Genomic DNA, 288,358 nt, shown 5'->3' with positions numbered 1-288,358 from the left:
TTACATAAGTGCATATCCACGAGTCATGTTCAGTATCGTTAGGATTGTTTTTCTGTGATTTTTATCTAATTATATTAATGTTGATTTTTATCTCTACACCTATGTTAGTTGTCCCTGATGAATAGCCATTTTATTCTTAATAATAAAAACCTGAATTTTATCCCAATGTGTTGATATATGTTACCTAGCTACCTGTGTCCAAGAGTGTGGGTTTTATGATAAATAACATTTTTATGCATGTTTCTAAGGGTCAGTGTACAAGAACGTAACAGTACCATTGACATATATATATATATATATATATATATATATATATATATATTTTTTTTGAAAAATAGTGACAGCCAGTGTATATCGTCCCGACAACACACACACAACAAAAGGGTCTATTTATAAATCAACGAGTACTATTAATGGTACCGGCGCCAGCAGTAAGCATACACCAACAAGTTTAGCAGCAGTACAGCATAATTGGATCATTTTTTATTTTAATAATAAAAGAATAAATACTTGAAATTATACTAGTAATCAGATTTTCAAAATGCAAGAATAATTAACCTTTATTTCCCGAAATTGTTGTTGTAATAAGCAATGAAAACCACATTAACTTTTCACTTCACTTTATGAACTGTCGACGAAACAGTTCACGTGTAGATGACTTGTAATTAATTTTAAAAACTGGCGTTTAGCTATAAAGTTTAAATATAATTATGAACAAGTTTTCATATAAATAAACTGTAATCAAATATCTAACATAACCTATTATAACTGCACTCGCCGATAGATGCTACTTTTTTTTAATAATAAAAGAATAAATACTTGTAAATATACTAGTAATCAGATTTTTAAAATGCAAGAAAAAATTACCTTTATTTCCCGAAATTGTTGTTGTAATAAGCAATCAAAACCACAGATTAAAATTCATCGAGAATATTTTACTTTTTTATGTTTTCCAGTGCTCAAAATGATATACAATTGTGTTCCCGGGCACGAAATTTTAATTATAGTTCATTAATAACAACGCCCATCGCGATAAACAAAGGAAAATATATTTTAACTAGTGCCTGATTCCCGCGGCAGCTGCTAGAGAGCACGATTCGTTCGGTTCGCGTCCGTCACCGTAGATAGCAGCACCGTAGGGGAATAATATTATTTCGTTTTTATAATTCGTTTTTATAACAAATACGCATCCCAAATACACCAAACTTATTTATAATGTGTTAAAATATTTTTTAAAACATTGTGCAAAAGATCCCGGGTGTAATTTGAATTATTATGTGTAACTGTAAAACACCATTGTTCGTTAAAAACGTATTTGAAAATTCATCATTACTTTTAAATAACCGTACCGATTGTACTGAAAAGCGGTGGACGATCGTTAAATTATATAATATTAATAATTCAAATGACGAAAGCATGATTGAAAAGTCAAATCGATTGTTGTTCCAATCGAGTGGAAGAGAGATACGGCGCATGCGTACAATGAGCGTAACGGGACACATCCGCAGTGGGACAATGTACGTTACGGGACACTTTTTCATCGATTTATTAGACGTTGTCACGTCAAAAAAAGTGTTTTCTCAAACGTTCTTAGCTCAGAATTTACGGATTTATTTTTGTATTAACGAAGTGGCGTATTGAAAAAAAATACACACGTGTAAACTTCTGCACATGTGCTACCAAGATAATAAATTCATCATTGTAAAAAAAATTTTTTTTCCAAAGTATAATATTTTGCACTTTTTTTTTTTTTTTTTTTGCAAATGAAACTGAAGTTATGATTTTCAACAATCGTACTTTTGCGGTTATCCGCCACAGTTGGCAGCACCGTGATTGTTGCACATTTCCGTTTCGTGCGACTTCCCGTTCCATTCTCTAAAACAAGTCCTCCCAAATGCCGATTACCGAGGGTTAATTAGGATGTTTACAAAAATTATTTTGTTTTAAGATATGTTTATTTACAAAATTGCGTCATACTTCGAAGTGTTACATGCACCTGTGAAATTTTTCTGAGTGCATTTTTTTTTACTTACGCTGTTTACACTGTTAAAAATTTCAATCTTATATTTATGAATAACACTGTTTTATGAATTATCCAGGGATCTTTTTAAACACACGGGTACTGAGTTAATTCACTTTGAACACGAATCCACGAAAATTACCTTGGTATACCAGAAGAAGAAAAAATTCAAAATCTAATTAAGACTCGTGCAAAAACCATTCTTACTTCAAGTACGCGTGTCTTTACCCAAAAACCGGAACTCGGAAGTCGAAAAATGGCGTAGTTGTTACCAAGATCCGGTTACCTGAAACTACCAAGAACTCTTCCATTTGTTTTAAGTGGATTCTTGCGTTTAGAATGGCGTAAAATCACTGCAGTTTCTAAGAGTGTGTTTACTGCCGGTAGAGTATTACTTTGTCCAAGTTAAGTCGGCTTACGAGAGTACAGTATTCTAGACTAAAGGTGTGTAACTTGGAGTCGGTCCAGAGCCAAGGTAAGGCAGCAAGGACGTTAGGGGTGACAAATGTCTCCGCCCACCCTCGCGGCAACCTACGCTTTTCTATTTTTCTTCCCAACGGGGGAGGGAGGGTAAGTTTGTGCTCAGTGCAGCGGTGACCTTGGGGAAAAAAAAGGGGAGGGGAGGTTGTGCCTACTTGGGCCAACTGACAGCCTTAAAAAAAGTTTATTTTGACTATTAAGATCCACACAGATAAAACATTTTCTTTACTTTTACAAAAAGATTCCTTTAAAAACCAGTCGCCAAAAAATAATAGTTTTTAATAGGTACTACAATTAGATGTCATAACTTTGTACAGCACATGGCCATGTTTATTTTTTGATTTATGAAATACGTTTTTTTTCTCTCGAGATATTACTGAGTATTTCTTACGAAAATTGGCGTGTAATATTATATTTCAATTGATATTTTATTCAAGCATAACTTTTTCAAACCACGGAAAAGTTATTAAAATATTCAATAATTTGACTTTATTTTGTTTTAACATGCTTAATAATTTGCGCAGTTAATACTGGACAGCTATTAAGGAACGGTTTACAAATAACTTTAACTATTGGAGGTACTGGGACAACACATAGCGTAAATGCCCGGATTCATGTACAAATTGACAAATAGGAGTATTTTTTAATGAAAATTTCTGTTCCATTTACAAAATATTACAGTGTACCGTATTAAGCTTAAGTTATAATTAATAAAAATTTATTATTTTATTGGAAAATGGAAAAAAAAAAAATGTTTCTTCTGATAACAAATAAAAAGCAGAGCAAATAATTACTTGCTAGAATTTTCGAAAATGTTTATTTTATTCAGAATCTCACCTGATTATGTAATTTAACTGTTTAAACATATTTAATTTCTGTAATTAATAGTTTAATTTTGCGAGAAAGTTTACAATTACAATCGTGTATCGAACACGAGCCCGTAGATTATCAGTCAATGCATGTTACCACTACACCACGCCTCTGACATAAAAACGTTAGAAATAATATCATTTAACTAGTGTCTTAATAAGATGAAAACTTCCACTTACAAATGCGTCGACGTTACACGTTATTGGCTAATTCTTGTAATGGGGAAAATTTTGATTCAACATAAAAAGTTGGACATGCGCCATGGACGGTTTACGCTGGTTATGACAGAGAAAGCATCAGGAATGTAAAACAAAAGATTAATAGCGTAAACACGCACCAGTGCAGAAATTATAAAACTACGTAAGCAGTAGCAGCATAGTCATTTAAACTATTACATCATAAAATGAAGTTGATTTTACGGGTTTTTTTTACCCCCTGAAGACAGATTATCAATTGAACTTACGATGATTGAAAATATGATTTCAAAAAAATATATATATATACCAAGAAACATTCTGAAACAATGTTTCAAGACGAAAATGTGTCACTGTACAGGGTCCAAAAAAAACGCACGGAAAACAAGCCAGTAGCAAGCACGTGTCTTCGCCGGAGAGATCCACCGAAACTCGTTCTGTCACTAGACCCCCCCCCCCCCCTCCCCCAACCCGGCTCAATCAGCTGACTGGTCGCTTACATAACTTGACTCGTTGCTTCTGGAATTTTCCAAGGCCGCTGATTAAACTCACAGTTTGTTATAAACTGTAAACGGCATAGGAATTGGGTACATATTCTTCAGTTAAAAAAAAAAAAAAAACTTTGAAAAAGTAATCTTAAATTGGGAAACAGAGACTTTTTGGCTACAACTTTCATTCAGGTTCGATATTTCAAACGAGAATGTGTTACGTACAAGTATAAATATGTGTGGATATTATAGACATTCTTAGCGGGTCACTGTTGTTTATTTTAGTCAATTACAGTTGTAAACATCCTTCAAAAAAACTTAAATATTTAAATGATGGAAAATAAATTGAATTGTCAGTCACTATTAGCTTATAGTGATGTGTTGCGTCATATGTTGTCATCCATTTTCTTTGACAAATTTTTAAAGCAAATTTTCAACTTATTTTTCTGATTTTTTCTTCTTATTTCTTCCAGATTTATTTCACACATGGTGTGCAGAGCTTCAGGAAAAACAACGCGATTTGATAATTACTCAATATATCCGAGTGAGGTCTATTTACGAAAAGCATTTAAGAATTCGCTGAGGACAGAAAAGTACTTTTGATTTCGGATGAAGTTTTTAAACTGTATTTTTAGAAGAGTGAAAATGTCTAAAACGCGTGTTTTCAGAGTAATTTTTAGACGAAAAAAAAGTACAGATTCTTTAAAGCACTTAAGGGACTTGCATTACACATTTATCTTCATTTTTCCGCAATATAATGTTACAGTCACAGCTCAAATTTCACAGTTGTTCTGTGACGACGAGAAGACTGCGCGCCAGCTCAGAGGAGACACCGCGCTAGAAGCACCAGCGAGCGTCGCGCTTATCATCCCGCCTCACTGACACAGATACACCCCTGACGAGGCGGGCCCCTTTAAGTTTGCTCAGAGAGCACGAGAAACATACCTCCCAAATTTCAAGTTAAGAGGCCGTGTCAGTAAATTTTTATTTCCAATATTCTGGTCTAGAAGTTCTCTCTTTTAACAGTGAGATTTAGTGGCTTATTCAACCGAAGTAACTGTAACCGCAGCGCGTGATAAAGCTACTATACCGCCAGATTACTCGACGAAAAATGTATCTGGTTCCTCGACAATCTGAGAGGATGACAATCTGACCGGCGGCTCACTAGGAAATTGCGGATGCGGGGATTCAGAGTCAAGAAACCTCACATTTACAACTGTAGTATGAGTCGTATCTAAAAATTTTAATACTTTAAATGTATCGGAATACAATTAATCTTCAAACATGTGGTAATTATTCTTTATCTGGATGTAATATTCCGTGAAAAATAATGGTAGTTGACATTAAAAAGTATACGAAATTCATAGTGTAACGTTTTAAAAGGATAATAACATAAATTCTTATGCTTAGATATTGCATATGCATTACACACAATCTAAATACAATCTCACTTAAGTCAGACTACCTAATTTTTTTACAATGCACCATCATACAGTTTAACAGAGGTAGGAGAACCTCTTATCGATGTTGTTTCAAAGAATCTAAATTTACAAATATTACTATTTATCTTATTATGATATGTATCTTTATGAATAAGAATTTACAAAAAAAAAATGAATTGATTACATTACACTTTAACATTACAAAAGACTAAAACACTAACAAAACTTAGTTTTATATATTGCTGTAGCATATTAGAAGACGAAATAACTCACTAGACTAACATTAAGAGGGCTGTATCACAAATTTACTTTACAGAGGAGAAAATATCTTTTAAAGATATTTCATTACCTCATTGATTACATAATACTGCCGTTGATGTGATCGTAGATATAAAGTATTGAAAAATTAGATTTCATTATGTTTATGTAAATATTTAGAAAACGTTATTGCTTATAGATGCTCATTATTTAAATAATAAAGAATCTTTTACTTTTATGTACTGGACAAACAAAATACTTATAAGTTAATAAGCTTAGTTGAATAACATCTTCAATTTGTATTGAATTCAATGTACAAATTGAAAATCATGTACAATGAATGCAACTGATTGAATTCAATAAATATTTGATCTTGTGAAACGGCCATAATGGTGATGTAGATAATTATAGATACTCACATGCATTTTGAGAGTCCTTATAAAGCCTATTACAATTCTATAAGTATACATTAAAATGATTTTAAAATAGACATGTGTAATATAATTAAAACTTGTTTAAATAAGATCATAACAAAAAAAAAATGAAAATCCTTCAACAGTAAGTTATGTTTTATAAGATTTTAACAAAACACACATACCATAAGAGAATATTAATCATGCCACATAATTCAACACAAAATATTCATTCCAATAGGCGCTACGTAAAAATAACTTCTATTTTTATGCTGATAACTTTGCATTGTTTTATATATATCATTATTTCTAACTTTTAATATTCTCCACACATTAACTGAAATTAAGTATTTTCAGAGCCTTAGCAAATGTTGGTCTGTACCACATACAGTTCGTACGATATCTCTACGTGAAACACATACAGTTCATTATTTGTAATTTTAATTATATTTCCATGAACATAATGAAATTAGTATAGGGCCTAGGTTGTTCACTGTTGAGTACTTCTGAAGTATTTTCATTGTGAGTTAACATACATACCAAATGCCATTCTTCCAGTAAAGTTACAAAGAAGACAACAAGATAATATATGTATAATATATATAATATGTATAATATATATAATATGTATGTAGTACCATATTTTAAACCCCTATTAAATGAATAATAACTCAATCTCTTTTCTGGACTATTAAGTAATAGTTTTTGATTACTGTTATTTGTAACTTAAATAAAATGACAACTAACAAATTAGTAAAATATATAATTACGTGCGATATAGTGACAGTTTTACTTGGACGGCAAACGAATATAATAAAATGTCTATGACAATGTTAACTTTACTCATTATTATGGAAAGAAACAAAATGGGCAGATAAGCATATTCTACGCTGACATTTAAAAATGCTCAATTCAAAATGAACATTTCTTCCCGATGACAAACAAAAAAGTTGTATGGTCGCGAATAATACATTCGTATGGCGTCACATCAGCGGAATATTCCCTTGGCATAAATGTGTGAAGTCTGTGACACAAAAACAAATGAACGAACAGCTTTTTTTTTATCGGATGTGCAATCGGAGACCCTTGGGGTGGTTGAAGAGTGTCAGGTCGGTCGCCAGACCAGATAGTGAAAGCTCAGGGGCTTAGGATAGAAAAGGCCTATCTCCAAATTATTAAGTATAAATGTTGTCATGAAATAGTTAAAGACTTGATTACAACCAGGTTTTTAAACCCATCATGATCATGAAGACACTGATCGGAAGGTAATGTACAATACATTTCAATGGCCTTTTCAGTTTTTGCTAAATAATTATAAATATAAGCAAAATTCCACTGTATCTGGACAAATCAAAATATTGATTATATTTTTTTCATCACAGAAATAATATATGATATGATAACTAAATTTGAAAAAAGCGGTTATGTTAAATGTATTGTATACTTTCAGTAGGCAAAATTTCTGGCCCCTACCTCTTATAGACTTTGAGAAAAACTGCCTTTTAAAATAACATTGATATAGATAGGAGCGCAAATTTGTGACACGGCCTCTTAATATATTTTACACTTCCAGAGAACCGGTGACGAGTAAGTGAGTGGTCTTTTGCTTATATGTACAAAACGACGGAATGTGACAGGAAACCTGTTGATTTTAAGGGTAATGTTATATCCTACATTTTCCAACAACGTAGATTCCTCATCACAACTGGTCAAAAATGCCTTTCCAGATCTGTCATGAAAAACAAGCTATGAAGAAAGCAGCTGTATTAACATGAAAATGACCACGTTTTACAGAAAGTTTCCGAGTGTGTACTGCAGCACTTACTCAGTCGTCACATATGCGAACACGATATATGTCCTACCTAAGGAACAGTTAAATTTTAGTATCACCCATGCCACAGTAAAACAGATAGTTCGCCTTGCTGAGGAAATAACAAGCGCGTTCATTGTTCGGGATTATGCAGTGGCTACATTTTTCAATGTAGTAAAAGCCTTTGGTAGAGTTTTCCATGCAGGCCTAATACATCAACTCTACCGAACAGACTTCCCTGACTGTTATATAAACCTGATTGCCTCATATTCAGCTGACAGAACATTAAGAGGCTCTGAATCCGACCTCAAACCGATAAATTCGTGGGTGCCATAAGACAGTACACTCGGCCCTGTACTTTTTAGTATGTATACCAGCGACACGCCTAAACCGGCGCACCGCAGTGCGAAACTAGGCTGCCATGCAGACGGTACAGTCGTGTTTGGTAGGTCACGAAACATACAACTAGCCACCAACCGACTGCAAACATCACTAACTGAAGTGCAAGCAGTGGTGCGCGCTACCTGGCGAGCAAAAATTAAACACGACCACATCAGAGACCGTTGGTGTTTATACTCGCGGAAAAAACACCTCCCGCCAGCATGCCGGGCTCAGGCCGCAATTAACTATATTAAACGAACACATTGCCCCGTAAAGACGTCACAGAACACCTCGGCGCTTTGAACATACGTGAAACTACTGTGGCGTGCACACAGACTCTATATGCATGGCAGAGTGTGTGGCGCTCTACCCGGTGATAGAGCAGATGCGACGGCGGTGCAGTTCAAAACGGACTGCTGCTCTACAAAGCCCTCCAGTAATTACGAAGCCGACCAGTAAATTAATTACGCTGCCCCTGCAGTCAAAACACGACCTTATTAAAACTGCAGCGAATTCAAAATGGATGTAATTAGAATCGCTACAGACGCCCCCAGATATATGTCCAGCAGAGGCACTGCATTCAACAGTATTTCTCCCAACCACAACGTCGAGCAGAAGTTACAGTTTTTGACGTAACAACGTCTAATAAATCGATTAACACCGGCTGCACGCACGAAAAAGTGTCCCACTACGGATGTCCCACTACGTATGTGACGTGTTTGCTCAATGTACGCATGCGTGGCATCTCTCTTCATGCTCATTGTACGCATGCGCGGCATCTCTCTTCCACTCGATTGGAACAACCATCGATTTGACTTTTCAATCATATTTTCGTCGTTTGAATTATTAATATTATGTAATTTAACGATCGTCCACCGATTTTCAGCACAATTGGTACGGTTATTTAAAAGTAATGTTGAATATTCAAATACGTTTTGAACCAACAATGGAGTTTTACAGTTACACATAATAATTCAAATTACACCCGGGATCTTTTGCACAATGTTTTAAAAAATATTGTAACACATTATAAATAAGTTTGGTGTATTTGGGATGCGTATTTGTTATCAAATCGTGTTATAAAAACGAAATAATATTATTCCCCTACCCTGAAAAAAAGTTTATATATATATATACCATTTGAAACTACTTATTTCCATGTATGGCCTCGTGGTCTTGCGGTCTGCGTCGCAAACTTTCAAGTCTAAGGATGTCGGTTCATATTCTGGCAGGTGTAAAAATTTTTTTTGTACTTCTAAAAATAAATACGGCGCACGCAACATTTCAATAGTAATAAATATATTTGAATTAATGAATGAATGCAACTAAAAGTAAATTTATTAATTAAATTGTACATTTCATTTCACTCCTTTGTATCCATACAAAATAGTGATAATTCAATAAAAATGATTCAAATTAAAAAAAAAAATCTTCCTCAAAGAATATAATATTTTTAATGCCTAAATGGTTTGGTTGCAATAACCTATTACGGCTCAGTCTCAGGCCGAATATGATATTTCCTTTTCTTCTGGATCAATCATTTCATCAATGTTTTGTTATGACGTCACGTTAAACTATCGTTCGTAAACCGACTTTACAGACAACCAATTTTTTATTTTTTGCGAACTAACTTTGCCCAAGATATTTTTTTTTTCTCGAAAAATCAATATATTTGATAATATGTTACGCAAACTGTACAGGAAATCAGAACACGAAAACCAAAATAAACACCTGAGATGAAACACCTGGATGGTTTGGAAATGCGTAGTTAGAGAAGAACAGAGAAACAAAAGAGATGTCCTGCGAAGAATTACCTGATAAGAAAATAAACGTACTAGTTACTGTGCAATGGAAATTCAGCTGAAAAGGAAGTGTTAAGAGAAGTGAAGCATTGGAGGTTATTTTATATTCATGGAATGGATATACTCCAACACACCGCAGTCCACGTTAAAGAGTAACGCACACGTACAAAAGTAGCCCAACGTTTCATGTATTACCGCGGATGGGAACCCATAAAATAAATATATTTTTCCCCTACACATAGCACATGGGTGTATTATTTCTGTACGATCTACGCACAAGGAAATGGCCTGATTCCGCTGACGTAATTTCGATATCGTTTCGGCCTTGCCTCCGTTTTGCGTCACTCATGACGCGCTCTTTAGAAAATTTTCCAAACAGGCAAGGAAGAATTTTTTTTTTCTTTTAACTAAGTTTTGTGGCAGAGGAGATGTGCTAAGCCACGCGATGTTTGTGTGCGGTCTCCCATGACTATGCTCGTCCTATGACGAGACCCGCTCTAAGGGACCCTGTACTAACCCGTGTGAGACGCTATTATTAGAGACCGTAATCGTAATGCCTGGATGTGGCAAGTAGTTTTCTCATGACGAAACCGTTACATCATTTTTTTTTTTTAATTTCCGCTTGGCACGAAAACACACAATTCGGAGCTGTTTTATTTATTTATTTATTTATTTATTTATTTACATTCTTTATATCCCACATGAGCATAGGCACCCGGATATATAACAAGTTAAGTTAATAAGTTACATTTTTTTATAATATATTATATAGGTTATTTTATTTTAACACAATAAAATAAGCCTGACATTAAATACACAAAATAAACACAAATCACAGATTGATTCAACAATTAATTTTTTGCAGATTAACACACATAATTTACTGGAAATTAATGAATATAAGTTTTCAAAAATTAAACTTAACTAATAAAATTATAATTATGTTATAAGTTTTTAAGTTTATGCTTTACAAGTGTTAAAGGCTAGCTTTTAAAACATATAATTCATGTAATTATTCAGTGGTATAAAATCTTTAAGGATTACCTAGAAAAATGTCATATTTGTCGTACACATCGCTTTAAGGTTTTAGGGTAAACTATCGTAACAGCTTGCTACCTGAAAACTGGACGTCTCTCTGCAATAACTTTGTATTTGTTCGAACGTTTATGTCATTTATTGTTCAGATGCTATGAGTGTGAAATCAATATTCTTTATCAAAATTATGTGAATTGTTTGAAAACAAAGTTGATTTTTGCATACACCCTTCATGCAAACACCTGCCTATATCACTTGCTGAACAATGTCTGCAATAACCCCAAGATAGGTCCATGGTCACATGCAGAACAAATTAAAAAGTTACGTAAGAATGTTTGGAGTCCCCATTTGGAGAATGTGTGAGACAGAGAAAGACTACAAACATGTCATGTTTGCGTGCGTTCGTGACAGTCCATGAAAAGAAAGAAAAAAAACTACTGAATGGCTATAGAACGGTTCCAACCGGACCTGCCATAACCTACTGTCACCTTCAAGTGTTCATTTGTTATGCCCACTTACCTGTTCCTGCTACCTGTTCTGTGACGCACGAGAAAGACAGGTTTTATCGAAGGTCATCAATCAAGAGCTCAACAGCGCTTTAAAAAGTAACTGCTTCATGAACATTAAGGACGATCATAATTGAAGTTTAAATATAGTGTAATTTATTGATAATTAGAATGTAAATGTGTTTTTTTCATCTTTTAAAACTATAATGATACGGAAAAATTATCGTAGAAAAATGACTGGTTGACATAACGAAATAGTTCCAACGAAACTAAGACAGCCATTTCAAACAAATTATCTTGTTTGAACTTAGAAAGCGGATGAGCGAAGCAAAATCAGTCAAGCCAGTTCGGAACGTGCTATAAATACCTAGGGAACGGAAAAATTCGCGGGTTCAATGACCGCTAGGATGAACTCCACAGCTCTATGTATACTCGGGAAAATGTCACCCACTCATTGGCTGCTGTCGTGTGAGACGTCCCAACATAGTAGCCTGTGATTCGTTACAGATTTGGTTACGTGTTTCTTATTGGCCCAGAGTCCTGAAGATGAGTTGTGAGCCAATGGCAGAAGCAGCATTGGTGTATAATTATTTCAATTTTATGATTTCGCGAATTGAATCCACTATTTTTTCGGGTCTCTCGCTATATAATATCGTACATCTCCTCACTCTATGTCTTTCTATACAGAGGCTCTTCAGTTTGATTGGCCAGTCGGCATCACCTTCCTAAGGTTCACCAATAGCCGTGAGCGCAGGTCGATTCGTGGCGGCCGCCTTCGTGTTCACGCACGTCTCGCTTAGAAGAAGAAAGAAGAGAAAGTCACCTCTTTTGTGGATGCCAGAAGTATTTACAAGTAGGAAGCTGTGCGATGGTTCGGTTCGTTGTCTTATTTGCAGTTTCAGGCAGTGAGTACAAGAACTTCATTAGAATTCATCCGAAAGAATTCGAGTTTTTTTTTCCTGCGATCAATCGGGCCGAAAAACGAAGAAGAATTGACACGCCACCCGTCCAAACCGGTTCTTTCGTTGAGCCGCGACTTCCTTTGATGTGACGGCGAAAGACCGACAAATGACCGATGGACAGAGACCTGCAAAATTCGCGGATTGATTCGGTGATAGGCTAGAATTCAAACACATATACCTCTTAGATTATTTTGCTATTGGCTTACTGTTCATCTGGACGAATCTCAACCAGTTATAAACCCTCAACCAAAGAAAGATCGAATCACAGACAAACCAGCTGAGACGACTTACAAGTCGGCAGCCAATGAACATGCGTTATTTGCCCGAGTTTACAGTGGTATCCTGAAGGCCATCGAAACCGCGAATTTTGCAGGTCTCTACCGATGGATGGACCCCCTTGCGTGTCATGGTGTGAAGTTTCGACATGCAACGAGTCCCGTTCACACGTTCACATTTTGGTTACGCAACGGGGCTACGTCACGGTCATTTGCAACATTTGGATGCCCACCTTTACAAACTGAACGACAATTACATGAAGGAAGCTCAACTAATCATGCAGACGACGCTAAAAATTTTTTTTAACTCTTCAGCTAGTCTCGAAATCCTTTCGCGAAAAATACTACTTAATGATAAACATGTTTCGGAAGGTCGCGCTCCGTCGGGACCAGCGAGGAGGTGAGAGCAGCTGGCCTCGACGGGTGATTTACTGCGCCAATGAGGAAAGAGAATACGTCTGCCGTGGCGCGTGCGGTCTCGGAGCGCAGAGGTCACGTTACAGCGACACGAGCCACTAACGGATCCAGCTATCGATTAGTGGGGGAGGAGGGATGGCGGGGGTTTGTCGGAGGGAGGGATGGCGATCTTTTTGGCGGGCGGGGGGGAGGGAGAGGGATGGTTGCACGGTCTACCCAGACGCTACTCTATGGTTACATAGTCTACCCAGTCGCAACTCTATGGCTGGACGTTCTATCCAGCCGCCACTCTATGGTTGCACCATCTACCCAGTCGCCACTCTCTGGCTGCACGGTATACCCAGTCGCCACTCTATGGCTGCACGTTCTACCCAGACGCTACTCTATGGTTGCACCGTCTACCCAGTCCCAACTCTATGGTTGCACGTTCTACCCAGTCCCAACTCTATGGTTACATGGTCTACCCAGTCGCCACTCTATTGCTGCACTTTCTACCCAGTCACCACTCTATGGTTGCACGGTCTATCCAGTCGCCACTATATGGCTGCACGTTCTACCCAGTCACCACTCTATGGTTGCACGGTCTACCCAGTCGCCACTCTATGGCTGCACCGTCTACCCAGTCCCAACTCTATAGTTACATAGTCTCCCCAGCTGTCACTATGGCTGCACCGTCTACCCAGACGCCACTCTCTGGCTGCACGGTCTACCCAGTCGCAACTCCATGGTTGCACGGTCTACCCAGTCCCAACTCTATGGTTGCACCGTCTACCCAGTCGCCACTCTATGGCTGTACCATCTACCCACACGCCACTCTATGGTTGCACCGTCTACCCAGTCCCAACTCTATGGTTGCACCGTCTACCCAGTCGCCACTCTATGGCTGTACCATCTACCCACACGCCACTCTATGGTTGCACCGTCTACCCAGTCCCAACTCTATGGCTGCACCGCGGCGCCGGTGTCGGCACGACACTTGTGCCTGAGGTCATGACCTCTCGCTCGGCGTCTGGTGTTGCGTGGCCGGCCTGGCGGTCTCCCCCTGTGTGTTTTTTTTCATCCTGATGTCTAAGGAGGGGACTTAAAAGGGGGAAGGAGGTGGGGAGAGCGAGCTATCTGGCAATGTGGCCAACCTTACCACAGACCTCTGTAATTTATGACACGACGGGAACGGTTCGAGTCGGGGGTTATTGGCTCGTCTTAGCAATAGCGCTCTCTGCCCTTCCGCTGCCGCGGGTGTTGCTGGAGCGAGGGAATATCTGCCGCAGCGCATTTCTGTTTGAAGAGAAACTTCTTTGCCGAGGGGGGCTACAATTTCCTAGTGTTACGAAAATTCCGATCGCACGAGGGGAATAGTTAGGAATGTGGTGGGGGAACCGGAAGAGGAAGAGAGTGCGTCAGCGGCGACGCCACTCCAACGCATGCTCTAGCTGTCGAATGGGAAGACGACAAGGGAGGGAGGGATATGTACATGTATTATCATGCTCTATGCTAGTTGTAACTGCCGGAAGGGGAGAGGTAGAAATGACGCAGCAGCGATGCTACGGAATTCTCGTAACGTTGCTTGTGTTTGTCTACCCCTCAGTTTTCATAAGAGTTAACGATTGACTCTACCACAATTATTTTATTTAAAGTAACTGCAATTTATTTATTCGTGGGGAAAATAGTTATTGATTTGTGCAATTAACTTTATAAGTATCATTAATTTTTATGAGAATAGTGTGAGAATAAATAATACTAATAATTTATCTCTATCTATACTTAATAATAGCATATTTTTCTGCACCATCCAACTCTTGTCATCGGGACCATTTTTTCCCCTTTATAGTAGTAGTAACCTCGCTTTGATGCGTGTATGACCCGGTCCAGGGTTTACTCTGTGTCTACGTATGCAGGTAGGGCAACCAAAGGGTGTCAACAACGACCTCAATCGCTGCCATGCCTATATAAAAACTCCAGTAGGCACATATGCACGTGACCTTTCCCTAATGGTTTAAATCCCAGCATAATAGGGTGTATATGTTACTAGCCTAGGTCCTGTACTAACCAGTAACCTTCCTGCACACATTCAGGTTAACTCAGACTAGGGAGAAAAAAAAATTATTTGATGAAGGTTTAAAATGTGTTGAAACAAAAAAATTGTGTAGCCCTGTTTTTATCTTTTCCCCCCTTTAACAACGAACTTACTTATAACTCCTTTTACGACTCACGAGCAGATGCATTGCGCGTTATCTTTCCCCCAGTTGCGACACACTCGAGCCACAATGGCTCCGAGAAGTTGCCATTGTCGGCGGCGCGTGCCGGCGGGTGCGCATGGCTTATCTCGGGGCGTGATGTTTCCTGTTGTTCGACCTCCAGGCTCGTGTGAGGAGCGGGCGGGACTAAAGGGCCTCTGAGCCCGGCTCTGCGGGGCCCTCGGGGGCCCTCGGGGGCCCTCGGGGGACTCGCCGCCCCTTCCACGCCCGGCGGGGGCAGATTCCGCGGGGCGCATAACGGCAGAATCCCCCCTGGCCTCCTCGGAACAGGAGGAAAAGTAACATAATGGTAAACTACCTTGATGGCAGAATTCCCCCCCCCCCCCCTGGTCACCTCGAAATATGGGGAAAAGTACCATAATGGAAAACTATTATAATGACAGAATTCCCCCTTGACTCTTCGAAACAGGGGGGAAAGTACCACAGTGGTAAACTACCTTGATGGCAGAATTTCCCCCCCCCCCCTGGTCTCCTCGAAATATGGGGAAAAGTACTACAGTGGAAAACTATCTTAATGACAGAATTCCCTGGCCTCCTCGGAACAAAGGGAAAAGTACCATAATGGGAAACTACCATATTGACAAAATTCCCCCTGGACTCTTCGAAACAGGTGGAAAAGTACCACAATGGTAAACTACCTTAATTGCAGAATTCCCCCCCCCCCTGGTCTCCTCGAAATAATGGGGAAAAGTATCATAATGGAAAACTACCATAATGACAGAATTCCCTGGCCTCCTCGAAACAAAGGGAAAAGTACCGGAATGTAAAACTTCCATATTAGAAAAATTCCCCCTGGACTCTTCGAAACAGGGGGAAAAGTACCACAATGGTAAACTACCTAAATGGCAGAATTCCCCCCCCCCCCCCCCGGTCTCCTCGAAATAATGGGGAAAAGTATCATAATGGAAAACTACCATAATGACCGAATTCCCTGGCCTCCTCGGAACAAAGGGAAAAGTACCATAATGGTAAACTACCTTAATTACAGAATCCCCCCCCTGGCCTCCTCGAAATATGGGGAAAAGTACCATAATGGAAAACTACCTTCATAACTGACTTCCCTGGCTGTCTTCGAACAGAATGAAAAGTACCATAATGGAAAAGTACCATAAGTTAAAAAGAACTAGGGGGAATCCTGCCATATTTCTGATACACTCCATGAAATAGGTACAACAACATCGCTCTCAGAGCAGTGTATAGAATACGTCGGTAGGTAGCGCTGACGAGTCGTGGCAATTTATTTGGTTAACTTAAAAGACCACAGATAGCACTTCTGACGGGGACTTTCTGTAGTTCCAGTCATATATTAACTCAACAGATATCATAAAAGAAGAAACACATGTTTCCGGAAATTTTGTCATAGGGAGTAGCGCTGTGTTCTTATAACCAAGATATGTAAAAAAAAAATACTATGGTGATTTCCCCTGGCACTTTTAAGTTATGGTAGTTTTCCATTACGGTACTTTTCCCTCTGTTCCGAGACAGCCAGGGAAGTCAGTCATTAAGGTAGTTTTCCATTATGGTACTTTTCCCTCTGTTCTGAGACAGCCAGAAAGTCAGTCATTAAGGTAGTTTACCATTATAGTACTTAACCCGCCTCTGATACCGCGGGGCTTTGACGTCAGATGTTGGGTCGACTCCAATGCGTTACTAGTTGAGATGTGATTATTTCCCGCTTCATTTCATTCCAGGACAGACTCAAGCCACTATTATTATTAAACTATAACAGAAATGTATCTGTTTGTTTGTTCGAGCTTCACGATAAAAACTACTGGACCAATTTTGATAAAATATTTTTGTATTTAAAAAGCTTATGATTATTCTTTAAAACTGGTAATTTTTTTATACATATATGTTTCGCTACGATGACTGGAGCCGGAGATATTACATACAATAAAAACACATTTTTTACAACCAAGTGCAACTTGTATCGCGTGAGCTCAGTTTTGAGTTACCCTTGCACTATATTCAGCGAGTGCGTTCTGGCTGTAGCACAGGTACTCCGGCTATTGCCTATCTAATCATAACCGAAACCTTTTTAGATTGCTCGTTGGGGGGATTACGAAGAAAAATATTTTTCGGGTTACACGTTATTGGATAACCACTTCTTATTGTTTATAACCGGCTCTAGGGTTTCGAGGACGTTTCGAGAGCGCTGTAGTCCGATCATCAACGTGAAGCAGACACTATTAAGTAGTACATCTACCAAATGTATCCGCGAAATAATCATGGCTCTGATTTATTTGGCCTTAAATACTCGCTCTGACTTTGTTGGTCTTGAATTAATTGGCTTATTTTTTGTCCAAATGATTTTACGTGGAATGACAGGTACTCGAACATCGAGAAATTACTAGAGAAGGGCCAATCAAATCTTCAAATCTTAAAATACCATAATTCCAGGAAAAAAAATTTTTTTTTTCAGTATTCGAAAGAAGCTACGTACATTCGAAAAAGGGGGGGGGGGGGGGGGGGGGATATTTGAGCAGGGTACCGTTTGCTACCTTGCTGGGATTCGATTTGGACACGTTCTGGAAAGCCAGCTGCTCAACTAAATATTAAATCACCCCCCCCCCCCCCTTACCCACTCTAAACCAAGGAGGGCTGGACAACGCACGAGTTTAACGTAAAAATAAAATTAATTTCCCTTTGAAATTAAATTAAATTTAACTCAGGACGTTTGTGGTTACCGAGGCTTCGCAGTGAATTTTTCAAAGTAAATTCTTTCACAATCCCCTATCGAAACTTACTATTTATATAGGCACAGAAACAGGAGGTTAGGGGGCGCATTCAGCGGCCTGGGACTCCTAGCGGGCCCCTGGGTCCGCTACTGGCGATGGTAATATCCCTGTTGGTCAGTCGGCAATGGCTGCTTGGGGTCGCCTCATTATTAGGGACCGGAAAAATTCGCGGGTTCAATGACCGCTAGGATGAACTCCACAGCTCTATGTACACTCGGGAAAATGTCACCCACTCATTGGCTGCTGTCGTGTGAGACGTCCCAACGTAGTAGCCTGTGATTCGTAGAGACCTGCAAAATTCGCGGATTCATTGACCTCTAGGATAGACTCCACAGTCCTTTAAATACTCGCGGAAATGACACCTGTTCATTGGCTACTGACGCTTGAGACGTCTCAACTAGGCAGTCCGTAATTCGGCACTTTCTTGTTTTAGTGTTTCCCATTGGCTCATAGTTCCCCGGATAAAATGTGGGCCAATCGCAGAAGCGGTACGAAGGTATAGTTGTTATGATGCTAGCCTATCGCGAAATGAATCCGCGAATTTTGCATGTCTCTAGTGATTCGTTACAGATTTGGTTACGTGTTTCTTATTGGCCCAGAGTCCTGAAGATGAGTTGTGAGCCAATGGCAGAAGCGGCATTGGTGTATAACTATTTCAGTTTTAGAATATCGCGAATTGAATCCGCGATTATTTTCGGGTCTCCACAGTCATTGAGCGACTGATCTGAGCTGGAACACGGCACGCGAGTTGAGTCACGGTCGTGTTCCGACAAGGCGGTACTCGCTCGCTACCTCCCCTGCCACGTCTCGGAATACCGGCCCTAGCAATCAGAATGCGAGATTCCCAGATTCGTAACGGTCCGACCCGTCGCCGGGAAGTTCCGTGACTTCCAACGACGCGTCGGAGGAGTCAGCGCGCTTCCCTGGCGAGCTGCCCCATTTCACCGCCGTCATCGGAGACCCCCGCACGACGGCAGCGCGGGGGACTAGCTGTGTTCTCCGCGCGACAACGGAACAAGTACCGCGCTCGGTGGTTACCAACAAACATGCGGTGTGAGCTTTCTTCCACGGTGTGAATCAGTCACGTCAGAGGCAAGCAGCCACTGAGCGCTGAATAAACTATTTTGTCAGTCAAATGTGAACATTTTGTTTCACTGATAAATTAACATTTTTTGACGTGAAAACGTCTAATAAATCATCTTTGAAAGATTTGTGCAATGGGAGTGATGACTTGATGGCGTACGTCCAAAAGCCTACATCAAGTCTAATAAATCGATGAACGCCGGCTGCACGCACGAAAAAGTGCCCCGTTACGCACATTGTCCCGTTACGCTCATTGTACGCTTGCGCCGCATCTATCTCTCTTCCACTCGATTGGCCTATGAATCTACTATTATATTAAATAGGTTAAGGCGGGGTTTTCAAAAGTAGCTTTTAAATTTAGTACTTTAACTAAACTATCATTTCATCAATGTTTTGTTATGACGTCACGTTAAATATCGTCCGTAAACCGACTTTACAGACAATCGATTTTTTTTTTAATTTCAGGCCTTTTAACCATCGATAATTTGTCTGATGATTATTTAATCTAAAGATGTAGTAAAATACATTTTTATTGCCATAGCGAACGTAAAGCCACACTGAAGTAATGGATCTTAAACTCAAATATTGTTTGGCTCCTTAACAGTCCCAGCTGTGATAAGAATAAAATCGTGCAACTAATATTTTACATTATTGTTAATTACGTCGCTAACCTCTTATTCGTTTCGCATCACCAACGGATGCACACGTGGTGTATAACGTATCTCTGGTGCGATAAATGTGTGTCAAAAGGTCACGCGGTACATACCGTCGGAACGTCAACCAATGGTCGGGGTTCAACGAGTAACGTTGTGTTCGTAATCATGCGAATGCTTTTTTTTTTTTTTATTTCCCCGCGGTGATCTCCACGACCTCCGGTGTTTACTGCGTCTTGCGTCTTGCGTCTTGCGTCTTGCGTCGCAACACGCGTGTTCGTACAGCCAGCGGGCTGAGGTTTCGGCCCGCGCCTCCTGCGAGCTTCGACGACGTGGCGGGTGTCTTCTGAGCCGTCACAGCCGCGCGGGGTCGTTACCACAACGCCGAATACCATAACGCCGAATGCCAAATTGACCGCAACGCCAACAGCTAAAGAACTGCTGTGTACTACAACGCCGAAATACAGTAACGACGAAAAATGTTGCTGCGGAAGGGAGGGGGGGGGGGGGGGGGGCCACAGGAGCAAAATGGAAAACAACTGAATGAATTTGTGCGTGTTTGTTAAATGTATCTTAACGCCGAAATACCACAACCTAACCTAACCTAGGCTAACCTAACCTAGCCTAATCTAACCTAACCTTTGTGGCAGTCCTGCAATGACATTTTTCGGCGTTAATGTATTTCGGCGTTGTGGTAATTCTTCGTTGTGGTACACAGCAGTTTTCTAGCTGTCGGCGTTGTGGTCAATTTGGTGTTCGGCGTTATGGTTTTCGGCATTATTGTACGTTCGGCGTTGTGGTATTTCGGCGTTGTGGTAAACAGCAGTTTTCTAGCTGTCGGCGTTGCGGTCAATTTGGCATTCGGCGTTATGGTTTTCGGCGTTATTGTACGTTCGGCGTTGTGGTGCGTCCCCAGCCGCGCGCACCTCCTAGGAGCGGGTCGCCAGGTGTCGACGGAAGCTGAAGACACTGCCCAGAGAAATGCCCGGGTGTTGGTCCACGAAGTGGCAGGGCTACGTAAATTAATTCCTCCAAATGTTCCAGAAAAAAAAATTAGGCACTTCTAAATCTACCTGCGCCTGTAGGCTGCGTGCTGAAAATAAGATTTTTTTTTTAAGGTGCTTGGCTTCTTGGTTGTAAGCCGTGTCCTTGGCGAATAATTCACCGACGTTTCGGTCGTCAACCCAGAAGCCAAGCCACTTCATACAATGGCCGTTGAAAGCCTCCGAACATTATTAAGATTTTATTTTGTTTGGATTTTTTTTTTTTTTTTTTGCAATTTAATTGAACCCATCCGTATTAAAAATTTTCCTGGAAGTGGTGACATGAGAATTAACGAATTAAGAATTTTCTTATAATAAAAAATAATTAAAATACCACAATAATATTATCGTACATGTCTGTAATTCGTGCTCTCAATCGCACTTCAAAGGGAATAACATAATAGCTTTTCAATCATGTGACTAAGATGTTATTTTTAAAATTAGTTAACTTGTTTTGCTTCGCGCAGGCATATTTACATACAACATTTTTGTGCAACTCACAATTAACCTTCCCACTTTTCCTCATTGTTCCAAGGTTGCTTGTTGGATCCAGTTCTCACCGGTTGGATTCCCACTTGAGAAATGTTTTCCTGCCGAAGTAAAGTCAGTCTTACAGGAGCTACGTTTCTTTGACGGCTGAGAATGATTCATTAAATCCTTATGGAAGCGACCTTGCGGATTTTTTTCCAGAGACGTGGGAGTTTTTTTTAACATAATACTGTTAGCATATTTTACAGCTTTAACTAACGATGCGTTTCGCTTCACCGTGTTAGGGAGTTTGTTATTTTATCATGACTTCCAAAAGAGCGTTAAACGTATGTATTCAACGCTTACCATCTTTTTTTTTTTTTGCGCAGGTTAAGGTTAACAATTCCAATTGCAATCACTATAACGTTGTACATATTTTTGCATGCATATTGAATAAAAAAATCAAATAAATAAAAAGAGAAAATGCATGTTTACCACGTTTAACATTAAAAATTGCAAAGAATAATAATGAACCCTAGAATGGAAAAATATACCTAGTTATCTAGCGTGACTGTACTTTTTAGGTAGTTGTCAGATTGTGCCAGAGGTTTCTAGAAGTTTGTGGAACGTTCAAGAAGAAATATGGTACTTGGAAATCTACCTGCGCCTGCAGGTTGTGTCGAAAGGTATTTCTACTGTGCGACTTCACGAACCGGAGTGGTGTTTGGGGGGGGGGGGGGGGGGGGGGGGGGGGCAAGCGTCCCTGGTTGTCAATATCCAGAGAGAAAGACCCCAGGATGGTAGACTCTGGCCAACTCTTCATGCTAATAAAATAATTGTTACGTTGTTTCCTTCGTATGCTGGAAATAACGTTAGCGTAATTACGCCCACGCCGTTGTCTTGGCCAACTCCTCACTATTTTCTGTGTGTTTAAACCACTGTCTCATCTGCTGGAGCTGTCTTGATTGTTTTCTTTAGAATCACCTGGGGCTATAGTAAGAGACCCGAAAAAATCGTGGATTCAATTCGCGATATCCTAAAATTGAAATAGTTATACATAGAGACCGGAAAAATTCGCGGATTCATTTCGTGATAGGCTGAAATTCAAACATGTGTACAATTCTGCTGTTTCTGCCATTGGCTCGCGGTTTAACCGGAGCTCTCTGGGTCAATGAGAGACTATCGACCAAAGAAGCGCCGAATCACAAGCTACCCAGTGGAGACGCCTCACAATTTAGTAACCAATGAACACGCGTGTTTACTTGAGAAGTGCAGAGGATAATGGAGGCTATCCTAGAGGTAATTGAACCCGCGAATTTTTCCGGTCCCTAGTTATACACAAATGCTGTTTCTGCCGTTGGCTCACAACTCATCTTCAGGACTCTGGGCCAATAAGAAACACGTAACCAAATCTGTAACGAATCACAGGCTACTACGTTTGGGACGTCTCACACGACAGCAGCCAATGAGTGGGGTGACATTTTCCCGAGTATACATAGAGCTGTGGAGTTCATCCTAGCGGTCATTGAACCCGCGAATTTTTCCGGTCCCTAGCTAAAGGTAGAGGTAGACGGCAGTATCCGAGGAACGGGACGGACGATGTGGCAACATCGCGACGTGGCAACCACGCGCAGTGCACTCTCACTTCCGCGCGCGCGCGCCGCCTCGGAAATGGCAAGGACGGAATTAAGCCCGCGCCACGCGTCCCCTCCCCCCCCCTCCTCCACGTGACGCGCCCGTCATCTCTGCGACGTCACGTGACCGCTGCTATTTCCGTCGCCAATTCTGCGCAGCAACTCTGACATTCCGTCTCTGCTCTCTCTCTCTCTCGCACTCCTCGCAGCAGTGACGGCGACGGAACACGCATTCGTACGACGTCTGCGACGAACTCTTAAACTGTTTTAGACGTGCAACATGCCAGCTCTCGGTAGAGACCGGAAAAATTCGCGGATTCATTTCGCGGTAGGCTAGACTCCAAACTCGTACACCTTTATGCTGAGTCAGTGATTGGACCACCGTTTATCTGAAGGACTCTATAAGCCAATGAAAAACCTTCAACAAAAGAAGTATCAAATCACAAGCATCCCAAGTAACGCGTGTCACGAGTCAGTATCCAATGAGCAGGTGCAATTTATCCCAGTACATAGAGGATAGCGGAGTCTATCCTAGAGGTCATTGAAACCGCAATTTTTTTCTAGCTCTAGCTCTCGGTATACGGCATTTTTGTTGGAAGTATTTTTGCGAATGGAACGGAAGTCTCATGTAACGGAAATATGTAACCACGGTGTTGCTATCTTTGGTGAATGGCGCGAACCATAATGCCAAAGGGAAACTATTATTATCTGTTTGATGTATATTTACAAGATGGGCAGTATTTTATTAAAAATTTCTTGTCAATAATCAGTTCCAAAGCCTAGGTTTAGTTTTTTTTTTTTCTCAAGTCTTTTTCGCTTTCATCGGAGCCGTTTCGTTATATACTTAGTTTAAAATTTCACTTCGCAAATCGAAATGATTCAATACAGTCGACGGAGCTGCTCCAGCAATGAATTCTAGCGGCGGATGCAGTAACTACGTGTGATTCGCGTCCAGAAATTTAATTGAAAATACGATTTTGCACGTATTTATCACGCTCGGCATTATTTTAAATAATTCCACGTTGAATTTCGAGGCCGAGTTTCTTATTGCGAGTGTATTTTCATCGAGAACACACGTATTTTATCGTTACCGAATTTAGATGTTACACATCTCTAGCGAGTACTGAAAGACTATCTTACTTTTTTTTTAAAGAGGTACCTATAGAAACCTAAAGACGCCATCTTGGTTTCTTCACTTTTAAGTAGTTGCAACTTTTTATCGTTTAATTATTCAAATTTGTCTTAGTTAAACCATAGTTTATATCATTGGACTGCCTGAAGTTAGTGACTGGCTCCTAAGAATAGTTCTCCCTTTAAAGTCACTGGAGTTTAGGAAAGCGTGAATATTAGAGAATGATTTACGAACTTCAAGATTATGTAATAATACTTGCACGAAAAAATACTATTTACATCAAGTAAAATTGAGGGGGGGTCCCCGATAAACATATTTCCCATGGAGCCTTAGTTTCTCTTCACGAATCTTTGACGGTTCTATCTACATGCATGTTCTATGATGTTCACGGTGACACCAGGCAGTTTGCTTTGTAAACAGATGACTGCCGGGAGCAAGTTATCCCCTCGTTGGCCATTATCATAGAGCAGTTCTCAGAACTGGCATCTCACTGGCGCCTCGCCTGCACGTCGGCTATCTCGCTGATATCACCCCGCAGAGTGTTTCCAGCTATCGAGCACTTGGCCGCATGACTAAACATTTCCGCTCGCCAGTCTTGTGGTCCGACTGGGACCGCGCGTCGTGGTAGTGGCTTGTGGCCGCTAGTTCAGATGAACTGCCGGTCACGGATGTTGCTCGCGAATGTACGGCAGGTCCACGAAAATAATCATGTCCTAGGGGGACGCACCACAACGCCGAAATACCACAACGCCAAAATGCCAAACTGACCACAACGCCGACAGCTAGAAAACTGCTGTACACCACAACGCCGAATTATCACAACGCCGAAATACACTAACGCCGAAAAATGTCATTGCAGGACTGCCACAAAAGTTAGGCTAGGTTAGGTTAGGTTTGATTGTGGTATTTCGGCGTTAAGGTACATTTAAGAAATACACACAATTTCATTCAGTTGTTATTTCGGCGTTGTGGTACACAGCAGTTTTCTAGCTGTCAGCGTTGTGGTCAATTTTGACATTCGGCGTTATGGTATTTCGGTGTTGTGGTAACGACCCATGTCCTAGTTATAAACTTTAACTGGATCAACTGCAAGCGTTGAATTTTTTTTTGGTTCGAGGTCACAATTAAAGAGCAACTCAAAACAGTTTTAGATAAGCGCATGCGCGTAGTACTGCTTTGTTGTTTTCTCGCTTGCAGCGCCACCTGCGCAAAATGGCGACTCCCGAGCGTAAAGCGTTTCGTGTTCCGCAATTTCAGTTCAACGTGCGTTTCGTTTAAAGTTTAATTATGATACCCCCCACCCAAACCCCCCCCCCCCCTTCCCACCACACGTGTCAAAATCATCCGCCGATGGCACAGGCAATTCGAGACGACCGTATGTGTCTGTAAAGGAAAAAGCACGGGACGAGTATGCGTGTCTGCACAGGGTTGTACATACGTCAGAGCATCCTACCTGCGTAGCCCTGAGAAACCTGTTCGGAAAGCGAGTCTTGAACTTCAGTTGCCAAAGACGACCGCGTGAAAGGTTTTAAGAACACGTTTTACAGGTGCGTCAATACCGGTTACAGTTGCTACATGCTTTAAAGCCAGATGATGATGATGATGCTAACCGGTTACAATTGTTGTTTGCTTTAAAGCTAGATGATGATGATGATGATGATGATGATGATAACCGGTTACAGTTGCTACATGCTTTAAAGCCAGATGATGATGATAATGATGATGATAACCGGTTACAGTTGCTACATGATTTAAAGCCAGATGATGATGATGATGCTAACCGGTTACAATTGTTGTTTGCTTTAAAGCTAGATGATGATGATGATGATGATGATGATGATAACCGGTTACAGTTGCTACATGCTTTAAAGCCAGATGATGATGATGATAATGATGATGATAACCGGTTACAGTTGCTACATGATTTAAAGCCAGATGATGATGATGATGATGATGCTAACCGGTTGCAGTTGCTGCATGCTTTAAAGCCAGATGATGATGATATTGATAATGATGGGTCTTCGTGGAAGGTGAAAGGACTACGCAACTACCTTTAATCACGAATCGAGGAGGGAAAACATCGCTAACGTGAAATTCGCCCCACCCGGTCCTTGTATCGACCCGTGACCTTTGACCCGGGGCCGGGTCATCAGTCCTGTGAGGTGCGGTCTCTTCAGGACCCCGGATGCCCGCGCGAGAGGTCAGACTGCTGTGGCGCCCGTTCAGGTTATGTAGCCTTCCTTGAGCCTGGGTGTCGCGGCCAGGTGAGATAACTCTTCGATAACGTTAGGTGGTTTCTCCATATCTATCCCCTTCGACGGATTTGTCCACACGCTTTTATTTTACCGCCGTTTCCAGCGAAATCTTTACTACCGGGAAACCCCTCCCGCCAATAACCACGCCCAGCGCCACTGGAAAGACAGGTCACAGATCAGGCACTTCCAGGTATCTCAAGGCCTTTTTTTTTCCTAATAGCGTTGAGGTCTCTGGCCAGTAGCTCGCCATTTGGCTAGCCATGACTCCCTTCTAAGCACCCATGAGTTTTTTGAAACTATAGGTATGTACTTCTTTAGGCGCGTTATGACAAAATTTTGAGAGTGAACTTTCACGATGCGCGGACCATACAGCGAAATTCTTACATGATGAGAAAAAGGCTGCATACATAAAAAGGCTACATAAAAATAAACATTATATGTGCTTTAAAATTATATACTTTAGTGGTGATATTGAATACTGGTCCGTATCATTAAAAACATTTGTTTATTGTGAATATTGGTGATATAAATTATGTTTATAAACTTTTAAAGTGTATTTTAAGTGTAATATATATAAGTGAGGTTTTGTTACTGTATACATAGTTTATTTGCATTATAAATTAGTAAATATTTAAAGTAAATTAGAATCAAAATTCACCTATTTATTGATTTTCATTATTAATTAAATTTATCTCCATTATTTTACTAAATTCGATAATTTCATACCTACATGTGTATATATTAATATTGAATACTGAGTATTTTTTTTTTAAATTTGAATAAATTAATACTTTACCAACCGTAGTTACAAATTCTTGGGAGTCCTTTTATTGTTTTATTTCTATTAATTATTTGAATGCAAAATTAAAGTTATATTTTTTATTACACCAAGTAAGTATAACTTCTAACAAGCGTACAGAAGTACACGCATACGTTTTTTTTCATGTCAGACACCTTCACAGAAACCCATCTTGGCAGGAGTCAATAGAACATTTATTTAACAGTTCATATCTGTTAAATTTTATGCCGCTGTATTGCTGGCGATCGGCCACAGCTCCACAGCTCCACAGCTCTATGTATACTCGGGAAAATGTCACCCACTCATTGGCTGCTGTCGTGTGAGACGTCCCAACGTAGTAGCCTGTGATTCGTTACAGATTTGGTTACGTGTTTCTTATTGGCCCATAGTCCTGAAGATGAGTTGTGAGCCAATGGCAGAAGCAGCATTGGTGTACAACTATTTCAATTTTAGGATATCGCGAATTGAATCCGCGATTTTTTCAGGTCTCTACTTATAGTTGTCCCATGCACGCCGTAAAGACTGCGCACTAGTTCGGAGCCTTGAGCCTGTGTCACACGATGGAAGGTTACTTACAGGCTTCGCTGGAAGCTTGCAGCATAACTGCTAGCCGGGCCTCCATGACATCAGGCATGTATACAGTGGCGTAGCGTGCCATCTCGGCGCCTGGGGCGGGAGACCCATTTTGCCGCCCCCATTCTATAGGTGCTTAATTAAAATTAAATTTCACATGCAATGAGATACCTTTTATTGAAGTTAAAATAGGATGAGCGGTTTTACAAGCGGATTCTACGGGCCTTATGAGCAGCGAAGTCAGAAATAACTTTGTCAAAATCAATATTAGCAGCCAATTCTTGTTCAATCGACAATATAGCCAAGTTTGATAGTCTAACGGAGCTCATAGAAGACCTGAGGTAATTTTTTATTAGCTTCAACTTCGAAAAACTTCTCTCACAACTTGCAACACTAATCGCCAAAGTCAAATATATACGAATCAAGATGACTATATTTGGAACCGAAATTCCGAGATTCAGTTTTTGAATGAACTGGAGGAGCTCCAGTGGTCCTTTACCACTTATATCTTCCTCTGATTCAGAACAGGCAACAACAACAAACTGCTGAAGACGCTTCCGCTTCATCTGAAACTCGTCCTTGTCGATGTCTTCTAATACATGGGAAAGATCACACTTGAACTTGCTGTCCAAAAGTTTCGCTGGCTGACTTGTCCGATATTTCTTGAATTTGCTGGAATCGAGTCGTCATTTCTTGAATGATCTTGTCGAATGATGCGATAATCTCTCGACGGATTTCCTGTTCGTGAGACAAAGCTGCATCTTCAGAAGATTCATCGCCATGCATGCGTTTTTTCCTGCGAATTCTTCTCGTTTTGAGTTCGATTCCGAGTTTTTCGCAGAGAGTCTTAGCAAAGTCAATTGCTTCTTGCACGAAACGGTCTCTACTTTCCACTAAGAGGGTTTTCAAAGCGTAGAGTTTCTGAGCACACTTATCCACACTTAGTCCTCGTTGCTGCAGGTAAATCTGTGCGTCATCTACTTCAGGTAGCACTGCAGCCCAAAAGCCAAGAAAAGTTAGGAAGTTAAATTACTGCATCGCTGTCAGGAGAAGAATGGCTCCCGATCTTGTTTCGGAAGTTTGAGATGAATCTGTTAATTGTTCCAGTACCTCAAGAACTACCTCAAACTTATTTTTAAGCATCTTGACAGCTACATGTCTAGCGCTCCAGCGCGTTTCAGTGACTCGTTTTACTGCTTGACCTGTGACGGCAACCAAAGCGTTCCATCGAACAGTTGATGCGGAAAAGAAGGCAAACAGCTTCTCCAGAGGTCCAAAAAACGTCACGGAATCCACTGATTCAGAAGCAGCGTGTACCCCAGCCAATTTTAGTGAGTGGTTTGTGCATGCAACGAATATAGCTTTCGGATTCAGTGCTTTAATCCGTGCTTGAACTCCATTGTGGATCCCTGAAATTGTGCCAGCATTGTCATAAGCCTGTCCTCTCAGATTCTGTATGTCCAGTCCGTCTGATGTTATCTTCGCGATTATATCGTTGCTGAGATCTTCTGCATTTTTTCCTTTTGGTTCGAAGAAGTCAATGAAAGATTCTACCACGGCGACTTTTTCTCCTTCGATATGTATGTATCGCAGAACTTGGCTCATTTGGTCATTGTGGGAGATGTCTGGTGTACTGTCGAAGATTACGTAATAATATTTAGCTTCTTGAATACGACGGATGATGGTGGATCGAACTTGCTGTCCCAGTAAGTTTATAAATTCATTCTGGGTTTCTGGAGATAGATACGAAACTGAGACTCTTGCTCCCAGCTTTATCTTTGTCAGGTGTTCCATTAGAAGAGGGTCGTATTTAGCTAGGAGGTGCACTAACTCCAGAAAGTTCCCGCGATTGCCACTATCATCTCCTCGAATGTCTTCTCGATGTCCTCTGAAGGCCAGATTCTGTTTGGCTAAGAACTGGATAATATTTAGCAACCTGTACAGTACATCCCTCCACTTCTTCTCCTCACTTTCGAAAACTTCTTGTTGTTTCTGATCGATGGTTGCTTTACAGTTCAGGTGAACTTCCAACTCCTTCCATTTCAAGAAGCTCTGTTCATGGCCCAGGCTATTTTCATGGTCTCCTATTCTTGGATTTAGCTTCCACCATTTGTTGAATCCTTCTTCAGATGCGAAGTTAGAGCCGGAATTGCCAAACAGCTTGCAAGAAAAACAATACAAGGATTGCTTCAAAGGCGAGTACACCATCCATGTTCAGAGAACCTTTTCACCGTTAGATAATGGTTTGTAGAACCACTCTTTGGTTAGCGAACAACATCGGCAAATTTGGAATCGATGTGCTGTACTGAGTCAGATCCGCGACGTACTAGAAGCGTTCTTACTTCGTCGGTCATAGAAGAAGGCCAGCAGGTTGCTGGATTCACATCTTTGATTTCGGCAGGAGCAGAAGGCACGATTTCAATTATGTCTTCTTTGGCAACATTCACTTTTTCTGCAGGCTTATGACTAGATGCTTGAGGTACTTTTTATGAGTCGACTTGGTCTTGACCCTGCTCTGTGGTGGGACCAGAACTACTTCCAACTGCGACGGCAGGTACGTCTTCTTCTTGTACCTGTAAAATAAGTTATGTATTCCCATGAATATTGGCCGGAGGACACGTTCGAATTTCAAATAAGTATTTTATCTATCACAAAACAAAAGTGGTTTTGGTGACGGCGCGGTTGGCCGGGCTTATAGGAAAATTTACAAACAAAATTGATTTTGTATGGCAGCAACCTTTTTTAGAGTTTCCCGGTAAAAACTGACTGAGTAAGCCATGTTATAGATGTTATTAAAATATAAAATGACGAGAAATTTGAGAAAAATCGTTGGTGCCATTTTTGAGCTAAATGAAAAATTATGTTTTCTTTGTATGACAGGTACCATAAATAATCAAGTTATCCAAAAACAAAAAATATATATATATATTCCTAGACTACTACTAGATTTATAAAACATCTCCTATTGAAGTTTTAAATTCAAGTAGCAGGACAAAATTCAGTCGTAAACTTAAAAAGATGTACCTTAACTCAATGTAATTTATGTTAATATACTCCATACTTTTTAAACAATAATCAATGTTCAAACAGCTATTAGAGCAATTTTAAGTGAATAAGATTTAATGAACGAGTGTGACTCCGTACTCGCAGACAAACCTAGGTGAATAGGTTTTGCGAGACTAATGTAAGAAATTTTTGTAACTTTTGTAAACAATAAATAAATAATAATAATAAATAACTGGGGTAATTCTAGGCCATGCATGATTCTAGATGGAGGAATCATATACCTACTTACACTGGAATCACTTCCGCTGCTGCAGGATGCCACCGAAGACGTTAACGTGGCTTTCGAACCAGAACTGGAACTAAAATATTTCAGTAATGCACCTTGAGACTTCTTCGCATCTGCTTCTTTCTTAGCCTTTTTTTTTTTTTTTTTTTTTTTTTTTTTTGCGGAATTCCGCACCGCTTTCTTTGACTCTTTTCATTTTCAAAAACTAGTTCAAAGATTGGCTAAAGTTCTAAATGTTTAGTTTTAGAAGATTCAACAGTATTTAAAAGATCGAAACACAATCAAAATGACTTTCGTTCCGTATCCGAAACCCTCGCGAAACAAACATACGAGTAAAGCGTGATTGCGTAACGGTACTTCACGATGCACTAAAACAAAGATCAGTACTGTAGCATGTGTGCTACAGCTGCTACCTTTGATAATGTTTATGTTGGCAGAAATGGTTAACGTATTTTATTAATCTTTCGGATGCCCTGGTAATACGAGAAATTTTGGATTTAAGTTTGTTATATGTTGTTTTAAAAAAGAAATTTGTAATTCTTGTTTAGTCTTATTATTTTAAAGTTTAAGATTTTAAGTTATTAAATTGGTCTGGAAAGTTCGAGGACACTACCGAATATGTTGGTAATCGCTGCGCTAGACGGCGCGCGAGCAGAACAGCTGATTGTGTGACGTCAGGTGAGACGGGCGAGCGGAGTCGCCTGGTAGGCCCAGGCGGGCGCGCACGTGAAGTGAAACGCGGGTTGGCCATGGTGATGGTTCCACATCGAAGTAACTGTATACGTGTGTTCCTTTTTGAATATGAACGGGGTTCATTTATATAATTTAGAACGCTTTGGTACGATGAACGCGAGTGGTTGGTGAGGCGTGTGTGAATATCGCGAGGATTTTCCAAGGATGAATTATGTGCGCCGAAATAAACTCCAAGACGGTATGGCGAAGAATTCGTCATATCCGTACAATTACCTGCAGCTACGGTAACGTATAATGGCAAGGGTTTGCCATTAAAAACACTCGTGAGCAAACGAGTGTATTTGGTGACCAGACATCACGACGTCAAAAAGCAAGTAAGTGCCAGCCATGCCACTGCCCCGTTGACCCCTTTGACCCCTGGTGCGAAACTATAATTTGTCGATTTTTGGGATTTAAATTAACGGACTAATAAAACTGAAATTGGGATTTTACGTTCAGCGTGTTTCACCCAATCCCTGCCAGACCTAGAAGAAAAAAGGCGTCGACCGTTAGAAAATGACTTAACTGAGAAGGGCTTGTAAACCCATAATTTGTAATTTGCTAAATTTTTGGTATATTTATTTGCATGTTAAGGTGTGTCAATTTTTTGCTAGATTTCGCTTATTTTAATTGGTATTTACAGCGGTGATACGCCCGGTGCGTATCTATATTTGTATTTGTATTTGTATTAATATGTTCTTATATATTTTTAATGCCTTTTTATTATTATATAGCTATTTTTTATAAGTAGTAATAGGGTATGTATTTTATGATGGATGCGCCGATTTGTGATGAAACGATTTTATTATATATATATATATATATATATATATATATATATATTAAATGTTGTCATATAAATTTTGCGTCTTTTTAACTTGCTGCCTCCTCTCACTGTTCGCAACCTTATTAGTATTTTTTAAGCGTGCTATTAGTTTGGGTTTTAATATTTTTTTGGGTTTACCTGCGCTCGCGGTACGGGGCAATATAGGAGTTTTACTGTGTCCCGGTTTGCGGAAGTTGTTGGTTTGCCCTGGGTTAAGGTCAAACTTTACAGTACAATGCGTAGTACTAAATTCAATGAGTGCGAAAGAGAGGCATCGACACGGGCCGACGCGTGAAACAAAATATTTTGTATGAGTAATGAACATAATAAGGAGTGCGGCTCAACTCGGCTCGCGCGCGCCGGGCGGCGCGGCGTGATGCGATGTTGCCGTTCGTATGTAAACAAACAAACGTTATAAAGAGCTCTGTCAGTGATTTCGCAGTTTTTCTTTTAAATAAATATTAAAAAATAGTTGGTGCGCAAAATTTTAGATAAAAATGGAACATTATAGTGTGTGTGACACATGTAATGAATGAATCATAGATCAGATCACAACCCGCTTCACCGGCGACCCGCCCCCGCGGGCTGCCGCCCGGGGCGGGCCGCCCCCTCCGCCCCACCCGCGCTACGCCACTGCATGTATATGCTATGGAAGAAACTATCACACATAGAATTGTGACTGGGGTAGGCCTAGCTTGGACGAATGGTATTTGTTATGATAATTAATTAATTTTTGTATTGTATAAACATGCATTTTTCTCATAATTGTCACATAATGCTGCTGCAACTGCTTCAACAGACATGTTCACCACGTTTCCAAATCAGTAACCAAGAAAACTTCAAATCCATCCAAAATAATTTTACCCTTTTTAACACTATTGGATAAAATTTCCACCTTCCACGGAAACTTTCCACGGAAATTCGAACACGACCGATTACAAAAACTTGGATGAAAACGGCCAGCGCTCTGCTAATTCTCCCACAGAACCATCCATGCGTGCTGCCATGGAAGACTTACCGGGGAAACTTCCCATCGTGTGATAGGGGCTTTAGAGAAGATACCGCCAGGCAGCGTCGCCACACCGACACAAACACACCCCTGACGGGGCGAGGACCTTGTACATGTTGCAACGCGCGACTGCGACCCCAGCACGTGACCTCCCGACTAGAAAGTCAGCGCTCGATGGATCCTGTCTCCAAAGCGAGCTCGCTGAAGTGGACAGAAGAGCTTCAAAGAGACGCCTTGTCCGCGGCCGAACCTACCTCAACACCTCAAGATACCTCAACGTGCTTGTACGTGCTTGTACGTGCTTGTGTGCCTCGAGCAACCAGCTGAAGAAGTGCAAGCATTTCAACACAGAACTATCCAAGTCCACACGTCTTGCTTCGTGTGACCTCGGCTCTCCCGAGTCAGTCTTCAAGGACATCATTATCCCCTGGCCTCCGAATGAGCGTTTCGGATTACTGCAAGGGGTAGGTATTTTTCGCGAGAAAAAAAAATCTGAACGCCTATTAGACTGCAACAAGGTTTACCCGCACCAGCGGTTTCTTCCTTGTGATTGGCGGCCGTCGGCGAGAGAAGTCGTTGCCTTTATTTGACCGAGCCACTCAGGACGCGTTTGCTTCCCCGCTGAGTTACTGTGGCTAGTGTTGTAACAGTACACATGTGCCTGAAAGAAACTCAGCCAATAACGAAACACAGATGATGCTACAGTGTTGTAACTTTCAAGGTAATCTCGGAATCTATTCGCGAAATATGCATGCCCCTAATCATTGCTAGAGACCGGAAAAAATTCGCGGATTCATTCGGCGATGAGCTAGAATTCAAATTACTGTTCATCTGGACGAATCTCAACCAATTAAAAACCCTTAACCAAAGAAGGATCGAATCACAGACGAACCAGCTGAGACGACTTACAAGTCAGCAGCCAATGAACTTGCGTTATTAGTAGAGACCCGTAAAAATCGCGGATTCAATTCGCGATATCCTGAAACTGAAATAGTTATACACCAATGCTGCTTCTGCCATTGGCTCACAACTCATCTTCAGGACTCTGGGCCAATAAGAAACACGTAACCAAATCTGTAACGAATCACAGGCTAAACGTTGGGACGTCTCACACGACAGCAGCCAATGAGTGGGTGACATTTTCCCGAGTATACATAGAGCTGTGGAGTTCATCCTAGCGGCCATTGAACCCGCGAATTTTTCCGGTCCCTAGTTATTAGCCCAAGTGTACAGGGGAATGTGCAGTCTATCCTGAAGGCCATCGAAACCGCGAAATTTTCCGGTCCCTAATCATTGCACATAACGCAAAAAGAATCTGAGCATTTTTCCTGTCTGTGACTATAAAGCGTTGCGTGGGATTCGCAATGGTGTTAGTGCGGACCTGACAGGCCTCCCCCTCGCCCCGCTGAAACACTGTTCGTCGGGCGCGACGCCGCCGACAGTGACTGATGAGGTCCCCAGAGGCCGCGCCCTGACCTTCCGCAACACGGGGCTGTGATTGGCCGTCGACATACCCGCGCGCCAAACTCGTCGGCGATCGCGATTGTTGTTTGTGAAGAAGGTGGCGGAGTGACGCAGCACTTTCGCTCTCACCCGGATCCTCTCTCTCTCTCTCTCTCTCTCTCTCTCTCTCTCTCTCGGTTCCTCTCCCCCTTCCACAACCCCTGTTCAATAGGTAGAGACCGGAAAAATTCGCAGATTCATTTCGCGATATGCTAAAATGCAAATAATTATACTTTTATGCAACTTCTGCTATTGGTTCACTGTTAATATGGAGGACTGTGGACCAATTATAGACCCTCAGTCAAAGCAATATCGATTCATGAGTCCCCCAATTGAGACGCCTCACTAGTCAGTAGCCAATGAACAGGTGAAGTTTGCCCGAGTATGCACATGATCGTGGAGTCTAGCCTGGAGGTCATTGAATCCGTGAATTTTTCCAGTCCCTATCAATAGGAGCAGGCATTTTTCGCGAATAAATCAGAACGCCTGTTAAGACTGCAACGAGGTACACCCGCACCAGCTGTTTCCTCATTGTGATTGGCGGCCGTCGGCGAGAGATGTTGCCTCATTTGGCCGAGCCGCTCAGGACGCGTTTGGTTCCGCACTGAACAGCTGTGATTGGTGGTTTAGCAATCGGCATGCACATAAAAGAAACCCACCCAATCATGACTAGAGACCCGAAAAAATCGCGGATTCAATTCGCGATATCCTAAAATTGAAATAGTTATACACCAATGCTGCTTCTGCCATTGGCTCACAACTCATCTTCAGGACTCTGGGCCAATAAGAAACACGTAACCAAATCTGTAACGAATCACAGGCTACTATGTTGGGACGTCTCACACGACAGCAGCCAATGAGTGGGTGACATTTTCCCGAGTATATATAGAGCTGTGGAGTTCATCCTAGCGGTCATTGAACCCGCTAATTTTTCCGGTCCCTAATCATGACTAGAGACCTGAAAAATTAGCGGGTTCATTTCGTGTTATACTAAAATTCAATAATTATACTTTAGTGCTGCTTCTGTCATTGGTTCACTGTTAATCTGGAGGACTGAGGGCCAATTAGAGACCCTCACTCATAGAAGTGTCGAATCACAGGCCACCCAGTCGAGACGACTCACAAGTCAACAGCCAATAAACAGTTGGCATTTGCCCGAGTGAGTTAAATATATTGGAGTATATACTGGAGGTCATTGAACCCACGAATTTTTCCGGTCTCTAATCATGACACACAAACATTGTTTAAACTTTCTGCTAGACGCGGAATTTTTTCGCGAGACATGCATGTCCCTATCTTTCAATTAATCTCACCCCCTTATGTTGACGCTAGCACGAGTATACATTTTTTTTTCGCGAAAAAAAAAATAATAACATCAGCCTGCTTTAGCGACTGTTCCCTTGTGATTGGCGGTAGTCTGCGAGAGAAGCCAGTTCCCTGTTCGGCCGGGTCATTCAGGACGCGTTTGGATTGGTGTGCCGTCAGCAGACATGCACCTGAAATAAACCCAGTCAACCACGGAACACAGACAATGTTACAAAGTTTTAACACACATTTGGTCTAGAAATAGTTTAGCAAAACAAAAAATACTTGGGCCTAGTTACATAACGCCGTGCGATTTGGTCCTTTGGGGCTTTATAAAAGATCTTGTCTACGTTCCGACGCTACCTAATGATTCGCCAGAGTTGAGACACAGAATTGAAGATGTTATTTGCTTCCATTACTCCGGACTTGTTAACCAACGTGTGGGAAGAATTGGACTTTAGGTTGTATCTGTGCCATGTTAACTACAGGTGCACATATTGAATATTTGTAAAAAAAAAAAAAAAAATGTTAGTTTATCTTTATTTTGATGAATGGTTTGTTGTAAATATTCTAAATTAAACCGTTATGATGTACTATTCGAACTGGGATTTTCTTTTATGGACACTCTACAAAATATTACCTTACGTGGAGCATAGGTATTCCAGGAAATTAAATTAAGTTATTGAAGTTCAAATGCTGAAAATTTCTGTAGGTAGATAACTGTTAACAAACGAAAATGTAGGCTAGTGCTGAGGGGTAAGACGGTTTTTAGAGAAAATACGTTATGGTTAGAGACCGGAAAAATTCGCGGATTCATTTCTTGTTATGCTAGAATTCAAACGCATTTACTTTCATATTGCTTCTGTGATTGGCTCACAGTTTATCTAAAGGAATCTGAGCAAAACGAAAAACCTTCAACCACAGAAGTATCGAACCGCAAGCATCCCAGTTGACAGGTTTCACAAGTCAGTAGCCAATGAGCAGGTGGCATTTGCCCGGGCATGTACGGGATTATGGAGTCTATCCTAGAGGTCACTGAAACCGCGAATTTTTCCAGTCCCTAGTTATGGTTACGCATTTATCAATACATTCGGGGTTCTTTGAAGTATTACAAGCTATTTCTTGGCAAATTGTATCTAAAGGAAACTTTTGTATACGTAAAGATAGGGACCGGAAGAATTCGCGGATTAAATGACCTATAGGATAGCCTCCATTATCCTCTGCATTTCTCAAGTAAACACGCGTGTTCATTGGTTACTAAATTGTGAAGCGTCTCCACTGGGTAGCTTGTGATTCGACGCTTCTTTGGTCGATAGTCTCTCATTGGCCCAGAGCCAATAGCAGGAACCAGCAGAATTGTACACATGTTTAAATTTCAGCCTTTCACGAAATGAATCCGCGAATTTTTCCGGTCTCTACGGAAAAGAAAATTGTTTTTCTGTGTGTGCGTAGGACTTTTAATTCCAACCTGGCGCCAGAGGAGGCGGCACAGCTGTTTACCACTCGGGTTCGTCGCCACACATGTGGTCCGCCGACAGACAGACGCCTGTGTCTTCTTCGTTTGACGTGGGCGGCAGGTGTCCCACGTCGGGATATGGATAAGGTAGGTAGGTAGGAGGGGGTAAGGTTACACTATTGTTCTTCACGACGTCAACAGCCCGCCGTTGACGTCATCGCCAGCGCTCCACGGAGATGGACGTCCCCTGGGAAGGGAGGCCGTTCGCTTGACAGCTTGGCCGCTGGACTTCGGGAGCATTTTCGATGGCCAAGAGTGATGGGGGGGGGGGGGGGGAATGCGTTCGTAAGGATAGAGTAATTAATAGAGACCTGTAAAATTCGCGGATTCATTTCGCGATAGGATAGAGTCCAAATACTTTTGACATTATTTTGCTTCAGTGATTGGGCCACAGTTTATCTGAAGGACTCTTCTGGGCCAATGAAAAATCTTTAACAGAAGAATTAGCGAATCACGATCATTCCAGTCGACAGGTGTAACGAGTCGGTAACCAATCAGCAGATGTAATTTGCACGAGTGCATAGAGGATCATGGAGTCTATCCTTTAGGGATTTGAAATCGCGAATTTTATAGGTCTCTAGAATTAATTTTATACAGTTTTATTTGCTACTTATGTTTACATTACCAATTAAATCACCTCACTTGGTGTCTGTTCGCAAGTCTCTAAGTATCTGTCCAGTCCTCAGTTCACACTCCTCACTGGAGCTAGGCTCGACAGTCGCGCCTGTCCACACACACACACAGTCTCGCTCCACCCGTCGCTCGTAGAACTCACACTCCACTCAACTCGCCCGTTGGAACTCCCGCGGAGGCCCGGCGTCGCCGCTTTTATACCCGTCGGCCGTCTTTCCGGAACCGACTGGAGTGGATGGGGCGTGTCGTGTCATCCCGGGCCGGACCCGACGCTCGAAGTGTCCAGAACAGCGGTGCTTATCCACGCCACTCCGCGCAGCAGGCCTCGGTGAACCCGCGGGATTCCCAGACCGCTGACGGATAGATACCTGAGTTTTTATTTTTAGTATGCCACTCATAAATCGATACCTGAGTTTTTATTTTTAGTATGCCACTCATAAATCGATATAAATAAGGTTTTCACAATAATATGAAAAACTCAGGTTAATATGGTTATGAGAAACCCTAATTTAATGGGCGATATATTGAAAATAGAGTCTGAAGACGAATGCTACGTAAGAACTGATTATCCAAAACTGTATATACGATTATGGTTTTGGGAAACCCTAATTTTTTATTGATTTAAAGGGTGATAAACTGAAAATGAGTTTGAATACGAATGTTGATCCAAAACAGTACATACGACATGATTACAAGTTTGCAGTACATACTACTAATTACAAAATAATTGTCTTGAAATTCATAAAAACCACTAACTTGTTTAGTAAAATAATTTTTATAATCAGTTAAATATGGTTAAATAATGAATTTTTAAAATCATGTAAAAAAAACACCAAACAAATGTAAATAAATTATTTAGGATAGTACCTCCGTAAGTGTTCGCAAACACTTTGTTCTAAGGAGAGAACTGTAGCGACAAATAAGCTTCTCATTGCAAGTTCATTGCAACCCAGCACAGAAAGGTCGTCTGGTTTTTGGTCTCAAAATAAATTAGTGAAATGCTTACCTTAGTTGAAGTTTTTGAAAACGTTAAAAAAAAAAAAAAAAAACTTTTTTCTTTAATCCGTACAACCTTGTCCACAAGATGTTTCTCTTTTCGTGAAGAAACAGTAACGGGAAATTCTAAAGAAACTGTGATTGATGATTGGAAAGCACTGGAAAAAAAAAACAATGTTTTCCAGACGTTACACGCCTTAGCTTTATGATCGGCGGTGTGCACTGCAAGACGTGAAGTTTTTGGGCTGTCGACGGCCCAGTAGCTCGACGAGTCCTGATGCACCGACCTGTAACTCGCTCTCTCCGCCTCGCTGCTTGATGAACAGCGACTCGGCAGGCAGAAGGCAACAGGGCACCACGCCGACCACTGGAACATTGACAGCCATGTTCAAACAAACAGCGGGTGGTGAAAGGTGTTCTAAGGTCCCAGTTGGCCGCCGCCGCACTCTTATTCCACGCACTTCATAAATTCGTTCTCATCTACTGCGACGCACACCCTGAGTTCAACGAATGTTCATGTTGCCTCAACCACGTTGCGTCACGGCTATCGCCAACTGCAAATATTTGTAAGTCTTGGAGGCAACGTCTTTCCTGCTTCTTGTCGCAAGTCACGAAGCAAAGTTCGTCACTCACTGTTCTCGTCTGCTCCAGACCGAGCCAAATTCCATTTCATTTGGCGCCGAAAAATACTCTAAAATATTTTTCTCAGTCCCAATACCGTTGTGTATCTACAGCGTTATTGTGTCTACTGGTACTCAGGGGGCTTACCAGTAATAAAAGTCCTCGCGTGGGCTCTAATGGCGACGACAGCTGGTGAGCTCTCTACGGTTCAGACATGCAGAGTGACGTCTTCTTCGTCGACCACGGCGCTGTTGTTGTGTCTTGTCGGAGTCTCGATGTGGTCTCACACAAAGACGATTTTTTTCCTAACCTAACTAAATGCTAAGTGTATTTGGGAGGGTTCCGGGTTAGGGAGGGAGACTAAGTGCGTCTCAGGCCGAAGCCCATACGCTCTAATCATGCAGGGTGTTAGCCATGCACGAGAGGTAGCATGCATCATGTGCTAGGAGGGGATTGGCCAGCCATGGCAGCGATTTTCGGCATGACTAACTCCCGTCACTGACTATCCTAGACTTAAACAAGATAAGTTGGGCCCGGGTATAACCTGCACAGACACAGGGAAAACCCTAAGCAATGTTCACTCGGGGTACAAATTAGCATGTATTAACATCAAGTAGGTTGGTTACGGGAAACAGAAGGATGTTTCTTGAAGAAGAGTTGGGCAGAGTAGAAAAGAGTCTACCATGAGGGGGGGGGGGGGGTTGAGGGTTTGGGCATTGCTGTCCGCCACACACAGGCTCGCTGAATGGGGGTATTTATACTCAAAATCCAACCATCCATAAGTTGGGACTGGAAAAATTCACGGTTTCAGTGACCTCTAGGATAGACTCCATAATCCCGTACATGCCCGGGCAAATGCCACTTATCATTGGCTACTGACTTGTGAAACCTATCAACTGGGAGGCTTGCGGTTCGATACTTCTGTGGTTGAAGGTTTTTCGTTGGCTCAGATTCCTTCAGATAAACTGTGAGCCAATCACAGAAGCAATATGAAAGTAAATGCGATTGAATTCTAGCATAACAAGAAATGAATCTGCGAATTTTTCCTGGTCTCTATTCATAAGCTGTTGGAACTGTCTAGTTGGTTCCAGAGAGGAAGGGCTCGCTCGACCTTATTTCCTGTTCACAGCGCGGGAATCCGGAGACACCCGAACCTCTCCGAGCGGCTCCGATGTCTTGACTAAGTGCGCCAAACACCTGGCGCGCGCGTCGTTTGTACGACGGTGGACGTTTCCATCGTTTCTGGATCTCCATGTGCCTTTACGGAAGTTAAAGTAACAACATCTTAGCTCTCGGGATACGGCATTACGTAGGAGTAATTTTGTGAATGGAACGGAAGTCGCACGGGTCGGAAATGTGTATTAATCACGAAGCTGCCATCTGTGGCGGATGGCGCTATCCAAAGTTCACAAAGCCAAATGTAAACTCTGTAGTATTACCAGTTTAAAGAATTTTATTAACATGGTTGGTATTTTAATACGTTTCCTTGTCAAAAATCGGGTTCAAACCCGGGGTGTTTTATTTTTTTTTTTCAAATGTTTTCTCTTTTATCGGAGACAATTCATTACATAGTTTAAAATTTCGTTCTGCGAATGGAATGATTCGATAGCGGACGTAGCTGATCCGGCAGCGAATGAATTATAATGGCGGCTGCGTGTGATTCGCGTTCAGAAATGTTTTTGAAAACACAATTTACATACGTCTATCACGTTCGGCATTATTTAAAATATTTATAAGTTTAATTTCGTGTCCGAGTTTCGTTTTCAACGTGAGAACACATGAATTTGCTCGTTACCGAGTTTCATGTTACACGTCTCTGCTGGCGAGTACTGAATAGACTCGCTCACAATTTTTGACGTGACAACGTCTAATAAATCGATGAACGCCGGCTGCACGCACGAAAAAGTGTCCCGTTACACATATTGTTCCGTTACGATGTGTCCCGTTACGCTCATTGTTACGTTACGCTGTGTCCCGTTACGCTCATTGTTCCGTCACGTTGTGTTCCGTTACGCTGTCGGCGAGTGCAGTAATAATAGGTTATGTTACAATTGACTAAAACATTATGGTGATTAATATAATTTATGATAGATATTTGATTACAGTTTATTTATATGAAAACTTGTTCATCATTATATTTAAACTTTATAGCTAAACGCCAGTTTTTAAAATTAATTACAAGTCATCTACACGTGAACTGTTTCGTCGACTGTTTATAAAGTGAAGTGAAACGTTAATGTGGTTTTCATTGCTTGTTATTACAACAACATTTTCGGCAATAAAGATTAATTATTCTTGCATTTTAAAAATCTGATTACTAGTATAATTTCAAGTATTTATTCTTTTATTATTAAAATAAAAATGATTAAATTTTATTTATAAAGGTATGCAATCATTTCATCAATGTTTTGTTATGACGTTGTCACGTTAAACTATCGTCCGTAAACCGACTTTACAGACAACCAATTTTTTTTTATGTCTATCCACCAATGACGTTAGTGTTTTCGGGGAAAGCATTGCGTGTAACTTAAAGCAAACTACGACTAAACGGCAGGCTTGTTGTTGGCCGATGACGAAGCGGAAAGCGCCCGGAGATGTCTGCTGGAAGACGCACGAAGCCGCTGTTTGTCGAAGCTGGGCGAGAGCGCCAGAGGCCGGCCTCGTGATTGGTTGGTTGTTTGTGAGGGGGAGGGGGTGGTCTCTCCGACGGGGCCTGACCTCTGACCCGCGCCGTCAGCGAGGCGACACTCGCCGAACACACGTGACGGACTCTTCGGAGACATCGCCGTGGATCCTCGGAGACCGTGCATCTTCGTAAGGGTCATCCTGCCCTTGGTGCCGGGCTAGAAATGATCCTTAGGGGCATGCATATTTCGCGAAAAGATTCCGAGACCAATTGAAAGTTAAAACACTGTAGCATCATCTGTGTTTCGTGATTGAGTGAGATTTTTCTGATTTATGTTCTATAGATTTATAACCAATCTCAGTACTTCAGTGCGGAAGAAAACGCGTCCTGAGTGTTCGATCAAATATGGCAACGACTTCTCTCGCAGACGGCCGCCAATCACATGTAAGAAACCGCTGTTGTGGGTACACCTGTTTGCAGTCTATTGAGCGTACAGATTTTTTCGCGAAAATTGCTTGCCCCTAATGATCCTTAATGGTCCGAAAAAAATTTTGTTGACGTGATAACCTCTTATAATTCGATGAACGCCGTCTGCACGCACGAAAAAGCATGACTCATTGTCACGTTCCGCCTGAGCTGAGCGTGCAAGGATCCGGCCAATCACCGTGCGAGAAAATCTTCTATAATATCAAACAGGTTAAGGCGGGCTTTTTAACTAATTGTTCGTGATTATATTTAAACAAATTATTTAAATTAATTTTCCAAAAAACTGTAAATAATATTTGAAAATTAAAATGCATGCAAATTATCATCAATTTTTTCTTATGACGTTAACACGTAAAATTATCGTCCGTAAACCGACTTTACAGACAACCCCCCACACCTTTTTTTAAAATTAAAACTTGAATATTTATAGGATGTATGTAATACAACATAAAAATGTAATTTTATTTTCTGTATTCGTCAAATAATTTTTCAACGTTGTAATTTAACAATATAACACTATTAAAACATATTATTTTTATATTTTGTGTTTCTATTGAACCTTGAATATTATTGCTATAAATGCACTACGTTTAATAAAACGAAGACATAAACACTGGTAGCTTAAAAATTTTACATATCATCTACACGGATGAAAAATAATAATGCCTGATTTAAGGGTTGTTCTCTGTGGGTTTGTGTTTACTTTTTTTTATTTCTTAATTTGCTTTCTTAGATTTTTTTCCCCATGACAAACAGTACAAAAAAAACTGAGATGGCGTATGTCCAAGAAATTGTATTAAATCATGTTATTGTCGAATATAACGGGGTCGAATATTTGAGACAGTGTGACAACCTCGTTCATCCACTTCAGAAGGGATGGAGGGAAGAATGTGTCAACCCCTCCTCATTAGTTATTCTCTAGACACTCCTTTACGCAGAACCCGACCTCGACAACTCTCTACTGTGTAGACATTCTGCGTGACGTCTTCTTCGTCGACCACGGCGCTGTTGTTGTGTCTTGTCGGAGTCTCGCTGTGGTCTCACACACAGGCGATTTTTTTTCTTTTTTCCCCCTAACCTAACTAAATACTAAGTGTATTTGGGTGGGGTCAGGGTTAGGGAGGGAGACTAAGTGCGTCTCAGGCCGAAGCCCATACGCTCTGATCATGCAGGGTGTTAAGGCCGGTCCACACGCAACGTTTTCAGCAACGATTTACTTGCGCAGGTCACATCGTTGTAGACAAGATGTAGCGTGCAGACAGGAAAACTGCGCAGTTTTGTGAACTGCGCGGAGACGGAACACGGAGAAGGAAAACTGTGGCCAAGAGCATTTATGTCCGCGCAGTTTAGTCGACCTGCACAGACTTGTCGTAGTGTGTGGACACTTCCTCCGTCTTCTCCGTACACGGGGCTCAGTTTTCCCTCGGTATTTGTGCAGGAACAATGTAATCTGTTCAACGATGATCGATTTGCGACAGTGTTCACGTGAATTTCTAACAGAGTTCATTGGTCTGTACAAGTCCTTTCCATGTTTGTGGCGGGTCAAATCAAAAGAATATAGCGATAGGGACAAAAAATGTCAAGAGTATGAAGCACTTGCGCAAAAATACAAAGAGGTTGACATCGCGGCTAACAGAGATAAAATCACAAAAAAAAAAAAAAAAAAAAAAAAAACATTAATTCTTTGAGGTCGGTATACCGGAAAAGAATTGGCCAAAGTAAGGAATTCTCGCAACTGATAGGATAAAACGTGGCTGCAAACTGTGTTGTGTGGACACGGCTAAACTGTAACCTTTTGTTTGCACAGTTTTGCCTGCGCAGTCAAAACTGTGTACAAAACGTTGCGTGTGGACCGGCCTTTAGTTAGAGACCGGAAAAATTCGCGGGTTCAATGACCTTCAGAATAGACTCCAATATCCTCTACACACTCGGGCAAATGCCAACTGTTCATTGGCTGCTGACTTGTGAGTCGTTTCGACTGGGTGGCCTGTGATTCGACACTTCTATGAGTGAGGGTCTCTAATTGGTAGGGACCGGAATAATTCGCGGATTCAATGACCTCTAGGATAGCCTCCATTATCCTCTGCATTTCTCAAGTAAACACGCGTGTTCATTGGGTTACTAAGTTGTGAGTCGTATACACTGGGTAGCTTGTGATTCGACGCTTCTTTGGTCGATAGTCTCTAATTGGCCCAGAGAGCTCAAGTTAAACCGCGAGCCAATAGCAGAACCAGCAAAATTATACAAATATTTGAATTTTAGCATAACACGAAATGAATCCGCGAATTTTTCAGGTCTCTACCTTTAGCCACGCAGGAGAGGTCGCAACTGCGCAGTTGTGCCGTCACGTCTGCGGTCTGCTCGACCGAGCGCCATCCACGTCGCAGTGACGCGCGGCCGAGTCTGCGTGCGCGCGGAGTGACAGCGACAGCCGGGTGACACGCCGCCGAACAAACAACTGACGGCCAGACGCTGAGATGGCCAGGCGCCACGTGTTTCCGTATTGATAGAGACCCGAAAAAATCGCGGATTCAATTCGCGATATCCTAAAATTGAAATAGTTATACACCAATGCTGCTTCTGCCATTGGCTCACAACTCATCTTCAGGACTCTGGGCCAGTAAGAAACACGTAACCAAATCTGTAACGAATCACAGGCTAGTACGTTGGGACGTCTCACACGACAGCAGCCAATGAGTGGGTGACATTTTCCCGAGTATACATAGAGCTGTGGAGTTCATCCTAGCGGTCATTGAACCCGCGAATTTTTCCGGTCCGTACTATTGACCTGTCTGGTCAATGACTACCGCAATAGCTGCGTGAAACAGATTGTATGTCACTGTTGTAAAATTGATAAACTCACTGCAAGCATAATGTTACCACTTATGTGGGGGAGAACTGTGTTCGTGAAAGATGGACCAATTAAGATTTATTACAGTTATTATTAATTACTAATAAATATTTGTACTTAAAAATGCCCGATTACAAATCACTGGCACTTAAAAATGTATTTTCGCAAGTCACCCAATGTCTTTCAAGTTCCGCAGTTCGCACTCCTCACTGGAGCTGGGCTCGACAGTGGTTCGCCCCTTACCTCGCGCCTGTCCACACACACAGTCTCGCGCCACTCAGTCGCACTCTCGCGGTCCCGTCGCTCCGCGTCGCACCACTCTCGAGGGGGTCTCTCACCCTCTTCGCCGATGTCGCACTTCCCTTCACTCACGGAACTCCCGCGGAGGCCGGCGTCGCTGCTTATATGCTTGTGGCGCCCTTCTCGAACCGACAAGAGCGGCCGTGGCGAGTCACGTCATCCCGGGCCAACCCGACGCCCGAAAAGGCCATAGAGGCGGTGTTTATTCGTGCCACTCCGCGCGGCGGCCTCGGGAAAACCGCAGCATTCACAGGCCACTTAAGGAATAATTGACAATGGTTTGAGGCAGGGCGGTGCGAGAGGATGGAAAAATGTGGGGGGGGGGGGGAAGAGAGATAGTGAGGACCCTTGTAATCATTTCCAGGCACGCGTGGCATGCCTTGTGCGTGACGTCATTGGACGTGCGTGGCCGCCAGCCAGCTCCGAACCTGGCGCGCGTCGCGGTCCTGTCTGCGTTCGTAACAATATGGATTTGTCATGCCAGAGTAGACATATCAAAGTAGGTATGCAACATATTGTCGAAACTCGCACAAAGCAATGGGTGATAGCTTGAGAATTTTCTGTTCTATAGCACAAAACTATTATTTTTTAAACACTTTTTTCGTGTTTCATTCCGCTAATGTAACGATTGCATGTGAACGTAGTAAAAAAAAAAAATGTTTAACAGACTTAGAGGACTGCTTGAAATTCGTATTGACTAAGCAGGTCCGTAATCATTGTTTTTACCGTGAATCAATATGGACGTTCGTGCAATATACTGAAATGGGGGGGGGGGGGGGGGGGAGAGAGGATATTTGGTGTTTAAATGTGGTAGCAATGTTATTCTTTTTAAATCTGAAATAAAAGGAAATGCATATATGAAGCTAAAATAAGCCTTCTGTGGTTCTTAAATAGTTTGATATAACTTCCAGTGAACGGGAGTTAAGAAGTGTGGGCCCGCTGTTGAACACCAGACAAGATGTTGGACCTTGTTATAGTGTTCCTGTCCGTATCGGTGCTTTGATTGGCCGGCAGCCGAACCTCGTGTCCAATCAGCATCTGACCCCAGCCTTCAGGCGACAAGTGGGGGACACGCCTTGCGGGGCGGCGTTCATTTGTTTCCGGAGTTTGCGTGGACTGATAGATAGGGACTGGAAAAATTCGCGGTTTCAATGACCACTAGGATAGACTCCACGATTCTATATGTACTCGGGCAATTGGCTACTGACTCGGGACACTTGTTTACTGCGATTCTTCTGATTCGATACTTCTTTTGTTGAGTGTTTGTCATTGGCTCAGAGTCCTTCAGGTAAATTGCGGTCCAATCACTGACGCATTTGGATTCCAGCCTGTCTCGAAAGGAATCCGCGAATTTGTCCGGTCTCTACTGATAGAGGAACCTGGAAAATTCGCGCGTGGAAGTAAGAAGTTAGGGAGAATGTATAGGTGTGTGTGTGTGTGTGTGTGCAATCTTTGCCGTGTTAATAACTGGAGTTGTTAACGAAGTTCTACGCTATCTCCTTGCTGATGTGCTGCTAACATTTTTGTTTAACGATACTCTCTTCACGACGGCATTTGTTTACGATACTTCCCAGCGAATTCCTTTTCAAGGTACTGAACAAACTTCTTATCACTAGCCATTGTGCAGCTAAGGTTTGGTTCGTTAACCAAGTGATTGCCTGAGTGACTCACTCAACTTTAGAATATATCCCCACTCCACGGACTATACCGCCGTGAATTCGCGTAAATTCTTTTACAATACGCTGTACTGAAAATTTGCGCACTTTTAAATACATCTTATTTTTTTAAGTGGATCACGGTTGATTAAGAATTCCTACGATGGACTAGATATCATTAACGAATGCTAAACACAACATTAACAAATCGCGTGCAATCAGGACGTAGGGTAAAATGTGACAACAGCTAACAAACAAACTACCTTCGACTTGGTTACTAAAGGGATCGAAGTTTCTAGAACGACCCCAGAATAATAATGTTGATTTTGCAGGGCTCTACGAGAGACTGTTAAAATTTTCTCCTTAAAATTAGGCAGATTATCCTGGGGTATTCGTAATTGTACGGGAGTCTTCGTTAAATTGTGGGTGCTATGTTTACTCACTATGAACATGAATCCACGAGAATGTTCTTGGTATAACAGCAAAACATTCAAAACCTTGTTGAGACTCCTACATAAACATTGTTACCCCATAAACAGAACTCGGAAGTCAAAATAAGGCGAAGTTTTGACATGACAACGTCTAATAAATCGATGAACGCCGGCTGCACGCACGAAAAAGTGTCCCGTTACGCTGTGTCCCGTTACGCTAATTGTACGCTTGCGCCACATCTATCTCTCTTCCACTCGACTGTTTATAAAGTAAAGTGAAAAGTTAATGTGGTTTTCATTGCTTATTACAACAGCAATTTCGGCAATAAAGGATAATTATTCTTGCATTTTAAAAATCTGATTACTAGTATAATTTCAAGTATTTATTATTTTATTATTAGGTAAAATAAAAATGATTCAATTTTATTCATAAAGTATGCAATCATTTCATCAATGTTTTGTTATGAAGTTGTCACGTTAAACTATTGTCCGCAAACCGACTTTACAGACAACCAATTTTTTTACGAAGATCCATTTATCTGAAATTCATTTATTTCAAGTTAATTTTCTTAGTAGAAAGTCCATAAATCTACTCTGAAGTCTAAGAGTGTATAAGTCTTTGTACGGAGAGTAGGCAGGTCCTGATTCCAGACAAAAGGATGAACCGAGTTCCCACTCAGCAGACTCATCCCTGATAGGCCACAGCCGGCCCACAGCTCGTCTGAGAATGGCCGTGTGTGGCCTTCAGTTGCGATTCGCCGTTGAAGATGGCTGCAACACGGAAAGCTGAAACGTCGAGCACGGACGTGGTCTCAACCCAAAAGCCAAGCAGTCGTTTCTGCACAAACAGATGCAGAAATCAAATTTAAAAAAAATAAATTACATCAATCTCTGGCTAAATAATTTAACCGATGAAGAGATTTATGAAATATTTAAGTAATACGGTAGTAATTCATGTATTCTACTTGTCTATAAATATTAGTTTTTGGATTTTTTTTAATTGTACTTTTTTTTCTGAAACAATGTTATGCTTTATCTTGTACATAATTTAATCCCTCTTGTATTAACTTCAATCTTTTTAAAAAAAATTTATAAGATTTCTTAATTTATTTTTATTTATTTGTCAATTGTTGCAATTTAAAAAAAATGTTTACATTATTCAAAATACAGCACGTAGACTAAATTCACTCACACAAAACAATCTTACTTTTGTGAGAGCTAAATTGTGATCGTTGAGTGAAAACAAAGAGTAAAAAAAATTAATAATGTTAGGGACTGGAAAAATTCGGGGTTTCAGTGACCTCTAGTGTAGAATCCATAATCGCGTACATGCCCGGGCAAATGCCACCTCCTCATTGGCTACCGACTTGTGAGACCTGTCAACTGGGATGCTTGCGGTTCGATACTTCTGTGGTTGAAGGTTTTTCGTTTGGCTCAGATTCCTTCAGATAAACTGTGAGCCAATCACAGAAACGATATGAAAGTAAATGCGTTTGAATTCTAGCATAACAAGAAATGAATCCGCGAATTTATCCGGTCTCTAATTAACGGTAGGTGCCCCGGAATCGCAGTAGTGGGAACAGTTTCGGGGTCAGAGGTCAGGGGTTCCGCGCGAGGCGACCTTCTAGCGACGCACGGTGGAAGATCCCAGGTGCGGTGTGTATGCCCTAGGCGTCGCGTGGGACGGAGGCCGTGCGCGCCGGTCGATGGATCGAATATCGACGTGTCGCGGCGGCAACTGGGTCGAGACGTCGCCGCCGAACTTCATTCCGCGGACGAGCGAGTCCGGAAAATGTCGAAAGGTCAATCGATTCCGCAGCCCGACGCGCGCGCGTCCTGGCGGTGAGCTGCGAAAACACAGACTGTGCGTGGGAGTGACAATTGTTGACATGTGGGAATGCGTGAATGTGCATCGATGTGTACGAATTACAATTGGAAAAAAAAAGTATTTGTATTATTAGAAATGGTTATGTCTTGATTAGTTTTTAATAAATGTTTTGTTACAAAAAATTTTTTTAATACCATAAAAATTAGGTTAATTTTATAAAACCCTTTTTGACGTGACAGCGTCTAATAAATCGATGAACGTCGACTGCACGCACGAAAAAGTGTCCCGTTACGCACATTGTTCCGTTACGATGTGTCCCGTTACGCTGATTGTACGCTTGCGCCGCATCTATCTCTCTTCCACTCGATTGGCATATGCGTCCGAGGAGAAGAAAGACAGCGGCAGCACACAACTTACATCTACACGTGAACTATTTCGTCGACTGTTTATAAAGTGAAGTGAAAAGTTAATGTGGTTTTCATTGCTTATCACAACAACAATTTCGGTAATCAAGGTTCATTATTATTCTTGCATTTTAAAAATCCAATTACTAGTATAATTTCAAGTATTTATTCTTTTATTATTAAAATAAAAATGATTCAATTTTATTCATAAAAGTATGCAATCATTTCATCAATGTTTTGTTATGACGTTGTCACGTTAAACTATCGTCCGTAAACCGACTTTACAAACAACCATTTTTTTTCTTTCATATTTAATATGTTATACGTTAAATCATATTTATCTTATGTACTAGTTTTTTTATTACTTCAGCTGTGATTTGTTCATTTAATTTGTATTTTATTGTAGTTATAATTTCTTCTTTTGCTATAGTTTTTAATTAAGTTTATCTTACATGTACCTCATTTTTGTGTGCCTAAACTTCAGAACGTAAAATATGTTCATTAATGATCTCCTGCAGAATAAAATGAAAGAACAAAAAAAACTCTCCAAAGGAAGTAAATTACACTTATAAAGTATATTTCACAAGTATATAAGTCCTTTTTTTACATTTCAAATCACAGTTTTCACATACCAAAAAAATTTTCCGCTTATAAACCAAGCCTCTTTAAGTCCATACGTATTTTTTTACATTTTCAGTCACACTATTTAAATAAAAATGCATGCTACTTATAAAGTTAATTGCACAGTTCAATAACTCTTTTCCACACGAATAAATAAATCGTAGATACTTTAAATTAAATAAAAGGAATATAATAGCGTCTATCGTTAGCTGTGATGAAAACTGAGGAGTAGACAAACACAACAGCGTTACGAGAATTCCGTAGCATCGCTGCTGCGTCATTTCTACCTCTCCCCTGCCGTCTCCCCTTTCGGCCGTTACAACTAGCATACAGCTTGCTAGCTACGTACCTATCCCCTCCCTTGCTGCCTTCCCATTGGACCGCTAGCGCATGCGTTGGAGTGGCGTCGCCGCTGACGCACTCTCCTCCTCTACCGGTTCCCCCACCACGTACATAACTATTCCCCTCGTGCGATCGGGATTATCGTAACGTTCGAAAATTGTAGCTCCCTCAGTAAAGAAGTTTCACTTCAAAAAAAATACCTTGGCAATCTACACTAAAAAAAAAACACACAAAAAATAATTTCGTACTTCAGAAAACACTGTTGGATTAGATACACCAAACATTTAAATGTTACAATTCATACGTATTGTATCTCGGCCCTTCATCTCGCAGACAGCGCCTGTAGAGTTGCTCCTCCTGCGAGGATAAGCCGGCAGTCTTGTGTGTCCGCGGGGTAGATAGGTCAAATGGTTCCGTCTCTCACTCGCACTCTCTAGTCATGACGGAGAGGCCCGAGAATAGCCGAAGACCCTTCGTTTGTGTTTAGTTCACACGTATGCGCTCGCCCGCACACTAGCCCCACTTTTACAATTACGCTTTACTACTTTCTCTCCAATATTTCTCGCTCATGTTTACAAATACGAAGATGGACCTGGGAACCTTTACTATGTATTTTTTTATTCTCCACAACTTTTGTTTGAAACCTTTTTTCGCTTAAACGCCTACATTCTGAGAAAAACTGAGTCAAACTAATTTTTAACCATTTTGCTCCAAAAACTTCACGTCTGATTTCCAAAAAAAAAAAAAAAAAAAAAAAAAAATTAACACAATTCGATTCAGCGTCCTCGAATTACCCTCATATCAAGTTTTCAGGTCTGCTGGTAAAAAGTGCTTACTTTGCCTCTTATTGACTGGCCTATGCTATAGGTCGTGACTCGCCCGACCTCGCCCGACCAGCCAGCCTGCGCACGTGATCTCGCGTGGGTGGTGGTGGTGGGGGGTGACTGAGATCTCCCCGCTACCCGTGTCTTCCTATTTAGCAGTCATTAGACTAGACATTCCCAGTCCCTCGCGCGGACTTCGGACGTCTGGCGCGCAGCTCCACGCGTCTGTGGCTCGGGCTTTCGAAACCTCTTGCTCGGTTTCCATTTGTATCTCTTATCACCCTTCGCGCCTTCCACAACACGAGTCCACTCGGCTCCCGCCCATCAGCCGATCACGTGAGACTTGCGAATAACCGTCGTGGCTATTATTGATAGGGACTGGAAAAATTCGCGGTTTCAGTGACCTCTAGGATAGACTCCATAATCCCGTGCATGCCCGGGCAAATGCCACCTGCTCATTGGTTACTGACTTGTGAAACCTGTCAACTGGGAGGCTTGCGGTTCGATACTTATGTGGTTGAAAGTTTTTCGTTGGCTCAGATTCCTTCAGATAAACTGTGAGCCAATCACAGAAGCAATATGAAAGTAAATACGTTTAAATTCTAGCATAACAAGAAATGAAACCGCGAATTTTTCCTGTCTCTACCAATAAGTAGAGACCGTAAAAATTCGCGGATTCATTTCGCGATATGCTGAAATGCAAATAATTGTACCTTTATGCAACTTCTGCTATTGGTTCACTGTTAACCTGGAGGACTGTGGGCCAATTATAGACCCTCAGTCAAGGCAGTATCGAATCACGAGTCTCCCAATTGAGACACCTCACAAGTCAGCAGCCAATGAACAGGTGACGTTTGCCCGAGTATGCACAGGATCGTGGAGTCTATCCTGGAGGTCACTGAACGCGGAATTTTTCAGGTCCCTACCAATAAGCAGGAAACTTTAAACATACATTTTTATTTTTCGTAAAAAAAATAGTTTTTTCGTATACTTTTATCTTAGTGACCGGCTTCTTAATTTTCAAAAGGTCGTTGGGGAGGGGGTGAGAGCTTACAACTATACAGATATGATAGTTAAAAATCAAACACAATATATATTCCTATACACAATATATTCACCAACAAGATACCAAAAAAAATATATTATTCTTTCTCTCTACCGCCTTCTCCGTAGTACTTCGTGAAATTACCCTTCGTAAACACAGATACGCCAACACATCAATTACGTGTTCCTACATGACAGCGTTTGTTTTCTGAGGTATAAAAGTTTGTGACAGATAGCCGGAAAACAAAAAAATTCGAGGACCTCAGAGACCCTGGTGCACCCTATGGCCTCCACATTCGATTACGGGCCCTGGACCCAGGATCGGAAACGCCCCTCCCCCCCCTCCACAAAATTTACAATCAATTGCTTCATTATAACTGCATGGTTATTTATTACCTACACTCTTTTTAGAATGTTATTTAACCGTAAAATACAGGGTGTAATTACGGTTACTATTTTATAAGTCCAAATTAAGCATTATTTATAAAATCATGTTACTTTAAAATAACCACAGCGAGTGTGTATGTTTATTTTACACCCTGAGATAAAGATGAACGGGGCTGAGCCCTGGGCCCAGGGATGCACCCAGCCCCACCCTTGTGGGGCACATGGTGCATCCTGTATTGTGGTCCGGGCAGCCTTCTTTTCACAGACGAGAGAGCCAAAACACGAAGTTCCCTGAAGTTCATGTCTTTTTCCCTATCTTTAATGTAGCTATCCTAACCAAATAAACCGTCCACAATGTTTTAAAGTATTTATAATGTAGTTAACCTAACCTAATTGACCATTAGTAGGGACACCTGTATTTCGCGAATTCATTTCATGTCAAGGTATTTCACAAAACACTGTAGCTTTTTCTAAGAGTCATGGCAAATTGTGAGGGTGCAGCAGTACGGTGACCACATTCTCATTGGCCCCGTCAAGAGCGGGACGACACCTCTCACCGACCTCAGCCAATAACCACAGGAGAAAAGCTACAGTATTTTGTGAAATACCTTGACACGAAATGTATTCGCGAAATACAGGTTTCCCTAACCATTAGTATCCTTTTATCAACACCGCCATATTTATTTACAATGAACAAAAAAAAAACCGAAGATGCGCGATCGGGCGTTTGGCTCTCTCGTCTGTGAAAAGAAGGCTGCCCATTGTGGTCCTGTCGCTGAAGTATAATTTCCGATAATAGTAAACACGTGAATAAAGTTTGAGTTGAGCACGGACAGCGCCGTCAGGGTACGTTCTTCCAGTTCGTTGCGATTGCAGTCGTAAGCTGATATGCTCGACCAGCATGCTCGGCGCATGGCCGCTACCGCACACTACACGAGCATGCTCGTATCTGTCTCCATAAAGACAGTCGGTGTTGTACTTGCACAACGGCTGCAAGCAGCACTGCACTGTTTGGACGGATTATTTTGTTCGGATGCTTTAATTTTTTTCGCAGTTCACGACGAAAGCTTGCACGTAAATTGTCAATTTTTTTTTGTCGGCGTCTGGAAACATTTTTCTGTTTTTTTTTTCTTCCTTCACTAACTGTTCGTGGCACTCTCGTTTGATATGCCTATTGACATATTCGTTACTCCCTATATCTAGAGTCCCGAAAATTTCGCGGATTCCTCTGGCCTCAGGATAGAATTCAAAGTTATAGGTGTGCTCGACCCATGTTTACTTTCCCATTGGTTGATTTCTTAGCGAGAACATTTTTATCCTTGTTATTTGGTACTACCTGATTCGCTTACTTCTCTCCTAGCTGGGCATCATTGGCTCACGGTCGTAGAGGGGCGTGTCCAGATAACTGCGATCCAATCATGAACACAGTGCGTGAGTGTGAAGGTTTGCATTCTAGCTTGTGACTAAATGAATGCGCGAAAATTCCGTTGTTCTACCTATATCCCTCGTGCTATATAAATTTATGAACTCGTCCCAAAAAAAAAACTTTATTGCAATTAGAAGACATGACAGTGCGACAACAGACAGCGTAATCAAATCACTGTGGGCTCGGGGCGAGCATGTTGGGACCTGCCACTCACTGGCGGATATGCTCGGTCCAGGGCTCGGCTCGGAGGGAACTGCCATCCGACGGCGAGCCGAGCATGCTAGACCAGCCCACACACCGAGCCAAGTCGGCGAGCATGACCGCTAGTGTGCGGGGCGCTCATGCGGCTTGCGTTCTCCGCCAGCTGCACGCCCACGTCTCGCAGACGTCGCTCCGGAAGGTCACTCGCAGGCCGTTACGTCAAGCTCCGTTACGTAAGGTCGAGAGCACTCCGTCCTGACGGTCGCGACAGCTGCCGCGGACAGGCCGTCACGTCACGTGGCTGATGCGTTGGTAGCACTGCGCGTAGAGAGCAGCATTTGTTTACCCTGGTTTTACTTTACAGCTTCCCACTAGATAGAGAACAATTTAAACGTATTAATGGCATTTCGATAGATTTCTTGAATATTTAACTAAGAGTTATAAATAGGGTTTGGAAAAATTCGCGGGTTCAATGACCTCCAGGACGGACTCCACTATCATCTGCACATCTGGGCAGACGTCGCTTGTTCATTGGCTGCTGACTTGCGAGGCGTCTCAACCGGGTAACTCGTGATTCGACACTTCTTTGATTGATGGTTTCTAACTGGTCCAGAGTTCTCAGGATTAAAATTAAACCAGTAGCAGAAACAGCAAGAAGGTACCTATACATATTTGAATTTTAGCTTATCACGAAATGAATCCGCGAATTTTTCCTGTCTCTAGTTATAAATATAGGCCTATATGTACTAAAACAATTTATTGTTTTTGTCTAAATACGTATATGATTTGTATTTACATTTTCAAAGAAACTTAACGGAAAATAAATACAACAAAGTTGTGCTCAAGACTAAATTACCAAAAAATAAATTTAAAAAATAAAAACGTTCCTTCGGAAATTAATATTTTCGTGTGATATTCAAGTTTGTATAGGTCTTGCTGCTCGTTGGTAAATATTGTTCATGACGTCAGATGCAGCTGGTGCTGACTGACCTGTCTGACGTCAGAAGTTCAAGTTCGCCAGCTCCGGTCAGACTGCGACTGTACCACAGGTCACGCGAGCCAATCAAATGCCAAACTCGCGTCTGCACCAGAATTTTTTGAAAATATAATAATTGAATTCACAAAAATATTCGTTACAAAAAGAACAAAATGTTCAATGATTTTTTTTTTTTAAGTTTTACAAATGAAACTATTTTGCACCCGACATTCAGATTAATTAGTTTATTCACTTTTATAACCTCTTTATTCGCCCGTTGGTTCTTCGCCACTTTAAAGAATCGTTTGTGACGGAAACGGTTCAAATTTCCTTCTTTTTTTTTTCTCGCTAGGCACGATTTTAATTGGTCGATCGCATCCGACACCCGAGATATTTTAGAACCCGTCCTATATGCAGAATATTCGACGGAAACTCAAGTCATGCAACTTGTGGAACAAAAACATGGCTGCGCTGGTGACTTCATAAGCCTCCAGTTTTGCCTCACACAACACATCGGAGAAGGTGTTCGGAAGCGGAAAATTCACGGCGTGACACGGCCTCGTAAGAAACTGACCGATTTGAGACAATTAAAAAAAAGTATAAAATAAAGCACTGACTGGACGCAGCCTAGCGCAGAACTTACCACTGAATTTCGCAAACTGAAAATAATACACAGCTGTGACCATTACCAGATTTGAAAAGAGTGACAATAAATAAAAAATAATAATTTATAGTTGAAGACATTCTTTCGAAATAAATCAAATTAAGACAAGAACAATTATTTTAAGGGCTAGCTCTGAAATTTTAACACTATACCTCCTTTGCTTTCGTTATTCTGCGAAACACATTTTCGACAGAAACTCGCTAAATGTAATATAGTGAATATAAAAGGTCGGGTAAGTCTTCGTAATCAGAATACTTGCACGACTTTTTTCGCCCATTATAACACACAAAGTGAATGTCTGTTGAAATTTTTGTGAGAGATCAACAAATGCAAGGAAAGTATAGAGTTAAAAAAAATTAAAAAAAACTAATGAAAAAAAATTATGGAGGAAAAAGGACATGTCTTGTGAGACCGAGACTTGAAAAAGTGTAATTCATAGAGACTAGAAAAATTCGCGGTTTCAATGACCGCTAGGATCGACTCCACGATCCTCTATGCACTAGGACAAATTGCACCTGCTCATTGGATAATGACTCGTGACACGCGTTACCTGGGATGCTTGTGATTTGATTCTTCTTTTGTTGAAGGTTTTTCATTGGCTTAGAGACATTTCACTGACTCAGAATGAAGGTGAACGAGCTTGGAGTCTAGCCTACCGCGAAATGAATCCGCGATATTATCCGGTCTCTAGTAATTCACTATAAAACCATCGAAAGCCCCTATTGAATCAGTAAGCTTTAGTCACTCGTGGGCGGTTTTATAAAAATCCAGTCAAATTTCCCTGATTCGAAATAATTCTGTTTCGAGCGTCGTCCAGAGTTTTGGACAGCCTGCGACGTAAACACCTGCATTTGCCCGTCAGGACTTATCGCCGCTCCTTTGTTCGGTCCCGGACGCGGCCTATTTCTAGCGCAACTCGTCGCTTTCAGCTTCGCGAGCGAACACCAGGCCTGAAGGACGCAGATAACAGAGAGTCGTCGTCCGAAAGACAAAAAGATTTTTTTTTTTTTCATCTTTAAGTCGGTGTGTTGTTTTCACCCGAGCCAAGGTCAAGGTGAAGAGAGAGGGTGCAGCCCCCCTTAACCCCTTAGCGTCCATCACAAGAAAAACAAATATTCCAGGTAATTGAACTCATATAAATATAGAGACCGGAAAAATTCGCGGATTCATTTCGTGATAGGCTGAAATTCAAACATGTGTATAATTCTGCTGGTTCTGCTATTGGCTCGCAGTTTAACTGGAGCTCTCTGGGCCAATGAGAGACTATCGACCAAAGAAGCGTCGAATCAGAAGCTACCCAGTGGAGACGACTCGCAATTTAGTAACCAATGAACCCGCGTGCTTACTTGAGAAGTTTTGAGGATAATGGAGGCTATCCTAGAGGTCATTGAATCCGCGAATTTTTCCGGTCCCTACATATAAATATCTCCACCCCCAAAAAAAACGTGTTTTTTGTACTCGCCATTAACGTGCAAATATCTCTTTTGCAAAAGTGACTATTTAGGGTTAATGTTGCTACACGTGGGTCCGCCATCTTTGTCCCACATTTCCGATCACAGTCTTCCGTTTCATATTCGCCAAATTACTCCCACCAAATACCGTATACCAAGAGTTAAGATGTTACACGTAAAAAATAAAAAACAAATTCTTGTCTGCGTCGTGTCTGCCTGTGCCGAAAGTAATGACGGTCCAAACCTCGTGGTTAGAGATCCGGATATTTCCCGACTATTGAAAGTCCGAGTACTTGTAGGTTTTTGAGACGTCTTCAGTTTGGTCTCAATTGTTTCTTGCACCCTAACACAGTCCAGGGCAATCACTAGGGCCATGTATTTTTACGCGAAAAAAAAAAATGAGTGGTCATTAGACTGCAGTGGGATATGCCCGCGCTAGCTATTGTTTCCTTGTAATTGGCGGCCGTCCGCAAGAGAAGCCATTTGACCGGGCCATTAATGACGATCACGAAATTTAACGTAAAATTCGTTAAAAATACTGTCAAGCGTGATAAATATACGCAAATTGTGTTTGAAACTACATTTCCGGACGCGAATCACACGTAGTTTCCGCACCCGCCGCTAGAATTCGCTGCCGGATCAGCTACTTCGACCATCGAATCATTCCATTTTCAGAGCGAAAATTTAAACTGTATAATGAAACGGCTTCGATAAAAGCGGAAAAAAAAGAAGACTTTAACAAATACTAAACCCCGGCCTTTAAAATTTTATTAAAATACTGCCCATCTTCTTAAATATTTCATTAAACACTTAATACTTTAAAGTTTTTCTCTTTGCATTTATGAACTTCGGTTCCCGCCATCCGACACAGATGGCAGCACCGTAGCGTTCACGAAAATACTCCCAGCAATTGCCGTTTACCGAGAGCAAAGATGTTATACATTTAAAAAAAAAAATTGTTTCGGTGTCCAAATATATATATATATATATATATATATATATATATATATATATATATATATAAACTTATCTAAACCGTTATATTTGAAAATGGAAAGTCAATAATAGACACAGAAATAGATTTCCCTCTACGTCGACCCATGCTCTATGGCGCCGGGATAATCGACCGGTCGCAGCCGCGCGGGAGAGGGAAAGGTTTTCGCGTGCTGTTGGCAGCGCCGCGGTGAAGGGGGGAGGGGGGGGGTGGTGGAAGAACAGGCCGCGTCCTTGCCAGCGTTCGAGGAACTCCGAGCGACCGCGCGGCCTTCACCTTAACACTGCGGCACGCAACAATGGCGGAGCGCCGCGCCGTCACGCATATAGCTTCCCTGACACCAGGACTAACTCACCGCGAACAAAACACACGACGTCACTCATTGTGAGTGGAACAGAAATATTCATATAAAAATACTCCTGTTTGTAAATATATGCACTTTTGCACGAAAACAACTAACTATATCACTGAAAAAATGTGTTCGCAGTAATAGCTACAGGCTTTGGATTCTTACGCGGCATTTATGCTTTGTGTTGTCCCAGTTCCTACAATTAGTTAAAAGTTATTTGTAAACCGTTCCCTGAATAACTTTCCATTATCAACTGCGCAAATTAATAAGCATAATAAAACAAATTATGCTTGAATAAAAAGTCAGTTAAAATGTAAAATTATGCGTAAATTTTAGTAGAAATATTTATCGGCGTATTCTAATATGGCGAAGTTAAAGCGTACCACCTTATCAACCACTAAACCACATACATTTTGTAAAATTAAATGTAATGTTATAACAAAACAAACTTACATAACTAAGCTAACCTAAATAAAAGACAATAAACAAGAACATGATAAACAACTTACAGTATTCATTGCAAACTAAATAAACAAACTAATAACTAGCAAGTAATGAAACATGTTTCACGCCTAAACTACATTAATTATCTTCGAAAAACGTATTTCACATATGCGAAAAATTACAATAGCCATGTGTTGAACAAAGTTACAATATCTTTCTTGTAGTATTTATTGTAGTATTGGTGTGCCGTCAGCAGACATGCACCTGTAATAAACCCAGCCAACCACGAAACACAGCCGATACTGCAGTGTTTTAACACACAGCTGGTCTGGGAATCTTTTCGCGACAATACACGATGGTCCTGCTAATGGTCTGAAGTCAGGGAATCCACATTTTGGAAAGTCAGAGAAGTTTGAAATTAGTCAGGGAAAGTCAGGGAATTTAGTTGTAATCCTGGGGAAAATCACATAAATTTCCTAGTGATACTAATTCGAGGGGAAAATGCCATGCTGCAGTGTACCGCCACCCAGAATATGGAAAAAAAAATTTCAGATAGTGTTTTAGTTCATTGTCATACACACTATAAAATGGCTTATGCAATGTTCTAACTATGTCAGCTATGGGGATGGTGGAGGCTATATTTTCTGTATCTGTTTCAGAGAAATGCAATATATATATATATATATATATATATATATATATATATATATATATATATATATATATATTAATTATTTATAAAAAAAACAGTCAGGGAAATGAAATTTTAAAATGTTTTAAAGTTTTAAAATTCTAATTTGAAATTTTAGTCAGGGACATTTTATTACAGATTTGTTTGTACACCTTCAAAGTGCTTCGCAAGCCTAAAGTAGGTATGCCTTTAAATTGGAGCCGAACAACTGGTTTATTACCAACAATAGACAAAGTACTTAGGATTAAACACAAAGCGTATGGATAATTTTTAATTGGACCAATTCGTACAACCGCTGCAAAAGTCTCACTGTCGTAAAATATATCTTTTTTTGCGACAAAAACCACATACCAGCGATTAGGAATTCAAAACTGTATACAACTTGATCATTTCGTATTAGGTCTGTAATATAAACTGACCGTGAAATTATTGAAACCATTAAATAACAATTATTATATAGCTGATGTAACCATTTATTAACTATCAGCTACAATTATATTACGATTTAAATTTCAATTATGAGGGGAAAAACGCAAAAAAAAAATCACAGAAAAAAAAAGATTAGTAAACCATCCAATTTTCGCACCTAGAGCGTCAAACTTTCAGAATAGTTCTAGGTTTTCAAAAAAAAATAACATACTATTCCCCTGCTTGCCGAGTTTCAGTGACGTCACGAAAGCAGTCGTTGCGTGACGGGGGATGCACCCTCCCTGCTTTCCTCTCTTCCCCCCCCCCCCCCCTCAACCAGTGATGTGTCGCTGCGTGCCGAGGTGTTTGAAGAAGCAGCGATTTACTGCTCCCGGTAATTAACAATGCCGCGACTTTATGGTCGGATCACTCCGGCGACACAGGCAAATGACCTTGAGCCACCATTGACGTCACGGCTTTTATGCCCGTTCCAGGTGTGTGTTGTCACATTTATGGTACGTTGTCTTCTTTAATCTGAACATTTTAATCAGCTTTAAAAATAAAAAATAAAAATCCCCGCGCCGTAAATACGCGCTAACTTCCACACGTCATGCTATTTTATTATTATTATTATTATTATTATAATTATATTTAAGTGCTATTTCTGGAATTTTCAACGCGATACCTTCCTTGCATTTGGTCTTCTGTCACTGCTGTTCACAACATATATTTATCAAGTGTAATATCATGCGTGTAAAACGTCGCGTGAGCGTTAGTATTATTATTATCACTTGTGCAATTCTTACGTCCGTTACATCACACCTGTTGGATTCCCGTTGGAAATTTTAGTCACAGAAGAACGAGTTAAAATGTCATAAATAGCCCTTAAATAACAGTATTGACGAGAAAATAAAAAAATAATAAAATTAATCAACCTCGGAATTCAACAACCGCCAAATCTTCCAATTTTGTGTCTCAACCCTGGCAAATAATTAGTAGTAGCGGAACGTAGACACGAAATTTTATAAAGTCCCAAAGGAAACGAAACAATCGCATAGGGTTATGTCAAGTGAACGTGGAGGCCAGCGAAAAAGAGCTCTGCCGTATCTGATACCTATACCATCGGTGGATGTTTTTGCCACATGGAGGATCGCAACTAAACTTTGAACGAAACGCACGTTGAACTGAAATTACAGATTCAGGCTTGGTCAATTGCAGAACACAAAACGCTTTGCGCTCAGGAGTCGCCATTTTGCGTATGTGGCGCTGCAAGCGAGATAACAACAAAGCAGTACTCGTGCATGCGCTTATCTAAAGCTGTTTGAGTTACTCTTTGTGACATTGAAACCAAACGAGATTTCATTTCATTCAATTTTTCCATCACTAGGGGCATGCACATTTCACGTGAAGATTCCGAGATCAGCTGAAAGTCAAAACAATGTAGCATTTTTTGTGTGTCATGATTGGGTGGGTTTCTTTCAGGTGCATGTCGATTGCTAAACCACCAATCACAGCTGTTCAGTGCCGGAAGCAAACGCGTCCTGAGTGGCTCGGCCAAATGAGGCAACGACTTCTCTCGCAGACGGCCGCCAATCACAAGGAAGAAGCCGTTGGTGCGGGTATACCTTGTTGCAGTCTAACTGGCGTTCTGATTTATTCGCGAAAAAGCCTGCCTCTATCCATCACTAATAATAATTTTTAAGATTTTCTTTCAAACTGTACACACACAAAAAAAAACGAACAAAGACTACACTTTGTTCATGATTATGTTATGTTAAACAAAACAAGCCCATATGCATGTAGTTCTAAACTGGCCGTTAACGTAAATAATGATTTTTGTTAATTTTATAAGGAAACACAGATGTCACATTAACTCGAACAGGGTGTAACTAACGTTGCATGTTATTAATCGCGCCCATTTCATGTTCGAACAAGTCCGTAATTCAAATCGGCTCTGTCCAAGGCCCCCCCTCCCCTTCATCTACAAATTTAGTTCGCCCACTTAGTTCCTTGAAAGACCGCCAGAGATCGGTCGAACGAAACCACCCTATAATCACCTGGGTTGTTGGTTCGTAGAAGGATATATACATCTGTACAAGTCGCATTGTCCTCTTCTTCGTATTGATTCCTGTAAGTACACTCTCGTGTCTAATCTCCCGAAAGACTGCGAACTATCCTAATGGCAGGATTAAAAATAATCACATTAAGCTTGCGAAGAACGCTGGTTAGTAATCAATCACGGATCTTCATAAATTAATAGGGATTGGAAAAATTCGCGGTTTCAGTGACCTCTAGGATAGACTCCATAATCCCGTACATTCCCGGGCAAATGCCACCTGCTCATTGGCTACTGACTTGTGAAACCTGTCAACTGGGAGGCTTGCGGTTCGATACTTCTGTGGTTGAAGGTTTTTCGTTGGCTCAGATTCCTTCATATAAACTATGGGCCAATCACAGAAGCAACATGAAAGTAAATGGGTTTGGATTCTAGCATAACAATAAATGAATCCGCGAATTTTTCCGGTCTCTATAAATTGAATTATCGTTATCTTCGTAAATTTACGGGTAAAACGTTCATTCACTTTGATAATGAACATACAAGAATAATTTTGATACATAAGTAAATGTTTTAAAAACTGGTTTAGACTCCAAGAAAAACAGACTTATTTATTCCAAGTGTTCCTCAGTGTCGGTTACATTTCACAATGCACAACTGTATATATTTTTATTTCATCACTGTCTATTTGAACAAATATTCCATCGTCATACACGCACTCAAACAGGATTGCAAATCGAGTTTCAATAGACGATAATGGTAGTGTTTCCAGACTGACGACTTTCAAACTTTTACCATTATAAAAAAATAGAAAATAATTCCAAACATGTTTTTCTAATCATTTTTTTGACTCAGCGCAATCAGTTTCGTCAATAGAAAAAAAAGTCGGAACTTTTACAACCGCTAAAGCAATTTTTTTTTTTACATTCAAAGACAATATGATACTAATATGAACAAATATTGTTAATATTATGCATTTTGATCAACAAAATTTTTTTTTATCTTCATACGAACATAACCTTTTACTCATTTTTATATACACATACAAACTATGTTTGAATGGAAACAATGCCATTCGAATTATCGAGCAAAGGTGGCTCGCCTTTTACGTTTTCGATGACGACACAACACCCCAATATTATTTTAACAACTTTGTCGAAAGTAGCTCTCTGATAAAAAAAATGTTTTTACTGTGTCTTGCTTGTAGCAGACAGCGCAGAAAAAAAAATGGCTTTGTAAACATTTAATCCGTGATAAACGAATAATAAAGGCGGATATATGCTATTTGGTATCTGTGTAACACGAACTTTTTAAAGAGATGTGTTTTGTCGCCTATCTTCTGAGACGTGACATACAGTTTAAACCGTTTGTCGTCGAGTGGCAGAAAACGAGCCTGAAAAAGGAGAAAGGGGGGGGGGGGGGGGGGGGGGGAGGAAGCCGGGATCGTTCAGCGAGGTTGCGCCTACAACTCACATAGTTTCGGTTCCCTGCAATAATTTCCGAAGATTTCCGAAGTTTTGCGTTTTGGTATTAACGCCACTTCAGCCGCTAAATCAGAAGTTTCCAATGAAAACAAGCATGTTGTGACTGACCTAACCTAACCTAACCCTTCGATTTTTTTAAATTTCAATTTTTGAGAGAAATCCGAAGTTGCACGAACGTGGTAGGGAACCGAAACTACGTGAGTTGTAGGCTACCGTTCAGCGAGACTGCCAGTCTGTCCGACCGAGGCGGGCTGGTCCATAGAGTAAGTAAAGGGAGAGGCGCCACTCCCATAGTAATGATCGTTCACTTAAATTTGTAAACAAAACCCTTGCGATCATACCATTTCTTTGCAACTTGACAACGAAAAAATTACAGCCAAATATAACCTGAGGAAGATTTAATTTAATAGGACTCAGTATTTTTCTCAAAACAGTACGCATGAAGTCAGGTCAGCACTTAGGTTTATAAAACATACCTTGTAGGTTCTGCAGGTAAATCTGTAGAACGACAGGCCAACGTGCTCTAATTTTCGTTTTCGGCAATATGCCACGCAGCATCTAGTTTTAAGTGACATTTTAAAAATACACGCTTTTACTTTCAAATCCCATTATTACCACGAGACAATACAAAGATGGCCGCATGATAGCTCGAAGCTCGACCACAGAACAGAGAATCAAACCCAACAAAATTATAAAAATGGCATCACAAGAAACTATTTATAATTAGAAAAGAAGTAATTTCTAGTACTGTAACAGCAACTTAGATTAACACAAAATTAATAACAACTGGACATGTAATAAACTAAAGAGATCAAAACTTGTAATCCATTTTTCCCGATGTTGGTGAAACATGGTATGATTAGAGACCTGAAAAATTCGCGGGTTCATTTCGTGTTATGCTAAAATTCAAATAATTATACCTTAGTGCTGCTTCTGCCATTGGTTCACTGTTAATCTGGAGGACTGAGGGCCAATTAGAGACCCTCACTCGTAGAAGTGTCGAATCACAGGCCACCCAGTCGAGACGACTCACAAGTCAGCAGCCAATGAACAGTTGGCATTTGCCCGAGTGTGTAGAGGATGTTGGAGTCAATCCTGGAGGTCATTGAACCCGCGGATTTTTCCGGTCTCTAGGTATGATCCAATTTTTAAGGATTCAGTTCGTCCTATGTACTGTCGCCCCCGTGGGCTGGTCCCTGATTGGCTCGGCAGGAGCAAGCCACCGCCGAGTGACCTTGTAGCCCGCACGCAGTTTCGTAACCGCCCTCATGTTCTTGGCCTCTGTTCAAACCGCGCGCCTTTCTTTCCCCCTTGCGGCTGTTTCCGGCTCTGCCCTTCCGCCTGTGGCCACTGTCCTCAATTATCTTGTTTCCAGCATTCCGTGTTTTCACACGTGATTTTAAATAAATTCATTATACACCCGCGTTTAATCCTTTTTAAAAAAGGGGGGGGGGGGGGGTTGTTTGTAAAGTCGGTTTGCGGACGATAATTTTACGTGATAGCGTCATAAGAAAACATTGATGAAGAATTGCATAGTTTTTTAATTTTCAAATATTATTTACTTTTTTGCAAATTTAATTTAAATAATTTGTTTAAAATATAATCACGAACAATTAGTCATAGAAATAAATTTAAATCAAATCAATGTCAATACATTGTTAATTTGAAATGACGGATTTGGACAAATAAATCAAATTTTTTAAATTGCTGCTTTTAAAAAGCCCGCCTTTACCTGTTTGATATTATAGAAGATTTTCTCGCACGGTGGTTGGCCTGTTCTTGCACGTTCGGCTCAGACGGAACGTGACAATGAGTCATGCTTTCTCGTGCGTGCAGCCGGCGTTCATCGAATTGTAAGACGTTATCACGTCAAAAAAACTTTTCTACCATACATTACCTTTTTTAATTTTTTTTACTAACTTAAAGGCAAATATTTACGTCAGTCTTCATATCTCCATCAGCGCTCAAATCTCATGGTTGTCCTGTGCACGACGAGAAGACTGCTTCGCTTAGAGGCGATACCGCACCAGAAGCACCAGAGAACGTTGCACTTATCATCATCCCCCTTCACCAACAGAAATGCATTCCTGTCTAAACGGGCTCCTTTAAACATAGATCTGGCGTTATTATTACGTTTATCACCACTGTTTCACTGTTACAATTGCCTCCACAGTGAGGGGCATTTTAATTTCTCCCCCCCCCCCCCCCCAACCACGCAAAAATATTAAAAAAACAGGTTCCAAGCCATGGTTGCTTGTGATTTGATATTTATTCTATTAGTGGTTTTTTACCGGCCAAAAGTCCTCCGGGTGAATTGTTAGCTAACAGCAGAAGCAGCATAAGGGTACAGACATTTTACCCATCGTGAAATGAATCTGCGAATTATTTTTGTATAACTATCAAATAATCTTTTCGTGGCGATATGTGCATCTTTGAGTCGGACACACTTACGCTTATGTTTTATTTATTTGGAGTAGTAAATTTCCAATCTCCCAAAATTACTTCTCGCAGTAAAAATCCTCATAATCTTCTTTAAAGTTATAATTTTACAGTATCAGGTTAAGCATAAAACATTAAACAATCTGGGAATTTATCAGTAATAATAACTATTTTTTTAGATAAACATATTGCGTCTTATTAAGTTTTTTTAGTTGTTTCTTCAAGACCATTTATTAATGAATTGTAATAAGAATTTTAAAGTAGTGTTACTTGAGAGATGAAGAAATAGAAAAGCTTTTGAGAGAAAGTGATAAAAAAAGGCTCACCAGAGAAAAAAATTGTTCGAAACCTTACGTCTGTACATATGAAGTGATATGCAGTATGTCAATTATACACAAGATCATTAAATAGAATAAGATATCAATCGATGGGAACACTATAAAAAAATTAAAAAAAACAAACAGAAACTTTGATGTTTCCAACATCCCAGATTGAAGTAAAATAGTTTAATAATTGCCTATTATGTTTCGTTGACTTGATCGACAACTTCGATATTGAAACCTAACGATAACCAATCAATATACGTAGTGTGTGTGTCGGTATCAGGCGTGGAATTTTCACGTGCGATGGTGGTTATTAGGAATTCATTACCAGTTAAACCCGGATTTTACTGGCCAATATCCCAACTTCACTAAATTACTGTACTATCAGGAAGTCTGGTGATTATTCCCTGTGCCGCAGGCTATTGGTAGATGAGAGCTCATAATAGCAAAATCAGTTTACTGACCAAATAAATACCACTTTATTTTTATCTTACCATCGTTAGCTACCTGTTACCAACCGACATCAAAAGATCTCCTAATCTTAAAATTTTTTTGTGATACCCTTAATTCTTCACGTACATACCAAAGACTCGATTTTTTTGTTATGTTATATGTTTTTTTACAGTGGCAATATTTGTGGCTATAAGAATAGTTCATAGTAGTAGGGAATTGTATGTTCAACAACAGGCGCTAGAGCGTTTAGCCGGTCGCCATTTTGGATGCCTTTGACTTTGACCCTCCGCAGCCAACACATTCGAGCACTCCATTCCTGAACGTTGAGCTTTCCGTTTCGACGGTCATTACCAAATGGGTCCACTTCCTGACAGCCATTTTGGATTTTAAATTCCTCCTGCTCTCTCATTCTAATTATGCTACAGTCATATAGGGGTGAGTAAGAGAGTTATGTCATGTGGACATTTAAATGAATCGTGGTGGGGAGGGTAATGGTAAGGACATCTACTACTGGTCGCCATTTTGAAATTTCCTCCTGCTCCCTCATTCCACCTACGTCATAGGCATATATGGTGGTGGCATGTGGGGTGTCAGAAGATTCATAAAGTGTTCCTGAACGTCTCTCGATGACAACATGTCCCACCCAAGTATTGAAGGGAGACGGGAAACAACACAATTTGACGAATGACCGGCCATTTCTTCGTTTGAGAACCTTCTCCGCCAAATACGTGTTAGGATACATCGTAGAGCGGATCTCCTTGGTACAGAAGCCCCTTAGAATGGGTGTGTGGTCCATATCTTCGACGTAGTAGGCCCTAGGCTCCGATTCAAGAAAATGAGTCACGCGGAAAAGTTCGGGACTACAATTTCCAATGAATCCCCTCTCATAGAAACTTTTCTGTTTGGAGATAGGGCACAATGTCACCAACAATGGATTTTTCGCTTCCGTGGATCTTTCTTCTTCGTTTTGGAAGTTACGGTGGGAATCAGTTGAGGGTCAGGGGAGGGCCAAATGTAATTTTCCAATACAGTTTTAGTACATTCACAACTGAAATATTTAGTACAGTTTATTTGTGGTTTAAAAACGTCCTTTTATCTATAGCACTGCAGTAAAATAATACTTGAGTAATTATTGTAAACTATGATAAGGAATTTGGAGAAATTCTGAAAATTATTCGGGTATCAAAGATTGTGTTTGTGGGGGGGGGGGGGGCTATATCCACCAATGGAGTGAGGGTTTGTATTCTTCCTCGCGTTAGGGAGGTTAGATGCCACACATCACTGGCGAGTAGAACTGAAAGACTCGCTCAAATTGTATTTGTTTTTTGACTAGTATGAATTTAATATGTAAGTTTATGGCTAGAGACCCGAAAAAATCGTGGATTCAATTCGCGATATCCTAAAATTGAAATAGTTATACACTAATGCTTAGAGACCGGAAAAATTCGTGATTTCAATGACCTGTGGGATATACTGCATAATCCTTTATGCACGCGGGAAAATTACATTTGCTCATTGGCTACTGACTCGTGACACCTGTTAACTGGGACGCTAGTGATTCAATACTTTTTGTTTTAAAGGTTTTTCATTGGCCGAGTATCATTCAGATAAACTGTGGCCCAATCACTGATGCAGCAAAAGGGCAAACGTTTTTGGATTCTAGACTATCACGAAATGAATCCGCGAATTTTTCCGGTCTCTACCAATGCTGCTTCTGCCATTAGCTCACAACTCATCTTCAGGACTCTGGGCCAATAAGAAACACGTGACCAAATCTGTAACGAATCACAGGCTACTACGTTGAGACGTCTCACACGACAGCAGCCAATGAGTGGGTGACATTTTCCCGAGTATACATAGAGCTGTGGAGTTCATCCTAGCGGTCATTGAACCCGCGAATTTTTCCGGTCCTTATTTATGGCAAAAGCAAACTAAACTAGCGATTTCAACGCCGCAGTTTAAGTAAGGGTTGGCAGGTAGTGTTTATTGTTTTTATTGTGAGGGTTCGCCTCGAGGTAGACATGCAATGGAAAAATAAAGGTGGAATGAGTATGTGAATTATGGGGTTAGTTTTTTTTTGGTCCAACTTCAAGGCTGAGAAGAATAAATCGTGAAAGAAAGCACTTACGAATGCCAAGCCTGTTTGCCACAAGCTCGGGAAAAATTTTTTAACAACTTAATGAGGTATTTCCGATAATTTCCAAACAGGTATTTCCTTGACGTTGCAAAAAAAACTAGACATACTCGTCGTTCAATGCAGTACCTATTACATGCATGCCCTGACGCCGTCAGACGTAGCTTCGAGCGAAAAAATAATAATATCTAATAAAAACAATTCGCGACGATTACCTGTGTTCGCTCGGAGTTAATATTTCATTTAACTGACATTTTATTACTTAATACTCAGTTCATTACTGGCACATCGATTTTTTTAATGCATATATATATTTTTTTAGAGGAACTAGGACATACATGCATTAAAAAAACATATGCTACTTTTAAAAATTATAATTGTTCCAAAAATTCCCTTTCTCAGAAATTGAGTCAAATATTCCATAACCTAACTCGATAATATGATATATACCTTTATAAAATTTGAAATTAATGTTTGTAATAGGCCTACCCCAAGCTTGCTATCCTGCTATGATGATGAATATGCGAATCATAAATATTAAATTTAGAAAAATAAAAATATTTAGGTTTACAGATTTTTAACTGTGGAAATCTTATTATTAGTATTATTGTTATTATTATTATCATCGTCTTTATTGGTGGCGAGATTAAGGAGTTACGCTTTTTCTTACACTTAACCACATTTTCTGCTGTTACATCAATAAAAAATAAGCGTAACATAAAGTTAATAGATGCTAAATCAGGTAATAAGATAGAGAGAATAATCAAATGTTTAAAGATATGAGGTAACCTTTACGAAATGTAACCAAAAATAATAATTTACAGGTAACTAAAAATTAAACATAATCATACACTTAAAAAAATTCCACGTTGCCAAAACAAGATAACAGGTAGTTTTACGTTCAAACCAGTCACACAAATTCAAGCAGTAGGCTAGCTGCAAAGTGATCATGATAAGTAGGTATTCCAAACACGTTTTTGTTGTTTTTTTTTTAGTCCACGTTTGAAATTAACTAGGTATTTCGGTCACCTTGTTTTCGATCTTTGTTCGAGAGTCTGTGCCACTAAGCACCAGAACATAAACATAAAGGAACACTGTGCAGGCGTGTGGAAGTCGGACATACAGGAAGAGCGCGGTTATTTGGGACTCGGAACTACTTAAGGCCATATTTCACAGATTTTTTTATTTTTCTATGCAAAATAATTGTGCATGGATACTTTAAAACTGTAGTCATTTTTTGTTTAAGAATCATAATTTTCAATATATTTCACTTCTAAGTTGATAATTTAGGGTTTTTGTGTACCGATTTTTTAAATTAACTATCCATTTTTTCCCTACTAAATTGTATTTTATGTGATCCGTACCATCTGCACAACAAAATAACATATTATGAAAGCGATAAAGCAAGTTGCCGAATGTGTGTTGTAGTCTTAAGTGATGCTTGAATAAGCGCAAATTTTTTTGGTAAAAATCACCATTTATCTCTGGACAGAAAAATTTTCAGATTGTGTTAATCGATAGTTTGAAACTTAATCTGTGAAATAAAATCTGTTTCGAATTTCTTAGTAATTTGTAGCTCCCAAAAAAAACATCCAGTTGTGCAACACAACTTTTTGCGAGCGGCTACACACAGCGTGAACATGTTTCGTTCGTGGCCATTTCTCATTCAACCGAAACAGGTTGGCAAATTAGTTCAGAACGACATCTCTTCTACATAAGCCCCTGATTGGCTGTTGGGTGTTGACAGCATGAACAGTCCTCTGCGAAAAATGCAAGATGATGGATTGTCCCTGATGGCACAAGTTCGTGTAATATTTTTTTACCGACTGCAATAAAAATATCAACAGGTAAATATTCTATTGTTTTTAAAATTGATGCAGACGATAATTCTCTGGCAGATGTACACCCGCTCAAAATGAATTGGATCCACAACACGTTCGTTCGATGACAGTTGACAAAAGGTTTTGGAGTTGAACACACTTAATAACAAACCAACGACCACGTATCTGAAAGACAGGAAACTCAACGTTGTTTTGCTGTACCCCGCATGCAAATCACCGACTACACTGCCTTAAATGAATAATCTACAAATGAAGTAACATGATCGAAAGTGCGTGGCGATAAAATGTATTGAAGAAAATCGATTGTATAAATTTTTTTCTTAAGCTTGAACGGAGTCACTACATAACTATCAGTCTCGCATAGTTGAGTTTTGATGATGATGATAATAATAATAATAATATTAATAAACTCCTCAAGAATAGTTTATGGCCAGGATGCTCGATACAAATTCAGAACGCTAAAAGGTTTTTTTTTCCATTTCAAAAAGGTTCTTTTTTTTACATTATGGACTATATAATACCTGCTAAGTTAATTTTCTTCCGATATTATAGAAATTATCAGGAGATAACTCATTACCATAGAAAACCATCTTAAAATATTAATATTAAATAATAATTTATGTGTTTTACTATTTATTATTAAATTTAAACTTTTAAATTCCGTCAAAAACATTTCAATTTGTAATTAAAAAAAAAGAATTATCGCTCTCTGTGAATTTACACAAGAACTAGCAAGAGTATAGTAGCGCTATCTATCATGTCGATTTGAAGCAATACCCTGCTGATACCAACTGCCGCGAGACCGGCGTCTGTGAACGTGTGTTCGCCCGTGTGGTAGCTCGGCTCGCCGCGTGACTGCGCTCTCGTCGACGCACGGGCGAGTCACGTTCCCCGGCCGCGTGACGCGCGACTCACGCGCGTGACGAGTGCGGCCTGATTGGACCGCGCGCCACCTGCCGCCGGCCGCCTCCCGAGTGCGACAGGGAGCCGGGGTGGGTAGTCCTAGCCAGTGGCGTAGCCAGGATTTGTGTATGGGGGGTGTTAAGAAGCATGCCCCCCCCCCCCCGTATTAAAGCGGGGGGTCCGGGGGTCCTCCCCCGGAAAAATTTGGATTTTAAGGTGTAAAATTGTACTATTTTAGCAGTTTTCGGTTCTTAAATTTAAAAATTGTAATGGTAAAAATTTTATTAATTTTAATATGAAATTTGTTGAGTGATGAATAGGAAATTAATTAAATATTTGGTGCTAAGGGGGGGGGGGGGGGGTTTCAACCCCTAAAACCCCCCACTGGCTACGCCCCTGGTCCTAGCCTCTGGTCATTGCTAGAGACCGGAAAAATTCGCGTGTTCAATGACCGCTAGTATGAACCCCACAGCTCTATGTACACTCGGGAAAATGTCACCCACTCATTGGCTGCTGTCGTGTGAGACGTCCCAACGTAGCCTGTGATTTGTTACAGATTTGGTCACGTGTTTCTTATTGGCCCGGAGTCCTGAAGATGAGTTGTGAGCCAATTGGCAGAAGCAGCATTGGTGTATAACTATTTCAATTTTAGGATATCGCGAATTGAATCCGCGATTTTTTCGGGTCTCTAGTCATAGCCAGTGGCATTGCAGGTAAACCTAAAAAGTAGAGACCGGAAAAATTCGCGGATTCATTTCACGATATGCTATAATCCAAACAACTGTACCTCTATATTGCTTCTCTGATTGGCTCACAGTTTATCTGAAGGACTTTGAGCCAATGAAAAACCTTCAACCAAAAAAGTATCGAATCGCAAGCGTCTCAGTTGACAGGTCTCACAAGTCAGTAGCCAATGAGCAGGTGGCGTTTTCCTGAGTGTGTAGGGGATTGTGGAGTCTATCCTAGAGGTCATCCAAAGCGCGAATTTTTCTAGTCTCTACTAAAAAGTTTCAGTTCTGCAATAAATTAAATTCTCCTTATTTGTACAACCCAAAAATGTTAAAAATGTAACATTTAGCAGTTAATTATGCAAAACGTATGCTCTGTATATATTTTTCATTTCGTGAAATTTAAACAATTGAAAAAGTCTACAAGTTTATTTGTAATTTCTGTAAATATAAAATCTTAACCTGAAATGGGAGGCACCCCCTTAAGGGCTCCGCCTACCCGGGCACACACACGGTGCGCAGAGCTTCAGGAAAAACAACGCGATTTCAAAACTACTCGAGATATCCGAGTGGGGCCTGCTTACGAAAAGAATTAAAAGAGTTAGCTGAGTGTCGAAAAGAACTTTTGATTTTGGATTCAGATTTAAACTGTATTTTTAGAAGAGTTAAAATGGCTAAAAGGCTGAATATAATTAGAGACAAGGTAAATTCCTGGGATTCTTTTTGGTCCCACAGTAGACTGCAGTTATGAGGTCTCGCAGTAGGGAAATAGCCAATGGAATAAGCAAATGTGTTTGTACTGGCACCCTTCACGGGCACGATGGAAATGAATGAGAAGTAGACGTTTGCGGGGTGGGGGGGGGGGGGGGGGGGGGCTAATCGAGAAGCATCGCTGCTGGGGGAGGGAGAGCGCGCAATATCCGGAGGGCTTCTGCCCCTTAATTGCGTGCGTCAGCCTTACTGCGGGGGTAGCTTGCGCCCGTAGCGTCTGCGACATGGGCTGGGGGTAGTTCACGCACTTGAGGGTTGTTTCCAGACTCGCAGCGAGCCAAAGGTTGTGACGCGAATTCTTGCAATTTTCACTTAGGGGTGCGGTATACGTTTGTTACGTTATTCCTTTTCCGTAGTAGATCTGAGCAAAAAAAAACCTTTATTGTAACTAAATTACGTTTTACTTTACTAAAGGAAATATAACAGATTGTTTTCTGCTAAGAAGCACTTTTTTTTCCTTAATTCACTGCACTAAATGACAACTATTAGGCCAAACGATTGCGACATTTTTTAAATTACAAAAAAAAAAGGGTTTTGAGGAATTTCAACACAAAAATAAAATTTTCCCTTCCTCATAATTTTCTTGACAAGCACTGATTTGTTTTGTAATTGCTTTTTTGATAATTAATTAACCAATAACAACCATCATAAATCTTAACAGTGAATGCAACGCCTTTACTTTATTGAAAAATAGTTAACACTGAAGAAAAAAAACTGTTTTTGTGCCTACTAAAATATATATTGTCAACCACAAGGAAAAAATCCCTGGTTCGGGTATACCTTGTTGCAGTCTAATAGGCGTTCAGATTTATTCGCGAAAAATGCCTGACCCTACTTATATGTAGGGACCGGAAAAATTCGCGTATTCAATGAACTCTAGGATAGCCTCCATTATCCTCTGCACTTCTCAAGTAAACACGCGTGTTCATTGGTTACTAAATTGTGAGTCGTCTCCACTGGGTAGCTTGTGATTCGACGCTTCTTTGGTCGATTGTCTCTCATTGGCCCAGAGAGCTCCGGTTAAACCGCGAGCCAATAGCAGAACCAGCAGAATTATACACATGTTTGAATTTCAGCCTGTCACGAGATGAATCCGCGAATTTTTCCGGTGTCTACTTATATGTCACATTCCCCAAGTAACAAACATCTAATACATCGCTATGTGTCTGATATATATATATTTTTTCCCCTTCAGAGGTTAACTTCAACCTGGTTCAATATCAGCGCGACCGTGCTGTATTTTAGCACCCTCATTTCGAAATGTTGTCTTCGACCTTGAGATGCGCTGTGGTTGTCTACTGAAACGAACCTGTGCTTTGTATTCGCGCGCGGTGCAATTCTTCTCCGCGGTTGATTTACGAGCGCCCCGACGCCTGCCTGCGACTGGCTCGACCTTGGAAGTGCAGTTCGCGAGACGGATTGCCGTCTCTTCGTCTCGCAGTGTAAAGCTTGTGCTTGTCTCCTGTCACGTGCCTCCGGTGAGAGAACAAGCAGGTTCTTCCTGCAAGCAGCTGCTTGCACCGTCGTGCAAGTGTTTGTGCCCACGTGCGCTACGAACTGAAGCACCGCTTCCTACAAATCGTCCATCATTAGTAGGGACTGGAAAAATTCGCGGTTTCAGTGACCTTTAGGATAGACTCCATAATCCCGTACATGCCCGGGCAAATGCCACCTGCTCATTGGCTACTGACTTGTGAAACCTGTCAACTGGGATGCTTGCGGTTCGATAGTTATGTGGTTGAAGGTTTTTCGTTGTCTCAGATTCCTTCAGATAAACTGTGAACCAATCACAGAAGCAATATGAAAGTAAATGCGTTTGAATTCTAGCATAACATGAAATGAATCCGCGAATTTTTCCTGTCTCTAATCATTAGAGACCGGAAAAAATCGCGGATTCATTTCTTGATAGGCTGAAATTCAAACATGTGTATAATTCTGCAGGTTCTGCTATTGGCTCGCGGTTTAACTGGAGCTCTCTGGGCCAATGAGAGACTATCGACCAAAGAAGCGTCGAATGAAAAGCTACCCAGTGGAGACGACTTCACAATTTAGTACCCATTGAACACGCGTGTTTACTTGAGATGTGCAGAGGAAAAATGGATGCTATCCTAGAGGTCATTGAATCCGCGATTTTTTCCGGTCCCTATCCAACATGATAAAACAAAAAAAATTAGATGCATCACGAGGTTCCTCATCGACAGAGAAGAAAATGTCTGTGTGTCTGTGTTTCATTCGTTAAAAGAGCGACATGAATTAAAATTCTAGAAAACAAAAATCGTGAACATGAAATGAATTACCTATTTTGAACTTCGTACTTTTCTATAGTAATTATGTATCACAATTTCTCAGTTTCGGAAAATTATTTTATAAACTTTGAATAATATTGGTTGGCATAAACTAGTGTAAATGCACGTTTTATTTAAATGTCGTTTATTAGATTTATGTAATTTTTGTCAGCTAGCAAAATAACGACAAAGAACCTTCCCCCCCCCCCCTGACCGGTGAAGAGAAGTCATCGTATTGTTAATGGTTATGTTATGCGTATAAAATACAGTGAAGTCCGTACCGCTAGCTGAGAAATAATATAGGCCCCTTTATCCTTGAAATATCTTGTAGAACAGACACTGTGGCATGTTACTGGCTGCATATGGGATAGAGCTGTAGATTCATTATCACAATAGTGGTAAAAAATTTGTTTTTTAATGGACAAAAAGAACACCCCTGCAGTAGATATAACTCTGGTCTCCCGGCTGACCGCTATACTATCGAGGAAGATGCTAGGTAGTTATTTAAATTTTGTAATTTACTATAAAAACATAAGCTTCTATAAATAAGAAACTTGTTTATTGTTTCCCTCCCACCCCCCTTCTCCTTTTTGAAAGCTCAAAAATTTTCGCCTTTGAGAAACGTGTACCTACAAAATGTTTCCTCGGTCCTACAATAAAAAAAAAAAGTTTAATTGAAGCGATATCGGATTGGCTCTAAGGCCACAGGGATGCATGAAAGTACTTGAGTGAAATGTCCTTCCCGAAAAGCTGCAGGAGTTATTCTGTAAATAAAAACTTTGGAAACATTCTGAAGGCAAACTAAAATGGCTGACATCTTTCAGAATGCACTTTTCAAATATCCTTTTCATAGCTGAGAACTTGGTGCGATTTTGCCAGCCAAGTACTAGACATCATTTTTCTTCCCGCCTCATGCCACGAACACGACAAGTAACAGTGTCCGGCTTCATGACCGAGAGTGATTTTCTCAGCGTCCTCCCAGGGCAGCCCTCTTCCCAGAGCTCGGCTTAGGTTTTAGCAGCTCCAGACAGACGGATGTATTCGGAAACAGGACACGGCTGCGGGAACACGAGTGTCCTCGCCGGTTCAAGAGGCGCTAAACGTGGAAGGTCCTCTCGCGCGTCATTCATTCAACGCCTCGAGGGGTGACTAACGGCGGTACGTGCACACACAACCCTCCCCCCTCCCCCACTCCTCCTTGTCTGCTGGGCACGATGCCAGGCCTGGAACAGCCGCCAGGTGGCAGTCTGGTCGCCCGGTTAGCGGACCCTCTCATGCCAAGCCGACACGGGAGACCTAAGTTGCACATAAAGTATGGTTACTGCCCGAACACGCCCGAATAGTTCACCTTCGGCCAACTTCGGGATTTGTTTTATTTTTGCGCAGGAAAAATGAATTCAAATATTAAGAGTGGTCGGTTAGGTTAGCTACATTAAAACACTCGCGCGAGATTTCTTTGCCTCAGTTGTAAAAGGGCATTTTTCTCGACAGCCTCGGGCACTTGGTCGGTTTTGCGGCCGCTCAGTGACGTGTGACGTGCTCGCATGAGCTCCATTCCCTACTCTCTCTCTTTCTCACTCCTCTCACTCCGAAGGGGCGACTGAAATGCTGCCCCTTGGATGGGCAGCCCTTTAGGATTTTTTTGACAGTGGTTAGTTTATAAAGTGACCTAACCTAACCTAACCTAACCTAACCTAAACTAACCATTGTCAGAAAAATCCTGAAGGGCTGCCCTTCCAAGGGGCAACAATTCAGCTCCCCCACTCCGAAGCGTAGTCCGTCCGTATCGTACTTCTCGGTGATCTCCGTTCAGCGCTCGCAGCACAATCGTGCAACGGTAAATGTGATCGAACCACGATCGAACCGGTTTCTGACCGTAAATCACGCTCCAACTCTAATGGTGAAAGTGGCCATTAAGCCATGCAACGCTCAGAGGCAATAATAATCAAGTTTGCATGCAAAGTATCAGAAAATTCCCTTCATGGAACAAATACTGTAAACGACTCCATCAATCAAGAGTCACTTAACGAGTTCCGGAGTTGACATTATAGGAATAGCAATCTGGCGCCGCGACAGCGTCAAGTCGGCGACATCGAAAATATTTCGTGGAAAAAGTTGGTAACCAAAAGAAACCAGTTCAAGTATTTTACTGTTAACAATTTAAACATATTTGCACTTGAAAATACTTTTTTTATGTCTGAACCTTCCATAAAAAATTACATGCTTTGCATTTCCTGACTTTTTCTTTACACAGGAACAGTTTCTGTTCACCCTGGTTATTGCAAAAGCACCATATATCAGAGACATATTAACTTACCAAATTTTTCTACTAACCACCCAATTAATATACTGTACACTACCCAATTTCTTTAATGGTTATCTCAAATTGTACTGTAACATTTAAGGTAGCCAACTACTGAACGTTCCGTATACAAGATTTTAAAAAAAGGATGTACTGGAAATTTTAGTAATGTTAAAATGAATTTAAAAAATCTTCCTACTTATTACCGTGCATAAAACTTTTTCATTTCAATTTATATTCTGTAAAATTACACACTAACTCAGTTTGAGTCATAAGAATACTTTTAAATGCAGCCGAATTCAAACCCTATAACCACGAGAGTTGTTATATATCCATGAACGTTTGCACTTTTTTTAAGTGTCAGATACGTAAGGGATTAAGCTGTCGTCCCACAAAAAAAATATTACATAAAATAAAATAACGTACTTTTTTGTCCAAAAACTATGCCAGCCAAACATTTACCACTATTTTTCTGAAAGTCCGCTGACAAACTAGCAACGTCGATAAATTTGCCTGTTGTTCTTTGGATGGATTATAATGCTGCATAAAGCTACATACTATTGTGACGGACGTGTACGTAAAATCCCTTGAAACTCTTCTTATGATTGAGGAGTATGTGTTTGAGGGGTCCATCTATAGTCAGGGGCGAGGCGCGATAAGAGCGATGCTCGCTGGTGCTTCTAGTGCGTTATCGCCTCTAAGCGCAAGGCTGTGGACTGGTCTGCTCGTTGAACGGTAGCCATCACAATATCCGACGGAGAAGTGAAGATAAAAGACGTGATTCAAGTCCCTAGAGTGCTTTGAAGAATCTGTCCCGAGTGTTTCAAGCACTATTTTACCCGTTTTTATACACTTCTAAAAAAAAAAAATGCCGTTTAAAAACGAAATACGGAAACATAACTACTCAGGTTCCGTCAGCGATTTCTCAAATGCTTTTCGTGAACAGACCTGACTCGGATGTCTCGAGACGTGTTGAAATCTCGTGGTTCTTCCTGAAGCCCGGCGCACAGAATGTGTGTTTAGGTAGAGAATGGAAAAATTCGCGGTTTCAATGACCTCTAGGATAGACTCCACGATCCTCTATGTACTGGGATAAATTGCAACTGCTCATTGGATACTGACTCGTGACACGCGTTACTTGGGATGCTTGTCATTTGATACTTCTTTTGTTGAAGGTTTTTCATTGGCCTAGAGTCCTTCAGATAAACGGTGGTCCAATCACTGACTCAGCATAAAGGTGTACGAGTTTGGAGTCTAGCCTACCGCGAAATGAATCCGCGAATTTTTCCGGTCTCTAGTTCTAGGTAAGGAAAGGGCCTTTAGCTGCGAGTAGGTACCTAGAAGGCGTTCATAAGGAAAATAATATCATCAGCCGAAATAAACGAGGACAAAGTTGGTGGAAAGGAAGAGGAGCCTAACAAGTAGGTCAGAGCGATAAAGTCGGCCAGGAGAGTCTGTGCCGGCCAAGTATAGACGCGACGTGGCGCAAAGCGCACTCACTGCTTGATAAGCCGTCAAGTACACTCGCGCGATGGTGCACATGTTCGATATCAGCAGGTACTCGTGCCGCGATGTGCAGCAAGAGGCTGCTGCATCCATACGATTAAAAACATTTATTTATTGTGAATGATAAGAGTTAGCAATTACTACATTTTTATTTCATAAATTAATACATCATGATTTCATAAATAATCAAAATAAGTAAATTAGAATAAACATTCGGCTTATTTGTTTATTTTGATTATAAATTAAAATATATTTAGATTATTTTACTAAATAAAATAATAAATTTTAAACGCGTGTCTATGTTAATCTTAAATACTGAGATTTATTTTTAAATTTTTTTTAATAATTGAATTCATACTTTATCAAATGTATTTATGTATGCCTAACAACATTCTAAGATCACAGGCGTATTACATTTAAAATTACCCTAGGTTCGGATTTATTTTTAGTATCATTACATGAATATTTTGTGAACAGTCCAGGCACCATAAGTAGCTTGTAGTACAAGCCTAAACGATCTCACTAGCTCAATCGGAAATATTTATATTTATATTTAAACATGCAAATGCACTTCATTATTTTTTCCACGTAATATATATATATTTTTTCAAAATTTATAACAATATATTTCTTATTGAAATAAACGTTTTATGTTTTTTTTATTTTTTTTACGATGTTACACATCTCACAATCATGGGGAAAAAAATTGATACAGAAACTAACAAAATCGTTAAATGTTTACAAAATACTGGATAATTTAAAAAAAAATTATATATAAAAGCATTGTAAATTTAAAAAAAAGTGTCTTGAAAACCTAATGTCGTATATCAATGACATTCGGATATATATATATTCACACACACACATGTATGTTCACAAGATATTCATGATATGATACCTAACAAAAACCGAAGACAATGGTAATTTTATGTGAAATAAGCCTGTGGTCTTAAACTTTTGTCAGGCACTGTACGTTCAGATGACACCCCATCCTGTCATTGTGTTCACACTCGGTCTTCCTTTGTGTCGCGAAACCACTGCACCAACAGTGCAGACGTCCGAGGATAGATAATAGCAATCTTTCCTGACGTTATGACGTTACATTTCGGTTGCGTTTCAAAGCTGAGTAGTGTGTAACTATGCAGTATAGAAATCTACATGAAAAATAACTCTAATAGAAAGTTTGTTTTTAAAAAATTAAAATAAACATTATTAAATTTAACTGTACATTTTCTTTGTACAGCAGGTGCAATACAATAGGCTACCTTACATGTCACAGTACATTTTGAGATGATTATTAAATATATATTTCGTTGTACATAGCATGAAAATCGAGTCTTTATTTTAAAAAAAAAAAATTGGCAAGTCATTTTCTGGTAGCTGGGTTTTTTTTCAAGAACCAGGGATAATGTTGTGGCCACATGACTGTTTTTGAAGTAAAAAAATTGGTTGTCTGTAAAGTCGGTTTACGGACGATAGTTTAACGTGACAACTTCATAACAAAACATTAATGAAATGATTGGATACTTTCATGAATAAAATTCAATCATTTTTATTGAATTATCACTATTTTGTACGGATACAAAGAAGGAGTGAAATGAAATCTACAATTTAATTGATAAATTTACTTTTATTTGCACTCATTAATTCAAATATGTTTATTACTTTAACGAACAGATTATTTTAACTATAACTTTTATAGGTACATGTTTGCTATTTAACTTCTTCCCATCTGTGTTATTCTGTTAAGGATAGGACGATGATGGGAAAAGTAGGAAACGAATGGGGAGTGTTTCAAGTTTAATGTGCCTCGAAAAAAGTCAAATCGATGGTTGTTCCAATCGAGTGGAAGAGAGATAGATGCGGCGCAAGCGTAAAATGAGCGTAACGGGACAATGTGCGTAACGGGACACTTTTTCGCGCGTGCACTATTTCGATTTATTAGACGTTGTCACGTCAAAAATTCTTTATAGTTAGTTGGTGGGGTAAACGATGAGAAAAAAGGGGGGGGGGCGGAGGAGAACAACGAATAAGGTAGAGTGTGAAATGAATGTAAATACTCTATGCAGGTTTTCTCGTCGCCGTGTTTGATCACAGCTCACAGTGAACAATCACTGTGCACCTACTGTCTCCCTCGGCGTGGCTGCGGTGGGTGTCTGTGGGCGGCCTCGCCGCGGAGCTGTGTGTTGAAGGCCGCGGCAGACCTCAGGCGCGGGGCCCAGCTTGCTTCCTGGTGCGCGGCCTTCCAGGTGGATCCCCGCGTACGTAGGTTTTCCTCTTCCCAGAAGCGTCTGCGCGCGCGAGTTGAAGAGATTCTTCCCCACCCCTCCCCACGCGGCGATATAGAACCGGCCGGGACGCGGCACCACACCGAAAACCACTAGACCGAAAGGCACTAGACCGAAAGGCACTAGACCGAAAGGCATTTGACCGAAAAACACTAGACGGAAAGGCAATACACCGAAAGGCACTAGACCGAAAGGCACTAGACCGAAAGTCATTTGACCGAAAAACACTAGACGGAAAGGCACTGGACCGAAATTTTTAAAACAAAACTTATCTCGCTGGGAATATGTCTTAATACAGGCAACAGGAATTAGACCGAACGGCACTAGTCCGAAAGATACCAGACCGAAAATTTTAAAAATTTATCTCGCTGGGAATACGTCGTAACTCTGGAAACAGGCATTTGACCTGAAAGACACCGGACCAAAAGTCGTTTGACCGAAATTTCGGTCAAATGACTTTCGGTCTAGTGACTGCTACTCGAACCGTCATTGTCCTTCCTCCTGCCATGATCCCATCACTAGTGGCCGGCAAGATTCACTTGGCGCAGCGAGCTGCGGGCACGCTTGGCCGTAGTAAGCTACCGTCATGCTCGAACCAGGTAGATTAGCGGACCTATGCTGTTTGTCATTTCACCGAGAGATTTAGATTGATTTGTACTAGAGATGTTTGGCCGCGATCCCGCGTGGCATGAGTGAACGAACGCAAGTTTTTTGAACCCGCCTCATGGACAGTTGCACAATCCTGCGCTTAGATCCGCGATCCATTGATCTTAGCCCAATAATGATCTAAGGATCATTCCTATGAACGTCGCGCCAACACAGTATGTGCTAAATGTTTTATGCAGTACACTATTAGAATGCAAATATTATTGAAGGAGTATATCTCTGGTTGAAAAATGAAGAAAAGTTTTGATCTTTGAAAATTTTAAAAATTAACGAAATAACCAATATAAAATATAACATAATATGTGTAAAAACGGAATTATGTAGTACGAGTTGCTTTAAAAGAGAATACATATAAAGGTAAGTTTGTTTCAAGAGAATATTATAAAGTACGAGTACTCGTCCTTACGTTAAACTTTAAAAAAAATTATAATCATCCAAGAAGGCTCATGAAGATATGTTCTTGACTATTTGCTATTTTATTAAGACCATTTATAAATAAGTATCAAAAAACTACTGGCACCAGCAACTTTATGACACAAAAAGCTCTAGTAGTGGTTGTTAGTCAGCAGTAACGCAACTGTTAGACAGTGCAACACTATTCAACACGGAATACGCAAGCACTCTGGAGCGAAACAGTCCTGTTGGTTACGAACTCTGGCCAGCAACATGGGCGTTCAGCGGACAACTTGCCCGGTGGTAGACTTAACCAGTGTATTGTGGACCCTATCATTTAGCGTTATATTTAACCACGAGCTGCCGTCCAAAACAACTGTGCGTGTCGTGCCTTCCTTGTGCCGTGGGCAACCACTAATTTGGCGCCGCCCACCAGATCCGAGCCAATGGCCAACCTTTTAACTCCCGAGTGAGTGTGCTATTTCCGTGCGGCTCAAGATGGCGCCCAGAAACACAAGCAGCAGCAGTGTCTCGAAGGTAGTTAAGAACGTAGGCACTAGGCTGACAGTTGCGTTATGTCTCACCGGACTGTGGGAATACAGAAGACTAACCTCTCGTGCAGTATCGCATGACACGACTTGGTCAAATTCAGTCGCGCAAATCAGCGGTGGCTAACTACATCTGGCACGCCCAACGAATCTTTCAACATAGAAATATTATCACGCATACTATCGTGTATAATATATATATTTTTTGCATATATGTAGAATTCAGCTGTCAACATGCAATGTTTAGAAGTGAAATAATTATCTTTAGGTGTGTGTGTCAAAACAATTAAAAAAAAAAATTTAGTTACCACTTATTGTATTTATTAATCACTGTGAAGAACACGAAAACATTAAAAAAATATCGCTGAAACAATTCATATGCACTGGCATATTAATTTATTTGGTGAGTAAGTATGTCACTACTATTAACATTTATATTTATATTATTATATATTACTTAAAATTTATTTTATATTAATATATAACTAATAAAAACAACATATTTAATATAAATATTATATTTATTAAATATTTTATAGTAAAATACGCCTCGGATATGTTTCGAAAGTGATATCTGACCCTCACAATGAGTGAGGTTGATCATCCTGGCGCGAATATTCCCTGTGGTGTGATTCCTGTGTGAGTAATTTGTGCGTATGAGAGTGAGAAAGTGTATGTTCATACACAAGGGTTCCACCAATATCCTGTAAAAATTTCGTTACACAATGCTAAAAATTCACTATCATCATTTTTTTTCCCCATAACGCGCCTAAAGAAGGATACTCATATCATTCACTCGTTTACTGTAAGGAGAATAATTTAAATGTTGCCTGAAACCATTGGCAAATTATGTGTTTGAATTGGGTAAAGCAATGTAGAGTATTAAAAGCGCAACGCACAGCCTATATCTGTACCTTATTATCAAAGTGTGCTCTGAATTTAAGACTTCAAAATATTTTCTCTAAATAACTTGGGTGTTATATTTTTGTATTATCTGCATGTGTTTACATGAAGAATGCTGCAGAGTGTCGCAGTGATTGCCTGAGGTAGCTCGGCCACTACCCTGAAGGGCTGGTTTTGTCCGGCGCCAGGCGGGCGGCTGTGGGTCGCCGTCCCGTGACGAGCTAACAATGTGTCCGCCTGCCGCCTGCCAGCTCCCGGCGCGCCTATTCTCGGCACCAGCACTCGGCCTGGTCGCCGCGCGCTCTTGTTCCCTTGTGCCTTTCTTACCTCGTGCCCTTGTTACCTCGCGCCCTTGTTACCTCGTGCCCTTGTTACATCGTGCCCTTGTTACATCGTGCCCTTGTTACATCGTGCCCTTGTTACATCGTGCCCTTGTTACATCGTGCCCTTGTTACCTCGCGCCCTTGTTACCTCGTGCCCTTGTTACATCGTGCCCTTGTTACATCGTGCCCTTGTTACCTCGTGCCCTTGTTACATCGTGCCCTTGTTACCTCGTGCCCTTGTTACATCGTGCCCTTGTTACATCGTGCCCTTGTTACATCGTGCCCTTGTTACCTCGCGCCCTTGTTACCTCGTGCCCTTGTTACATCGTGCCCTTGTTACATCGTGCCCTTGTTACATCGTGCCCTTGTTACATCGTGCCCTTGTTACATCGTGCCCTTGTTACCTCGTGCCCTTGTTACATCGTGCCCTTGTTACATCGTGCCCTTGTTACCTCGTGCCCTTGTTACATCGTGCCCTTGTTACATCGTGCCCTTGTTACATCGTGCCCTTGTTACATCGTGCCCTTGTTACCTCGCGCCCTTGTTACCTCGTGCCCTTGTTACATCGTGCCCTTGTTACATCGTGCCCTTGTTACCTCGTGCCCTTGTTACATCGTGCCCTTGTTACATCGTGCCCTTGTTACATCGTGCCCTTGTTACCTCGCGCCCTTGTTACCTCGTGCCCTTGTTACATCGTGCCCTTGTTACATCGTGCCCTTGTTACATCGTGCCCTTGTTACATCGTGCCCTTGTTACATCGTGCCCTTGTTACCTCGTGCCCTTGTTACATCGTGCCCTTGTTACCTCGCGCCCTTGTTACCTCGCGCCCTTGTTACCTCGTGCCCTTGTTACATCGTGCCCTTGTTACATCGTGCCCTTGTTACCTCGTGCCCTTGTTACATCGTGCCCTTGTTACATCGTGCCCTTGTTACATCGTGCCCTTGTTACCTCGCGCCCTTGTTACCTCGTGCCCTTGTTACATCGTGCCCTTGTTACATCGTGCCCTTGTTACCTCGTGCCCTTGTTACCTCGTGCCCTTGTTACATCGTGCCCTTGTTACATCGTGCCCTTGTTACATCGTGCCCTTGTTACATCGTGCCCTTGTTACATCGTTTCCTTGTTACATCGTGCCCTTGTTACATCGTGCCCTTGTTACATCGTGCCCTTGTTACATCGTGCCCTTGTTACCTCGCGCCCTTGTTACCTCGTGCCCTTGTTACATCGTGCCCTTGTTACATCGTGCCCTTGTTACATCGTGCCCTTGTTACCTTGCGCCCTTGTTACCTCGTGCCCTTGTTACCTCGTGCCCTTGTTACCTTGCGCCCTTGTTACATCGTGCCCTTGTTACATCGTGCCCTTGTTACATCGCGCCCTTGTTACATCGCGCCCTATCAGCCTTGTGCCCATGTGCCCTTGTTTCCTTATGCCCTTGTGGACTTGTAACCTTGTTACCTTACGTCCTTGTTCCCTTGTCAACTTGTGCCCGTTGTTCCCTCGTGCCTTGTTTCCTTGTACCCTTATGGCCTTGTGCCCATGTGCCCTTGTTTGCTTTTGCCCTTGCGGCCTTGCAGTCTTGTGCCCTAGTGCCCTTGTTCCCTCGTGTCCTAGGCCCTCAACGCGGCTCAACAAGTGTTCACTTTAAAAAATATGTTCTTGCTCTAGACGAAACCGGTTTTTAAGTGTTAGGAGTTAGGATAATACACCAAGAATACTCTTCTGGATTCATGTTTAATGTAAGTGGACACAGTGTCCGTGACTCTACGAAGATAAATTAACGAAGATTCCTGTATTGCTTTTAACCAGCATTCTTCGTAGATTAAAGGTTAAAATTTTTTTTTTTAACAGTGTAGCCATCCTGTATGGCCCAGCCAAATGACGGCGATGGCTTCTCTTGTCAGACGGCCGCCAATTGCAAGGACACAATTGCTAGCGCGGGCATGCCTCACTGCAGTTCTAATGAGTAGGGGGCATGGAAATTTCGGGAAATTATTCTGAAACTTGCTGAGAGTTAAAACAATGTAGCATCGTTAGTGGGTCATGATTGGATGGGTTTCTTTCAGGTACATGTCGATTGTTAAACCACCAATCACAGCCATTCGGTGCGAAAGCGAACGCGTCCCTGAGTGGCTCGGCCAAACGAGGCAACGACTTCTCTCGCCGACGGCCGCCAATCACAAGGAAGAAACTGTTGGTGCGGGTATACCTTGTTGAAGTCTAACTGGTGTTCTGATTTATTCGCGAAAAATGCCTGCCCCTACTAATGAGTAGATACCTGCAAAATTCGCGGTTTCGATGGCCTTCGGGATAGACTGCACACACCCCTGTACACTCGGGCAAATAACGCAAGTTCATTGGCTGCCGACTTTTAAGTCGTCTCAGCTGGTTTGTCTATGATTCGATCCTTCTTTAGTTGAGGGTTTATAACTGGTTGAGATTCGTCCAGATGAACAGTAAGCCAATAGCAAAATTATCTAAGAGGTATGTGTGTTTGAATTCTAGCCTATCGCCGAATGAATCCGCGAATTTTGCAGGTCTCTACTAATGAGTAGGGGCATGCAGATTTCGCGAAAATATTTAGAGACTCGATGAAAGTTAAAACACTGTAGCACCGTCTGTGTTTCGTGATTGGGTGAGTTTCTCCCAGGTACATATCGATTGTAACAACACCAATCACATTGATTCAGTGCGGAAGTAAACGCGTCCTGAGTGGCTCGGTCAAACAAGGAAACGACTTCTCTCACAGGCGGCCGCCAATCACAAGGAAGAAACCACAGGTGCGGTTATACCTTGTTGCAGTCTAATAAGTGTTGAGATCTTTTCGCGAAAAGTACCTGCCCCTACTAATGAGCGATCAGAAGTTTTCGCGGAAAACACGCGTCCCTACGGATCATAAAGTCCGCTCCGCGAGCCGTTGAACCCGCGGGATGGACGAAGGAGACGTCGTGTTCCCGCGGGGCTGGAGGGAGACTCCAGACGGCGAGGAATGCGGCGGAATGCCGGCGCACACCCGCGCCGCGACGCCAGGGGAAAGCTGCGCTCTAAAGCTGTCGATCGGCGCCATCTAGAGCAGAACGAGCTCCCAGAGCAGGCGGAGTGGGGGAGTAAGATGGAATGCATCCAAAACATTCCCCTGCTGGAAGGGGGTTTTGTTTGAGTTTTGAAAAGCGATGTGTTTTTTTTTGTCCCCTCCATCTCTTGTTGTCAGGACACCAGGCGGTGACACGCGGCGGCTATGTTTAGCGTCGGAACACCCTCCCCACTACCTTCCCCCGCATCCACCTACAAAACACACACGTGCTGCAACCGCCCACGGAAATACTGTCTGTCGCTAATGGCAGCGAGGTGAAGAGCGACAGCAGCGTTTTGCTGGTGGTGGTCCTGCAGCCATAGGACCAACCGCCACTGCTCCGGTAGTGACACCACGACCGCCACTGCGACATTCGTGGCAGCCTCAGGCGCATTCCCCTTTTTGATCTTAGCTCTCGGTGTAGGCATTTGGTGGTAGTCATTTCGTGAATGCGGAAGTCGCACGGAACGGAAATGTGTAACCACGGCGCTGCCATCTGTGGTGGATGGCCCGAACCAGAGTTCATAAAGCCGAAGCGGAACTTTTTGTATTAACTGTTTAGTGAATCCTTGTCGAAAATTAGGTCCAAAGCCGCAGGTAATTTTTTTTTTCAAGTCTTTTTCGCTTTTATCGAAGCCGTTCCATTTTAATACTGTGGAAATTTGTCTGCCAATCGAATTATTCGATAGTCGACGTAGCTGCTCAGGTAGCGAATTCCAGCGGATGCGGAAACTACGTGTGATTCGCGTGGATGTAGTTAAAAACACAATTTGCGTGTGCTTATCACGCTCGGCAATATTTTAAAGAAGTCCACGTTAAATTTCGAGTCCGAGTTTCGTATAATGCGTGTAGGTGCAACATGAGAACACATGAATTTGTTTGTTGCCGAGGTTAGATGTTACACATCTCTGGTTTTCTTCTGCTAGATACTAACACTGGATGCAATTTTGATTCATGTGGATAACTAAGGAAAATAGTACTTTCTGAACTGGCCCTCTTTTAACGTGCCACTAAAAAAAAAATCCCTTTATGAACCGGAAAAAAAATAGAGTTTATCAGTGACCCTATGATTTCAAACAATAGCTTATAACAACTCTACGTCTCTGTTTTGTTAACTCGATCATCGATACTTCCGGTTCCACCTGAACGACTCCACAATCAAGAGCATTTATAGTGCTTTCCAGATAATGTGAACTTTTTGTAATTAACTTCTGGTAGTCAGTCATACTGCGCAATAATAAACTTTAAAAAAAATCTTCCTTGCACCTGTTCCAACTGACAACATTATAGGGAAATCCAAAGGTGGTCAGATTACCTGGAATGAACTGTAGTTATGGAGGTGCCAAATTCCGCCAAGACCACTTGGACAGAGACTTTACCAGACTTAGTCATCCAATGAATAATTAATTATTTCCTTATCTGTAAAACAAAAAGAGGTGTTTACTTACAATCAGAAATACGCAAAGTCCGGGTGTACTGTCGTAAGCCCGTCACTAGAGACCAGAAAAAATTCGCGGATTAATTTCGCGCTAGGCTAACATCCAAACAAGTATCCCTTCGTACCGCTTCTGCGATTGGCCCACAATTTATCTGGGGAACAGTGAGTTAATGGGGAAACCCTGAACCAAGAAATTGCCGAATTACGGACGTTCTAGTTGTGATGTCTCACAGGTGTCATTTTTCGGAGTATTTAAATGACTGTGGATTCCATCCTAGCGGTCAAACAACCCACTAATTTTTCCGGTCAGTACTGAAGGACTCGAATAACAATGAAATTTTTAATTTAATTTTTATGGCAGATCAATCAATGGACAATAATCTGGTTTAGTGAACCATGAATTTTCATTCACTTTTCTAATTCTCATAAATTATGAGTCTCTCTGAAGGCTGGGAAAGAACCATGACACACAAACGACGCCCAAATGCGAAAGGTTATCAGCACGAGCCAGGTAGGGAAATAAAACATAATTAAGGTGGGCTATTGTGGCACGTTGTCACGCTGTTCGTAAGAAATATACTTCTTGACACATAACAACAGATTAGGCGCGATACTAAGGCCTTGTACGAGTTCGTCACAAGCGTATACTTGAACGCACCTGTCCGAGAAATTGGCATCACAAGGTCTCTCCGAAATATGCAGATATGCGAGTAAACATTTTTTTATTATTGCTCATATACTTTCATACAAAGAAAGATCACAATTTAAAAAAAGAGCTTTTGTGTGTTATATTTTAATAAATATTTTATTAATTAAAATGGTATTAAAATAATTTCTACTTTTTATTTTACCAGGATTAACGTATGTAACAACAAAATTTATATTTTCACCTGTTTACAACAATAATTAAACAAATACATGCACATTTAACCATATTAACATAATAAGCAAAGGTATAAACTTAAATTAGATCCACAAATTGAAGTGTTTGTGTGAAATATATTATGTTCATCTTAAAACCTTTGCTGGAATAAAAAAAAATTAATGTTAACAGCCTGTTTAGCTGGCTAATATAATTTATAGAGGCCAAATACTTTATCCGTCCGAATTACTCTTGTGGGCCACGAAGGGCTAGTGAAGTATGCGAGGTCGTAAGTTCTTAGACGTGTACTTGAGTTCGGACACGGAGTGTACTTGGAGGACGTTGAGTCAAGGAGTACATAAAAAGTCATCATTGAGGTACTGAACCCGAAGAACTCAGTGACAAGGACTCCAGGACACCATTTTTAAATTTCTAGGCACAGTACCTAAAACACTTTGCCTGACAACATTCGTCGTGTGAAATACGGTACCGTACGTCCCAGCATTCAAGAACGATGAAGCTATATAATTTAGTCTATCAACGAATTTTTCATCAACTCATTAATACTGTTATTGATGAGTTTTTTTATTGGTAGTTTTATGTCAAGCAGAAATATGGAAGGCCAAACTAGGACGTGTTTATGGCACAAGATAATAACGTACATTTGTGCTTTCTTTTTTAGAGACCACTTACCGTTCTTGTTACCAAGAGTGAATTTACTGTACAAGTGACTGTGTTTTAACATAAGCTACGTTTGGAAGATAAATCTTGAAACTATTACCACAGACATTCCCGCGGACAACTTTCAGTACAAATGTTTCTAGTTATTGAGGTTGAGGCCACTTCAATTTGAATTACGGACACCTTTTCATCTTATGGTACCAATTTACATCGTGTTCACAAATGATTAGCACCTTTTTTTTTCTTTCACCTCTTTTCATTTAGGTCAATATTGCGTGTTAACCTTGGTTTAAATTGAGACATATAGGTATGTCAGTTTTTCCTGGCAGATTGCCTGCTCTATACCATGCTGTAGTTATTCTAGTCTGTTGGAGGTATGGTCATTATCACGTCTAGAAGAAAATTATTTCTCTTACAATCATAGTTGAGAGTGTAAGACAATTCTCACTTCCCACAGCACACTTGGGGTCGGGTCTTAAAAACAACCAACTAGTAACACATTACTAGAACACACATGAGAGAATTATCCCTTTTACAAATTATATGATTCTTACTTGTGATAGTTCTAGGTTATGTTTTCTAAGTTGTGACAGTTCTAAGTTATAATTTTATAAATTAAGACTATTATAAGCTACGATTTTCTAAGTTATCATGGTTTTTTTGGTTTCTAAGATATGATCACTTATAACATTAATTCTAAGTTACTATTTTTTTTAACCAGGATTAGCATATGTAACAACAAAATGTATATTGTAACCGGTTTACAACAATAATCCAACAAATACATGCTCATTTAACCATCGTAACTTACTAAGCAAAGGTAGAAACTTAATTATGTACACAAATTGAAGTGTTTGTATGAAACATATTATTTGCAGCTTAAAACATTTTTTGCTGGAATTAAAAGAAACCAGATGGAAAAGTTTTTGCTCCTTATTTTTGATGAATTACCAATAACGCTGATACAACTGACTTTTATTTATAAACAGAAGCCTAAACACCAATTATTTCAAAAATGACAAACTTCCATACAAACTTTCATCCTCTAACCCCCTTAGGAGACGAATTGTCAAAACATCCTTTTTTAGTGCTCACCTACGTTACATATTTAAAGAACTCGTATGCAAAATGCCATGTTTCTAGACCCACCGGTGCGTTGTCAGTCAGTCAGCCAGTGTTAGAGTTTTATCAAGTAGACTAGCTAATGCCCGACTGGCGTTGCTATCCCCCTTTCAATTATTTTGTAATTTGTGTAGGTACAACAATCTATCACTCTTTATCTCTCTCTATATGTCCCTTCATAAATCTCACTATCTTTCTCCATACATAAAATACCTATTTATACCTCTCTATTTCTCTCTATATCTCTATCTCTATCTATATAAACTTTTATTCATATCTCTCCTCTCTATATATGTATCTGTATATCTTCCTCTCTCCATTTCTTTAGGCCTCTGACTATGTCTATATCTTCCTATCTATGTATTTTTTGTACGAAACAGAAGATTAACTCATAATCCTTATATATATATATATATATATATATATATATATATAGGCTACATTTATTCCTAGCTGTATTTTTATCTACCTTTTTACCGGTCACAGGTGTGATACAGGTGTATAAAACCAAGCGCGTATCCGAATGCAACGTTGTTGTAAAAATTGCAAAGCACTCGGTGGAGAGTTTTCGGAGATGAGATGTTGAGTGCACGAACACGGGTCGTTACCACAACGCCGAAATACCACAACGCCGAACGTACAATAACGAAGAATACCATAACGCCGAATGCCAAATTGACCGCAACGCCGACAGCTAGAAAACTGCTGTGTACTACAACGCCGAAATACAGTAACGCCAAAAAATGTTGCTGCTTGGTGAGGGGGGGGGGGGGGAAGGGGGGCACAAGAGCAAAATGAAAAACAACTGAATGAATTTGTGTGCTAACCTTACCTAACCTAACCTTTGTGGCAGTCCTGCAACGACATTTTTCGCCGTTAATGTATTTCGGCGTTGTGGTACACATCAGTTTTCTAGCTGTCGGCGTTGCGGTCAATTTGGCATTCGGCGTTATGGTTTTCGGCGTTGTGGTATTTCGGCGTTGTGGTGCGTCCCCCACGAACACTTGCATCAGCAGCAAGTAGACGTCTCTTGACGGGGCGCCCCCCTCCCCTCACGGCGGCCCGGGCAGTCGGCTCAGGTCTTCCAGGAGGCCGTGCTGCCCGGCCGTCCGGGTGGGGGAAGCCTTCTTCTCACAGACGAGAGAGCCAAAACCTGAAGTTCCCCGAAGTACGTGCTTTTTTTCCTGTATCTTTAATGTAGCTATCCTAACCAAATCAACCGTCCACAATGTTTTAAAGTATTTATAATGTAGCTAACCTAACCTAATCGACCATTAGTATCATTTTATCAACACCGCCATATTTATTTACAATGAACAAAAAATAAAAAAAAATCCGAAGATGCACGATCGGGCGTTTGGCTCTCTCGTCTGTGAAAAGAAGGCTTCCCTCCGGACGACCTGCACGAGCCGCGACACTCGCCTCCTCGTCGGCTCCACTTGCGACTGACCTCCTTGGAGTCCCTGCTGTGCCGCGGTGATGGCAGGATCAACTGACGGACCTAACCAAGATACCCTTTTGCAGTTTTTTCAAATGTTTTATTTTTATTTTTTAATGGTTTCAGTCCCACACGTTTCTTCTTCTAAAAAAAAAAAAAGAGTTCCAAGAAGTGCCTTCACACCCTTGTGGCATCGCGCCATTGCACCCTAGTCTCCTTCTGTCCTTATAACCTTGTGCCCTGCACATTAATTCACTTGTTCCCTTGTTACAGTGTATACTTCTGTCAAAGTGTTCTTGTTCATTTGTGTTTTTTTTTTGTATTTATACTTTTGTGCCTTTGCACCATTCCACATTCGTGCCCTTGCTTCTAAAGTGTCCTTGTTCCCATGTGCCCTGTGTCCTGCACATTTGTTCCCTTGTGCTCTTGTTTCCTTGAGTCCTTGTGTCCAAGTGTCCTTATTCCTTGGTGGCCTGCGCATTTGTTCTTTTGAGCCCTCGCGTCTATGCACCCTTGTGTTCTTGAGTGCTTTTGGCCTGTGTCCTTGTGCCCTTGTTCCCTTGTGCCCTGTGAACAGTAGGCCTGTCGCAATCAGGCCGGTGTGGGTGGACGCAGCGTTGTCCCAACGCTGTGGGCTATACTTGTCCGGCGCCAGCCGCATTCCCCTCTCTCCCACCCGGCTATTCTAGAAGAGACTCGCTTCTTTGAAACTCCTTTTGGCACCTCGGACAGTATCATTCTGAGGTTTTGCAACGGAACATGTTTTATCTTGTTTTGTTTGTCGCTGCTGTTGGCTCGCGGGCAAGTGGAGGTGGCGCCGGCGGTCGAATTACAGTTCACAGCTGTGCGAGCCACGCCCGAACAGTTCCGAGGTTCCCCGAAGTTTGTCTTATACACTACAATTCAAGGATTTCTTTATTTAGTTATTTATTTATTTATTTATCGTCTTTATTGGTGGCGAAATGGTACGCTTTTTCTTACACTTAACCACTTTTCTGCAATTACATCAAATAGTGGAATATTAAAAATTAAGCATGATATAAACAGATGTTGACTAAATATTAAGAGAACAAATTTAAATTTTAACTTAATTTTCAAATATTAACTATTACAAAAGATTCAACCATAACTAATTTAAAGTAATTAAAAATTAAGCATAGACATACATAAAAAGGAAAGTAATTAAACATACAGCAAATAGTATCAAAACCGGGGGAAAAAAAAGGTGCTACTACATTAAAACCTGTCACTCGCACATTCACACACAGATTCAAGCAGTAGGTAGCGGCGAAAAGGTCATGGTAAGCAGTTGTTACAAATATGTTTTTTCAGCCTGTACTTAAAGGAAGCCAGTTTTTATTTATTTTTGCCTGTGAGTTTTAAATTCATAATGCACACTTCATTACGAAGGGCACAAAACGTTATTAAAGAAGATAATTTATCGCGGGGGAAAATTTGACTGTTTATGTTTATGCCTTACTGGCAACTGCGCTGCCAAACAAACTTGCACAACTCTTGAATTCACGTATGAGAACACAGCTGTTGCATAAATTTGTCACGCTATCAAAACAGTTATTTTTCGACGAAAATAGCACGAATGAATATCTTGACCCAAAAAAAATATTTTTCCCCCGATAAATCATTATCTCAAGTTATTAACAATACCGAAGGGTTAAAGGGGAAATAAACAATGGTACGTAGCAACTATTTCGATCACAGTTTTATTGGAATTGGCGCGGTTAGCACTTCAGGCCCGCATGTTGCTGATAGGTGTTGCGAAATTACTAGAGACCCGAAAAAATCGCGATATCCTAAAATTGAAATAGTTATACACCAATGCTGCTTCTGCCATTGGCTCACAACTCATCTTCAGGACTCTGGGCCAATAAGAAACACGTAACCAAATCTGTAACGAATCACAGGCTACTACGTACGTTGGGACGTCTCACACGACAGCAGACAATGAGTGGGTGACATTTTCCCCGAGTAATATACATAGAGCTGTGGAGTTCGTCCTAGCGGTCATTGAACCCGCGAATTTTTCCGGTCCCTAGAAATCGCTGTTCGTCCCCTCTCGCTGCTGTTCGTCCAGAAGTGTCCGTGCGAGCTGCGCTCAGAGACGCCCTCCGCCGCCCGGCGGCGACCCCTCGTTGACCCCGCGCCCCGCCCCAAGGTCGAGTTGCGCCGCCCCCTCCCCCGCCCCGCTAGCACCGCTCTCCGCGGCGCCGATCACGCGACCGCGCGTGGTCCCCGTCTGCGCATGCGCGCCGTCCGATCTCTGCAACGGGGGGAGGGGGTTGTGTCCAGTGGGCTATTACGTATTTAGTATTTAGTCTAGATATTTCGCCTAATTCTATTGGCACGGTTGAAGTAATTTGTTAACTCGATAATACAATCAGTAAAAAATTAAATAACAATACATAAATTATCGCAATGGTTAGCAGGCACTAGACAGAATGTCATCTGCCTGCAATTTCGGAAGAAGAAGAAAAAAAAAAAGACTTTCGGTCTAATGCCTTTCGGTCAACTGCCTGTTCCCAGAGTCAAGACATATTTCTAGCGAACTAAATTTTCTAATTTGCCTTTAGATATAGTGCCTTTTGGTTTAGTGTCATTTTGGATAGTGCCTTTCGGTTTAGTCTCTTTCGGTATAGGGCCTGTCGGTCATCTGCCTGTTTACAAAGTTGAGGCATATACCCAGCGAGATAAATTAAGTTTTCGGTCTAGTGCCTTTAGGTCTAGTTAGTTGGGGCCTACTGCCGCGTTCCAATCTCAACAACATAGCTTGGAGAGAGGCCGTCAACCCCCCCTTCTCCTTATAAACAATGGGTACGACACTGGATGCAGGGTGTCTTATCGCTGCAGGAAACATTCGGGGAGATCTTCGGTCAATATTTCTGTAACAGTACGCAAACAGTGAGACCGCCGCGGAAGTCAACAACGACCAGCTGCTCTGTACCAGTGAGAGTACCACGAGGCCTGCGTTCCCTTTTCTCCTGCCAGCAGCGAGGCATTATGCTGCTGAGGCCCTGCTGAGGCACGATGCTGCTGAGGCCCTGCTGAGGCACGATGCTGCTGAGGCCCTGCTGAGGCACGATGCTGCTGAGGCCCTGCTGAGGCATTATGCTGTTGAGGTCCTGCTAAGGCATTATGTTGCTGAGGCCCTGCTGATGCATGATGCTGCTGAGGCATTATGCTGCTGAGGCCCTGCTGAGGCATTATGCTGCTGAGGCCCTGCTGAGGCATTATGCTGCTGAGGCATTATGCTGCTGAGGCATTATGCTGCTGAGGCCCTGCTGAGGCATTATGCTGCCGAGGCCCTGCTGAGGTTTTATGCTGTTCAGGTCCTGCTGAGACATTATGCTGCTGAGGTCCTGCTGCGGCATGGTGGTCTTGGTATCCGTTTTTCAACGAACAAAAAAAGTCGAAGCTGAAATTTCGCGAGAGTACTGAGCAATTAATTTCCGTGTTTTCGAAGAAATAAAATTTTTAGTTTTTAATGAATTACACCCGTAAAGTAAAGAGTTTCCCGAATGGTTAATCCAAAACTGTATATGGCATGATTAAATGCTTTCAGTTCATATTGGAATTGAAAAAGAAACTTTAATGGTCGTAAACACCATTCAAAATGTTTTTCAAAAATATGTTAAACCATTTATAAACTATTGAAACATACAAATCAATAAAATCAAAGAGAAAAACAAGAAACATAATTGAAGAAACTACCCCTCCCCATTACTTAATGTACAACTTTTTAAAATACGAAATTTAAAAAAAAAAAAAATCTTAATTTGCTAACGTTAACCGTCGCCGTGTCTGATACGAGTATTGCGTAACTTGTAAGGTTTCAAATGACTTCTCTTAGCCGCAGACTCTAAATCTTCGTCCTACCATCAGCGCGTGAACTCAAAAAATGTCGAAACACAAACCCGGGGATTTTTTCCTTCTTCGACGACGGCCCTGATTGATGTGGAGTACCTACTATATAGCCTCAAGGTCGACGACACACGCAGAAATATTCGTGTACAGTTTCATGGACTTCGTATCGCCCGAGCAGTAGGCAAGACACTGTGCCATCGTGAACTTTGCATGTCCTGGCCGATGACTATAGCGTGTCTCGTCCTTAGTTTGAAGTGTGCATGTCAGCGGCTCTACTCTCTCTTTCCAATGCATCATTTCTGCCATTAGCGCTGTGCTCTAGTGCCAGGTCATGGAGCACTAAAAGTGTTAGACACAATAAAATTAAAAAGAAAATCTGTCATAAGGACTGCCGACAGAAGTGAAAACATTTTCGCAATTTTTACGAAAATTAATTATCACGCAAAAAATTTGTTCTATCGCGTTAGTAAAATAACTCCTAAATTACTATTAAATACGCATTTCATAGTAATTGTAGGTATTAAAAAACTAAATAATGATGTTCTTAATTTTTAGGTTATATTGCTACAAAGACTCAGTTTTCTTCGTTATTCAAACTATATATCTAAATGAGAATATTAATATATTTTATACTCACTTTTTACTGCACAGTAATCGAATAGGCCTACTTAAGATTTAAAAGCGTAATTAGTCATACTAATAGGGACAGATATAGTGTTATCGTTAACACGTCACGTGACCATGTCGATGACGACTTACATGAATTTGATCCCTATCCAAACCTTCCCATAGAAGTTTTCACTTCAAAATTTGGAATGAAGATTGTAGAAAAAAATTTCATGTTGCATTACATCAAATGCATCATCTGAAAATATTCTATTTTTACTTCTAAGGAGACGTAACTGGAAGACCCCATCTTGGTTTCAAACTTTTTATAAACAATATATGCATAGCATTCAAGATTTTTTAGAAAAAATTAGCTTTTGTTTGAGCATATCACGTAATATAATGGATTACCTTGTTAGTATTGATGACCGATTTTAAAAAATATATTCTCCTGCAGAAAAAAAAACTGGTGTTTAGATGAGAACTATTTTTATTTTATTCTACGGCGCTGTTGGGATGCGTGTGTTACGGGTCAACTTCAAGTCGGTTTTCATTACCACGCGGTCTAATAATACGAGCATTAAAAAAATGTATGCATGATGATGGAGATAGTCTGTCACAGAAAATACTGTCGTTGCATTTTAACATAATATTTACATTAAAAATAAGGGTCGATTTTTTGGGAGTAGAGTTAGTGAATACAAAAAAAAATTTAAAGGTCAATTTAAAAAAATCTTCTCGACTGTTGTTGGTTGGCTTTTAATGTGTTTTTTTTTTTTTTCGTTATTAACGACCCCCGCTTTTGAGGTTACTAAGATATTTTGTTTAAATTCAAGAGGTTTCAAGCACAATGACAAATTAAGTCATGACTGATTTTTTTTATGCACGTTTGCTCAGTCCTCAGCCAATGTCTAGTCTTGGTAAATATTTTGCAATACATCCACGTTATTTATATTTTAAAAAAATAAAATTTTCTCGCAATACTTAAAAAAAACAAATTCTACTTGTGTTTTGGAAGATGTCGAAGATAAAGATTCAGAAGTTATTCAGTGCAAAACAACAAAAACAAGGAGGCATAAGGCCACTGCCCGATCTGACCTCGTGACAAAAACAAGCTGTCAGTTAAGCAACATGTTGCTTCAGCGATCAGCTGACATTTCGCGAGAAATCTTCGGAGCAAGCGAGAAAGATAATTCTTTTATTTCATGTGATTCATTCATCTCGTTAACTGCAAAGCAATGAAGCTGCAGATAATGAGGCTGTCGAGATTAAGGACTTAGGTACATACTTTCCTCTTGCTTTCCTTTAGCATTCGTTTATCGTTTATGTGCTCGTATGTTAAGCATGTTCTACTGTTCCATATAAAGTGACAACAATTGTGTTAATTTTTTCCAATTCTTTGAAGATTATTGTAGAGTGTGACGAGTGTTTCAAATGAGTAATATATATATATATATATGTGTATATATATATAATTCTTTATGGTAACGTTAAAATTTATTGTTACATCTATGCTAAATATTTTTTGAACTACGAAAGTGGTGCATGATTTTCAATTATGTGAGAAAAACACTCACAAATAAAACCATAAAACATTGGGCCTTTGTTTTCTAAACAAAAGCATATCAAATGGATACAATCACAGCACTAATTTTTGTTCAGTTTATAGAAAACTTTAAGTAAGTTTCATACAAGCCTTCGCCCTGCCGAAGTATTAAATTGACGATTCGTGCACAAATCTCCTTGAACTTGAATCCTACAGTGCATGTCAATCATTGAAAAAAATTTAAAACTTTATTCGATAATTTAATATGTTGGATAGTAATTGGGGGGTTTATACAAACTCCATCCTTCTTACAGTTAAAGAATCAAAATTTATTCCTTATTTTCCCAGTGTTAATCATTATTTATTTGGTATTTTATTCAAACACTTTTGAGATCAAGAGCAATGTAAGTTATAATTTTCTGAAAAGTTTATTATGTTTCTATAAACAAAAATGATTCTGTTATTGCACTGAAATAATAGAAATGCTTGTTACATTAAAACATCAACTACAAACCAAAATCCTTTTTTTCCTAGTTCAGAAGAGTTATGATGTTATCATGCATCGTACATTATTGAAAAAAGTTTTTTTAAATAACTGTAGTAGTTCTAGAATTGTTGGGTAAGTACATTGCAGACAGATAGATTGTTCGTATTCATGGTTTATATTGTTTTTGGAATTTAAAAATCACAGAGTGACACTGTGAACTTCGGAACCAATATGGCTGCCATGACATCATGAAAAATGGCCGACAACAGCATGCGACCAATACATGCCTTGGAGATGACCTCGGAATGCAATAAAATCCAAATAAGACACCACCATAAACTCCCCCCCCCCCCAAGTAACTTGATAGGTCTTGACATAATTCTTGATGATTCAAGATGGCCATCAATGTCTTTATAATTGCCCTCTCCAAGATTCCTCAAGATGCAAGAAATCTGTAGACGAAGTCGTCTCAAGAATTCAAATGGCGGCAATATCTTAATCTTGAGACATAATTATTCTGTTCCAGAATCCGCACGTTCCCCCTACTAGAGACTTGACTCCGAATTTTAAGAAATAATTAGTACCTCTGTTTTGGTTTATAACATATTCGGATGTAATGAAATGGTCGTGAACCATCCAAACAAACAAAATCTTGGCACAGCTTCCTGCAAGGTAATTTTCTGGCACGCATGTTGGTCACAGCCTGAAGTGCCTGCCACTCGAGGTGCGCGCAGTCTGTGTGTTGGCAACACTGGCTGTCTCCGCTGGCGTGTCGCCGGAAGTGACTGGCCGGGCCTGGAATGCACTCCCCCCCTCAACGTGCTGCCATTGGCCCGGGCAGCACTTCCCGTCCCGCCTCGCGGGCCCGCCGAACGTCGATCCGCGATGCACTTTTGTTTTTGACGTGACAACGTCTAATAAATGGATGAACGCCGGCTGCACGCAAGAAAAAGTGTCCCGTTGCGCTCATTGTTCCGTTACTCTGTGTCCCGTTACGCTCATTGTACGCTTGCGCCGCACCGACAGAAGTGAAAACTTAAAACTTTGTATATAAATGTGTAATATGAAATAATTTCTACGTCAAATGTACGTAAGAAAATTAATCTGATTACTAGTATAATTTCAAGTATTTATTCTTTTATTATTAAAATAAAAATGATTCAAATTTATTCATAAAAGTATGCAATCATTTCATCAATGTTTTGTTATGACTTCACGTTAAACTATCGTCCGTATACCGACTTTACAGACAACCATTTTTTTTTTTTTTTTAAATTGTGAGTGAGTCTTTCAGTAGCCGCCAGAGAGGTGTAACGTCTAACCTCGGTAACGAGCGAATAAATGTGGTCTCATGTTGCAAATACTCTTATTATACAAAACTCGGGACACGTCGTTCAACGTAGATTTTTTTTTTTTTAAATAATGCCAAGCGTGATAAATACACGAAAATTGTGTTTTCAACTACATTTCATGACGCGGTTCACACGAAGTTCCCGCACCTTCCGCTAGAATTCGCTGTCGGAGCAGCTACGTTGACTACTCGATATGCAGAACGAAAAAGACTTGAAAAAAAAATTCTAAACCTCTGCTTTGGACCTTTTTTTCGACAAAATATATTAAACAGTTTATACTATAAAGTTACCCCTTTGGCTTTGCGATCTTGTTATTCGACACGGATGGCAGCACCGTGGTTACACTTTCCGTTCCATTCACGATATTACTCAAATCAAGTGCTGTAAACCGAGAGCTAATGTGTTACACATCAAAAGAAAACTGTACAGTTTACACAGTAAATCTCATGGGCGCGTTACCGCCATGCGCGTTTGAAGTGGAATTTCACAGGCTGGTTGTAGTTCCACGTCAGCTCACTAACGGCGCAGACAAAGCGCAAGTAGCTTATTAACTAAAATATGAAACACAAATTAGCGATTCGAGGGAGGATTAGATTATGTGTGAATTATGTATTTCAAATCTATATAAGTCTGAAAATACAGTTTCTAGTATATAGTGTTAAGCTACTTCCTGAGATATTCCTGAAAGCACTCATGGGTAGAGACTGGAAAAATTCGCGATTTGGATGACCTCTAGGATAGACTCCATAATCACCTACACACTCGGGCAAATGCCACCTGCTCATTGGCTACTGACTCGTGATACCTGTCAACTGGGACGCTTGCGATTCGATGCTTTTTTTGTTGAAGGTTTTTCATTGGCTCAAAGTCGTCCAGATAAACTGTGAACCAATCAGAGAAGCAATATAAAGGTACTGTTGTTTTGATTCTATCATATCGTGAAATGAATCCGCGAATTTTTCCGGTCTCTACTCATGGGTAGGGACAGGAAAAATTCGCGGGTTCAATGACCGCTAGGATTAACTCCACAGCTCTATGTATACTCGGGAAAATGTCACCCACTCATTGGCTGCTGTCGTGTGAGACGTCCCAACGTAGTAGCCTGTGATTCGTTACAGATTTGGTTACGTGTTTCTTATTGGCCCAGAGTCCTGAAGATGAGTGGTGAGCCAATGGCAGAAGCAGCATTGGTGTATAACTATTTCAATTTTAGGATATCGCGAATTGAATCCGCGATTTTTTCGGGTTTCTACTCATGGGACTCGCAGAACACCTTTATCTTCATATATACGCCATGAAATGTTAATGGTAACGACACAAATGTCGTGTCCTAGGCACGCCAGTCCACAGCCTTGCGCTTAGAGGCGATACTGCGCTTACAGGCACTCACAATCCCGCCTCACTTAACACAGCCGTGACATTGTCGTCCGGATGCGCCTGTCCAAAGTTGCAGCGTGCAAGGCGCCGGGAAGCGCACTTGGAACGGATTGGCTGCTGCAGTGCATGTCATCCTGCGGAGGGGCCCGCTGGCTTTCGCAACGAGCTGAAACCGTTGCAGCCGCGGCGCATGCGCGGAATAAGCGGCGCCACTTTCTACAGCGACCGCGGCTTTCCCAGACTTGCACCACGACGCCCCGCCCCGAAACCTCAGTCTTACCGCCGCAAAGCCAAGAGTTCCTCTTGTTTCTTCCTCCTTGCCTTTCATGCAGTACGTCCACGAAAGAACATCCAAGCTATAACTTTGAATAGTATCAACCGTAACCAGTGGCGGATCCAGAGGTTCGCCTCGGAGGGGGCACTCTAGGATTTCAGAATAGCCAGAGAAAAAAAATGTCTTAAAATTACTAAATTTGTATTTAATCTACTCACGCTACACATAACATCCAACCACCAGATTTTATGATTCTAAAAAGATTCATTAATTATATTAAAATATTTTATTGGTTTCAGAAAAAATCATTTTTGTCGGCAATATTAATGTAGCAGACAACTGGTTTTTCGGGGGGAGGGGGGGTCACTTGCCCCTGGAGGGCCCCCCCCCCCCTTGGATCCGCCACTGACCGTAAGCGTTCTAGAGTTCTGGTTCAAGTTCACAATTAAAGAGTAACTCAAACAGTTTTAAATAAGCGCATGCGCTAGTACTACTTTTTTTTTTCTCGCTTGCGGCGCCACCTACTCAAAATAGCGACTCCTGAGCGTAATTTCCCCTATTAATTTGGTAGGAGTTATTTCATGAATGGAACGGAAGTCGCGTGGAACGGAAAATTAGTAGCCACGGTGCTGCCGTCCGTGATGGATGACGTGAACCGAAGTTCACAAAGCCAAAGGGAAACTTTATATTATTAACGGTTTAATGAATTTTTACTAGATGGGCAGTATTTTTAATAAGATTACGTGTTGAAAATCAAGTGCAAAGCTGTGGTTTGGTTTTCTTTTTTTTCAATTCTTTTTTTTTTTCGTTTTTAACGGAGCATATTCATTTTATAGTTTAAAATTTCGATCAAGTTGAATGATTCGATGTACTACGTAGCTGCTCCGGCAGCGAATTATAGCATTCACAGCAACAACTTTCGCGGTGGTTAGAGCGTTGTTAATTAAGCATAATCCAGATGCTTAGTGTTCGATCTGGAGAAAAAAAAATGTTCTCTGTTATCTGCAATAAACCAGGCGTGTACCAGCCTTGGAAAGTACGTTAGACAAACGGCGTACGTAAGGGGGAGGGGATGTACCCATTGCCCCAAGATTCTAAAAAAAAAATCCATAAAAATCCTTTATTCCCTCCAACAAAAAGAATGGGTTTGAAAGAAAACAGCTGGCAAAGTGGTTACATTCCCATCCCCCTTTCCACAATCACAAATGAAATTCTGCATAAGCTCTTGCTTCAGATCGTAAGGGGAGGATATGGTGGGATTTACCCCCTCTCCCACGAAATCCTAAGAAATCCTTTAAAAAAAAAATTCTATCATTCCCACCAACACAAGGAAAAAATTTTAACGTAAACATCGGGCAAAGACCACCGATGTGAAATGGAGCGTACGTTCGTGGGTGTTTTTCACTTCTTTTTTTTGTAATAAAACTAACACCCAGCATGGCTCACCAGTCTCAAGGCCTTGCGAAATCACGATGAAGTTTTTTTTGACGAAGTTTATCTACAACAATGCGCAAGACCATGTTTTATATGTAAACACCTATAATGAGCTGTTTAATATTTAATTTGCTCGGCGATGGACAAATGATATTGAAAGTACGTTAAATTATCCTCCTGACGACATTATATAAATATTCATCTGTTTGTTGAACTTTTCCAGCCACGAGAACCACATCACTGAACCGTATTTCAAAAGCACAATGAAAACGCTTGTGAAATTATTATGATAACAAAACCACTCTCAGCAGATGTTGGATGTTGACCATGAGCGGCAGTGTTGGCAGCGTGGAAAATGCTGTGTCTGTGATAATGTGTACGCCGTTGATTAACTTGGCTAACATCTCCGGGATATCTCTCGGGTTCACTGGCCAAGCGGGTCCGTGTTCCGTTACCCCACTCGTGCGCACAGTTCGCTCAGGGGAAGTTCCGTAACCTCATCAGGGACACCAGCGCCGCGCGTAGCTCACACGTAATTACAATCGTGACATAACTGACGTAGGAATGAAGCGACGGTTGCGATGCGACAGCAAAATGTCGCATTATGCTGGAATCGAATAGCGCGACGGAAGAAATGCCAATATTTCTAACCAATCGCGTTCGTTACATCTATAGCGTCAACGCGATAAATTATTAGCGGATGCGACAGAATTCCCAATTAGAAATATTTTCTAATTAGATCGCTGCCTTGGGCACGAATTTTGTGAGAATTTTGTTTTTGAAAGATGGTTAAACTGGTGCACTGGTAATACTGTTGTTGTTATTATATGTTTCAGGTTTTGTTTTTTGTTTTTTCTGAAAAATATCGGAATTTGTTTTTACACACAGGTTTTTCTTTTCTTTTTTCTCTAATCATAATCACGAATTCGATTCTTAAAAGAGTACCTGGGACTCGATTCTAGATCTCAAGAGTCAGGAATAAAATCATATATGAGCATAAATTCAGAAATGAAGATTTAAATAAATTTTCAATCAATAAAATATTTTTAAAATACAAATATATATTTACACATTTAGTTAAAAAAAAACTATTTCATTTTGTGTCAAAACTGTTTCCTCAAGTGTTGAAAACCATAGCATTGTAGCTGCTGAAAACTAAAGACAATTCTTTGACATCTATAGGGGTAAATACTGTCCCTGTGTACTACACTTGCGCTAGAGTTTACATTTATGAATTTCCCTTCACCAAATTTTTTTTCTCACGAATATCACATATTTATAATACTAAATAATCCATGTAAGCTACTGGAGGATTTGAGGATCAAATTTCCTCATCCAAGGTACATAGCTTCCATTTCGTTCCTCACTATCCACTGATACACGCATCAGTGCCTTCGTACAGGTAACGGAACGCGACTTGTAAGCGTAGGCAGCACGAAACGTATTTCTCCCCTCGGAAATGTTCGTGGACATTCGGCAGTCATCGCGTGTTGCGAGGGCGACGTTTATTTACACTGGTCTCGCGTGGCCTAGAAGCGCCACCCATTAGCCACGTCAGTCATCAGCGTGAAAACTTTGTTGATAAACAAGGTGTTCGCGCTTTTAGATACCGCTCGCGACCTGGTGCAACTATCACTACAGCTGACAGAAGCCTGCTGCACGCGATGACTTCCTTCTCCCTGCCGCTCGCCGTAAAGCAAAGTAAAACTCGATTACCTAGGGCACATTATACAAGGGAAAAAGTTTGTTGGTAGGAGGAGAAATTCGTGCCAGAATGATATTCAAGATGGTAGAACTGTACGTCAGAAGACACTTTCCATGCTGCAACATTACGTCCAGAGCTGGCTATGTAGACCGCTAACCTCGATTTTGGGGAAGAGGCTTAAGAAGAAAAAGCCACGAGATAAAATAAATATTTAATTAACTTTAAGCCGAAGCAACATGTGATATGCTATTAGCTATTAAGCACACTCGATCATGATGTAATTATCTCTGTTTTATTTTATTCTTTATATATATTTATATGTATAAAGAATAAAATAAAACAGAGATACGCCACACAATATTTGTCAATCCCACTGTTCTGACAGGTAACTTTATCAACGATTTTAGTTTGACAGCTAAATATTTTTTTCCATCATTACTGAGAAAAAATTACTAATAAATGGTTGGCTAGGCTAGGGTTTTTTGAAACAAAGTAGGCCTACTCAATTGTAGTTGATGGAATAGTAAGTGTGTGAATGAGAGCTGGGTGTCTCTGTGGTGGGACGGACAGGTAGTCCTGGTGAGTAAGGACAGTTGCACACTAGACGTCAGTTGCCCATGGCCGCCACCAGGGTGGGGCTGGGTGGACCCCTGGGTCCAGCCCTGTTTATTTTCATCTCAGTGTGTGAAATAAATATACATACTCGCTGTGGTTATTTTAAAGTAAAATAATTTTATAAACAAAGCTTAGTTTGGACTTATAAAACAGTAACCATAATTATACCCTGACTAAAGGAGTGCCTGGGGCCAAGCATAACATATGTGTAGAGGGTTTGGGTTTGAAGTCTGTAGATTAAGGGAGAGTGTTGGATTGGTAGCTATGCAATCAACAGACTTGTGTTTGTAGTGTGTTTATTATGTTGTTCTATGGGATTGTTTTGTTTTTTTGCTTTTTGCCTCTAATAACTTCCGGATTTTAGTGTAGAAGTATGGCCGAACAGTGTATGTATAGTGTCTTGTAATGTGAACGACAATAAAATCGTTCAGCATCCGTAATTTACAACAATAAAATTCTAAAAAAAGTGTAGGTAAGAAATAACCATGCAATTATAACGTAGCACGTGACTGTGAAATTGGTGGAAGGGGGGGGGGGGGGGGGTCGTCTCCGATCCTTTGTCCAGGGCCCGTAATCGAATGTGGGGGCCCGTGCAGTTGGCAGCGAGGAATCGAACGTGCACGCGCCCTTTTAATTGAACGAAACGAACATCGCGGAGTCGTTAATTGCGCGAAGCGTGTTAGTTCTCGTTCGTGGGCGCGCGCGAACGGCAGAAGGCCAGACGGACTGCGACAAATTCTTCGCGCTAACGTCTGCCATCCTCTCCGGAATGATAATGGCGTTAACGAGACGCCTTAGACGGCCGTGTGTGGGGTTGTGGTTCACACATTCTTTCGCGGTGGGGAAATATGTTTTCAAGACGGAATTTCCACGAACTGTTTGAAAGCGCATGCCATGAATGATGTACCTACCTACGCCACTTAGCATACCGGAGTGGTAAGTGTACGTCGATCCAGAATCAACAAACGTTTAACCACACAAGAGTTTTGATCGGTAAATGCACTGTTGGCGCAGGAAGATGGCTGAATGTTTAGTAAGTAACAGTCACTTAGGGTGGTTAACGTGCATTTCGAAACTGGGTGGCGCTGCGTAGCGGTCGTTTTCCCAACTACTCGCATCCCCCCCCCCCCCCGCTCCCTCACCAAAGGACACGAAGTGCGCTAGTTATCACTCCAAGTATGTGTGATGAAGATATTACGCGCGGTTTCCTAACGATTAAAAAAATATTATCGTTAGTGAATCTTGTATGCAAGATTATGTGGTGTATAGCGCCAGTTCAGAGCCTTGCGCTTAGAGGCGACGTCACGCTAGAAGCAACAGCGAGCGTCGAACTTATCATCTTATCTTCCCGCCTCACTCAGGCCGAAGCCTAGACGCCTTATCAAGCGAGCTTTCAACCACGCCTGTTGCGACATGTGCCCAAAATGTTCGCTCTATAACTGAATTGAGGATCTTATAGAAAACTGAGATCACAAGAATGCGACAGTTTATCACTTTTGATCAACTGTTAAAAAGTCTAGGGCAGAACACTGGAAGCTATCACCATTTTCTATGGGAAAATAAATACGCCAAACTTGGTTTTAACAGCATTTTGGACCATAGAAATGTTTTTTTACCGTTTAAAATTGAAAAGTATAACACATCATTATGTAATGGAATGTCTAAATTTTATACTAACCTGTTGCTACTGTCCTCTGTGAAACTATTGACGATAGGTTTAGAATTCATTTTTGAAAAACACTTCAGAACTGTAATAATACTGTCCGTAAACACTGTAATTTACAGTCTCAGTAGCTAACCTATCCTAATCGACCGCAAAATGTAATGCCACACCGGTATATACGATGAGATAGAACGGGGGAAAAAAGCGAGCATGAACTTGGGGGAACTTCGGGCGTGGCTCTCTCGTCTGTGAAATGAAGGCTTCCCCCGGGTAGGCGGGGCCGGTCCCTGGCGGCGAAACACTGCAACCACCTCCTCGAGTGGCGCGACCCAGGAAGCGTAGCAGTTGACTACCGTTAAGGGTTAATGCGCCGTAACTGGAGCTGGGAGTATCTACCCTGTCCCCGTTCCTTCTACGTCTACATCTCCGGCGATACTTTCCGCTCCTCCGGGGTCGTGAAACTCCCCCTGCGCACAATCCCGATGGCGCGGGCCGTCAAGTCGGTCGTCAAATGGGACACTCTCGCCGGATTGAAACTGATAACGAACATATATTTCTTTTATGAAGCTTGGCCTTCTTTTTTTGACGTGATAACGTCTTACAAATCGATGAACGCCGGCTGCACGCACGAAAAATGGTCACGTTGCGCCCGAGCCGAGCGTGCAAGAACCGGCCAACCGCACCGTACGAGAATATCTTCTATAATATCAAACAGGTTAAGGCGGGATTTTTAACTAATTGTTCGTGATTATATTTAAAAAAAAATTCCAAAAACTCTAAATAATATTTGAAAATTAATAAGTATGCAGTTTTTCACCAATGTTTTCGTATGACGTTATCGCGTAAAATTATCGTCCGTAAACCGACTTTACAGACAACTCCCTTTTTTTTTCTTCCACCGGCCTTCTCGTTTCGCACTCCACCTGCTTGGCCACCTAGCCTCGCCTTCAAAGACAAGCCAGACAGTGTTCTGTCTACTTACCACGTGATTGTGTTGCCGAGTTTCATTTGCGAGACAACCTGTACCTTGCCCAGCCGAGAGAAAACTTTCAATGCTTGCTGGAGGTTACGTGTAAGAGATAACTGGATTAGTCACAACCCGATGGACTAACATCGTGCAAGATCATCACAACAAAAAACGTAGCTGCACCAGTAGCGAATTCTAGCGGCGGGTGCGGAAACTACGGGTGATTCGCGTCCATAAATATAGTTGAAAACACAGTTTGCGTATATATTTATCACGCTTGGAATTATTTTAAAGAATTCTACGTTAAATTTCGTGTCAGAGTTTTGTATAATAAGAGTATTTGCAACATGAGATCACATGAATTTGTTTGTAACCGAGGTTACATGTTACACGTCACTGGCGAGTACTAGAAAACTGCTGTGTTTGTTTCGTCTTTTCGTTTGGTCGTGTTTTTGTCTCGTTTTGACTGTTGTGCTGAATTTTTGGGTTCAATATTTTTTGTGCTGTCATCATTTGTGGGGGTTTTTTCGTTTCTCTTTTTGTTTTTTGTTTTTTTTTTGGAAAACTATTGTGTTTGTTTCGTCTTTTCGTTTTGCTGTGTTTTTTGTCTCTTTTTTCAACTGTCGTGTTGAATTTTTTTGGGTTCGGAATTTTTGTGCTGTCATCATTTGTGGTTTTTTTTTTTTCGTTCTGTTAGTCCATTTTTCTTTGTTTTTTCCTTGTTTGTTGACCACATTCCTGTTGTGGAATATTGTGTGGCGTTAAATCCTGACAACAGCAATTTTTGCTTAATTTGTTTTTTTTTGTCATTTGTGTTTTTTTTGTAGTTTTCTTCTGCAGACATACATGTGCTAAGCAATGGCGTATGTCCAAAAGCCTACATCAAGTCACCAAAAGACCCGCTCACAATTTTTTTTTAATACTAATGAAGAAGCGGTAGTTGCATCACTGACATTCGCAACACAGTTAAGGTCATCACTTTTTCTTCTTCTTCTGAGCTGCATAAATTGTACTGCCATGGCGGATTGTCAGATGGTTTCCTGGCTGTTGCGAACGCTGACATTTCAGCGTCGTAACCTTAGCTCAATTTTAAAGCCTTTAAAATTGATCCTTCAGAAGCCAGTAACGCAAGACCTAAACAATAAATTGCACTCCACTACGGTGTAATAAAATTAATCCTTCAGAAGCCAGTAATTTAATACCTAAACAATAAATCACACTCCACTACGGTGCAAAAGTGCACTTACATGAAGAAACGGTCGTACAATCCCATGTATGGGAAAGTGAATTATCGCACTGAACTCCAGGCGTCACGGCGAAATGAAACCAAAGGTTGCGGTGAAATAAAGCTGGAGTGACAAGGTCAAACGTGATAGCTAGCTATAACAGTCTCGTTGACCTTAAGTTGTACTCGCTCCACCGGATACACCTGTGAATGTACACACTAGAAGACAGTCGAAGGAGCTTTCATCAATCATTTCATTACACTCGAATTCAGCTGAAAATGAACAGACTATCCATTGTCTTAAATAAATTTATTACTTAAAAACGAATCATAGCAACTTGGCTCGCACCTTAATCTACACAGAAAAAAAATTTTCTGTACGTTTACAAAATATTCCTTTGTAAACCAGTTGCCAAGATATAGTTTGTAATACTATACAAGAAAGATATTGTAAATTTGTACAACACATGGCCATGGTTATTTTTGCATAATATATGAAATACGTTTTCCGAGAAAATACCAAGTTGGTGCATAATTTTATATTTTATTTGACATTTTATTTAACAAACATGTTCTTAACCATGGAAAAGATAATCGAATTTTGCTTTATTTTGTTTAACCGCATTATATATTCAAGCATAACCTTTTTCAAACCACGGAAAAGATATTAAAATATTCAATAATTTGACATTATTTTGTTTTAACATGCTTAATAATTTGCGCAGTTAATACTGGACAGCTATTAAGGAACAGTTTACAAATAATTTTAACTATTGGAGGTACTGGAACAACACACAGCATAAATGCCCGGAAAAGAATCCGAACCCAGTATTACTGCAAACACTATTTTGTACAGATATAGTTGTTTTTATGTAAATGTACAAATTGAGAAATATCTGAAAGTTATCATGAATATTTATTTTCCATTTACAAAGAGTAAAAAATAAAAGTTGAGATTTTAACAAAAAAAGTATTTTTTTTTGTTCTGTGGTGCGGAATGTTTTTTTTTAGAAATTTCCAGAGAAATGAGAATGACGAGGACCAAATATCGAGGCCATTTGCGCTAATCAGTGTTTACTGAGCTCTCGACACAGTGTCTGATAGCAGACGTCAATAACTAGCAAGTTCCGGACGAGAGGATCTGCGCTCGTTGGAAAGACACGTGGAACAACCTTTATTTCGACCGTGTTCCGTTACACACAAAGTTTCAAGTTTCGTGCGCACAATGCGGTAAGAAAGTTGTTCTGTTTTGCTTCATAATTTCGTGTTTTTGCTCAAGATTTTGAATAAATCCGTGATATAAAATTGATCAGCTGTTTGCAAAGTGTTGCATAAATGTAATAACTATTTATTTTAATGGTTTCAAAATTTAAGGGCCACTTTATATTTGAACGCTAGTACAAACTGAGAGCTTGTGATCTTGTGTTATATGTACAGTTGAGAATCAACCGGTTGTACGCAACTTCTGTCGCAAGACGATTTTAAGGATATCATTATATCCTAGAAAGTGTAGTTTTTCAGGGTTTTGGGAAAATGTTTTTAGTATTGATTTATTAATGGTGTACGTAAAATAAATAGTCTAACGATAAATGCTACATACGAAGAGTTAACTCCAAGCTTTTACACGTACGATGATATGCTCTCAATTCGTGCTAGAATTTGAGTAAAAATTAGCCTTAAAATAATTAAATAAACACGAATTGGACTAATAAAACAAAACAAAATTATTAAATATTTTTTTTTAAAAACATAAGCAAATTTCAAAATAATCAAATACAATTCAGAAACTACAGTCTTAATCAGGCGGCATTACTTCCAGCTGCACAACTCTTGGAGAGTATCAGGATATATGTTTTTAAAACTTTCTTGTGGCACATGTCATCTAGGACGTTAGCAGATTGGTATTGGTTTGCGAACCAATTTTTATCAAACAAAAATTTAAGGGGAAGAAAACATAGGGACTGAAAGCCGCCCATTTTCGTGTGTTGTCCACACACAATACTTGTTTAGTTCCATCGTTGGCTCCGTTTGTCCGCCGTCAGCTGATTCAGTCTTGTTTTCTGTGAATTTTTTATCTTCGTATTTTTATTTTATTTATTTTTTGATTTTCCGTGACAAACTGTGCAAAACTGAAATGGCGTACGTCCGAAAGAACTGAATTAAATCGGAATTCCCCCCATGCATGAATCATTTTAAAGAACGGAACAGTCGCTAACCTTGTTCCAGTCTAATGACTAGGGACTGGAAAAATTCGCGGTAAGACTAGGATAGACTCCATAATTCCGTACATGCCCGGGCAAATGCCACCTGCTCATTGGCTACTGACTTGTGAAACCTGTCAACTGGGATGCTTGCGGTTCGATACTTCTGTGGTTGAAGGTTTTTCGTTGGCTCAGATTCCTTCAGATAAACTGTGAGCCAATCACAGAAGCGATATGAAAGTAAATGCGTTTGAATTCTAGGATAACAAGTAAATGAATCCGCGAATTTTTCCTGTCTCTACTAATGACTGAACAGTAGAGACCGGAAAAATTCGCGAATTCATTTCGCGATAGGCTAAAATACTAATAGTTATACCTCAGTGCTGCCTCTGCTATTAGCTCACAACTCACCTGGATGACTCTGAGCCAATGAGAAACACTCAACTAAAGCTGTATCGAATAATGGGCTGCTACGTTGGGACGTTTCACAACACAGCAGCAAATGAGTGGGTGACATTAGACCGTGTGTACGTAGAACTATGGAGTTTATCCTACAGGTCATTGAACCCGCGAATTTTTCCGGTCCCTACCGATCAGAATTCCTCGAGAAAAAATACGTGTCCCTATTTGTAAAACCCGGCCTGACTCCTGCAGCTGTGGACGCTACTGCCACAGTGCTGGAGAGATGGGATGATGGATAAGGCGGCGGTGGTAGAAGAGGGGGTTGGGGTGAGGGTGGAGGGGGAAGGACGTGTCTCTCGGCGGTGCAGCTGTGCAGTAATGGCTGCCGTCCGCCCGTCGCGCGACGTGACATGTCGGCACGGGAGAATGCCACCAGTCACGGTCTGCGAAGCTCTCGTCTCAAGTAAAGCTCGGTGCACAGTTTGACCGCCAATGTTTTCGGTACCTACCGATAGAGACCCGGAAAAATTCGCGGATTCATTTATTTTATATGCTAGAATATCTATGATATCTTGAGTAGATTACAAATAACGTTGTTTCTATTTCCGAAGCTCTACACAGAATGTGAAATAAAAAAATTCTAGTTAGATAAATATCTTGTTAGTTTTTCTAGCTTAAAATCATAATAACTATCGTGGTACGTTAAAAAAAATATAAAAGAAAAATTATCTGCAATTTACAATTATTATATTTTATGTGAACAATAAACATTAATTAATTTAATTCACTCCCCTTATTTATGAAATTTGTGTCGACAGCACATGAGTCTCGAGCGACTGTGATTACTCGATGCGGTAACGGAACAGCTGTCGCACTCGTGCACGACGCACTAGTGCTGAGTCGCGCGCTGAAGGAGCTGCCTTCCCAGGGGGAACCCTGGAGTAGCCACTCGTTGGGCTTGGCGCTCGGCCACGGGTCCAGGAGAAGGGGGGGGGGGGTAAAGGAGCTGCCTTCCCAGGGGGAACCCCGGAGTAGCCTCGCTCTGGGCTTGGCGCTTGGTCACGTGTCCAGGGGAGGGGGGGTAAAGGAGCTGCCTTCCCAGGGGGAACCCCGGAGTAGCCTCGCTCTGGGATTGGCGCTCGGTCACGGATCCAGGGGAGGGGGGGGGGGGGGTAAAGAAGCTGCCTTCCCAGAGGGAACCCCGGAGTAGCCACGCTCTGGGCTTGGCGCTCGGCCACGGGTCCAGGGGAGGGGGGGTAAAGGAGCTGCCTTCCCAGGGGGAACCCCGGAGTAGCCTCGCTCTGGGATTGGCGCTCGGTCACGGGTCCAGGGGAGGGGGGGTAAAGAAGCTGCCTTCCCAGGGGGAACCCCGGAGTAGCCTCGCTCTGGGCTTGGCGCTCGGCCACGGGTCCAGGGGCGAGAGGCATTAAAGGGGCTGCCTTCCCAGGGGGAACCCCGGAGTAGCCTCGCTCTGGGCTTGGCGCTCGGTCACGGGTCCAGGAGAAGGGGGGGGGGGTAAAGGAGCTGCCTTCCCAGGGGGAACCCCGGAGTAGCCTCGCTCTGGGATTGGCGCTCGGTCACGGGTCCAGGGGAGGGGGGGTAAAGAAGCTGCCTTCCCAGGGGGAACCCCGGAGTAGCCTCGCTCTGGGCTTGGCGCTCGGCCACGGGTCCAGGGGCGAGAGGCATTAAAGGGGCTGCCTTCCCAGGGGGAACCCCGGAGTAGCCTCGCTCTGGGCTTGGCGCTCGGCCACGGGTCCAGGAGAAGGGGGGGGGGGGGTAAAGGAGCTGCCTTCCCAGGGGGAACCCCGGATTAGCCTCGCTCTGGGCTTGGCGCTCGGCCACGGGTCCAGGGGAGGGGGGGTAAAGGAGCTGCCTTCCCAGGGGGAACCCCGGAGTAGCCTCGCTCTGGGATTGGCGCTCGGTCACGGATCCAGGGGAGGGGGGGGGGGGTAAAGAAGCTGCCTTCCCAGGGGGAACCCCGGAGTAGCCTCGCTCTGGGCTGGCGCTCGGCCACGGGTCCAGGGGAGGGGGGGTAAAGGAGCTGCCTTCCCAGGGGGAACCCCGGAGTAGCCTCGCTCTGGGATTGGCGCTCGGTCACGGGTCCAGGGGAGGGGGGGTAAAGAAGCTGCCTTCCCAGGGGGAACCCCGGAGTAGCCTCGCTCTGGGATTGGCGCTCGGTCACGGGTCCAGGGGAGGGGGGTAAAGAAGCTGCCTTCCCAGGGGGAACCCCGGAGTAGCCTCGCTCTGGGCTGGCGCTCGGCCACGGGTCCAGGGGAGGGGGGGTAAAGGAGCTGCCTTCCCAGGGGGAACCCCGGAGTAGCCTCGCTCTGGGATTGGCGCTCGGCCACGGATCCAGGGGAGGGGGGGGGTAAAGAAGCTGCCTTCCCAGGGGGAACCCCGGAGTAGCCTCGCTCTGGGCTGGCGCTCGGCCACGGGTCCAGGGGAGGGGGGGTAAAGGAGCTGCCTTCCCAGGGGGAACCCCGGAGTAGCCACGCTCTGGGCTTGGCGCTCGGCCACGGGTCCAGGGGAGGGGGGGTAAAGGAGCTGCCTTCCCAGGGGGAACCCCGGAGTAGCCTCGCTCTGGGCTGGCGCTCGGCCACGGGTCCAGGGGAGGGGGGGTAAAGGAGCTGCCTTCCCAGGGGGAACCCCGGAGTAGCCTCGCTCTGGGATTGGCGCTCGGCCACGGATCCAGGGGAGGGGGGGGGGTAAAGAAGCTGCCTTCCCAGGGGGAACCCCGGAGTAGCCTCGCTCTGGGCTGGCGCTCGGCCACGGGTCCAGGGGAGGGGGGGTAAAGGAGCTGCCTTCCCAGGGGGAACCCCGGAGTAGCCACGCTCTGGGCTTGGCGCTCGGCCACGGGTCCAGGGGAGGGGGGGTAAAGGAGCTGCCTTCCCAGGGGGAACCCCGGAGTAGCCTCGCTCTGGGCTAGCGCTCGGCCACGGGTCCAGGGGAGGGGGGGTAAAGGAGCTGCCTTCCCAGGGGGAACCCCGGAGTAGCCTCGCTCTGGGATTGGCGCTCGGCCACGGATCCAGGGGAGGGGGGGGGGTAAAGAAGCTGCCTTCCCAGGGGGAACCCCGGAGTAGCCTCGCTCTGGGCTGGCGCTCGGCCACGGGTCCAGGGGAGGGGGGGTAAAGGAGCTGCCTTCCCAGGGGGAACCCCGGAGTAGCCACGCTCTGGGCTTGGCGCTCGGCCACGGGTCCAGGGGAGGGGGGGTAAAGGAGCTGCCTTCCCAGGGGGAACCCCGGAGTAGCCACGCTCTGGGCTGGCGCTCGGCCACGGGTCCAGGGGAGGGGGGGTAAAGGAGCTGCCTTCCCAGGGGGAACCCCGGAGTAGCCTCGCTCTGGGTGGCGCTCGGTCACGGGTCCAGGGGAGGGGGGGTAAAGGAGCTGCCTTCCCAGGGGGAACCCCGGAGTAGCCTCGCTCTGGGCTGGCGCTCGGCCACGGGTCCAGGGGAGGGGGGGTAAAGGAGCTGCCTTCCCAGGGGGAACCCCGGAGTAGCCTCGCTCTGGGATTGGCGCTCGGCCACGGATCCAGGGGAGGGGGGGGGTAAAGAAGCTGCCTTCCCAGGGGGAACCCCGGAGTAGCCTCGCTCTGGGCTGGCGCTCGGCCACGGGTCCAGGGGAGGGGGGGTAAAGGAGCTGCCTTCCCAGGGGGAACCCCGGAGTAGCCTCGCTCTGGGCTGGCGCTCGGCCACGGGTCCAGGGGAGGGGGGGTAAAGGAGCTGCCTTCCCAGGGGGAACCCCGGAGTAGCCTCGCTCTGGGATTGGCGCTCGGCCACGGATCCAGGGGAGGGGGGGGGTAAAGAAGCTGCCTTCCCAGGGGGAACCCCGGAGTAGCCTCGCTCTGGGCTGGCGCTCGGCCACGGGTCCAGGGGAGGGGGGGTAAAGGAGCTGCCTTCCCAGGGGGAACCCCGGAGTAGCCACGCTCTGGGCTTGGCGCTCGGCCACGGGTCCAGGGGAGGGGGGGTAAAGGAGCTGCCTTCCCAGGGGGAACCCCGGAGTAGCCACGCTCTGGGCTGGCGCTCGGCCACGGGTCCAGGGGAGGGGGGGTAAAGGAGCTGCCTTCCCAGGGGGAACCCCGGAGTAGCCTCGCTCTGGGATTGGCGCTCGGTCACGGGTCCAGGGGAGGGGGGTAAAGAAGCTGCCTTCCCAGGGGGAACCCCGGAGTAGCCTCGCTCTGGGATTGGCGCTCGGTCACGGGTCCAGGGGTGGGGGGTAAAGAAGCTGCCTTCCCAGGGGGAACCCCGGAGTAGCCTCGCTCTGGGATTGGCGCTCGGTCACGGGTCCAGGGGAGGGGGGTAAAGAAGCTGCCTTCCCAGGGGGAACCCCGGAGTAGCCTCGCTCTGGGCTGGCGCTCGGCCACGGGTCCAGGGGAGGGGGGGTAAAGGAGCTGCCTTCCCAGGGGGAACCCCGGAGTAGCCTCGCTCTGGGATTGGCGCTCGGTCACGTGTCCAGGGGAGGGGGGGTAAAGGAGCTGCCTTCCCAGGGGGAACCCCGGAGTAGCCTCGCTCTGGGATTGGCGCTCGGTCACGGGTCCAGGGGAGGGGGGGTAAAGAAGCTGCCTTCCCAGGGGGAACCCCGGAGTAGCCTCGCTCTGGGCTTGGCGCTCGGCCACGGGTCCAGGGGCGAGAGGCATTAAAGGGGCTGCCTTCCCAGGGGGAACCCCGGAGTAGCCATCCTGGGCTTGGCGCTCTGCCACGGGTCCAGGGGGGTGGGAAGCGGTAAAGGAGCTGCCTTCCCAGGGGGAACCCGGGAGTAGCCACCCTGGGCTGGGCGCTCTGCCACGGGTCCAGGGGGGTGGGAAGCGGTAAAGGAGCTGCCTTCCAAGGGGGAACCTTGGAGTAGCCACCCTGGGCTGGGCGCTCTGCCACGGGTCCAGGGGGGTGGGAAGCGGTAAAGGAGCTGCCTTCCCAGGGGGAACCCCGGAGTTGCCTCGCTCTGGGATTGGTGCTCGGTCACAGGTCCAGGGGAGGGGGGGGGGGGGTAAAGGAGCTGCCTTCCCAGGGGGAACCCTGGAGTAGCCTCGTTCTGGGATTGGTGCTCGGTCACGGGTCCAGGGGAGGGGGGGGGGTAAAGGAGCTGCCTTCCCAGGGGAACCCCGGAGTAGCCTCGCTCTGGGCTTGGCGCTCGGCCTCGGGTCCAGGGGGGTGGGAAGCGGTAAAGGAGCTGCCTTCCCAGGGGGAACCCGGGAGTAGCCTCGCCCTGGGCTTGGCGCTCTGCCACGGGGCCAGAGAGACAAGGGCTCCGGCCCTGTCGGGGGGCGTGGCGCGTGGTAAACAGTCCGCGGCCTCCTGCCTGTGCCTTTTTCCTGTTCCTGGTTCCCCAGACACGCCCTGACCGGGTCAAGCCACAGTCGCCCCCTCCCACCCAGCCGTCTGCTTCCTGGGTGAGCGCGGCCGAGCGTGGTTGCATACACCGCAGTCTGTCATTCCTGTCACTGGAACATAATCATTCATGTCAACTCGCAGATGTTTGTAACTATATACCTGTGTGTATGCACCTATGCACACGTAACACGCAGATGTTTACGAATCTGTGTGCGCGGGGGGTGTGTGTGTGAGGCGGGATGATGAGTGCGACGCTCGCTGGTGCTTCTAGCGCGGTATCGCCTCTAAGCGCAGTCTTCTCGTCGTGCACTGGGACAACCATTCAGATGTAAGCGGTGACCGTGACATTATACGGCGGGGAAATGAAGGTGAAGGTGTGATGCAAGTCCCACGAGTGATTACAATAATCTGTACCGGGTGCATTTTGGAAACACGATTTTATTTTTTTAATACGGTGAAACATGAGCACGTGTAGGTGCGACTCGCACCTGTGTTTTCGTACCATGTGCGTCTCTGCCTGAGGACGGGAGCAGATAGCAGTTTCCGAAACGTCGTTTGTTTCTGTTTTGGAAAACTATTGTGTTTGTTTCGTCTTTTGTTTTGTCATGTTTTTGTCTCGTTTCAACTGTTGTGCTGAATTTTTTTGGGCTCAATATTTTTGTGCTGTCATCATTTGTGGGGTTTTTTTTTTTTCGTTCTCTTATGATTTGGAAAACTATTGTGTTTGTTTTGTCTTTTCGTTTTGTCGTGTTTTGTCTCGTTTCAACTATTGTGCTGAATTTTTTTTGGGTTCAATATTTTTGTGCTGTCATCATTTGTGGGGTTTTATTTTTCGTTCTCTTCTGTTTTGGAAAACTATTGTGTTTGTTTTGTCTTTTCGTTTTTTCGTGTTTTTGTCTCGTTTCAACTGTTGTGCTGAATTTTTTTGGGTTCAATATTTTTGTGCTGTCATCATTTGTGGTGTTTTTTCATTCTCTTAGTCCATTTTCTTTGTTTTCCTTTGTTTGTTGACCATATTCCTGTTATGGTATATTATGTGGTGTTTATATCCTGTTGACAAGAGCAATTTTTTGCTTTATTTGTGTTTTTTGTCTTTTGGGTATTTTTTAGTTTTCTTCTACAGACATACATGTGCTTAGCAATGGCGTATGTCCAAAAACTTATATCAAGTCAAATAGTTTCTAGTTCAAATTCTAGTTTTCAACGTGTTTTATAGTTAGTAGCAATATAGTTGTTGCACTGACATTAAATAACTGACGAATGATAGTTTTTGTATTTACGAATTTCCTTCTGAGTGTTAGGGAAGCTACTGAAATATCACTGTGGATATGCGTATACACAGAGATGTACAAGAAGTGTGTGTGTTCAAGAGAAATATATTTGCGCACAGGTCGGTCATGTGATGATAGGAGTTCGGGAGTGTGTCTGTAAAAAAAACCTGAGAAACTACAGCATTCCGAGAAATTCCATATGATGCCAGCGTAAACAAGTAGCTCAAAGATTTCCCTGAGCTCACGGCCATTATAAATAGCGCAACTGTAAAAAAGTTATTTGCAATTTTATGCGAGGAATTTGTTAGTCGTAACTGCCCCAGTTATATGTTTGTGTCCTACTTATGCCACTGATTCATTTCATATGCCTTTATTTTTTTGTCCTACTAACCTCTCTTTTTCTCTCCGTCGAGGGAAGTTCAAGTGCGGTTTGACTTCACAAGCCAGTCAGTCTTCAGGTGGACGAATCACGCGAGATTAAACTGAGTTCCAGGCCCCTTCGCTGCCAAGAAAGAGCACAATTCATGCCTCATCACTAGGGACCGGGAAAATTCGCGGATTCATTTCGTGATAGGCTGAAATTCAAACATGTGTATAATTCTGCTGGTTCTGCTATTGGATCGCGGTTTAACTGCAGCTCTCTGGGCCAATGAGAGACTATCGACCAAAGAAGCGTCGAATCACAAGCTACCCAGTGGAGACGCCTCACAATTTAGTAACCAATGAACACGCGTGTTTACTTGAGAAGTGCAGAGGATAATGGAGGCTATCCTAGAGGTCATTGAATCCGCGAATTTTTCCGGTCCCTACTCATCACACGTCGTTTTATTTTTCTTCGAGCAACTTAGCAAGAGCAAACCTCAGCATGTTAATTTTGCACTGTGCTGGCCACCCATTGAAATAAAAAAAAAATAGGTAATTGGTTGTTTTTGTTCGTAACATTTGTTTCATTCACTGACATGGGTGAGATAAATTCTAATTCAATAATCTTTGTATGTGTGCGGTGTGTAAGAAACGAGTGACTGGGGAAGCAACTTTTTTTTAAAGTGCAATTGATTAATTGGCATTTTTAGATTATTTGCTAGTAATGTAAATAGTGACAATAAATAAAACTGTGTGTGTAGTAAAATCTATTAATTGGACTATCCTTTACGAACCCAGTAAATCGTAACAATATATATTAATATATGCACACCCGCACGAAACCTCACATATGTCATTACTAGAGACCTGCAAAATTCGCGGATTCAGTGACCTCCAGGATAAACACTACTACACTCTACACACTCGGGCAAATGCCATTTGTTCATTGGCTGCTGACTTGTGAGTAGTCTCGACCGAGTGTCTGTGTTTCGACACTTCTTTGAGAGAGGGTCTCTAATTGGCCCTCATTACTCCAGTTTAACAGTGAACCAATTGCAGAAGCAGCGCTAAGGTATAATTATTTGAATTGTAGCATAACACGAAATGAATCCGCGAATTTTGCAGGTTTCTAGTCATTACCATGGACCAAGTCATTAATCACTGCTTAACATTCATAACTTGTAGGCAATACAACATCTAAAGGGAGTACAGTTTTAGTAAATTATGTATAAAATTAATACAAGGCATTTTAAACAATACCAATTACCGAGACAGTAATCAAACAAATCTCGTATCCTAAAATAATAAAATTCTTCAAAAATATATATTTACGAACTTTGAACGGCTGTTTGCAATACAAGGTAAATAAATTTTAATTGAAACATTAGGTCAGTTGTACGCTTTCGTTCTAAGTATACAAGTAAACTATATGAAGTAGACAGCTTATGCCACGGCATTTGGAGGAAATTTTATAATGAGCATGATACTTATTTTAAACTCATGGTTTGATAACACCCTTTGAGCCTAAGTGATTTCAACAAGAGAAAGTACAGTCGGTGGGCATTCAGTAAATGGGAGACGCGTGACTGGTGAATCAGTAGAACACGTAATTAAATCACTAAAGCCACAGAATATTTCACGCTTTTGGCCAGTCTAAACATTTATCAACACTCTTAGCAACAAAAAAATTTATCGTATACGAAATGTTTACATTTCGACAACTTTAATAGCGTGCATGAATTTTGATGCAGATTAATAACTATAACCGGCAAATCATCAAAGTCAAGGTCACTTACAGTAGATATGCTTATCGCGACTTTTTTCCACTGTCATTTTAGATAATTTATTTTATTATCTGTGCCAGAAGAAGAGGCACCTGAACTTTCATTTTATAGTGCAGTTCATACGAAAACATGAGAAAATATCACTGGAGTTATCAGTGTTTCTGAAGTGTTTATACGCATTTTATGAAATATATTAGTTTTTACTTGCAACTTTTTTTTACGTTTTATACCATATATAATATTCATAACAAACATATGCAAACAAAATAAACTTGAGCGTCAGAAATATTTAATTTTGTTCAAGCGAAGAAAAATATTTGACTCTGTCTGTGCTTTAAACCTAACATACTTTCTCGTCGCCGCGCCGACTTTGTGATTATTCATTATTTTAATAAATATTAAGTGTTTTAACCAGCATACGTCGTATTTATTTATTTTTCTTTATTTTTATTGGTGAGAATGATACTTTGTTTTTGTGTGGAAAAAAAAAGGGGGGGGGGGTTGATATTTCCCCTGGTGATGGTTTACGACTAGTGTGTCTTCTGAGTTGACGTAGCCATAACCAGCGTTCTTTGCAAATGGAAGGTGACAATTTTTAACAGTTTTTTTTTTCTTTCAAATTCTTTCCTTTTATTGGTGAGTAGCTAAAAGAAAAAGGAGGGGGGTGGGATGGTACTACTCCTGGTGATGGTTCACTAGTGTGTGTTCTGAACTGCGGTAGTTTCCTTGAGTAACGGAACGCGAGACAGGCCAGCTGGTCTGGCCCCCCCCCTGAGGGTCAACATCCCGCCCCTGGCCTCCTGTCACGGCCGCGTCACGTGACACCCGCTTAGCGCAGGTGCGCCAACTTGATTAGCGGCCTCCCCCACTCTTCCGTCTACCACGCGGCCACGCGCCTTGACCGAGACTTCCCGCGCGTGACTGGTGACACTAACTCTTCCGCGCGTACCAACATCAGCCCAAACAATTCCCTATACATAGAGACCCGAAAAAATCGCGGATTCAATTCGCGATATACTAAAATTGAAATAGTTATACACCAATGCTGCTTCTGCCATTGGCTCGCAACTCATCTTCAGGACTCTGGGCCAATAAGAAACACGTAACCAAATCTGTAACGAATCACGGGCTACTACGTTGGGACGTCTCACACGATAGCAGCCAATGAGTGGGTGACATTTTCCCGAGTACACATAGAGCTGTGGAGTTCATCCTAGCGGTCATTGAACCCGCGAATTTTTCCGGTCCCTAACCATACCTAATGGTCGGCTCAATGGGGTGGTTCTACTAAACAGTGAATGAGTAGAGGCAGGCATTTTTCGCGAATAGATCTGAACACTTATTAGACTGCAACCAGGTATATCCACACCAGCGGTTTCGTCCTTGTGATTGGCGGCCGTCTGCGAGAGAAGTCGTTGCCTTATTTGACCGAGCCATTCAAGACGCGTTAATTCCACACTGAATCACTGTGATTGGTGTTGTTACAATCGTTATTCACCTGGGAGAAACTCGCCCAATCATGAAACACAGACGATGTTATAGTGTTTTAACTTTCATCTAGTCTCGAAAATTTTTCACGAAATTTGCATGCTCCTATGAATGAGCAACCATCGGAAATTAACCCTTTCAGTCTATCCGTCCACTGAAGTGGACAATGTATACATCAATGAAACATGAAGTTAAACCATGAATGTGTGGGGTAAGGTGTACCTACATTCTAGAAGACGTCATTCTTTGTTGCTAATGTGTAAAATTTATTTACACATAAATTAATTATAATAAATAATTATACATTAATTTTGTAATTATAGGGTAGGATTATTACAACACACAAAAACAAATTAGAAAAGTTACAATCAAAAAATTAAAATTAGGAATTGGCAAAGTGTGACTGAAAGGGTTAAAACCGAACATTTCCCCGCATAGTCGTTCACAAAGACCCTTCCGATCGAATGGAGCGAGGTCAACTGTTAACATTTTGTTTTCTTTTTTTTTAATCGGTGCTTTAAGGCCGCTTGTGACGTGGCCGAGATGCGGGCCCCGAGCGCATGCGCGGTGCAGTTCGGCCTGGTTCTCCACGCAATCTGCACGTGACATCGCCCTTAGCCTACTTAGCGACATTAAACCCCCCTGCAGCGCTCGGCCTGTTGCGAAAACACAGGCGTCGCTAGGTCACGCCCACCGCATTCCGATTTTTTTTTTCCTAACCTAACTAACACTAAGTGTATTTTGGAGGGGTCCGGGTTAGGGAGGGACCTAGGTGCGTCTCAGGCCGAAGCCTATACGCCTAGTCATGCTGGGATTAGCCATGCAGGGAGAGGGTCGCATGCATCATGTGCTAGGAGGGGATTGGCCAGCCATGGCAGCGATTGGCGCCATGACTAACTCCCCTCACCCTTAAATCTAGACTGTAACTAGAGATAGGTTGGGCCCAGGTAAAACCTGCATAGACACACGGAAAACCCTGGGCACATTCATGCGGGATGCAAATTGGCATGCATTACGTGTAGGAATTTACAGGAGACAGAGGATGGTCTGAATGAAGTGTTGGACAGAGTAGAAAAGAGTCTACCATGCGGGGGTTGGGCACTTGGACTCGTGGTCCGCTTTACTAATTGTCCAGTACTGGATTTAGTGACCAGGGACGCCCCTGGTGGTGAGTGGTTTTTCCTGCGCAATAATAAAACAAATCCCGAAGTTGGCCGAAGGTAATATTCGGGCGTGTTCGGGCAGGGACAGAACTTGATGTACATCTTAGGCTTCTCGTGTGCGTGTGTGTGTCCTTTCTAAATGTTCCCCCACTCGTACAAGTCACAATTGTGTGCAGTAACAATTTTTGAAGTTATGCTTCTGAAGGCGCGTTATGAATTAAATTGACGAGAGAGAATTTCCACGATGCGCTCGCTCCATGCATAGAAATTTTCACTGGATGAAAAAAAAAAAACGCAAATACAAATTACGTATGTGCTTTTAAATTTTATATTTTAATGATTGATATTGAATACTGGTAAATATCATTAAAATATTTTATTTATTGTAAATATGAGTAATATAATTTATTGTTTACATATTTAATTATACATATTACAATATTACTTAAAAATATTAAATTAGAATAAAAATACAGCATATTTTACGATTTTCATAATTTATTAAAATTTATATCTTTTTCACTAGATATAATAATTGTTTATATTAATATTGAATCCTAAATATTTATTTGATTGAATTTAAATTTTATCAACCGTGTTTATAATATCACTCCTGTCCTTTTATTTTATTTATATTGCTTATTTTCATGCCAAATTAAAGTATTTTTTTTATTACGCAAGCAAGTAAAACTTCTAATGCGCGTACATAAGTACATGTGCCCATTTTTTCTATAGTTTGATACTAAAAATTCGCATTCACAAGGACATAAATCACATATTAATAGATTTACAAATCCCGTGAAATAGTGTCTGTTGTAAGTACCTGTGATTGCCAACTGTTGCAGTCAATTGATTAAATTAATACAATACTAATCGCCAATGACTTTGCAATGGAAGCTATTTCTGGAGGCCAGCCCTATTCTTCAGGCATTCCGCATCGTTAGATAAACGCTTATAAACGAAACCAGATTGTGAAAATCAAGCGATAGAAGCACTGACGAACACAGAAGGAATCCAATGAGAACAGTTGCGACGTTTCGGGAACTGACATCTGTTCCCGTCATCAGGAACAAACAGACTGATGTTGGACACCGGATTGTTCCCTTGCGATTGGCGGCCGTCTGCAAGAGATGCCGTTGCCCTGTTCGGCCGGGCCAATCAGGAAGCGTTTGCCACCCGCACTGGACGACACAGCTGGTCTGGAAATCTTTCCGCGAAAAATTACATGTCCACGCAAGGAGCAAAACTAACGCAAGAAAATCACAGTCTTTTTTAAGGCACACAAGTCTAAAGACATCACCAACCTAATGACCTTAAACTGTGGGCTTCTTACGATTCATGCAAATGAAATTGCTAATTATTAGATTTTTTAAAAAAAGTTATTCTACTCACTGTGTGAAAATTTAACAAGTGTAATATATTTACAACAATTGGGCTTCCATGCACATAACGTCTGCGTCTTTAAAAGTTTTCCAAGACGCTAGAAAGTTGGAAGATGAATAATACTTGCGTGGCATTGTCGCAACTTTCGTAGTTTATAAACCGAAACCTAATCTAAAATGTAATTGCTTAACGTTTTGCGTACTTGGACGTACGCCATTTCTGGTTTCACTGTCTGACATAAGAAATCTCAATAACAGACCAAAAAAAAAAAAAAGCAAATATGTAAACATAAAAAACAAGTTAAAATTTCGAAACATCGGCTGACTTTGGCTTTATTTTGGCATGTTGGCATATTCATCATTGTTTACTTGTTTGTTATTGAGGCTTCTTATGACATACTTTGTGAACATCAATGGAATATCTCAAAAACATTTTAAATCAGTTTGTTACATAGTCATTAAATTGTCAAATACAAAATTCTAGGTCAATCGGTCAGTGAAGGGGGAATAGCTGGCTCGTTGGTGATACAGAATTTACCAAAGATACAAACATTTCAAACATACCTCATCCATTGATTGTTATTGAAGTTTATTGAAAATTTATTCTACTTAATGCCAACACTTTTGAATTCTTGCAATGAGTTTTCTTTCGACCTTTCTGGTTTTCATTACATGTGGTCAGTTGTAAAACTAATAAGTAATAGAGGGTTTATTTAAGTTGAATTTTTTATATTTGTTAGCTAGAATGACCGATAGAAGACAATTTCAGTGTGTTCACATTAGCTGGAATAATCTGTAGGTTACTTTAATAGAGGATTATTAACATTTTTGATTACATAATCTTTGGCAATCGATCTGGCAAGATATATCGTGAAGGGTACTTCAACAATGCGTATTGCCATAGCGAAAATGAGGTACTATCAAAGAAGATAAACGCCTGGGAAGGTGAAAGCAAAGAGGTTTAAAAATAAATTAATTAAAAGCACGGCGGTGATAACTTAAGCCTGAGCTACACCTATCAGCACATTATCTTACAATTGCGTGGAATATTGTTCTTATTGTAGACTTTAAACAAACTTTGTTTTTATAGGTTTGCTTGGTAAAGTCAACGCTACCTGTCATTTATCTTAGTCATGAGTGTAACTTTATTTATTTTATGTGTTTCCAAACTATCTAAAATTCAGGATTTTCACCCAAATAAAGAATTCTAAATGTCACTCAGAGGAATTACAATTGTGTCATGAAGTATCCAGGAGTACTTAATGATTCATACGGCTAAAAGTTTCGAACCTGTTAATTAATTAAATTATGCTAGCTGATTTTGTAATCGGAAGTTCTCCTTTAGGGAAGAAAAGAGTAAAATAGAACGTATTATTTGGTTTGTCCACCACTTCAGAAGACAATTTTTTTCTGAGATTTGTTAAAAAAAATTAACATCAATTTTTAAAAGTAGGAACCACACGACCCTGGTGGATAGTATTGTTTTCTTGTTCTAAAAAGTTACTATATAAATAAATATATATAAAAATATCTATATAAACTTTGTTTTTTAGTTTCTAGAATTTGAAATGCAGCGTATAAATTAGTTGACTGCCACTTTCCCTTTAGGATCTGTCTCACACATAATGTTGATTTTTTTTTTCTCGTCAATACTTTTACTTAAGGGATGTTTCTAAAAGGTTCAACTCGATATGTCCCTTGAATTTGTTGTTCTGGCACAAATATTTTCCACAAATACTCAGTTAAAAGTCATGGGTGTAAAAAGGATTTTATCAAATAATGATAATTACGACTACTTGAGAGATTTTTTATAACCATGATATATCACTAAGTGAATATCTGTTGGAAGTATTCGTGGCAAAACAACAGTCGCAAGGAAAATGTCAAGTTTAATATTTTATAAATAGCCTTTAAGTAAAAGAAATGGCGCGGAAAAAAAGAAGAAAAAATCAACATGGCAAGTCTTAAAGGGTTCAGATGCCCTGAAAATTGGCTTCAGTGATATAGATTGCATTGAAAAAATATATATACTGTGAATAATTGCAGCCGATTAATGCGTCACTTTCTTGCAGTGGCCACTTTTGTCACTCAGCGGTATTAAAATATTTCAACTTGCAACATGCGGAAGTAGCATAGGGCTGACTCAAATTGGGGCAGCTTCCTGATATGTGTGTTTCGTAGGAATATTTTCAATCTTGTATTTTCCACGCGTTGTTTCATCATAGGGCGGAGGTTGCAACAGCCACAATTTACTGTCAAAGACTTCGTAAACAGTTTTTTTTTATCATTTCAAGTTCCATAATTCACTCTTAAACTGATTACGTACCAAGCAAGCCGAAGTGTCTGATGTAATGTTGACCACTGATTTTACAAGTTGATGCTGTCGGAACTATCAATGTTGTTTTGAACTGTAACCTATTTTTTAGTAGTAGATAAATGCGCATAGTTTCACAACACGGAAAATTCTCAGTTAAATAAAGTTTTTTGCTATACTCCGTATTTTACGCACACCAAATCTTATTACTAGAGGCAGGCATTTTTCGCGAATAGATCTGAACACTTATTAGACTGCAACCAGGTATACCCACACCAACGGTTTCTTCCTTGTGATAGGCAGCCGTCTGCGAGAGAAGTCGTTGCCTTATTTGACCAAGGCATTCAAGACGCGTTAATTCCACACTGAATCACTGTGATTGGTGTTGTTACAATCGATATGTACCTGGGAGAAACTCACCCAATCACGAAACACAGACGATGTTATAGTGTTTTAACTTTCATCTAGTCTCGAAATCTTTTCGCGAAATTTGCATGCCCCTACTTTTATATATATATATATACACACACACACACACACACACATATATATATATATATGTGTGTGTGTGTGTGTGTGTGTGTGTGCTTGTTGCGTAAAAGGGGTTAAGTCCAAAATCATAGTATTGAGAAAATCGCGATTGAAAATTATCAGGTTTCTTGAAGTCAGTTTTTTAAGCTTTATTAACTGTTTTAGAACTTTGGAAACTCATTAATTGTTTTAAAATAATGTCTCTAATCTCCCTTATCAATTTTAAAAGTAAATAATTCAATATCACTACGTATTTTAACCATTTGTGACTTCACCCTTTACGCAACAAGCACAGATATTTGCTAATGTTTATATTTATGTTCTACACAAAATGTATTTCTTTAAGGGTGCTTACAGGGTTCACAGAACATAAAAAATGCTATAACATAATAACTTCATTTATGGTTGTTCTGTAATGTGTCAAAATTTACATATTTACACATTAACATTTACACAATCACATTGAAGTACGTGATACATTGAAGTACGTGATAAAGACTTAAAATAGACGTGGATAATAATGAAAGCATACAGTTCATAAAATCCTAAGCTAAAGTAATTTTTCCAGTCTGTCATCGACAAATACATAATATGGTAATTGTATTGGAGTTATTTGAAATGGGAGATCAAATTTTCACTTTTTTTTTTTTTTTACATAGATCCCTGCTTGTTGGAATGCATATACCTTTCGGTATCATTTAATTTAAATTTTGTTTTAACTATCATATTTTACATCTCACGGAATAAGAATATTCTTTGTTAAAGTTTGACTTCCTTTCGTGTTTTAGTTCGCAACTTTCGTCTAGAAAATTTTTACTTGTTACAGATAATTGAACGACATATTTTAGAACTACAGGAAGCATGAAATCATGAATAAATGTGCTTTATGGATTTTGAAAGGAAATATTTTCATCTGATATTATTTTTTTGGTATAAATTACTGTCTTCAATACAACATTTTCAATCACACAACTTTAGAAGTAAGTGAACAGGAATTCATCACGCATATGCAATCGTTTTATAAGGAATTTTTTAAAAACAAAATCTTGTATTTTTTTACGTAGTCTTTACAAATCAACTCTCAGTGTTTTTTACGAGTTGCTTATACACAACACACTCACAACACAAACGCAGCAACGCATAGTAAATTACGGAAGGGGAAGTCGAGGGAAAACTTGATAACACGTCTCATGCTGTTTCTAACAAGATACCATCTGTTTAGTTCTCTTGCACTTCCATCATGAAAGATACGGCATGCGCTCGCAGATTGCAGACGACTCCTCTGGAGAATTATTGCTGCTAAAGAACTTAAACTAAAATTGCTTCAAGATCAACGGCGACTTTTGAAAGCCCCCCGCCTGTAACATAAGAAACTGATTACCAGGCACCGTTAATTTTTTTTTTCTTAGCGGCGATTACAAGTATAAAACAGTATGTCCACAAAACGATGTCCCAGTTATAAATTTTTAATAGTATTAACTGTACGATTTTAGAGTTTCGGTTCAAGGACACAATAAAGAGTAACTCAAACAGTTTTAGATAAGCGAATGCGCGAGTAGTCTACTGCTTTTTTTTTTTTTTTTCACAAGCGGCGGCATCTATGTTGAAAGAATGGCTCTTTCTTCAATTTGTAGAGGGTGAACATGAAAACTTTATTTGGTAACATGATGGAGCCCCTCCCCATTGGAATCTCTTTGTAGGAGAGTGGCTGAATGTCGAAGTTGCTGACCGTTGGATAGGTCGTAATGGTCGAGACGACAGAGATCTTTTCCGTTGGCCTCCGCGGTCGCACCTGACATTAAGGCCACGCGATTTTTTTTTTCCTTTGTGGCTTCATAAAAGACAATGTCTACGTTCCGCCGCTGCCTGATGATTTTCCAGAGTTGAGACACAGAATAGAAGAGGCTATTATTGCTTCCATTACTCCGGGCTTGTCAACCGAAGTGTGGGAAGAATTGGAATTTTGGTTGGATGTGTGCCGTATAACTAGGGACCGGAAAAATTTGCGGATTCAATGACCTATAGGATAGCCTCCATTATCCTCGGCACTTCTCAAGTAAACACGCGTGTTCATTGGTTACTAAATTGTGAGTCGTCTCCACTGGGTAGCTTGTGATTCGACGCTTCTTTGGTCGATAGTCTCTCATTGGCCCAGAGAGCTCCAGTTAAACCGCGATCCAATAGCAGAACCAGCAGAATTGTACACAAATTTGAATTTCAGCCTGTCGCGAAATGAATCCGCGAATGTTTCCGGTCTCTACGTATAACTAAAGGTGCACATATTGAACATTTGTAACAACAACTACGTTAGTTTACCTTCAATGTTATGTATGATGTGTTGTAAATAGCCTAAATGAAACTTTTATGGACACCTGTATAGTGCAATGCTTAAAAATATAATTAAGTTAAACTGAGCACTATAGAACACTCACCAACGTGAAGCAGATGTGTATGTGCTTCATATCTACTTTGCAAACCAACGAATCCTCGCAATGATATGGACTCTAGCAGTTAGTGATTCAGACATTCAAATGGAAAAAAATCTGTAGCTGATTTTGCAGTAACCCCGCACGAAGAATACTGAAGTCTAGCTAATCAGAACACTTGTGAGTTCTTGCCTAGTGATTTATTTCTGTCAAGAAAGCGTTAACTGTGAAACGAGTTCTTATTAGTTGTAGTTTGTAACCGATGTAAAACGGATTTTGTTTAATATTGGTTTCAGTTTTTTTGACATGAATTACTGATATAAGACGATAAAAAAATGTTCAGGTAAGTTGAGATGTGCAATACCTATTTTATTTAAGCCTAGCCTAGTGCAGGGTAGAATTTAAGACGAAATTATATGTTCTTAAGTGTTCAACAGCTACGCCTGTGTTTAGCGAGGCAACGTAGTTTTTGTTAGCATTACCTTGGACAACACTTACACGCACAGACGAACCCAACTATGCTGTAGGTACATAGTTTTATTTTTTTCCCATGAAACAATGTGAACGCAATATGGCATCGAGAGTTTCTTTTCCTCTTGCAATTGACAGCTGTCTGAAAGAGAAGCGTTGATTGGCAGCACCATTAATAGAAACCCGAAATTTCGCGGATTCATTTGATGCTAAATAAATAACAATTCTGTTTTCCCAAACCACTAAACGTTTATATGGTTTTGGGAAAACCTAAGTGTTAATGATTTAATTAATGATATACTGAAAAAAAATTCTATCAAGTAATTTTTTTTATAAATTTTAAAACTTTTACCGATTTTTTTGGGATAATAATAACGGATTTTCAAGATGGCTGCAAAAAACAAAATGGCGGAAACTGTGTTTTAAAAAAAACTTTATTGTCATCAGAACTGAACAAGTATGTAAAATTTCAACGCTCTAGTTCAATCGAAAGTAGTTTGAATTAAACAGACAGACAAACATGTGGAGTTAAAATGAAAGCTTGCAATAAATGAGTTTTAAAACGGAACGGTTTAATCCAAAAACTGCTTGCCACGTGATTTAATGCTTTTCGGTGCACGCCAGGACTGAGGTAAAAAAAAATATTTGGCTTCAGTTTCGCGAAAACGATTGAATGCGGTTATACTTATTGTAAATGCGAACACGCGAGTGAAATAACTTAGGACACTACTACCCTCCAGTTGCTTCGTGTTTCGGTAACGTGACCATCACTGAGAGAAATGATTGTTTGCCTCAACAAAATATGTTGGTATATGGCGAAATAAATATTAATTTGTTAATTCAAACGAATGTTTTGTAGTAGGAAATATTCTGTTTGACCCGACAATTTTTTTTTTAACTCAACTGTATATTTGGTTAGGTGTAAACAAATCATTTTTTGTTACTTTCCAAGTTTGGTTAGGCTAACAAAATATTTTGTTACGGCAAGTAAATGTTTGTTTCGCCATGTGTAAACGAATACATTTTGTTTGATTCAAACAAACCTTTTTCTCTGTGCAGACATGAGTAGAGACCTGAAAAAATCGCGGGTTGCATTTCGTGTTATGCTAAAAATTCAAATAACTACACCTTAGCGCTGCTTCTGCCATTGGTTCACTGTTAATCTGGAGGACTGAGGGCCAATTAGAGACCCTCACTCATAGAAGTGTCGAATCACAGCCACCCAGTCGAGACGACTCACAAGTCAGCAGCCAATGAACAGTTGGCACTTGCCAGAGTGTGTAGAGGTAATTGGGGTCTATCCTGGAGGTCGTTGAACCCGAGAATTTTCCCGGTCTCTAGACGTGAGGTCGGAGGGATCGACCGTGGTTGACGGAGAGTGCGACGTCACGCGGCCGCCAGCAGGGGCAGCAGCAGCTGCAGCTGCAGCAGCAGGAAGAGTGTCGGCAGCACAGCCGCGCAGCAGTTGCAGCCGTCCGTGTCGCAGGCGGAGCAGTGGACGAGTCTCAGGTCCTCGTGGTCTGAGGGCGGGCCGTCGCAGGCCGCAGTCTCGTTGGCGGCCCAGTCGCACAGCCGCGTCACCCGCACGACCCCGTCCTCTGCGACACCAGGACAAACCTCTCTGTCCACCCGCCGGACACGCCCAACTACCGAGGTAGCTCGGCTACCGGGTAAGGACACGGCTATACGACCTTAGAAGCCAAGCTACTTCAGACAATGGCCGCGAAAGCCCGCGCGCTCACGTCTACAATAGTTTGGCGTTGATAATGTTCGCAGGCTTCCACGGCCATTGTCTGAAGTAGGTTGGCTTCTGGGTTGTAGCCGTGTGCTTGGCGGATAAATTCACCGATGTTTCCGGTCGACATTGCAGTCGCCATCATCAGGGAGCAGTTACCTACTGACTGACAGCTCCCTGATGATGGCGACTGCAATGTCGACCGAAACATCGGTGAATTTATCCGCCAAGCACACGGCTACAACCCAGAAGCCAAGCTACTTTATTGTGGATGTGGTCACGAAGATATTTTCTTCTTCACAACAGCAAAACTAGTATTTTTTATAACTATGAAGTTATTTTACACTGACAAGGTGCTAAATATTTCCAAACGGCAATAATACATCAGCTAAAGCTTGATTATAAGTCTACTGGAAAATAAATATCTGAAAGAAAAACCCGCAGAATATCGGGCCAAAGTTACCTAAACCAAACCATGTCAAGGGTACGATCAAAGAATTAAATGTTGTCCAGTTTACAGAAAACTACTTGTAAGCTTCGTGCTCGAACTACCTCGACTTTGTCATCTATGGAACATTCTGAACCTGACCCACTGACCTGCTTGACGTTCTTGCAGAATGGAGTTGGTGGTACAAACTAATCTGTATGACCATCTTGCAAAAGGAGCGGAAGATACTCACTATTTACCTGACCTTTCAGAAGGAACTGATGGTACTCACTGATCTGCTAGACATTCTAACAGAATTTTCTGGTAGTACCCACTGATCTGCCATGCCATCTTGCAGTAGGAGCGGGTGGATACTCACTGAACTGATAGATTTTCTTGCAGTAGGAGCTGGTGGTACGCACCGATATTTTATACCTTCTTCAGAAAGAAGTTGGTGGTACTCACTGATCTAATATACCATCTTTCAGTAGGAGCGGGATGATACTCACTGATCTGTTAGATCTTCTTGCAGCAGGAGCGGGTGGATACTCACTGATCTGTTAGATCTTCTTGCAGTAGGAGCGGGTGGATACTCACTGATCTGCTTGACCTTCTTGCAGCAGGAGCTGGTGGTACTCACAGACCTCGCAGCAGGAGCTGGTGGTACTCACAGACCTCGCAGCAGGAGCTGGAGGTACTCACAGACCTCGCAGAAGGAGCTGGTGGTACTCACAGACCTTGCAGCAGGAGCTGGTGGTACTCACAGACCTCGCAGCAGAAAAGGGCGGATACTCACTGATCTGCTTGACCTTCTTGCAGAAGGAGCGGCCCGTGGCTCCGGGGGGCCGCACCTTGGCGCTGTCGCAGTCGTCCAGGTGCTCCGGTCCTCGGAGGCTGAAGGGGTCGCCGCATCTGGGCGACACGCTGCCCGCCTTGTAGCACGAGTAGCACTTGAGCGCGGAGCCTGCAACCACCGAGACGCCGTCCCTCGTCACTAGGGACACGGTATCGATACTTTACTCTCGTGGGCACTACCGTGCTCATGGAAGTATCGATACATCAAGGTATCCATACTTTACTATAGAATTTTCAAAAAATTCATTAAAACAAGCATTAAAATAACCATAATATAAATTTTATTTCAATTATCTTCAAATCTAATCTTCATCTTTCCACTCTTCGTCTGTACAGTCACCCAAAAACAATAATTCATCCAGTCATTTGGGTGATAGCATGTTTCGTTTCTTTGAAAATGTACTGCCTGCCTCCGAAAATAAACTTTCGGAGGGGATTTATTTCGCTAGAACTGCCACTTTCCATTGCTCCAGAGTATAGATGGATAGTAGTGACACTGCTGATGTCAAATTAAGTTCATTTCAACTTTTTCATCAGCAGACAAAGTAGACTGTAAAGAGGAACGTGCTCTTACCTTTGTCTTTCTGCGGTATGTGCTAAGTAAGGTATTGGGATGACCCTAGAATTGTGTCATCGGAAGTATCACTATCTGACGGTAAAATGGAAGTAATTTGCTTTTGAGGCCTTCCGAGGCTCTTTGCACCATGGAACCCCCTCGTAGGGTAGGGGTCAATTGCCCCTGACATTTTAGGACTTTGAAAATTGATTTTATGGTGAACCAAATATGTATATATGTATATAAACACAAACACATAATATAAACGTTGTGAAGCTCTCCCATGTAGAATACACCATGTTCCCATTCGCTGCACAGATGACTAGGGACTGAAAAGATTCGCGGATACAAGCATCTCTATAGGATGGACACCACAATCCTTTATGTACTGGGGCAAATGCCGTCTGATCATTGGCTACTTACTCGCGAGACATATGTACTGGAAAGCTTGTTTTTTTTTTCTCGTAACCTTCAGGTAACTGTTATAGCACGAAGGTGAACGAATTTGGATTCTGGCCCCCATACGCGAGATTAATCTGCGAATTCTTCATGTGAAAGTGCACTGTCTTTGCCGCACACAGCCGTAGCCCATCTATGAGTCGTGATGTCACAAGATGTCAGTTTATTCCTACCCGCTAACATGAAAGGTAAGCTTCTTCATGTCCTTAAATGTTTGTGTAGAATCTTAAATTAACGTCTCGTGACCATATACGGTCTCAGTCTCTACTGATGAGTAGGGACCGGAAAAATTCGCGGATTCAATGACCTTTAGGATAGCCTCCATTATCCCCTGCACTTCTCAAGCAAACACGCGCGTTCATTGGTTACTAAATTGCGAGTCGTCTCCACTGGGTAGCTTGTGATTCGACGCTTCTTTGGTCGATGGTCTCTCATCGGCCCAGACAGCTCCGGTTAAACCGCGAGCCAATAGCAAACCAGCAGAATTGTACACATGTTTGAATTTCAGCCTATCACGATCTCTACTGATGGGTAGGGCCATGAAAATTTCGCGAAAAGATCCCGAGAGTAGCTGGAAGTTAAAACACTGTAGCATCGTCTGTGTTTCGTGATTGGGTGAGTTACTTTGAGGTGTATGTCGATTGTTACAACAGATTATCTTGTAGCTTTATAGAAAATAATCATATTATAGATTATGTATGTTTACTTAAAGACTACTCTGGATATAATCCTTTTTATAAGGTTTGCAAGAGTAGTTTATTTATATTTATTGCACACATGATTATATTTTTAACACACATATATATATATATTATATAATATAATACAGTTTATATTATATAATAATTCATATCCTTTTAGCTTGCTTATACAGGTTTCCAGGGCGTTATTCTGTCATAATTCTTATTCTTATTTTCAAAGAGAGATCTGGTGTATATTTTTAATTCTCTTATTCTTAATTAATTCTTTTCAGTTCATTTATCTAATTTGATATAATATTCCGGCTGTTCGATTACACTATACACAAGAAGAACAGCCAAAGAAACTTGTGTAGGAGATTCAAAGAGTTATTTTATTTTTCTGTAGTAAGTTATTCCGTATCGGAAAGCAGATCTTCCATCAGAGATTGTTCGTGCATCCAACTATCGAAACGCTCCAGTCTCTTGGATACTTCAAAGGTGTAATTTCTCCATATGTCATAAGTCTTCTTATCTCTCACAATTTGATTAATATCCTTAATATCAACATCCTCCATAGCCATCTTCCTTGTGTACTTGTTTCGTATGTCTTCTATTTTAACGCAATCATTTAGAACATGCTCTACTGTGTCTTCTTCCATGCACACAGGGCACATAGGGCTTTCCACTAAGTTAAAAGAGTTTAATTTGTGTTTAAAATTCCCGTGACCTGTTAGGAATTGTGAAGTGTAGTGGTCAGTACTTATCCATGAAAATTTCATCCGTTCTTCTATTGAAGGGAATATATTGTGTGTATGCCTTCCCTTGTCAGAGTTTCGCCACCTTTCTTGCCAGATTTCAATATTTTCTATGTGAATTCTGCGATATTTTGAAGCAGTGTATTCCTTGTTCATCTTTAATATCACAACTTTTGCTCTTTCTTGTATTAGTAGGTCTATAGGTAAGGCTCCAGCGATAACCTGCAGTGCTTCTAAAGACGTAGTTCTGTAGCTTTTTGTTACAGCAATTAGAGCTGTTCGTTGGGATGAGTTTAACCTTCTTCTTACATGTGAATTGCGTAGTAGTTCATACCAGACTGAGCAAGCATAGGTAAGTATGCCCAAGTATACTCCATTGTACAGTGTTGTCATAGTATTAGTGCTCAATCCTACATTTGTAGGTTTATGACTCCTTATTTTTTGCATTAACAGTAGGGCCTTTTGTGATGCTTCTTGTATGTGTTCTTGGTATCCTGTTCCCGTTGTGATTTGTACCCCTAGATACTTAACTTTTTGTTTTATCTTCACTATTCGTTCTTGAAATCTTATTAAAGGTGGTCTGTCTTTATGTAATTTTCCCTTTAGTAATACGCCTTCAGTTTTTTCAGATGATATAAGAAGTCGGACACTGCTTGCCCAGGTGTTGATAGAGCGTAGAATAATTTCTGCTGTCTGCTCTAATTCGTAGCGTGAAGTAGCGGGTATAATGAGCAAGCCATCATCTGCATAGCCATATATAATGTTATTTACTGGTAACTCAATTTTCAGAAGCTCATCAAATATTATATTCCATAGTAGCGGACCAAGGACTGAACCCTGAGGACAGCCCATGGAGAGCTTCTTTTCCACAACTATGTGGCCCAATCGACATTCACACTTTCTATCTTGCAGAAAGCCCCTTATGGCGGCATACAGGTTCTTAGGTGTGTTAAGATTCTTTAAGCGCCATAATACTTGAGGCCACCAAGCGTGGTCGAATGCTCCTGCTATATCTATCGTCACTCCAAGCACATATTTTTCTTGTAGGTTTTTAATATATTGATTTACATCGTATAGCGCTTTTTCTGTACTATACCCTCTTCTGAAGCCATACTGCTGTTTATCTATTCCCTGTATTACTTCCAAATAAGCTGTTAGTCTTGCATTAATGAGCCGCTCATAAATTTTTCCCATGTTAGGCAGCATAGTTAAAGGCCGGTATGACTTAGTTAATTTCGGGTCCTTAGCATTTCCCTTGTATATGATTTTGAGAACTCCTTCCTTCCATATTTTTGGAAATGTTCCTGAAGATAAGCATAAATTATACAGATGTAACAGTACTTCCTTGATTCGAGGGTAAGCTCGCCAAATTAACTCAGTTGTTATATTATCTTTACCTGGTGCTTTTCGTGGTTTTAACTCTTTAATGATCTTGTCAAGCTCTTGGATGGTGAAAGAAACTGTGTCTTCTGTATCAGGCAGTTCTTTCATCGCTTCTCTCTTCATCTTTTGAATATTCGTATCTTCATCTGGGTTGTCATTAGGTAGTAAATCATGTAGAATAGTTTCCAAATTTTCTGTAATGTCAGTAATTTGTCTATTTGCCATCATCATCCCAGGGATTTCAAAAGAACTTCGTACTTTGCCAGCCATCACCTTGTACACATATCCCCAAGGGTCCATATTCCCCTTGTTAAGGACAAGTTTTTCCCAGTATACCTTCTTCTTTAATAAAATATCTTTCTTATATTTCTTTCTCCTTATTCTGTACTGTTGTAAAATTAAAAGTTTATAAAATCCATTTGCCGCTCTCTTCATGATTCTTCTTAGTCTTTCCAGATCTCTTCTAGTTTCTTCTAATTCAACATTACAACAACCAATCACACTAATTCAGTGTGGAAGCAAACTCGTCCTTAGTGGCTCGTGCAAACAAGGCAACGACTTCTCTCGCAGACGGCCGCCAATCATCGCTGGTGTGGGTATACCTTGTTGCAGTCTAGTAGGCGTTCAGATTTTTTCGCGAAAATTTCCTGCCCCTACTGATGAGTGATGACTCGTGACCTTCTGGACTACCAATGCCGCGGTTGTTGTTGGAATGTTCTCGTCGGGCCTGCAGTTGCAAGGTGACCTTGGAAGACCCCCTCCTCCCCCCGATAACCGAGTCTTTAATTCGTAAATCAATTGACTGAATCGACCCCGTGACCTCTGCTGAACCTCGGGGCGGTCTGCCGCCTCCCCGGTGCTCCGGGATCACAACAGAGTGACGAGCACGGCGGAACTCGCCACGGATGTGCGACCCCTGACCTCGGCGACGAGGCAGATCCCTGCGCTCCCGCGTCGCGAATACACTTATACGTGGGGGCGGGCATTTTTTCGCGAAAAGATCTGAACACTTGTTCGACTGCAACAAGTTGTACCCGCGCCTGGGGGTTTCTTCCTTGTGGTTGGCGTCCGTCTGCCGAGAGAAGTCGTTGCCTTGTTTGACTAGAGCCACTCAGGACGCGTTTACTTCCGCACTGAATCACTGTGATTGGTGTTGTTACCAGGGGCGTAGCCAGGGGGGGGGGGGGTTTAGGGGTTTAGGGGTTCAAACCCCCCCCCCCCCCCCTTAGCCCCAAATCTTTAATTAATTTGTTATTCATCACTCAAACAAATTTCATATTAAAATTTTTACCATTACAATATTTAAATTTAAGTACCGAAAACTGTTAAAATAGCACTATTTTACACCTTAAAATCCAAATTTTCCCGGGGGAGGACCCCCGGACCCACAGCTTTAATACGGGGGGGGGGGGGGGGGCATGCTTCTTAACACCCCCGCCCCCATACACAAATCCTGGCTACGCCACTGGTTGTTACAATCGAGTTGTACCTCGGAGAAACTCACCCAATCACGAAACATAGACTGTGCTACAGTGTTTTAACTTTTAGCTGGTCTCAAAATCTTTTCGCGAAATCTGCATGGTCCTACTTATACAACACGAAACTCGGACACGAAATTAAACGCAGAAATTTTTTGAAAGTTATAAATATACGCAAATAATGTTTTCAACTACTTTTTCTGGACGCGAATCCATCGTAGTTTCCGGAAGCGCCGCTATAATAGACTATTGGATAATCAGATTTGTAGAGAGAAAGGTATGTATATAATGAAACGGCTCCGATAAATACGGAAAAAACTTGGAAAAAAATACTGAACCCTCAGCTTTGGACTTGATTTTTGACAAGCAGTTCGATTGAAATACTTGCCTATCTGGTTAAAAATTCACTAAACAGCCAATACTGCAAAGTTTCTCTATGTGTGTTTGTGAACTTTGTGAACGCATCATGCGTCACAGATGGCAGCACCGTGGTTGTTACACATTTCCGTCCCGTTCGACTTCCGCTCCATTCACGAAATTACTCCTGCCGAATGCCTTACATCAAGAGGACACACAGTTCTTTCAATAGTTCATAGCACTTTTTTATTAATTTTATTTATAACAAATCACTTTCTAATAAAGCAGTTTACTGTAATTATTGCCTAATATATAGGGCCTAATGCTTATTTATAATAAAAACCAATCTTCTTTACCGTTGTATATATATATATATAAACAACTGTTAATATATATATAGGAGCAGTTTCATTACTTATATGAAAATTGCGTTCTGCAAATGGAATGATTTGATAGTCGACGCAGCTGCGAATTCTAAAGGCGGGTGAGGAAACAACGTGTAATTCGCGCACAGAAATTTAGTTGAAAACACAATTTGCATATATTTTAAAGATTTCTGCATTGAATTTTTGTGTCCGAGCATCGTATTATAAGTATGTATATTTACAACATTAGAAAAAACATGGATTTGCTTGTTAATAAGTTTAGATCTACTGAATACTCACGTACCTTACCAAACCAGAAGTGAACATGTAATGAAAAACCAAACTCGTGGAATAACATCATGTCAGTGTTAAGAAGACTGCAAGTATCCGCTCTACCACTCTGGTTCTGGGGTAGAGCGCCTGCCTTGTGACTTGTAGGACCCGGGTTCGCGCCCCGGCTCCTCCAAGGCGGATTGCACAGAGAGAATGGCGGCATTTTCTCTGGTAGGAATACAATCCCTTGTAACAAGTCAGGCTACCAAAGAAACGGTGGGTGGAACAGAAAAAAACCTTCCAGGTGGCTTCCAAATGGGGAGCCCGTTTCTTTTCCTGGGCTCCCCATGCGGCGGCCATTCCGGGGGTTTCTCCGGGGGAACGGAGTTTTGAAAAAATATTTTTTGTAGCGTTTTAGTTAATAGTAACCGTAGAATTATAATTCCAACATGTAATAATTAAAGCTCAATCAAACAATAAAATTTTTTTACATATTTAAAAACACCCGTTTATATTTGCCTGTATCAGTCTGTGAGTGGGTCACAGTTGGAGATGTATATATTATTATAATCGGAAGTTTAACAGGTTGAATTTTAATGCGCATATGATTATGTTGTACTCACGTGTCGACCACATACCAAGCGTATTGGTAGGCTAATTATGTAAAACTTAAGTAACCTGGATATTTTTAGTCACGAAAAGAAATAACAGCAACTTCAAAATTACGTTGTGTTTGAACATAGTTGATAACATAGAATTCTTAATAACGTGTCAATTGGCTCGAAACCCACAATCGGAAAATTTTAACACTAAATGTATGAAAATTATATATATAGATACTATTATTACATAGCTCGGCACATTAATTTTGTTAATTTACACAAGGTCAACTTATAATAAATACATATTAAGGTCACAAACTTATAAAGTATCTGTATACAAATCCACAGTTTTATGTTAAAAATTTTGCACGCTTGACCTACAAAACCACCCCCATCCACCTTTCCAACCCCCCCCCCCCCCCCCTAATTAAAGCTGAATATTTGTACTTACGTGCAAAATTATTTAACTAAGTAAAATAATCGGGACAATTTTTTTAATTAGTAATGAAAGTCAATCCGTATGCTGGATGTTTATTTTAATTTATTATTTTTTGTAATAAAAAATGATAAACAAATTTTAAAAAAAATATGATGAAATATTTTTAAAAACTGGTCACTTCACGTGTCATATGACTGGTGTTCGTAAAAGCTCGTCAAGACGACGGATGAGTTGGGAAGTGGGCGCCGCGGACAGGCTGTGAGACACAAGACACTGCATGCGTCCTGCAGCGAGGCTTGTAACTGGGGCACGACTCGGCGTGACGCGATGAGACGTAATTACAGCAGGGCCACGTGACCTGCACGTCGGGAGGCGTCTACTGCGCGCCGCCACTTGGGCACTGCCCGCCCACGGCGCCGGCTTCCCGCGAGCTCTTCTACCGCGAGTACCTACTCTGAGGAGTGTCCTTCACTGTCTGCACTTGTACACCAAACAGTGGGCAAGATTTCAAAAAAAAACTCTTCTCCTGTTAATAATGTGTCGCAGGCTTTCACGGCCGTTGTCTGAAGTAGCTTGGCTTCTGGGTTGTAGCTGCCACGTCCTTGGCGAATAATTCAACCGACGTTTCGGTCAACATTGCAGTCGCCGTCATCAGGGAGAAGTTACCTAGTAGTTCAGTGGGTAACTGCTACCTGATGATGGCGACTGCAATGTAGACCGAAACGTCAGTGAATTATTCGCCAAGGACGCGGAAACAATCCATAAGCCAAGCTACCTCTTCTTCTGTTATTAAATATGGACTTTGGCTATGTTTTATTTAAAAAAAATAATAATAAGTGGTTTCCGTAACCTGTAGAGATATTTAGAAAATATTTATCACTATAATCTTTTTTGTTTACTCATTGTAATATTTTGTTTGAAATTTTAAAGCCAATGTCAGATTTAATTTTTTTTTTTGCGCTACTGATCTGTGTTACTTTACTCTATTTTTCCTATAGCCCATATAAGTAGCTAAAATTTGGGGGCTTCGAGCACTGGTGCCGGTGCGTGGATTGGATTGTGACGTCACGACGGCCATCTTGGATGACCTTAACCTTGGCCTTTGACATATTTGAATTTGCCATAATGAATTCCTACATCTTGACATTGAGCACCGCACTCACGATCGTTGCAGTTAATGTTGCTTTATAACCTTCCACCATTTTATTGTGACTCACGGCCGGAGAAAAAAAATGATCAAATTTACTACTCTCCTTGGCTTAAGCTGATTAAACCGTGTTACAGCCCTTCGGGCACTGGAGATCTCATGCCATATTGGACGTCCACAGTAGCGGATCCAGAGGGGGGGGGGGGGGGGGCTAAGGGGCTCAAGCCCCCTCCAAAACCATCTGGGTCCACTATTGTTTTAGTGTTTGCCTTGATAAAGCCTAGCCTCAGCTGGGTCAAGCCCCTCCCAAACCAAAATTCTAGATCCGCCACTGGACGTCCAGTACCACTCTCTAGCCAGCTTATGACGGCTTATATCATGCAAGACCTTTCAGACTTTAATGCAACAAACAGACATGAAAAGCCAGAGCTTTCCGTGGAAATGCAAGACATGACCTTGTTTCACTAATGAATTCCCAATGAGAAAAAATATCGTAAGCCACTGTTATTCTTATATTATTCAAAATCAACTCAGCCAAAGTATAAAAAAAAAGAAACCATTCTGTCTCTTGTCCACAACTGACGATCGGCGATAAATCAAGAGTTCTGATTGGCCGAAGCTCAGGATCTTTCCGCTGCGCTGCTTTCAAGCTGGCATTATCCCATTTTTTCTTCCCCGTTAGTCATCGTTGTTTCGCCGAACATCTTCGATCCACCTTGCAAGGTCTTCCGGGAGAGGCCATCGTCATTGCCTGTGAATTCGACCTTTTACCGTGTTCTGTTCGACAGTAACATTGCTGTATCTGTTCAATCCACCTAGCAAGTTGTCCTTATGGATTCTTGAACTGTATTAAGCCTGTTACCGGTTCTAGTAATACATAGTGTGTGTGTGTGTTTGTGAATACTGCTGCTGCAAATTATGTGAAACTTTGGGACACCAAGATATCACAAAACCCCAGTGAACTATGCGGAATGTAAATATTTCCGAAGAAATTAAAAGTTTTAGCCTTCCGTTATTATTTTTGTTCTTGATTAAGTTCCTTCCGCGTAATTCTCGTGCTATCTGATGTTTTAAGTTTGAATGTGTTCGTCTGTGCTGCCATGGTTGTGTTGTCCATAATGCCTGTTTACGTTCATCGTCGGGTTTATCTGTTCGTCATCAGCTTATATTTATTTCTTAATTTACATTTATGAATTTTCACACGGCGTACGTCCGAGGAATTGCGTTTGATCGTCAAGTATCTGAACCTTGCGCAGTTGTCGCGGAGTCAGTTTGATCGATTCAAGATCCCGGCGAGACGCCGGGCGTTCCCAGAATGCATCGCGAGCGCCGCTGGTACGTCGCGCGCAGCCTCGGAGGAACATCTGCAAGTGTTCCGGCGTCTCGGCGGTAAACAACCCGCCACACACCTCCACGACACTCGCCTGTCGCGTTCGACTCGGTCGCCCACTTGTCGTTCGTTTCATGGACAACTCCTGCAAGGGAAGCCTTCTTTTCACAGACGAGAGAGCCAAACGCCCGATCGCGCATCTTCGGTTGTTTTTTTTTTGTTCATTGTAAAAGGTTAGGTTAGCTACATTATAAATACTTTAAAACATTGTGGACGGTTGACTTAATTAGGATAGCTACATTAAAGATACTGTGAAATCGTGTAAACGGTTTCCTAGCCCCTGGATAGCTACATATTAAAAAGTTATTTGCTAAGCAACCATAAAATGATTTTACAGTAATTTTTAATGTAGCTATACTTACCTAATATAACCAACCATCCACAATGTTTTAAAGTATTTATAATGTAGCTAACCTATCCTAATCGACCGCAAAATTTAATGCCACACCGATATATACAATGAGATAGAACTGAAAAAAAAAGCGAGCATGAACTTGGGGGAACTTCGGGTGTGGATCTCTCGTCTGTGAAATGAAGGCTTCCCCTCCTGCAAAGTCATAGAACAATTATCACACAGATCTTCCGAATCTTTGCTTACAAAAAATTGAAGTTTTCCTAATAACTTGAAAACAAAACAAAAAATCAAAATAAATATGTCATTCTTTGGCTGAATAATTTAACTGAAGAGATTTCTTTAATATTTACGTAAGGTGTTATAAACTGTTTTAAATTTTGTACTTGTTCGTTTTTTCAAATATATATATATATATATATAGAGGCCTATATAAAAAATAATATTTGAAAAAACGAACAAGTACAAAATTTAAAACAGTTTATAACACCTTACGTAAATATTATATATATATATATATCTTTTATCTTGTATTTAAATTAATTGCTCTTTTTAACTTTATAAAACTAATGTAAGATTTCCTGTAATTTATATTTTTATTTGGTAATTGTTACAATTTTTAAAATTAGTCAAAATACCGCACGTAGATCAAAGTGAATAGATGCACTCACACAGAAGCTCGCTTTTGAGGGTGCTAAATTTTTCTGTTTAATTTAGTGGATTGTATGCAAAGTATAAAAAAGAGAAAATAAATATATTATATTATTATTATCTTTATAACGCTCTCGCATTTTAGCTTTCATTACAAATGTTGTCCTCAGATATTAAGGAACGCAAGAGTCCCTAGTTATGGTCACTTACTTGATTTACTACATCTTGGAAAATAACCTTTGACCTTTGGTAAAGTAAGTTATACTTTTAGGTTTCATAACTAAGCAATGGTTTATTGTTGACCAAGGCTGGTCAGTACAACCAATATCATGCAATACCTTTCAGACTTTAATGCAACAAACACACATGAAAAGCCAGAGCTTTCCGTGGAAAAGAGAGACATGACCTTGTTTCACTAATGAATTCCCTGAAAAAAAATTTCGTAAGCAACTGTTATTCTTATATTATTCAACACCATCTCAGCCAACGCATAAAAAAAAACAAAGAAGACTTCTGTATCTTGTCCACAACTGGCGATCGGCGATAAATCAAGAGTTCTGATTGGCCGAAGCTCATAGTCCTCTACAACAGTCCAAACCTGTGGGCGCTCCATGTCCTTATCCTAATGTGAAGGACATCACATTGTCGCATGAAACAATTGCTCAGTCTACAATTGTGCTGTCCGAATCTCCTGAATTCTAAAGTAGACAATAGAGCGCAGTAAAAGATTTTCGATTGTTTTTTGTTTTTTTTTGTTTTCATGGATACTACCAAAGGACACAGATTGGGACAAAAAGTTCAAGTTGACAAATGTATTCGGGCCATCGCCCACACCCACGCATGACGTCAGAGGGTCACGTGGACCAATCAGCAACCAGTGTCCGCCGGACACAGTTGTAGGACATTGCGATTGTGGACGGGCCTCCACAGAAACATCAAAAGTGATCTCCAAGCCACGGAAGTCAGGTTACGTCGTCAAACGATCGATGATGGCAACTTACTTAGGCCCAAAGTTACTAAAAAAATGGAGGTCGCTTATGGATTTTACTTGCGGGTGCCAGCTGAAAGTGTCTATAATTTTTTCTCACATATCTGTGAAACGTGATTTGCACTTGGTTCGAGCAAATTGACGATCTACCGTCTAATATCGGCTCGTTCCCACCAGACCTCATCGAAGATGGCGACCGCAACGAAATGTGCAACGGTGGTGACATAAATCAAGACGGCGGAATTCGTGCAGCTGATGCGCAACACTGGCCGGAAGCAGAGAGCACAAAGCACGGAAGATGAAGAGTGTCGACTCGACGCTATAACTAATGCTCTTCTTTGGGAATTCGGGAACTGCGCGGGGTTTTAGAGACAACCTAACAACCTGAAAGGCTTTCGTTTTTAAAAGCAAAAAGTTGGCAAGTATGATTGTTTTGTGGCCGTTCCTTGCTGGGAATATAGATTATTTATTTTCCAATACAGAACAACCAAAAAACCGATGTTAAAATAACTTATCTCTTGTGTCGAACATTAAATACCGCTTAGGCGAAAATTATGAGTGATTCTGTTGTTTATATTGCAAAATAAAAACACACACACGAGCACAAGCAAAGCAAAACACTTTTGCAGACATGCCTCCGTTAGTACGCCAATCCAAAAACAATGAACTAAGAATGATGTGTTTACTTGATGTTACTATGTTGGCATTTCCGAACCGTACGCCATTCCCAAAAGCACTGAACTAAGAACGACGTGTGAGCCGCAGAGGTCGGAGGAGGTAACGGGACACTCACCAGAGCGCGCCACCAGCAGCACCGCTACCGCCCCCGCCAGCAAGGACGCGGAGGCCGCCATCTTGGCAGGAGAGGCGCCTGGCAGATCCACCGGCTCGCACCGCCGCCGCGCGACTAGGCCCAATTGTCCGGCAGGGCGCTCCCCTCCCGCCTTGCAGTGTGTGCTCCGCCCTCTGTTATGTGCGGCTATTACAGGGCGGGCGAGAGTTGGGGCGGGCGGGAGGCTGTGACGAGCTGCCCTCACACTTGACTCCGGCAATCAGCCCCGTCGGCCGGCGCACTGGCTCACCCGCGAGCACTCCGCGTCTCCGCCCGTGGAGAGACGTCCACCGAGACACCCCCGTGAGCGTGCAGTACCTTCTCTATATCCGTCGCGGTAACGACATGAGGGATACAAGCGACAAAGATCCTGGCGAGGAACCACACTTTGCTGCTACCAACACAGAACGGAGATTCGTCTGTAGGAACTACACTTTGCTGCTACCAACACAGAACGGAGATTTGTCTGTAGGAACTACACTTTGCTGCTACCAACACAGAACGGAGATTCGTCTGTAGGAACTACTCTTTGCCGTTACCAACACAAAACGGAGATTCGTCTGTAGGAACTACACTTTGCTGCTACCAACACAGAACGGAGATTCGTCTGTAGGAACTACACACTGCTGCTACCAACACAGAACGGAGATTCGTCTGTAGGAACTACACTTTGCTGCTACCAACACAACGGAGATTCGTCTGTAGGAACTACTCTTTGCCGTTACCAACACAAAACGGAGATTCATCTGTAGGAACTACACTTTGCTGCTACCAACACAGAACGAAGATTCGTCTGTAGGAACTACTCCTGTAGGAACTACACTTTGCTGCTACCAACACAGAACGGAGATTCGTCTGTAGGAACTACACACTGCTGCTACCAACACAGAACGGAGATTCGTCTGTAGGAACTACACTTTGCTGCTACCAACACAGAACGGAGATTCGTCTGTAGGAACTACTCTTTGCCGTTACCAACACAAAACGGAGATTCGTCTGTAGGAACTACACTTTGCTGCTACCAACACAGAACGAAGATTCGTCTGTAGGAACTACACTTTGCTGCTACTAGATTCGTCTGTAGTTCTTATCTACAACGCCTTTTGAAAACGGCCAAAATTGCCAACTTAAACAGTTTTGTCAGTTGTTGTCCAGGTTCCCTCTTCGACACACAGCGCGAACGAGCCAACAGCGTCACGTCGGAAACAATGATTTGAAACAAATACATAGCTTCATACTGTGTCACCTTCTTGCCCGATGGTTTATGTATAGTTTTTGCATGCAAACAAGGTGCTCCGAACCGGGTCACGCCTGTACTTCTCGCAAGTGAAAAATGTGGTGGACGTTGCCACTAACACTTAAATTCTTTAAACGCTTCAACAGAAATGTTAATAAGTGCAAGCGTAATCTTCCGAGTCCTGGATGACTGAGCCAGAAAGGTGGATGGCTGGTACCAGAATAACTCCATCTGGCTTACCTAAACTGTTCACTGCTGAAGATTATGCAGTTTTTTTTTTCTGAGCGGTTCCCTTTTTCGCAGTCCGTGGCCAACAATCCTTTACAGGCCTCGATCGCCGAAAACATCCGTAAAGTTGCCAGGAATAAACTTTTTTTTTTAAATTCCCCTTCCCTCTTGGAACCCCACTTGCTCTAATTGTACCCAACACGGGGCCAGAGATTCACGTATAGGAGCCATTAAAATCAAATGCAGAAGTTAAGGTTACATCTCTGACTGGGTTTAAAGTCAAGCGTTAGTGATATTTAAATTTAAAAAAGCCGACCACAAAGTTAAAGTAAATAAATTATTTTTTAACAAAAAAAATAAAGCACGCGCTATTCCGTCTAGTAAGCTTCGGAATCTTAACATTCCCCAGGATATTTCTCGAAGAAAAACACCGTCATGATAGAGACACGATAAGATAAAGACACGATACAACCAAAGATAACAAAAGTTCACACGAGAACAAAACATCTCAAGTTATCTGTGATGATCGGGGAATACCACCAGCACGTACAGAGTGGTCAGTAATTCACTCCTAGCTCTAGTGCGTTAAGTGGCTTTCACACTCGGCCACTTAGCAGCGCTGCTTGTGGCGAGGGAAAGCCCACAATTCACAAATTTTTCCTTACCAAAAAACATAGGTGCGTCATAGGCCGAATCCTGTATGCCTGGTCATGCTGGTATTAGCCGTGCGGGAAAAGTTCGCATGCATAGTGTGGTTTGTTCGGGGAACCATGATTAACTCGCCTATCCTAAAACTAGATTAAAACTATGCCGAGTTGTGCCCAGGTAAAAACCTGCACAGACGCAGGGAAAGGGAACAAACACCCTGGACACAGACATGCCGGATGAGTAGGAGTGTACAGGATACTGAGGATTGTATGGATTGATCTCCGATCAGTCCCGAACATATCCGAAGCTTCCCGCTCGCTCGTGCAATTTCACGGCCGTAAGTTCAGATAAATAAAAAAAGAGACCATTTTGCAAGAATTAATACTAATGTTCGCAGGCTTCCACATCCATTGTCTGAAGTAGCTTGGCTTCTGGGTTGTAGCCGCGTCCTAGGCGAATAATTCACCGACGTTTCGGTCGACATTGCAATCGTCATCATCAGGGAGCAGTTACCTAACGTCGGTGAATAAATTATTCGCCAAGGACACGGCTACAACCCAGAAGCCAAAACTACTTCAGACAATGGCCGTGAAAGCCTGCGAACATTATTACCTCACAGTTGGTTGATTTGCACGTTGGGTCAACACAAGGGCGGATCTAGAATGTGGCTCAGGGAGTGGGCCAAGTATTTTTTTCTAATAAATTTTCAGTTTATTTAGAATTTAAATACCGAACAGTAAGTTTAGTACGGTCTTTATTAGCTTGCTGCTCTATTTAACAGTCGGTTGGAAGCTGAATAAATAATCTTGTAGTTTTTATTCAGTCGCGTGCATTTTATTTCTGGTTCAAAAAAGTCCTGTTATAAATAGCACTACAGTAAAATAATACTTTAGTAATTTTGGAAAACTATGATTAGGAAAATCAGAAATTATTCTGTGTTCAGGGGGGTGGGGGGGGGGGATGCCAATATACCCACCCACCCCCCTTCTGGAGCGTTAGTCGAAGCACTGAGTGCACTCATTTGTGTTCGTTGCTTTGCGACTGCGATCGTCGAGTGGTGAAGTCCGCGCGGAGTTGGAGTCTGCACGTGTCGTGAGGCGAGGAGGAAAAGTGGAGTGCGACGCGCGGGAGCACCATGGATAAGGGGGAAGGGGGAGGAGGGAAAGTCGGCAGCGGGGATTCCCTGCCGTAACTGAGCGCGGCTCGGCCTTTCAGCGTTCAGCTCCGCCCGATGGCCGGGAGTCTATCTTCCTGCTGACAGAGCCAGGAAACCATCAGGTGAACTCGCTCTATTACAGCGGAAAGTCTTTAAGCGCTCCGCCCACCGGGGCACACACACCTGTGCGCAGAGCTTCAGGAAAAACACACGCGATTTAAAAACTACTACAAGATATCCGAGTGGGGCCTGTTTACGAAAAGTTCGCTGAGGGCCGAAAAATACTTTTGATGTCGGGTTAAGTTTTTATAACTATATTTTTAGAAGAATTAAAATGGCTAAAACGCATGTTTTCAGAGTAATTTTTAGGCGTAAAACAACCGGCACAGATTCTTGAAAGCACTTAAGGCACTTAAAATTACCCGTTTTTCTTCAATTCTCGGCAATATAATGTTACGGTCACCACTCAAATTTCACATTATATTATAGAAGATTTTCTCGCACGGTGGTTGGCCGGTTCTTGCACGCTCGGCTCAGGCGGAACGTGACAATTTTTTCGTGCGTGCAGCCGGCGTTCATCGATTTATAAGACGTTGTCACGTCAAAAAAAATTTTTTTATCTCGTTAATCATGATGGATGGCCTCTTGTCACAGGCGTCTAGACGCCCCGGCCAGATGTCGGGTTATCTCGCTCCGGGTCCAGGATCCGTGAGACTTTCCCATGATTTACAGCCGCGCTGACACGCCGCTGCGGCAAGCCTCGGCATTCCGGGGCTCAACCTGTCGCACCCACGTGGTCGTCACGTGACATTAGCGGGAGTCCGCGCCGGGTCGTTACCACAACGCCGAAATACCACAACGCCGAACGTACAATAACGTCGAATGCCAAATTGACCGCAACGCCGACAGCTAGAAAACTGCTGTGTACCACAACGCCGAATTACCACAACGCCGAAATACCATAACGCCGAAATGCCAAATTGACTACAACGCTGACAGCTAGAAAACTGCTATGTACCACAACGCCGAATTACCACAACGCCGAAATACACTAACGCCGAAAAATGTCATTGCAGGACTGCCACTAAGGTTAGGTTACTAGGTTAGGTTAGACTAGGTTAGGTTAGACTAGGTTAGGTTAGGCTAGGTTAAGTTAGGTTAGGTTATATTACGCTAGGTTAGGTTAGGTTTGATTGTGGTATTTCGGCGTTAAGGTACATTTAAGAAACACACACAAATTCATTCAGTTGTTATTTGGGCGTTGTGGTACACAGCAGTTTTCTAGCTGTCGGCGTTGTGGTCAATTTGGCATTCGGCGTTATGGTATTTCGGCGTTGTGGTAACGACAGGGCCGGCGCGGCCATACAGGCGAACTAGGCGACCGCCCAGGGCGCCAAGTAGCTGGGGGCGACACATAACAGCTGATATAATATGTTTAGCGATTATTGAAACTAGATGTAAATGGATTTTTGTAACAGTTTGGAGTGTTTATATTAATATAAGTAATTATTTCAAGTACACGGTGACCTTTTTATGATTTGTAATAAGTAAAAAGTAAAAAAAAAAGACACAACCCTGCTTACATTTGATTGTTGACAAAATCTTAGGCTTACGTGATGTATTTTGAGGCAAGGAAATTTTTTTTGGGGTGTTTTGCCGGGGGGGTGGGTGGGTAGGGCATTAAGGTTTTTCGCCTAGGGCGCCAATTTACCTTGCACCGGCCCTGGGTAACGACCCGGCGGAGGTGAACGGCCCACAGACCTACAACAGGGGGGCGAGCGAAGTAAACACTTCCGCGAAAACACACCGAGTACCGTCGACCTATTTCACCTGGGTCGCTGAAACAAATAGATTGGCGCCCGGCCAAGATGCGAGCGCGCCCTTGGAGTGTGATGTGCTTTACGTAACACCGGGTGGTCGTTGACCGTGTTGTTCGGAGCATGTGTGATCACCGTAGAGACCTGTAAAATTCGCGGATTCATTTCGCGATAGGATAGAGTCCAAATACTTTTGACATTATTTTGCTTCAGTGATTGGGCCACAGTTTATCTGAAGGACTCTGGGCCAATGAAAAATCTTTAACAGAAGAATTAGCGAATCACGATCATTCCAGTCAACAGGTGTTACGAGTCGGTAACCAATCAGCAGTTGTAATTTGCACGAGTGCATAGAGGATCATGGAGTCTATCCTTTAGGGATTTGAAATCGCGAATTTTACAGGTCTCTAGCTGATCAGGAGGTCGTGCCGCAAGTATGAGTAGCGTTCAAAGCAAACAAACCTATCGTGAAAAAGTTTTTCTCTCCAAATTTGCTACAAAATGTGTTTGTTTATTGTATATAAACACTGTAATGACTATGGTGGTGGAATAAGTTCTTTGTCATAGATCCTAATTCCATTAAAATCCGTTAATTTAAAAACCCTAATATCAGACAAACATGATAAAAAAAAAGTATTTTTCTTTTTTCAATGTTACAGTAACGATAACAAAATACGCAAGTACGATTTCCAGAGCTTTGTTTCCTTTAATTTTATTGTTTTCTAGTGATTAAAAATAGTGTTTTTCCTATTATGTATTTTCTTCATAATAATCAGCGTGGCATGTCTGTACGATTACGAGCCATAAAAAAAAAGCACAACTCAGCCAGTCTGTCTTGACAAATGATACTTCTTGTCTCAATGTATAAAAATTGCATTACTACACATGACCCAGTAGTTTATCTTCTCTCACGACTGTATGCTGTGCAGCAATGGCCGATTTTACTCTTTTGGGATGCCAGATATCATTTTTGAAACCGATCAGGTGGACGAACCAATACAAACCTTTTTTTTTTTTACAAAAAACATACAATATGTGACTGTGATAAAGTAATAAACAACACATTTTTAAAAATAATATTTATAAAAATAAAAACCTTTAAAATAAATAAAAAATAACTACGAAACAATATAAAATTATATAAATAATATTTTTTAGTACTTCTGTGAGTTCTAGCCACGTCGAAGAGGAAGATTTCATCGGCCTTGCAGTCGCCATCTTCAGGGTAACAGTTACCTACAGGGGTACAGTAGGAAACTGCTACCCTGAAGATGGTGACTGCAAGGTCGACCGAAACGTCGGTGAAATCTTCGCTTTCGACGCGACGAGAACGCAAAAGCCAAGCAACTACAGACAATGGCTTCGTTAGCTGGCGATCCTTATTACTTCTGTGAGAATACTATGGCTTCTGAACACTGTCTTCTGGCAAGTTATTGTTAAGTCTGTCTCACGCTTCTATTCCACTACAGAGTACATGACGGACACTGTTGCCATATCGATACTATTTTCTATACCATCGTTATTTATAATTAGTTTTAATATTTTTGTTTATTTTGACCATTTTTTCTTATTAGGAGACCATAAACTAGTGTCTAGTTGTAGTCATTCTTAAAGAAAAAATTATTCAATGCTAAACACTAATTGTTATTTTACAGGAGAAACGATTTATAGCAGTCGGTCAATATAATAAATAAAAAAGGCATTACTTTAAATTATGTGATATGATCAAATGAACATTTGTTTAAAAAATTAAATATATAATTTTTTTACAAAAAACAGTTATGTATATATTTACCCCCCCCCCCCCCCCCACATTCATTTTTTTTTCCTGCTTGCGCAATTGCGAAGTCGGTGTCTTTCTCATTATGACTTCAACTTTAACGTGGTGACATGTATTGCAGTATTGCACACATTCACTCTCTGTTACAGACTAAGTCAAGGTCAAAATTGATACGAACCTAAATATGTTTTCGCTCTATTTCACGAGGTAGGTTTGAAGAGTGTTCTGCGAACAATTAAAACAGATAGAGCGATTGTGAACTGTGAACCAGGTCATCCGCCGAATGAAACAGAAGTGGACAATAACTTGCAAACACAGATGAAAATATTGGAGGAACACGTATGGATTTTTTTTTTTAATGAAAAGAATATTATTAAATTAACAGCGTCACCGGTATAATATGTGTGTCATCGGGAAAGAAAAAAGAATGTAACAAAGGCGAGTGTATCGCGAACTAATATACATTGAAATGGTGGCTCAGCGTCAGAATACCCACAGAAGAAGAAACACGTGAGCGGTAACAAGCAAATCCATGTGTTCTCATGATGCAAATACACTTATGATACAGAACTCAGACACTAAATGTATCGTAGAATTCTTAAAAAAATAATGCCGAACGTATAAATATATACGCAAATTGTGTTTCCAACTACATTTCTTGACGCGAATCACACGTAGTTCCTGTACTCGCCGCTAGAATTCGTTGCCGGTGCATCTACGTCGACTCTTGAATCATTTGACTAGCAGACTGAAATTTTAAACAATATAATGAAACGGCTCCGGTAAAAGAGAAAAAAGACTTGAAAAAATTACCAAACCCCGGCACCATACCTGAATTTCAACAAGGAATTTTACTAAAATACTGCCCATCTTGTTAAAATTCATTAAACCGTTAACACTATAAAGTTTTTTATTTGTATTTATGAACTTCAGTTCGCACCATCCGCTATAGATGGCAGCATCGAGGTTACACATTTCCGTTCCATGCGACTTCCGTAGCATCAACGAAATTGCTACTGCCAAAAGCAACATCCGCCACGTTTCCCACATCCGAAAACAAAATCGGAGCGCTGTGTTTTTTTAGTGACGAGATAGCGGTGGATTAGTCATCGTAAAAACAGCCCGATGCCGCGCTAATTTACAAAACCTCTAAAGTATCATCTTGGTTGAATCGAAACGCTGGAGAATCACATTCCTGGAACGATTTTTTTATTCCCTAGTACTCTGCGCTTTGCATCGAGAAAAAAAAAGAACAAGTTCCACATTCTTCGCATATCTGAGGGACCTTCCGAATGCCAGTAAAAAAAAAAAAAAAAAAAAAAACAAGCTTGTCTTCGCACTTCGTCGCATTCTTGCAAAGCTAAACTCCCCGCCCGCCTCCCCCCTTGCCAAGCCACAGACACTTTGACGACAATGAGGCAGCCGTTGCCGTGAGACAGTGGGTTTTCTCAGGGTGCTTCAGGGCATTTCATACAGTAAATTAATAACAAAATCTCCTCTCCCCCCTTTTTTTTATCGCTCTTCCAAACTATAGGCACGTGCACACGTCCGAGACCTCGGAAATAAATTTAAATATGCTACTTAGCAGCCACACTATCCTTTATTACAAAACCATCAACACTTGGCTTTGATAAATTCAACTGTCTCGTTGGTTATTTTATATTACCAACGAACCAAACATCCTTCCTTAGGTCCTTTCATTGACATGCCTTTTTTTTTTTTGACCCTAATCAACTTTGAGCTACGTTTTTACTGACGCCCACGGATTAGGAAAATTATGCCTGGATGAAACAACAATTGAAATATAAAATTTTTTACTCAGTATTATCTAGAAAAAAAAACGTATTTCATATAGGCAAAAATAACCACAGCCGTGTGATGTACAATATCTTGTAGTTTTACGAACTATTTCTTGGCAACTATTTTGTAATAGTACAGAATTATTATTATTATTATTATTGTTTTTACTACAGGAACAACGTACCTATACAGGTTGAAGGGTACTAAACTTGGGATTCTACCAATGAGATTTAATTTCATAGCCACGAAAAATTAAACTAGTTGAAAAAAAAAACGAAAACAAAAGTGAAAAATTTAAACTTTGTATTTAAATGTGTAACATGACATCATTTCTACGTCAAATGTACGTAAGAAAATGTTTTTGGTATTATATCACTAGCATGTCGGTGACGCGAAATTACAAGATTTTACCCATACAAAAAAGAGTCCAACACGCACATGATGCAGTCGGGCATATACAATATTTTAATGTAAATATGCGTACACATGTACAAAGGCCGCTGCGCGTCGCCAGTCTGGCGCAACACGTCACTAGCATGTCGGTGACGTGAACCCATAAGTTGTGCCCCTACCAAAAATCGCTCAACGAGGCTAAATAAGTTTTCACTTCAAAAAATTCCAGGCACGAAAAAAAATTGGTTGTCTGTAAAGTCGGTTTACGGACGATAGTTTAACGTGACAAAGTCATAACAAAACATTGATGAAATGATTGCATACTTTTATGAATAAAATTGAATAATTTTTATTGAATTATCACTATTTTGTATGGATACAAAGAACGAGTGAAATGAAATCTACAATTTAATTGATAAATTTACTTTTATTTGCACTCATTAATTCAAATATGTTTATTATTTTAACGAACAGATTATTTTAACTATAACTTTTATACATGTTTGCCATTTAACTTCTTCCAATCTGTGTTATTCTGTTAAGGATAGGACGATGATAGGACAAGTAGGAAACGAATGGGAGTGTTTCAAGTTTAACGTGCCTCGAAAAAGTCACATCGATGGTTGTTCCAATCGAGTGGAAAAGAGATAGATGCGGCGCAAGCGTACAATGAGCGTAACGGGACACTGAGTAACGGGACAATGTGCGTTACGGGACACTTTTTCTGTGCGTGCAGCCGGCGTTCATCGAATTATTAGACGTTGTCACGTCAAAAAAATACCCAGTAAAGGCGAGGCCTCACTGAAGGGCTACACTTGCAGCGGCGGTGCAGAGCAACACGGGCGCTGCGCCTCTGTACGCCGCGGTGTTCTGTGTCCGCGCGCCGCCGGGACGGGCGACTGACGCAGGCGAGCCGCCGCTATCGGGGGCGGCGTCTGGCGGGGGCGGCGCGCTCCTGGCACCGCGACCTGGGCGTAGCCCCGTCCCCTCCCCTCCCGAAGATACCCATTGAGGGCGTGTGTCCCATTACTAGGGGACCGGAAAAATTCGCGTGTTCAATGACTGCCAGGATGAACTCCACAGCTATATGCTTACTCGGGAAAATGTCACCCACTCATTGGCTGCTGTCGTGTGAGACGTCCCAACGTAGTAGCCCGTGATTCGTTACAGATTTGGTTGCGTGTTTCTTATTGGCCTTGAGTCCTGAAGATGAGTTGTGAGCCAATGGCAGAAGCAGCAATGGTGTGTAACTATTTCAATTTTAGGATATCGCGAATTGAATCCGCGATTTTGTCGGGTCTCTACCCATTACAGGTCGTGAAACGTCTTTGGCCGCGAGGAGAGTACAATTTACAAGGAAGTGAATGTCCACATATTTTTTTGACGTGATAACGTCTTATAAATCGATGAACGCCGGCTGCACGCACGAAAAATTGTTCACGTTCCGCCTGAGCCGAGCGTGCAAGAACCGGCCAACCTTCGTGCGAGAAAATCTTCTATAATATCAAACAGGTTAAGGCGAGCTTTTTAACTAATTGGTATGATTATATTTAAACAAATTATTTAAATTAAATTTGCGAAAACTGTAAATAATATTCGAAAATTTAAAAAAAAAATGCAATTTTTCATCGATGTTTTCTTATGACGTTATCACGTAAAATTATTGTCCGTAAACCGACTTTACAGACAAACCCTCCCCCCCCCCCTTATTTTTTAAATACAAACGAACTATTTATAGGAATGCTAGGTGGTTTTCTTTCCCTTAAGATTTTAGTTTGTGATGAGGACTTCGCTTATCTTTAACGTTGATTTTTGTTTTTATTACGTTTTATTACATTTACTAAAAAGGCTTATAATGTTATATAACACACTAATAAACTAACAAAAAATATGAATAACCTATTAAAAAGTTATTAAAAGTTATCACAGTAATTATATGGAGAAAAATTAATAAATCATTTTTGCTTTAAAGTACATTTTGTGTAGTGTGATATTCATTTATATATATATATATATATATATATATATATATAAAAGATTTCGGTGACGGGATTCGAACTCAATCAAAAAATTTATCAATTCGCAACCAAAAAAAATAATAATAAAAAAATTTAAAACAACAACACAAGTATATGCCCAAATTATTGTTGTAATTAGTACATTAATGGCGAAATTGTAACGTATTATTAAAAATGCGATTACTACTTACTATGAATTTTGTAAGTTTACAATTTATATTCGAGAATAGTTATGCTACTGAAAATTTTAATTTGCCACACCAATACGATTGCTGTATCCCCCTATGTTTACGAATTGGGATATGTGTGTGTATGTGTAATTATGAATATATGTGTGTGTGTGTATATATAAATATATATAATGGAGGCTATCCTAGAGGTCATTGAATCCGCGAATTTTTTCGGTCCCTAGTAATAACTAGCCAATGACCTCCTCGATCCCTCAAAAAAAAAATTGTCTCGGTCCTAAACACCTCATACATTTTTTTTGGTGTAATTTCAGCCTCTCGGAAAAAAGTGTACAGGTTGAACCGTGTGGTGTGTAAATATAAAACAATGGCCCGGAACGGGACTGATGCCCCTGCCGCTGTCCCGCGACAGCTGCGCGCCACGCGGCAGGCGCTGGAAGCTCCCGGAGCAGCCAGCCGCAGCACTGGAACCCTGTAAACACGTGGTCGCAGCCAGGAACCACTGCTGGGGGATGGCGTGATTCACATCGGGCAACATCGTCTGCTTGTTAGGCCTCGGCGCGCTCTTTGTTGACGTCGCGTCGGCAGAAGAAGCCCGTTCCGCTCTCGGGCGAGAACGCAGTTTCCGCATCGTGATAGCATCGTGCTTCGTCTGAAAATAACTACGTCGTTAAAAAAAAATACACATATATATGGACGGTCTCCGGGTAAAAGTAACAAGTCAAGAATTCACTTTTTGCAGGAGAAACAAAAAACTCTTAGATAAAAATTGAATTTGAATTCTTAAATTTTTCTTGCCTTATTCTTTTATTTATCAACATAGTTGCCAATGATTGAAATGCATTACATATTCTAAGTATACTTAAGAGTTGAAATGCTGGAATAAACTAAAAATCACTAAAATGTGACGTCACCTTTTACCTGGAGACCGTCCATTATGTTCTCTAGTAGTGAGTCTTGTGTCCAAGGTTACGTGTTTCATTGTCAGATTGGCGTTAAGCAACGTTGCTCGCGTAACAATGGCAAAAAAAAAAATACAACGACGCGACTAACGCCATCGATATTCCGCACGTATGTATAAAGGCCTCACACAAATAAAAATTGTATTATGTTTTATTTTTAAATATTTTGTTTTAGTGATTGATATTGAATACTGGTCCATATCATTGAAACCATTTATTTATTGTGAATAATAGTGATAGGAATTGTGTTTGTAAAATGTTTCAAGTGTATTTTTACAGACCGTTTTCATGGGAATGTTTGTGAGGTTATGTACCCTCATGTATTATTTACTTGCTTTATAAATTATTACATTATGCTGTAATAAATAATTTAAGTTATTAAATTAGGCTAAACATTTTCACATTTATTGAATTTCATCATTAATTAAAATTTTATCTAGATTATTTTACTAAATTAAATTAATAATCAAAATTTATTCACGTGTTTATATTATTATTGAGTAGCTACTGAGTATTTACACTACAGTTCCTTTTATTATTTTATTTCTGTTAATTATTGGCGTTCAAAATAAAGCGGGTTATTTATCACGCTCAGTAGGCATAACTTCTAACGTGCGTGCATGGACAGGTACGTGTAACTTTTGAGAAGCCTAAGATGTCCATCAAGTTCTGTCCCTGCCCGAACACGCCCGAATATTCACCTTCGGAATATCTCCGGATTTGTTTTATTTTTGCGCAGGAAAAATGAATTCAAATATTAAAAGTGGTCGGTTAGGTTAGCTACATAAATACACTTTAAAACACTATGGACGGTTAGTTAGGTTAGTATAGCTACATTAAAATAAACAGAGAAAAATAAATATATATAAATAAACCCGAGGTTGGCCGAAGGTGAATTGTTCGGTTGTAATCGGGAATGGCAGAACTTTATGTGCATCTTAGGATTCCCCTCGTTCAGCAGAACGTAGTGAAAGAGACGTAGAACCGGGGGAAGAGCTCGGAACGCGCCGACAGCGCTGCGTAGCGGCGCGGCGCGGAAGCTCTGGAGCGTGCCGAGCGCACCGAACGGGCTGTCTAAACGCCCGCCGCCATGGCCCTCCACATTCGATTTCGGGCGACGTTAAGGGGTTGGCAGTGTTATGAAGCCAGGGAGTGTAAATGGGCTTGAACTAAGAGGAAGAGACGATAGTTAAAAGTTGCCACCAGGCAAACGCAACTAGGTGGCAGGTCATCCAGAACCACCATGTTCCTCCTACTAATGTAAAAACTTTTGACAAGCCGTTAATTGTTGTGGATTTGAAATAAATAAATATATATATTAACTAAATTAACTAATTACTATCAATTAAAAACGAAGAAATGTATTCATATCATGAAATTTAATAAGTATAAATAAATGTATTTAAATAAAACTGAATTGAGAAAAAATACATAGTTTTACAGACTATATAAATATTTATTTAGAGCAAAGTTCAAAACCTCGCAGTAATAAAAAATAATTCACCACTGATAATATAATAATTCAAAACTGAGAATAGGAGTTTTGTAAATCCCTGAATAATTTATTTTTTAAACAACGTAATTGAATTTGGAAGCCTTGTTGGACTACGAAAGTATATTTAGTTTCTGCTCGCTAAACATCGAACAAGTAACTTAGATGCGTCTTTCCAAAAACCTTGAGAATTGAATCTTCTGATTTTGATGTAACAAGAAGAAAGAGTCAGAGCATTTTTTTTTTTTTGACGAGCAATAATTGACGCCTGGATCACGCCCCCACGGCTCACGCTAACCATTGTTCACTAGGAGTACAGAGGCAGCGCGCCATCAGATTAACAGTCCTGTAATGTCACTCGACTGACGTGATAAGATAACACGCAGTCGAGGTACGAATGTCGACTCTTTTTTTAAAAGGTTCTCGCCTCTACGATCTCGTAACGCTCACGTGTGCCTGCCTCGTGGTGACGGGAGCGTGTTTCACGTGCGAGATAACGCCGCGCAGGAGGAGAAATACCTGGCAATCGGGTCGTTACCACAACGCCGAAATACCATAACGCCGAATGTCAAAATTGACCAAAACGCCGACAGCTAGAAAACTGCTGTGTACCACAACGCCGAAATAACAACGGAATGAATTTGTGTGTGCTTCTTAAATGTACCTAACGCCGAAATACCACAAACAAACCTAACCTTACCTAGAGTTAAATGGACCTGCGAATATTTTTAGTCCCTACTGGTGAAAATGTGCAAGTTACCGATGAATATTTAAAAAAAAAAAATAAATAAATAAATAAAGGTTGAGTCAGACACTTGTTAGTAAATTATGACATCCACAAAATACAGCCGAGCTTTTGGAGTTCGCCGTCTATAGTGTGTCTCATCCTTTGGCTTGCAGTGTGCATTTTACTGGGTATTAATCTTTCATTCCAATGCACGATATGTGCTATTAAATCTGGCCTTGTTTCGTTTTGCTTTGTTGCCGGATATGCCCATATGGCTAGAGACCTGAAAAATTCACGGGTTCATTTTGTGTTATGCTAAAACTCAAATAATTATACCTTAGTGCTGCTTCTGCCATTGGTTCACTGTTAATCTGGAGGACTGAGGGCCAATTAGAGACCCTCACTCATAGAAGTGTCGAATCACAGGCCACCCAGTCGAGACGACTCACAAGTCAGCAGCCAATGAACAGTTGGCATTTGCCCAAGTGTGTAGAGGATATTGAAGTCTATCCTGGAGGTTATTGAACCCGCGAATTTTTCCTGTCTCTACATATGGCGTAAACGTTTTAGACAACGTTATAATGAAATGGCTTTTTATTTATATGTAGGTGCTTAAAAATTTTTATTTTGTGAAGCAAATTTTGGAATGAAAATGTTGTAAATACAATTTTTTTTCAACAATTTTTGTATTAAGTATTTTATACAATTAAATATTCAAATTATTGGCTCTGATGGACCATTGGACATAATTTATTAAAAGCATTGGTGTATTATTAAAGTGACCGACATCTGCAAATACTTTCTCCTGTGAAATAATAATTGGTGTCAAGTATTGATAGTTTATTCTTTAAGAACTGTAATAACACTGTCAAAAGACACCAGTTTTTGGTTTCAGAAGAATCAATTAAAAGTAAAATTATCGATGGTATAAAAAAATAAGAAGTTTGATCAACTATTTCAATATGGTACAATAATGAGAAACTGGTAAGAAATAACGCGAGACAAGTGATGTCTGCGAACCTGGCGGCGTGGAATGTACCTACGTTCTTGTTCAAAGTGTGTTTGAAGTGCGACTTTTTTTCTTTTTTCCTAACCTAAATTAAAACTAAGTGTGTTGGGGAGGGTTCCGGGTTAGGGAGGGAGACTAAGTGCGTCTCAGGCCGAAGCCCATACGCATGCAGGGTGTTAGCCATGCGGGAGGGGTAGCATGCATCATGTGCTAGGAGGGGGATTGGCCAGCCATGGCAGCTATTGGGCAGTCATGACTAACTCCCCTCACTGACTATACTGGACTAAAACTAGATAAGTTGAGCCCAGGTAAAACCTGCATGGACACAGGGAAAACCCTGGGCTCTGACATGCGGGATGCAAAAATTTCATGCATTATTATCAAGCAGGAGGCTTACGGGAAAACAGAAGGATGGATCTGGAAGAAGAGTTGGACAGAGAAGAAAAGAGTCTGCCATGCGGGGGGTGTTGGGGGCTTGGACATTGCTATCCGCATTGGTTTGGGTGGCACTGGTTGTTTAGGGGGCGTTTCCCGCCGGGCTGCCAGCCAGCCCTTTGAAGTGCGTGAGTCAAGTTATAGTGGTGGCATCTAGCGGCGCGGGGTGTAAAAAACAGCTATGAAGCGATGCAGCGAATTCTCGCGCTTTGCCGATGCTAACTGGCCAGAGTTTCCCGCATTGTCTCATCACGGTATTTGGTTTGATGTTGACAACCCGAGCAATCTGGGAGCGGGTCGTTACCACAACGCCGAACGTACTATAACGACGAATACCATAACGCCGAATGCCAAATTGACCGCAACGCCGACAGCTAGAAAACTGCTGTGTACCACAACGCCGAAATACAGTAACGCCGAAAAATGTTGCTGCGGTGAGGGGGGGGGGGGGGGGGGGCACAGGAGCAAAATGAAAAACAACTGAATGAATTTGTGTGCTAACCTTACCTAACCTAACCTTTGTGGCAATCCTGCAATGACATTTTTCGGCGTTAATGCATTTCGGCGTTGTGGTACACAGCAGTTTTCTAGCTGTCGGCGTTGTAGTCAATTTGGCATTCGGCGTTATGGTTTTCGGCGTTATTGTACGTTCGGCGTTGTGGTATTTCGGCGTTGTGGTGCGTCCCCTCTGGGAGCCACACTTTGCTGTGCACTGCAATCCAAGCATGAGCCAGGCTGTAGACAAGAGGGTTATATCACCTCGGCGAGAGACGTCGTGTGTTGAAAGAGCCTTGCGGGGGATTGGGGCAGAAGGGGGGGGGGGAAGGAGTCGTTCGGCACGACGCAGTGATTTGCGACTGCAGCGCGTGTCAGGCGCGAACATAACCTCAGACTGCAGTTGCAGCGCCACCCGTGGTGCAACCCGCCGTCGCCTTGCGCCACCGCGGCTTGGTCGTGTCGAGAGGCTGTCTCGTCGTGGACTGGAGGAACTCCCCCCGGTCGAATGGAGAAGTTCGACATTTTGACAAAAAAAAAATTGGTTGTCTGTAAAGTCGGTTTACGGACGATAGTTTAACGTGACGTCAAAACAAAACATTGATGAAATGATTGCATTGTTTTATGAATAAAATTGAATCATTTTTATTGAATTATCACTATTTTGTATGGATACAAAAAAGGAGTGAAATGAAATGTACAATTTAATTGATAAATTTACTTTTATTTGCACTCATTAATTCAAATATGTTTATTACTTTAACGAACAGATTATTTTAACTATAACTTTTATACATGTTTGCCATTTAACTTCTTCCAATCTGTGTTATTCTGTTAAGATAGGACGATGATAGGAAAAGTAGGAAACGAATGGGAGTGTTTAAAGTTTAATGTGCCTCGAAAAAGTCAAATCGATGGTTGTTCCAATCGAGTGGAAGAGAGATAGATGCGGCGCAAGCGTACAATGAGCGTAACGGGACACTTTTTCGTGCGTGCAGCCGCCGTTCATCGATTTGTTAGACGTTGTCACGTCAAAAATAAATGGAAAATTGGCTCTGATGAGCCGCAGCTAGGGACTGGAAACATCAGCGGGTTCGACGACCTCCATGACGGACCCCTAGATCCTCTGAACGCCTGGGCAAACGTCACCCGTGACTCGTGATTCGATACTTCTTTGATTGATGGTTTCTAATCGGTAGAGACCGGAAAAATTCGCGAATTCAACTCGCGATAGGCTAAAATACAAATCGTTATACCTCAGTGTTGCCTCTGCCATGGGCGTAGATCCCGGGGGGGCCAGGGGGCCCGGGCCCCCCCTGGAATTAATGGGCCCCTCCTTGGGGGGGCCCACTTCGTGATTTTAAAGTTAATGGTGTACACAACATATATATATTATTTATATATATTATATATATTATATATATATATTATTTATATATATTATATATTATATATATATATTTATATATATTCATATATATTATTATTTACAACGACGACAGACACTTTGACATGCTTTACATTCCTACCTTCGAGTTCCGTAGTTATTTTCCCCTACCCCTTCTGCGAAAGCCATGGTATGGAGTTTTCCAGTGAGAACTTTTAAACCCTTAATTCCCAGAAACCGTTCATTCCAAAGGACGAAGCTAGGGTAGGGTTCCCTTAGCTTTTCCTCCCCATTGTTACCCACACTACCCTGTCCTCTGAAACGACAGTATTATAGGTTTCAGGTAGTCTGTTTTTAAAGTGGTTTTGCTCTTGTGTGCCCCAGTCTTCTGCTTTCTTGGCAAACATCAACATGGATAAGTTCGTGACGCGGAAGAAACGGAAAACATAATCTGATTCTCACCTGGTAAGCTTGATTGTTTTATAAGTAGTGACTATTATTTAGGTAATATATTTTATTTAAGTGATTATGTAACGTTATTTTTTCCAGTAAATAAACAACTTAATACTTTAAGAGTAATTATAAAAGAATTTAGTTTATTTACGAACTGAAACTTATATACCATTTTCTGGAATTTTTTTAGCTCATCTCCATTCTGTAAGGCTAGCTGCTCTGTACGTTACATGTGAATATACATGGAATAATTTTTTTCCTCGTCAATATGGAATTTAAAATCACTCCCCTTTTATTATCAAACGATAATTTTCACAATTCATGGCCGATAATCACTTTATAACATTTGTTATTTGATAACTGCAACACTGCACGAGTAAACAGAAGTAAGAGTGAGAAAGAAGTATTTAAACGTTACACATCCGTATTTAAGTTAATAAGGAAGCAAACGCGTCTCTTTAATAACTAATCAAGCGGCATATTTTAACTAAATAATTCACTGCCAAAATACTGATTATACTAAATATAAGCCGAGAAATGTATGTGGTTCAATTAGCTGTAGGATAAATTTTATAGTTCTATCTCCGAGATTTTTCATTTGTGTCATTAAGTTTTTTTTTTTCTTTTTTACCTGGTTGATGCCTTTACTAAATGAAATAGTCCTTAAAGGTTTTAATATGATTCGATCGTTCATTTGATGTTGATCCGTTTATTAGCTTTGGCGCTTTGGGTTTTTAGGGCGCATCAAAAACTGTGAACAAAGAATTTCACGAACAGCATTTGAATCGCAGTAATTATGTGATGTGGCATAAAAAAAACCCGATAAAGTGCGAGTCGAACTCGCGCACGAAGGGTTCCTTACCATCATCTATAAAAACGGCAAAAAAAAAAAAAAATCATGTCTGTTGTATGGGAGCCCCCCTTAAATATTTGTTTTATTTTAATTTAATCATTTATTTTTAAATTGAAATTAGAATAAACACTTTTGGAAAATGGTAATGTATGGGTGGGGTGTTATCTATTTGCATTATATTCACGTATATTATTTTTATAGATTTTTTTAATGGATATTTTATGTATTTAGGTTAGCAAATTATTCAAACATGTTTGAGAGATCACTTATTATAGTCATTAATTAATAATTACTAAAACATATGTTGCTCTGCTTTATTGTTAATATCACTTACGTAAAAATAAAGTGTATAACATACGAGCTTAATATCCAGAGAAGACTTGTTTCGGTTGAACTCTAGATCAAAATTCTTAAATTAAATTCACGGGCCCCCCCTGGAAATCCTACAGATTTGCGCCCATGGCCTCTGCTATTGGCTCACAACCCACCTGGATGACTCTGGGCCAATGAGAAACACCCGACCAAAGATTTATCGAATCACAGGCTACTACGTTGGGACGTCTCAAAACACAGCAGCCAATGAGTGGGTGACATTTGACCGAGTGTACGTAGAACTGTGGAGTTCATCCTGGAGGTCATTGAACCCGCGAATTTTTCCGGTCCCTACTAATTGGCCCAGAGTTCGCCGGATTAAAAGTGACCATTAGCAGAAAGCCGGAAAAAAAAGTATATAATTATTTGAATTTTATTTTATCACGAAATGAATTTGCGGATTTTTCTGGTCTCTAACCATAGCACATAATTAGACTTGATTTATTTATTTATTTATTTTTGCTATTGGTTCACTGTTAATCTGCACTCTTGGCCGATTGAAAACCCTCAACCAAAGAAGTATCGAATCACCAAGTTAACCAGTTGTTACGCCTCACAAGTCAGCAGCCAATGAACAGGCGACGTTTTCCCGAGTTTGCAGAAGATCGTGGAATCTATCTAAGTTGTCATTGAACCCGATAATGTTACCAGTCCTTATACATAATTAATTAAATACAATGGTATTAAAGTGAACGACAAATGCAAATAGGTTCTCCTGTGGAAAAAAATGCTTTTTTAAAACTAATTTCTGAAGTCTTGAAATGACATCATTAGGGCATGTAATTTTCTGCGAAAAGATCTGAACGCTCATTAGACTGCAATAAGGTATGTCCATGCCAGCTGTTACTTCCTTGTAACTGTGTGTAGAATTTTTCATGGTAAAATCAACAGCGAAAACATTAGTTTTAGCCTTTACTGTCTGAAAAATGCACGTTTCGTGGAATGAAACGTGTATAGACAAGCTAATTCGTAATGAATACAGACCTGAATAATTCGCGGATTAATTTTCGTAATAAGCTAGAATTCAAATACTATTTTTTTTCGTTTTTGCTGCATCAGTGATTAGCCACATTTTATCCGAAGGACTCTGGGCCAATGGAAAACCTTCTACTAAAGAAGTATCGAATAACGAGGATTTGCAGGTAACAAGTGTCACGAGTCAGTAGCCAATGAGCAGACGTGATTTGCCCGAGTGCGCAGAGGATCCTGTGGGTCATTGAAATCGCTACTAATTATCGTTAGGGACTGGAAAAATTCGCATGTTCAATGACCTCTAGGATGAACTCCACAGCTCTATGTACACTCGGGAAACTGTCACCCACTCATTGGCTGCTGTCGTGTGAGACGTCCCAACGTAGTAGCCTGCGATTCGTTACAGATTTGGTTACGTGTTTCTTATTGGCCCAGAGTCCTGAAGATGAGTTGTGAGCCAATGGCAGAAGCAGCATTGGTGTATATAACTATTTCAATTTTAGGATATCGCGAATTGAATCCGCGAATTTTTTCCGGTCTCTACTAATTGTCGTGAAGTGTGGAGACCACACACAGGCGCTGAGCGAGACACGGCGTGGTCGTGCGCAGTGACCCAGTTCCTCCGAGGGCGCAGGTCTGCTGACGTCACGGCCCGCGGGCGACCTCCGGACCACTTCCATCATTGATTATCTCCGGGGGGGGGGGGGGGGTGTCCTTTTGTTCTCTCAGTGTCCCGAGATCTATAATTGGCAAGTTAAACCTATGGTAGGCATGATAAACCTAAAATTGGCAAGTTAAACCTTCAACAGCCAAGTTAAACCTATAATAGCCAAGTTAAACCTATAATAGCCAAGTTAAACCTATAATAGCCAAGTTAAACCTACAATAGCCAAGTTAAACCTACAATAGCCTATTAAACTTATAATTGGCAAGTTAAAACTTAAATAGCCAAGTTAAACCTATAATAGGCATGATAAACCTCAAATAGCCAAGTAAAACCTATAACAGCCATGTCAAATCTATAATAGCCACGTTAAACCTATAATAGGCAAGTTAAACATACAATAGCCACGTTAAGCCTAATTGGCAAGTTAAACCTATAATAGACAAGTTAAACGAATAATAGGAAAGTTAAACCTATAATAGATACGTTAAACCTGAAATAGCTAAGTTAAACCTATAATAGGCAAGTTAAACCTATAATAGCCAAGTTAAACCTATAAAAGGCAAGTTAAACCTAAAACCTATTTAAAGCAGGACGTCACTTTCACAGCCACTCCTGGTATGATTAAGGATGGTGGATTGCTGTCACGGAAACATCTAGTCTTCAGTACGCCTTGTTTACGTACGCCAACATTAATAAGATTGCTGGCTCTTTACGGTGAAGGAAGCTTGCATGGCTTTTGAATGGGCCAATGGTAGTGCTGCTGTGGTATTAAATAACGTATGTGATTCGTCGGAAAATAACTACGTCCCGTCAAAATTGTTTCTTCCGACCAAAAAAACACAAACGCAGAAGTTATAAAGGTTTTTTAGTAGGTATGAGCTATGAGCAAATCAAATCCTCAAATCCCATCAAATCCATAGTATTCGAAGGATTAGATATTCGAGAAAAAAGATTCGCGGAAAAATAGTACAGGAAATAACCTCTTTCTTGCTTCATAACCATCCAGTTACCATTTTCCAAGATATTGAATTTTTAGCATGAGTTATATAAATAAAATTAGGTACGATATGTGTTGATTCTAAAAACTTAGTTTGTTAAACAAATTAAATAAATGGTAGAATGTTTCAGCACCATGGTTAATATTTTTCATTTATTGATCTCTCTGGGATTCGAATTCGAGATTCGGATACGAGAAAGTTGGGATTTTACCTATCTTTAGTTTTTAGACTATGTGTTTTTACCCAAAACATTTCTTCCTGATGTATCATTATCACTCGGTATGATGATAGTTAGGGACTGGGAAAATGTGAAAGTTCAATAAACTTCAGGATGAACTCCACAGTATTCTATGTATGTAGATACTGGGGTAAATAAATGTTCCTTGCTCAATGAATTCTTACTTGTGTGGGATCTTCACTGGATTGCCCGAGTTTCCGTAGTTCATTTTGTTGACGGTTGATAATTGGGCGATGCTCCTCTAAATAATCTTCAAGCCGACCGCAGAAGTAGGCCAAGGGTAAAGTTGTTCCAATTTTAGCCTATATCGCGAAACGGAACCACGAGTTTTTTTTTTCTGTCTCTAATGACTTTGTCTTGACCTACCACACACCCGTCATGGAAATTTTATAATCTCTTGGGCTTTTTATGCCAGTTTTGACCCGCCTCACACATTTCAGAGGTTTCCCTTCTGCGTGGTCGAAGCTGCGTTGTGACACCAGGGCACACGTCACAACCGCATTGTCATGCATCTGGGGTGGCATTAATTCATTCCGGTGTGGCGTAGACGGTACGCCCTTTTTTTTGAAGTGAAACTTCTAATGGGATTTCCAACAAGGTTGCGTTAAACGCTACTATGGAGGGGGTATGAAAGCACTGTTGCGTTAAACGTTCAACGCTCCTGGGGAGGGGGAATAGAAAGAGACAGAGCGAGAGTGAATGCGTGGCACTCGAACGCATGCGCGAGCGTTAGCAACGAGTAGCGTCCAATATTCCGACGCAAGAGGGAGAGAGAAAGAAAGATACACAAAGGTAGAAAGTAGGAGAGAGAAAGAGAGTGAGTCGGTAGATCCCAAGCACATGCGCGTGGTATTCTTGCTATGCATTGTAAGCAATGTTAATGAAGTTTGTCTTAAAGAAACAATGTGATTTCACTAAAAATCAATTTCTAACCCTTCCTATTTTCATTTCCACATTACGAAGTTTCACTTCTTCCGCGCGGAGGAACTCCACGCACTATTTTTTTTTTTTTTAGGAGAATCACCTGCTGTCAATACAGCAGCTTGGCCGACTTCACCTTCTGTGGCTCTCGACTGAACGTAAGAGTGAACATTCTTTCTTTGTTGGTCGAATATGTAACGATCCTTCATCCAAGTAAAGCTCCTCAATTATACGAGCTCTTGAGTCAGCGATCAGCTTGAATCCGTACGCAACCCCCCCAAATTTACTCTCGACTTCGAATGCGAGTAAAATAAGAAATAAGGCCTCTTGCCAAGTGCGTGGTGCGGTTCTCAAAAGACGTACACATACAGGATGCCTCCCGAAGCCGGTGTACGCCTTAGATGTTGAAGCTGAGAAACTGGTTTATCGCAAAAATAATGAAGATTGTTTAATACTGAACATGAAGCGCCTGGATGAAGTTTAACCAAAGTACTACACCCAGGGAGTACACACACCGTATGTATATTTTTTTAACGGAACAGAATTATTCATGTTAAATTACGGATAGTTGTAATTTTGTACACTTAGATGAAAACAAGTTTAGCACTACAAAATAGTATTCGCAGGAATACTAGTTTCGAATTATTCTTACCCGGGTATTTATGCTTTGTGTTGTCTCACTACCCCCGATAGTTACAAGTCACTTATAAATAGTCACTGAAAAAATTCGTGGTTTCAGTGACCTCTAGGATAGACTCCATAATCCCGTACATGCCCGGGCAAATGTCACCTGCTCATTGGCTACTGACTTGTGAAACCTGTCAACTGGGAGGCTTGCGGTTCGATACTTCTGTGGTTGAAGGTTTTTCGTTGGCTCAGATTCCTTCAGATAAACTGTGAGCCAACCACAGAAGCAATATGAAAGTAAATGCGTTTGAATTCTAGCATAAAAAGAAATGAATCCGCGAATTTTTCCTGTCTATACTTATAAATAGAGACCGGAAAAATTCGCTGATTCATTTCGTGATAGGCTGAAATTCAAACATGTGTATAATTCTGCTGGTTCTGCCATTGGCTCGCGGTTTAACTGGAGCTCTCTGGGCCTATGAGAGACTATCTACCAAAGAAGCGTCGAATCACAAGCTACCCAGTGGAGACGACTCACAATTTAGTAACCAATGAACACGCATATTTATTTGAGAAGTGCAGAGGATAATGGAGGCTATCCTAGAGGTAATAGAATTAGCGATTTTTTCCGGTCCCTATTTATAACCCGTTCCCTGAACAGTTTTCCAGAATTAACTGCGTATATTAATAAACACAATAAAACAAAATAAAGTCCGATTATTGAATATTCTATTATCATTTTCCATATTATGTATACAAAAATAATCATAGCCATGTGTTGTACAAAGTTACAATTTTTTTTGTAGTAATACAAATTATTTCTTGGCATCTGGTTTCCAAACGAATCTTTTGAAAAAGTACCAAAAACATTTTTCTTAGCAGAGGAGAACATTGCCGCCTGGGGGGGGGGGGGGGATATATCCCCTTTTCCGAATTCCTAAAACGTGTATCATTCCACCATTAGACTGACACTAAAAGAATCCGCGTCTCTGATCATTTTTCTGCGAAAAATAAATCTGATGGGCCATCAATGACCTCTATAGGATAGCCTCCATTATCCGCTGCACTTCTCAAGTAAACACGCGTGTTCATTGGTTACTAAATTGTGAGTCGTTTCCACTGGGTAGCTTGTGATTCGACGCTTCTTTGGTCGATAGTCTCTCATTGGCCCAGAGAGCTCCAGTTAAACCGCGAGCCAATAGCAGAACCAGCAGAATTGTACACGTTTGAATTTCAGCCTATCACGAAATGAATCCGCGAATTTTTCCGGTATCTACTCATTAGACTGCAATAAGGTTTGCCCACGCTAACGATTGATCTCTTGTAATCGGCGGCCGTCTGCAAAGATGCGTCATTCATTGCCCTGTTTGGCCTGGTCATTCAGGACGCATTTGCTTCTACACTGGATGGCTGTGATTGGTGCGCCGACAGTAGGCACGTGCCTGAAATAAACCCAGCAAACCGGGGGAAAACATACCTACAATGAAATGTTTTGAACACACATCTGATCTGGAAATATTTTCGCAAAAAAAAAAAATACATGGCTGTATTTACAAGTGATTATTGATGTTTCAATGACAGTCCTGTGCATACTTGTGGAAATATTCCCTGCTCATTGGCTGCTGACTTGTGAGTTGTCTCAACTGGGTAACTTGTGATTCGGCACCTCTTTGAATGAGAGTCTCTAATTGGCCCAGAGGCCTCTCCAGTAGCAGAAGCAGCACAATTATTTGGATTTCAGTTAATCACGAGTTTTTCCCCCCTGTCTCCATAGATTAACCCGCAGTTGGGACTGTAAAAATTCGCGGTTTCAGTGACCTCTAGGATAGACTCCATAATCCCGTACATGCCCGGACAAATGCCACCTGCTCATTGGCTACTGACTTGTGAGACCTGTCAACTGGGATGCTTGCGATTCGATACTTCTATGGTTGAAGGTTTTTTCGTTTGGCTCAGATTCCTTCAGATAAACTGTGAACCAATCACAGAAGCAATATGAAAGTAAATGCGTTTGAATTCTAGCATGACGAGAAATGACTCCGCGAATTTTTCCGGTCTCTATTTATAAGACGTTATCACGTCAAAAAAAAAATCCATGGCTGTATTTACGTGTGATTAATGATGTTTCAATGACAGTCCTGTGCATACTTGTGGAAATATTCCCTGCTCATTGGCTGCTGACTTGTGAGTTGTCTCAACTGGGTAACACCTTTGATTCGGTACCTCTTTGAATGAGGGTCTCTAATTGACCCAGAGGCCTCTCCAGTAGCAGAAGCAGCACAAAGGTAAAATTTATTTGTATTTAAGCTAATCACGAGTTTTTTTCTTCCCCTTCTCCATAGATTAACCCGCAGCTATGTTTTTTGTCGGTGGAATTCGCGCTCACGCTGTATGTCTGCGCGGGTGATGCCCCGGGGGAGAAAAGCTCGCGAGAAGAGCGTATTTCCTGAGAACTATAATATTTCCTCCTCCCTCCCTTCTTCGCCGCTCGCTCGGTCGAGTGGTGCGCAGCGCCGCGTGTCTTTCCGGGAAGTGGAGGGCGTGGGACGTCCAGACGTATCCCTCCGCCGCGGTCACGGCGACGAAAATAGCCCCGTGCCCCCCCCCCCCCCCCCCCCCATACCACGCCCTGGTTTCCCGAACTGCGAAGCGTGGTTCACGGCCACTGCCGCCATCTGGCGCCGTCGGAACAACGAGAAACTCGCCAAAAAAACCCAACCGGAGATAAAATAATAACAGCGAGGGACAATATCTAGAGACCGGAAAAAAAAAATTCGCGGATTCATTTCGTGATAGGCTGAAATTCAAACATGTGTACAGATAATTCTGCTGGCTCTGCTATTGGCTCGCGGTTTAACTGGAGCTATCTGGGCCGATGAGAGACCATCGACCAAAGAAGCGTCGAATCACAAGCTAGCTACCCAGTGGAGACGACTCACAATTTAGTAACCAATGAACACACGCGTGTTTACTTGAGAAGTGCAGAGGATAATGGAGGCTATCCTAGAGGTAATTGAATCCGCGGATTTTTTCCGGTCCCTAACAATATCACAATGCGAATTGCGACCGAACCAAAATAATAACGCCGAATACAATACACCAGATAACACCGATAATTATTCAAGTTCATACACCACAAAGCCCCGAAATGCAATTATAAATAATGAAACCTATCAGCATTTTCAATCAGAACTTAACTCTGATGACAAATAGGTACCTAATCTTTTAAATACCTATTAAATATAATGAAAGTGTTTTAATTTAAAATGACGTTCATACGACAGTTTAGTAAAAAACAGATTAGTAAAAATTTACTTTTTTTTAATATTGCAACTGTTCTTAGTTACTCATTTTTACATTAAGACCTCAGAAAATTTTCCTAACACAGATATACCTAACAGATTTATTTTATTTGTTCCGAAAATTTTGAAGTGCATCTCGTATCAGTCAAAATGACAATATTTCGAAGCAATTAGTATAGTGGCACATTTAACTATCATAATTTTAATAAACAGATTTGATAACATCGAAATCTTCTGTTTTAAAAACGAAATTGGCTTGAAAATATAACCATACAATCTTGTCTCTAATAATAGTATATTGCCGGATATTCTGAGCACTTAAAATCACTGGAAGACCCAGCTTTTTGAGTTTCAGGAAGGGTGGATGATCGAAGTGTTTTGAGGTGGCATGTTATAAATACCTCCCAGTTTGACGGCGAGTCTGAAATTTTGTTTTTCAAATTACAACTCCTTCTAAGAATATTTTAACGCATTTTTGACGTCACAAAAATGAATTTAAATAAACAAGTATCACCAAAAAATGTAAAAAAAAAAAAAAAAAAAGCTCTTGTAACTCAGTATACATAGAAGCGAAACTTCTTTGGCAATTCAAACCTCGACTTGTAAGTATATCGTAAGTGGTAGAAAAGCAGAGAGAGAGAGAGAGAGAGAGAGAGAGAGAGAGAGAGAGAGAGAGAGAGAGAGAGAGAGAGAGTGAGTGAGAAAAGACTATTTTCTTAATAAATACTACTCACTGTTGGAATGCTCAAAACAAAGAAAAAATGTGCCATTTGGAACAAGCCTAATGTCTGAACGAAATATGAAATTCATAACAGGTAGCGCTATCTATGCGGGAAGTGCAGGGACTGTCTCATCAGCGCTCTCTACGCTGCTGGTTGAACAAGTATGAATGCGAGCGCGCTGGTAGCAAACATAAAATTCAAGGCATTCACAACTGACGGTATAGGATACCTATATCTATTTTCTGAAACAAGCGCGTGTGCATATTCTTTGTCTTGTTTCGTTCATCTATCTCTCTCGGTTCTCTTTTTGGGCGGGAGACAAACCTTAGCACAAAGAGGAGAACGAAAATGAGCCCAGTAACATATATAGCATAGTTCTCTTTTTATAGCTGTTTTGCCAAGTACCTTTTCGCATCAGAAACGTTTCACAACAATGTTTTACGAAAACTTTGCATCAAAATTCGGCCTTGAAATAATTTTACTCTCATCGCACTCGAAGAAGTTTCACTTCAAAAATTTATCAAAAATAAAAATTGAACCGACCTCAAAGGTGTGAGGTGGACTTGGAATAATTTTTTTTTGTTATCACTCTGTCTTTTTTTTTTTTTTTTTTTTTTTTAGTTTCCAAAGGACCTTTAGTAAAAGTACAGATAATTTTTTTTTTTTTCGGTGTGACACAAACGGGAAGCCTTTTCACAGACGAGAGAGCCAAAACCCGAAGTTCCCCGAAGTTCATGCTTTTTTCCGTGTCTTTTATGTAGCTATCCTAACCAAATCAACCGTCCACAGTGTTTTAAAGTATTTATAATGTAGCTAACCTAACCTAATTGACCATTAGTATCCTTTTATCAACACCACCATATTTATTTACAACGAACAAAAAAAACGAAGATGCACGATCGGACGTTTGGCTCTCTCGTCTGTGAAAAGAAGGCTTCCCGTGTGACAAACACGCCTGTTACTGAACACGTGACCCGGCTCGTGAAGGAAGTTTCTGCTCGACCGCGCCGCGCGAGGGTCGATCACTTATCGACCCGGCGGTAACGAGTCGCGATTGCGATAAGCGCGCCCGATAAGTGCCGCGATAATGAATCATGGCGCCGCGTCTCAGCCGCGCCGCGCTCCCAGCCGGCTGCAGCGTTGCCAACTCGCACACTTTATCCCCTCCCCCAACCACCTCCTTCAACAAGTCGAGCACAGATGCTGATGGGGCGACTGAAATGCTGCCCCTTGGAAGGGCAACCCTTCAGGATTTTTCTGGCAATGGTTTGTTTGTACAGCGACTGGAAGGGCAGCCCATCCAATTTCTGAAAACATGTTTCTTTAAGTGTTTAAATAATCTTGAAAACTTGCCCCTTGGAAGGGCAGCCCATCAGGATTTTTCTGACAGTAGTGTTTTTGAAAGGTTGTCTGAATTGTTGCCCCTTGGATGGGCAGCCCTTCAGGATTTTTCTGATAGTGGTTAGTTTGTAAAGTGACCTAACATAACCTAACCTAACCTAAACTAAACGAACCACTGTCTAGGGCGGATACAGGAATTTGAGGGGAGGGGTATTTTGAAAAAAAAAAAAAAAATTGAACATGAGTCTTTGAAAAACCCACAGTTGTAGCCTTAGGTGACGTCGCTGAGATTTTGCAAATATATATTTTTTTATATAACTTCGGTGGAGGGACATATAGCCCCACTGGGTATAGAAAAGGTCGGGGACCAACAGATTTCCTAATCGAAGGTCGCACGCGCATGCATACTGAGCAGTGTTTCAGCCATGTCATTGACACTGTTCCCATATCGCGCAAGTCCTGACACCGGAAATCACCTCCAGTGCGTTGAGCCGGCGTGGGAGGACTCGACAACAATCACTCCCACCAACACACACGTCACTGGCGGCGAGTGCTCCCGTAGCAACGCGCGGACTTGTGCGTCACTACTGTACCGACATTGTCCGGGTTCAATCGAGGACGTGTTTTTTTTACCTCAAAAATATTGTATACGTTAGTATAGTATCAAATACTGTAGTAGGTTAATGTAGGGAAGTGGTCGAAAATCCGCGAGACAAAGTGAGAGAAGCCTAAGATGTACATCAAGTTATGTCCCTGCCCGAACACGCCCGAATATTCACCTTTGGCCAACCTCGGGATTTGTTTTATTTTTGCCCAGGAAAAATGAATTCAAATATTAAAAGTGGTCGGTTAGGTTAGCTACATTAAAACACTTTAAAACACCATGGACGGTTAGTTAGGTTAGTATAGCTACATTAAAATAAACAGAGAAATATAAATATATATAAATAAACCCGAGGTTGGCCGAAGGTGAGTATTCGGGCGTGTTCGGGCAGGGACAGAGCTTGATGTACATCTTAGGCTTCCCACAAAGTGATGCTCAGCGATCCTGGTGGCGGGAGAAGTAACCAGCGTAAAAAACAATGTTGTTAGTACGAGAGTTTCGAGTTTTTATCTCACTTTGATTGCAGCCATTGAGTCGGCAGTGCAGAAGAACCCCGCGAAGCCGAACTGAAACATGTTCCGAAAAAGAAAAAGAAAAAACCCACGGGAGGGATGCGAAAGCAATAAGGCGAGGTAAAGGAGGTGTTTATGCATGAGCGATAGTCGAAATGACGGGGTTGACAGAATCAGAGTGGTTTACACACAGGTGCCTCGCCGAAGTCGGAGATCAAGCTCGTAACGCTCGCTACTAGGGCGCAACAAAATAATTATTACATGTTTCCATTCAGATAATAGTTTTTACCTTCCACAGGATGAAGTGAAAGTCGTGTTATGGACAGCGGTAAATGGTTTCCTTGTCTGTTTTTCGTCTCGGCTGTAAGTATTTTTCCGAATTCGACCTTACTGCTATCTATGCTGTTTTGGACGTTAAAACGTTGTCGAAGCACTAAAGCTGGTCATTTACGTGTAGGAGACGCGATAACACGGCATGTGGTACGTGTTATTGTTATGCATAGAGCGGGCCAAACATCTTCCGAGCTGGGCTCGGAACGGACTGCGAATTCGTAGGCACGGAACAATGTACTGCCAACTGGCGGTACAGCCTGGTTACACATACTTCGTTCTGAAAAAACATCCATCGACGTAATGACACTGCTGTATGTATGCCAATAGCCTACGATGTACATTCTGTATTGCACAGACCCGAATACTCACGTTGGCAAGCCTTCTTACAACAGCCAAATGCCCGATCGTGCATCTTCGGGGGGGGGGGGGGGGGGGGAGGGGGGAATTTGTTCATTGTAAATGAATAAATATACAATTCATGATAACTAATGGTCAATTAGGTTAGGTTAGCTACATCATAAATACTTAAAAACATTGTGGACGGTTGATTTGGTTAGGATAGCTACATTAAAGATACTGTGAAATCATGTAAACAAAAAAGCTAGCATGAACTTCGGGGAACTTCGGGTTTGGCTCTCTCGTCTGTGAAAAGAAGGCTTGCCAACGTGAGTATTCGGGTCTGTGCAATACAGAAAGTACATCGTAGGCTTCCCGTATGTATGCATCACACTTAATAAACACTTAATAATGTAAAGCACTCGAAGAAAAAATGTCGCGCCCAAGGAGATTTTCCAACCTCCTTGGGCGTGCCGCACTGAGTAGTATTCCCCTTCCCCTACTTCCCCTCCAGGCCCGCTTACCCCTCACGATCCTCACACCTTCACTGTCAACTCAAAAGACTTTCGGCCTCACACGTATCTGGTCTGGAAAAAAAGGTAGGCCACCAACAACATAGTGCTCAGCTTAGCGAACCTAGTCAGAGGTGTAGCCTAGTTGTGTTGGTGAGGCGGGATGATAAGTGCGACGCTCGCTGGGGATTCTAGCACGGTATCGCCTCTAAGCGCAAGACAGCTATGAGATTTGGGTTGTAACCATAACATAAATAAAGATAAATTTGTAATACAAGGCCCTTGAGTGTTTTCAAGAATATTCACTTGGTGTTACATGCGGACAAATTAATCAGATTTTTTTTACTTTTCTAAAAACGAAATCCGGAACCTGAACTACATACCTGCCGTCAGCGTATTCTTAAATGATTTTCGTGAACCGGCACATAACGGATGTCTTGAGTAGTTTTCAAATCGCGTGGTTTTTGCTGAAGCTATGCACACCGTATGTGCACCCGGGTTGTTGGTATTCTTGGGAAGCCTTCATTTCACAGACGAGAGAGCCACACCCGAAGTTCCCCGAAGGTTGCTTAGCAAATAACTTTTTAATATATAGGTAGCTATCCAGGGATAGGAAACCGTTTACATGATTTCACAGTATCTTTGATGTAGCTATCCTAACCAAATCAACTGTCCACAATGTTTTAAAGTATTTAAAATGTAGCTAACCTAACCGAATTGACCATTAGTTATCATGAGTTGTCCGAAATAAATAAACCCCGAAGATGCACGATCGGGCGTTTGGCTCTCTCGTCTGTGAAAAGAAGGCTTCCCGGTATTCTTGCAGTGGGTTTTCTCGATGCTCGTGATCGATATCGCATCACACTCATGAGACGAGGGTCGCGGGTTCGATCCGAACACCCGACATTACTAAATTCATGAGCTCCGAGTCGCTAACGAAGCGAGTTATCTTAGAAGTTACGCCACCTGAATGAAGCCTCTGTGAATAAAACACATGGCGCAAAACAACACTTTTACCTTTATTCCCGTGATTGACGTAGCCTAGTGGTAATTTACTTTCTTGGCTCTACCGGCAAATGTCAAGGCCATGAGAGAAATTCGTTATGTGACGTCTCAGGGACGCACTCGTAACACGATAACGTTTCGTAACTTGCAGAATGTCACCTGCGTGTTATGAGTGGTTCCATATGCATGAACTATGAATTTACTTACAATAATAATTATTGGTTGACATTTTTAATATAAGCCAAAGGCATAACGAACTATTAAAAGAGCAGGCCACTACATAGTTGAATATCAAGCGTTTATAGGCCTAATGCATCATGGATAAGTTATCGTTTGTGGATATATTATAATGAATTTCTGATGTTGAGAAATCTTTGGCTTTCCAAAATTTATTTAAATGTGAAACGTGGATTAAGTATGTACATATATATCTTGTGTTACTCAAGTACAGAAAAAGCCACATTGTAAAATACAGTGGGAGCTTTGCTGTCAGTGTCACTCTTATAGGTGCGAATTAAACGTAGAAACAAGCATTTGAATCAAGTGTATATTATTTAATTCCGATGTTGAAGACACAAAATAAAATATTTTCTGAGTCCATCACAAATATCTACAACGGCCTTTATTTGTTTTTTTTTTTATTTTCGAAACTGCGCAGTCTAGAGTCGTGTATAGGGAACGTATATGTATGTAAAATTTTAAGTCACTCGGTAATTCAAAGACAAAGAGTACAGCGGACTTGGAACGATTTTGAAACCGACTTTGGGCTCATAAATTGAAGGCCTCTGTGACCTTTCGGCACTTAACTTACCGTATAGCGCCGAACGTTCGATTGCGGAGGTCAAAAATCTCCCAGGTCACTCAGGTCATGCCTTTATTTCTCTTCCTCTCTAACAGGAGTTGTGACTGAGGGCACCATCGTCTGCTGGAAGAAGTTTGAAGTTCTTTCCTGGGATAGTGGTGCGCCCTTTTTATTGTTTAAAAAGAAACGAAAGTATTTAACTAAATATTAAGAACTCTCACATTGAAAAAAAAATCAGTCACAAGTAATTAAAAAGCAGTTATATATATTTTTTTACAGGCGTAGGCAATAGTTGCTGCTTTTTTTTTTGTCTGCAGGCGAAAGTGTCTCTAAAATTTTCGTCTGAAATAGAAAGAATTTTTGTCAACTTTAATCGAACTGGGTCATTTTGCCCTCGACTGTGTCCACTCCCGAGGAGCGGAAAGAGACGCGCAGTAAAACAATCTTCTGGTCGTGCCGAGAGCTAACATCGAACCAACGATTTTCCGCCTCACCACTCACGATCACCGCGGAAACTCCACTGAGATTCACATAAGCAAGCTAGGAAGCTGACACTTGAGTTCTGTCTAGCTACATCCTCATGGTTCCGAGGAATTTATATAGTCTATCTACTACAGTACTGGCAACTGGTAACAGTTAAGTATTGTTGTGATAATCAGTATCTTCATGGTTTGTAAATGCAAATAATGGATGGAAGTAACGGTACGTAATACGTAATACGTTTTAAATAACATATTGAATGCGTTGGAGTGGGGTACTTTTAAATTTAAAGATATCACCAAGCTTCCATGATTAGAAATTTGCAACATGTAAACTACTACAAGAAATACTTTTTTTTGGCGTAATAACGTCGATGAACGCCGGCTGCACGCACGAAAAATGGTCACGTTCCGCCTGAGCCGAGCGTGGATGAACCGGCCAACCACCGTGCGAGAAAATCTTCTATAATATCAAACAATTGTTCGTGATTATTTTTAAACAAATTATTTAAATTAAATTTGCAAAAACTGTGAATAATATATGAAAATTAAAAAGTATGCAATTTTTCATCAATGTTTTCTTATGACGTTATCACGTAAAATTATCGTCTGTAAACCGACCTAATAGACAACCTCCCTTTAAAAAAAAAAAAAAAAAGTTCGGAATAACGAATGTAACTTTGTTTTTAGTTCCGTCAAGTTGAGGGTTCGCGGTAACATGACCTAGAAAATACGTGCTCTACGACGTACACGGCATCAATGGCTGAGTTTACTGTTTACTGCTGTCTTGCCTACTTTCCCGCTCCCCGCCGCAACCCGTGGAGCGCTCTGGCGGCCGGGCGGGGAAGTAGCGCCATGCAGCTGCACGTGAACGTAATCCCGGTTATCACGAGGAGCCCCCACTCCCGCAGCTGACGCGGCCCCCTCCACTCCCCGCCCGCTATTGGCTGGTATTTGTGTCCCCCTTCCCCCCTTCTTCCCCTCCCCGGCGGACGAAGCGCGTCATTATATACGAAAGTTCGCCGTTGCGCCAGCCAGTTCGAGTCAAGTGTTCTGCGAGGTTTGTTGGGCCGGGGTCCTGCGTGTTGGTCAAATCGAACTTAAACGTTCGAGTGATCACATCTGGAGACAAGCTGATCGGCGAGAAGATCTCGTCCTTTCGTCACCTTGTTACGGATATATACGTACAGGTATGTGGACCTTTCGAGTGAAGTTCATAGTAGCACAGGAAGTTGCCCGAGAAGTTAACTTCCGCATATTTTATGTTTAGGAAGTTGTTTTCGGGCGTACTTTCGGGAAAAGTTTAGTATCGCGTATCCAAGTCTATTCTTTGATCCTAAGTGCATAGACGTGTGGTACATGACGCTTGCTGTTTTAATTTAGTACAGCTAAAGATCGTGAATATAACAAAACATGTGATGTAACAATGAATTATGATAGCATTATCGAACAAAAAACTGAAAATTGTAATATTTTTGCTATGGCCGGGAAAAAACGGCAAGCATCATGTACCACAGGATCAATCATACAAAACCATACCATCAGGATCAAGGGATAAACTTGGATACGTGATACGGAACAATTGCCGTACTTTCCTGTTTACAAACTGCAGGCTTTCAAAATATTATGCTTTGACCCGTGTTTTTGTGTACTTGGACATTCTTCAGAGGTGAGCTGTCTCGGCCTAAAGGCGCCGTTAGCCAATATCCAGAGGTTTCGTGACCCAAATACCTGGCGCTCTCGCAACTTTCCAAACGCAACGTTACCACATCTTCTTCCCCAACACGACCTTCTCGTGGGCTGCGAATTAAGCGCATCCGGAACTGTGCGTTGTTTGGTCTTGGAACATGAACTGCGCGAATAATCTGACCGTTTCATGGGGTTTACCGCTTATTAAAGTCCCAACGCGTCGACGACTGAATAGTTTTTTTTTTTGTGGCTACGTTTTCTAAGCTTATTATTTGGTTCCAGATTTTTGTATGACGTTTGATTGAGGTTCTCTAAGGAGAATACTGTAATGTGGGACATGTTCATATTGTTTTGTGCCTCAGAATTAATTGCTTTTAAAATCCATTTGTAGCTGGAAGGCATAAACATTCGAAAAACTTACTGTTTTTTGTTAATTTGTTGCTATCTAATATACTACGAGTGCTATAAATGCTGTCAAACTTGAGTTTTTAATTATTTTTTTTTGCCCCCTTCATTTTAGTCTGTAGAAACTCGAGTATAGTTGGAGCTTGTTGAATAAAACGCAGTGGATGGTCAGTTTGGACTTTCAGGTGAGAGGATGGTGAAATCGGTTGTTTACACTTTTATCTCGTACTTTCTTCCAGTTGGTCTGACTGAAGTGAAAGTGAGTTTTCGTGCCAGAAACTGCGCAGTTAGAAAGATATCTTAACTTTCCCGTACAAGTTAAAATCTGTAGACTCCAACTCAACCACTGCTTGGCTTGGGAGATTCTTTTATATAATTATACTTTCTAACCTTGCAACAAGGGTTTTGTAACTCAAAATATGTCGCTCTTGAATAACCACAACGGCATGCGCTATTGTTGAAACATTTGCCATTTTAAATATTCTTTTTCTTAGATTTGAGTTTCTTTTGTATACCCATTTAGCTCTGAAATTATTTATTTATTTGTATTCCATTGAGCCTTCTTTTGGTAGAAACCATATGGCTATGGAACATGTCATTTACATATTTACAGTTATACATATACATACAGTTTTACATGTACACAGTTTTAAATACACATTACATAAGATATTTAGTTTTACACACGTATAACTTTGAAGTAAAACAAATAGTGATAAAAAATTTCAGATAATCTTAAATTACAAATATTACGTTATTTATTTTATACATACCCATAGACATGATATGTCAAGCATTTTCTTATATTTATTAAGTACGAAAAAAAAAAATTGCTGCTATTATTTGGCTTGAAAGTTGTGTGTTGGCGGACAAGGAGTGAAGTGACAGAGAAAGTGATTTCGACACGACTTGAGAACAGGTTTTGTTCCGTACGTGGACCGAGTGTTTGGCAATCATTGGCATTGATCCATGAAAGGACAACGGGACAGGCGTCTTGCTTTATCAGCGTGGTATCACGTATCGCACCGTCTAATATTAGATGCTGTTGGCCAATGCTGCAGCCAGGAAAGCTTTTTTTTTACATCTTATGGTTTGTTTGCGTATTATATATTCAAAGGTATTATGTAGCTGCTACAAATTCTTATCGGCGATCCAGCCAAAAAAATGGATTAAAACGTTTACTTCTTCGCATGGTTAGTTTTTTATTAATAATATTTACATGCTACGGTGAGATAATATTTTACATATTTTTAAACCATAGAATTGATTTTTCAGTCGCGTTTTTTTTTTTTTTTTTTTTTTTAAATTTAATGCTAGTTAGACAAAAGTGAAAGGTTGTCTTTATATCAGTTCGGCTACATCTCTTAACACGTAAATTACAATTTTAACAAACATTTTACGAATCATTAGTATATATGTCTTCCGGGGTACGAAGGGTCATTCCCCCGGAATAAAATTTTATGTGCGCTCCTAATATAAGGATTCCCCAAAAGCTGCAACTCTACGCAATCACCGATTATTTCTGAAAGTGTTCATAGCGAGTAAGTGTTGGGACGAAATTTTTTAGTGTTCATGCGATTGGGGGAGGGGGAGATTTATTTTACGAGAATGTTGTGGGTGTAGCCGAGACGTCGCGATCAATACGAGTGGTGTAGACTTGTAGTGCAAGGTCACACGGGCTCGGCGTACTCCGCCCACGTGCGCGCATGCGCGAACCCGCGCTCCAGAATCCGCCCGATGCGCGCTATTGATTCGTTCTTCGTGCTAATTCGCCGCACGTGCGGGCTTCAGGCGATGGAAACAAGCCCCTGTGTCGGTGACGATGAACCCTGAAGTGGATTAACGGCGGTTTCGCCTGTCATAATGGCGAACGGGGTTCCAGCTGTGTTCCGAAGGGGTGGCTGGCACCATTAAATTCCCCGCCGTCTGGCCGTGGGGGTTGAATGACCCCGTTCGCCGCTGGAAATTTTCCACTGTTCCCGCGGCCGCCGAAGGGGAGGTTGCGATTGGCCGGCGCGGAAGGGAGGGCGGCGCCAGTCTGCAGTCTGGAAGGGGAAGGGAGGCACGCTAGCTTTAAGCCGTGTTCGGCGGCTGGGTCCTCGGCGCCTGTCTCATTTGTGTCGCGTTACGTTTCCGGTGCGGTTACGCGGCGCTTCCGTGCCTCATTCAACCCGCCTGCCTCGTCGAGCAAATGTAGGTCGCGCCATCGTGTTTGTTTACGTTTCACTGTTGTTGTTTACAAGTATAACTTTCGATAATCTCGGTCGGCCTGGTTCAAAAATCATAATAGAGAAATGTCTAGTGTCTCCTATGTACATTAAATACGGTGTGTTCGAATGGGCCGTTCGTAGTAAATTTACGTATTCAGTGGTAATACTTGAGTTTTAAAAGATGTAAAAAAGATTTTGGTTTATAAAGATCCAAGCTAGGTAATTTAATTAGTTCGTTATATTTGTGACCAATCTCTGTACCGTTAAGAACGTAAACACGTTCGTTAATACTGTGTTGTCACGCATGCATAACGGTCGGTGGCATTAAAATTTCTACTGAAGGAATGTGGACGTGATGTCGACCGTAAATAGTCTGCTTCTCAGAACGTGACGAATCTGCAAACACGGCTTTAACCCCCTATTAACTGCAATACTACTCATTACGCTTTGAAAGCACGTAGATCTTGGAAACGCGTAGAAAGTTTTGTGCGTCTATATGATATACTTTTGTAGTTTTTTTTACTTGGCCTACTTACAATTATTGATAACAAATGAACGGAACACAAGTTTGTTTGCAAAGTATTACAAGTTTAAAAATCGCTGAAGTTAGTTGGAGATATTGGGGATTCTTGACTAGTGTGTGTAAATTACATTGTTTACATGAAGTAGTAAAGTGACATTTCGTTGCTAACGTCTTGTTTAAAATGGCAATTGCTGTGTCGGGTGTGGAGCTGGAGTGCTTGGCTACAGCAGGGTAATGTGTGTCTGTCGTGTTGGCAGCCCCCGCGTGTCCGCCATGTCGCTGGCCAGTGTCCACCACCCGGAGCTGCACGGCGGGCTGACGCATCGCAGCCCCAGCATCGGCAGCCTCGGCAGTTCGCTGGAGGAACTCCGCAACTACTTCAACAACTCGGACACCGTGCTGTCCATCGAGGAGTTGCGCCTGCAGATCAACTCCTGCTTCACGTAAGTCCCCCCATACAGCAGTTATGTTAATTCCGCAGGCTCCTGGGAAATAACGTGTGTAACAACTAAACTCGAAGTAAAACGTTGGTTAGGTTAGGTTATGTTATGTAATCTACCTTGATTATTTATTAGTATAGTATAGTAGTTTTATTGTCAAAGTCGACTACAAAAATATAAAATTATATTGTACATGTAGTATAGGACTTGTCAATAATATTAAACATTATGAATACACATTTAAGTACAATCATACACATACACAAAAATAATAGTACCTTTCACTACCGTTATGAGCCTTACTTCCCAGAAGCTGCTCTTGCAAAAGTTTTAACTGCTAGTGTATCTACCAATAGTAGACAAACAAAAGAGAATCTCAATATTTACCTTCCAACAGCTGATTTTTTACGTTTCTGAATGCCAGTGGTAAGTCTTGTTGATGGAGCCAGTGATGGAAGATGGGGAAAATTTTGTACCTCATTACTTGTGGGTTTTTCCTCGCTCCCCTCCTCTGCAAGATTCAAATTTGTGAGCATCTGTTTGGTAAATGCTTCGTCATCATAAGTAATATAACCTTGCAGAGTAAAATACATCCAATAATCCATTTGCTGATGTTTATGGTGCATTTATAAAGAAATGGTAGTGAACAGTATTTATGCTGACAACAAAGTTACTGAGCTAACTGGTGGACCAGCTGTATTAAAGTGCCTCGTGCCATAGCTAAGAAATTAAAACATTATACAGCTGGCCATAAATTACAGTACTTACTGTACGTAATTTGGTTATGGTTACAAATGTGACAACATTGTTATTAAATACAATTAACTGAATTGAAACATTAATGGGTTATTTGTAGGGCCATGCAGATTTCGCAAAAAGATTTCGAGACTAGATGAAAGTTATAACACTGTAGCATCGTCTGTGTTTCGTTATTGGGCGAGTTTCTCCCAGGTACATATCGATTGTAACACCAATGACAGTGATTCAGTGCGGAAGTAAACGCGTCCTGAGTGGTTTGGTCAAATAAGGCAACGACTTCTCTTGCAGACGGCCGCCAATCACAAGGAAGAAACCACAGGTGCTGGTATACCTTGTTGCAGTCTAATAAGCGTTCAGATTTTTTCGCAAAAAATGCCTGCCCCTAGTTATTCGTCTTGCCCTCGTGACTATAATCGTATGTAGACGGGATTAGTGCAAGGCGGTGTCGGATGAGATAACAACGGCTGGTTCGCTGTGCAGGTGTGGAGTGAGCTGGCACAAGGAACACGTCTCCCTGGACTGCAGAGAGTGCGGGGGTTACTCGCTCCAGCGGCCCTGCCCCCTCTGCGACGGCCGCTGCAACGCGGTGTGGAAGCGCGACCTCACCATGGTCAGTATCCCCGCTCTCTCGCTCCTCTGCCTCCGCTTGTGCCACACTTGCCGTCAGACGTAGTACCTGATTGGTGCAGCCTTGACCCGTGTTTACAGCGGTATAATTCAAGCTGTTTCGATTCAAGCAGACCCATCTTTCATGTAGATTTATTAAGTGATCAGAGAACATAATGTGCAGTATTCCTTGTAATTAACCCTCATTTAACAAGATAGGTTCATTTCCCATTTGGTCCTACCTGTAAAAGATTGCTTTAAAAGAAAAAAATGGTAGTGCAGAGAGCAGTATAAAGTTTTTTTGGCTCATGACTTCCATTCAGTTATTATTTTTAGCCAAGCAACATTCTTGATTGACATAAAGTAACAAGCAAATTGAGCATCTGAGAGTGAAGTGGAAAAAAAAGGCTCAAGTGACACTGGATTCACTAAAATGGGGGTGACTAAACATTGAAATGACTAGGGCCAAAAAACCAGTTCAATTTCTAGAGTTTACTATTTTCACATTCTACAACAAAGAATTTTAGTTTATGATACATAATGTATAAGTAACTGGGAATGAAATTGGTAAATTCACAGCTTGTCATTTGTAGTAATTCAAAGCTACCTAATGTATGTTAGTTGGGCTGAGAGAGGTTTGGCCAGGACTGCGTTGCACAAGAGGCAGTCTCGAGGGTGGTGTGCTAGCATCGCGCGAGGGGCGAGAGAGTGACTCTGGCGGTGTGTGTGCTGCAGTCCCACGCCACCGGCAAGGCGCGCTGGCAGGGCGAGTGCGCGCAGAGGTGCAAGGCTGAGCCCGGCCTGTTCAAGGCCATCAGCGCGGAGGAGGAGTCCTCCCGGCTGTGCGGCCGCCTCGAGAAGCTGGGAGCCAGCTCATGACGCTGCACCTCGTGCTAGCGTGGACCAATGGCATCGCGGCGAGTGGCGGCGATAGACTGATCGGGACTGTTGTTTTTTGTTTTGCTCAACTCCCCCGCCCCCCCCTGTCGTGGGAGGGGGACGCGGCTCCTCGATAACGTGTTGCCGGCGCCGAGACCTGCCGAGACTTCTGTCGCGGCGTGGCTGAGGTTTCGACGGACTATTTGGTTTTTCTTCCCCCTTCAAAAAGATCTGATGTTGAATCGATTTTCAGTTAGGTTCTAGGTGTTGCAGGATTCATTTTGTTTGTCATTACGAAGAACTTGTAAAATTTATTGGTAAATTTCAGCGAGGCATTATTTTCACGTTACCGAGGCACGGAAACACAAATTTAAGACTGAATTTTTATTTGTATTTGATTGTATTAAAGTAGTTTCAATTCATTTGTCAAAATTTTTTTTTCTCGCAACAGTTGATTAAGTGTTACTGAAATTTGTCTGTTCAGGTTTTATGTGAATAATCTCTGAATTTTTCGATATTCAACTGTTGTAATTAATTTAGTTGCCTATGGATTTCACGCAGAAAATATTTCAATTTTAGCATCCATTAGGAAGTCATGGTGTTGCTAGTTCTGCAACTGCTGCTGCTTTATTTTACTTTGCGGTATTGAAGCTGTATAATGGGCTGTTGTGAAAGTAATTTATTTCCAGGAGAGTGCCAGTTTTTTTTAGGTTGCATTTATACAGTTTTTGTTCCTGTCCACCATTATATGGTGTGTAATTGTATAAACTGCTCATAGATGTAGCATATATATTAAGGTTATTTATATTTTTCACATTTTGTCAACAATTGTGTGCATTTATCACATCATACTCTTGTTTCAATAATTTCTTATGAAACTTGTTAAAAAAAGTATTTTGCATTGGAATTATTCATCTAATAAACAGTGTTCATGTGAAATGTTTGTTTTAATTTTGGTTTTCTAATATTTAGAACCAAATAATAAAAACTCCCCTAAGATTGTGGTTTTCGATTGTGCTGTTTTATTGGCGGTAGCCTACCATTTTAGATACAAACTTGTTTTGATTTACTATTTTTTTATTAGTTTAATGCACTTAAAAAATAGGTGCATGGAAATAATATTCAACACACACAGAATGGGTCTTGAGGGTGTGAAACAAAATGGGAAAAGTTGGATTTCTGAAAGCAATTTCAGAAGTACTATTGGCTACTGAAGATAATTCAGTTGGATTGTTGGTTCTTGCTGGGTTTCACATACATCTATGTCCTGTCGTAAAACAAATCTTCACAGTTTTGAAGATTATATGGTACTTGATGTACTCAATAATGAAGAACTGGAAGATGATATAGTACCGAAACACTTGAGGTACCAGAATTGAATACCTTGTAGTCTGATGGTTTTTGCAATTCGAATTTCCTGGATGAAAACGGACAGGATTAACTGTACTAATAATTACTTTAAAAAATGTTTATGAATTGATACTTTGCATGGCTTGTAATTTTTATTGAATGGTGTTAAGTATAGGTCCCAATTGGTTAATCACTTAGTTCCAACAATTACAAACATTAAAATAACATGTTTGCTTTAATCCAGTATTTTATAAAATAGTGTAATACATACAGCCTTGCTGAGAATAATATTCAACTAGACTTTGCAAATATTTTACACATTCAATTTGATATTTATTTTGCATCAAAAAACTAGTAGGTATTTGCACTAACTTAACATCAACATAGTTTTGAACAAGAATACCAATTGTAAAATGTAATGTGCTAGAAAGGAGAAAATGCTGAACACTGACAAAAAAAATAAGGTGATAAAATACTGATAAAACTAAAAAGTATTGGAACTTCCACTGCCTGAACCAAAACTATGAAGATTAAGTTTTTCTGTAAAGATGCTGACTGCAGGCTCATTTATACCTTTAACATTGCTTTGTGAGAAGTCTAAGATGTACATCAAGTTCTGTCCCTGCCCGAACACGCCCCGAATATATTCACCTTCGGCCAACCTCGGGCATTTGTTTTATTTTTGCGCAGGAAAAATGAATTCAAATATTAAAAGTGGTCGGTTAGATTAGCTACATTAAAACACTTTAAAACACTATGGACGGTTAGTTAGGTTAGTATAGCTACATTAAAATAAACAGAAATATAAATATATATAAATAAACCCGAGGTTGGCCGAAGGTGAATATTCGAGCGTGTTCGGGCAGGGACAGAACTTGATGTACATCTTAGGCTTCCCTTGCTTTGTCTCATCTGGTCCCTTTGCAACAACCTCCTTTGTTTTAAACAATTGTGAATCTGTCGGGGCTAGCTGAACCAGCACTTTGTCGCAGGAAGGCATCATGGGTTACATACACTGAAAAAAAAGAAGTGCTTCAATGGATTCAATGAAGTAATTATCTTGACCCATCTCAGGACCGAGTTATGTAAGTTTCTTAAAAGACATTCTTTGTAGCGTTCATGTAGATTTTAAACCGTACAAATAAAATAATGATTTTTGGGGGGAGCGAATGTAATGTTTATAATACACACCATGGTGGATTTTCAGTATACAGCATTGTTTAAATACATTAATATGTGGGAGATTCTGTTGCAGAATATACCTATCTTGCAACAAGGGTTGAATAACCACAACGGAATGCACTCCACACAATGCAGTGACCACAATTTGAATGGTACGATATTGCGTACGCAAGAAACAAAGTAAGAAGGGGAAAGAACAGTAGCTGCTCTCTCTTTCTGCATAGTAGAACTTTAAGATTATGATGTTCTGCCATTTAAAAGAGCAGCAAGAATCTCTACACTGGTATACGTAACTCGAAACGGACTGTTTTTGAGATCATATTTAATGAGTGATATAGAGCAGTTATTTCAAATATTTTAATAAAAAAATTTAAAAAATGATTTAGTGTCAGTAGTGTAATTTCAGGTTAAATTTGGCCTCTTCACTCTTGACAATGGAGGGGAATCTTAATCGCACGGAAGTCTCGAAAAAGCAATAAAAATTCCCTGGTTATGAGTTCCATGAAAAAAAAAAAAAAAAAGTCCTGAAAGAAACGGTAATAGTACTGGAAGAGACAAAACTTTAATTTCAAGAAGCCTTACAATAACTTGCCTTAGATTTACTACAGTATTCCCAGGTAAATAGTTACATTTTCAAGACTAAAATGTTTTGTATCTGAGCACATGTCATAATTTTTCACTCGTTTGCATGGATAATTTATTTTGAAAACTTAATAACTAAATCAGTATAGTTTTATTTTACACCATACTTCAGTCTTTCTCTTATGAAAGTAATGTTTTATCACACCACTTTGAGACTTCCTAGATTCAAAGGATGCTTTCAGTGTATTTTAAAATTTTGGAATCAAATCTTTTTTACAACTATTAAATACTGACATGATCAATAAAATCCAAACTTCAATGCAAGAATTCTGAAAAATGTTACTCTCCATACTAAATCATTTGAATGAATTGGGGGGGGGGTTAAATCATAGTCAACATAGAGTTCAATGGAAATGATGAGGGGTGATGAGATGAGAATGGATATCACTGGGTGGGTTCAGTGTTTTCTGTGACAACCTCACACATTCCTCAGGCTGGTCCAGATGATTGATCTGGTGATCTGTCCTAATGACAGGGCAGCCAGCTTGTACGTTCCATCAGAGAAAACCCTACCCTTGACAGGAAACTTCAGTACAACCCTGTTATAATGTTTTCCTGCCGATAACAGTGTATTTTTTAAGTTACAACATTTTTCCCACAAGGAAAATATATAACGTTTCACAAATGGTGTATTCCCTGCTTGTAACGTTTGCTTTCTAAAATTCACTGATTGAAATAGTTTTCAAAACCTAGCTGTTCCAACTATTATCCTATCTTTGAAGTTTACCATGTGAAAATGTTTACTTTATGTTTTTGTTTACAATCACTGTTATACTATAGAATTAGATTGTTCAAATAGGATTGTGTGCCAAAAAAACAAAATGTAAGCCTGCCAGAACATTAGCGTTGCACTTTACTGCTGGCTAATGCTATGTATTTGATATATCGAAGGTACACATGATTCATAGTTGCACGTCTGTTGACACCCTTGTCTTGAAAAAAAAAAAAATCCTTCCGTTCCTAGCTGTACTAAGTAGTATGTTTTCAGATGTAGTCCTACAATATTTTTGTTGCCAACTATTCCACGATGGGAAAACAAAAAGTGTTTTCTATTGCTAGAAGCACGATGAAGTTGAAAAGTTGTTGGCCTGCTTAAGTAAAGTCAAGTGTACGCATCAGTGGTTTTAACATTAAATTTCAAATAATGACAATTGCTGAATTGATATTTCCTGCTTATAATGTTTTTTATTCCTTGAAAAACAACATAATGGGGTTCTACTGTACATGTGAGTTTTAAAGATTAGCCTCTCTTCTTGACAAACTTTATTAAAGGGAGGTTTGGAAACTGCACGTTTTAGACTTCAGGAAACTGTGTTTTTTTGTGTGTCCTTATTAGCACTAAAGATGTTTACAGTTCTGAAGTTTTTTCATCTAGTTTGTATGTTAATTCATTTTCTGTACGTGAGTGTAAAGTTAAAGAATTCTGTTAGTAACTGGGCATATTTTGATAAGTCTAGGTACGACCTTTTGTAAGCTCATCCAGATGACCATTTGAGAACACAAGTTAAACTTCATTTAAAATAAATGATCCTCAGACATTTTGACTCTAGATTTATATTAACAATATTGCTGCGCAGATACAAGCAGCTGTAATGAAAATTATTCTGGTAATTTAATTTCAAACACAGTTGAAAATTCATTTCACATTTTAAGTAAGATTTTTATTCCTCACCATTTACACGTTTAAAATCATTTTATCATTTTCTAAGTTTTGTGCTATGATAAGATTTGAATGATTCGGCTTGTTTTCTTGCTGTTGACTGATTTGAGAGTATTTCTTTCTTAAATTCAAGCAGCCTCGCTGAGGTCATCGCGCGGTACACGGGATCATCTTCAATAGAGTAGATCGGCTTCTCATTTGTCGAGCACTCAAGAACTTGTTCCACGACTCGAGCCAGTTTCCCCACAGCTTCGTCCAAGCTGTCGACGAGAATGGTTTCGAGGAAGAAACCAGGATTGTTTCGGTGGAGGGAAAGATAAGACTCCCTGGACTGCAGGACGGTGTCGTAGAAATATTCTTCCGCTCTTTGAATATCCTCGTTGGTGGTGGCAGGAATCTCCTTTCCATCAGGTGGGTTTTCTGGAACTGAATTAGTTGTGACAACGTCTAAGTAATGTGGTAATTGCAAAAAATTCCTGTATGAATGTTGTTAGTGACCACCAGCACCACCGCACCTGGGCGCGCCCCCCTCCTGCGGACGATGGCCCCGTCTCGGGCCTCGTACTTCTCCCTCAGCAGCCGGTGGTGCAGACGCTCCGTGCAGGGCGCGGTCAGCACGAGGTGCGGCCGCACCGCCGAGTCGAACAGGGCCAGCGCCCCGACCACGTCCGTGTGCGTCACGCACAGCTTCTGTGCCTGCGCGGCCCTCGCCAGCTCGCGCCGGCCTGGACGCCACAGCAACACCGCAGCGAGCTCGTCACAAGAGCGGAGCGGATCCCGCTCAACCTCCTTCGTGGAGGAGAACGGTGCATAGTGCCATACAATAAAATAAAAATAACAAAAGGAAAAATAGCTTACAGTAATTCAACCTCTTTCATGGAGGAGAATGGTCTATAGTGATATAAAATAATAAAATTAAAACAGCTAGTAGTACTGTACAACTTCACACAGATGATACAGTGTCTGTATTTTTTAATTGGTTTCTTTCAAAGTGTTGAAATACCAACAGCCCATATGTTGATAAATTTCTTAGAAATATATATATATATTTTTTTAATTTTATGTCTTGCGTATGTTCCAAACTGAAAACACAATAAGGGCATGTATTTTTAAATATTTTATTGCCTTTAAGAATTAAAATAATAAAGTTAAGCTTAGCTGGAATGCATTTCTAGCACTTAATTCAAGAGTGTTCTTTATGACCATTTACGTTAATGTTTATACATCGCAGATTCCACGTGAATATGTTAATTTTATCACTATTAATTTCTACAGAGTACAGCTTTATTATTTTTGTAAATAAGCTTTACACCTAAATACTGCAGGTTGAGTAAAATAAACTGCTATTAGGGTGAAATAAATTTATTAAGTATTAGAAAGGCCACTTGGTATTTTTCGTGAAATAATCTGATCGCCCATTAGACTGCAATAAGCTATGCATGTGCTAGCGATTGTTTCCTTGTGATTGGCGGCCATCTGAAAGAGAAGCCATTGCACTGTTTGTCCAGGCCATTCAGGATGCATTTGCTTCTGCACTGAATGTACTTGAAATAAACCCAGCCAACCACGAAACACAGACAATGCTACGAAGATTTAATACATTGCTGTTCAGGAAACTTTTTAGTGAAAAGTAAATGGCGCTACGTATTATGTATGAAGTATTTACATACATATTTCAGCTCTTGAAGATGAAGCACTGAGGTATTACCCCTAGTCAAAGTTGTTTCCAAATGACTGTTTCAATGGTGAAAGATTTTTGCATTCTACGTGTATTCTTTGACTTAACTTTCCAAAATAATGTGTCGTATGCCTTAATGGTAAGAGCTTCCAGTCATTCTTTCTGGGGAAAAAAAAAACTATCACATTTCATATACTGAACAGCAAAAAGTAATCAAAACAACTTACTGAAGCCGTATCTCCAGCCTAAAACAGTGTTTGTCGACAGAAATTCGCCCTTCATAGCCATTTCGTCAAACAGATAATCTGATATGAAGTAATAGCTCTTTCCGTGCTCCTCGACTCCACCGTCTTGACAAGGTCGCGTTGTGTGGTTTACGCCTATCTCCACCTGCGAAAAATATAAAATTCTAGATATAGCTGGTTGCTGTGAAGTAGGTCACTATCAACAGACATGCACGAGCTACTTCCTTGGAGCGCACTCATGGGTTATGTTCTCTGCGAGGGTGATTGGCAATGTACCCCAAGTATGAGAGTTATTTCCTTTTCTCACATGATAAAATAAATGTAATATAATGTGTTATGTTATCTGTTTGTAAGTTGAAGTAGCTTACCTTAATTTGTTACCCTAACTAAATTGTATACAATCCATGCTGGATTCAAAGTTTATTTTATGTATTGTCTTTTTTTTTAGTTTTGTTCAATTCTATGTAGTACTTTTGTTTTGATTTTATGACTTTATACCTGTGTGTTTTGTTCTGAAGTAGTTCTGTATTAAAATTTTTTTTTATTGTAATTGTATATTTGTCTTTGTGCCTATCATTTAAGCCATTTTTGCCACCGAGAAGCAAGTTACAATTATTATAAATAAATAATATTTAAGGTTTTTAATTGAAATCCTAAACTGAAGATTGATGAAATGAAATCTGTAGTTTGATAAACAAAAAAATTGAGGTGACTGAAGTGAATTTCACCTCCAGTTATGTTTTGCTTTGCATTTTGATGTACGGAGTGTATTGAAGTCCATTCCTGTGTTTATTGGCGGTGTACTGTTTTTGCGGAATATATGTATATACCTATATATATAGACACGTATAATATTTTAACAAAATTCTTTGACTCCTGGCAGGTATGCAACACTCACAACCCTATGTTTGAAACAGTAGCCTAAAATCAGGAACACTGGTTGTAAGGTTTTATTGGCGCACATGAAGTTATTTTGCAGAAACTATTGAGCTGATAATTAATGTTAGACGACATGGTTTGCTGTGTGGTCGAGACTGAGGTGCACCTCCAGCGGAAGGCAGGCGGCCAGCGCCCGCACCAGGCAGCCCTTGTTGGACGCGAGGGGCCCCACGAGCACCAGGAGGGGCTGCGGCCCGCGGTCGGCCGGGCGCGTGTCCGGCCCGAGGGCCGGCGGGCACAGGTGGTGGCGCACCGCGAGAGCCACGCGCAGGCGGGCCGCGCGCTCCAGCTCCGACGGCCGGAACACGTCCCTCGCCAACACCTGCTCGGCACAGCCGCCTCGGTCAACCCCTCGCACACCGACACAGAGCGACGGAAGTTACATGGTGCGTGCGTACCAGGAAAGATTCCTTTATCGTGTCCTGCTAAAAGTCTTAATCGTGGGTAACAAAAAAAATTAAGATAAAGAGTAAATACAAAAAATCGAATGATCCCTTAAGTACTTAATGAATTAAAATTACAAGTAGAAAAAAAAATATTTGAGACACAGGGCGTCTCAAGCATTGCAGACTCAGGGGATGGGCTGCAAGAGCTGAATGTTTGATCGATACTTACTTACGAAACCTTTTTTTTTAAACTTCCACCGTTCTAAGTACCTTCATTTTTATTTATTTGCTGTCAAGGTGATCAGAGACACAAGGAACCAGCTCCGAAGTCGCCCGGAGTGGTTCAGGACGGACGGACGGACCGAGACGCGAGCTGCCCGTACCTTGTCCTCGACCGGGACGGGGATATCGTCCAGGGTGGCGAGCGAGGGGAGGAGGTGGAGGACCTGGTGCCGGTAGACGCTCTCCCCCGCGACGGGGTTGTCCCTCAGGTCGAGCGCTTCCAGGGACACCAGGCCCCGCAGGTGGTCCAGCTCCCGGGGGCTCCTCACGCAGTTGCCCGCCAGCCCGACCGCCTTCAGGGTGTACGCTCCCTGCGCAGGCAAGCACCGCTTCTTGCCTTCTGCAAGTGATTCGTGCAGTATACGTTCTTGGCAGGGGCGCAACAACTAAATTTCCAAAGGGGGGGGGGGGGGGCAATATACCTTTTTATAAAGAATCATCGATCCCCCCTATAGAAGCAGGGGGTCCGGGGGTTCTCCCCCGGGAAAATTTTGTATTTCAAGGTGGAAAATGGTGCTATTTAAGCAGTTTTACTATCTAAAAATTGATTACACAGCACTTTATTTGCCCCCGTTTGCCCCCACTTCAAGGTTTCAGAGGGGGGGCAAAATACCCTTGCCCCCCCCCCCCCCCCCTTTCCTTACCGTTGTTGCACCCCTGGTTCTTGGAAATACACCATTGCAGTTTTGCACTGTTTGTCATGGGAAACCTACTGTGTTTGTCAATGTTGACATCATTGTGTTGTCCGTAATATCTGTTTATCTTCATCGTTGTGTTCGTATATTAGCTGCATTGTCCTGGTGTTGTTGTCTGTCTGCATTTATACTTTACTGTTACTGTTGAAACAGTTTCGTCATTGTTAGCCCACTGTGTTCGTCTGTGCTGTTTTTATTTTTCCATGACTAAATATCATCAACAGAATTCTTGTGTTGTCTGATATTTAAGTTTGGATGTGTTCATCTGTGCTGTCATCGTCGTGTGGTCCATAATACCTATCTGTTTGCCATCAGCTGATTTGGGCTTCTCTGTGAGTTTATGTTTTTATTTTTTTATTTTTTATTTTGCATTTATGAATATTTCCCATGAAAACAGTGCAAAAATGCAATGGTGTATGTCCAAGAAATTTCATTAATTCAACCACCAGTTCTGTCGGACGGTGTAATCTGGTTACCATTCCGTGCTCCAAGTCTCAATGTACCGTTACAGTATGTCCCATAAACAAGTACTATTTTTCTAGCAGGTAATGTCATCAACATTTTAGTTTGACTGTCAAATATTTTCCCATGATTTATGAAAAAAATGAAGAAAAAAAAGAAAGAAATATTGGGCAGCCTAGCTCTTTGTAAAACAGAGTACCGTATTTTATTTTACTAAATGGAATAATTTATGTGGAATGCTGGCTTAATGCCCTGCATGATTACATTATAAAAAAAAGTACTCTTTTATGGCCTCAACCATATAACAAATTTCTTGTACATTTTCAAGTTTATTATTATTATTATTATTATTATTATTATTATTATTATTATTATTATAATTAACAACTTAAAATAGTTTTTAAAGGAAAATGTACTTTTAGAAACTTAGTTGACACAGTTAACTTTTAAAACAATGAAAAATTTCAACCATACAGTGAATACTAAAATTTGCAATCACAAATACTTACATAGAATACATAACTGAAACTCAAGATTTATGTATTTTTCTTGAATAGCCAAGTTGAATGTTTATTAATTTTTGAGCTGGTGTTCACCTGGAACAGGGCGAGGGATTGCAGCTGGTTGTGGTTGAAGCTTACTGCCCTGAGGTCCAGCATCGTCTTCAAGCCGACTTCATCTCCTTGCTCGAACTCAGAGATCTGGTTGTGCTCCATCAGCAAGGTCTTGATGCGCATCTGACTGAGGTTCTCAAATCGCTCGATGAGGTTGTGGGACAGGTCCAGATACCGGAGATACCTGCGACAACACGTTCCTCTTTAAACGGCCCGCCTGGCCAGGAGAGTATCTGTGTCGGTGAGGCGGGCTGATGTGTTCGACGCTCGCCAGTGCTTCTAGCACGGTGTCGCCTCTGAACTGTAGCACGGTCTTCTCGTTGTGCCTGGGGCAACCATGAAAACTGAACTGTAACCATATCATTAAATGACACGGAAATGACGATAAAGGTATAATGCAAGTCCCTTGAGTACTTTCAAAAATCTGAATGACATTCGTTTATACAATGTTTTTTTTAAATTTCATATTTTCATTCTTGTATATGTATGCTACATGGTTAGAAAGCTTGGAATTTGTTCATTTACATCATCATACATTATAAAGTTCTCCTACTGTACAAATACCTTGGAGTGGAATTTAGTAATTCTGTTGAATATGTTTGTAAGCAATGCACACAAAAAAAAATTATGTGCATCCTTTGGGAATGATGTAACTTACAGAGATAAAAATGTGTCTTTAATGTTACCTCACAATATGTAGTATTACTATCGTGAAAACTTTCATCATAATCTACTCTTTAGTCTTTGTGTAATGCTGAAAAAAATTAAAAAGAGAGATTTTTATTTAATTTACATATATACATACTACATATATTTTCTTTTTTGTATATTTCATGTTGTCTGTAGTTATTTGTGTTTATTGTAGTGTTGTATTTCTCGTGTCTGTTGTTGTGTTTGCGTGTTTGTTATCACCGCCAATATGTGGTACTCTTCCTTCGTGTGTTGGCCATGTGTTACCTGCTGTGGCACCGCCGGGGAGGGAGTCCATATGTTTGCGGTGATAACCTTATGTTTGTCCATGTATAATTAACTATCGTGCCCACCACCCAAGTCTAACGAATGTTGGTTGGCATGTCACAGTTTTAGATAAATAAATATAAATTTAAAACGTTTTTGTTTTTATCATTTGTATCACATCTGATTGCAGAAATTACCGCTGTTTTGAAAATGTATTCCAAGAGCAGACGTGTGTGGTTGAAATGCTGAGGTCGTGTCGTGCCCCCAGGGAGCGCGGCCGGCGGAGGCTGACCTGAGGCGCTGCAGGCCCGAGATGCGCTCCACCAGGTTGTGGGACACGTCCAGGTGCACCAGCGACCAGAACTCATCCAGGTCCGGGATGACGCGCACCTGCGAGAGAAAGGCGCACTGCTGCTGGAAACTTCAAATGCGTTGTACTAAGTGGAATCAGTCCCGGGACCGCGGCCCGTTCCCACTTCCCAAATTTTCGAGATATAAATTTCCTAAAACCGGGTTTTTCGGGACTGACAAAAAAAAATTGGCGTGAAACATACATCATAGAACGAAAAATTTCCAAAACAAAAAGCACTCTTTTTATCTGTCACTGTCACTTTGACTTTCTTGTCCGCCATCCTGTTTCAACAGCTGATTTCAGTCTCGTTTGCGCCGGCAAACAGAAAAGTTGTGAGTTGAGAGAGTTGTGACGCTGTGAGTGTAAAGGTGTCTAAAAAGCTGCGCTTTGTATCATGTAAGTAGCATTATTTTTTTTTTTTTGTTAATTAGCAAAAGTTACCTAAAAAAAATGTTTATGTACTAAATTTACAGGTTATTTAATTATTATTGTTCACAAGTGTGAATAGTAAACATTTTTTTTTGCAGTTTTGGGTTTCTTTTTGTTATAATGTTAACTCCAAAAAAAAAAATTGAAAAAAATTTTTTTCCTCTCGTCTTCCTAGTTTACACCTCTGTTTCTCATTTTTCTTCATTTGTTTAGTTTAATAATTACATATAAAATTATTTATTTAAATTTGAGGAGATCTTTTGTTTTTTGTGGAAAAACTACTGTGATTGTGTGAATTCAAATATTTTTGTGAATGAGTCCCATGAGGTGTTTTTATTGGCAACAAATAATTTTAAAAATTATTCAATTTGAAATGATGAAAATATGTAAAATGATTCAGGATGGAAATTAAGGTGGAAAGTATATAAAAAAGAATCGGCGAGGAGCAAGGAAGCTGACACGCACAACTAGTTTCCAGAGGAGCTCCTTAGGGACGGAGGACGGAGTGGGCACACCTGGTTGTGGGAGAAGCACGCGGTGGTGAGGAAGCGCGGGGGCGGGAACCCCAGCAGCTCGGGCAGGGCGTTGCGGGAGGCGTCCAGCCGCTCCAGGAAGGGCAGCCCCCGCAGCGCGCCCAGGTCCGTCAGCCCGTTGCCGGAGAGGTCGACGTGGCGCAGGTGGCCGCAGCCCTCCAGGAACGAGACGTCCGTCAGGCCCTGCGCATCATCTCACTCTCTCTCTTCCGCAGGGTGTCCGCACGTCACGGAAGTCTTGAGAACGTGACAAAACCAAAATTGAAGGAGTGGTCACGGGAAAGTGACGAAATTGTAGAAGCTGTCACGAACGTCATGAGAAAGTAATCAAAATTGAAGGCCTGGTCAAGAAAGTCACGAAAAAAAAAATTAAATTGAAGGCCCGGTCAAGAAAGTCTCAAAAAAGTGATAAATTGAAGGCCTGGTCAAAATGGTCTCGAAACAAATAGCTACGTCGCTGGAAGTCAAGCAACTTTAATTTTCCAGCAGCCTTTTGTTAACATGTGTTTGGTTTTTTGACACATATACTTAATTTTTACAGTCTCATAGTTTGTATAGATGTATTTGGAGACTGTCCACTTAAAATCATGTGTAAATGATCTCTGAAAATGTTTTAACTTGCTAACAATAAAAATCTGCACTTTCCTCTGTACGGTGTATATAATTTAACTATGTTTATTTTGCTACTTGTAAATAAAATGGCCCTGTGATATAAAGAAGTTATAAGAAAACTTAATTTGAAAGTCCTGAAATGGGTTCTTTGTAGACACCCTGTTTAAAACGGGTTCATTTGTAGATGCCCTAAACTTTTGAGTACAGCTGGTGGAAAATATGGTTCTAAACTAAGAACTCATCTCTCTTTTCACTTCATCTTAGCAACTATGATCTATTTTACAAAGGAAACTTTACTCTGAGGTCAACATTTACCTTTACTGATTTATTCCAATAGTAATTTCTCGGCAAAATCTATAAGATTATCTATGTTTAAAACAAAGCCATTAAAAAGCTCCGAGAAATCTTTCACAGACAAGAAACACAATGCAGGAACTTACTTGCTTAAGACAGTCCCTACAACAAGCTTCTGAAAACCCTGGTTTTTAAAAAAAAATTATCAAAACTAATGAAAATATTCTATTATTTTCTAATCAAATTTTAATACGTTTTGAACTATATTTTTTGTACTTCACAAGAGTTCAAAATAAATTGATGTAAAATACAGTAAGATGAGAAAGAGAGAACTATGTATATATAAATCACAATCACAGATTATTTGTTACATACATATAAAAAGTATGATTGTACACTGTTGCAGAATATATATATATATATATATATATATATATATATATATATATATATATATATATATATTTTTTCATTTCTAAATAAACCTAAGCTTTACACAACTTTTAATCACTCACCCACTACTATTAAAAAAAAATGTTCAATTTGAAGTACTATTAAATCAAATATAAAATTATTGAATTGGAATCCAAAATGCTCGCAGACGGCTACCCTGCAACTGTGCTTGTAGTCGGAACGCAGAGCAACAGGGGCCCGGCGTTGTCCCGACCTTGTCCCGCAGCGTGGCAGCCACCAGCGCCCAGCCGTCCTCATCGCAGCGCTCCAGCCGGGACAGCCCCGCGGCCACCTCCAGCTGCGTCAGGGGGCCCCCCGCGTCCCCCCCCTGGCCCGGCGCGCCGTCCTCGGGCCACAGCGAGCGCATCGCCTCGAACACGTCCCCGCCCGCCGCCTCCGGGGGCTCCTCTGGCTGTCCGGGGGGCGGCTCCCCGGTCGTCTGGGTCTCCGCGTCCGTCGTACCTGCCATTGCCGCTTGCTTCCTGGTTAGCAAGCCAGGCACGCTCGTACAGCTGGTTGTTTTATTTTCTTGTCATCACCGTTAATTAAGTGATTTTACTACCCATCTATTCCATATCTAGCCTGCAGTTGAAGTTGGATCACAAATTTTTAAATGAAACATCATTGTTGAGGGGGCCACAATTTTCAAGCATTACGAAAATCCCGATCGCATAAGGGCAATAGTTAGGTAAGTGGTGGGGGAACCGGTAGAGGAGGTGACGGCAGGGGAGAGGTAGAAATGAAGCATACACTTGCACACTTGCATATTTGCACACTTCCACACTTACATACTTGCATAATCACACACTTGCATACTTCCATACTTTACATTTGCGCACTCGCAACACTTTCATACTTGTGCAATAGCATAATTTAGCACTTGCATACTTGCATATATTATTTTTTATCTTCGACCTCAACCAATGCTTAATAATAAACTAAGCATAAATGACTTCTATCATGGATTAATTAAATTAAGGGCTTTTAAAGCTTCTGCACAAATTAAAATTTTTCTCTTCAGTTTTAAGTAGTTATATTTTTGAGAGTGAAAAAGGTTCATAAACATTTTTGACAATAATATTTAAGTGGAAAAAAAAAATTTACCACGCAGTATTTAAATTGTTAAAAAAAGATGAAGGGCGTTTTCATACTAACTATTCTACCACTTTGCGGTACAGTACCAACTTACGGTAAAGTTTAAGGTGGAATCAGGAAAAAAAAAATTAATTTGACAGCAAGAATTGTACCAAAACCTTTCGTAGACTTAAAAAAAACACTTTGCGATGTATTATTTTTTTTACTACTGTATTACATTTTTTGGAGTGGTAACAACTGAACCATTGGCATCTATGTACCTTAAGAAACAGAACCTAAAGATTTCGTGGAGTTTGGTTGGTTAGTTTCTTCACAGTTTATTTTGCAGCTGTGCACGGCTTAGCAAGCGAGAAGCTAAGCCAGCCAGACGCAATGCTGGAGGGAGGAAAAAGCGTGACAGCCAAGAAGAGGCCTGCCTGAGCAATACCGATAACTGGGCCTTAATCTGTAGTTATACACCTTATATTGCTGTTATTATTACCTCTATTTTTTTCGTACTATGGTCAATATCTCAACAATTATTCGCAGTCCCAATTTTTTTTCTCTTGTAGGTTATTTAAACCAAACAAATAGTTTCTTGTTTGTCAACAATTTTCAAATAGAAGCAAAATTCTTTGAAATTCCCCATAGAGGAAGCATCAACAAAATTTTGTAATACTAATTTTTTTGGAAGAACAGCATTTTTCACAGTTACAAGGATTATATTTAAAAGCTTGATATGCTATATAAAAAAAAATAACAATTGTTAACAAAATATTTTATAGTTTTTGTGGCAACGGCTGCTGAAACAGCTATGAATAGTACACCATTAAGTTCAGCCGTAAAATTGTTGCTTAATCCTGCAAAAGTAGTTACATATTGATTTTCACCAGTTTGGTCTAGTGGTTCTGGCATACATGACTGATTGGTTTGAAGGTTTAGGGTTTTAATTTTTCAGTAAGTAATTTTTCGAAAGTGAAAAAATGCATTCCTAAAATCAGAAAAAATGTGTTTGGCTTTCCAGTTTCGTACTGTTAGAAGAATGTTAAGTGTTGCAGATTCCATTGGCATGTCGTTGCCTGATGACAAAAGTCAGTTCAGTACGACCTATAGACTTATGCCAGCAGTCTTGTAAAATAACACTGTGCCTAATCATTACCAGCTCGACCGAGAATACTCAGTCTTCGTCAGAACCTTGGGGGCACTCAATCTCACATCCCAAGTTTGCAACTTTGAGTCTTTTTAACAGTGATGAGTGCAAACATCTGCATCGATGGAAATTATTTTTTTCATCATATTGATAATTATAATTAAGGCTATCCATCTGCTGTAATTAAGACTATTAATTTGTTGTTTGTAGTCATAGTACAATTATTAAATAAATAAATAAATATTATGTATTATACATGCATTTTCTCTAAATTTTGAAAGTTGTAATGTAAATAGCAAAACTTACCTGAGGAGTAGTAAACTCTGATATTTTGTACTGATAAATATTTATTTTTAAGATATGCTTCCTCAATAAAAGAGTAAACCCATTTTATTAATAACGTATTAATATTTAGAATCTCTTTACTAAAAAAAAAAAAAAAAAAAGTTTTCACCACAATTTTTTTTCGTAAATCTTGATACATTCCTACCTTTGTATTAGCGCCATTGCTTGCCATGACAATTTTCTGGTCATGAATAAAGAGTACATAGGTATGAAAAAGTATTAAAAATTGTGGCATGCTTTGCGTGCCATATGGACTATTAAAGACTCAAGTTATTTCCCCTGCTTTTTTTAATTTTTAATATTAATTGTAAATTTTATTTGTATAGTGCTTATTTTATAACTATTGTTTTTAATTTATAAATATTATTTTAGCTTTTTAATAGTTCTTGCCTATTTTTCATGTTGGCATAATTTTGACACTATTTGTATTTTACGTTTTACTTAGTTAACTTATTTATATGTCTCAAGTTTGTAAATTTAAAGTAATTTATTTGTAATCTTTTAAAAAAGAGTTATGGAAGGTTGTTTATATTTGGATTTAGGTGTGAGTAACTTTAAAGAAAGTTAAACATGTTTCTGGAAGTTTCTGCTTGGAACTCGAGTATTTGTTTCTCGCTGCGGGAGGGGCGTGGTGCAAGAGGAAGGATGGTGACGCTTGCGCCCGCGCGATGGGTGTATGCTGGCGGGAGTGAGTCTGGGCGGGGCGGCCGCGGAAGAAACCAAGAACCGCGTGTGACTGTTTCGCTGATTAAATTCATTGCAGTTTTAAATATATGAAAACTGTAGTGCTAAACGGGCGCGGCGGCTGTTTTAACTGTGGTACATGACTGAAGTGGAGAACAGTACTTGTGTGTAGGCTGCGCAAGAAGGCAGCGAAGGTAGTTGAAAAAACGCTCGCGTACACTTTGCGGTGATAACATGTTGGTGTGTTTAAAAATGGAAACTGTGTCCGGAAACGGACGTACCAGCGCAATTTCTGGAAGAAATGTGTGCCTGTTCACAAGTCCACACACCGGAGGGCGTAAGAGGACCTAAATTGAAGTAAATGGACCTGACCATGAGGGCGTGTTGTGGTTCAAAACCGGGCGCTATCAGCTGAAGTGGTTTCCCATTCTACTGCGTGCAGCGTCCCAGCTGGCAACAAATTTTGATATAAGAATAATGTTGTGTTTCCCGGTTCTGAAAGAGAGAGCAATTCCAGTCTTGTAGATTTTTAGCTAAAAAAACTTCTGTTGCACATAAACAAACACCACCCCTTCTCTAAATCATTGTGTTGACAACTGTAGACCTCCAAGATTTTACGCTATGTGTACACTTTAGTGAATGACCCGGGTCGAATAATGTTTTAAGGACCCCTTTTAATATATAATTTTTTTTATAATTTTTTTAATGGTATTTAAATACTTTTGCATAATTTTTGTTATAGGTCAAATACAATCTGTTATGTGGCAAGTTAGTGTTGGAGTGTTGGTGAGAAACTATGAAGTTATTAAATTAATTATGTTCCATGATTTATTTGCTAAATTGTCATTATATATTTTAATGCACGTCACATTGAGCAGTAGTAAACATGTTCGCTCAAATGTTATATATAAGTTATGAACGTTTGGTTTTAAGTTCTGTATCACCTCTATGCTCAAAGGAGAAAGAAATTTTTTTTTGTTAAATTGTTTGAAAACTTTATTAATTTTTGTGGATTTATTAGTAAGCTCTATCAAGATAGCCTCTTCCTTAAACTTTTTTTGGAGTAACATCTTAATTGTGTTTTGAGGACACCTGTTTCTGGGAATAACGATATTAATCTAGCTGAAAAAAGTTTAAATTTAATTGAAAATATTTTAAATATTGTGAAGGCCGTTCCCAGAGAGGTGTCTAAATTGCAGTGCTTTTACCCTGAGTGGGAAAGCCAGTGCAAAATAAACAAAATTGACTTGAAAAGGGTAAATAAAATGTTTTACAGTGTAATGAAAGTTTTTGAGCACACCATTCTAAACTTGACATATTTTTTTGTTTTATACCTGCTAGGGTTTAGAAAATAAACTGAAGAAGTAACACCCAAAAGCTATATTTAAGCTTTTATATGAAAATTAACTGGTACATTTACAAAATATTGTAATTTTATTTGCTCTAAAATATGTATTTACAATAATATTATATACAAGTTTTGGCATGAGGGAACACTTCAAATTACAGTTGGAATTGACAAGGACACAATTGTCCAAAGAAAAACAGCAGTATCGTAGGATGTAATGTATAAAATGATATGTACACTTGAACAGTCTCTTGTAATCTTAGGAACCTAATTTTGGTCCTGTATTCCCACATGGCTGCAGCCTATATTGAAATTACATAGCAACTATATACGTACTCATTGCTGATTACATGCATTTAATTAGCACGAGTCTTGCCACCATCATAGAAACAAATTAATCTAATTAAGCAAATTCATCGTTACTTAACTTGCTATCCCTGAATCTACTCTCAATTCAATTGTTACAATAATTTAAACATAATATTATAACAAAGATAAATGAAATATGTTTTTTTTAAACCTAGATTTTTAAGAATATACAATTATTATTACTTCAGTTTACTTGCTACTAGCTGTTGAAAAGTCATCACCTACAGAAAAACTTGCGTATGACTTTACATTTAATTCTGTCACAAAATAACCACACTGAGTCTCATAAGAGTAATGACTGAGCTGTGTTACTTTTTGAGCAAAGTTATTCTTTCAACGTAACTCAACAGGTGCAAAATGGTTTATTCCTTAGGGAAAAAATGATGACACAAAGTAACATCCTCAAAATAATCTACAGTTTTACGTACAAAGTACTAATGGACTCTTCATAGAAGAGGATTTGCAATTTGCAAATTGACTTAATGAAAAACAATTGTGATATACTTCCCCCTTTTATGAATGCTCATAGAAGAGTAAGTATTCTATTTAATAAATACTTTAGAAAAATGATATTTTCCAATTAAAGAAAATAAGTTATGATCATGTTTGATATATCCACAAAAAAAAATATAAAATATAATTTTTATCCACACGATTGTAATACCTACTCTATAAATAGTGTAGTTTATCTTAAGTACAGTAATGCAGGCATATATTGGCAGTCTCTTCGCAATGTACCATGCGAACACGCCCCAAAGTGCCTCTCGGCTGACGGGAGTCGCGAATGACACTGGTGTCTGTTCAGGTGGTTCTATAGCTTGTCGAGCTACGTGATCACCAGCCATGACTACTTACGAGCCACACGCAACCTACCAGTGGCCATAACTACTGTTAAGCATAGGCTTCTGCTACTTCAGTTTTTTTTTTAAATTTTAATTAAATTTTTGAATGGAATATCAAACTATTTGCAAATATCAAATATTTTTCGAAGTAAATTTTAACATACAGTAAAATTATTTTTTCACACTTCACAGGAGTCCAAAAAAAAAATGATACAAAATATAGTAAAATAAAAAAAAACATTAATATAAAAGGAACCATAGTAACTAGGTATAAAATGTAGAAGAGAGAAGGGGGGGGGGGGGGTGAAGGGAAACTGGCAATGCATTTCCTTAGACCAGTTAAATTTTAAGTCAAATTGTGTTGTAGATATAACTGATTGTATAGATAAAAAAGTATAATAATTTTAAACCATAATCATTGATTTAAATCATAATCACTGATTATTTGTTAAATATGATAAAAAAAAAGTAGAATAATGTTGGAGATAAGAGATAACAAATCTAAACTTCTCAATACATCATCTTAGTCAAAATTACTTAGTAAATAATCTTTGTCTCATACATGTTACATTTATTTCACACATGTGCGTGCACTCACACACACACACATTTTTTTTTAGTCCCACGTGGTTTAGACTATTGGTAACAAATAATTTTAAAAAGATATTCAAATTGAAATGTTGAATCAAATATCAAATTATTCATGAATATTGAAAATCAAATATTTTTCAAATACTTGTAAACCAACATTAGTGTTGGTGATTCCACATACATAAGAATATTGCAACAAAAATTGCTCATGTTTTAAAGATAAATGTATTTTATTTCAATTGCTATTATAATTAGAAAACTAAACACTAATGTGTATGTCTATATTTGCTGTAAAATGCTTTCAATATTTTTTTTTTACATCAGAACTATCAATATTAAATATTTTGAAGGTTGCATCCGTAAATATAGTTAATAAAAAGTACACAAATGTATAACTAAAAAAAAACTTTCTGATTATGACTAACTGTCAATGTGTGCAACCTCTTTTTATATTAAAATCAGTAAAATATTAAACAATCTCAAGTCACAACAAAAATGAAGAAGTATACATTTAACTACAGACTAATATGTGTGTTCATAGCAAACTTTTAAAGTAAAAAAAATAATGTTTGACATCCAAGACAGAACACATTATGGAACAAAATAAGCATATTGTCACAAAATTAGAAACACAAAGTATATTAAACATAATAAAGGAGAAATATATACATGTCAACCAAAGAGAAATACACAGTGTAACAAAATTCACTCCAGCTAATTCCCCAAACAATTGCGGCTGCAACCGTCTTGTGACAGTGACAGTAGCACCATTCTTCGATGAAGTTATGAATGCCTCACATTTTCCCATAAACACCAACAGGATTAAGTCATGCATAATCACGATCAGTGGCGTATTTAAAAATTGTCAAGTTATAGGCTGTAAAGTTTTTGCCGCCCTTGCCTCTACAATTTTCATGTCCTAGATTATTTTTACAATCCAACATTTTCGTTGAAATATATCTAATTTAAACGCAGAGGCCGATTACTGGTAGGGGTTGGCGGCGAACTAGCTGTTTTACTATAGAATATGGAAGTTTGCTACATGGATTCACGGAACGTACAATTACAAGGGAGAGGGGAAAGTCATCGACAAAATTTGTTGCAGACTTCTATCTATCTGTAAAACATCAGAAAACAGAAAACCGCCATGCAGAAATCTTTTTAATTTCTATGAGGTAGCAAAAAAAAAAAAAAAAAAAAAAAAACAGTCCCCAAATTTGCCGCCCCAAAAATCTGCCGCCCTAGGCTAAAGCCTACTCAGCCTGCTGGTAGATCCACCACTGATCACGATCAAATACCAAGCATCTACACATCACACATGCTTCACCTACACTTTCGGTCCTCCAACCGATTGAGCCCGTCTTTCGATGACCAGCATCTTAATACACTCTGTGTTGTACTTACGAACCAGTCGACTCTGTTTTCTGTTTTATTCGACCCAACTTGATTCATGCATTTTAAATGCTTTACATTGGCAACAGGCTATAAGTTTCCCAAGGGAATATAACATTTTATAAAGTTACAAAAATAAATATGCAGTTTTATGAACCCTAGACTTACTGAAAGTTGATAAAAAAAACTGAGCCTAACTTTTCTCGTTGGATAAAATGAGATACACAGTCTTTCACTATCTACTTCTTTCTTACTTTAAAAGTAAATTGCAAATTCTATGATCTAAATGAAATTTTGACTTTTTAAAAAGTCATTAGTTACAAATTTATAATGTATATGTGCTCATTATACGTAGTTGCTGCAGAGTTAATCTTCAATCATTGTAGCTGCATTTAAACAACTATATTAGATTCCTTGTTGAACATAGCTTTAAATCTCATAATTTTTAACAGCAATAGCACTCTTAAAATATATCAACCACTACTTCAAACATACCTAATTTAAATAGTTTTGCAAACCAAACAAAAGGTACATTGCATTATAGACTAAAATTTTTTAGTTAACTAATAGAACAAAACTAATCGTGAAAAAAAAAAAAAAAAACAATAATGTTGAAAACTAAAAAAAAAATTATTTTAAAAATACATGAACAGGAAAAAAAAACCTAATTAATTAAACACACTAGCTATCTGAGTAGTAAATATATTTATAACTGTCATGCCAACTTAGAACTAGGCTCTTTTACTTATATTTGGCATTTCCGCATTGCTCTTATTTAAAACAAGACTTTACTCTTGAAAAGTTTTTTGATTTCTGTTTGATTGTTTAGCGCAACCTAGCACTCAAAATAAAAAAAAAATTATACAAGAGTGTCCTGAAAAACCCACAATCCAAATTTTCCTTTTTTCCCCAACTCCTCCAAGTCTTAAATTAATAATTGTTCACAGAACAAAACATGTAAAAATTATAATATTTTTTTTATAGAAAACACCCAATCTAAACTTTTGTGCTACTTCCTTACAATGTCACTGTCAAAAAGTACATACGGATCCTTTCTTGGACTGGGAATTAAGCAAAAAGTGATTTCGCTCACATCACACTCCGAGCCGTCATCACAAACTGAATCCAGCTTCACACATGCCATAAAATACCACTCTGCCCGAAGATACTTGGCACAACAGCTTTTCAACATAACAAAGACTGAATCCAAATACAATATGAATAGCACAGGTAGCAGGTTAGCGATACAGGGTGAGCTTTTGTCTAACCATCTCATTTAAATTCTCTGACCTAACATATATTTTCCCAGACAATTCCCCGATTTTTCCAGAAATTAAAAACTCCCTTGGCTATTCCAGATTTTCCCCAAATGCTCGACACACTACAGATAGCTACTAAATTTCAATTAGGAGAAATGAAATGACAATAACAGGCGTATTGCACATCGCTGGCACCATACGTGATTTTTCTAGCTGCAGTAACGTTTATGAACCGTCGCAATTGTCTGAGATGCCACTGGCGCTTGCATTTAGTGAGCTTTCTCGAAGTTGTGGCCCCAGATGGCCTTCCTCTTCTCGATGAAACTGCGGATGCCTTCCTGCCCGTCGGCCAGGGCTATGTTGCTCACCATCACCTCCTCCCCCAGCCTGCAGGCAACATCGACAACATCGTCACTGCAACAACTTCACTAAATCATAAACAGAATTAAATTATACTTAAAAAAAGAAATTGGTTGTCTGTAAAGTCGGTTTACGGATGATAGTTTAACGTGACAACGTCATAACAAAACATTGATGAAATCATTGCATACTTTATGAATAAAATTGAATCATTTTTATTGAATTATCACTATTTTGTATGGATACAAAGAAGGAGTGAAATGAAATCTACAATTTAATTGATAAATTTACTTTAATTTGCACTCATTAATTCAAATATGTTTATTACTTTAACGAACAGATTATTTTAACTATAACTTTTATACATGTTTGCTATTTAACATCTTAATCCAATCTGTGTTATTCTGTTAAGGATAGGACGATGATAGGAAAAGTAGGAAATGAATGGGAGTGTTTCAAGTTTAATGTGCCTCGAAAAAGTCAAATCGATGGTTGTTTCAATCGAGTGTAAGAGAGATAGATGCGGCGCAAGCATACAATGAGCGTAATGGGACAAAGCGTAACGGGACAATGTGTGTAACGGGACAATGAGTCATCCTTTTTCGTACGTGCAGCCGGCGTTCATCGATTTATTAGACGTCACGTCAAAAAACACATACTTTTATTGTTATATGAACTAAGTAAAAAAAAAAATCTTTAAATTTGAGTAATTTGTTCAACGGTGATAGGATGAACTACAACTCCGTACAACGTAATTTTTTTTTAGTTAGCCCAAAATAAGAATCAAGTAATAAACCAAACAATAGAATGGGGTGGTTTCTTCTTAATCTTCATGACTCTATTTTAAGAATTAAGTTATTAGTGATAGAAAATTTATGATAACTGATATCAAGCACCCCATAATTTGAAAGTTGTGGTTTTTTTTGCCCATAGCTTGAAAGTAGTGTTTTTTTTTGCCCCTATGCAAACACACACCCCACTCCCCCTCCCTCTTCTTTCTTCAGGTCATAGTCATGAAATTATTGTACTGTCATCCAGATTACAAATGCTTGCAAAGTTTCAAATTGATACGAAAATTAGTTGTAGGTTAAATCCACTTCCACCATTTGATTACAATTGTTAGTTACAAGTGAAGCTAATAAAAGCATGTTAAAAATGGGTGCTTGGCTGTCATGCATATTACAAGTTCACACTATAGTAATCCATTTGAATGAAAAAAACAATATTTGGTGTATTTTACTTGACCACCGAAACTGTGTGAACAACAAAGAACAGAATGAAGGTGCACACTAGATGTTCAAAATTGTAACAAATAAACATAAAAAGTCCTACATTTGTTCAAGTACCTAATTTATTTGTTATGCCCCCTCTACATACCCCTTTCCCACCATCAAGCTCCCCACCCGAATGTTGCGCTAATTGTTATGCTATGATGAGTCATCACCTTAACTCACCCTATCCTACTCACTCAAAGAAGTTTCACTTAAAAAACCAAGATGCAGGTAGATTCAAACAGGGGCGCTACAACTAAATTTCCAAAAGGGGGTGGGGGGGGGGGGGGGCAATATACCTTTTTATAAAGAATCATCAATCCCCCTATTGAAGCGGGAGGTCCGGAGGTTCTCCCCCGGGGAAATTTGTATTTCAAGGTGGAAAATGGTGCTATTTAAGCAGTTTTATTATCTAAAACACAGCACTATCTTTGCCCCCGTTTGCCCCCACTTCAAGTTTTCAGAGGGGGGGGCAAAATACCCTTGCCCCCCCGTTGTTGCGCCCCTGGATGCAAATATAATAAGCATGCTGGTTTTAAGGCTGTGGTGAATTGGAGAGTTATACTTAAAGAATAGTAATCCATGCCTTACACAATCTATCAAGTTTTTATTATAAATTCTGTACTGACATGTAAAGGGACACATTTTGTTGTGAAATGTGTACCGATACACGGCCCACATATAAATATATATGGTCAGTAGGGCGTATTTAAGTACATATAAACAGTGTTTGAGGGGGCCTAGTCAACAATGGTCCGCAGTATTGGTAAATATTCGACTTTTGAAGTGATAGTGTGACGGCGCATGCGCGCCAGCGCCAAGAGAATTAGCGGCAATCGGCAACCGCCTGAACTTAAAAACGAGCCAATAGGAGAGGCCGCTGGGGACGCTCGGCGGAGGTATAAAAGAGCCTCCTGGCGTTTTCCCGATGAGTCGGTCCGCTGCGCAGAGTCGGAGCATGTGTCGCTTCGCGCAAGAAGTTTTCGCTACCCGCGATTCCGGGCTGCGGAATCGCGACCTGAAGTTGAACTTTCGGTATTATCAATATTTGGGACGGTAATTATCGAATATCTCAACGCGTCTGCGGTCCGGGAAACAACTACGCGCGTGCCGGAACTTCGCCTGTGTGAGTGCTCTGGTGACTTGAAGTGTGTGGTGCCTACTGGTGCATCGCAACGCACTCCCTGGGACAGCCTTCACGCAGACTGGAGACTGTGGAGCCAGCGTATCATTCGCAAGGTAAGGCGTGGTCGCCTTGAGTCGGCGCCAGCGAATTGTTGGACTGCAAACTCCCCTCATCTTACACGGTGATTCCAGCTACGAGACGTTATCGCAGAGACTGTGCCTCCTAATAGTAACTGTCCGCGGTCCCCCCAGAGGTCCTGGGGTTAGAAATAGCCTACCGACAGAGTTTTAGCCCGGAGCAAACCCCACCCTTATTTAATGTGTAGACGGCATCTACGTGTTGTGTTGGATACCAACAATAGAGACTGAACGTGAATTGGACTTTTGTCGAGCCGGGTGCCCTTCGTAACGTCCTGCAGTTTCAATAACATTCTTGTTTTTGCTAGTCACATTGTGCCTCAGAGAACTTTAGCCATTAACAAGTATAATTCCAATGTTATGTTATTGTTTTGCCTCAAATTCATTAATATTATTAAAATTTCTTGGAAAATCATATATTGTTTATTTGTACTACAGGTTAGTCTCCTTGATAATATTTTAAAGTTATGGCAAAAAGGGCTAAATAATGATAGGCACTCGTGTATTGACAAATATCATCTCCCATTCAGGCAATCCTGTGTTTGTAAACAAACGAGGTGTTTGTTTACGTTTGGGTCACTCCAGTCCAGCATAACGTGTGTCTGTCGTCATATTAATGTGTAGACCTGTACAAATGTCATATATTTTTGTGTGTGTGTCTGTGTGTGTGTGTGTGTGTGTGTGTGTATATATATATATATATATATATATATATATATATATATATATATATATATATATATATCTGTTACTCGGAGGCATATGACACTATGTCATATAACCCAAATTATTTATGAGAGGATTTGAAAGAATTTTAAATAGTGCCTCACTTATTAGTTAACTCTTTTCTACCCAAAATATGTGAATGTTTGACATAACGTAGATCTTAGTGTTGTATGCCACTAGAAAGAACGTCAAACAGTGGTCATGTTATGGTTAAAAGTGCATTTTGCCCTAAAGTGGACATAGTCTTATGCCTCCGAGGTATAGATATAGATATTTGTTCTACTCAACATGTAGTCATGCCAATGAATAAAAATGTGTACTTTTAGCTGTACTACTTATTTTAAAGAAAAGAGACAAAATAAATTTACTATTCCATTTTTCAGTTCAAAATATGAGGGATTTAATTAATCTGTTTCAACTGATTAACCATATTACGAAGCTAATTTTATTCTCTCTTCATATACTACAAGTGATGACATATCAGCTGGTTACACACACAAAATACATCTAGGTACAAGTTTCCAATTAAAATTTTTCAACATTTGTTCGACATTTGTCGTTGAACAACAATGATCATAAGAATGTCGCGCTCACCTGTATGCTGTCCTGATATCTTCCTCCATCTGCTGATAGAAAAATTTCTTCCCCATCGCCACCACCGCTCTGCTTTTTTCGCAGATTGCTTGGACTATTTTTGACACTTCCTCATCTTAAACAAAATACATGTGTGTGTTGTGTGTGTACATACATACACACATGTACATAAAGTAGGCCTATGCGAAGCTTCAACTAAGCAAATCAATCAAAGCTCTTTTTAATATTCGATTTGAAATTTTTTATTTGTTTTATATGAAGCTTCGGTTGTGATGCAAAGCTTCGCGTCTCATTTGTTGTAAGGATTTTAAAACATGGAAGCCTAAGATTCCCTCATAAAAATATTTAGTTTTTTTTTTCCGGCGGATATGTTTTGTACGAATAAAGTTGGTTACTTAAAAAAAAATTAAACGTGGCACTAGGGTTTGATTTTATGAATGCTCAATATTAATACTATGCTCGATTAGTTTTTTTAATTTTTATTGAATGGTGTTATATACAGGGCCCAACTGTTTTATCACTTATTAATGAGTTAAAACATTATAAAAGGTTAAAATATGTTTTTTTTTTTTTACTTCAATCCCGTATTTTATAAAACAAGAGCAATACAGCCTTGCTGAGAACAATATTTGCAATTCAATTTGTCTTCACAAATATTTTAAACAGATTTTTTATTAACTTTGTATCTAGAAACTAGTACTAGCACAGGTCTAATATAAAGTCTTGATTGTCTTTGCAAATTTGTAGCCAGACATGCAAAAAAAAAATTTAAAGCAATTAATAAGAAAGCTGTTGGTAGCAGAAGAGAATCTATGAACATCCAGATTTTGTTTTTGAACTGTATGTTTAAAAGAGCAGAAATGGTTAAATGTTTTTTTCCCCCCTGTATTAATTCCATTTTCTTGAAATCACCAAAGCATTACATCTTCATCATCTTTTCTATGTCATAAAATATTATGTAAGCTCACCTATCCAAATACTGTATCACACTTGCACGATGTACTATGAAAAAGACTGTTTCAGTTTCCAAGCCTTGTGCTTAGAGGCACTGCCAAACACTAGATCAGCGGTCCTTAAACCTTTTTTTGAAATTGGATGCATTAAAAATTTTAAAAATAATTGTGGGCATACTATAGGCAAATTTCAGAGAAATATGTTATAATAACTACGTCAAATGTCGCAGGCTTGTTTACAAACAGTTAAGAGTGACTACAGCGCTGTACTGAACTAAATCACTTTTAGAGAAAAACCTATAGTCGTTCAAATAACACAAAATAATGACATACACTAACAAGAGAGCGGTATATACGTAATGAAATGGTATAAAGGAGTACTTTATTTATTTTTATGCCTGCACACATATTTCTTTGGAACACCAGAGAGCGCACCCGATAAATATTCTAGGGCGCACACTTTGAGAACCACTCACTAGATGATATCAAGTGGCGGATTTACCAGCAGGATGAGTAGGCTTGAGCCTAGGGCGGCAGATTTTTGGGGCGGCAAATTTGGGGACCTTTTTTTTTTTTAACCTCATAGAAATCAAAAAGATTTCTGCATGACGGTTCTCTGTTTTCTGACGTTTTACAGATAGACGTCTGCAACGAATTTTGTCGATGACTTTTCTCTCTCCCTTGTCATTGTATCAGCCCAATTGTTGCCAAATAATTAAATATTTTTTTTTTAAATTGTAAGCAAGCTCAATAAAAATTATTTAATTATGTTAACAAATTTATATTATTGTGTAAGTAGTATCACGGAATACCTTACCCCGCCTTTTTAGTAGTTCAACACTAAATTTTTACTAGCTCAGAAATATACCAAAAACTATTTCTTGTGCAATCTTAATTGAATCATTGGGTTGTAAAAATAATCTAGGAACTGACACATCGATCCCCTAGTTCACAATCATACTAATTACGGGAAAAAGGTGGCGTAGTTAGGACGCTAGTGTACAAACCATAAAGTTACAATTTCATTGACAAAAAAATTGTAATTAATATGATTCTGAACTAAGGTATAAAATTTTAGAGTTTGGTAAGGAAGCCAAACTGTAGAGTTTGGTAAGGGTGGCAAAATTTGAAAAGCCTACTGGCAGCAAATGTGTAAATCCGCCACTGATCAAGTGTTAAACTCAGCAAACTGTAGAGTTTGGTAAGGGTGGCAAAATTTGAATAGCCTACTGGCTGCAAATGTGTAAATCCACCACTGATCAAGTGTTAAACTCAGCAAATTGTAGAGTTTGGTAAGGGCGGCAAAATTTGAATAGTCTACTGGCGGCAAATGTGTAAATTCACCACTGATTAAGTGTTAAACTCAGAAAATTGTAGAGATTGGTAAGGGCGGCAATATTTGAACAGTCTACTGGCGGCAAATGTGTAAATCCGCCACTGATCAAGTGTTAAACTCAGCAAATTGTAGAGTTTGGTAAGGGCGGCAATATTTGAATACTCTACTGGCGGCAAATGTGTAAATCCGCCACTGATCAAGTGTAAAACTCAGCAAATTGTAGAGTTTGGAAAGGGCGGCAAAATTTGAATAGTCTACTTGCGGCAAATGAGCAAATCTGCCACTGATCAAGTGTTAAACACAGCAAATAGTAAAGTTTGGTAAGGGCGGCAAAATTGGAATTGTCTACTGGCGGCAAATGTGTAAATCCGCCACTGATCAAGTGTTAAACTCAGCAAATTGTAGAGTTTGGTAAGGGCGGCAATATTTGAACATTCTACTGGCGGCAAATGTGTTTATCCGCCACTGATCAAGTGTTAAACACAGCAATTTGTAGAGTTTGGTAAGGGCTGCAATATTTGAATACTCTACTGGCGGCAAATGTGTAAATTCGCCACTGATAAAGTGTTAAACTCAGCAAATTGTAGAGTTTGGTAAGGGCGGCAAAATTTGAATAGTCTACTGGCGGCAAATGTGTAAATCCGCCACTGATCAAGTGTTAAACTCAGCAAATTGTAGAGTTTGGTAAGGGCGGCAATATTTGAATACTCTACTGGCGGCAAATGTGTAAATCCGCCACTGATCAAGTGTAAAACTCAGCAAATTGTAGAGTTTGGAAAGGGCGGCAAAATTTGAATAGTCTACTTGCGGCAAATGAGCAAATCTGCCACTGATCAAGTGTTAAACCCAGCAAATAGTAAAGTTTGGTAAGGGCGGCAAAATTGGAATTGTCTACTGGCGGCAAATGTGTAAATCCGCCACTGATCAAGTGTTAAACTCAGCAAATTGTAGAGTTTGGTAAGGGCGGCAATATTTGAACATTCTACTGGTGGCAAATGTGTTTATCCGCCACTGATCAAGTGTTAAACACAGCAATTTGTAGAGTTTGGTAAGGGCTGCAATATTTGAATACTCTACTGGCGGCAAATGTGTAAATTCGCCACTGATAAAGTGTTAAACTCAGCAAATTGTAGAGTTTGGTAAGGGCGGCAAAATTTGAATAGTCTACTGGCGGCAAATGTGTAAATTCGCCACTGATTAAGTGTTAAACTCATTAAATTGTAGAGATTGGTAAGGGCGGCAATATTTGAATAGTCTACTGGCGGCAAATGTGTAAATCCGCCACTGATCAAGTGTTAAACTCAGCAAATTGTAGAGTTTGGTAAGGGCGGCAATGTTTGAATACTCTACTGGCGGCAAATATGTAAATCCGCCACTGATCAAGTATTAAACTCAGCAAATTGTAGAGTTTGGTAAGGGCGGCAAAATTTGAATAGCCTACTGGCGGCAGATGTGTAAATCTGCCACTGATCAAGTGTTAAACTCAGCAAATTGTAGAGTTTGGTAAGGGCGGCAATATTTGAACAGTCTACTGGCGGCAAATGTGTAAATCCGCCACTGATCAAGTGTTAAACACATCACATTGTAGAGTTTGGTAAGGGCGGCAATATTTGAATACTCTACTGGCGGCAAATGTGTAAATCCGCCACTGATCATGTGTTAAACTCAGCAAATTGTAGAGTTGGGTAAGGGCAGCAAAATTGGAATAGTCTACTGGCGGCAAATGTGTAAATCTGCCACTGATCAAGTGTTAAACTCAGAAAATTGTAGAGTTTGGTAAGGGCGGCAATATTTGAACAGTCTACTGGAGGCAAATGTGTAAATCTGCCACTGATCAAGTGTTAAACTCAGCAAATTGTAGAGTTTGGTAAGGGCGGCAAAATTTGAATAGTCTACTGCCGGCAAATGTGTAAATCCGCCACTGATCAAGTGTTAAACTCAGCAAATAGTAGAGTTTGGTAAGGGCGGTAATATTTGAACAGTCTACTGGCGGCAAATGTGTAAAACGCCACTGATCAAGTGTTAAACACAGCAAATATAAAGTTTGGTAAGGGCGGCAAAATTTGAATAGTACTGGCGGCAAATGTGTAAATCCGCCACTGATCAAGTGTTAAACTCAGCAAATTGTAGAGTTTGGTAAGGGCGGCAATATTTGAACAGTATACTGGCGGCAAATGTGTAAATCCACCACTGATCAAGTATTAAACACAGCAAATTGTAGAGTTTGGTAAGGGCGGCAAAATTTGAATAGCCTACTGGCGGCTAATGTGTAAATCCACCACTGATCAAGTGTTAAACACAGCAAATTGTAGAGTTTGGTAAGGGCGGCAATATTTGAACAGTCTACTGGCGGCAAATGTGTAAATATGCCACTGATCAAGTGTTAAACTCAGCAAATTGTAGAGATTGGTAAGGGTGGCAATATTTGACCAGTCTACTGGCGGCAAATGTGTAAATTCGCCACTGATAAAGTGTTAAACTCAGCAAATTGTAGAGTTTGGTAAGGGCGGCAAAATTTGAATAGTCTACTGGCGGCAAATGTGTAAATTCGCCACTGATTAAGTGTTAAACTCATTAAATTGTAGAGATTGGTAAGGGCGGCAATATTTGAATAGTCTACTGGCGGCAAATGTGTAAATCCGCCACTGATCAAGTGTTAAACTCAGCAAATTGTAGAGTTTGGTAAGGGCGGCAATGTTTGAATACTCTACTGGCGGCAAATATGTAAATCCGCCACTGATCAAGTATTAAACTCAGCAAATTGTAGAGTTTGGTAAGGGCGGCAAAATTTGAATAGCCTACTGGCGGCAGATGTGTAAATCTGCCACTGATCAAGTGTTAAACTCAGCAAATTGTAGAGTTTGGTAAGGGCGGCAATATTTGAACAGTCTACTGGCGGCAAATGTGTAAATCCGCCACTGATCAAGTGTTAAACACATCACATTGTAGAGTTTGGTAAGGGCGGCAATATTTGAATACTCTACTGGCGGCAAATGTGTAAATCCGCCACTGATCATGTGTTAAACTCAGCAAATTGTAGAGTTGGGTAAGGGCAGCAAAATTGGAATAGTCTACTGGCGGCAAATGTGTAAATCTGCCACTGATCAAGTGTTAAACTCAGAAAATTGTAGAGTTTGGTAAGGGCGGCAATATTTGAACAGTCTACTGGAGGCAAATGTGTAAATCTGCCACTGATCAAGTGTTAAACTCAGCAAATTGTAGAGTTTGGTAAGGGCGGCAAAATTTGAATAGTCTACTGCCGGCAAATGTGTAAATCCGCCACTGATCAAGTGTTAAACTCAGCAAATAGTAGAGTTTGGTAAGGGCGGTAATATTTGAACAGTCTACTGGCGGCAAATGTGTAAAACGCCACTGATCAAGTGTTAAACACAGCAAATATAAAGTTTGGTAAGGGCGGCAAAATTTGAATAGTACTGGCGGCAAATGTGTAAATCCGCCACTGATCAAGTGTTAAACTCAGCAAATTGTAGAGTTTGGTAAGGGCGGCAATATTTGAACAGTATACTGGCGGCAAATGTGTAAATCCACCACTGATCAAGTATTAAACACAGCAAATTGTAGAGTTTGGTAAGGGCGGCAAAATTTGAATAGCCTACTGGCGGCTAATGTGTAAATCCACCACTGATCAAGTGTTAAACACAGCAAATTGTAGAGTTTGGTAAGGGCGGCAATATTTGAACAGTCTACTGGCGGCAAATGTGTAAATATGCCACTGATCAAGTGTTAAACTCAGCAAATTGTAGAGATTGGTAAGGGTGGCAATATTTGACCAGTCTACTGGCGGCAAATGTGTAAATCCGCCACTGATCAAGTGTTAAACACAGCAAATTGTAGAGTTTGGTAAGGGCGGCAAAATTTGAATAGCCTACTGGCGGCAAACGTGTAAATCCGCCACTGATCAAGTGTTAAACACAGCAAATAGTAAAGTTTGGTAAGGGCGGCAAAATTGGAATAGTCTACTGGCGGCAAATGTGTAAATCTGCCACTGATCAAGTATTAAACTCAGCAAATTGTAGAGTTTGGTAAGGGCGGCAATATTTGAATAGTCTACTGGCGGCAAATGTGCAAATCCGCCATTGATCAAGTGTTAAACTCAGCATTACGCACTCCTCGAGAGGCAACGGGTAATGGAGGAGCGTCGTACCCAAGTTCTCCTGAGCCACGGCCTTGCTGACCAGCCCCGCGCGGAGGGCCTCGTCCGCGGTCAGCGGCATGCCCGTGAAGAGCATGTGGGCGGCCACCTTCCGTGGCACGGCGCGCCCCACGGCGATGCCGGGCGTCGAGCAGAACACGCCGAAGTTGGCGCTGCAAGTCACACCATCGAAACTATTTGCATTTCCCGAGCTATCGTTCTCAAGACTTGTTCACGCTAAAGGTATACCGATTCGACACAGACTTATTAGTAAATTATCTGTATTAACAAAATTAAGGGCCCACCATAACATTAGCATTATTATGTGAACTATAATGAATATTGAATCATCTAGTGGTGAAATCTGAAATACTGAAACTGGAGAGTAACTATTTCACAAAACATTTTCTTCAGGTTCTTCATTGCTTTACTTTCTTTTTGATGATCTACATTATAACAACCAGTTGCAAGAATAGAAACCAGACAAACAGTAGCAGTATTCGGTTATTTTTATGTTAGTATATCCTCAATCTAAATACCTTTAGCATTTTATTAAATACTAGTTGAGAAGACGACCCAAATCACTTAATTTTTGAAAAGTCAATTTATCTTTCTATAAGGTAGCCATAGTTAGCCATTACTCCTTCACTTTTAGAATGGTGATTATTAGGAAAATTAATATTAGGACCATTTTTGTAGATGATTTTATAATCTACAATTTTTGTCTGGGCTATATTTTTGATAAAACTTACAGTTTTTGAGAAAAATCCAAAAAACAGAAAATTTTATCCTTTGACCTTGAATAACTTTTTTAGCATACATGAGAAATATGTGGAATTTTGGCACTTATTTCTACTGGTGTATCCAAGGTCTCTACCAAAATTCAGCTCTGTCGGAATTTTTGTTATTTGATCACTATATTGACTGGACTACGTGTAGCATTGGAAACGAGGAGGGGGTGAAGGAAAGTGTACCCGGGCGTGGAGAAGGTGCTGCCCTCGGTGCAGACGGCGATGTCGGCGGTGGCTACCAGCTGGCAGCCCGCGGCGGCGGCCAGCCCCTGCACCACCGCCACCACCGGCACGGGGCACTGCAGGATGCCCAGCATGAGGCGCGAGCACGTCGCGAACACCTGCTGGTGGTAGTCGGGCCCGTCCTTGCTCGTCTGCGCACAAGGACACCGCCCGCTCGCGTTCACCGCCGGCGGTCAGCAGCCTCGCCCGATCCGCGCTCTCAGGGGTCCGGGGGCAGGCAGGAGGATGCTTGCCTCGCATTCACTAGCACCGAGTTGGCACCCCAACGGTTCGGAGCCCAATGCAACCTTGCCTTTGTACATACCCGTGTGTCGCGAAACCCTGTCGGACAATCCTTGTTTTTCCCAGCTCTGAAAGAGAGAGCGATTTCAGTCTTGTAGATTTTTAGCCAAAAAAACTTCTGTTGCACATAAACAAACACCACCACTTCTCAAAATTACTGTGTTAAAGACTGTAAACTGCCAAAAGTTTATGCCAAGTGTACACTGTAGTGAATGACCAATGTCGAATAATGTTTTAAGGACCCCTTTTAATAGAGAATATTTTTTATAATTTTTTTAATGGTATTTAAATACTTTTTGCATTATTTTTGTTATGGATCGAATACGATCTGTTATGTGGCAAGTTAGTGTTAGAGTATGATTTGGTGTGAAACTATGAAGTTATTAAATTAATTATGTTCCATGATTTATTTGCTAAATTGTCATTATATATTTTAAATGCACGTCACGACAATGCTACTTCAATCCAGATACTGTGAAAGGTCAGGCTTGGCAAATTCTTTAATCCGACAATAATTGAGCCACTCACGTTTTGTTTATTCTAAATGGATTCCACCTGTTGACCTTGGTCACCAGGTAGTATTACTGCACTGCTAGTGCTTTCAGTTCGCTTTGAGTTTATCGTCACTGTCAGTTTTCATTCCAGTTCAGAGTTTCCTGTTTTCTGACGGGTTACACTTCACATTTAACTGGTACATTTTTAAAAAGTTTTTTTGAAGATACCTGAATCATGGATGCAACATGACAAAAATAACACTCATTGGAATTTTTTCAGTCTCTAGACAGCTTATTACAACTGGTTTTTAGTTAGCATTGTACTGTGTATTATATTTTTCTTTGGTATTCCTGTACAACCTTAAAAGATGTTTTATAATACTGCAAAAACACTAATACTGCATGGACATGGTCCTGAATATGCCAGATAAAAGACCACTCACTGAACTACAGCTATGCAGCAAATCTTACGACCCTACTAAGCATCTGGAAAAAACTATTTACCTACTCTATTACTAAATTTTTTTGCTTATAGTTGCTTTTATTATTTTTTATTTTTTTTTATTTCTGTAATTTTTTATTAAATTTGTCTTTAATTACTGCATCTATGTTTGTATTTGTTGTTGTCACTGCTAATAGGTGTTGGCTATTTGCAGATGTTTTGCCTGCTGTGGTACCGACAGTGGTGGGAGTCCATATATTTGCAGTGACAACCTTGTATTTGTCCATATGTGTCGTGCCCACCATAAATATCTAAAGACTTATGGTGGGTATGTTGCAATTTTAAATACTAAATGGTAATGAAAATACTTTATGATTAAAAGTAAAAAAAGTCTTATAGGGTTTTTAAAGTAAATTTACTTTCTAATGAGATTGCAGAGTATAAAATCTGGTGAAAATTACAATACTTCTAGCTGCGTAGCAGAGAGCAAATGCAACGCTGGAGACGCACCAGCTCCTTCAGGTTGTGGCCGGAAGAGAACACCTTCCCCTCGGCATACAGCACGATGCACCTCAGCTTGGGGTCGTCCTGTCCTCCCGTGATGTGGTGGATCAGGTCTTCCATCATCTGCAGCGACAACGCGTTCCTGCAACCCGAGGCGCACGCACTTGCCTGCCGGCCCGTTGAGTCAGCTTTCCTCATTGTTCTTGCTGGGGCTTTATCAGTGGCGTAGCAAGCGGGTGGCAGGGATGGCCTCCGCCAGGGACGCCGGAGCAGTGGAGCGGGAGGATGGGGGTGCGCCGCGACGGTTTCGCGTTACTGAACCCTCCCCCCACTCTCTTTTAATCCAAGAGGGGCCGCCATTTTCAGTTCTGGCCAGGGGCGCCAGTCACCTTAGCCACGCCGCTGAGCTTTACGTCTTGTTAGAGACACGGCAACACAGCCGACGCACAAGGGTGCTGTCATAACTCACAAACACAAAAGGTAGAGTTTTCTATGTTGTACCTGTCGTGAGTTTTTCTGTTCTACTGTCTCTAAGTTATGATAGTTATACATTCTGGTTCTAAGTTGTGACAGTTAAAAAAATAGGGGTTTCTAAGTTGTGGCCATTCTTAGTTATGATTTTCTAAGTTTTTTAATTTTTAATGTTTATAAGTTGTGTCTTTCGGGACTGTCTGTTTCCAAGATACGTGTTTTTAAGTTACGATCTTTCTAATTTATGACAGTTCTACGCTATGTGGATTTTATTTCAAGAATTCTAGGTTACGGCAGTTTTAAGTTGTGTGTTTCTAAGTTACACAGACCAGGTGTACTGGCACGGGAATCAGCCATGGCCGATGATAAACAACTATCCCAACTGGAGTGATTCTGAGAAACTGCAGACAACCAATACCAGGATGGCCAGACCGGGACTCGAACCCAGGCCCTCTGCAATGAGAGTCCACTGTCATATCCCCCCCCCCCCCCACCACCACCACGCTCCAAGCTTGTTTAGCATAGTTAGAAAATATAATTCATATTTTTGAAGCAAAATACAAAAAAAAAAAAAAAAATTCTGAGTAGGCTGTATTTTGGACTACAGCCGCAGAGGTTTGTTCATGAATTTCCATTGTGCTGAACGGCTCATCATTGACAACCACTGACTCCATATCATCAACAGAGAACATATTCTCGTCCATTACCAAACAATTTTCTGTGTTCCCTGTCACTTCTCGCAAGGCAGATAGGCCAATTTTGTTTCCAAAACCAGAGATTTCAATGTTATTGTTTTTAATTTTTTTATAAAATATGTTTATTCATAAAGTTAGCAATATTTTCAACAAAAATGACACTTTCTTGTTCAATGAATCTTACTTCACCAATACGGTGTCATTTTGACTGATACATGATGCACTTTTACAATATAATAATTTGTAATAAGCATGTAAAACTATTAGGAACAATACAAATAAATCAGCAAGTATAGGTTTGCTTGAAAAATGTAAAATTTGTTACTAATAACTGTTGCAATATAAAAAAAAGCTAAAAAAATTTTCAGTCTATTTAGTAAATACATTTTAGTACTAACTCCAGGCTAAATAATTTACAGTCATTGAATTAAATATATTATAAGATTATATTTCTGTAATCGGAGTTGAGTTTTGATTAAATATGCTGATTCATTTCATTATTTTTGTTGCTTTCCGGTGCTTTGTGTGTATAAACTTGCATTTCAATGTTACATGATGAACTGACAAGCTTTTCGGCGTTATTTCGGCTTTGTCTCAATTCACAATAGAATCTTGTCCCTAGTTATAAATAATGAAGGATTGCCAACTACAATTTCTTAATTTCCCTTTCTCAAATGGTTTTCTTTGAATCTTTTTTTCTCGAATATATAATATATATTGAATACTAAATATTTGACGCATATCTAAGGATTTGAGGAATTGATTGGCTTATCCCTACTCTAAAACCACGTTAATTTTCAATTTTTTATTTTGACATGCGAGTCAGAAGAATAAGAACTGAGGTGAAAGAAGACCTCGTTCAGAGCTCCAAAGGTGTTCGGCACGGACTAACTACAACTCGGGAACTGCACGGGAGAGCAGAAACGTAAATCTCAAAAAAAAAAAGGCGACGGCTCACCGTGTTTTAGTGCTGCACATGGTTATGGTCTTGACGCCGTTGGTGAAGACGGTTTTGGTGAGCGGCGGTGGCTCGGTGGGCGTCACCACGTGGGAGTTCTCCCCGTACCCGCGGCTGGGGTTCCCCCGGATCCGAGCGACCTGGAACAGCGCGGGGAGCTGCACATCCGGGGTGCAAATTAAATTACTGGCGTGAGAACAAAGCAGTAATCAACCAATGAACAAAGAAACAGGTTATATAAAACAAACTATTTCAAATAGCAAAGCCATAACAGAAATAAATTAAAACAATAACATGCGGTACATGCAAAGTGCAGATAACACAATGACAGTCAAATTACAATTATTTTTTTTTTACGTTCGGTAGAAATTAATGGAGTCGATTGTTGCTCACTCTGATCTCTAGACCTAAGTTTACTGGACCGTTTTAGAAAAAAAAAATTCAATAACAATTAAATGTTTAAAATGATTTGTAAGTGTTAAGCTAAACTAACGCAGCAGAAGCTTACAAGTAGTAAATGTCTGTTTGTTACGTGATAATTTGTTTGTAAGCTATAAATGTATTTTGATCAATATAAAGGACCTTTTCTCTAAGTTCATCATTTTGAGTAGATTTTTCCCACATTCTCCGGCAAGTCCTGGTTACCTTCATCCTAGCTAGGCTGTTCTGACTTAATGAGGTTCGACTGTGCCCTTGGAACACATTTTTCGTACATATGTATTTTAATAGCAAAGCCCACACATTAGGTTTACTTAACGATGTAGCTAACAGGATTTCAGACGTATACCTTATTTAATTATGATTTTGCTATTAAAATTGTATTGTGAAAATAGCTAAAACATTGTGTACACCTTTACTTAAAATAAAATGGGAAAAAAAATAATGCAATTTCCAAAGATGAAACCCAATTTATATATCCCTAATTTGCATTTGCTACCTAGAATGTATTATAAAATTTGTTGTATTTTCGAATACAGTCGCTCCTCTTTTGTAATAAATTCACTGCAATTTATGTTTGTGATCGTGCACGAACACAGAGTAAAAATCAAAAATATTTCCCGCAAATATCTGTAAAACGTAAATAAATACTGTATTGTAGCTATTCATCGTGGAGCCGTATAGAGGTAAGATGCTCAACTAGAATACCCAGAAATTAAATTTAATTTAATTCAGAGCACCATTTCAACTGTGTTTAATAACTACATAGTTTGAAATATGAGAAAAATAGGTTTCCAAGTAAATTCTCAGGCTTATCAGACAAAATGTCTAACGCACTATTATCTTTTTTTTTTCTGAAGTGAAAGTCAGATTTAGCATTACACTGCCTTTCAGAAGAATTTTACAGGATCATTTCCACAGTAAATAAACGATATAATTTTACAGGATTTATAATGACAATGATATCTGGGGGGACATTGAGAGAAATTTCAAATTGAATTAAAATGTCTTGCAATTAGTTACCAGCCAGGTGAAAAGAAGGTTTCAGCTAAATTAACCTTCCTTTGAATTCTTCATAAGCTCAGATATTTTTTCTTTAGAAGCTTCCACCCATGGCCTCTACCCTGAACAGCCTCACTAACCTTTCCATCAGCCTTCCTGCGATGTACCCCAGAAGGCGAACCTCAAGTCTGCAACCGTACACACGGCCATGCTTTTCTCCCACCCCTCCTTCCCTGTACCCCACCCTTTCACCCATCTCTGTCCTCCGCTGCACTATCTCCATCTCACACACCTGTCACCAGGTATGGACCCCATATTGCAGCATCAACCCGAGACCAATTCCTGTTGCTCGTCCCTTACAGGAGTCTCCTAAACAGTCCCAGTATCCTACGCCCCTTTATTCACTACTCTATGCACTAGCTCTACCTTGTCCCCTCAATCTATATATATAAAAATTTAGCTTCCGTATGTATTTGGCCGCAAAACTCGGAAAGTATACGATGGTTTGGATTGAAATTTTTACAGAACATTGCATCTTAACAGAAGAGTGTTTATATGAAATAAAAGTTTGGGAAAATCCACTGGAAAAGTCGGAAAAAAAAGTTTCTATAACTAAATATCATGGTCACCCAACTTAGTTGTGACCACGCTCGACGATGCTGTACCATATTGTCGAAGTTCAAGCACATCAGGCTACTCGACCATTGTGCCTTGACGACTATAATTTACACAAATATGTATATATATATATATATATATTTCAAGAAAGAATAAAAAACTTTATTTAATTTGAAAGTATATTCTTTCGACTCTATTGATAAAAATACGTTTAAATGAAAAAATATTCAAATTTTTGGAGCACAGTAAAAAAAATGCATTTAACCACGAATATGCGAGTTAAACTTCAGAACGATCTAACAGCAGTCATATTTTCAAGACAATTAATTGAAGTTGATAACGGCACTGTACCTACAAATCCAGAAACAGGAAAAATCAGCTTATCATCTGATTTATGCAACATCGTAGATTCAAAAGAGGAATTAGTAGACAAGGTATTCCAAAACATCGAAACAAAATTCAAAAATCATGCATGGTTGAGCGAAAGAGCCATTCTAGCGGCTAAAAATGTTGACGTACACGATATGAACAATAGTATTATAAACAGAATCGAAGGTGAAACAATGACATACAAATCTATTGATTCAGTAGTGCACCAAAATGAAGCAGTGAACTTTCCAACGGAATTTCTCAATTCACTCGATGTTCCAGGATTACCACCACATATTTTGAATTTGAAAATTGGTGTGCCAATTATATTGCTTCGAAATATCTGTCAGCCTAAATTATGTAATGGTACACGATTAGTAGTTAAAAAATTAATGGATAATCTTATTGAAGCAACAATTTTGATTGGACTTCATAAAGGTGAAGACGTATTACTTCCACGAATGCCACTTATTCCGACAGATATGGCGTTCGAGTTCAAACGACTTCAATTTCCAATACGCCTTGCGTTCGCTATGACCATCAATAAAGCACAAGGACAATCTTTGCAAGTGTGCGGTTTGAATTTAGAAAATGAATGCTTCTCTCATGGCCAGTTATATGTCGGGTGCTCCAGAGTCAGTAAACCATCTGATCTATATGTTTATGCAAAAAATGGGAAAACAAGGAATGTAGTCCTTCCATTAGCTTTACAATAAAAATATTTAAGCTAAACACATTTTTATTTCTTCTATTACATTCCACAGCCATGCACAGTAAAATATTAAATTAAACAATGAATTAATATTAAACTGTGCCACAGCAAAGCGTGGCCGGGTTTAGCTAGTATGTAATATTTACCGACGAATTTAACCGAGGGCCCAGTTACATACATAACCAAACAAATCGTAAGTTAAAAATTAATTAAAATATCTGCTTAGCATTTACATTTTAAACAATACGTACATGCTTGCACATTGCCAAGGACATACGACTTGTACTTGACATACTATTGTAATTATATTAACTTTGTTGTAAAAATACATACACAAACTTTAAAAAACAATAAAATGAACGGCAGATCGTTGGTTGTCAATTGTCTTTTAAACAATTCTTCGTTGCTATAGTAACACAGTGAACCAATCAGAATTTTAGAGCCGTCGCTGGTTGCTTACAGCAACGAAAATGGCAGAAAACGAAGGTAAATAACACTAGCATGGCTAAGTTATTAATTAAAAAACAGCTAACAATATATGTTATACTTATTATTCGCTGTTCATAAACACTAATTGTATGTTAATATATAATGTTGTGTTTCGTTTGTACGTTTTAAGTTACGTGAACGTGTTTATACCTGTTGGGTGTAACTAATGCTTCCAGAATTTGATGTTCCTTTTTTTCGTCTGCTGCCTTTAAATACATGTGCGATTTGACAGTTAGGCAAGCGTGAACAATAAATATTTTATTTAATTGGCATGCGAAACCTGTGAATACTTCAGTTTGGTGTATTTTACTTGAAACAAAGCTTTGTAGTAGCAATGCAAGCAATACAAGCCCACGTTAATTATTTTTTTTTGTGAACTGTCACTCGCCGCTAAATATGGAAACAAGTTATTTAAACGTAGGCAAAATGTTGTGGGAGCCTAGAGGTCATACTAAAGGCGTGTACCTCAGAGAAAAAAGCGCAATTCCATCAGGTGTAGTTCATAGAAAAGAATGGCAATGAAATGTTTTCAAACTGTACCCCCACAACTTTTTAAATTCATTCATTGATTGTAAAACTAATGTGAACTCTTCATGTACAATTATATATGAAACAAAAGTAAGCTTGTTGTAGCATTGAACCTGAGTTAGCAGTGGTTTACAGGTTTCAAGTTGTTTATAAAATCACTTCAGTAATAAATTGAGCTGATATATCAGTAGATTTACTCAAAACAATTTAGTTCTAAAAAAACTTAGAATAGCTATGCACTATACCAGGGGTGGAGGGGGGATCCTGTTCATTTATTATTATGTATTATTTATTTTTATCCACCTGACCATACAAACGGTTTCTTACTATGGTTTAGGACATGTTGAAATATAAGTTACCTAAATATTCAAAAGTACAGACAGAAAAAAAAAGCATTACAGGAACAATATATCCCTTTAAAGATAATTTACACCACTATAGTGTAGTGTTGAGAAGTATAAGCAATTCTAATGCAGACATAAATATTAGATAACTTGCTTGCTGAGTGTCGAACTGTTTGCATTGCCAAAAAGAGAACCAAAATGATAAGGCTCACAAAACTACATGCTCCACTGTTTTCCGAAACTTGAGCAAAGCAAGCACAGAGGGCACTTCAGCATATTTTGTTTTGTTTTTATCTTCCCATTTCTACATGTAGGATAATTGTTTTTATTTTAATTTTGGTAGAAATTGGTGGCTGATAAAGTTTAGCTTAATTTCTATACTTAATTTGTGATTTTTTTTTCATAAGTGTCAAATAATTGACTGAATTGCATGGTATTGACAACTACATCAATCTGCAGAAAATGAACTTTTCACACTTGAGTCAATATATTATAGTTAGGTATTGTTAAAATTAAATGTAGATATATAAATGTACACTTAGTTTCCTACTCTGTTGTTCCCATGACTGAAAATTTAAAAGGCATTTACTTAATCTTCCAGAGAGTGCACTACAGTTATGATTGTTTTTATTTCCAGTTGCAGGTTCATATTTTAAATGAGTGCTTTTAACACAGAATATTATCACTTGTTGTCTCTATGTTAACTTAGTGCTTGTAACACAGAATATTGTCACTTGTTGTCATTGAACATGTTATTTATGTGCCTGTAACATAGAATATTGTCACTTGTCTCTGACTATGTTACTTATGTGCCTGTAACACAGAATATTGTCACTTGTTGTCTCTGACTATGTTAACTGATGTGCCTGTAACACAGAATATTGTCACTTGTTGTCATTGAACATGTTATTTATGTGCCTGTAACACAGAATATTGTCACTTGTCTCTGACTATGTTACTTATGTGCCTGTAACACAGAATATTGTCACTTGTTGTCTCTGACTATGTTAACTTTGTGCTTGTAACACAGAATATTGTCACTTGTTGTCTCTGACTATGTTAACTGATGTGCCTGTAACACAGAATATTGTCACTTGTTGTCTCTGACTATGTTAACTTTGTGCTGGTAACACAGAATATTGTCACTTGTTGTCTCTGACTATGTTAACTGATGTGCCTGTAACACAGAATATTGTTACTTGTTATCATTGAACATGTTATTTATGTGCCTGCAACACAGAATATTATCACTTGTTGTCTCTATGTTAACTTAGTGCTTGTAACACAGAATATTGTCACTAGTTGTCATTGAACATGTTATTTATGTGCCTGTAACACAGAATATTGTCACTTGTCTCTGACTATGTTACTTATGTGCCTGTAACACAGAATATTGTCACTTGTTGTCTCTGACTATGTTAACTTTGTGCTTGTAACACAGAATATTGTCACTTGTTGTCTCTGACTATGTTAACTGATGTGCCTGTAACACAGAATATTGTCACTTGTTGTCTCTGACTATGTTAACTTTGTGCTTGTAACACAGAATATTGTCACTTGTTGTCTCTGACTATGTTAACTTTGTGCTTGTAACACAGAATATTGTCACTTGTTGTCTCTGACTATGTTAACTGATGTGCCTGTAACACAGAATATTGTCACTTGTTGTCTCTGACTATGTTAACTTTGTGCTTGTAACACAGAATATTGTCACTTGTTGTCTCTGACTATGTTAACTGATGTGCCTGTAACACAGAATATTGTCACTTGTTGTCTCTGACTATGTTAACTTTGTGCTTGTAACACAGAATATTGTCACTTGTTGTCTCTGACTATGTTAACTTTGTGCTTGTAACACAGAATATTGTCACTTGTTGTCTCTGACTATGTTACCTTATGTGCCTGTAACACAATATTTTCACTTGTCTCTGACTATGTTAACTTTGTGCTTGTAACACAGAATATTGTCACTTGTTGTCATTGAACATGTTACCTTATGTGCCTGTAACACAGAATATTGTCACTTGTTGTCTCTGACTATGTTAACTGATGTGCCTGTAACACAGAATATTGTCACTTGTTGTCTCTGACTATGTTAACTGATGTGCCTGTAACACAGAATATTGTCACTTGTTGTCTTTGACTATGTTAACTTTGTGCTTGTAACACAGAATATTGTCACTTGTTGTCTCTGACTATGTTAACTTTGTGCTTGTAACACAGAATATTGTCACTTGTTGTCTCTGACTATGTTACCTTATGTGCCTGTAACACAATATTTTCACTTGTCTTTGACTATGTTAACTTTGTGCTTGTAACACAGAATATTGTCACTTGTTGTCATTGAACATGTTACCTTATGTGCCTGTAACACAGAATATTGTCACTTGTTGTCTCTGACTATGTTACCTTATGTGCCTGTAACACAGAATATTTTCACTTGTCTCTGACTATGTTAACTTTGTGCTTGCAACACAGAATATTGTCACTTGTCATTGAACATGTTAACTTATGTGCCTGTAACACAGAATACATATTATCACTTGTTATCTCTATGTTAACTGATGTGCTGGTAACACAGAATATTGTCACTTGTTGTCTCTGACTATGTTAACTGATGTGCCTGTAACACAGAATATTGTCACTTGTTGTCATTGAACATGTTACCTTATGTGCTTGTGACACAGAATATTGTCACTTGTTGTCTCTGACTTTGTTAACTGAGTGCTTGTAACGCAGGGTATTGTTACTTGTAGTCTCCGACTGTGTTAGGTAACTGAGTGCCTGTAGCGCAGGGTACTGTCGCCTGCCGCAGGGGAGGAGCTGCCGATCCTGCTGCCGTGCGGGGTCTGCTGCAGGACGTTCCGGCCGGAGGTGCTGGAGAAGCACGCGCGGATATGCGAGAAGACGGCGGCCAAGAAGCGCAAGGCCTTCGACTCGGCCCAGCAGAGGATCCACGGGACCGACCTGGCAGAGTTCCTGCCGGCCGCGGCGCCGGCGGAGAAGACGCCCGCGCCCGCCCGCAAGCCCGGCCTCGCGCCCAGGAAGAAGCAGCAGCGGGAGCCGGGGGCCAGGCCCCGGGACGAGCGCCCGGCCGTCGCCCGGCCGCTGGGCAGCGAGCGCTGCCCGCACTGCGACCGGCTGTTCGGCCCCAAGTCGTTCGACCGCCACGTGGAGTGGTGCAAGGAGCAGAGCACCCGGATACCCAAGTCCCCGGCCGCCTCCAAGGCCAAGGAGCGGCTGGAAGCCAGGATCAAGGTGCTTGGTTGTGGCCTCACTCGTCCGAACACCTCCAACTCTACTCACTACTCCTACAGTTAGATGGTGTTACAGCAAACTAAATTTGGTCTTTATCATCATTTGAAATTAAAACTCATGATAGGAGTAAATACATATCAAGTGCAATTATGTGATAAACAACATAAAACAATACTACATAATTATTTTGATGAGAGTAAGTTAAAAAAAAAAAAACTCCAACCAAAACCTTAAAGATTCTCCTGGTAATGTTCCTTTGCTCATGAGAAAATTATAAATGTGAAAAAATAAAAAAGTACAGATAAATATATTTTTAATGCAATGGCAAAGATTTTATGGTTTCAAATTTTCACGTTTTTCTCTACTTTTTGTCACAATCTAATTTTTTTCAATGCTGTTACCTAACATGAATAAAAAAAATCGATACATAATGTCAAAAGCCCAAAATAATTATACTTATAAATTTCTTTGAGAATTTTGTGTGTAGGTCTTTAGTTATGTCTGTCTGGTATCTGATATGTACTGCTATTATTTAATTTACTTGATTTAAAACCGTAACACTTAGAAACAAATTTTTTTTACTTAAAATGTGGAATAACTAGAGGCACGATTATATGTTAATGCGCGATAAAACGAAATAACACCGAAAACCGCTTGAAAACACAAAATAAAACGAAATTGTGCGAAATCCACGATATGTCACGAAATTTCGTCTATCCTGATTATATACTTTTTTTTTTCCCATTCTGTAAGGACAATTCACTATCTTCAGCACAATCAAATATTTCTGACAGTAACTAGCAGCCATATATATTATATGTGACGGTGATTCATTATAGATTTTAAAATGAAGTCTCGGAATTAACGTAATATTTTCTTTAAACGGTAATCTTGTGTACCATAATAATTTAAGATGTTGATAACTATGATACAATGGGCGCCGTTCACTTTCTGTAAATACAAAAATAACAAACGTCCAAAATATGTTTTTCTAAGATTACGTTTTGAATCATTAAAATATTACACACTAAAGCGCATTGCTTTTACTGTTTATTTAAAATAAAGTACGTAGGGTACGAAAATAAAGTTAACCCTGCTTAACGTAACAATTGTAAATAATAAATAGTACATGTTTATGTCGGTATTAATTTTCACGTGCGTATGTTGGTATTCGGTATGCGTTTGTATTCACATCTATTCCAGCACGGCAAGTTTTTGCGTATTAAGAGGTTAAATTCTTCCTATGTGATTAAAAAATTTTGATAATGCCTAAAACGAAGGTTTCTACCAGTGACCGATCGAAAGAATTTTCCAGCGAAGGATTTTATTTCAGTGATAAAATTTTAATGTGCTAATTCTGTAACTGCAGGCTAGACTACGAGAGACGCGATACGCTTGTGAAACATGTCGCGAGTGAGAAACATAAGCGTTTGAGGCAAAACTCATCTGTTAAACGGCATCCTTGTCTAAGAGTCTTTAATGCCATTAATTTGCTGTTCAACCCAAGAAATGTGAGTAGGGTTAGTATAGAAGTTGCAAACCTACAGAAGTCTCTGCATAACTTGCATTCTGTTTCCCATCTTCCCATTGATACATTCATACATGGCTATGTTGCTTTCAAAAAAATAATTTAGGATGAACTTTCATTGCCAGAAACAAGCCAAATTGATGTTGCAAAGGTACTTTGCTCCCTTAAAGGGGACTACAGTGAATTTGCCCAAGCCAGTTTAAGGGCAATCTGGTTCCCAAAATCAAATGTTGATGCAGAACGTTCATTTTCCAGGTACTCACTGGTAGTTAGTGACAGAAGACAACGTCTCACTCCAGAAAATGCGGAAAATTTAACTATGATAGCATTTCAATAAAACCGTCTTAATAGTAACTTTGGAAGTGCTTAATTGTGTAATTTTGTAGTGTATGTGATTGTAATTCAGTTGTAAAATTTTTAGTAGTTATTTAAAAGTTTGAATTTATGAATTTGCAAATGAACTTAATTACCTATGAATTGGCAAATGAACTTAATTGTAATTATATCATGAGGTATTAGTGTTTATTAATATTTATTTAATAAATTTGCATGTCGTAAAGAAAAGCAAGAAAATTTTGCCGTGGGTATTTTGAGCAAAAAAATAAAACCATATAACACCGAAATCTTTATTTCTTTACACCGAAATTTGTCTTAAAATAACACCACAAAATCTTGACTCTAGGAATAACTACAGTCGTTTTGCAGTAGAAAAGGTAATGTAGTTATATGCAATTATATATAATAAATATATGTATTTATTTTTGCTTTGTGTCATGTCAACAGCATGGTCTTTACACAGGAACACACATCTCAGATGAGGGTTTGTATTTGTATGTATTATTAAACCAGATGAAACAAACAAACAAATCAAAAGTTGTAGGTTTTTATGGGCACAAATTCAAATAACACTTTTTTTTTTAATATTTTTAGATATTGAAACTACTTTTCACTGTCTGTAGCTAGTGATATGTGATTTTAGTTGCAATGTGTGTAGTTGTAAGCAGGACTTTTTTCTAGAAGTTGATTTAACAGGGGTTGAGATTTGTTTGAATGCAAAGAAGGCAAGTCTTTTCTTTTCTTGTCAGGGTGGAACTTGGTCTTTCCTGATGTAGATGTTTTAATACGCAACTTCGCTAGCATGTTTTACTACAGTTTCATTAATTACTAATATTTACGTTAACAATAAATAATTGTACTTAAAAATTTCCGATCACATATCACTGGCAATTAAAAAAAAAATGTTTATTGGCAAGTCGCTCAATGTCTGTCTAGTTCCACAGTTCGCACTCCTCACCGGAGCAAGGCTCAAACAGTGGTTTGCCCCTTACCTTGCGCCTGTCCACACACACAGTCTCGCGCCACTCAGTCGCCGCACTCTCACGGTCCAGTCAGGTTCCGCTTGGTTCCTCTCCAGGGGGGAGGGGGTCACTCGCAGGACAGCAGAGTCATGTGCGTCAGCTGTGGGCGAATGTTCCAGTACCGAGCGCCGGCCGTGAGGTCGCAGCGCGCCGTGACCCGGGAGAAGTACTCGCCGCTGGTCCGCAAGGCGAGCGGCCGGCTGCAGGACTTCAGTCCCAGCGCCGGCTACGGCTCCAACGCCAGCCTCGCCACCACCGTCAGCTCCGTCTCCGCCGTCGCCAGGGCGCCGGGTGGGTCTCTCTCCCGGACACCCTTGGAACTAGTCTCGCCCGTAACCAAGCACCTCGCTGTCAGGGGCATAGCCGGGGGGGTTTAGGGGTTCAACCTCCCCCCCTTAGCACCAAATCTTGAATTAATTTCTTATTCATCACTCAAACAAATTTCATATTAAAATTAATAAAATCTTTACCATTACAATATTTAAATTTAAGTACCGAAAACTGCTAAAATAGCACTATTTTACACCTTAAAATCAAAATTTTCCCAGGGGAGGATCCCCGGACCCCCGGCTTTAATAGGAGGGGGGCATGCTTCTTAACACCCCCCTTACACAAATCCTGGCTACGCCACTGCTCACTGTTCTAACAGTTATAAACAACTAGCTGATGTACCCGTGCTGTGCTACGGAAGCCTACAGTCAGAACACGCTCGCACTGCTAGTTTAGTACATCTACATGTGAGGCGGTCTCAGACACAGTGGCGAGAGATAATCCTCCGTGACTTGACAGCTGTGTCACTACGCTCTGCGAGAATTTTGTGGGGCTACTTGAAGAGATTTTACCCGGCCCTTTAAATTTACTTTTACTCTTGACCAGAACTGTGCACTGACGAGTGGTCATGGTGGTTTAGTGGTCAGATCACTTGTCTTCCACCACGGCGATCTGAGTATGACTCCAAGTAGGGTTAAGGGGAATGGAAAGGTAAAATATCTTGGGAATGCTGGAATCGAATATCAAGGATAAAATCTGAACTACTCATCATATTTATATATCTATCATATATATCTATAATACAGAATTTTACGTAATTGCTCAACAAGTGTGTCCTTCCTTACCTAAATGTTGCATGGCAGGTTTTAATTGGTTAAAATTCCTTTAAAATTCAACGATCAAGTGTTTTTTCACTTTGATTATATTAGAGTTCTAGATAATATTATATTACACAATACAAAAATTACATTTTGGTATAATTTTTAATTTTGTGGCTAATACCCCTTATTTCTGCATAAAGTTATTTAATTTTTTTTCTAAAAAACTATGCATTATTGTGGCCACTGCTGTACACACAACCCTCTGTAATTAAATTATCTAGTTGGCAAAACAAACCGCAAAGAAATATGATGAGTAGTTCAGATTTTATCCTTGATCTTCGATTCCAGGATTCCCAAAATATTGTACCTTTCCATTCCTCTTAAACCCCAGATTTTTTTTTTTTTTTGCGAGTGGAAAACACGATGGATATTGCAGTGAGCTGGTGGGTTTTCTCAGGGTACTCCCATTTCCCATTCTTTTCACATCTCCGTCAACCTGACATCATCTCATATGATCTAAGGTGTCAACGAAACGTTAAGCCACAATTCATTCATTCTTTGTGAGATTGAAGAGTTTATGGTTTTATTTTTAGTTCAATTTTGTTTTTTAAAACAAGAGGAATTTGGAGTTATTGTTTTTATTTTTATAAAAACTGTTTTGTTATACTTAATCTACCAAAATGGTGCTAAAATTTATATGCTTTATTTTTACGGTAAAATTATTTTTTAAAATATTGGTCTAAAACAGATATTCAGAAAACTAAAAACAAATTAGCAAGCATATACAGTCTAAAATTAATTTAATAAGAGCTCCACAATAAAACAAATCAAATTAATTTTTGTGATCCATGCATATTGGTACAATGTTTTGCCCAGAAATGACATTGCTTGAATTTCAAATATTAAAAGATTCAATTTTTTTATTATTTGAATTAAGTTTTAGTTAAATGCTACTTAATTCCATTATATTACATTTCGGTGCTAAGTGATGTATTAACTTGTATTTCGTTGTAATGCGGTGTTTTGTTTTTTTCGGTGTTATTTCAGTTTTTATCGCAATTCACCGTATAATCTTGGTAGATCCACGTATATCGTAGCTGCAGTACAGACAATGTCAATGTTCCAGCCTCGTCGCCGCGGCCAATGAGGGCCAACTCTGTGTTTGAGGCGGTCCAGCGAGTGAGTGTGCGTCAGAGGTCGGCATCCCCCAGCAAGCGTACACCACTCATGTGAGTAGCGATGCGACCGGTCCCTTCACAGTCCTGCGTGCGGAAACTGCAGAGAAGTTCGTGGTTGAGAAGTGTTCCTATGTAGCAAATTTTTTAACTGATATATGAAGTGAAGCCTGAATGCTTTTCATAGTCATAGTGCAAGTATGGTTTTTATCAAGATTCTTGATGACTGGCCAACTTTGCCTAAACAGTAGGGGTATTGTATGACCAAAACAGAATACTAACTAACCATTTAAAGCTCATTAAAAATCTGTGTGTGTGTGTATTAAGTGGGTATTTGGAACCGGAACCGTTTTTTTCAAAATGGGTAATTTCGGTACCAGTCTTCAAAGGAACCAAGAATTCCCGGTACTTTTGGTACTAGGTAGTTTTTTTTATTAATGGTGCAGCATTCGGTGATTGAAGTAGCAATAGTTAGTTTTGAATGATTAAACAAGTTTTAGTGACCAAAAGTAAAACAATAATCATTTGTGTTACAGTTTTTTATTGCAAAAAGTAGGTACCTACTAATGTAAACAAATCACTTTATTCTCATCCTTACCCTCAATCTTTAACTTTGGAGGACTTGTCTGAAATACTGTCGCACTATATTTTAATTTTCCTTTGGTATCACCGTTAAAACTATGTTGACGTTCAGTATTCCGGAAAAAATTGCTGATCCAGCGTTGTGGTGGTCTAGAGTGTGTCGGATTAAAGACCTTGCGCCGTACCTTTGCGTGCACTTGTGCGCTGCTCGTGGGACTGTCGAAAGAAGTGTCGTGCGTGCGAGTGGGCCTGCAGTGTCCTCTCTTCCCCAGCAGCAGGACCAGGAGTCTGATAGAGAGGACCGGGCAGCAGCCCCCGCCCGTGATCCTGGGGGGCAAGGAGCCCCCTCGCGCCGGCAGGGCGCGCACTGCCGCGCCCCCTTCCTCCGGGGACCAGGAGAGCAGGTGAGAGCCTCGCCACGCCTGATCGCACAGTTGCACACGCAGGCGTGAGAAACCGGAAATATGCCGTCATTGTTTCAACATTTTTTTTTTTAGGCCATAACAGTTTTCTGTTGTTTGAGTTTAACCCTTTGATCTCCTATGTCGAGAAAGGTTCGCCATCCTCAATTTCCCGTTCCAATCCTTAGTTGAATCTGGCTCACCTGTCCCTTGGAATCACACTGCGTACAATAATGTCACATGATTCAAGAAAAAGGAGAGCTAAACTTGAAAAATAATTGAGCAGGATTTTAAATACAGCAAACCTGGTTTAAAATAGGAGTTAAAAGGGTTAAAATTTATCTTTGGATAGTGTATAATCAAATGGGACGTGTTAAGCTAAAATTGACCCTGGCTGCTACAAAACAGTTTACCCTGTGAAGTTTTTTTTTTTTTATTTTTTTTTTTTATTTTTTTTTTTTTTTCCCATTTTTTGGGAAAGACTGCAACTACATTAACGCTGTTAATACCCTGTGTTTTGGACTTTGTAAATGTATGCTCGAACGGAGGCAAATTTTTTAAGTTAATAATATATATTTATGGCATGAAAAATGTTGAAAAACGATGTGGTGTCTTTTGGTCCCTTAAGGCACTTTGAAAAATATAGAGGGCTCCAAACCACTTGCATACTGACTCAATGTCCAAAATGTTCAGTTATCCAGGGGCCTACTGAGGACCCTACGTAAACAGAATATTCACATATGTAGCCGCAAAAGTTTACCCCAAGATGCATGTGTGACAGTTGACATGCTGTTAGGACAGAAAAATTCATATTTTAATGTGCATACAGTATAACATACTGAAATAATACACTACAAACACATAGTATACATATGTTAAAATGTTCAGATTAGCTGGAATGTACAAAGCTGTTGTGTTTCTTTATTTCTTTCTGTGTCCAAGTTGTTCCATGAGGGTGAGCCACAGACAAGCAAGTTGAACTTCAGTAGTGCTATGGACTGTGCATCTGTGTTCCGACTCTTGGGTTTTGAATCCTGCATTTGGCATGGGTTAAGATAATTACTGAAATTGTTGTGTAATCTGTTTTTTATACTAAGAAAGACAGTGATGTTAGAACCCTCTTGGAAAAGGAAAGCCAAACTACCTAAAAATACACAGTAATCAAAGTACTAAATGAACTGGAAAACTGCATAATTAGACCTTCAATACTTAAATTAAATACACTTTTGCATGTTGCTAAAATAGTACCACTGCTTTATTTATATATTAATGGTTTTGCATCTAGCAATTAGGTCTGTCCCAATTACAAATGGTTGAATGTTTATAGAGGCCTGTCTATTTTTTTCACACAATTTTTTTTTGTTGAGAGAGTAAAAAGCAATAGTTGTGTATTGAAAGTTGAGAGACAATAAAAATGTATTTGTACTGATAATACGTGTTTCAAAGCGTGAAATGGATCTTGGAGTTACGTATGATTTTCAAAGAGTTTTTTAAGAAGAGATAGTTTTGTCTGCATCGCGGTAGCGCAGAAAAAAAAGCCTGCCAGCTTGTTTGATGTTCTGTTTGTTCAGGTCTAGGTTCCCTCGAGTCCTGAGGGGCAACTTCACCACCCCTAACCTGCCCAATTTCACAGTTATTCTCGGTGATCCAGCGTGAGTATTTCCCCCCCCCCCTCCCCTGCTTCTCTCGCACCGCCGTCCCCGCACCGCCGTGTGTTGTCTTCCTGCACGTCGCACCTAGTGGCATGTTCTGTGTACCTCGTAGGGCTCTGGTGGCTCCGACTGCTAGGGCTTCGTGTTCCTGTGGACACTGACTGGTCAGCAATGGGTCAAAGTATTTCAGATCTCAGCATAATGTAGGAGGATCTACCATCTCAACACTTTCTACCACTTGTAACCTCTCATTTTTTTGAACTTTCGCTTCTTGTTTTTTTTTTTAAAAACTTTAAATGTACCTAACTAATTTTGCTTCTAGCTGTTCACAAATATGTTTAAAATTATAATTTATATATATGTTTTTTTTTGACATACGCCATTGCAGGTTACACTGTACGTCGTACAGGAACCTCAGTAACGGATATAAAAAAAAAAAGATGAACACGCAAACGCAGAACACAAGTTGAAATCAGCCCGTGTCAAAAGTAAAATGGGAAGAAAGCACAGAGAATTCAGTTTTAGGAATAATTAAAAAAATATATATATATATCATGCTACAGACAAACGTAGTGGGCTGATGACGACGGAACAGTTGCAAAAAGACAAAAACCCGACCTTGGACAACGTAACTACAAACAGGCGAATCCAGTGATGATACTGAACAGATGATCTGGATGACAAGACAACACAGACACACCCAGATGAACCCAACAGTGTGATTAAACACACATTCTGTGACACCGCCACGATGATAGAACATAGCACAGAAAAAACAGCAATGGCGCATGTCAAAATAAAAATTTTCCATCATTCTTCCCCATTGCAAGACTTTTTCAAAGTACATATCAGATTATATTGAAAAATGTCTAAAAAAAAGTTTTTTACTATAGTAAATGCTGTTTATAGTTTGTGTAGTTGCATTTTTATTGTTTCAATGTTGTCTTTATCGTGTAAGTGTATAGAATACACCACCTGTAATTTCAACATCTAAAGGTGATTATTTTATTTCCATGTGTAGGTACCCAGTTTTGCAGTCTTGTCATACTACTGTAAATTTGCATGAGAAATTTTCTCCCTCCAATGTTCTTGAGCAGAATTGTTTGGTTAATGCTTTGGGGCTGCTTCTCCAGCGAATCCACAGGCACACTCGGATTGTGCCGTTACAGCAACACTTGTTTTTTTTTTCCACCTCAATTTTTTTTATTCCTTTGAAATTAATTGTGTGTCCATTACCTATCTCGCCCGAGGAAAGTGACGGATGCTAAGTGTTAAAATGTCGTGAAGTTTGGGGATATCTTTTCTGACTTCTTGGTACGTTGGTTGTGTTATTTGTGATTGGATTTTCTTCGCCTATCGTTACTCAGTTCTTTTTTTTTTCTTTTTGCAATTTTTTGACAAACTTTTTTGACTGCAATTGTCTTTTTAATATTTTTTATATTCTTGGTTTTCATTCTTCATAGTCTTTTATTGTCAGTTTTAATACTACGGTATTTACAGGTTCACTGCAACTATTTTTGATGCTCATTTGTTTTGTTTATGTTTCGTTCCAGGACTCATGCTCGTGATAGTACAGAACAATTTGGTTACCATAACTTGGGCATGTTATAGTGAGCCGTATGCTTACACAGTGATTTATTTTACATTAGTGGTCTTTTTGAATTTTTTTTTTGATGATAATTCGACAGCTATTTATTAGTAGTTCTGTGGTGAATGGCCTTTTTAATTTTTGTTACATGATTTAATTACAGTTTTTTATTTTTTATTTTTTTTTAATATCTCCTCTTGAATTTTTTTCCTGTGTGAAATTAGAAACATTTTTAATTTCTCAAGATTGGATGGTTTTTGGTGAATTTTTTTTGTACTTGATATTGGTACAAGTATCAGTAAAACTCTTTTAACTACATATTTATAATTTAAATAGTTTTCCTGCAATTTCAAATATATAAGGAATATAATTTTTTTTTGTTGTAAGTTAATTTAGCAATATTGGTGCAAGTCAGAAATATCTTCAGAGAGTTAGCCTGTATTTGCAGTCGGCATGCATAGTGGTGTCAAACAGTTGTGTTGAGGAAGTATGACGTAGTCGCAAAGTGGTGGGTAAACAGTGATGATACTGATGATGAGTGATGTGTTCCGTGAGATGTGCCAGGAATGGCAGGTCCCTCGTTGTTCCAGCCCGTCGGAGGACGGCTACGACCCGTACGTGTTCGCGGAGAGGCAGATGATGGAGCTGCTGTCCCACGTGAGCAGCCGGCGCGTGCCGGAGGTCGTCCGGCCCACGCCCATGGCCCCCGCCGCCCTCGCCACCTCCCCCACCTCCGCCTTCACCAAGTACTCTGCCCCCGCGGGCCCGGAGGTGCCGCCCCCCGGCGGGGACGCCTTCCGGAGCCTGTCGCTCCTGCCGTCGTCGCCCGCGTCGCGCATGCGCACCAAGTACCGCGCCAAGCTGGAGCGGGCCGCCCTCTCGCTGAAGCGGTCCGTGTCCCTGTTCCGCCCGCCCGCGGAGGGGGCCCGCCCCCAGGAGAGCCCGCCCTCCCCGGGCCCCTGCCCGGACGGCGGCGACGGCACGGAGGACGAGGAGCTGCTGGCGCACACGGCCGGGCTCAAGATCAGCGCCGACTCGGCGTACAGCAGGTGCGACGCGGTTCCCATTTCATGTTTGGTTCTCGCAGTCGTTATTACATCATGCTTTAAGGCCCCCGCCTACCCGGTCACACAGACGGTGCACAGTGCCTCAGGGAAAAACGTGATTTCAAAACTACTCAAGCTATCCTAGTGGGGTGTGTTTACAAAAAGCATTTAAGAGTTCGCCGAGGCCCGAAAAGTACTTTTGATTTTGGATCATGTTTTTAAACTGTATTTCTAGAAGAGTTAAAATGGCTAAAACGCATGTTTTAAGAGTAATTTTGTAGGCGTAAAACAACCGGTACAGATTATTAAAAGCACTTAAGGGACTTGCATTACACCTTTATCTTCATTTCTCCGCCATATAATGTTGCGGTCACCGCTTAAATTTCACGGTTATCCTGTGACGACGAGAAGACTGCTGGCCAATTCGGAGACTTGCGCTTAGAGGCGACACTGCGTTAGAAATACCATCGAGCGTCGCGCTTATCATCCCGCCTCACTGACACACATACACCCCCTGACGAGGCGGGCCCCTTAAGCTGTGTTACAATTTGTTGTTAGATTTCCCTTGAAATGACTTAATTTATTCAGATACTAGCGACCCACCCCGGCTTCACACGGGTGCAATGCTGATACTAAATATCACTTACTAATTATAAATATAAACAAAAGATACCTATTCTATTCAGTTCTTTTTGAACTTAAATACCTTACCTTAAACTATGATTTTCGATAATTAAATAAAAAATATTTTACTTACTATTTCTTCGACTGAAAACAAAAGATAATCAACAATTATTAACAACATGATCTATCTCGTAGGGTTCAGCCAGCGTTTGCAATGTAAGTGCAAAAAAAATGTGTTTATTTACGACATCACATTAGAAACCTTTAAAATTATCAGTGTTTCTCTACTATATTATACATGTATTATATATATATAAACCTTCCTCTTGAATCACTCTATTAAAAAAAAAAACGCATAAAAATCTGTTGCGTGGTTATAAAGATCTAAGCATACATAGGGACAGACAAACAGCGGGAAGCGACTTTGTTTTATACTACGTATGTAGTGATAAACTTAATGATCAAATTAAAAATTAACAATAGTCATGGTAACACTGGTATTAAAGTTTTGCTCAGTGTACCAGATTTTATGAAGCAGAATTTGTATTAAAAACCAATTGGTTATTCATTTTGAATGTCATATTTTTTTATAGCTCTTCTTGTGTAATTCCAAGTTATATGGTAAAAATTTCTCTTTAAGAAAATCCCACTTAAAGAAATTTTCCTGCATAATAAGACAAGTGTACAAAACCTACTGCTTGAACTATAAATACATGCAATTTTACCATTTTAATAAGTTTCTACTGCTAATATGTGTAAATTTCCAAGTACATTGAGGAATTTTTATCAGGGTTTTTCTATAAATTTAACCTCACACATAAAAATTTGCTGACTTCTTATTATTTAAGTGCTTGAAGAAATTTTTTGTTCATAAGTAGATTTTATATCTATTCTTTTATTTTTTTAATGGAAAACTAGTGGTTTTAAGTGTGCATTTTTTAGCAAGTTACGTATAGTCAGTCGTTAAATACTTGATATTCAGCTTGTTGCAGATTTTAACCGTTTGAGGTCATGTAAGACATTTCTACTACGGAGTTTTGATGTGTATCTGGTGGTGTCAGCGCCGACGTGGGAGGCTGAGGTGGTTCTTTGCCGCAGCCTGAACCGCCGGTCCCCCCGCCTGTCCCGGAGCCCGGAGCAGCCCGCGAGCAGCGCCCCGGACACGGACCTCCGTTGCCCCAGCCCCAGCGGCTCCGAGACGTCCCTCCCGCAGCTCTGCCCCTCGCAGGTGAGTGTCGGAGCGTCACCGGGCTTCAAGGGCCCACGTTACAGTTGGCAAGGGGGGGGCCATAGACCTGGGGGTAAGTAGTATTTTTAAATGTTCTGGAAGACTAATGACGACTTGTAAGTAGCCATAAGAAAAGTTCCAGTTCCGACCCTGTTAGAAACTTTGTCCTTGTTACCAAAATACTAGGCTACGGTACATTTAAATCAATTTCGTGGAAGAAAAACACCTGACTGCGCTATATTTTTTTCCTTTATCTGAGAGCTAGGGGAATGCAAACCAAACCCCCACCCCCTACCCCATCACCCCTTGCCAGGGTTACCTGCTCCAAACAGCACTCTTATTTTTACATTCCTCCATTTCTTCTTGGCATTCTAGAGACCAAGTTGGTGAGGTGGTAAGACATTATGCTCTCATTCCAGAAGTTCCATGTTCGAATCCCGGCTTGTCCGTCCTGGTTTTTGTTTTCTATCGGTTTTCCGAAATCACCCGAAGTAAATGCTCGTATAGTTTGTTGTTGCAGGCCAATGCAGAATCCTCCCCCAATATTGCTTATCTGTAAGTACCCCATAAAAGTAAAAAATTATAGAAAGATGTGTTTAAAGTTCCTAGAGAATGAAATCATTAAAAAATTTTTTTTTTGCTTAAATGTGTTGCTGCAACAGTTTACACGTGATTACAAAAAAAATTAAGGTCAAGAAAAAAATTTTAAAATCTATTATTTGGGAGACATTTGTACATTCTATTTTTTCCTATGCTTAGCTATGGCCGCTATGGGTCATTAAAATTTATCAAAGCCTTTTTATTTTTTAGTTTGAAGTGATTACTAATTAATAGATGTAAACATAAAACTCTGGCAGTAAGCATTAACATTCATGCTGGTAAAAGGTTGGTTTTATTATTTTAGTTCTGATCTGATTGTAGAAGTCAAATTTCTTGTTTTAATTTCATTTTCACTAACAAAATACATACGTAGTTTATTTCTGACTGAACGTATGTCTTCTTATGTGAAGTAGTTTTGCACATGTGTAGCAAATATTTGATAAATAAGCACTTAATGTAGTACTCTTGTAACTAACAAAAAAAAGTTCATTATATTTTTAAAAAAAATTATGAGCATTTTGATGTATGTCAAGGTAAATGGATGTATTTTTTTCCTTGCGTGAATAAAATTGTCTTTCTTGAGAACTGTTCTCCGCGTAAACACGAACATCCCTTTTTTGATAGTACACACAAATACTTTCATCAAATGACGAAAGTGTTGCGAAGGTATCAGGCCTGTGCGAATTTCAGTATTATTAGTTCTTTTGATCGTGTGTACATGTATGTATATGTGTGCAGTGGCGTAGCCAGGATTTGTGTATGGGGGGTGTTGAGAAGCATTTCCCCCCCCCCCCCTCCCCGTATTAAAGCGGGGGGTCCGGGAAAATTTGGATTTTAAGGTGTAAAATAGTGCTATTTAGCAGTTTTCGGTTCTTGAATTCAAATATTGTAATGGTAAAATTTTTTATTAATTTTAATATGAAATTTGTTTGAGTGATGAATAAGAAAATATTTAAAGATTTGGTGCTAAAGGGGGGGGGGGGGGTTGAACCCCTAAACTTCCCCCCCTGGCTACGCCCCTGGAGTGTGCGGTGTGGGGGGTTGTGATGATCACGAGTCGCGTGGCGCAGGTGGGTCCGGGGCGGAGGAGCCCGCCACAGCCGCCCGCCAGCCCGCAGAACTGCCTCGCCAAGCTGTCCAAGTTCTGCCACGAGTGCGGCACCCGGTACCCGGTGTCCATCGCCAAGTTCTGCTGCGAGTGCGGGGTGCGCCGGCTGGTGGTCTGAGTCCCCTCCCCGAGCCCCACTCGACGTAGCATCACTCACCGACTCACCACTCTCCATTCCCGCACGCTCGACACAACGCTGCAACGTTCCGGCCTCGTTAACCGCACTCACCACCGTCATCTCACTCATCTTCTTGCTCATTCGTTTTTGATACTATTTGTATTTTTGCTACTAAAAGTATTAAGAGAATTATTTGTTGCATGTTTTTTTAGTTCAGATGTTTTTTCGATTTGTGTGTTGATTGACCAAAAAAAGTATATACAGTAACAGTATTTAACAGGGTGCTAACTGCTAACATAATATAATATGATATAGGCAGGTTGACTGGTTTGAATTAATTTTGCGTGTTTAATTTTTTTTACCAAAGGGGAATGGATTTGCGACGAGAATTTTTTTGGCCTAGACTATAACCAGGCCACAAAGTTATCTTTAATACTAGGGATTAGGAATGAAATTTGTTCAGCTGAGAATGTTATGAAATGAAATTATAGTGCAAAATGTTATTTCCATGTATGTATGTAGTATTATGTTTCTGAGCCAGAAGTAGCATTTACAAGGAAGTTTTTTTAATTACAGGTGTGCACCAACCTAGAAAATGTGCAACCTACAAATAAAATGTACTTAGGAAAACTTCTGATTGTGATGCAGAAACATGCTTGGGCATTTGGCCTGTCAACTTGGTATAGTGTTGGCGTAATATGTTAGACTGATTCACAGCCATGTTTTTGCTAATTTTAAATTGATCCTTCCTTTATGTGTGCTCTTCTAGGATATAATTTTTATGGGAACATTCATACATGTTAAAATGTTACATTCAAAATTGTAAAAAAAAGAAATAATGTCTAAATTTTCCTGAGTTAATCATGGAACCTAGTGTTAGACCTATTTATGTTATTAGATCCATGTGCTGTGCCATATTCTACGTTTTTTTTTTTGCTAGTTATGTATTTGTATCTCTGCATGTCTTGTGTATCGTTTTAACTCTAGAACATGCCTATTTGCTAAAATATTAATGTGTTTCTTTACAGTGTGTCTCATTTTATCACTTTTTTAGTGATCTATAGAGTAGGTATGGAATCCATCACATCTTGGTTTCGTATGCCTAGAAATGTGAGCCAATAATTTACACGACAAAATCAGTGAATGTTTCTTAATCTGGCACAGTCAGGGCCACGGTCGTTCCGGACCAGTGATTTGGCCGGATTATCGAACATACATTGAGTTTTGACGGGAATACCGAATGTGGAAATGCGGAACTGTAACTTGCCGTAGAACAGTAAACGCTGTGCCGAAATGAAAACTGACAATACTGATAAACTCCGTGCGAACCAAAAAAAAAATGCAAGCTGCGCAGTCACCTGACATGGCGTTTAAGGTTAGTAACCTAAACCTGCCTGAAAGAATCGGAACGTGAGTGGCTCGATTGTTGTTGGATTACATGCATTTTATGCCAGGTTAAATATCGTCACTGTACAATGTGGGCGCATACAAAATGGATATGTGGGCAGACTGTTAGCTCAAGAGTAGGAAAATGGATATGTGGGCAGACTGTTAGCTCAAGAGTTAAGTCCAGGAAATAGTTGTTGTACATCAGCGGTTTACATATGAAGCTTAGGGATCTGCACCTTTGTGATCTATTTCTTTTGAAAAATACGTAAACTTGAAAATAATCTTTATTGGGAATTTTTTTTTGTAAGTATTTAATTAATTCATGTAGCTTAAATACTATACATTTTGTTTTTGTTCCTGAACTTTTTTTAAATTTATTTTGAAGTAAATGTCTTTTTTTAGTGAATGTAGATAAAAAGCGCAGCTAAGTTTCCTGGTGAGCCTAGCTAGAGTTTTGAAATTAAAAACTGGAAGAGCTGCTTTGTTGATTTTATGACTGTAATTACAGTAGTTTTTTTCAGCAGTGTCAAACAGATCTCCCCATGTCTGAGGAGGGACCTTCAGCGACCAAGATCGCTGAATTGCGGCCCTCTTGAGGCACATCACGACTTGTTTATGAGCACTGTGGCTCAGGGCCGGATCTACTGCCTGTGGGCCCCTAGGCTGAGTCTGTGGTGCGGGCCCTCTCTAAGAGGAAGGGGGGGGGGGGGGTTATATGGAGTATCCCCTTCCAGTGAAACAGTGGGTGCCTCTTGCCTGGGTCTGGGTGGCTAGTTTATTTCAATTGACCTACAAAACTCATATTTTTGATCAATTTTCTATTTTGAAAAAAATTACGTAGTTTGATATTAAACTAGACAATTTAAACCAAACAGTATTTAGAGGTTAAGGAATTAAGCGACACCAAAACCAATGAAAATAATCAAAAATTATTTATGCAGAATAGTTCAGTTCAGCGCAATTAATCCACACAAAACAACTGGACAATATGTCGACGTGTATTTTAAGAATATAAGAAGATCCAAATTGCAGCATAATTTCTTTTTAATGTCGTGTGGTGCGGGCCCCCATTTGTGGTGCGGGCCCATAGGCTACAGCCTAGATGGCCTGCGCGTGAATACGGCCCTGCTGTGTTTGTATCCAAGCAGTTCACAGGTCCTGTCACATAACTATGTGACCTACAATATAGCCTTAAGGAGCTGGCTTGGTTAGAGGTGTGTTTGTGTTAGTTGAGGCAGGACAAAAAGAAGTGTGACATGCGCAGTCTCCTCATCGTACGTAGGACAACTGGGAGACTTGAGCAGGGACCGTATGGCTGAGAAATGAAAATAAAAGGCGTAGTGGTGTTTCGTGCCTGAAAATTATTCCGAATACATGCGTTGTAGCCATTTTCACTGTTCACTGTTCTAAAATTACAGTTTAAAAAAGGAAATACGCAATCAGAACTACTTATTCACACTCGGCATAATCTTAAATGCTTTTCATAAAAAACACCTCACGTGAATACATATCTGGAGCAGTTTTCAAATCATGTGGGTTTTTTTTTTCTTCTTTTTTTTCTGAATCTCTGCACATTGTATGCGTGCTCAGTTAGGTGGGGCCCTTAACATTTGCCCATTTATGTTAATACTTTACCCAGATTTCACTCGATTATTAATCTCAGTTACATGAACTCATTCATGCACATTATGTGCTCTCTGTATTTGCATTTTGTAGTTTTAAGTGTGATGGTTTTACTAGCAGTAACTATCACATTATCTTCTGATCCTTGTTGGACCATTTGGTTTGTGTGCTTATATTAAATCTCCGGGGAGAATTCTTGTATTGAAGTAAATAGTTTTGTTAGAAGCATTCACTATTTTAAAAGGAATTTTGTATTATTTTTTGTTTTGTTTTTTTAGTGTTTCTAGTATTGCTTGCCCACTTTTTAGTGATTATGTGATTATCACTGATTTTTTCTTCTTTTTTTAAAATCAGATCAGAAGAAAATGTGTAGAGAATATGTTGTCAATAAGGCATGGTTAGAAAAACTGTATGAATGTGTAACCATTGTTTTGATACTTTCCATACATTTTTTCATCACTTATATATATTTGCTTTATATGCGTTAAGAATTATGCGTGCCAAGAAAACTTGAAGGAAAAGGACCTCGTTACGGTCACAGTCAGACCATGCTGCTCAACGAGTTCAATACAAGGTACCGATCTCGGGGGAGATCCCTCTCGTGGTGTTTCACGAAGCAAGCTACTCGGTTGAGCTTGTGTTTATTTTTCTGTATCTTGTTTCTCTTACGACAAGCATTCCACCAATGCCCCATTCCTAGCCTGATCTCACGTTATCCGTTCTTCATGCTAGCCGTGACATGACCGGCAGGTAACTTTTGTAGAGGTTTCTTGTTTTACTGTTTTGTGGGGTACGTTTTTATTCCTTCCCATGAAAATTAGTACTTTCATTCTTATGCTTCTCAAGTTTTTTTTTATATTTACGTTTTACATGTTTACATGTTACAAATTTGTTTTTACATGTAAAGGTGTGTTTGCTTTGGACAGGTCCCGTTGCATTTTGGACACCACCCAAAAACAACATCAGTGTGTATATTCCAAAAAAATGGAAACGGCACGAGTTTCGACGAGAATCGCTGTAATAACACTGGGTGAAAAATATTACATTTTTCAAAATGCGGAAGAACCTTTCACAAACTTACCTATTTAGGTTTGACGATGAAATGGTTCTGATAGGAGCAGGGATCGTGAAATTCGCTATTAGCTTCATCACACACAGGTTCGTAATTTTGTCATGAAATATGCACTTTAAAAAAATTATCATTGATACTATTTTTTTTTTGTAACTTGTGAGTGAATTCTGACAGTTATTCTTAGGCACAGAAAGCTGCTGTAATGAAAATGAAAGGAGACACTAACCATTGAAATTTACGAGTGCCTTGACTTCATAAGTTACTTGGCCTTTTAATAAATGTTGTGTACAAAACAATATTGAAAAGTGCTCTTATAGAAGGTAGATTGAGCCTAGGTAAATGTACTTATAGTATCCAATTCACAGAACTTTCTAGGGAAATGTGTAAAAAATGTCACTACATATATTGTTAAAGTTTCAAACATGTTTATAGATGTGCTGTTTTTGATGTTAAACTTAAAAGGCATGATAAAATAAAATGACAGGAAAATTATCTATTTGGTGCATGTGTACTGTTAAGATTTATCACCAAGTGCAACTTGATGAAATATTTTCATTAACTTTGGAAAATGAAATTATAGAAGAAAATATGTCATCAACTCATCATCAATGTAATCATGTTATGTAACATTTTAAAGATGTACACCACAGGAGTGTATAATCCCCCTGAAATAAAAAAAAAAACCTTAACATTCCCCCCAACAAAAGGAAAGAATTTAAAATAAACCATGCAAAGAGATTCTACACAGCAACCCCCCCCCCCCCCCTCCTTCCCAATTCCATTTCCTTTTATCAGCCCGTAAGGAAGGAAATTCTGCTTAAACTCCTGGTAAAATATGCTGTTTCTTAGAATCGTCAGAAAGTTGCAAAAAAGTGTTTGATGAGATGGTCAAATCACTAACGTTCTGCTGAATTATTGTTCTGAACATATGTTCTGTACTGGTATGTATTTTTCGTGTATTGTGACCTAGCTAATCAGTGTCGCATCACACCAAGTTTGGGTGGAACTAAGATCATTATGTCGTGCAAAAAATTACTTTAAAAACATCACCGCAAGAAAAAATACTTATTTATGACATTAACTGCACAGTAAAACTAATTGTGAGTCGTACAATTTAAAGTCATTTTGCGACAGTTATCAAAATAATTTTAAAATAAAATAAATATACACATTATGTAGTGAAAAATCATAAATTATTGCAGACACATTTTACTTATGATCTGTAGGAATTTCATTAGATGTTATACTTCCATCAGTCTTGTATTTAGAACTTAATTTACAACATAAAATATTTATAACTTGAAATATATGTTTTTCATGGACACATTTTACACTTATGAACGCTGAGGTTTATAGTTTGTAAAACATACTCCTTAAATGCTTACTATTTTGATTTTTGAGCTATAAAAGTGTTTCAACATTCCTTGTTTGTAATTGCAAGAAAAATAAACTGTGTTCCTGCATGGATGAAAATGATATTGCCAAGTACCTATATTAATATCATTAGAATTAAATCTCTGAACCTTGTCCTGAATTTGTTCATAATATGTAATTTATGATTATACTTTCAACCTTAAGCTAGAGACACATTTTCAGAGAGTTAAATGTGATAGTACACCTAACTCCAGATTGTAACAAGAGGTTTAAGTTGTGTCTTTCTGTTTCTTAACATTGAAATTAGATATAATTATGGTATAACCGGCCATAACTCTAGTACCATGTGTGATATTGACTTGTTTGATTGAAATTCCTTATTAATACAACTACATATGTATTATTTTTGGTACCATTGAAATTAATGTAACAAAAGACATCACAGTATATGATTTTCAAATAAAATAATCGTAACAAGTGATTTAATTAAAATTGTGTTTTATTGAAACCCAGATGTGTGGCAAGACCAAAGACCATGTAAATGAGTTGCGTGGTAAAATATTTGTGGCTCCGAAATTGAACTGCTAATTGCCAATAAAATTGTCAAGATGTGTCAGGCAGATGCTGTTAGCACATTGTTTAGGATATAAAATCTATGTCAGTGTTTCAATATTGTAAGTCCATTTAAATATTTCTATTTACCAGTTAATATTTTAACAAAAAGTGTCTTAAAGTGCCATTTCCCCATTTGTAAAGAAATACACATAGCATCGCTCACACCATCTGAATTTTGACAATCGTGTTAGCATATATAAAGCAAGTGTTGACCCCATACTCAGAAGATAAGAATCTGCCTTTATCAGTCATTATCATTGACACTTGTATTACACACAGTACAAAAGTGTAAGTATTCAAGTAGCCACCATTGTGCTTTTTTCTTTTTCTTTACGAGCTGGTGTCATAACTGCAGCACTGATAGTCTTTTTCGAGAATTATAAGGAATATTTATGCTACTAAGTTAATTTATAGATTAAGAGTTCATACATGTGTTGATGAAGAAAATTACGAATAACATATAAATTATTAATATCGATAAAGAATATTGTCACTGTGGCTTTGCATTCGTACACTGACAACAAAGTGAACACGTAAGGTGAAATGTGGCAGCTGACTTTGAATTAGTCTTAATTCACTAATGTCTTAGCAGCAGAGTCTTATATGTTCATTGTTTGATGGAGTTGGCCAGTACCGTAAATTGAAATGAACAAAAGGGCCTAGTTTTAATCATCAGTTTTGTGGCTTTACGTTAATCATCTTAAAAGGAGTGATGTTCTCGGCGGATGTATGTGCAGCTATGTATTAATTAAGACACTACCTCATTGGAGTCGGCCAGTCCCACACAATAGTCAACTTGGCCGGAATAATGCTGAAAATGTTTAAAAACTATTTTTCAATTTATCCCAAAGGCCTATCTGTTAAGTAGAAGAAAGTTCCAGTTTGATGATTTGAATACTGCACCGTTGCGAAGACAATTACTAGATCCATGATTGCAACCTGCGATGGTAATTCAAAACATAAACACTTCATAAAAATTAGATGACTGAGCCCAATAAATAAATTACTTAAATAATGTTTATAAAAACATTTTATATTTAAAAAAAACGTCCTAATGTCTGAATTTAAATAAAATAATTTACAGCAGTAGTTAATTCTATCTATCCAGAGTGACATCCTTGACATTCATAGCGTACTTAGACATTCGTAGTGAATATCTTTTTATGTAGAGAACAATAATTGGCATTCCAATGTGTTTTAATCTGCCACCGTCCGGCGGTCCTGTGACTGAGAAGCAGGTCGAACTTGGTGACGCGGAAGTAATTTACAACAATTTAAATATGTGCTTGTTCCAGGAGGGTGCCAGGTTAGCGCGGACTTCTAACATTAGGGTTGGTGTGGGTTGCCGGCCCCAGTGTGGCTCACTAAGTTCGGTGGCTGCACCTGTTGGTGAAGGCCCTACTAACTAACGACATCCTTCTCCGCAGAGGTAGTTGATTCCTAGGTAGGTTGGGCGGAGAACCACTGAATATAACAAACGTTTTGGTGGACGTGGTTTTATTCACACGAGCTGATAGACAGGTACTAAGCCTAGTTGGTATGCTTCAAATTACACTGGCAACACTGTTACCTCATGTTGCACTTCACATTACTGGTCTACGCCCTCTGGCGTCTGTCCCGCTATAGGAAGATTGCAATCTGAATCAGTCGGCCCTATACTCTTTTTAAAACTCCACGGTGCGGTCGTGCTTCAAAAAAGTTACAGCAGGAGGTCCAGGTATTCGTGGCGAATTAAGTACCTACTGATTGCTTGATTCATAAGATTTACTGGCATGGAGAACTCAGTGATGTAAGTGTTACAGCTTCCACATGTGACGGTCACGCCCACCTTGTAATGTGAACTCCTGAAAATTGCCATCAGAGGGGAACGGCGGGAGTGGGTAGGGACAGCACCATCGTGCGTCACAACCATAAAGCACTAATAAATGCTTTATGTAAAATTTAACATCCAAACATCTTACAGTGTACTTATTTAAATTACCCACATGGGAAAGACTGACAGAAGTTATAAATATGTGCGTATTATCTATAGTATTTTTTTTATTTGAAAATCACCAGTCAAACCAGAGACTGTTCGTCACTTGTGGGCTACTCCGTTACCTGGAGCCAGGCTATTTCTATTTTATTAAATACACTGGGGCCGCAAGGGAATCCCTTTTTCATAGACGAGAGAGCCAAACGTCTGATCGTGCATCTTCGGTTTTTTTTTGGTTCACTGTAAATAAATATGGCGGTGTTGATAAAAGGATAGGTACTAATGGTCAATTAGGTTAGGTTAGCTACATTATAAATACTTTAAAAACATTGTCGACGGTTGATTTGGTTAGGATAGCTACATAAAAGATACGGAAAAAAAGCATGAACTTCGGGGAACTTCGGGTTATGGCTCTCGTCTGTGGAAAGAAGGCTTCCCGGGGCCGCAAAAGATATTATAAGGCTTTTGTCAAACCATGTACTTTTAAGAGGTCACATGCATACTTAACGACGCACTTTCTTTGACGAATATTATGACTTTACATACATTTTTACGGGAATTAAATAAACTGGTACTCATACAGGTGCCTAACACATGGAATTAATTACTAACTTAACTCATGCGGACATGATGAAAGGTGGGTTCCGCCAGTGGGGACTGGTACTGGCAAGGTGAAGACCGGGCTTTACTTTTACTTAGGTACGACGTCAAAACTGTTTTGTATATAATAAAACATTTTCTGAAATTCTGTGGCGTTACAATGCTAAAATATTAGTTTAACAGTTCTAATAAATGTGTCAAATTACAGGATTAAAAAAAGAGGCCACTTTACATTTTTCAATCTGTACAAATGCTGAAAAGACCATCCACAATAGGCCATTCCCGGTTCCTGTCTCAATATAGTGGGTACTTTAATCTGACTTTCTTTGGTTCTGTACTTTAAGTAATTTGGTTTCGATTGAGCCGCTCACTTCCAAACTGATCGGGGGTACTAAGCGTTGGAAATTCCATTAAAAATACAAATGATAGGTTTAAAATTGGTCTGATAATATTTTGTGCAAACTAATTACTATTAATTGTTAGATTTTTATTGTCACTACCATTAGATTATAAGCCCAAGTTCGTTGATAAATATTGTATTGAAAAATAAGTGAACTCTAAAACTACAATCACGGTGGTTTAAATAATTTGACAATGTTAAGCACAATTCCTGCAAAGTGTTAGGTGCTTCAATATGGCAATGATGGGGTAGAAAATAATTACTCTACGCCACCTCTACCTGATTATTCCAAACTTCATGATCAGTTAAAACTATGCATGCTATAACGTATTTTTTTTTAAAATATAAATATGTCTCAAATGTTTGACTTAAATTAACTCTTTAATGTTCTTCACTGAACTTAATGGGGGTAGATAGGGTATTTTAAATGAAGTTCTATGGATAAAAAAAGAGTTTGTTTTTTTGTGCAAATTTGCTGTTTTGGGTAATGGCAAGGTTGTGTCCTGTGTCTTTGGATCCGTGAATGCGGTTTCGATTCGACCTCTTGTATTGATTGCTGCATCTGAATCATGAATGGATTAATAAAGTTTCCGGGCTTGATTGCGAAGAATGTGAAACCTGCAGCTCTGGTAATTTTTTCCTGCAATATCCTAACATATTTTAGTATTTTGTATCAGCAGAAGAGAAATAAATGCACAAAATTTGTCATTACGTAACTCTGTTGGAACTAAGGTTTAAGAGTGCATTTATTTGTTTTGAATTTGATATCTGGCTGTAGATTAGTGCCAATTTAAAGGCTTCGATGCAGTTTTTTTATCTGTTAGTGCGGGTACCTACGACTGTAATTATGGACTTTACTGTAAAATAAAAATAAACATTGTGTACTTGGCTGCTCCCAATTTTTTTTAATTATTTCGTGGAAACATATTTTTGTAAACTTCTGTATCATGTTTTCGAGCCAAACCCATGACCCAGTATATATTTATCCTGTGGTTCATAATGATTGCTGTTTAATTTAGTATGTTGAAAGATCCTGGATATTAAAAAATTTACGATTTAACAGTGACAATTGCATATCCGTAAGAATTTGTCTGTATTGTGATATTTTTTTATGTCCAGGATCTTTCGATGTATTAAATTAAAACTGCAGGATCAATGGCACCAGGATCAAGGGATAAAAGTGTCATAAGTTTTACGGATTAAGGGATAAAAGTGTCATACGTTTTAAGGAACAGTTAACCCCCTCTTTTAAATTGTGACTTTTAAATCAAATTTGTACAGAAAATCTGTTTTGTTCTGTTTTGTGGAGCACAAATGAAAAGAGTAAATAGCTATATTCATCTTATACTTGCAGTACTTTACCCTTTTCTGTCCTTTATTTAGTACAGTATTTAAAATTAGCGATAAGTTTGATGGGTGAATGTTGGTGATCAGGAATGTGATGACATTTAGGAGGAGGTTGTAGGGTAACAGATTTAGGATTGGAAAGGGGGGGGGGGGCAGCAGCCCAATCGCAAGACAAAAAGTTGTAATAGAAAAACATCTCCACAATCCAGGAAATGAAGTAGTTTTTTTAATAAAAAAATTTAAAAAAATTTTTTTTCCAGGATTATTTATAAACATTTGCTGTGTCTAATACACTTTTATTTCTCCCTTCAAAATTTTATTTTTATGGCCAAAAAAGTTTTTACCTCTACAATTACAATAAAATAATACAATAAGTTCAAACATCTACTTTGGCTAGTTCACTAAGTGACTGTGGTGTTTCGGTCTTTTTAATATATATATTATCTCCCAGAAGTAATTTTTATTAAAGTGGATATTTTTTTTACTTTTTTTATAAATTCAAAGTGTAGGAGATTAGAACTGAAAGGCACATGTTGTTCAATTTTAATGGCATACCAATTTTCTAACATCTGAGATTTAAAAATTGCCTTTGTTTAAGTCAACTCAAATATTAAGAGAATTTTTTTAAAGACTAGGGCAATGTTCTTACCACACAAATTTTCCGGAAAGTAATAATAAGATACTGAAATTAATTTTTTAAAAAATAGAGACATTCCAGTATTTATCCTGAAAACATTGTTTCTGAATTCCTACTGGTTTCCGAGGTATTTCCGTTCATAGGTCACATTAGATAATGGTCGTTGCCATATTGTGCTTTAATTGTATTGCTGATGCCAGTAGGGACTTGTGTTATTATTATTATTATTATTTTTAAATTTTTATTTACCTTCCATTGTATCACAATATTCAGAAATTAAATGTGCTGACTGAGTGTTCATGATATTGCATATTAAAGAGAGTTAATATTTTGAGCAAGAAAATTGAAAGTGTGCATGTAATTGATAGATTTTATTTATGTTGACTACTATATATTAATAATTTATAAACAAGTTAAAAAAAAACTACTAAAGATCATACAAATACTTTATGTTAGTGATATGTTTTATACCTTGAGTTCTTTTATAAATGTAGAAAATTGTACTTAATGTACCTGAGAAAAAATTTTAACATTGTAAAACTATGTTTAATATTAATTTTGTGAATAATGGGCACAATCTTTTTATTTTCAAACAATTAAGTTTAATAATTAAATGGATTTCCTACAGTAAATTTACTTGTCTCCAATATGGTTCAGTATTCATTTAACCCTGAATGATATTAGTTTAGTTGGAAATTTAACTGTTCTTGAGTATTTGATTTTCTCTTAAACTACTATTAACTTAATTGAATTAGATAAGAACTTGTAATAAAGCAGTTAAGCTGAGTCTGTTAATATGTATCACAGTGATACAAGGTTTATCAGCTGGATATGTATATGTATCTAATTGGGTTTTAGAGTAGGTTCTTATCCAAAGAGTTATGTTGCTTAACAAAAGAGTTATGTAAGAAATTATAGGTTGAAAGGTCAATGTCAAATTGTTTGATAGCTGTATCTTTTATGTCATAATGGAAATTTTTTTAAAGTTTTTATCATTATCCTACTAGCCTGCTATTGTTACTAGGGAGAGTGAGTTAAACCTTTTCAGTAGGTTTGACTTGTCCCAAGTGCTGGAATGTGAAGAGTTTTAAAAATTGCTTGGGTCTGTTCTTGATTATTTGAGAAAAATTTAAATGGATTTCATAAACATTTCTTCCTCTAATTGCAAGTGGACTGATAATTAACTTTGCCTAGTTTACATACCTAATTTGACTAAGGTACATATTGCCATTTATTAAGGGGCTCAAACCAGTGACAATTTCTTGGAATATCACACTTATTGCTTTGTTCTGATGTTTGAGTTCAAAACATCAGCTAAGAGGTGTGATGGGCCGGCCTCACGTAAAATTTTATTTATTTCTGTAAAAATCGCTACCGTAAGCGGTCCTTTGTGAGCAGCATAGTTAAATTCATGAGCATCATCTCACATGTGGTTAGAAGTTTGGTGGTTCATTTAATTTCTACACTAAAAATATTGTCTATTTGTTTATAGTCATTCAATACCATTGTTGTTTGTAAATTTAAAAAAAAAAATTCTGCCTATGAGTACAAATTAACCCTTACTAGTTAAAAAAAATTTGTTATGTGATTATAGCACATATTCCATAATTGGTTGAAATTATTATCTTGAAATTATTATGAATACTGTACATTCATTGTTTTTAACATTAGAAGAAATAGAATATATGAAGCCAGACACAATTTTTGGTTTTAAGTTTACGTTTATAGTTATGATTAAGTAAAATTTTGTGTTGTGGTGTCCACAAATATTCTATTAAAACACATTTGTTAGTATTTATTTATTGTTTAATTATTATTATTTATTTTACTTACTGTAGTTGTGAATATTTACAGACAACTGCAATTGGCCGGTCTGCTACAGCCACAAGGAAAATACACTTCACTGTTGATGGCAAACAGAGCGAAGCAAAAGTCTCAGATGGTGTAAGTTTTAGTTTTTTTTATAAATATTTTGTTTTTCATGTGTTAGTTATACTGTGTGTGGTTTTGGAGCAAAGGAAATCTTTTGAAAATTTTTCTTCCTGAAACTTAAATTATTAGTTTGCACTAGATCACTCTTTTGCATACAGTGTGGCAAATTCTTAACAGATTCATTTTTCTGTTTTATTGTTTTGGCTCAGCTGGAAAAAATTATCAGTAATTTTATTTATAAATACTGTTTTTGATATATTAACTTATTAAAAAAAAGAACACATCTTCATTAATAATTTTTTTTCTTCCATTGTACCAAAACAAGTGTAAGACTAAAAGAGTTCATAATCAACAAAAATAAAGTAAACAAAAAAATAGGTTCTGATTATTCAGATAGGAAGCTGTCTTAAATTGTATGATCCAAATACTGTTTCCACATTCTTGAGACATGCTAGTTCTTGCGAATGAAAGTTTACTTTTTAAACGGTCACAAGAGCAGGAAGTTGTAAAGAATGCTCATTTTTGTATTATTCTTCATCTTTTAAAAATACGTGCAGCATCAGTACAGTTTGTAAACACAGTAGTCCTGATAAACGGACGGGTTCCACGTTATCCGAGCCGACCTAAAACGCCATCACCAGCGAAGACTGTTTGAAACATTGGCTCGAGGACTTGGAAAATAATCCTAACTGTTGTCTAAAAGTCTGCAGAAGATTGACCCCAAAGATGACATTTCCTGGTTGGGTTGGGCAAATTAAGGAGTGAAGTGAAAGAATCTACACTAAAGAAAAGCTGGAAAAAAGTCTCCCCGAAAAATGATACCATTGGGTAAACTGTACTACAAGACAGTTTCCTTATTACATACGTGTTAACTGCGGTTGTCTCAGCCTACATTAACTCGGTTAATCGGGACTATTGTAATAGCTTGCCTTTTTTTTCACTAGCAGTCGTCTTCTCCCCGCCAGGATTGGCAGTTCCGTAGAAGGCTGTCGATAAGGGGCAGGGCCGCAACTAGAGTCTCTGGCACCCGGGGCATGAATGAATTCATCTGCCCCCCTCCCCCCCCCTTTTTTTGCACATACCACGCCAATAAAGCAGGGGGCTCCGGGGGCCCTCCCACGGAAAAATGGTGCTATGTTGAGACTGTAAATTAGATTAGACATTCCTGGCATGCAAGTTAAAAAACTTTTTTACCAGTTACCAGTTGTAGTAGGAAGGAATTACAATGCAAGCCGGCGATTTCGGCGCCCCCCACAGCTTTGCGCCCGGGGCGTATGCCCCGCTTGCCCCCCGCTAGTTGCGGCCCTGATGAGGGGTCGGCACGGTGTCCGCCCGCAGGTCTCGCAGGCCTACCCCGTGGTGGACCACACGTTCGACGCGGTGGTGGTGGGGGCGGGAGGCGCCGGGCTGCGGGCCGCCTTCGGCCTGGTCGCGGAGGGCTTCAAGACGGCCGTGGTGACCAAGCTGTTCCCGACGCGCTCCCACACGGTGGCCGCGCAGGGCGGCATCAACGCCGCGCTCGGCAACATGGAGGACGACAACTGGCAGTGGCACATGTGAGTGCATATCTCTGGGCGCGTACCTTGCGTTGGTACGGCTTGCGAACGTTCACTTTCCCTAAAATCTTAATATATATAAATCCAGTGTCCTGATGTTTGTTTCCAGTGAACTCTTCACCAAGTCAACCGATTTCGATGAAAATTGCCATTTATGTGTAATTTTTTCCAACTTGATAGATAGGATAGTTTTTATTTCTATTAATGGTCTTAATAATTTATAATTAATAATAAATAATAAATAACAGATCGCCATGGGTAAACAAAAAATCATAGGTCATCGACATACAAACAGTAATTGTGTGACATTTCTGTATGTCCAACACGCTGTCATATAGCGCTATCCATTTTGCTTTAACTCGCAGACAATAAATCTCCGTGTGTTTAGCCCGGGCAACGCCGGGTACTGCAGCTAGTTATGTATAATAATACTGCAAACACTAAAACAAACAAGAGGTGGAAAAACCAGACTTGACTCTTTCAATGTCCATACAATTTTTATCATATCACTCTTTATTTATTCTATAATACATCCCCTGTAATCAGGTCCCGCTTGTCCGGATTAACCAGATATTCGGTTAATCCGGACGGGATATTATCCCGGACATTTTGTTTCGTTAATCCTACATCAGTTCTTAGATTCAAAAGTAAGGTTTACGTAAACAGTAGTATTTAAAACTAAAATTAATCTGTAGAAAAAATTGTATTTATGGAAGAAGAAAAAATTGTGTCTATAGTTTTACCCGTTAAAACTTTCATTCCGTGCATTTTAATGCAAGTTACCTTTAATCCGTTCTTCAAGTGGTGCGTTCAGAGTCCAGTTCCATCTAATTAGGATGGGGCTCCATCGTATTTCTGAAACATAACTGGTACTAAATAAACCAGGGTTTAAATTTCCTGTACTCTGACCTTTCTCATGAGGCTGGCTTTAACGTAATCATTTTCCGATGTAGGCCTATACACAGCAGTTTAAGAGACTGGCATGTCTCTCAGATGTTTGATGAGTCAAAGTAAAATGTCAGCTTTTTTTAATAAACGGAAGAAAATCATTAGTTACAGAATTTTCCTTACGTGAAAAAGTATTGTAATTTTCCTTAGGTATGACACAGTGAAGGGTTCCGATTGGCTCGGAGATCAGGACGCCATTCATTACATGACAAGAGAGGCACCAAAGGCTGTCATTGAGTTGGAGAACTATGGTGAGTGCTAAGTAACATTTTAGTCACTCATCTATGCTATAATGCTTGTATGTGGACACGTAGATAGCTCACACTCACATTCGTTACAGGACAGTTGCAGCACACAAAGAGCAGATGAATATTCCATTTTCAAGGACAATTTGAAGATAACTAAGCTCATGTGGCGAGGAGGCTAAATCAGTGATGGTACATGCTGAAGTTTTGCCTGCTCTCATAAATTATGTTTACAGAGTTACTACTCAGGTGGTGGGGTTGCCTGTAATCTTAGAGGTCATAATTTTTGAGGTCTTTTCTGTTCAAAATCCAGTCTCGCATTCCTAATCGTAACTTTCCTCGCCGTATCTCAGTCATCTATGAATGATTTTTGTGATGGAGTAGTTGTTGAATGAAAAACATTTTGGGAAACGATGGTTGAATGTTACCATACAGCTTGAATTGAACCAAGTTGTAATATCCCGGTTTATGATATGCTGCCTTAATTGTACTCGGTTATGAGGTTCTCACTAGATTTCTTCAGAAGTGTTCCTAGTCAAGCTGTACAGGTCACGAAAGTCACAAATAAGTCCCGAAATAGAACATTAATAGTGCTGGAAGCCACTAAACTTCAATTTCTGGCCCCATTTTGCTAACTTGCGCAATATGTTTTTTTTTTAAAGTTTTGCTCCAGTTCATAGTTGCTCATTAAACATAAATAGATGGAGACTGTCCACTTAAAACATGCGGAAATTATTCATGAAAAGGTTTTAACTTTGTAAATAAGAATCGGAATGTTCTTGTGAATAGTAGATCAAATTCGTAATATGTTTAATTTTGCTTAGTTATTATGTACTTGAAAATTTACTCTGTAATAAAAAAATACAGCAAGAAATTTTTTTTTTATTATTATGTCCTCAAGAAGTCTTGAAATAGGTTAACCATGTTTTTGTAGCCACCTTGTTAAAACCCTTTGTTTCATAGTGGTATTTCCATGATACCACTTTATAAATATGTATGTTACTATTTGCAATGTTCCAGTGTTATTGCCGAAATACCTCGCGTGAGTAAGCCTTGTGCTGCTATCTGGCGATCCTAACAAGAACAAGCAACATTGGCTGTTTTTAATTTTTCCTTAAAAAAAGTTACACAACAGATTTTAATTTATTTTTAATATAGTTCCGTGTGCCTCAAAGGGTTTTAAGTGACAAGGGTTTCTGAACTGCGAGCGTGTCCTGAGGGAGCGGCCCGGGGGGGGTCGGGCAGGCATGCCGTTCAGCCGCACGCAGGACGGCAAGATCTACCAGCGGGCGTTCGGGGGGCAGTCGCTCCAGTTCGGGAAGGGGGGCCAGGCCCACCGCTGCTGCTGCGTGGCGGACCGCACGGGACACTCGCTGCTGCACACCCTGTACGGCCAGTCGCTGCGCTACGACTGCAACTACTTCGTGGAGTACTTCGCGCTGGACCTGCTCATGGAGGACGGGGAGTGCCGCGGCGTGATCGCGCTGTGCCTCGAGGACGGCAGCATCCACCGTCTGCGTGCCAAGAACACCGTGAGTGTGTGCCTGCTACAGTCCCGGAACAATCGCAAGTCTTGGAAAACAACGTGAAATTACCTGAATTAGGTGACAAATTTTAGAAAAGGTCACAGAGGTCCATTAAAAAAATAAAGAATCTTAGAAAAGGTTATGGAACCCTTTAAAAATTTCAAAAATCATAGAAAAGTGTCGTGGAAATCTTTAGAAAATAAATTTCCATTTTTTTTTATCTCGTAGAAACTTTTTGCAAGTTACTTTAAATTGGTGTAGTTTAACTTTTTAATGTGATTATTAAATAAAGTATTTTTTTTTTTTTATGTATTGGATTTCAAAACTTTGTTACCTAAAGTATGTGCTAAGTAATTAATCTAAAATTAGTTGAGAAACATTCGCTATGAATGTGTCAAGTTATTGCAAAATAGGCAATGAAAGGTCAATAAGTTTATTGGTTGCATTCCTGTTTCGTGAAGAACAGTAGTTTGATGAAAACATTAATATTATCACTTACCTTGTTACACTATGACATTAATCCATTAGTAAAGTTTACCTCAAAAATTCAGTTTGTTGACTAACTGTGAAGGGTTGGTAGTGATGTGTGGAGCGTGTCTCGTCCCGTGCCCAGGTGCTGGCGACCGGTGGGTACGGCCGTGCGTACTTCTCGTGCACATCTGCGCACACGTGCACTGGGGACGGCACGGCCATGATCACCCGCGCGGGGCTCCCCAACGAGGACCTGGAGTTCGTGCAGTTCCACCCGACGGGCATCTACGGCGCCGGCTGCCTCATCACGGAGGGCTGCCGGGGGGAGGGCGGCTACCTCGTCAATAGCGAGGGGGAGAGGTTCATGGAGCGCTACGCCCCCGTCGCCAAGGACCTGGCGTCCCGCGACGTCGTGTCCCGCTCCATGACCATCGAGATCCGGGAGGGCAGGTACAACCCGCCTCGCTTGGGTGCATGGTTCAAGTTAGTTTTACTGCAGGCTCATTACGCAGGGGCGCAAAATACTGGTGTGTGAAGAAAAAAATGTGTTGGTTCAAATATTAAATTGTTCCTTGCCAAAACGAACTTGCCTGAAGCAACACGAGTGCCATCCATCGTAACTTCCGTCATTGCTCAATACTTACGAGCAACGAGTATTTGCTCCCTATGATCGTGAAGTCATTATGTGCATGCCAGATTTTGCCGAACCCATGGTTTTACATTTTTTTTTCACTTGTGGGAACAGTAAAACCCTTTTAAGATGTTTCTGAAAGGTTTTTTAAAAAAATTAATTGTCCAGGAAAACCTTGTGAATTAGTAAAATTTCATGCGTCTAGTGGTATGGTGCAAATTATTTAAATTAATTAGGCTAGAACAGTGTTCTACACAGCATATAGTGTATTTCATAAACTCATAAGCCAAAAGTTTGGGGCCCACGTTGTTTTGGGGTGCGTAGGGGTAAAGTGGGGGGATCGCCGTCTGCGCAGGGGCTGCGGTCCGGAGAAGGACCACGTGTACCTGCAGCTGCACCACCTGCCGCCAGAGCAGCTGGCGACCCGGCTGCCGGGCATCTCGGAGACCGCCATGATCTTCGCCGGCGTGGACGTGACGAGGGAGCCCATCCCGGTGCTGCCCACGGTGCACTACAACATGGGCGGCATCCCGACCAACTACAAGGGCCAGGTCCTCACCGTGGAGCGCGGCCAGGACAAGGTGTGTACCTGCGGTGTTCTTGTGAGCGTGTGGACAGGCGGAATGTGGCAATGAGCCATGCTTTTTCGTGCGTGCAGCCGGCGTTCATCGATTTGTAAGACGTTATCACATCAAAAAACCTTCTGCACTGATTGGAGCCCAGGGCTCAATGTTTTATTTTTGCCAGGTCACTAGTTGTAGAAAGCAGCAGATAGAAGTTTAGTCGGTATTACATGCATTATGTACTATAGTAATAACAAGATGGGACTATGTGAAATATATACATTATTTACAGTCGACGGTGTGGGCACCGTTCATTGAGAGTGTGGCGGGCGTCCGTGGCAGGAAAACACACCTTATTGGTAGGGACACCTGTATTTCGCGAATACATTTTGTGTCAAGGTATTTCACAAAACACTGTAGCTCTTTTTCTAAGGGTCGTGGCAAATTGTGAGGGTGCAGCAGTAACGGTGACCACATTCTCATTGGCCCCGTCAGGAGTGGGACGACACCTCTCACCGACCTCAGCCAGTAACCACAGGAGAGAAGCTACAGTATTTTGTGAAATATACCTTGACACGAAATGTATTCACGAAATACAGGTGTCCCTATGCATATGTTACGGATAATGCTAGAAGAAGAAGTGAACCTAGGTTTACCTGGATTAGTAACTTAACATTGTCCAAGTTTGTTGGATAATCATCTAAAATAAATTTGAATTCAGCATTTACCCATGCACACCTAGTTATACCCAACGTTGACTGGGTAACGTTAAAAAAAAAACCAAATGATTGATAACGACCGAGAAAACATGCTACTTTAACTGTACATACCAATTTAAAGTGTTTTGAATGAGAAAAATTATAATTATTAATATAGTTCACAAAATAGTACTTATTTTCTTATTATTAAAAAAAAATTGTTATTTATTTGGTTTGGTTTTGTTTGGTCAGGTTTTGTCTCATCCTCTGGTGCAATGTTTGAACCACAGACTAGGGTTTGCAGGCTGTTGGTCACAAAATGGCACCTTCACAAAATAGTACTTATGTTCTTATTATTAAAGAAATTGTTATTTATTTGGTTTGATTGTGTTTGGTCAGGTTTTCTCTCACGGACTAGGGTTGCAGGCTGTCGGGGAAGGGGGACTCGTGAGAGGGTCGTTGTGCTGCCCTGCAGGTGGTGCCGGGACTGTACGCGTGCGGGGAGGCGGCCTGCTCGTCCGTCCACGGGGCCAACCGCCTGGGGGCCAACTCCCTCCTGGACCTGGTGGTGTTCGGCCGCGCGTGCGCCAAGACCATCGCCGAGGAGAACAAGCCCGGGGAGGCCGTCGGCCCCATCAAGCCCGTGAGTGGGGGGGGGGGGGGGGGGGGCTGGATTGCATCCCCTCGGAAAAGTGTACCTTTCAGGATTTTATGTACGACGACACAGCAGAAAATAAACTGGAAAGGTACCCTTTCCGATTTCTTAAAATGTTTTGGTTTTAATGCAAATATGGACTGGAAAGGTTTCCCCTCGGAAAAGTTAGGTTAGGTTAGAGGGGATAACTTTCACGATTTTAAAGCAGAAAATAAGATGCATTTTAAGAAATCGGAAAGGGTACCTTTTCAGTTTATTTTCTACAGTGTCATTGTACAGAAAATCCTGAAAGGTACCCTTTTCCGAGGGGATACCTTTCCAGTGCATATTTGCATTAAAACCCGAAACATTTTAAGAAGTCAGAAAGGGTACCTTTCCAGTTTCTACCCAGCTACACTATCACTACCAAAAGGATGAAAGGTACCCTTTCCAAGGGGATACAATTCTGCCGTCCCGTTGCTTATAGCATATTGCTCCGTGGCTTATTCATGCCCCTGGTTCCCTGCATTGAATACACTGACTCGGCACTGGATGTTAAGATTTTGTTCGGAAAGATTGTTATATTTGTGAATATTGTGAATTTCAATTGAAATTGATCCAAATTTAAAAAAAAAAAAAAATCCTTTTCGGCACAGCCTCTTTTTCTCCTGGAAATATTTTTTTGGAAATTTCTAAAACTCCGTCATAACATCCTATGTTAGCCAGTTTTCAAAAAAGATTGATTTAACATTTTCTCATAATCCATGCAGTGAAAATATTTTGAATATATTTAACTTAATGCATCCAGCATTGAATGCCTCTTAACAACTTTCATATTACGCCTACTAAGGTAGTAATGAAATTATTTTTGATCCTCAAACACTATTTTTCATCCCTTGCACTAATATGTGCTTGTATAAATATTATTTTGACAAAGGTTTAAGGTCACATTAAGTTGGTTATTAATAAATTCCAATGAATGTGATACTGAAAGTTTTATTTTTTTAAATTTCAACCCCTGTTTTTACGGTAATAGTTTGTTTCATCAAAAATTGATTGATCCAAGGTTTTATATAAAGTTTAGGCACTTTACAATAAATTATAATGGTTTCGATGGCATCTCTATTAAAAATAAGTAATGACTTTTTGTCTTTCCACCCTTGTTATATCCATCCCTTGCAGTAATGGTATGTATTATCAAAAATTGTTTCAGACAAAAGTTTTAGGTAAAAATTATAAGACTTAAAACAATTTGACCAGATTTGATAGTGTACCTACTATGAAAGTTAATTTTTTTTTTAAATTCTACTTTTTTTTTTTTCCACCACTGCATCAATGGTTGGTCTAATCAAAAATGGTTTCAACAAAAGTTTTGGATAAAAATTCTAAGATTAATACATAATTTGTACGAATTCAGTATTGTGCCTACAAAGGGAGGTATGAATTTTTTTTTTCCTCCAGCCCTTGTTTTTTTTTTTACTAAAGCATTCCAGCCACACAGGTTGCCAGCGAGAGACGCTTCTCTTCTGCTGTAAACACCATCTCCAATCGTAGAGCTAATTTAACTCCTGAACGTGCAGAACAAATTATTTTTCTGCATGTTAGATTGAAGAACATAATTTAATACTCTATGTCAATCTCTCTCAGAATTTTTGGGCCGAAAAGTGGAAATGTTGAAACAATGTGAATGTACTTTTCAAACATGATTTTTGGTGCTCAGTTTGTTGAAGCTCAGTAAGGGCTCCAGAAAAATTGACAAGGATGAAATTATTCCAAAGATATGTTACATTTACACAAACATATACTTGTAAACTGTGGTTATGTTAGTTGGATGATATCAGTTACTAATGAACCAATGGAAACAGGTTAGATTCAATGGCAAAAATGTTTTTTTCCTAGCAGGGCAAATTATAAATGCACTCTGTAAATAGTTACCCAAAATTAATAAGCCCACTTCATTTTAATACTTTATTCAAACATTATACCTACTAAGTTTAAGGTAAAAATAATTTCCCAAAAGTGTAACTGTACCACAAAAGCTCAAGCTTCGAGAACTTTCAAGTAGGCTCGCTCGAGCTTGGCTCAAAGTAAAATTCTTAGGCTTGTAGGTCCATCTATTTAGTAGGCTAACAATGATAATGGTTTCTTTTTTTATTTCCATATTTTTCTCAAAAGTTCTCACATTTTATTACTTCATCCCTTTGAGGGGGATGTCCCCCGCCAACGCACGGCAGGTGCCTGGCAAGTGACGTGTCTGGCTGGCATTCGGCTGTACTAAAAAGGGGGGGGGGGGAGTGCAAGGACAGCACAATCTTATCTTTCTCTCTTCAGCTGTTGTAAATGACGGTGAACTAATGGCTAGGCAGTGCTGTATTTTTTTAAGCCGAGACACTAATTCGAACACGGCCGGCCCTTACCGTGAAGCCGGGTTTATTTTTATTTTAGGATGTGTTCCAAGGAAAATGTAAACAGGCCAAGTAAATTGTAAGCATTTAAGTTTTTAAAGTACTGCATTTACATCAATATTTTTCCTCGAATCCCGAATCTTTTCCCTCGAATTTTGAATCTTTCGAATACTAGAGATTCGGTGGGATTCAAGGATTCGAGTATTCGACCGGCCCATCCCTAGTTATTATACATTCAAATGGATGTGATATTTTCCAGATTATGGGAGTTGCAGCTGTTTTTCTGTGTTTCAAAAATCCTTTCCCATTTCTACCCTTTTGATAGGATATTGCCCATTAATGAATTCGACCGAGGTTTTCCACCACTAGATTTTATGTATCAGTTTCGAGGTGATTTGTGGAAAAGTTGCGTCAGTTATCGTGTCCGCATATATATATATATATATATATATAAAATAAAAAATTTCCAGATGTATCATGGTAATGGCTTCTATAGGTAGTATTACTTTGAAAACTACCTAAAGACAGTATTCCCAGAAGCCTAGAAATAACACGGGCAGGGGCGAAGCCAGGGGGAGGTTTTTAGGGGTTCAAACACCCCCCCTCCCCCTACCCCCCTCCTTAGCACCAAATCTTTAATTAAATTTCTTATTAATCACTCGAACAAATTTTCATATTAAAATTAATAAAAAAATTTTTCTACCATTACAATATTTAAATTTTAAGTACCGGAAACTGCTAAAAATAGCACTATTTTACACCTTGAAATCCAAAATTTTCCCGGGGGAGGACCCCCGGACCCCCACCGCTTTAATACCGGGTGGGGGGGGGGGCATGCTTCTTAACACACCCCATACACAAGTCCCGGCTACGCCACTGAACATGGGCGAATGCTGGAATGGTGTGTCTCACCGCAGGCCTCATGGGCCTCAACTGACTGTCCCTGGCAGCCTTGTACCCACCTGGTGACGTGCTGTGGTGCGTGCTGCAGAACTCGGGGGAGGCGTCGGTAGCCAACCTTGACGCGGTGCGCAACGCCAAGGGCCCGATCACGACGGCCGCGCTGAGGCTGAGCATGCAGAAGGCCATGCAGACGCACGCCGCCGTGTTCCGCACCGCCGAGACCCTGCAGGAGGGCTGCAAGAAGACGGAGGACTTGTACAAGCAGCTCAAGGACGTGCACGTGAGTCGTGGGGAGGATACGATAAGACCATTGGAAAATGTACAAAAAAAGAAATCAGGACACGTCACAATGTATTAAAAAGACTCTCCGTTCGTAAAAAAAAATGGGAGTAAACTGAATGGCATAACACAGAATTATTGTATTTTGTATGACAGATCATGTTGGTTATACACACACACACACACACACACACATACACACATAAATACATACACATACATACACACACTTATATATATAGACATACATACAGTGTAAACTCTATATAACGACACTTAACGGACTGAGCATTTTTAGGCGTTATGGAGAGTGGTCGTTGAATGGAGAGAAATAAAAGATATAATTTTAATATTCCATAATAATATGTACTTACTAATATAGAACACATATTACTCACGAACATTAATATTCATGCAAATAAAAACACTTATGGCGTATAGTCTGTTAATTTTTCTTTGTTTTTCCATATTGTATACACGGTAGAGCGGCTGAATCCAAAGCGTCTTCCAGCATCACTGATCTTTTCTCCTGCCTCTATTGAGCGTATTAATAAAAAATTTTCGTCAATACACAAAGATTTTCGTTTACTCGCCATGTTTACAGTTCGAAAGTTTGTAAGCAACTGCGATAATGATAACATGTAACGACTTGACAAAAGTCTAGTGACCAAGGTAAACATGTGCAAGTTCATCATACAAAAACAAAAGACAAAATTTCTTAGAATCTCCGGTACGTCAGTCGAAGTGAACACGTGCTATATAATACAACAACAAAACAGCAAACAAGAGAACGTACACAGCTGCAGTTCTTTTCAACTTCGGCAATTTAGAAAGTGCTGTTTAATGATTTATAATGCCGTATTGTTAAATAGAGTGAGCGTGACGCTATATGGAGTGTATGATTGTATAGAAAACAAGGTAAACCAACCAAAGTCAAGCAATTAAGACGTTTTAAGGAGTTTGTTATTAAATCGAGTGACGTTATAAAGAGGTTACACTGTGTGTGTGTGTATACACATATACACATATATATATACAAACATACATATGTATGTATCTATATAGTATATGTATAATTAGATTTATTGATTAATTACAATTCATGTGATACTGCATACTTATGCAGTAATTTTTACTGTCATAAATAGATGATTCAAACGACCCAGCCTGCACGTTGTCTGGAGTGTCGCGAGGCCCTGCTAGTGTAGGGGGCGGACTCAGGAGGGTGGGGGGTGTGCTCGCAGGTGGCGGACCGCAGCCTGGTGTGGAACTCGGACCTGGTGGAGACCCTGGAGCTGCAGAACCTCATGCTGAACGCCCGCCAGACCATCGTGGCCGCCGAGAACAGGAAGGAGTCCCGCGGGGCCCACGCCCGGGAGGACTTCAAGGTGCAGGTCGCAGAAGTAGCGAGAAAGTGACAAAAAAACTGGACTGGTCGTGGAGGTCGCAAAAAAGTCGGTAATAAATAGTAGCTGCAGGGGCTAAGCCGGGGGGAGGGGGGGGGGGTTAGGGGTTCAAAACCCCCCCCCCCCAGCTCCAAATCTTTAATTAATTTCTTATTCATCTCTCAAACAAATTTCATATTAAAATTAATAAAATTTTTACCATTGGCATTACAATATTTAAATTTAAGTACCGAAAATTGCTAAAATAGCACTATTTTTCACCTTAAAATCCAAATTTTCCATTTTCCCGGGGGAGGTTGACCCCCGGACCCCCCTTCCTCCCGCTTTAATTGGGAGGAGGGGGGGGGGGTCATGGTTCTTACCACCCCCCATACACAAATCCTGGCTACGCCACTGAGTAGCTGTGACACGAAACTAAAAATACCAGCAGCGTTTTGTTGATTGGTATTTTTTGTACATTTTAATTCGTTTTATAATCACTCATTAAATATAAATACAGTAGAGTCCTGCTAATCCGAACTTATTGGGACAAAGGCCTGTTTGAATTACATGTTGATAATTGGGTCAAGACATCAAAAATATGTGTTAAAATACATAACAGGTCCGGTTTTTTTTAAATTTTGTTTTAAACTTTATTTCTATCCTAAACTGGTTCTGATTTTGTGGATTAGTTGAAGACGGTCCACTTAAAACATGTTGAATTCATCTCTGAAAAGTTTTTAGCTTCCCGAAAATTGGCTTGTTCCTGCAAATCGTAGTCTGCATCATATTATGTTTAATTTTGCTTAGTAAGAATTTTAATGTCCCTGTGATGTAGTAAGTTGTTAAAACATTTTATTTAAAGATACTGTAAAACTTCCTGAAATAATTTCATCAGGTATTGTAGATACCGTGGACCCTCATTTCATTGACAGTTGACAAGTGGTCAAGGAATTTGTCACCATAGTGAATCATCATTTGACCCAATTTTTTTATACATTTCTTTAGTAGGCTAAGTGAGACAAAAACTAAATTTAACACTTCAAGACCTTTAGCATCAGAATTTTTAACATTTTTTGTGGTGGTTTTTAAAATTATTGAAATTACATTAAAAAAAAAAAAGACTTAAACAAAATCATCCGTAATAAATTTCGGGAACATTAACATATGCATAGTGATGTATAGTCATGCGTGAATAACTGCTAAAAATTTCAATTGTAACAATTGACATAGTCATTACTTTATAAAACACTGGAAAAAGTAAACAAATGTAAGGATTATTAAGTTTAAATTAAAAATATTCTTATATATTACCTTTCATTTGCGACCCATTAAAAATTGATGTAAATGTGATTTTTTTGGTGCATTGCATTATTTACTTGATGCTATGAACATGGTTCTTGCAGAAGTTAGTTAATGAACAGTTTAGGTTGGTATATCTGATACAGTGCAAACTTCATTTCAGTTTATTAACATATAAATTTTTTTTAATCAGTATTTTGAATGAAAAAAGCCTTCCAGCTAAGATTTTTTTTTTCCTGTGAGCTTGTGTATTAGGGAAGCAGTGTGGGTTGCTGGAACAGCGTGTGTGCGCTTGCAGACCCGCGTGGATGAGTTTGACTTCTTGAAGCCCCTGGAGGGCCAGCAACGCGTCCCCTTCGACAAGCACTGGAGGAAGCACACCCTTACCAGCATGGACCTCGCCACGGGTGCTGTGAGTAGATTAGTCCACAGATTCTCAGTCTCTTATCTGGGCCTGTGCGATTATTGGTTTCTTAGTTTGAATTTAATACAAACATCAAATATTTGTGAAAATGAATATTAAATTTAAATAGTAAGAAAGAGAATTAGAATTCCATTTTCCACGTCATATAAACACTTTTGGAGGATTGGGAAAATACCCTGTTTTAACGCATATTCATCGCACGTGCATAATCGTCGCACTGATATTTTAGGGCGTCAAAATTTGGATCAAAAAACCTCGCGCGTTAACGTCGCTTGATGTTTTTGGTCCCGCTTTTAGATTCCGAGCGCTTTGTGTAGGTATTTTTTCCCGTATAAAACAATGTATTTTAAAGTAGAACTGTTTGTCTGCGTCGCCACGGTGTACCGCTTATAAAAATGTAGCCAGCGCTAGTTGGCATTATTCATGTTTGATTACGATGGTGCTTGTATAGAGTGCATGCCGGTAGTTGAGTATTGATATCAATAGCTAGCTGATAGCCGCGCGAGCTCGGTCTCATGCCGAAGAGAACAACATTGGAAAGCCCGCACTCTTAAGTAGTTAGTGTGTATTACAATGATATTTATGTAAACGCTGCACTACATTAGTTCCGGCTCATGTTGGGATACAGTTTTGTTAAGGATATTTAAGAAATAAACCACGCTTCCAAATCTATTAGATGCTAACAGGTAGAAATTAAGAATGAACAAGAATATTGAGTTATGATTTGTATTTGTTCATTTTTCGAGAATTTGAATTTATAGGGATGGAAAGGGGCTAAGTTTTGTTTTATCATAAATATTAAAATAACCATGTTTGCATAGCAAGTAAAGCTGGATATAAGGAACTGAGTATTAACAACTTAAATAATTATTTATGTAGGGTGCTTTTACCATTTTTAGATATTCAACCCCAAATGCAATGAAACGTGTGTACATTATTTTTTATAAAAATCCATGTAAAATAAGCTGGAGCAAGAAAAAGCACAATATATGATTTAATAGCATGGTTTTTACCTTTACCATTTTTTCTATATGCGACCACAAAATGTGTTAAAAGGCGGTCAGTTTGGTTTTATTATAAAAGTTATATCTCTGAAGGTAATCAAGCAGGATGTAAGTGCATATTAAAATCTTTGACAAAAAATACTGTATGCTACGTTAAGTTTTCCTGCAAAAACTTAACACATACTTTGATGTATAAAAGTTATTATAGTTACATCTTTTTACATTCTCATGTCAAATTTGTATTTTTGAGATATTCACATTCATTTGTTAGTAATCAGGCAAGCAAAAAAAAACTACTTTAAAAAACTAATGTTTCATAATTTTATTGAAGTTCACTATCAGCTATTCAACAGCAGACACTGATTAAAAAAAATAGTGCATGATTTTTTTTTATCAGTGATATTATACTTGCAAATGTTTTCGGGGAAAATTAAAAAAAAAAATATTTGGATGTATAATAAAAGAATGCTATTGTGTGTTTCATTGCATCGACATTTCAGAGCACTTGTGTGGTCGATTAGCCGCAGTCATCACGGAGTGTGGGTTGTCCTTGCAGGTACACATCACGTACAGGCCTGTGATCGACCACACGCTGGACGAGAAGGAGTGTACGACCGTCCCTCCGGCGATCAGGTCGTACTGAGCGAGTCAACGTCTGTAGCCTTGTATGCCATCTAAAGTATTCTTCAATTTAGCTCTTCAGACTTGTGCTGTGTTTTTTTTCTTCTCTCCCCTGGTGCAGGCACTGCCTGTTTTAAGATGTAGGGTCGTGCAGAAGTATATGCAGAATAAGTAAACGTGTTCCCTTGTACAGTTGAAGGAATTGAGTGGAGAAAGGGTGTGCCTTTATTACCGAGATATTACGACTGTCGAAACAGCAGTTGATTGTTGGATATGCGCTTAACATGTAATTTTCACTTGTTTACGTACATTGCGTTCAATGTGTCGAAAAGAAAGCACACATTGGAAGGTAACGTAGTAAATTAAAATTTTTGTAACAGCTTGTAAAATATTTTTTTTAACCAGCTTTTGGAACTTCAAAATCCCAGTTTGTTTTAATATAATTACAGCACAAAGATTCCTGCATCTCGTACAACTCTCAAAGCTGTGCTGATGTGTTAGCGAAGCAAGCCTTGTTTATATTGCGAATCGCAATTTCCACACTTCACTTACTACCGTCCTTTTGTTTAGTCTTTTCTCCCTTTTCTTCATATTTGCATTATTTTCCAGACCTTTTGTTCCATCACTGCATGATTATTAATTGATTTTAGTTTTTAGGCAATTTATGAACATTTTTAATTTCTCTTATTTGTTCTTGTTTAATTCTTTATGTTTTCTGTTCTTCTTCAACCTTGTAATTATTTTGCTTCCAATCACTCTCCTGTTAACTCTAGCGAGCTGTTTATAACAGAGATTATTATTTTCGTAAGTATGTGTGTCTGCGAAATGAAACTTATAATCAGCAGATGGGATGTTGCTCATAATCCTCTTGCGTCTGGAGGACTTATTTTATTCCTCTTGAAACTACTTTTTTTTTCATACTGGAACTTGCTTTCCTGGTTATCTGATGCATTGTAGTAACCTTTTATGGGAACAACATTGCCTCTTTCTAATTATTGAAAAAGCTTTCTTTAGTTACTTTTGAATTGCTTTAAATTTTCTTTTTATTCTTTTCTTCTTATATTGGAAAAGAGTGGAACAGGAATTTTGGTATTTATTTATGTATGTAAAGCTAAATTTCATTTTATTTGGCTATTGCATATTGTGGTATTCATAGCATTATCAGCTATGTATGTGCAGTAATGTTAGCTGTATACAGTTAGACTGTCATTGCTATCATTTTATCTCATTGCAAACTCGCACAAAGGAGAATAATTATGCTTTGATTTGCATTAAAAGTCATGTAAAAATGCATTAAGCTAATTGTGCATTGCAGCTGAGTGGATAGAGTATTGTTTTAAAGACTTTTCTCATTGTGTAACGTAACCAAACCAGAACAGTATTTTTTGACTGTGAATAAGTTTGTATAGTTCTGTCGGCGTTGAAGGATTAAGCTGCCTATGAGCATGTATTGTCTTTTAATGTTGGCCGGTTTGGAGTCGGTTTGGAGTCTGAATTATGTACCTGCTTTGTAGTCACGCGCAGCAGAAACAATACTTAATCTGTACTTATGTGTTTGTTGTTAGCTGATAGAATTTATTTATTCATGGAACTTGAAAGTGAAGCAAGAAATGTTCAAGGCTTGTATATTTTTAACAATAAAGTGACCTACATTTGATCAAAGTTTTATTTATCTCTTTATAATTTACGTTGGTTTCTGTTATCAAGGTTTGTAATGTGAGATTAAACTGTATTACTAACTGCATAATTTACATTTGGCTTATTTTTAATTCTTTCACTATAAGTGATCTTGAGAGGTTTCATCATAGGGAAAATTTTTCTGCTCTGCCTTTTAGCATGTCTTCGTTCATGATGAGAAGGGAGAAGGGTAAAGAAAACCAGTGGGACAGCAAGACAGGTGATGAGTTGGGGAATGGGTTGAGGAGGGGGGGAAAGTTTCTTTCATTTTCTGTTCCGCGGAAGAGAATGTGGTTTTCAGAAAAATGAGTTAACTTGAAAATATATACAGCGAAACCCCTTATTTACGTTACCGTTATTTACGTTTTCCCGTTATTTGCACTATATTCTTCAGGTCCCGTTTGGTTCCCATATAGTCCAATACAATACTTTCCCGCGAATTACGTCTCAAAAATCGAATCAATCCCGCTATTTACGTCACGTAACAACCATAAACAACCAGAAAATACCGTGGAGCTAGTAGGCAATGAACATTTTAAATAGCAAAATATACATATTTTATAACATGAAAAGTTGCTTTTATTTCTAAACATGTAATAATTTAAGCCTAGGCGTGTAAAAGTACGAGTAATTATAGCAGGAGACAATCTAAAATGCACGAGGGAAAAACGTAAACTCATGAATGTACAAACATGGCTGCTTGTAAGTTCTGATACTGTATTTATGTCACAACTTAGCCGAAATACTGGTACGAGACATAAACTTCACAAGATAAAATGAGCGGTGTCTTGGTAACTGTTTTATACGTCTTTTATAATTTGGGAAGTATTGTACAGTTGACGCCATATTTTTTAAACTAACCATTTATTTCTGGGGATCGTAAATAATTAATTATTGGTATCAAGACATCATGATAAACGTAAACTTGAACATGTCACGGCAGCGAGAAAACTGGTGCGTATACCAATAAATTGGTATTAGAACTGGATAAAATTGGTACACGGGAGGTGGAGCTTATATTTTTTTCCGCTAAGCTCGCATCTATTGGTTGGCGGCTGATGGCGTCATGAGTCTGGGCGGAGCATAGAGTGCGCATGCGCCGCCGCGTCGTTACAGCAGCTGACCAAGTACAATGACCTTTCTCCGCGTTTGGCGCGCTATTGACGGTAAATATTCATCAATTTGCGGCCTTTTCTTAAAAATTTTTTTACTGTGAGCAATGTGTATGTAGCCCGTATTTGTTATAAACCCTGCCGGTTGCAACTGTATTTACAATTTGGAGAGGCAAATAATCTCCTTGAACAGCTAAAAAAGCAAGCAGAAGAAAATTTCAAATTTATTTTTTAGGAAGTAATCAGAAAAACATTTTGGCTTTCATTCTTTTTTTATTTTTGTCAAATGTGGTAAATTAATAATTGATTAAATACTAAAGTAAAATTTGCTGTTAGTGTGTTTGTACCTGCATTGTAGTATGTGCTATTAAACAAAAGGAAAAAAATTCTAAATAAGGTAATCTGTACTCCTTTTTATACTTTTCCCTTTATTTACACTTTCCCGCTTTTTACACTTTTTTACTTTGTCCCCATGAAAAGTGCAAATAAGGGGTTTTGCTGTATTTGTTTTTTTAATTTAGCAAATTCACTACCGCTAATCATGAATATTTGCAATGTGTCTATTTAAATACATAGGTAGTTGTATATTTTGAATGATGTTAAAATGTTAACTGCTCAACTGCATGACCATTTTAACTCTTAGTATTATGCATTTGCATTTTCTATTCCCACGTATATTTATCAACTCATTAAAAAGTATTTTTTGCCCTGGAAATAAAAGTTTTAACCTGTGAAAAATTTGTTCAAAGCTGAATTTTGGTACAGTGGTAGTCAAACAGCTTGATAATGTAGGAAAAGTTAAATAAAATGCTTTTTCATCACACAGATAAATGTACAGATGGTCCTAAATGATAGCCTATTGCAGCTCTCTACAAAATACATTCTGTAAATGCAATTCTTACTGTAAAATTTAATGTAATCAAAATAATCGACAGGGTTCTAGCACAACATATTGTAAAAAAAACTATGAACATTTTAAGTTATGCTGCTGATTTAATACAGGTGTACCAACAAAGATATGAATTATATTTTCTTTCAAATTTTTGGGGATTTACATAAACTTAATGCGTGTGTTTTAAAATAACCTACAAACATTAAGTTTCATTTCTATTTAGCTTTAAAATGTGTGTTAGTTGAGTGTCTAGTGGATCGCTAGAGTGGTCTGAATGTCGCAGTGTGTATTGTATAACGGCCATGCTACAGTCACTCAGGCTGGGGCTTTATAATCACAGGAAACCAAAGTCTGAATAAATAAATCAAGAATCTCTAATTCAATTAAGTGTATTTAGTGGGTGTAAAAGTGGGTTTGATTTTTTTATTTATATAATAAATATAAAATCATAAAATCCATTGAGTAGTTTTTGATTGATGCTGGAACAAACATACAAAAATTATTAAAATCATATTTTTGAGTTCTCGATAATGTAGCTACTGCCAGTAGTTTTTTTTTTTTTTTTTTTTTTTTAACATCCTGTGTAGACTTTTTACCTTGGAACAGTTTTATTATTTTTTATTAGTATTGATAACTCGTGAAATATTCAATTAGAAGTTCTGAAAACCAGGCTAAAAACAGCTTGCAATCAATACTCAGTAATGGTTAGAAGTTATTTAAACATAAAAATGACACCATTTTGTCCACAGCAGTCATTAGTTATTTAATTTTCTATTGATTGGTTTTTGGAATTTCTTTTTTTAATATGGGAAATTATGTAAATGATTGAGCAACTTCTGAGGCACTGTAATACACATTCTCAGCAGCTGTGATGAGTCCTTTTAATAAACATATTTATTGTTATTGAGAAAAATATTTATCACAAAATTTTTATGTTAAAAATATTAGTGTTTAATTTTTTTATAGGTAAAAGGTTATGAAGGAAAGGTCTTGGTCTAAAATTAATTTTCTATCTGATAGTGTTAATGTTTTAAAATAATTTTTTTTTGTTGGCTTTCAAATAGGCAGTGTTGCATCAGCAAATACGTCATATGAGATGCTGTAATCTGTTGTGTTTTATCACACTTGTTGGTTGCTTATGTATATTGTTTTCAAGGTAACTGTTTTGTATTTACTAACACCACCATTATTTTTTTAAATGTTGCTTTATGTTTTATCTGCATAATACGTGTTTGGAATTATGTAGTTTGTTGTGTCTCCATGCACCATATTTTTTCAGTGTTCGCCTCTGTTAGGTGCAGTGCTATGATTCTTGAACCCATTAGTATTTCTCTAGTACAATGGGTCAATCATTGGGTAATAGGAATTCGCGGGAAAGGAGGGGGGGGGGGGGGAGGTGTCCAGGTGTGAATGCATGGCTAGGCAGTATGTTAACGTGTTGAGGAGGCTAGAGGCATGATTTGATGGTTTTATTTTGATAAAGCATACTTGGAAACTAAAGAGTTGAGTGTTATTGTTTCATATGTTTAACGTGTACACAGTTAAAATCACGCATGAATGCACATTAGCCTAGAAAAGAGCCCATTTTATTGGTTGCATGTTTTTAAAGCACTTAATGAGTTTTAAAAAAAAATTTGAATTTTGTTGTGTATCACAATTTTATTATCAGAACAACATGAATTAGTGAACTCAATGAATCTGTATTTTATGCTGAAAGCCAAACTGCTTTTATATATATTTTTTTATACATAACTTTATTTTAGCCACTTGTTAGGTACTTGAAATATATGTACAACTTTTAGTCACTTAACCAACTGAAAATTTTGTTTGCTAATTAATTATTTCTTCTTTCTCCCCTCTCATAATAAGAATTTCCAATATCTAAAATTTAATTTTATTGCCTAAATATCAATTTTCCTATATAAAAAAAAAAAAAGTTGTTTATAACATTGTCTGTCTATGCATGTATAACTCAAATGCTTATGGCCGGTTTCACCAATGTCCCCTAACTTTTAAGGGCTGCTTAAGGCATGTGTAAGGGCTGCCTAACACATTGAATCGTTTCACCAACAGTTAAGGAACTCTTAAGTAATCTTAAGCATCCCTTAGTTTAAGTGGTGGAAATCGGGCCCCTAACTATTTAAGCGGCACTTACTGTCACAAAACAAGAAAAATAAAATGGATGCCGTGGAGGAATACGAACTAGCCGAAGATGTACATTTTATTTTTGATATAAATGTATTTGTTGAAGTTGTGGAACATTTTTAAGGTGAACTTAATGTGAAATCTTTTATTATAAATACATTCGAGAATGTTCGCATACTCCACTTTTATTTAAGAACTCATTTAATAAGGAAGTAATTAAAGGTTTTTATTTTGAAAAGTCTTAAAAGAACATTTATTACAAAAATTTTGTATGTCCTAAAGGAAATAAACTGATATTTTTTTATTTTATTTTCATCTGCTATTAAAATTTAGTTTAAACTTAGACAAAATTACAATAGCGAATAAATTCTCCCATGCTGCGTCCTTTTCTTTGCTCGAAACAGCATCCGTCCTCTTATTTTCTATTATATTTTTATGCCTCTCAACTAGGCTCAACACCTTCATTTTCTCATCAGAAGAAAAGTTTTGCGTTTTCATTCTCTTTGTTTAAAACATTTTCACACTACTTTGCAACGACCATATAGCTACTACTTTCTGTGAAAATACACTAACATCGTAACATCCAATTACCGCGAAATTAATAAACATTCAGATATTTGTTTACTGTTTAGTAAAAATATTTGATTGGCTTATGTATGTCACGTGACAACAAGTTCGAAGTACTAACCTGAAAACTATTAGTACTTATATCTGTACGAACCCTCGCTCTATGGCAAGCCAGTCCCTAACTAAGCAACCCCTACATAAGTGAATGTTACGATGGTGAAAACCAATTTCGTGAGAATTGACTTTAAGGAACGCCTAAACTTAAGCAGTCCTTTGCTGAGGGTGTGTTTAGGAGGCGTTGGTGAAAACGGCCCTTAATCTCCTTTAAGGATCAAATTTATCTCACTAGGGAATATATGCAATGCTTTCATAAGTAGTGTCCGTGCTGTGATGCACATGCAGTAAAGGCAATGAAACAGCTTTGACATTGATTATTCTCTTGTGATCATGCTTAAAGACTGGCATCTTACACTTGTTTTGAAGAGATTGATTTTAAATTCGAAAAAACAAAATAGAAATATAAAATAAGAAGCAGTGAAATAAAATTTGCAAAAGTGTTTTGGCGGAAATGTGATTGAACGAAGCAAAGATAATCAAAAATTAGGGTTTGAATCTATTTAAATTTTTTAATAACTTAACATGGTAGCACAATGTTCAATTTTAATTTATGGCAACAAACTTCAAATAATTTAACAGTGGTATTAAGAAGGAAAATTTTTATAACAATATTAGTGATGGGTCAGAACCAATGTTTCTCAATTTGAATGTCAGATAGTGTGCCTCCAATCTGAAAAGAGTAAAATTAAATAAGAAACATTCTACCCATTATTTTTTTTTAAATTAAAAAACCACATGTTTATAATATTAAAAAATTCAATTTGGGTCCAAAATATTGCCTCGGTGCCAAACAAAAGTTCCCAGAGCATTGTAGCAGGTTACAAACACAGATATCTCTCTGATAACCTCTGTAGCGATAAATAATGTAGTGCTTTTCAGCTACACAGGTGTCAGTGTGTTAATTTTTAAATTCACCATCTTCAGATATTTTTCTTTAAATCTTTTTCTTCAAAATATGAAATCTTTTGAATACTAAAGATTGACGGTGTTTAAGTTTTTTTTTTTAATCCATAAAATATTATCCATTGTCTACAACCCTTTTCTATTTGCCTTTCACACCAGTTTTATTTCATTTGTTTTTATACACTTTACAGCATTTTGCGACATTATATTTCTTGGTTCCTTGAGGAGTTGTGTTAGCCGTTATGTGTGGAGCTTGTGCACGTTGTCTTATCTGGTCACATGCTTTTTTTTTTTTTTTTTTGTGCAAGTTTCCCGGGAGGTCGTGTTGAGGAGCACGCAGTGAGATTAGTGAGTGTTCCCAACTGCTGCAGTCGCGGAGCGAGCTCGCTGTATCCAACAGGAAGACGTCTGGCTAGGTTGCCATGTGGTAGAGCGCTGTTTACCAGTCGACCCCGTAACGCTGCGATGCCCTCCCGGCGACGCGTAGCAACCACATTCTAGGTCACGAGGCTCCGTCTCGTCAGTTCTTTTATACAAGGACTTAGTATCATTTTGACGATATTTGATTAGTCAAGCCATGTGTATGTACGCTTTACTAATTAGGAAGTGAACAGAGAATTTTTTATTCTGGCGTATTAGTTACATAAGCCATTCTTGACCTCCTTAACATTTATCATTGCACTGACAAAAAAAAAGTTGCCTGGGATAGGTACTAAAGCTGGCTTGGGTTAGTTGTGCTAAAAAAAAAAAATTGAAGCAAAAGGTTTTTGAACAGTTAAATAAAGTATTTCTTTACTTTATCTCATGATATGATCTTGTAAGTTAGCTCAAGTATCTGATGAAAATTATCAATGTCAATGCTTGGATAGTAGTACACTTAACTTTTCTTTGACCAAATGTATCTCACACAGATGCACTAATACACTAATAGAATTGAGAGAAAAAAAGTATAATTTAGGTGGTTGATGAATGTAATTTGCTGTACTTAATGGTGTGGCATAGTGTTCACATGAAGTTCAACTGAATTGCTTCCAGCCAACCATTGTTTCACTTGGAATACGATCGCGGAGTGGTTTGGAGCTAGTTTTTGTCCTTTCCTTGTGCAACCTTGCTGTGAAAAACCTGAAATCCACCAGTAAGATTGTTTCATTCGTGTTCTCCTACTAGGTCTTGGGTTTGATCCTCCACTGAGGTCTACACACATGCATGCACACTGTTCCAGGTTAACAGAACATTTTGTAATTTACTTCTGAAAATCGTTCTTGTGAACAGTTGCACAGAATTTCACTTGAACAAAGGCTGTCTAAAAGTGTAGCAACTGACAATTAATCTATGGCAAGTATCAAAGCCTTTTTTGACACAAAGGAAACATTCGGCAAGAATAGAAAGAAAGAAAAATTGTGAGATAAGCTGGAAAGCTATATTTTGAAAATGCGGGTTGGGTTGTTTTTAGCTATCATGTAAGTCATCAGGCTTTAAGCAGAGGCGGATACCAACACCTCAGTTACATGGTCATGTTTCTTGCATTGAAACACATCTAAGCTGATTTGAATGTGTTAAATTCAGAGCTTAAACACTGCCAGGCATCAACTTCTTCCAATTGACAACACACGGAACAAGAAGGGACATGATTGGCCACTGGTTTAAAGCAACATTATACTGAAGTGCTGAAACCTGTAACTACTTTTACAAATATATCGTCAAAATATTTATACTGGGTGATTCTGAAATTGACTGACAAAGTTTCGGCTGCAGATTATCTCAAAAAAATAAGTTGAAAATATCTATACTACTTAACGCTTTAAGTGCTCCCAAGACCCGTATACATCTTTGCATTTGGAGCTAACAACAATTTTTATTTTTAAACTAGCTGAAGTTCCCGGGGTTGCTCAGCCTAAACACATCATAATATAAGTAACATCAATTTAGATAATAGAGAAAACATTTAAGATGGATCACTGAGCGTCTGGTTTATGTTTAATTTAGAGTACTACAGCCACTGTGAATTTTGGCGCTGTTTTAAAATGATTTCATTGAAATAATTGGGATAGTACTGACACTTTGAATAAAATGTGTGCAAAATAAAGGTGTTC

General features: G+C 40.0%; 7 protein-coding genes across 12 annotated transcripts; 3 read left to right on the top strand and 4 right to left on the bottom strand.

The window, feature by feature from the left end:
* Positions 1 to 130,522: 130,522 nt before the first annotated feature.
* LOC134543181 (uncharacterized) lies at positions 130,523 to 148,867 on the bottom strand. Its single transcript, XM_063388073.1, has 3 exons — positions 148,711 to 148,867; positions 135,984 to 136,151; positions 130,523 to 134,623 (listed from the first exon to the last, which is right to left on the bottom strand). The coding sequence occupies exons 1-3, from the start codon at positions 148,769 to 148,771 to the stop codon at positions 134,412 to 134,414; spliced, it is 441 nt and encodes a 146-aa protein (XP_063244143.1). The 5' UTR covers positions 148,772 to 148,867; the 3' UTR covers positions 130,523 to 134,411.
* LOC134543179 (protein pinocchio) lies at positions 136,133 to 191,020 on the top strand. 3 transcript variants are annotated; one of them, XM_063388072.1, is made up of 4 exons: positions 136,133 to 136,251; positions 187,655 to 187,840; positions 189,077 to 189,206; positions 189,938 to 191,020. In XM_063388072.1, exons 2-4 carry the CDS (start codon positions 187,671 to 187,673, stop codon positions 190,079 to 190,081), a joined length of 444 nt encoding a protein of 147 aa, XP_063244142.1. In that variant the 5' UTR covers positions 136,133 to 136,251; positions 187,655 to 187,670; the 3' UTR covers positions 190,082 to 191,020. The 3 variants fall into 3 exon arrangements, with proteins under 3 accessions (XP_063244142.1, XP_063244140.1, XP_063244141.1); XM_063388070.1 differs by lacking the exon at positions 136,133 to 136,251 and adding an exon at positions 183,477 to 183,760; XM_063388071.1 differs by lacking the exon at positions 136,133 to 136,251 and adding an exon at positions 186,020 to 186,857.
* Positions 191,021 to 194,952: 3,932 nt separating this feature from the next.
* LOC134543244 (uncharacterized) lies at positions 194,953 to 197,170 on the bottom strand. Its single transcript, XM_063388149.1, has 3 exons — positions 196,821 to 197,170; positions 195,431 to 195,640; positions 194,953 to 195,341 (listed from the first exon to the last, which is right to left on the bottom strand). Exons 1-3 carry the CDS (start codon positions 196,879 to 196,881, stop codon positions 194,953 to 194,955), a joined length of 660 nt encoding a protein of 219 aa, XP_063244219.1. The 5' UTR covers positions 196,882 to 197,170.
* Positions 197,171 to 197,519: 349 nt separating this feature from the next.
* LOC134543243 (leucine-rich repeat and guanylate kinase domain-containing protein-like) lies at positions 197,520 to 204,315 on the bottom strand. Its single transcript, XM_063388148.1, has 6 exons — positions 204,061 to 204,315; positions 202,470 to 202,670; positions 201,466 to 201,563; positions 200,199 to 200,400; positions 198,547 to 198,756; positions 197,520 to 198,099 (listed from the first exon to the last, which is right to left on the bottom strand). Exons 1-6 carry the CDS (start codon positions 204,313 to 204,315, stop codon positions 197,842 to 197,844), a joined length of 1,224 nt encoding a protein of 407 aa, XP_063244218.1. The 3' UTR covers positions 197,520 to 197,841.
* Positions 204,316 to 210,460: 6,145 nt separating this feature from the next.
* On the bottom strand, positions 210,461 to 231,963 carry LOC134542806 (enoyl-CoA hydratase domain-containing protein 3, mitochondrial). 4 transcript variants are annotated; one of them, XM_063387348.1, is made up of 7 exons: positions 231,909 to 231,963; positions 228,437 to 228,594; positions 226,319 to 226,454; positions 224,531 to 224,721; positions 223,569 to 223,729; positions 217,115 to 217,229; positions 210,461 to 213,287 (listed from the first exon to the last, which is right to left on the bottom strand). In XM_063387348.1, the coding sequence occupies exons 2-7, from the start codon at positions 228,454 to 228,456 to the stop codon at positions 213,170 to 213,172; spliced, it is 741 nt and encodes a 246-aa protein (XP_063243418.1). In that variant the 5' UTR covers positions 228,457 to 228,594; positions 231,909 to 231,963; the 3' UTR covers positions 210,461 to 213,169. The 4 variants fall into 4 exon arrangements, with proteins under 4 accessions (XP_063243418.1, XP_063243417.1, XP_063243416.1 ...); XM_063387347.1 differs by having other exon boundaries at positions 231,827 to 231,961; XM_063387346.1 differs by having other exon boundaries at positions 228,437 to 228,576; positions 231,827 to 231,950.
* An 82-nt stretch (positions 231,964 to 232,045) lies between these two features.
* LOC134543242 (zinc finger C2HC domain-containing protein 1A-like) lies at positions 232,046 to 256,273 on the top strand. The gene is made up of 9 exons (XM_063388147.1): positions 232,046 to 232,061; positions 235,752 to 236,194; positions 239,200 to 239,371; positions 241,298 to 241,400; positions 242,204 to 242,332; positions 243,901 to 243,981; positions 246,160 to 246,618; positions 248,338 to 248,467; positions 250,138 to 256,273. The coding sequence occupies exons 1-9, from the start codon at positions 232,046 to 232,048 to the stop codon at positions 250,291 to 250,293; spliced, it is 1,689 nt and encodes a 562-aa protein (XP_063244217.1). The 3' UTR covers positions 250,294 to 256,273.
* A 3,429-nt stretch (positions 256,274 to 259,702) lies between these two features.
* On the top strand, positions 259,703 to 280,514 carry LOC134543166 (succinate dehydrogenase [ubiquinone] flavoprotein subunit, mitochondrial). The gene is made up of 12 exons (XM_063388036.1): positions 259,703 to 259,970; positions 263,180 to 263,269; positions 264,596 to 264,813; positions 265,912 to 266,012; positions 267,252 to 267,538; positions 268,146 to 268,453; positions 268,990 to 269,215; positions 270,371 to 270,538; positions 273,926 to 274,117; positions 275,361 to 275,504; positions 277,102 to 277,215; positions 278,788 to 280,514. Exons 1-12 carry the CDS (start codon positions 259,911 to 259,913, stop codon positions 278,872 to 278,874), a joined length of 1,995 nt encoding a protein of 664 aa, XP_063244106.1. The 5' UTR covers positions 259,703 to 259,910; the 3' UTR covers positions 278,875 to 280,514.
* The last annotated feature ends 7,844 nt before the right edge of the window (positions 280,515 to 288,358 follow it).

Source organism: Bacillus rossius (assembly GCF_032445375.1).
Source record: "Bacillus rossius redtenbacheri isolate Brsri chromosome 9 unlocalized genomic scaffold, Brsri_v3 Brsri_v3_scf9_2, whole genome shotgun sequence".
Taxonomy (NCBI): Eukaryota; Metazoa; Arthropoda; class Insecta; order Phasmatodea; family Bacillidae; genus Bacillus; species Bacillus rossius.
The sequence above is the reverse complement of the archived record's forward strand: the minus strand, read 5'-3'. Positions and strand labels throughout refer to the sequence as shown.

Bases quoted from the DNA above. Each gene is read 5' to 3' on its own strand.
- LOC134542806 (XM_063387347.1), bottom strand. From the start codon at position 231,868: ATGTCAAGTACAAGTCGTATGTCCTTGGCAATGTGCAAGCAT. The intron at 223,730-224,530 runs GTACACTTTCCT...TGTGACTTGCAG, and splicing joins AGCACCTTCTCCACGCCCGG to CGCCAACTTCGGCGTGTTCT. The intron at 217,230-223,568 runs GTACGACGCTCC...ATTTTGTTTAAG, and splicing joins CGTGGCTCAGGAGAACTTGG to ATGAGGAAGTGTCAAAAATA.
- LOC134543181 (XM_063388073.1), bottom strand. From the start codon at position 148,771: ATGGCGGCCTCCGCGTCCTTGCTGGCGGGGGCGGTAGCGGTGCTGCTG. The intron at 136,152-148,710 runs GTGAGTGTCCCG...CGGTGGTTGCAG, and splicing joins GCTGCTGGTGGCGCGCTCTG to GCTCCGCGCTCAAGTGCTAC. The intron at 134,624-135,983 runs GTGAGTATCCGC...CTGGTGTCGCAG, and splicing joins CAAGAAGGTCAAGCAGATCA to AGGACGGGGTCGTGCGGGTG.
- LOC134543244 (XM_063388149.1), bottom strand. From the start codon at position 196,881: ATGGCTATGAAGGGCGAATTTCTGTCGACAAACACTGTTTTAGGCTGG. The intron at 195,641-196,820 runs GTAAGTTGTTTT...TGTGGCGTCCAG, and splicing joins AGGCTGGAGATACGGCTTCA to GCCGGCGCGAGCTGGCGAGG. The intron at 195,342-195,430 runs GTGCGGTGGTGC...CAACTAATTCAG, and splicing joins CAGGAGGGGGGCGCGCCCAG to TTCCAGAAAACCCACCTGAT.
- LOC134543179 (XM_063388072.1), top strand. From the start codon at position 187,671: ATGTCGCTGGCCAGTGTCCACCACCCGGAGCTGCACGGCGGGCTGACG. The intron at 187,841-189,076 runs GTAAGTCCCCCC...TTCGCTGTGCAG, and splicing joins CAGATCAACTCCTGCTTCAC to GTGTGGAGTGAGCTGGCACA. The intron at 189,207-189,937 runs GTCAGTATCCCC...TGTGTGCTGCAG, and splicing joins GGAAGCGCGACCTCACCATG to TCCCACGCCACCGGCAAGGC.
- LOC134543166 (XM_063388036.1), top strand. From the start codon at position 259,911: ATGAATGGATTAATAAAGTTTCCGGGCTTGATTGCGAAGAATGTGAAA. The intron at 268,454-268,989 runs GTACAACCCGCC...CCGTCTGCGCAG, and splicing joins ATCGAGATCCGGGAGGGCAG to GGGCTGCGGTCCGGAGAAGG. The intron at 277,216-278,787 runs GTGAGTAGATTA...TTGTCCTTGCAG, and splicing joins TGGACCTCGCCACGGGTGCT to GTACACATCACGTACAGGCC.
- LOC134543243 (XM_063388148.1), bottom strand. From the start codon at position 204,315: ATGGCAGGTACGACGGACGCGGAGACCCAGACGACCGGGGAGCCGCCC. The intron at 200,401-201,465 runs GTCAGCCTCCGC...GTGTTGTCGCAG, and splicing joins TCGGGCCTGCAGCGCCTCAG to GTATCTCCGGTATCTGGACC. The intron at 198,757-200,198 runs GTGAACACCAGC...TTGCCTGCGCAG, and splicing joins AATCCCTCGCCCTGTTCCAG to GGAGCGTACACCCTGAAGGC.
- LOC134543242 (XM_063388147.1), top strand. The intron at 239,372-241,297 runs GTGGGTCTCTCT...TCAATGTTCCAG, and splicing joins CGCCGTCGCCAGGGCGCCGG to CCTCGTCGCCGCGGCCAATG. The intron at 248,468-250,137 runs GTGAGTGTCGGA...CGCGTGGCGCAG, and splicing joins CGCAGCTCTGCCCCTCGCAG to GTGGGTCCGGGGCGGAGGAG.